This window comes from Anomaloglossus baeobatrachus, chromosome 2 (assembly GCF_048569485.1).
Source record: "Anomaloglossus baeobatrachus isolate aAnoBae1 chromosome 2, aAnoBae1.hap1, whole genome shotgun sequence".
Classification (NCBI taxonomy): domain Eukaryota; kingdom Metazoa; phylum Chordata; class Amphibia; order Anura; family Aromobatidae; genus Anomaloglossus; species Anomaloglossus baeobatrachus.
Window position 1 is genome coordinate 192,049,742 of NC_134354.1, and position 288,358 is coordinate 192,338,099.

The window sequence follows — 288,358 nt, forward strand, 5'->3', positions numbered from 1 at the left end:
TGAGACACGTTGCCAACTTCTTGAGAACGTGGCTGCTCAAATATTTGGCCATCTGTACAGACGATCTCCTCATGACCCATTTCAATATGAGCTGGCGAGACGCCAGAATGTGTGAATGGAAACGTGAACAGCTCTTCCGAGTGTCCAAGTGTGGGATCATTAATGTCCGAGGAGGACGTGTACTCAGCCTGGTGGTAGGAAGGAGGATCAGGTTCAGAAATGTGCGGTGCAGTATCACGGCTACTGACACTTGACCGTGTGGAAGACAGAGTGTTTGTGGTGGTGCCAATCTGACTGGAAGCATTATCTGCTATCCAACTAACAACCTGTTGACACTGGTCTTGGTTCAAGAGCGGTGTACTGCTGCGGTCCCCAAGAATTTGGGACAGGACGTGCGAGCGACTAGATGTGGCCCTTTGTTGTGGCGAAATTAGAGCTTGCCCACGACCTCGGCCTCTGCCTGCACCACCATCACGTCCACTTCCTTGTTCCTTGCCAATGCCCTTGCGCATTTTGCAATGCTGTGCACTGCTGACGTGTATATTCACTACTTGTGTGTTATATTAAAGTTTCTGGAAATTGCACACAAGTGCACCTGTACGCTGCCACCAACAGGCACACACGTGCGGTTTTAAAAACCAAGCACGGACGCAATAAGAACCTAACAGGTTTTTTTGGGGAGCGACAATTACAGACAAGTCAGACACTATCTGGACTGTTTTACACTGTGTACACCAGCCCCAGATATGATGAAGGCTGGTATACGGTCACCACTACCCTGCCTGCCTGCCTGCCTGTATACTGGTACAATAGTCCTGACAAGGACTCTTTTGGTCACTAGCCTGTATTCAGACCTGGCTATACCCTGCCTGTATATAGCAACAGTAGTCCTGAGAAGGACTCTGCTACTGTACTCCGACCTGGCTATACCCTGCCTGCCTGTATACAACTAGAATAGTCCTGAGAAGGACTTTTGGTCACACTGTTTGCAGCCCTGCAACTAAAAAAGCTATAAAGGGCCGCAAAGCTTTCCCTGAATCAGCGACACTCTCCCTGCACTGACAGTCTGGATAGCTGTGAGCAGAGCACAGCGCGCCGGCCGATATAAAGGCTCGGTCACGCTGTGCAGGCCGGCCAATCACTGCAATTCCACAACTAACAGGGCTGTGGCATTGCAGTGGTCTGCCAGCCAATCCCTGCATGAGGGCTGGCTCTCAAAAGAGCGCCAACATGCAGAAATGAAGACCACGAGTACAGCACGAGTATCGTGAGATTACTCGGTCCCCGCCGAGCAGCCCGAGTACAGCGATACTCGTGCGAGTACCGAGTAGTGACAAGCATGCTCGCTCATCACTAAAAATGATCCATAATTTATTTGTTACAATGGATCATTATCCATGCTTGTGTAGGGTGCTAAACGGCTTCTAGTATTAAAACCCTACTTCTTTTCAAAGGACTGCAAAAACAATTAGCCAGTACTAATGCTACGAATAGATACATCTGTAACATCTATGTGTATAGTTGTTATGCTTATGAATTACTACAATCCCTTGGAAAAGTATTCATACCACCGTGAATTTCTTCACATTTTTTCATGTTACACTCAAAACGTTTAATGTATTCTATTGGGATTTTATGTGTAAAGGAAGTGATACATGTTTTTTTAAATCTTTAACAGAAATATAAATCTGAAAATTATGACATGCATTTGTATTCAGACCCTGTGTTCTGACACCCCCAAATAAAATCTTTATTGACCAAATGCCTCCAGAGGTCACCTAATTAGTAAATTAAGTCCACCTATGTGTAATTTATTTTCAGTATAACTATAGCGGTTTTGCGAAGGTCTCAGAGGTTTATTGGAAACAGTAGAGATCAAAAAGCATCATGAATATCAAGGAACACACCAAAGAGGTCAGGGACAAAGTTGTGGAAAAGAGTAAAGCAGGGTTAGGTTATTAAAAAGTAGCCCAAGCTCTGAACATACCATAGAGCACTGTTCAATCCATCATTCAAAAATTAATGGATTTCACCTGTTGTGTATAAATATGTGACTCTTCAGATTTTGTGTTATATTGAGCCTGAAGAAGAGACCTGAGCAGTCTCGAAAGCTTGCTATTATTACCATCTTTTCAGTTAGCCATTAAAAGGGATCAACCACGGAGGACTCTCAGTTCTTTTAAACAATTTTTTTTTATCTCTACTGGCTAACACGGTACAAAGATATATTTTACCTGTATCAAAATGGAGGATACCAGAATGTACCGCATCTTTATGGAACTAAAGACACTTCTGAAGAAACGTGCACAACTGGACAACGACATATTTTTCTTATCCAAATGCAAAAAGGAGAATCTGATCCCCAAAGGACTCTGTATTACAAACCCAATTCTACATACCTACAATACCCATTATGCACAAAACCTTTGTCACAGGACTTCTGAGAGACTTAAGCGGGCTTTACATGCAACGACATCACTAACGAGATGTCGTTGGGGGTCACGGAATTCGTGACGCACATCTGGCCTCGATAGCAACGTCGTTGCGTGTGAAACGCAGGAACGACCGTTAATGATCAAAATTACTTACCTAATTGTTGATCGTTAACACATCGTTCCTTTCCCGAATATTGTTGCTGTTGCAGGACGCAGGTTGTTCGTCGTTCCTGAGGCAGAACTATGTGTGACACCGCAGGAACGAGGAACATCACCGTACCTGCAGCCGCCTGCAATGAGGAAGGAAGGAGGTGGGTGGGATGTTCGGCCCACTCATCTCCGCCCCTCCTCTTCTATTGGGCGGTCGTTTAGTGACGCCGCTGTGACGCCGAACGAACCGCCCCCTTAGAAAGGAGGCGGTTTGCCGGTCACAGCGACGTCGCTAGGCAGGTAAGTACGTGTGATGGGTGCTAGCGATGTTGTGCGCCACGGGCAGCGATTTGCCCGTGACGCACAACCGACGGGGGCGGGTGCTTTCACCAGCGACCTCACTAGCGATATCGCTGTGTGTAAAGTGGCCTTAAGAGTAAAATCCAGAGGGAATTTGAAACACAAAATGAAGACACAATTCCAGAATGCACAGAACAAAAATTACATTAATACTACTACAGACTACGGACCCTTCTGATCCACAACAAAAAAAAAGAAATTACATAGACTACGCCTCAATTCAGGACTTAATACAAACAGGTTGAGAACAAAGCCAACACCTGACAACTTGGACAACCACTCCATTCAAGACACAAAAGCATCTAACTGTGTTATCAATCTCTCGGGTTATAAACCCAACAAAGTTGAACTTGCTGTGCTTTCTAGGGGACTCTCATTTTATCCTACTAAGGCTAAGTTCACACATCAGTTTTTTCCAATCAGGCACAATCCGGTTTGTGCCTGATGCAATGGATCCGTCTCAGATTGTGTAAAAACTGATGCGATGGATCCGGTAAAAAAACGGATCCTTTTTTTTTTTATGCTGAGAGACCCTATCATCACCGCACAAACACCGGCACTACCGCACGCATCATCACCGCACACACAGGCACGACCACATGCACCATCACCGCACGTGCAGGCACTACTGCACGCATCATCACCGCACACCCCGGCACTACAGCCCGCATCATCACCGCACCACACAGGCATTACCGCACGCATCATCACCACACACCCCGGCACTACAGCCCCCATCATCACCGCACCACACAGGCATTACCGCACGCATCATCACCGCACACCCCGGCACTACAGCCCCCATCATCACCGCACCACACAGGCATTACTGCACGCATCAACACCACACAAGCATGCACTACCGCACGCATCATCACAGCACACCCCGGCACTACAGCACCCATCATCACCGCACCACACAGGCATTACCGCACGCATCATCACCGCACGCATCATCACCGCACACCCCGGCACTATAGCTCCCATCATCACCGCACCACACAGGCATTACTGCACGCATCATCACCGCACACCCCGGCACTACAGCCCCCATCATAACCGCACCACACAGGCATTTCCGCACGCATCATCACAGCACATGCAGGCACTACCGCACGCATCAACACCACACACCCTGGCACTACAGCCCCCATCATCACCGCACACGCAGGCATTACCTTAGTGACGTCCCCGCTGACAGCGCGGCTCACGTCACTTGCTGCGTGGATCTGACACAGAGCGCTCATGTTCTACTGCCGCTCCTGTCAGCTTCATGTAGCAGAGCTGAAAGCGTCGTGGACCTCGTGTGGATTACGTTGGACCTGGAGGGGTATTTGGGGATTTTAATAAAACGGTGAAAGAGGGAAAGAGGGTGCTTTTTTGTCTTTTATTCCAAATAAAGTATTTTTTTGGGTGTATGTGTTTATTTACTTTCACTTACAGGTTAATCATGGAAGGTATCTCGGGGAGACGCCTGCCATGATTAACCCCTTATTACCCCGATTGCCATCACACCAGGGCAATTCGGGATGAGCCAGGTAAAGTCCCGGGACTGTCGCATCTAATGGATGCGGCAATTCCGGGAGGCTGCTGGCTGATATTGTTAGGCTGGGGGGCTTCCCATAACGTGGAGCTCTAGATCCTGAGAATACCAGTCTTCAGCCGTGTGGCTTTATCTTGGCTGGTATCAAAATTTGGGGGAATCGCACGTCATTTTTTTAAAATTATTTATTTATTTATTTTACTGCAAGATATAGACCCGCCCACCAGCGGCTGTGATTCATTGCAGTGAGACAGCTGTCACTCAGCGTGGGGGCGTGTCTGACTGCAACCAATCATAGGTGCCGGTCGGCGGGGAAAGCAGTGAATACGAGATTGAATAATGGGTGGCCGGCATTTACAAATCAGGAGAAGCCGCCAGAGCTTTGTGACAGCCGTGCAGCGCCGCGCCTGGGATCGGTGAGGGGGTGAGAGTGAGTGAATGAGTCAGTGAGTGAGTGAGTCAGTGAGTGAGAGAGTTTGAGAGAGAGTGAGTGAGTGATTGATTGATATTCTGACAAGCAATGAATTTATATCACTTGTGGGCATGCTCAGAAGTAAAAACTGGATCTGGTACATGCTTCCTGCATTTGAAGCATGCCACCATATCCGGCTCGCATAGACTTTCATTATGCACCATGCTGCAGAGCGCCGCACCCGGAGTTCTGCAGTTTTTTGCCGCTGGCAAAAAACGTTCCTCTCTGCATCCTGCGCGGCTGCCAGAGTGACGATTTTTGCCGCATCCGGTAAAAACCAGATCAAACACAAATGTGGCGCCCTGGACTAGCCAGGTCGTCACAGATAACACACAAACACCCCACCCCCAATAGACAGGGACATTAGCCAAACACAAAACCCTTGTTGCCTCTCTCCAGTGTCTGATGTCCACACCAGGTGGGGCGGAGCCAAGCGGTTGGCCCCACCCACCGAGGAGTTCACAGGCCTGGAGGCAGGAAAAGTGACAGTTCAGTGTAGAGCAGTGAAGAGTGAGGAGTGAGCACTTGGGTGTCTGGGTTTGTGGCCCAGGCACTGACAGCAAGGTTGGCAGACGGTGGTGGCCGTCTGCAGGAGTGGTGGAGCAACGCGGAACCGCAGGAGCGGGGTCGGGCGTTGGCCCGCCGGTACCGACCGGGGAGCGAAGTGAAGCCAGCACACACAGGCAGGGCCATCGGACCCCGATCAGGCTTGGAGCCGCCGACAATAGTCAAATCCGAATGTGACCGGAACCCCAGGGGTTTCCTAACAGCAAAAGTCCCGATTGAAGGCAACCGCCCACACCGTGAGGGTATACAGCTACCGCCAAAGGCTAGAGACCTAAGGGCCAGCGCCTGCGGGCAAAAGGGCTCCTCCGGTACCCATACACCGGGGAGTGGACTACCGTTGGGGATCCATAGTAGTCAAACGAGAACATCAAGGTGCAGGGAAAGACAGCCGCCATCACCGGTCCGGGGAGAGACACAGCAGCTGGCTGCAGGACCCGTCCATCCAGCAGTTTGGTTTACCGAGGACTTTGTACATTTCTTACTGAATGAGTACACCCGTGCCATCCGGCACCACGCCGCGCTGTCCCTGCACCTCACCAACCCTAAAAACACCAAAAACCTGAGCTGAAACAATGTTCAGTAAACATGCAACATTAAGCATGTGAAATGCAGCCTTAAGACTAGAAAAAAAAACAAAGAGAAAAATTGTAGGAAAAATACCCTGACTATAAATAAATAAATTGCAAGTGCTTGATAACAGGGTACTTAGTGTATACATTTTTGCAAAAAGGTAAAAAGCTGTATCACCTCGTCACAGTGTACCCATCTGAGACAGTCCCTAACCTACTGAAGTTAAAAACATTATCAATACCTGACTTGTGTCATGTCAAAACTCCAATATGAATGGTGGCAAGTGGTCAGCTGTGTCCCAGATTAAATACACAGCAAAGTGAGATGCAATTAGTTGTTCAGTCTCAGTATGAGGAGGGCTGCGCCCCCAACTTGCAATAAAGCAAGATAACATACTAAAAACACCAAAAACCTGAGCTGAAACAATGTTCAGTAAACATGCAACAGCCCTCCTAATACTGAGACTGAACAACTAATTGCGTCTCACTTTGCTGTGTATTTAATCTGGGACACAGCTGACCACTTGCCACCATTCATATTGGAATGATCTTGATCTCGATCTTGGTCTCATCAGACCAGAGAACCTTGAACCAGTCTGTCTCAGAGTCCTCCAAGTGATCATGAGCAAACTGTAGACGAGCCTTGACATGACGCTTTGAAAGTAAAGGTACCTTACGGGCTCGTCTGGAACGGAGACCATTGCGGTGGAGTACGTTACTTATGGTATTGACTGAAACCAATGTCCCCACTGCCATGAAATCTTCCCGGAGCTCCTTCCTTTTTGTCCTTGGGTTAGCCTTGACTCTTCGGACAAGCCTGGCCTCGGCACGGGTGGAAACTTTCAAAGGCTGTCCAGGCCGTGGAAGGCTAACAGTAGTTCCATAAGCCTTCCACTTCCGGATGATGCTCCCAACAGTGGAGACAGGTAGGCCCAACTCCTTGGAAAGGGTTTTGTACCCCTTGCAAGCCTTGTGACCCTCCACGATCTTGTCTCTGTTGGCCTTGGAATGTTCCTTTGTCTTTCCCATGTTGACCAAGTATGAGTGCTGTTCACAAATTTGGGGAGGGTCTTAATTAGTCAGAAAAGGCTGGAAAAAGAGATAATTAATCCAAACATGTGAAGCTCATTGTTCTTTGTGCCTGAAATACTTCTTAATACTTTAGGGGAACCAAACAGAATTCTTGTGGTTTGAGGGGTTGAATAATAAATGACCCTCTGAATAAACTTTTCACAATTTAAAAAAAAAATAAAAAAAGAAATAACATTCTTTTTTGCTGCAGTGCATTTCACACTTCCAGGCTGATCTACAGTCCAAATGTCACAATGCCAAGTTAATTCCGAATGTGTAAACCTGCTAAATCTGCAGGGGGTTGAATACTACTTGTAGGCACTGTACATGTATCATCATGGATTTCTTCAACAATTTCTTCCACATTCACTGATTAGTGAAACTTTACTTTTTGTGTACAATCTACTTAATAAATCTCATTTCCCCTAAGCAGGGTGACTAAAACATTTAATAATAGTCACATAACTCACAATATAAAAATGAAAGGGCAAATTGTGCCAGATTTGATTAGATTACGTACTGTGGATGAAAATAGGATGTCTAAATTAGCAGCGTAGCCCGGGAGATCCATAAGAGTCTGCAAACAATGCAAGATGAAGTATGCACCTCCAGGCTTCCATTTTTAGCTTCCATATTCACCATTTCAATTGATATAAAGAATGAAGAAAATATTAGTGATTGTTTTATGTCAATACACTTTCGACACAGGAGATGAACGTTCAATGATAATATAAAGTAAATGTTTTAGACACAACTTTACTTCGTAATTACAGGATCCACGTCTTGTAACCAAGCAGATGAGAATGGTTTAATCCAAGTTTTAAAAATCCTAGCAACCAATGTTAGCATCTGCAGCGCCTTCCTTAAATCTCACTTCAGCATACAGTTGAGTCACACATTAAACCATGGGCAATTAGCAAAGTTTACAAAATGTACAGTTATAATGAGCAGAAATTGTTGTAAATTGAAGACTTTAATATTGCAATAATTACAGGAAACAATATTGGATCGTTTTTACTAACTAGATTTAATGACTACTTTGCCTGGACAATCAAAATATTACTGTTCTCTATTACAGTCACTGATTATACTAGAAGGTTACATTATACTTAGCGTCTAAGTATTTATATAGAACTCTAAAGTACATTTCAGGACATTGTATTTGTTAAGTAATATAGATTATATTATGGCTTTTAGATTATACCACCAGCAGAGTTGCTGTGCTATATCTTGAGACAGAGCAGAGAAAAATGGTTAAACACTATTTTAGGGCATACTCCAAGGCCATATACATCAGTCTAGACAACCCAAATATATTCACACAGTAGTTATTCAAGGGCTTTATTAAGAAACTATGAGCCACTATTATAATAGATAAAATATACAGTATATCACAAAAGTGAGTGCCTCTATCACATTTCTGTAAATATTTGAGTAAATCTTTTCATGGAACAACACTGAAGATATAACACTTTGATACAATGTAAAGTAGTCAGTGTACAGCTTGTATAACAGAGTACATTTGGTGTCCCCTTTAAATAACTCAACACACAGCCATTAATGTCAAAACCAATGTCAACAAAAGTGAGTACATTCTTAAGTGAAACTGACCAAATTGTGCCCAAAATATCAGTATTTTGTGTGGCTACCATTATTTTCAAGAATTGCCTGAGGCTATGTGCCCACGGGCGCTCGTACCTGCCGATGTATTCGCAGGTACGACCGCATGTTTCCCGCAGCTGCCCGCCGGCATCCGCAGCTATTTTTAGCTGCGGGATTCCAGCGGTATAGCTGCGGTAAACCTACGGACTTTCATGCGAATTACCTGCGGACGTCCCGGCCTCTATCTCCATAGCGGAGGTCCGGGATTTCCGCAGGTAATTCCGCAGGAATAATTGACATGCAGTTACGTGTGGCTATGGGACATCCGCACCATGTTCTGCAGCCGCACTTTTCCGCAGCGTGGACACAGACACTCCCCATGTCCCATCCATAGGATAACATGGGGAGTGTCTGTACATGCTAAAACCTGCAGATTTATCTGGAAAATCCAGAAAAATCCACAGGTTTTCCGCGTCAAAATCCGCAGAAACAAGCTCCCGTGGGCAATATAGCCTTAAGGGTGTGACCGCACTTTGCTTTTTACCTGCTTTTTACCTGCTTTTTCAACTGCAGCGTTTAATGCCAAAATGCATGTGTTCTGCTTTTCAGGCATAGTCTATGGGAATTTGGGTTTCTAGACCGCACTATGCAGTTCAAACTGCAGCCTTTTTGTGGCAGAAATTTGGGCAAAAATTCAGCTTTGCAGTGCAAAACCCAAATGGCAAAAACAATTGACATGTCAATTGTTTTTGGGTTTTGCATTTAATTATTTATTACATTTATTATTAATTATTTATTACATTTATTTATTACATTTAAAATTGTCAATTTTAATGTAGTAATTTTTAAATTGACACTGTCCATTATATATCTACAATAAGTATAGCCTTATTGTTTTACCATTTATTATTTATTTCTATTGCGTTTCTGTATTTGTCCCCTATGTTCCTCCATCTCTCGTTAATACTCTTATTCTTCATGCAAATGACTGCTATATGTGTCTGGTACACTTTTTTTGCTGTCTTTCTGCACTCTTTGCACTCATTGCCGCTAGATTGACAAAACCTCCTCTTCTGCTTGTCTAGCGCAAGCGCATTGTATCTGGTTCCCACGATAGTGAACTCTGGTCATCCCTCGGTTCCTTGAACTTGTATCACCTCTACCGCGCAGGCGCCCTAGCTTTTTTTCTCTGCACTCGCTTCCTATCGAAGCATGTCTCCTTTACAGAAATAGAATGCATACTAAGCATTAGAAAGTAAAAATCCCCGGACGCCTTTTTATATATAAATGTCCCCCTCTTTTTTTTATATATAAATGTCCCCCTCTTTTTTTTCTTCTTTACGATGTGGCTCTGAGTCATGAGCTCTGAGTCATACGGGCAGTCCTTAATGCATACATGGCTGTTTGCTCCTTATATGTAGGTCCAAGCGGCCTTGCTGTAATATGATTTCTTTTCCTGAGGAAGGAGACGATGTCTCTGAAACGCGTAGAAACTGTCAAATAAAAAGGAAATCTTTTAATTTACACGCATCAGTGGTTTTTAGCGCGGCATAAACCCGGTCTTTTCTTCTACCTGTGTGATACATTGATTTTCTGCCGGCAGAAGAGAGAACATTTATCCTATTACAATGGAGTGGCAAGTGCACATACTCAACTTGCATTGCAGTCATTCATTATGGGGTAGCTGAGCTTGGCTTTTTCCAGCAGCCTCATCGAGAATGAATGAGGTAACAGTCAGTTGCCCAAAATGCAGATCCATTTTGTAAGGGGAATAAAAGTTCTCTGCTGATTAGTGTTTGTTTCAGTGCTCAGACACCCACAGATCAGAAAGTTAGCACCTATACAACTGAGTCAATCACCATTCGTAAAAAAAATCTTAAAATTGTAACTAAAACATTCCATTCTTAATATCATTATTACATAGCCATTGATAGTTTTTAATGGAAATAGAAATAACTAACTGGAAAGAGTATGAAAAACTATGTAATATCAGGTATAATTCATGTTCAATCTATATTGCCTGGTTGTGCAGGCAATGTCTTTTGTAACGTAGTTGAATTATTACCCCATTAATCTTAGGTAACCAAAATGGAAATTGCCCATACGTAGAGATGAGTGGACCTATTGAAGTTTGTCTTCTGTGGGTTCAGCCGGACTTTGAATAAAATTCAGTTTGGGACTTGGATTTGACCTGAACCTCATTGGAAGTCACTGATTGGCAGTTCGGCTCTCCGCCCACATGCAGCCAGCCATAAACAGAGCACTGTTGGGGGACAGTGGGTGTGGTTTTTGAATTTTTTTTTTGTTCTCACTACATCCGATAACGCTGATTTTACTCCCAGTGAGAGCCATTCAAACACTGCAAAATGTTTGCACTGGGCTGAGCAGCGAGCGTACCCAAGCACAGTGCTGCTCAATCCAGTGATTAGCATATGTAAAGCACCCAAACTCCAAACTCAAACACTGATTTTTTTTGTACAGTTGGTGTTTGTTGCGAACATTGAACTTTACTGTTCAGGTTCGCTCATCTCTATCTGTAAGTCTCAAAGTAATAGCATGGGTCCATTGCAACTAATTTGGTATTTTCATGGGCCTAACTTGCAGCTAATCACACATCAGTGCAATGTCCTAAAAATCACCTTAAAAAAAAAAACAGAACATAAACTGCAAAAATGTGTAAAAAACACCAATGGATCTAAATAGTTTGCTTTCATTGCTACCTCAAGTATTCCCACCTTCAATGCAATCAGTTGTGTTTCCTGTTTTAGCCTATACAGCCTTTTTAGCCTATCAAAAACAAAATAAATCATGCAGTGAAACATATTTAAATAGAATACAGATATATATTGTCAATCTACATATTCAGCTCCAGTCTGTACTGCATGTGTCATGAGACCACAGTACAACCTGCGTTAAAGCTTGAAATTAACAGGCGTCTGGTTCCTTCAACAATGAAGTGTTTTTGTCACAATGGTTGTTACATTGTTTGAATGAATCGTGAGCAACTGAGCATATATAAGAGCCGGGGAGGAATTCCCTGATCTCAAAGTGGCCAGAGGATTATCGGTGTATTCGTGACGGAGACTTCACAAACTCTAAAAGTGACCTGATATTTCTTATAACTGTAAGTATTGCAATTTTTCAATGCATTGAATGTGATTATCTTTTTTCACTATGGGCAAAACAAGTATAGGTTCATAAATAACTAAAGAAATAAATATTACAATATGGTTGGAGGTCTCAAGAATGAAAAGGCATGGAGACAGTTAAATAGTCACTTAATGTATATTATGTAATTATGTAATTATGAAAGATTACAGACAATGTTAAAAGAAAAAACTAATCACTGAACCATAACTCTTACTAAAAAGTGATGTATTGATGTAATAGTTTTCAATGTTTCAGAATTGCAGTATAATTTATCAATCTGTGGATGTATATTCAAACATGGTGATAGCTGAAAGATATGACATAGACACTTTGAGTTAATAGATGGTAAAGATATAAAGAGATTTAGATAAATGAGTGATTTAGATAATGAGTTAGATTAGATCAGGATAGATGGGTAGGCTGATAGATAAATATGAGATAAATATGGATAGATATGAAGAGATCGAAAGATGGATAGATAGGATAGAGATAGATAGATAGATAGATAAATAGAGGGATAGATAGACAGATAGACAGACAGATCGACAGATATTGGCATATTCTGCAGACATTAGTATAATATGTATGGAGGCTTTTACAGTTGTCTTACTAGATGAACATAACAAGAAAATACAAATTCTACACAACCCATTATTTTCTTCACAACAAAAGCAAGTTGTCCACCACCCAACCTACTGTTACCACTATCAATATATAGATATTATTATTTTCCTTTGTATTCCAAAACCTGAACTCAAATTTAAAACACCAATTAGGCAAACTGATAAATACCTGCTGAAGGAAAACACTGTTAACACAAGAAGTCCCAGAGAGGGGTCATTTAACATTTCTATCTTTAGAACCCAGAGACAGGTCGAATGACCTGAAGGATTTGCGGTCTCTGTCGGCTCACTCGCCAACCGAGCTCCCTTTTTTTAGTAGAGGAGGAGTCTCCTCATTTGCAAGATAAAAAATTTCAAATTTACATTTTGTTTTGGTTCTAAATAAAAAAGATAGTCTAAGGGTTTGACCCTCTTTCGGGACTTCAGGGGGGAGCTCGAAATTTCTGGGACTTCTAATGTTAAGGAAACGTCAGCACCTAGACGCACAGGTATTTTCCTATGATTCTGCAAAACTATTGCTGTCTATTTGCTTTTGTTATCGAGTAATATCTGTGTGACTTGAGACAGTTATGAATCATCGTTCTGCAGATTTTGTTGATGCCAAAGTGGCAAAAACAACTTGATTTACCTTTACTAAAACTATGTTTCCCTATGAAGTTTCTTGCTATAGATGATACACCTCTGACACAGGGCGTGGTGAAGTTTGTCACTAAAGGAGGTGTCCTTCCTTATTATTACACTACATCTTGAAACCATTTCTTTTACCATTCTTGAAAATCTGTGGTCATGGTTATGTAAATATAACAAAGTTAATGATTGGCACTTTGGCAGTATTGAGCAGAGAAACCCTGAGTGTCAGAAGAAATGTATATCTTTACCTGTGAACTTATTTACAGATGTTATACCTGAAATATTTGAACATGTTGAGGTTTTTTGTGTGTTTGAATCAGAAAAACTACACAGAATAAATCATTCTCCCATTTATCTGGTACCAAACTAACCTCTCCCCAAGGGTAAAATATACTACCTTTTAGGTCCAGAACATCAATCAGGTTATGAAATATTATACAGTAAATAGTCTACAAAAAATTATCAGTCCTTCCCCATCTCCAGCATCCCCAGCATGGACAGGTTTATCTTTTTGTTAATAAAAAAGATGGTGGTTCAGGAGCATATAGTCATGGCCGAACGTTTTGGTAGCCTTGAAATTGTTCCCAAAAATGAAATATTTCTTCCAGAAAAGTATTGCAATAACACATTTAGGTATACATATGTTTATATCCTTTGTGTATATTGGAACAACACACAAAAAAAATAGACGAAAAAGGCAATTTGGAAATAATTTCACACAATACTGCAAAATGGGCCAACCTCAAGTTAATATATTGTTGCACCCACTTTGGAATAAATAACTTTGTATAGCCATCAACAAGCTTCTTTCACTTCTCAACTGGAATTTTGGATGACTCTTCTTTTGCAAACTGCTCCAATTCTCTCATATTTGAAGGATGTCTCCTCCAATAAGCAATTTTAAGATCTCTCCACAAGTGTTCAATTGGATTTAGATCTGGACTCATTGCTGCCTCTTCAGAACTCTCCAGAGCTTTGTTTCCATCCATTTCTGGGTGCTTCTTGAAGTATGTTTGGGGTCATTGTCCTGCTGAACCTAGGACATAAACCCAGCCTTCTAACACTGGGCACTACATTTTGACCCAAAATCCTTTGGTAATCTTCATACTTCATGATGCCATGCACAGAGTCAAGGCACCTAGTGCCCAAGGCAGCGAAACAACCCCAAAACATATTTTAACCTTCAGCATATTTGGCTGTACTGTATTCTTTTCTTTGTATTCCTATACAGTAAACAGTAGAATCATATACTTTGCCAAAAAACTCAATCTTGGTCTCATCAGTACACAAGATGCTTTCCCAGAAGGATTTTGGTGTATTCAGGTACATTTTGGCAAACTGCAGTCTAGCTTATTTATGTCTCTGTGTTAGCAGTGGGGTCCTCCTGGGTCTCCTGCCATAGTGTTTCATTTAATTCAATTGTGGATGGATAGTTCACACTGACACTAATGCACCCTGAGCCTGCAGGACAGCTTCAATTTCTTTGTGCTTGATTGGGGCTGCTAGCCATCATTTGGACTATCCTAGATTGTAACTTTTCATCAATTTTTCTCTGCTGTCCACACTCAGGGAGACTAGCTAAAGTGCAATGGATTGTAAATTTCTTGATTATTTTATACACCGTGGATAAAAAAACATCAACATCTCTGGAGATGGACTTGTACCCTTGAGATTGTTGATATTTGTCAACAATTTTGGTTCTCAAGTCCTCAGACAGTTCTCTTGTCCTCTTTCTGTTCTCTGCGTTTAGTGTGACACACACAGACACATGGTGCAAAGAATGAGTCAACTTCTCCCCTTTTTATCTATTTTCATGTGTTATTTTCATATTACCCGCACCTGTTACTTGCCACAGGTGAGTTTGAATGAGCATCACATGTTTGAAACAAAGTTGTTTACCCACAGTTTTGGAAAGGTGTCAACAATTTTGTCTGGTCCAACTTTGGGGTTTTGTCTCAGTTTCTGAATTTGCCTTTTTTCTCTCAGATTTTTTTGTGTTGTTTCAATACACACAAAGGAAATACACAGGTGTATGAGCAAACATGTGCAAGTGCTAAAATTTTCTGGGACAAATACTTCAGTGTCATTTTATCCCTTTGTCGAACTTACCTAATTCTTAATACGTTAAGTAATTTCTTAATCAAACATGCAGTACAGTGGATATAGTCTACACACCCTAGTTGAAATGTCAGGTTTTTGTTATGTAAAAAACACAAACAAACAAGAATCATTTCAGAACTTTTTCCAGTTTTAATGTTACCTATAATATGTACAATTCAATTGAAAAAAAGAATCTCTTTGAGTGGAAATGGAAAAATAAAGAACTAAAATAATGTGGTTGCATAAATATGCACTCCCTTAAAGAGAACATATCATTTAAAAAAGGCTATTAACATGCAGCTGTGGCATTAATCTGCAGGTTAATAGTGTTCTAAAACTGCTTGGGAAGTACACTGAAAGCCCGGCTATCGAGAGGAAATTAACTTTATTCCTTCAGGCAGCCTCTGGCTTTCAGTCATAGAGGCGCGGTAGAAGCAGTTTCAGTCACCACTCAGTACATGTTGATCAGCGGTGGTAAACCCTCTCCAGCACTGACTGACAGCCAGGTCAGCATTGAATCTGTACAGAGTCAGCTGTCAGTCAGTGCCGTGGCATGGTTGCAACCATCGCTCACTGTATACTGAGAGGTGACTGAAGTCGCTCTGATCACGCCTCTATGGCTCAAAGCCAAGGCTACTAGAAGGAAAAAAAGTTAATTTCCTCCAGGTAGCAGGGCTTTCAGGGCAGCTTTAAAACACTATTAACCTGCAGATTAACCCCATATCTGCAGGTTAATAGCAATTTTTGACGTGACAGTTTGTCTTTAAACTAATACTTTGCCTAAGTAATCTTTGAATTTATGACAGGATTCAGTCTTTTTGGGTAGGAGTCAGTCAGCATAGCATATCTAGAATTGGAAATTGTCGCCCAATTTTGCTTGCAGTAGTGCTCGATTGTGAGTACATCTCCTGTATACAACCCTCTTCAGGTCAACCCATCAATGTACATACTTTCGATTAGACTCAGGTCTGGGTTCTGGTTGGGCCATTCAAAATTTTGATTATCTTCTGGCAAAGCCATTGTTTTGTTAATTTGGAGCTATGCTTAGGGTTGTTGCCCTGCTGAAAGATGAACTTCATCTTCATCTTTTTAGCAAAGACATGAAGGTTCTGCAGCAAAATGAATATCTGGAAATGTTTATAATTCCCTTGATCTTGACTAAAGCACCAGTTCCAGCAGACAAAAACAACCTCAAAGCATAATGTTACTACACTGTGGAAATTATATTACTTTGCTTATCTACACTGTTGGCTTTGAACCAAACATACCGTTTGGAATTATGGTCAAAAAGTGCAACCTTGGAATCATCGCACAATAACATGGTTTCCCACATGCTTTCAGCAGACTTGATGTAGGTTTTGGCAAACATAGTCAGCGTGAATGTTTTTCTTTGTAAGAAAAGGCTTTAGTCTTGCCATCTTCCCCACTGACAAGACATATGAAGGATACAGGAGATAATTGTCACATGCAGTACTTGCGAGAAATTCCTGCAGCTCCTTTAATCTTGCCGTGAGCCTCTTGACAGCCTTGTAGATCAATTTTATTTTTCTCTTTTCATCAAATGATGAGAGACATCCAGTTCTAGGTAATATCACTGTTGTGCTAAATATAGGCCGATTCTTGCTACCCTACTTCACAGGCCAGACAAATGAAGAATTCGGGAGATTGTTTTCACATCCAGTACACAACCACTACTTGCCAGAAATTCCTGCAGCTCCTTTCAGGTTGCTACAGGCCTCTTGGCAGCTTCCTGAACCAATTTTCTTCATGTCTTTTCATCAATTTTTGAGAGGCTTCAAGTTTTACATAATGTCCCTGTTGTGCCAAGTTTAAGCCACTTCTTAATGACCACCTTTACAGTGTTCTATGATATATCTAATGCCTTGGAAATCTTTTCATTTCTTTCTACTGACTGAAAACTTTCAATAATGAGATCTCCTTGCTGTCTTTTAAGTGGTTTAAGGACCATTGCTTTTGCTGTAAAATACAACTACTACAAGAAAAAAAAAGTCAGGGAAATCCTACTAGGGCAGTTAATCTTTATATTGAGTTAACCAGAATCACAATAAATGATGACAGCTATGTACTAACAACTATGTAACATGAATTTAAATGTGACTTTTTAATTCTAAACACAACCACATCTCCAATCATAAGAAGGTATTCACACTTATGCAACCACATTATCTTAGTTTTGTTGTTTTTATTTTCCACCTCAAAATGATTTCAGCTTGTTTCTCAAGGGATTCTTACAGATTATGGATAGTGATGGGTGGACTCGCAGATACCCGGGATTGGCGGATCAAACCGGGTTTAAAAAAAAACAAACCTGGTTTGGGCCCAGAATTTTTCCCGGATATCTGGCCGATGCTTTAAAATGGTAGAAAAAGGGATAGGGGGATTGGACCAGGCACGTTATACTCACTGAGTCTTCACACGGCTATAAAGCTGCTTCAGGGGCCGCTCATTATTAGAGATGAGCGAATTGGTCGCGGTTCGGCTCGAGGTCGGTTCGCCGAATGGAGGTCCCGTTCGAGTTCGGTTCGTCGAACGTTCGACGAACCGAACTCGAACTGCATAGGAAACAATGGCAGGCAATCACAAACACATAAAAACACCTAGAAAACACCCTCAAAGGTGTCCAAAAGGTGATAAACAACTCACAACACAACACAAACACATGGGAAAGTGACAAGGACATATACTCATGCGAAAACAAAAGAGCTGGACAAGGAAAAAGAGGAGGAGACAAAGATATATGAGTATATGCAAGGAAACATCGATGCCATTACTGTGCAACTTGAGCCCTGCTCATTTTAGGCTTCCAATCTGGATAAATTGCCTGAGCTTGCCACGTACGCCTTGGGGATCTTGTCGTGTCCTGTAGCCAGCGTTCTCTCGGAACCTGTCTTCAGTGCTGCTGGGGGTCTGCTGGCAGATAAGCACACGTGTCTGTCCACTGACAATGTGGACATGGCTCTCAGAGGACTTTTCTTCCCCTGGGTCAGCCAGGGGACGGGAAAGGCACGCGTATTTTTGAGAGTGCTTCATGCAAAGCATCTGTTTCATTTTGAAAAGGGGGATCAAGTGATGTCAGTCAAGTGGGGTGTGTATGGCCCAATTAGTGGAAACGAGGGAGACTGTGGTTGGAGTCCCCTCGCTGTGTTTGTAAAAGAACCAAGATGAACAAGTCATGGCTCTCAGAGGACTTTTCTTCCCCTGCGTCAGCCAGGGTAGGCGAAAGGAACGTGTATTTTTGAGAGTGCTTCATGCAAAGCATCTGTTTCATTTTGAAAAGGGGGATCAAGTGATGCCAGTCAAGTGGGGTGTGTGTGGCCCAATTAGTGGAAACGAGGGAGACTGTGGTTGGAGTCCCCTCGCTGTGTTTGTAAAAGAACCAAGATGAACAAGTCATGGCTCTCAGAGGACTTTTCTTCCCCTGGGTCATCCAGGGGACGTGAAAGACACGCGTATTTTTGAGAGTGCTTCATGCAAAGCATCTTTTTCTTTTTCAAAAGGGGGGTCAACTGATGCCAGTCAAGTGGGGTGTGTGTGGCCCAATTAGTGGCAACGAGGGAGACTGTGGTTGGAGTCCCCTCGCTGTGTTTCTAAAAGAACCAAGATGAACAAGTCATGGCTCTCAGAGGACTTTTCTTCCCCTGGGTCATCCAGGGGACGGGAAAGACACGCGTATTTTTGAGAGTGCTTCATGCAAAGCATCTTTTTCTTTTTCAAAAGGGGGGTCAACTGATGCCAGTCAAGTGGGGTGTGTGTGGCCCAATTAGTGGCAACGAGGGAGACTGTGGTTGGCGTCCCCTCGCTGTATTTTACATGATTTTCGAAGGGCATGACATGCCTAAGAGGTTGAGTTTCATCATCTGCAACTTGTTGGCAACAGAAACCCTTTTGAGACCGAGGATTTTCGAGACCTTATGCCCATTGCAGTGCCCCAAGAGCCGATGGCCAGTCGTCACTCATTCTCCAAGAAAGGCGTGCCCGCGCTACCACAGCAGGTCGCACACAACCTCACCGATTCCTTGAGAAACACTGTGTGTGACAGGGTGCATTTCACCACAGATACTTGGACCAGTAAGCATGGACAGGGGAGTTACATGTTGCTGACTGGGCACTGGGTAACTATGGTGAGAGATGGAGAAGGGTTTGCTGTACAAGTCTTGCCATCCCCACGACTTGTGTGTCAATCCTTTCTCTGTATGTACAAGTTCCTCCACTGCTTCTGCCTCCTTAACCTCGTGTGGGTCCTCCACCTCGGCCCAAACTCTGTGTGGTCAGGCCACCCTTCCTTGTAACTGCGCCCAAGGAATCCCACACACCTCCTTACTATGCTGGCAGCAGAGCTCAAGGCCATCAGGCGGTCAAATGTTTACTTTGAAATGTAGGGGAAATGTGAGACACCGCTGAGGAATTGTGGATGGTTAGCTCTGGAGAGTGAGACCGAGTTTCATCAATGGTTGTCTACACTCAACCAGCAGTCAGGGAAGGTCGGGTGCGCCAATGATGCAAACCAGTCTGCGAGCCTTCTTCAGGGCAATGTGACACACGTGCCTTATATGGCTCACGTGTTGAACCTGGTTGTCCAGCAATTTTTAAAACACTATCCCGGCCTACATGGCCTTCTGCAGAGGGCACGGTGTAACGCCTGCCTGGATCGACACACTCAGATGGGCTGTAAAGGATAGGCTAGAGGCAAGCCACTCACCAATCTGGACACCCAGAACCCTGAAACCCTTTAACCCCTATACAGTGATTTGGAATTACACAGGGCCCAAGTTGATCAATACCTGTGGAAGGCTGCAGTTCCAGAGAATAGTAGTCATGCAGGGTCAAAAACATTAATTGAGGAAGAGGAACAGAATGGGATGGCCAGGACTTAATCAGAAAACAAGCAGAGGTGAAATGCGGATCGGCCAACGAGGTACATAAACAGCAAGCAGGAAAAGTAGTCAGGTAACAAGCACACAAACTCATATAACTGAACTGGGGGTAACAGTAACAAGAGGTTCATAGCTTTGTCTGGCAGTGGTCTGCAGACAGGAGGGGCCTAAAAAAGGGTGTGGTGTCTTCCCATTGGTTGTAGCTGAATGATGGTACTTCATCTGTGAGATACCCACCACCTACATTCAGCCTGTGGTTCTGTATCTGTCAAGGTAACGCAACCCAGTGGGTGACCATAACCTGCGTCCAGGCATCGACTCCTTTCCCATCATCAGCACTATGCACGAAAGGAACACGTTGTCACCTGGCGACCGGAGTACAAATTGATTGAGTGGACTACGTTGGTGCCTTAACAGCCGTGTGCGGCAATAATGCAAACCTGTCTGCGGCCCTTCGTCAGGGCAATGTGACACACGTGCCTTGTATGGCTCACATGTTGAATCTGATTCTCCAGCAATTTTTAAAATACCATCCCGGCCTACATGGCCTTGTGCAGCGGGCACGCTGCTATGTGCTCACTTTCATCCTTCGCACCCAGCAGCTCAACAACTTTCATCGCTCCTGAAGTCTTAGGGTCTGGTGGTTAAACGCCTGAAATGCGATGTTCCGACACGCAGAAATTTGAATCTGCACATGTTTCAGCGTCTGTGGCAGCACCGCAGAGCCCTGCTGAAATACGGTATGACGTATACCCTGGGCTAACTTAATCCAGAGGTGGTGCAGATCACGCTGCTGGAGTGGTGTCAGATCAAGGACCTATGCACCCTTCTACACAGTTTACAAATATCGACGAAGATCTTTAGCACTGGCGATGCCATTCTCAGCGTGACAATTCTGGTCATCTACAAGATGGAGCACACTGTATGCATTATTCGGAGTCAGGTGTTGGTCCAAGAGGAAGGGGAGGAAGTACAGGAGGAGTCATATGCAGAAGGGATAATAATATCTACAAGGTCCAGACGGTGAGCGGCACCAAGGCGGAAGTCAAGGGACGGTGGGGGAGAGGGATTAACAAGGGCGCATAGTATCAGCAAAAATTGTTGAGGAAGGTGCAGGAGCCCATGAAGAAATGGAGGACGAACTGGCGATGGGCATGGAAGACTCAGCAGATGAGTGAGAGCTTGCTCACATTTCGGTTGTGCGAGGTTGGGGGGAGAGGGCAGAGGAAGGAGGCACGATTCTCACCTCTCTGCCACCAACACACCAAGGACTTGGTCCTCCTGGATGCACAAGACACATGAGCGCCTTCTTGCTGCACTACCTACAACATGACCCTCGGATTGTACGAATTCGAAGTAATGCTAACTACTGGGTTGCCAAACAGACAAAATTTGGCGAAATAATTCCTGCCATAGAAAGGGACGCACGTAAACAGGAGTATCTGCAGAAGTTGGTACGCAATCTTAGATCTGCTTTTCCAGTAAACACCAGTGCTGCACAGAGTGAATCTCAACGCTTTGTCATGGATAGGAGGAAATGGGCTTTTACTTGTCCACATCTGAGGGACCGAGGGCTGGCTGTTGTGCTGAGATGGCATTGAGTACGGTGTCCCTGCAGAGTTGCACTTTTGGTCATATACCAAATGAGTTGAAAAAGGACAAATGCTGGTGGAAAGGGGAACAGGTGTGTTGGAAAGGGGAAAAAAGTTTTTGTCCGTGGGTTTGGTGGTTAAGCAAAAGTAACATTTGATGAAGAAACACCATCTGTTACGGTGGGACTGGCAGATTTGGATAAGGTGGTATATACTATGTTACCGGTATATAACGAAAATTAATAAGAAAAGAAAGAGAAAGGTATATATCCCCATCAGCAGTCAATGTCCACCGTGCTCCCAGATGGAAAAGGAGAGGTTGGCAACTGGAAGGTTAGGTGGAGGATACAGATCTGTGTGGCTATGAAACTACTAGTTGCCTGAACCGAGTTAGACGCCACTCGGATCTTGAGACTGGGAGCCCTGTTAGCGTCACAGGGTCCACACGCCCACCCAGCCCAGGAACTCCCTGTTAACATCACAGGGGCCATTCAGTATGCTGACCATGTGCATTGGGGCCACACCTGTGGACAGCAGGCGCATCAGCAGCAGCAGGCCTGTTAATGCCACTGGGCTGCACAGGCAGGACTTGTAGGACAGGAGCTGGCCTTAACCGTTCTGCGTTACCAACTGTGGTGGCGGCCTGCATCGACACCCTATCCCTGCCTACCTCTGGCCTAAAGCCGAAATGGGTTCAACACATGGAGGTGTGCTCTTTCGGAGCATAATAGAAGACTGCGCACCTCCTTGTTGGCTCCAGCCCGTTTTATAACCTGGGTCCGCCCCAAACCAGGGTGGACCACAATGCACCTCCTGGAGACAAAAGCAGAGTGACACGTCATGAGTGGCATAACTAGCGTCCTATTTGGAACCGCAACTTCAATAATGACCTCATGGCTGCCACGACACAAACACCTCACCAGTCATCGTCTGACCATCAATAATGAGGTGACAAGTCATAGGGGCGGGCCTCTGCAAGCCATTTGGGAGTAGCCTGGCCACATCGTCAGGATACCTGATGCCCTGTGGTCTATATGGGCCCCCCCACATCAGGGGCAGGGCCAAAGAGTTCATTACCGGACCTAGTTTCTGATGCAGTAAGTGCCTGAGCATGGTCAGTTGCATGAAATAGAGTCTCTGAAAAAAGACTATCAGCTTTAGCATGGTGTCTCGGCACAAAACAGGACTTAGACCTGGCACGGAATGCAAGTACCTGTGCAAAGAGGCTTTTCACACTAAGTGTGGGAGCATGCGCTGTATCCCGAAATGAAGACTTAGCGTCAGGAATGGCACAGTCAGGCTGAGCATACTCACTAGGCGAAACACTGTAGTTAGGCTGCAGCTGGGGTAAATCGGCACACGCATGCGCACTAGCTGCCTCTCCACACTTACACGTGGAGGAGAAATTGCTCTTCGGGTGTGGACTTGGAGATGCTGTCTATGAACAGAAGGAAAAGCTAAAGGAAGCCTCACTTTCTATCCCTCCGAATTATCAAATGCAGCAATGAATTCCCTGAGTTTGCTATAACATTAGCGTAGCAAAATGTGCATGAGGGTGTCCTGCACAGGTGCTAGAAATAGCTTGGCACCAGTGGGACAATAATGAAATACAACATCCAGTTCTATGATGCCACTAAATGGCAGTATTTTTTGCTACCATTATAGCTTATTAAAAACAGAGCAGGAGGGTGTCCTGCACAGGTGCTGCACATAGATTTGCACCAGTGGGGCACTAATGGAGTACAACAGCCACTTCTTGTATGCCACTAAGTTTACTCAATTTTTGGTATTATAAGGTCTTAGTAAGTAACAATGAGTTTGAGTGTGCAATGCAGGCAGACGTGCTGCAAATATCTTTGCACTACTGGGGCAATACAGCAGTCCAACAACCACGTTTAGGATGCCACTAAGTTCAGTCAGTGTTTGCTAGTATAATGGCTTAGTAACAATGAGTTTGAGTGTGCAATGCAGGCAGACGTGCTGCAAATATCTGTGCACTAGTGGGAATATACAGAAGTCCAATAGCCACGTTTAGGATGCCACTAAGTTCACTCAGTGTTTGCTAGTATAATGGCTTAGTAACAATGAGTTGGAGTGTGCAATGCAGGCAGACGTGCTGCAAATATCTTTGCACTACTGGGGCAATACAGCAGTCCAACAGCCACGTTTAGGATGCCACTAAGTTCACTCAGTGTTTGCTAGTATAATGGCTTAGTAACAATGAGTTGGAGTATGCAAAGGGCAGGAGGGTACAGTGGCAGGGTTGTGGGTCTCTGGGTAGAGGAAAGAAAGCCTGCCTTTCTATCCTCCCTAATGGGGAAATGCAGCGAGGAAATCCCTGACCTTAGCTACACAGACGCTGTCATCTTGTGTAGCTGTTAAACTCTGTTTTCACGGACCTGTCACCTATGGCTCTGACCCTGCCGGTATGAGCCCTTAAAAGGACTGATAGAAAGTGCTATCCCTAAGCTGTCCAGCGCTGTGTATGGAGCGTATACAGCAGTATCGGCGATAGGAGCTGCGCCAGTGATGTCTGACACCAAGGACGCAGAAGGCAGATAATGGCGTGCTGGAGGAAAATGTCCGGTTTTATAATGCAGGGACATGTGACATGGACATCCTATCACACATGCAATTGCTTCTCTGGCTAAAAGTCCACTTAGCTGTGTGTGTGTCTGGGATTGGCTGACATGCTGGCCCGCCCCACTACACGCACGCGCTTAGGGAAGGAAGACAAGGAAAAAAAAAAAAAAAAATGGCGATCGCCATTATACATACAGCAGTGATCTGAATGCGCTGTTCCCGCACACTATACACTGAAATGTCATAATAGTGTGAGTCACAGAGTGACTTACACTATTACAGCGGAAAGCCAGCTAGGAATTAGCTGTTTTTTTTGCTGTTAGAACCGTTCTCGAACGTATCTAGAACTATCGAGCTTTAGCAAAAAAGCTCGAGTTCTAGTTCGATCTAGAACAGCCCCAAAAATCACTCGAGCCGCGAACTGGAGAACCTCGAACCGCGCTCAACTCTACTCATTATCCTTCATATATATGCACCGCATCCTCCGCCCACTGGCAGTCCCCGCATCTCTGATTGGTTGCAGTCAGACGCGCCCCCATCCTGTGTGACAGTGGTAATGTGTTTATTTATAAATAATTTTAAAAAACGGCATGCGGCCCCCCAATTTTGATTCCCAGCCATGATAAAACCTACAGGCTGGGGACGGCAATGGTTATTCGGGCCCCCAGCCTAAAAATAGCAGCCTGCATCCGCTCAGGATTGCACGGCTGTTTCCTAGTAGGGTTTTATTTACCATGTTCACTATATGGTAAAACTGACCAGGCATTATGATTCCCCATGTCATTACAAGGTCGTAGATGCCAAACATGTACTATTTTACTTTTATCTAAGTGGTGAAAAAAAATCAAAAGTTTGTGAAAAAAAGAATAGCGCTTTGTCGCCATTTTGCAAGACCCGTAGCGTTCTCATTTTTGTGGATCTAGGGGTCAGCTTATTATTTGCATCTTGAGCTGGCATTTTTAATTATACCATTTTTGCATAGATCGCCTGTTATTGCATTTAATTCCAATGTTGCTGCGACTAAAGAACCGTAATTTTGGTGTTTGGAATTTTTTTCTCGCTACGCTGTTTACCGAACAGATTAATTGATTTTCTATTTTCATAGATCAGAAATTTCTGAATGTAGCGATATCAAATATGTGGTTTTTTTTGTTATAATGGTTTTATTTTCAATGGGGCAAAACAGGGGAGATTTGAACTTTTAGGGGGTTTTTTAGATTTCTAAAACTCTTTTTCCTTTTTTTATTGGTTTTCCTAGTCACCCTAAGGGACTTTATGATTAGACAATCCGGTCGTTTCTGCTGATCAGACAGATGCTTCAGCATTGCACTGATCAGCAAAAATGCTGTGCTCCTATGAGTGTCGGCGCTCTGCCAGCATTCACAGGAAGTGAGTCATGGCAGCAACAGGGGTCATCATCTGATCCCGTGCTGCCATGCCAACACATTGGCGCCCTGTGATTGAGTCATGGGGCTGCCGATGGCGGTGGGAACGGTGCAGTACCCGTTGGAGCGCATTAAATCGTGCTGTCAAAGATTGACAGCGCAATCTAAGAGGTTAAAAGGCCCTGGTGGATTGGAGATGTTAATATTAATATTGTTCATAATTAGTTTCAGCCTATTGGTTTGGCCCTGCACACCAGTCACATTTTCTCATATAGTAGGTGAAATAAGTATTGATCACGTCATAAATTTTCCAAATAAATATATTTCTAAGGGTGCTATTGACATGAATTCTTCAACAGGTGTCGGTAACAACCCATCCAATCCACACAAGCAAAGAAATCAAACCATAGATGTCCATAACTTAAGTTAGGTGTGATAATTAAAGATGAGTGGGCCCAAATTTTAACTTTTGCAAAAGAATGTGTTCAAATTCGGGTGCTTTACGTATGTTGACCACTGGAGCGTGATTCACTTTGTTCAGGTACACTCGGTACATGGCTCACTGCGATCCGCTTGCAGCATTTGAATGGCTCGTACTGGTGGTAAAATCAGCATTATTGGATGTATTGTTCACACTTATAACAAAAATATGTGAAAAACTCACCCTCCTCCCCAAGAAAATGCTCTGTTTATGGCTGGCTCCATGTGGGTTGAGAGCCGAACTACCCAATCAGTGACTTCCACTGAAGGTCAAGTCCAGGTCCAGAACAGAACTTTATCAAAAGTCCACCTGAATCCGCGGAACCAGAACTTCCGTGGGTCTGCTCATCTTTACTAATAATGAGAAATAACACAGGTAGAAAAGAATTGAGTACACTCACTGAAATGTATTATCAGGTGTGATTTTGGCCAATTCTTCCACACAAAAATCTTCAAATCCTGAAGGTTCCATGGGCTTCTGCAATGAACTCTAATAGATGGCAGCAGTTTTTTTTATCAAGATTGTCTCTGTACATTTTTACATTCATCCTTCCTTCAATTATAGAATGTGTGCCAGTGCCGTATGCTAAATAACTGCCTTTTTTCTGTCTCATGTGACCAGACTAGATTCTTCCAGTATTTCGCAGGCTTGACTAAATTTTCTTGAACAAACTTTAAATATGCTTGAACATGTTTTTTTGTTCAGCAATGGAGTCTTGTGTGGTGAGTGTGTACACAGGTCATGGAGGTTGAGTGCACTACTTATTGTTTTCTTTGAAACAATTGTACCTGCTGATACCAGGACATTCTGTAGCTCTCCACGGATGTTCCTTAGCTCTTAGACAACTCTTCTGATAATTATTTTCACTCATCTGCCTGAAATCTTGCAGGGAGCACCTGGTCATAGCCAGTTTATGGTGAAATTGTATTCTCTCCACTTCTGTAACCAATACTATCAGTTTATTTTGCAACAATACAGTTGTGAAGGTCTTGAGACAGCTGCTTTAGGACAATGGTTTTACCCATCATGAGATGTTTCTTGTGTAAGACTTTTGTGACGCCCTGGACTAGCCAGGTAGTCACAGGTAGACCCCCTGCCCAAACACCAACCCCTAAAAAGGTGTAACCAGCAAACCTAAAAAAGCCTGAGTCACCCCTCTCAGGTCTTGACGTTCACACCCGGGGGCGGAGCCAGGCTGTTGGCCATGCCCTCCGAGGAGTTCGGATAGCCTGAGGTGGGAAAAACACGGAGAGATCTGTTAGGGCTGTTAGGGAGGAGAGGAGAGTAGTCGCAGTGTGTCAACGTCTGTCAGGGATCTGGGTAGGAGCACAGATACCCTGTGACCAGGAGGCAGACGGTGGTTGCTGCCTGCAGGAGCCGGGAAGACGGCTGGTGGAACCGTAAGGGACCGGGACAGGGTAGTGGCCTGCCGGTACCGAACCGGGGAACCAACTGGAAACCGGAGCACCAGGAAGGGTACTCAGACCCAGAACGAGGTCCAGAAGCCTCTGGACCACATTGAATTCACTGATTGATGTCTTGACCTTAGGTCCTTTCCCGTCCCAAGACCCGAAAGACGGCAACAGCCCACCGAGGGGGATAGAAAGCCACCGCCCAGGCAGAGAGATCCCACGGGCCAGTGCATGTGGGCAAACGGGTTCCCCGACACACATAAAGCCGGGGAGCGGACTACCGTTGCTGAAGCATAGGCAGTCAAGTTCTACCATAGAGGTGCAGGAGAAAGGCGGGAACCACCAACCTGAGTAATCGGCAAAGCGTAGCCGGCTGCGGGCACCGACCACCATCCTTTTTGGTTTACCAGAGACTCCGGTGTATCTGTCATAGTGAGTACAACAGTGCCCTCGGGCCGCACATCGCACCGCACAATCCCGCCTACACCTCACAACCACTGGGCCCCGGGACCATCACCCCCTGCCAATGGAGGGGTCAACACCAGGCAGCATAACACCATCCCCGGGAGCCTAGTCAACGTCAGCGATGGTGTCCACATTCACCACAACCCGTGGGTGGCGTCACAAACTTACATCCCTAAACGCCACGGCCTCGGTCATGAACCTTCCCCACTGAAGTCCCTACACGTAGCACCAGCTTCCCTTCAGAGCGACGTGACCCCCGGGTCCGGGAGGAGCTCGAGCCACCGACGAGCACGGATCCTAGCGGCTCGGCAGCCGGCTGAGCCCTGGGGCGGTACACATCGACTCTTCTGGCATCATGAACAGGATTGAACCCATCCCCTTACCGGTGGAAGTGCGCCTTGAAGCAGAAGTCAGCGGTGACCCGTTGAAAAAAATTTCAGAATCCGCCATCTTGTCACTATCCCTTGGCGCAAGTTTCCCACCAGACCCGTCTTCCCCACGAAAAGAGCGCGAGAGTTGAAGCCCCGCCCCCTGGGAACAGAGCGGTGCAGAAAACTGTGCGGCTAAAAAGTGAAGCTGAACAGAAAGAAAGCGGAGTGCCCCTGAAAAGACCAAGGGGGAGAAGCAGGAAGATGTCCGCGCCCAATCTCGATGGTGGAGTGGCGCCAGCCGCTGGAGTGGCAGCGCCCGCGGATGTGCCCGGTGATGGAATGCAGCGGCGCTCGCTCCGGTCGCAGGAGCGTGGGAGGCCGTGGCTCCGGCAGTTGCCCAGGTAATGCCAATCTCCTTGCCCTATGTGCCCGGTGCTGTTTTGTTACCCCAGTACGATGGGAAGCCTGATGCTTTGCAGGTGTTCCGGAAGAAAATGTGCACGATCCTAGATTTGTATGCTATGACTGGCAAGCAGCGTGCAGTCCTGGGGCAGCTGACCGGCGCGGCTGAGCAGGAGGTGGAAACCTGGGCAGACACGGACCGGGCCTCGGTAACCGCCATTTTTGATAAACTCCAGGTCGCCTTTGAAACCCGCACGGAAGCGGAGTTGCGGATGCAGTTTTACCATTGCCGACAGCGGCCAAAAGACAGTATAAGAGAAACGCCACAGCCTCGGCTTCCCCACCAAAGTCCCTACACGTAGCGCCAGCTTCCCTTCAGAGCGACGTGACCCCTGGGTCTGGGAGGAGCTCGAGCCTCCCCCGACGAGCACGGATCCGAGCGGCTCGGCAGACGGCCGAGCCCCGGGGCGGTACACTTTGGTATTGAGACAGCTTTTTATGGCCATCAGTTCAACCAGTTGATATTATTTTTCAGTAAGTGGCAGGATTCCTTTATATTTACAGATAGATTTCAGTTGGTGACATGACTTTCCTCCTTGTGTTGTCTATAGTGTTTAGTGGGATTGATGAAAAGCTCTTCCTATCCATTCCCTATTTAGGGCCCAGCAATAGGGATACCTAGGGTCAGGTACCTGGGTCGGCACATAAGTACAAAACCTATCTAGGGTGTTGAGGGACCCCAGGATCCAGCAGTAGGTTTGGTCAGGGGGTCACCATCTTCCCTTTCCCTAGACACAGGGTTTTCCTTCCCTTCCCTTTCGCCATTCGCTTGGTACTTAATAAATCAAAAGAGAGGGAGGAGTGAATCCGTTCCGGTTAACAGACCACTGCACTGGTCCTGGGTGCTCGTGGAAAAAGGAAGGAGATCCAGATAGTCCACAATAAGAAAGAAAGTTATGGCACTCACAGTAAAAATCCAAATCTGTTTTTTATTTGTTCCATAAAGCAGGATAAAAGAGCCGTAAGAGGGCCGGGTGCAGGCTCCCCGGGGACGACGGCCGTTTCACACCTCCCAGTACCCCACGGGTCCAATTCGCTTGGTACTAGCATGATACTACATTTTTAAAAATATATCCATGCACATGAATAAATTTTATGTACAGAAATGTTAGTGTTGTATAATATACAACTGGACTGGAAGTTTAGTGCCACCTAGTTTAAGTAGCAATCTTAAAAGTCAAAATTAACCCTTTAAAAGGGATAACCACATGACCTAAGATAAGACACCAAAACAGAAAATCCATGTACAGACATGTTTTGGGGTTTTTGTTATTCAGTGCAGTACCGGTAAATCTCACTAGATATGTTGCCTCTGGCAAGGGGTCTTAAATTTGCAGATTTAAATATCTAGGGGAACATTGCATAGACTATGTGGAAATTTCATGCAGTGACTACTGGGGTTCTGACAGGTATAAGAGAACTCCTAGCAAGCTCTGCAACACACGGGCTACACATTGAACACGACACAATGGTGAGCCCTCATGCTAAGGAGAGGGGAGCGAAGTCACCGCCTGAACTTGCCTGATCCCTGCACTCCCTAAAGTCCCTATATGGGTCCTTTCCCTCATCGCTGATCACATGCCCTGAAATCACCCTGGCTAGTGAAAAGGCCAGCAAGAGCACTAGTCTTGCCACCGCAATAATACAACAACAGGGAAGGAAGACAGACAGGGAGGAAATAGACACAAAAGGAAAACACTCCAACCTCCCCTAATGCAGCTAAATACCACAGCTGCAACTGTCTTGTGACATCTTCTCAGCTTCTTCTGGAGACTGGCTCCATTCAAAGTGGTCAGAATAAGAATGAAGATTCTATAACCGGCATCAGATGGTAAGACATGTGACTTTTTATAGTGAAGAGAAGTGGTCACAAAAAGTAGCACCTGGGAATAAGGCTACAAAGGACAGCCAGGTAGGAAAGAGTCCTTAACCTTTACAGCCTTAAAAAAAAAGTAGCTTTCACTCAAATAAAAGTAGTGGATCTGCACGCAATAAGGTGTTGTGACCTTCTGATCTTAGACTTGCCAGAGATCTCCCCAGAGCGGGACACACTCATGACAGTATCCCTAAACTGACTTGGTGCTCTCCACAAAAATATACTTATACCTTAGTTCTCCTGTCAAAGGCCTGTCACCCAGCTAAATCAGATCTCCTGGTTTGCACTGATGCAAATACCCTGAAACGTGCTTTTGCATGTAAACAATCAAGTCAAACTCCCAGGGAAGTTTAAATTCAGAGGGGCACTAAACATGGCATATAAATCTTCTTACGCCAACTTGTCTCTCTCCAAAAAGAGAAACAGTATCCATTTGTGGTGTATAAATAACAAGTAATACAGTAATGAACCGAAAGTCACCAATTTCAATCATTATCCTCATTCTACTGAAAGATACAATTCAGCTAAATAATTATATTTGCATATTGTTTATATAAAGCATCACAGACAAAGGTTTGGCATCTTAATAAAATATACAGTATGTCATTATTCTCAATAAAGGACGCCATATTCCAGATACTTATCAGCATATTTCAGAAAATACCTCTATTTATACTGCAAATTAAAAACACACTATCCCTTTAGAGAAGACTCAGACAATGTTTTGCAGGAAGCTTTGTGATTCTACAGATAATTATGGAATGTGACTAATTAGATGCATTAGTTGGTAAATGATGACTTACAGAATAGCATGTAATTAGATACAATTAATTACAGACTGTTTCAGTGTCAAATATCTTAGAGATTGACTTTCTTGAATATATATTATCGGCAGGGTGCAGTACTGTATAAATGCTTGCATGATACAACATGTTATTTATGGATTAATTACATTTTCTTCATTTTAACCTCTGACTGTATATACATCTACATTTATCAACACTATGTACAAACACCAATCTGAAAAAAAATGTTGTGATTTAAGGCCCCGTTACACGCTTCGATTTATCATGCGATTGCACCTGCCCCAATCGTTTGTGCGTCACGGACAATTTGTTGCCCTTGTCGCACAAAGTCGGTAACCCCCGTCACACGCACTTACCTCCCGAACGACCTCGCTGTGGGCCTCCTCTTCCTGAAGGGGGAGGGACGTTCGGCGTCACAGCGACGTCACACAGCGGCCGCTCAATAGAAGCGGAGGGAAGGAGATGACTGGGACGTAACATCCCGTCCACCTCCTTCCTTCCTATTGCCGGCGGGACGCAGCTAAGCTGTGTTCGTTCTTCCCGGGGTGTCACACGGAGCGATGTGTGCTGCCTCAGGAATGACGAACAACCCGCATCCAGGAATGTGACCGATATTTTGAAAATGAATGACGTGTCAATGAGCAACGATAAGGTGAGTATTTTTTCTCGTTAACAGTCGCTCGTAGCTGTCACACGCTGCGATATGTCAAACGATGCAGGATGTGCGTTACGAATTCCGTGACCCCAACGACATATCGCCCAATATATGGTAGCGTGTAACGGGGCCTTTAGAAACAAATATTTTATCATAATAAAAACAATATGAGATAAACTTGTGTTAAGCCATCTACACGTGAAAAAGCTGTCTCCAAACTAAGCTATCGATATAAATTCTTGACTTGGCCCAGAATATGTTTATTTAAGTAGGGAGATGAAAGAAATGAACTATGTCCAAACCCTCTTGTCCATTATAGAAGTGATGCCACCTCAGAAATCAAAGATTACAGAATTTAGAATAAAATTGTTTGTATACGTAATATAAAAATGTGCTTTCTCTTCAAGAAAAAGAGAAAACTTTTGTAACTTTTGTATTTAACTCACAATCTCCTAATAAAATATATAAAAATTTGAACTAAACGCTTAAAGAGGACCTTTCATTTTTATGGTGTTTACTGAGACACTTTTGCTCACAGGACTCTCTGGAAACATGTCTTTAGACTGCTTTGAATTCTTAACCTGTGAGCAACGCTCTCTTAGGCTTTGTGCGCACGTTGCATAGTGTCCATGCTGAAAAATCTGCAGCGATTTGGCAGTGCATGTGCGCTTCAAATCGCTGCAGAAACACTGCATAATGGATGCAGTGTGTCTGCAGAATAGATGCCGATTTCATGTGCTATGGATGCTGCGTCTCTCATAGACAGAGCAGGAGCTGCATCCAAAGCGCACAAAATAAGTGACATGTTACTTTTTTGAGTGCAGCGATTTGGATCAAAATTTCAGCATGCAAATTGCTGCGCTCTCAAACGCAACGTGCAGATGGGTTATGCACAGTCTTCATAGATTGTGCTGGGTACGCAGGATGCATGCGTTTACATTGCAGTGCAATATGCAGCGTAAACGCATGAAATTATGCAACATGCACACATAGCCTTAAAGGGAACCTGTCAGGTCCCCTATGCCCTCTAACCCTGTATGCCCAAACTCCCTCCCTAACCAGCCCTCTATAATGTTATTCACTAATATGAATGTTTAAAAAAAACAAAAACTCATAAAGGTCCTGTGCGCACACTGCGTTTTTACCTGCGGGGTTTTTTTTTTGCATTTTTGCTGCAGAAATTTCTTGAGAAAATGGTTGTAACCTTTCTGCAAACATTCCCCAGCTGTGCGCACACTGCGTTTTTTTTTCTCAAGAACATTCTTTCTGCAGAATTTTTTGAGAAAAAGAATGAGCATATCACTTCTTTTCTGCAGGTACCTGTGTTTTTTGCCATAGATAATGGACCAACCTGCAGAAAAAACGCATCAAAAATGCCCAAAAACGCGGTAAAAACGCATGCGTTTTTCGGTGCGTTATTGGTGCATTTTTTTAACGCAACTGCGCTAATCTTACAGATTCTCAAGAAATTTCTTGAGAAAAATCCTTTTTCTAGTGCGCACAGGGCACCTTACTTTTCCTATGCTAATTAGGGCTTTGACTAGTCACAGGGACATTAGTTCCCCAGACTAGTCTGCCCTTTTTCCATGTTATCATACCCTTGTGGGTGTGCTAAAATGGTTCCACAAGCTAGAGTAACTGTTTTGAGTCAGTGCAACTTTTAAGCCGAGTGGACACTTCCCGGCTTACTTAGGCTACTGCGCATGACCGAAAGTTCTGAAAACGTGTATGTTAGCCGTCTTCTGAATTTCCGGTCATGCATAGTTCGCGTAATTAAGCAGGAAACGTTTATCCTGCTTCTGAAGTGCACTGACGCGGCCGAGTGAGCCACGCGCATGCACCAGATTTCCATCAGCTGGCGGTGATACCCACTCGTTGAAATCATGTTTTTATGCCCACAGGGCGTGTGATAACATGAAAAAAAAGCTGACAAGTCAGAGTAACTAATGCCACTGTGACTAGTCAAGGCCCTACTTAACATAGGGATAGTGAGGTTCATAAGTCGTTTTTTTAAACCTCTATATTAGCAAAAAATGTTATACCATTCTGGTTAAAGATGGAATTTGGGCATACAGGTATGAATGCTGCTCAGTTGGAGGGCATTGGGGACCTGTCAGGTTTCCTTTAATAAAGACAATATAAGTTAACATTAAATTAAATGCACCCATATCTCAGGAACAGTATAAACAAAAAACAAATGCAAAAAAAAAATAATTAGTGAACCAACAGGAATAAAATAAGAGCATAAACTGGCCACTTTTGACCTTGTGACAAGTCCTCTTAAGGCTAGGGCCCCACTTTGCTTTTTATCTGCTTTTTCAACTGCAGCGTTTAGTGCCAAAATGGATGTGTTCTGCTTTTCAAGCTTAGTCTATGGGAATTTGGGTTTCTAAACGCCACTATGCAGTTCAAACTGCAGCCTTTTTGTGGCAGAAATTTGGGCAAAAACTCTGCTTTAGAGCAGTGAAAGTTAATGTCCCACTTAGGGATTAAGTAAAAAAGTTAAAAAAGTAAAAGTATAAAAAAATCAGAAAATTAAAAAAAAATATAATTCCAATAAATACTTATATTTCCGTAAACAGAAAAAAAGTACACATATTTGGTATTTCCGTGTCCGTAACAACCCGATCTATAAAACTGCCCCATTAGTTAACCTCTTCAGTAAACACTGTAAATGAATAATAAACAAAATGTAGCAAAAACTAAGTCTTTTCATCATATAGCTGACAAAAAAGTGGAATAAACATGATTCAAAAGTCAAATATGAATAGAAATGGTATAGCTGAATACATCCTCTTGTCCTGCAAAAACTGCCATACAGCTCGATGAAAAAGTAAAATAAAAAAGCTATCGCTCTCAGAATACAGCAATGCAATAACTGTTTTTTCCCCTATAAAATAGTTTTTATGGTGTAAAGGAGGCAAATTATTAAAAAAAACTATGTAAATGTGGTATTGCTGTAATCATACTCATCCGAAGAATAAAACTATCTTATCACTTTTAAAATGCAGTGAACGGCATAAAAAAACAAACAAAAAAACAATTCCGGAATTGCTGTTTCTTCTTGATTCTGCCTCACAAAAAGCAGACTTAAAAGCGATCAAGAAACATTATGTGGCCCAAAATGGCACCAATAAAAACTTCAACTTATCTTACAAAAAACAAGCCCTCACATGACTTTCAGTGGAAGAAAAAAAAAACTAGAAACTTTTTTTGTATCGTTGAACTTTGAAGTTCAACGATAAAAAAAAAGTATTTAGCGTGATAGTGGCCAAACCTATAAACCTAAAGAAATCTGGTATTGCTGTAATCGTACTGACCAGAGGAATTAACATGCCAAATTACCTATATCGCACAGTGAATCTTCTAAAAAATAAATTTGAAAAAGTCAATTCTTCAACTGCTATTGATTTGTTTATTCTGCCTCTCAAAGATCACAGTATGGCACTGCTCATATTTATCCTGCACTCTATCCTGCATGCTGAGTGCTTAAAATGGGTATTACATGTAAAAATCTGAAAAATGTGGCTTAGACAAGATTCCAAATGGAAAATTCACTGTAATGAGGCAGATGGAGTCACTTTAAACTCCAGCCTGGCCTAAGGTCCAGTGATGCCCATCTTTTTACGCGTCTTTTTAGGCATTCAGAAAAGCGTGGACATCAACAGTTTTGTTCACCTTTGAAAAGACAGACACCGGAATAACTCTGCTTCCTCATTATTAAATGGACCAATGGGGATTTCACGTGAATTAAGTATTTTGAAGAGGATAATTTAAACCCCGATGTAAGTGATCAGCATAGAGCACAACATAAATGTGGACTGATCCAAAATGTTCTGTACCCAAATCGCCATTAAATAGCATTCAACGCAACCCACAAAAACACAAGTCCCCACTCAGGTCCATCATATGTTAATGGAAATAATGAGGGCTTCCAGGTTACTGGTAGCACAAAAGCTCTGGAAAAACACTATGGTTCCATCCCTCAAAAAAAACCAGCAAAATGTGTGCTCCAAAATCTAAATGCCCTCTTCCCTTCTGAGCTCCACAATGTACCTAAACCACAATTAGCGTCCACGTGTGGCATTGTTGTAGTGAAGAAAGCCAGCTTAATTTACGGGGTGCTGGTTTCAAGAAACACAAGCTGGGCACAATGCAAGGGCACTACAATGTACTGGGCACGACAAGGATTTATTTACAAATTTTAATTCTGCAACATTCACTGTGTTTGACTCCATGGGTGTTTTCCAGAGACTAAATCATCACTACACCTGCAGATGAAGAAGGGTGTAATTTCCCAGAGGGGCGTAACTTCCAAAATTTGGTCATTCGAGGGGATTTCTTCTCTTCCGGCACTTAGGGATTCAGCAAATGGAGTCCACAAACTATTCTCGAAAAATATGTACTCTAAAAATCAAATGGCTTTTCCTCCTTCCCGAGCCCTGTGATACAGCCAAACAGTACTGTACAGTCACATATGGTATAATGCCACGTTCAGGAGAAATTGTGTAACACATTATGAAGTATTTTTTACCTATTCCCTTTGTGAAAATTGGAAATCTAGGGTTTAAACAACATTTTAGTGGTAAAAATGTAATTATTTTTTGTTCACTCCCCAAAATTTTGTGACACACCTACAGTGTCAATATGCTCACTGCAGCCTTTGATGAATTAATTTAGAGGTGCAGTTTGTAAAATGGGGTCACTTGTTTGGGTCTGTGCTGTTCTGGCATGTCAGGGACTCTGCCAATGGGACATGGCACCCAAAAACCACTCCAGCTAAATCTGAACTCAAATACGGCGCTCCTTCCCTTCTTGACTTTGCACTGTGGCTCAAATGTAGCCTCCAACCACTTATGGCGTATTGGCATAATCAGGAGAATTGCACAACATATTGTACTGTGCATTTTCTCCTGTTACCCTTCTGAATTTGAAAAATTTGGGGTTAAAGCCACAGTTTTGTGGTAACTGCATTTTTTTATTTTCACGGCTCAGCATTATAAAATTCTGTGAAGTACCTGGGGGTTCAAAGTGCTCACCAAACATGATAAATTCCTTGAGGAGTCTAATTTCCAAAATGGGGTCACCTAGGGGGGAGTTGCACAGTTTAGCCACTTCAGGGTCTCTCCAAACACAACATGGTGTCTGCTATCTATTCCGACAATTTTGCACAATAAATTAACCAGTGCATTTTCTCTTGTTACCTTTGTGAAAATCCAAAATTTGGGGCTAAAATAACATTTCTGGGGAAAAAGTAAAACTTTATTTTTGTCTTTCCATATTGCTTTAGTTCCTGTGAGGTACTATGAGGTATGCAGTTTTTAGAATGGTGTCACTTTTGGGCATTTTCTGTCACCTAGGCCTCTCAAAGTCACTTCAAATGTGATGTGGCCCCTAAAAAAATAGTTTTGTAAATTTTGTTGTAAAAAATGAGAAATTGCTGATAAACTTTGAATTTTTCTAACTTCCTAACAAAATAAATGTCACACTGCACAAAGGCCAGTAAGACATAGTACAACGTATTCCCCACTAGGTGGCAGCAGAGTAGTGAAGGAGACAAAGAAGCACTGTATCGGAAAGGCAGATGAAGTACAGCTGAGTAACTTCAGGGGCAGTAAACAGGCAAGTCATCAGGGGGCAATAGAGTAGTGAAACAGTGAGGGTCTAGCCAGGAAAGTCAACTCACAGCAAATGGAGGATCAATATCAAGTCAGAAAACAGAACCAAGTCAGAAGCCGGGATATCAGGTATGCAGAGGGAAACACAAACAACAGACAGGAGAGGGAAGTCTGGGACCGGGACAGGCAGACGAACTGGGGAGAGTACAAGTCAGGACACAGTAGCAGGGAGGCAGAACAGATCAGGAACACTCATCAGAGCCAGTATACACACTGCAAGACAGAAATATCACTGGCACTGAGCCATAGGTAGAGAGACAATAAATAGCGTCCTGGGATCCAGAACGAGGCAAGGGAGTTAACCCATGACATGACCAGGCTAGAGCTGGGTGTAACCAGCAGCAGGAAAAGCCAGCCTGGATCATGACAATAAAATTATGTTTCAAAAATTGCTCTGATGCAAAGTAGACATGAGGGAAATGTTATTTATTAGCTATTTTGTGTGACATGTGTATCTGGTTTAAGGGCAAAAAAAACCTAAGTTTGAAAATTGAAAAAAGGTATCTTACATTTTAAAAATTTTCACAAATAAACACAAAAAAGATCTGTCTAAATTTACTACTATTATGAAGTATAATATGTCACAAAAAACAAGCTCAGAATCACTGGGATTTGTTGCAGTGATTCAGTTATAATATCATAAAGTGACACTGGTCAAAATTGAAAAAAATGGCAGCGTCACTAAAGAGAAAACTAGCTGAGTGGTAAACAGGTTAAAATACTTATCTTGGTCTGTGAAACGACATATATATATATATATATATATATATATGTATATCATATTTTTCATTTTATAAGACGCACCGGATTGTAAGAAGCACCCCAAACTTAGAAATAAAGAAGATAAAAAAAGAGGGAGTCTATTTTGTACTCCGGTGGTGTCTTACCAGAGGGGGGGCAGTAGTGGTGGTGGAGCAGGGTTAAAGGAGGCAGGGGCAATGCTGGAGTAGGGCAGTGCTGGCTGCAGGCACTGTGCTGGCTGTGTGGAGCAGTGCGGTGGGTGTCACACATGCTCTGTCGGAGGTGCGGGCTTCAAAAAAATGGCACCTGGAGTCGGCGTGTATACAGATTGAGCTCTCGGCACAATGACAAGCTGAGATCTCATCTATGCACGCACTATCTCGGGGCGCCATTTTCCTTCGTGCATTTCTGGGAGATCAATGGGCCAGAGGTGGCCCATGCGCAGATGAGATCTTCAGCCGAGAGCTCCATCTGCGCATACGCCAACTCTGGGCGCTATTATTTGAAGCCCGCACTGCTGACAGATCATCTCACCCACCGCACTGCCCTGCTCCACACTGCCCCCATTGCAGCCAGCACATCCTCCACTGCAGCCAGCACAGCCCTCACAGCGCCCATTCTCCAACTCCTGGTAAGCTACGTTTGCATTACAAGATGCACCCCTCATTTTCCTACCAAATTTTTGGGAGGAAAAGTACGTTTTATAATCTGAAAAATACGATAATTCTATACTCCAATAGCATTACCCAGGTGATTCTTGAGAGGTAGTTGACACTTTTTATAACTTTACTTTTGGGGCAATTCTAAGATGTTTATAATATGTTAAGAAAGCTATTGCAAATGAGGTATAATGCTATAGTGATGATCTAGAATATTTTACTTCTTTCTTCAGATCTATCATACGAAAATATATTATAATTTTCAGTGATGACTTTAATTTCAACCTTTCTATAATATTTTATTTAGAAAGTCACCTTTGTTGTTTTATTTGTATGCCCAAATCAACCTTTAGGTCACACAAGGAAGTTATTTAAATTTATTATCATTTCGAATACTTTCTTCTTCCAGTTGTGTCATAGGCCACTTTCTCATGGCTCGATTTATGTCCAACCTAGAAACAGATTTAGATAATGAAAAAGAGATGAAAATCTGTTTAATTGCTTTTTTTAGGTGACATTCTTAGTTTTGGCTTACATATAAGTGCTTATGCAAAACCCTGAACAAAACACTGCCTTGTAAAAGTAACCTTACTGTACAACTTTTCTGACTTGACTTTCAAAAAAACTAATACACTTTTTGTGCAGCCAAAAAAAAAAAAAGTTTGCTCACCTGAGAGTCAATGGTGATAGCTACACGCATGGTGGACCTAACCATGTGTTGTTCCAAGTGCCTTGTTTTGATATCATCATTACTAATAAACAGCTCAATCTCTCCTATAACTAAGGTTTTTCAATTACCAGCCTTTTATTTGGATAATTCATATAATGCAGCAGTACACATTATTAGACAAGTGATTATTTTGTCAATCTCATCATTTTTATGCAGATTTTCCAACTCCAAGCAGAATAGACTTGAATGCTTATTGATGTGAAGCATATTAGGTGATGTGTTTTTGTGTAATGAGTGAACAATTAGGTGCAATTAGGTGTTCCCTAAGGACATCAACACCTTTTATCAAGTTGTGCAGAATTATTAGACATCTTATTTTCCTTAGGCCTCTTTCACACGTCCGTGCCTCCGGTACATGTTTGGCAGTTTTCTCACGTACCAGAGACACCTACAAACGTAGACCTATGTATTCCTATGGTTTTGGACACACTAAGTATTAAGTATTTTCGCACGGAACGTGTGTCCATTCCGTACTTACGTGTGTCCCTGTGTTTCTCGCGGCAACATGTCTGTTTTCTCTCCGGCATCACGGGTGTCACACGGAACACAAGGTGACGTTGGGGTACTGCTATGGGCTGGTATTACTACAGATGAGCTAGTTGGACCATTTTGGGTTGAAGATGAACTCAAAATCAACTACCAAACCTACTGACAGTTTTTAAAAGATACTTTCTTCAAACAGTGATGCAAGAAAAAGTCTGTATCTTTCAAGAAAACCATGATTTTTATGCAAGGCAATGCTCGATTGCATGCATCACCGTATTTTTTGTTTTATAAGACGCACTGGATTATAAGACACACCCCAAAATTAGAGATAAAAAAGGTAAAAAAAAATGGCGTCTGTCTTATACTCCAGTGTAGTCTTACTGTAGTGTTGTCTTAGTGGTGGAGCTGGGTCATAGGAGGCAGAGGCTGTTCTGGCAATGGTGGTGGGTCAGTGCTCGCAGCAGCGGCGGGTCAGTGGTCGTGATGGCAAATCAGTGGTCCCAGTGGCGGCGGGTCAGTGCTCACAATGGCGGCCACGGGTCAGTGCTCAAAGTGGCGGCGACGGGTCAGTGCTCGCAGCGGCAGGTTACTGCTCCCAGTAGCGTCAGGTCAGTGCAGGCAGCGTCGGCGGCAGGTCAGTGCTGGCAGCAGGCCTGTGCTGGCAGCTGAATCTGCGGTGGTTGAGTTATGGAGCACGCCGGTGCGGCGAGTGTCCCAGATGCTCTGTCGGTGATCCGTGCTTCAAAGAAATGGCGCCCAGAGCAGCACATGCGCAGATAGAGCTCTCATCCAAGAGCTCCATCTGCGGACGTGCTGACTCCGGTCGCCATCATTTGAAGCCCGGAACATGGACAAACCATCTGGAGCACCCGCCGCACAGCCACCGCAGTCCGCACAGCCGGCCGCCCACATGCACAGAGAGGCAGCCGGCCGCCAGCACACAAGGGCAGCCGGCCCCTGGCACAGAGAGGGAGCCGTCCACATGCACCGACAGGCACCTGGCCGCCCGCACAGACAGGCACCCGGCCGCCCGCACAGAGAGCCGCACAGACAGCACCCGCCAATTCTTCACCTCCCGGTAAGCTATATTCAGATTTTAAGATGCACCTCTCATTTTCCTTCCAAATTTTTGGAGGAAAAGTTCGTTTTATAATCCAAAAAATACGGTACTCTACTGTTTGGGTGTCCAGTAAAAGTCTTTAAGACAAAAGAATATGACATGGCCACTTCCTCACATGACCTAAACATTACACCATGTTCCAAATTATTATCCAAATTATATTTTTCTCTGATTTTCCTAAATGGTCGGTGCAAATTATAGTCAGTCTAATAAAAGTCATCACCCGTTAGAGTATACATCAAATTTTATTAAAGAAACCTCCCAATGATAACAGTATAATCTTCAAAATTAAAAAAACCTCAAAATGCACTGTTTTAAATTATTAGGCAAAGTAGAGTTTCTAAACATTTTCAGGGGCGTATCTGGGGGGGGGGGCTGGTGGGGCATCTTCCCCGGGCGCAACTGTGAGAGGGGCGCTGTCGGGCGCTTGATGCAGCGCTGTGAAAGTCTCCATGTGGGCTACGGTTGCCGCTCTTCAGTGGGAGCCGCTATTCTCTGAGCGCGGTGGTCACACTGACAGCCGCACTCATAGAAAGTGCAGCACGCGGCTCCCACTGCTCAATTGTCCTCGTATCTGTCAGACACGAGGACAAGTGAAGCGGTGATGCCTGGCGCTGGCTTCCGGGTCAGAGTGATGGCTTTCATGTGATCATGTCAGCTGATCACACTGCTGACCCGTAAGTCAGGCCCGCAACGCAGAGGCGGCAGAGAAACGCTGATAAGTGCTCCACTGTGGAGCTGAAGAAATGGACGGAGGAACATTATGGGGTGAGGGGGAGGTATCTATGCACACGGAATGGGGGGACAGAGGGTGGGGAGAGGGAACTATTAGTGGACACATTATGAGGGGATAGATGGTGGGGAGGGGGCAGTATCTAAAGACAGTATGGAGGAGAGAGGATGGGAAGGGAGCAGTATCTATAGATACAGTAGGGGTGAGAGGGAACGATCTTTTGGCAGTATGGTGGGAAGAGAGGTTGGGGAGTGGGAAGCATATTTGGGCACAGTATGGGGAGAGAAATGATGAGGGATGATGTATGGGGAGAGAAATGATGAGGGATGATGTATGGGGAGAGAAATGATGAGGGATGATGTATGGGGAGAGAAATGATGAGGGATGATGTATGGGGAGAGAAATGATGATGGACGATGTATGGGGAGGGAAATGATGAGGGATGATGTATGGGGAGAGAAATGATGAGGGATGATGTATGGGGAGAGAAATGATGATGGACGATGTATGGGGAGGGAAATGATGAGGGACGATGTATGAGGAGAGAGATGATGAGGGATGATGTATGGGGAGAGAGATGATGATGGATGATGTATGGGGAGAGAAATGGTGAGGGATGATGTATGGAGAGAGAAATGATGAGGGATGATGTATGTGACTCGCCCACCCCAGGGTCTTAGGTTACTCGGTGTCGCGCCGGACTAGTCCGGGGTAGTCAGCGGTGGCGGGGCCCGATTCCGTGGCCCTGGTAGGGTCAGTTAATGTGGCAGTATTGGGGGTGATAATAATGTTAAAGTTCATATAAGATTCGGGACGCCACCTGTGGTAATTTGCAGCTATGGAGCTGCAGCTGCTGGAAGGGACCTCCGGGGCTGATGTTATGGCAGCTAAGGTGTTTCTTGCTCTCCACAGGTAGAGCGGGTACCCCGGGGCAACCTTTGGTGCTTGGTGAAGTCTATGGAGTTTGTGGACGAGGTGCAGAATGAATCAGATGACACAGGGCTTGCAGTTTAGGACTTTTACTCACTGTTTCAGTTGCTGCAGCAAACCGGTTGCCCACAGTATGCTGGGATCCATTGTCAGGTGCCTCCGCCGATCCCGGGTAGTTCAGAGGTCAATACCGGTGCACCCCTCCTGTGTCTCTTTCCCTGACTGTCTTCTCAGCCTTGACTCTATTAGTTGAACTGGTCTTGGCCTCCACCACAGGGCCTGTACAAAGGGGGCTAACCGCAGTTGTATCTTGCCCCCTTTACCGGGGATCTGTGGTGGGTTGTGGCCCTGGGCGCTTGCAACCACCCTCGGCCTTCGGTGTTACTTTATGAGGAATTGTCTTTCTTTCCTCTGTCTGGGGACCGTCCCCGAATGCAGCCAGATCCCTCCACCCGATCTTCCTGTAGAACAGGCCACAAGTCAAAATGCCCTACCGTGGCCCTGGAATCCTTTCTTTTCTTTCTTTAGGTGTCACCTGGGCCTAACTAGACCCAAGGATCTACACCAGGAACTTCTTTCTGTCACTTTCTCTTCTCCTTCACTTTCCTGAGGTAACTACCTCCCTCCTTCTCTCTCACTGCCTGACAGGCTCACTTGACTAGACTACACTGAACTTGAACTTCCTGGTTGCCTTATCTACTCACACTTTCTGACTGCTCCCACACACCCACTGACTAGGCCCCACCCACACTATTGGGACCAGAAATGGGACTTATGGCCCCATGAATACATCTATGGGGGTTGCTGCCACTATCCCTGACCCAGTGTATGCCTACCAATTGGTGTGTGCAAGTTTAGTCTGTGGACCGGCATATGACCTCATTCTTACCCAGGATGGGACATCACACCTCTGGCTGAGGTGCAATATCTCTGTGGCGACAGAAGCCTCAGGGGCGCCACACTTGGGGAGAGAAATGATGAGGGATGATGTAGTACGGGGAGAGAAATGATGAGGGATGATGTATGGGGAGAGAAATGATGAGGGGTGATGTATGGGGAGAGAAATGATGAGGGGTGATGTATGGGGAGATACAGGATGCGGGGTGATGTATGGGGAGAGGGAGGATGTGGGGTAATGTATGGGGAGAGGGAGGATGCGGAGTGATGTATGGGGAGAGGGACGATGCGGGGTGATGTATGGGGAGAGGGACAGGTGACGTATATAGACATGGTATGGGGAGCAAATGGGAATTAAATTTTGAGGACACCGAATAGAGTGACATGGTATGAGGAGCAAGTGGGCAGGATGGAGAGTGAGGTGGAAAAGTATATGGACACGCAGGAGGTAGTGAGGAAGACAGTAAGGGATGAGAAAAATGTGAGGGGGCACAGAATAGAGACTGGGTAGTGGAGGGACGTGGTATGGAGAGGGTGCAGAATTGAAGGACAGTGTGAGGCCATAGCGAGGAGGGGGTGTGATGAGAGGGCACAGTATAAAGACTTGGCAGTATAGGGTGATACATTGAGAGCACAGTGTGAAGAGTAGTATGGGAAGGAGAGGAAGTGTGTGTGATGTAAGATAAGAAGGGCAGTGTGTGGGTCATATTTTGTGCAGAGAACACAGTGAGGGGCCATTATTTATTCTGGGGCACAGTGTAGGGCAGATATTTTTAAGTAGAAGTATTATAATCATTCTGCTATTTTAGGGGCATCGTGATGGGATGTGCTGCAGAAGACCGGAGAAGATGGAAATCTGCAGAGATGAGATGTGAATGTGAAAAGTCATCATGGCGTCAGGACAAGGTGAATAGAAAGAAACAACTCAGAGGCAACATCATCTATAAGGTACCTGAATGTAAATGTTTATTTGTGATACAATCTCCCATCATTAGGCCTTGGTCCCACTTGCGCATTGCTTCTGATGTGAGCACAATGGGACCCCCACTGATCAGCTGTTCTTGGTGCGGGTGGCCGGAAATGCTTATTTCTGGATCTGCACCGTCCTCTGATAGTGTCCGCGGACGGGTACTGCATATCAGCCTCATTGATTTTAATAGGAACCTGCTACCACTATCAGAAGACGGAGCAGATCCAGAACTGAGCACTTCCGGCCACCTGCCACCACCGACATGGCACCTAGAACAGGTGATTGGTGGGGGTGCCAGGTGCCGGATCCTGACCAGTCAGACATTGGTGACCTATCCTAAGGAAAGGTCATTAATGTTAAAGTAGTGGACAATCTCTTTAATAAAGTCTTGTGCCATCTGACAAGTTAAGGGTTACTATGTTTTTATTTATGTTGTTAGGAGCATTAAAGGGGTTGTCCAAGTTTGTGATGAGCCTGCAGTCACTCTGTGTGTCAATCTATGTGACTGCAGATTTCTTAATTCTCACAGTGTGCACACTGCACGCTGTCAGGATTCTCTGATGCCGGCAGTGACAGTGGGAGCTTACGAAGCTGTAAGTATGCTATTTACATAGATGTGGTCACGTGCTGAACAGACATGCTCAATAAAAATGAATTGACTGAGGCTGGACACATCAAACCAGGATGTGGCGAGAAGTATACAAATCTCATACTTGTGCTCACATGATCGTCCATTCTCGTTACTGGCACTGGAGAATCCTAAAATTGTGCAGAGCATGCATTGTAAGAATTCAGAAGTCTGAAGTCACAAATAGAGTCACTGCAGATTTTCATCTCTAATCTGGACAATCCCTTTAATTACAAAATTAAGTAGTGTAGTATCCTCAGTTCTAACAGCGTGTAATATATCCACTGTCACAATTCAGCTCTGCTCGCTGGTCACCACATGGCCACTCCACTCATATGTGATTTTCATACTTGCATGTGACAATTAGCTTTTCTTCATACGGTTCTCATTGAACATTGAGAGAATTATTAAGAGACGCTCGTTACCACATGACTGTAAGTGTGCAGAGTGATTGGTCACATGACGCCCACCCAAATTGCTTGGTGGGGGGATGTGCCAAACTGTATTCTTGCCCCGGGTGCTAGATACACCTCTGACATTTTATGTTTTAAAGAACTGAAAATGCTCATTTGTGGAATGTGCAGCAATTAGGAGGTCACATTTACTGAAATAAAAAGCTTTTTAAATAAAAAACATCCTATCAGGCCAAGTTACATGCTAACATAGGAACACTTCTTTGATATCACCTTCACAAATCTTGCATCCATTGAACTTGTGAGTTTTTGGAGTTTCTGCTTGAATTTCTTTGCGTGATGTCAGAATAACCTCCCAGAGCTTCTGTTTTGATGTGAACTGCCTCCCACCCTCATAGATCTTTTGCTTGATGATATTCCAAAGGTTCTCTATAGGGTTGAGGTCAGGGGAAGATGGTGGTCACACCATGAGTTTATCTCCTTGTATGCCCATAGCAGCCAATGACACAGAGGTATTCTTTGCAGCATGAGATGGTGCATTGTCATGCATGAAGATGATTTTGCTCCTGAAGGCACGTTTCTGCTTTTTGTACCATGGAAGAAAGTTGTCAGTCAGAAACTGTATTTACTGTGCAGAGGTCATTTTCACACCTGCAGGAATCCTAAAGAGGCCTATCAGATGTCTCCCCATGATTCCAGCCCAAAACATGACTCCTCCACCTCCTTGCTGACGCCGCAGCCTTGTTGGGACATGGAGGCTATCCATCAACCAACCACTACTTCATCCATCTGGACCATACAGGGTTGCTATTACCTGCAGCTATGATATCGTGCCGCCCCAGGACACCGTGCCAGCACAGCAGCCACCTAGAACACCGGGACGCCACAGGAAAAAGCCGACAGCTGCCTGACAGCGACATCAGGGGTCAGGTGAGGTAAGTTCACAATGGACTCACATGACCCCGTGATGGCAGTGCTGCGAGACCCAGTCACGGTGTCCTGGGGCAGCACGATATCGTAGCTGCAGGTAATACTAGCTACTGCGGGCTTCAGAAACATGGCGCCGGAGATAAGCGCTATAATACCTACAATTAAGACACAGGAATCTAGATTGCTTTCAAAAAGTGAAACAATTATTTTTATTATTTAAGCAAAGTACATTTTCATTATAATTAGTGACATTTCACAAAAGGACCATAGTTTAGTGAAAAATGGAGGGAAAATGGTATAGCCACACTAAGAGTTCATATGGTGGTGCACCCCGAGTAGGCAGAAACCCTTACAAGTTTACCAATTTATTAAATGCCAGTTAAGACCAAACGGAAGAATTGTCAGGGAAATAATATCTGAAAGACTAAACATATGTGCCCAGATATCATCATGCATATATGCCAAACGACCTGTTATGGTCTAATGGTGGAACTATTTATATGTGGATGTAAACACCCTCAATCCTAAGGTTAAATTGAGAGCTGCACATAAACACCCTAAGAAGCATATGCAAAAAGTATACAATGGGTTAATTAGTGTATCAGCCCAATGTTTGAATCAATCTAGGTCACACGTGGATATATTTCAGATACAAGTAATGTAGTCAGAAGACAAGTTAAACCTTCAATGTACCTGCAATACTGACATTTTGGTCCTTACATGAAGTCATGTTTAGTAATGGTTAGAGGGTTTCCACGTGGTCGGGGTCCGTCACCAGTGAACCTGCCTCAACGCGCGTTTCACCACTTCGGTTTCGTCAGGAGGCTTATGTATTGAACAGTGATGTCCCCTTTTAAAGATCCCCCGATCAGGTGCAGGTGTGCGCGGCCGGTCAGCTGTTGTGGACGCGCCCACCCACATGATGCAGATCCCGCGAGCCCGTCGCCTGTCGAGCGCGTCATACGCCGCATGACCGCTATCGTGCGGTCAGCGGTCATATGACACGGAGCCAGCAAGGAAACCGGATGTGTCATCAGGTCGCCATGCCAACTCACTCAGTCGGCTGACTTGCTCGCGGTGATATGCAGCGCATGCCGTAGGCGCGTCAAAACCGTCAGCGCGCACACCCTGAGCCTGATCATCTTAAATCATAATGATACTATAACATCACCAATGGTAAGTAACCTATTTTATGGATCGCATCAATACACATACCGCAAATTGATAATCAACTATTTAGATATAACTATTAATGCTATAAGGTTAGAGAGAGAGACAGAAGATCAAAATAGAGGGATCACAATACATTATTTATTAAATCAGATGACAAACGTAATATACTAGCTACTCGTAATTGCCTTGTGGTCATGCCTATGTATATTTTGTTACACGGACACCAAGCGTAATATATGACCATATCCGTCCTGCACGTAATATTGTGAGTGATAGAGTAGTTTTTGGAAGCAGAACTATCGTCAAAAGTCATGCTCCTCTGTATATATTTGCACGCAGTGCAATTCCCACACTGAAAACACCCCCATCTAGGTCCTTTTTGACCCAGTATATTATGTGGCGGTGGGATGTAATGACTACGCGTAAGCATGTCTCTCAAATTTTTAGACCTCCGCCAAGTCATTGCTGGGTATGTTGTCAAATGTTTGGCCAGATCCTTGTCTGCCAACAAAATCTGCCAATATTTTCTGAAGATACCTCCAATCTCGTTCCATCTATCATTGAAATTAGTGATAAATCTAACTGGTTGGAGGTTCTGTTTTCTTTTATGTGTGACCAATAGATGCTCTCGCTCACTCCTTGCTGCCCTAATGAAGCCCTTCCTGATGTTTTTTGGCTTATAACCACGTTCCTCCAAATTGGTCCGTAGTCGTTGGGCTTGAATATCAAAATTTCTATCATTCGAACATATTCTCCTCATGCGTAAGAATTGTCCTGTGGGTACTGCCTTGATAGTTTGAGGATGGTGTGAGGACGAGGTGTGCAAAAGTGTATTAGTCGCCGTTTTTTTCTTAAATACATCTGTAACTATCTGACCGTCCTCACCTCTGATGATTAGAATGTCCAGAAACTCCACTCTTGAATAGTCATATTTGGATGTGAGCCGAATATTAAATTCGTTCACATTCAGTCTTTGCAAAAAATTCACCAGGGATGTCTCAGGGCCCTGCCATATAAACAGGATATCGTCAATGTAACGATGCCATGAGACCACTGCGTCGAACCCCTCTACATATTGGACAACCTCCCGTTCCCACAGCCCCAGGAAAAGGTTAGCATATGAGGGCGCACAAGTCGCCCCCATTGCCACCCCCTGGAGCTGTAGGTAATAACGGTCTTTAAAGATGAAATAGTTATAGGTTAAGATATAATCCAATAACTCCATAACAAATTCCATAAGTTCAGTGTCTATGTTGGTCATTTGCAGAAAGGTTCTAGACGCAGTGGTCCCATGGCTGTGAACAATCGATGTATATAGCTCCTCAACATCACATGTAACCAGATACATATCTGGTTCAAGTTGAATGTGGTTGAGGCACCTTAAGATATCTGTTGTATCCCTGATATATGAAGGCAGGGTCCCGACACATCCCTGGAGAAAAAAATCAATGAATTTGCAAGCCTTTTCATTTAGTCCATTAATTCCCGATACTATGGGGCGACCGGGTGGGTGGTCCCTATTTTTGTGGACTTTGGGAATGACATAGAAGGTTGGAGTCTTTGGGCAATCAACCATGAGTCCATCTCTCATTCTACATGAAATAATGCCTTTCCTAAAACCCGTTTCTATTATGTCATCCAATATCCTTTTAAACTGAACGGTAGGATTGGCCTCCAATCTTTGATAGCAATTCTTGGTATTTAGTTGTCGATAAACCTCACATTCATACTGATCTGCAGGCCACACCACAAGATTCCCCCCCTTATCGGCGGGTTTTATCACCACCCTTTTCATATTTTTCAACTCTTTTATTGCCTGTCGTTCATTAAAGGTCAAATTGTATTTTGTAATTTTTTCTGGAATGGTATATAATGCCTCTCTTACCACTTTTACGAAAATATCCACATTCGGGCAAAGGCCGTGAGGGGGGAAAACTTGTGTTCGGCTGTGCAGATAAGTAGGAAATTTGGCAAGTGCAAGTTCTTCCACCTCTTGCTGCTCTTCCAGCAAGGATTCCAGATCCGAAAGAGCTTGTTGTTCCCTAAATGTAGAAAATAGACCATTATCATTACTGTTAGCAAAGAATTTTTTATACCTCAATTTTCTCGCGAACAGCTCTAAGTCCTTAATGATAGTAAAATGATCTAGTTTAGCTGTGGGGGAAAAAGTAAGGGGTGCTTCACACACAGCGAGCTCACTGCCGAGATCGCTGCTGAGTCACGCTTTTTGTGACGCAGCAGTGACCTCATTAGCGATCTCGCTGTGTGTGACACTGAGCAGCGATCTGGCCCCTGCTGCGAGATCGCTGCTCGTTACACACAGCCCTGGTTCGTTTTCTTCAAAGCCGCTCTCCTGCTGTGACACACAGATCGCTGTGTGTGACAGCGAGAGAGCGACAAATGAAGCAAGCAGGGAGCAGGAGCCGGCGTCTGACAGCTGAGGTAAGCTGTATCCAAGATAAACATCGGGTAACCAAGGTGGTTACCCGATATTTACCTTAGTTACCAGCCTCTGCAGCTCTCACGCTGCCTGTGCTGCCGGCTCCGGCTCTCTGCACATGTAGCTGCTGTACACATCGGGTTAATTAACCCGATGTGTACAGCAGCTAGGAGAGCAAGGAGCCAGCGCTCAGTGTGCGCGGCTCCCTGCTCCCTGCTCACACTGGTAACTAATGTAAACATCGGGTAACCATACCCGATGTTTACCTTAGTTACCAGTCTCCGCAGCTTCCAGACGGCGGCTCCGTGCAAGCGCAGCGTCGCTTGCACGTCGCTGCTGGCTGGGGGCTGTTCACTGGTCGCTGGTGAGATCTGCCTGTTTGACAGCTCACCAGCGACCATGTAGCGATGCAGCAGCGATCCTGACCAGGTCAGATCGCTGGTCGGATCGCTGCTGCATCGCTAAGTGTGAAGGTACCCTAAGTCCCTTTTCAAGTACACTTATCTAGGACTTAGTGAGTGTTATATTAGAGAGGTTAATTACCTTTAATTTATCCTGTTTTTCTGTGTTCCTCTCTTTTGATTTCTCAGAATTCTTCCGGAACCACTTGGATTTGTGGCATCGGGTGGGGGGCCATGCTCCGATATGTCTCCCCTCCCTTGCCGCTTGGCTAAAAAATGTTCTCCACATGATTCGTCAGAAAAACTAGATGCTAGGGATGATGATCTTGAATTCCTAGCAATCCTCCCTCTCCCACTTGGATTATTGTTATACCAACGGTATATCTTTTTGTTCTGGTAATCAGATAAATCTCGTTGGTACTTCTTGATTTTCCTATCTTGAACTTCCTTTTCACATTTATTGATTTCGGATTCAAGCTCTTTATCGAATTTGGAATGCTCCTCTGGAGACAAACTTTCCTGAATCTGGATCTTGTAATTGTCCAGATCCTTCTCAACTGAATCAATGGCTTTTTTATCTAATCCTATAAGTAACTCTATAAGAGTGCGAGAGCATCTAGTCAGTGCCTCCTCCCACCTTTCAATAAACAGGGAGTCAGAGATTACTGCTGTGGGAAATTTTTGTATGCGCAGTCCACGTGGGACTATGTTTTTTTGCAAATATGTTTCTAAGGAAACCTTATTCCACCATAAGCGAGTGCGACGCTTAAGAGAGTCCTTGATTTTAAGCTTTAAGTCCCTTATATCAGGTACATCACTTTCTGTGGCACTCCCTTCACCAAACAGTGTGCCTATTTGAGAGATCCACGTTTTGTCACTTTTTTGTAATCCATGTAGCCACTGGCTGAGGCATCTGAAATAACAGAACAATGTTACTTAACCTATAAAGAGCCCCTTTAAATTCTCAGAAATTGATTCCCATCAAAGACATAATACCTACAATTAAGACACAGGAATCTAGATTGCTTTCAAAAAGTGAAACAATTATTTTTATTATTTAAGCAAAGTACATTTTCATTATAATTAGTGACATTTCACAAAAGGACCATAGTTTAGTGAAAAATGGAGGGAAAATGGTATAGCCACACTAAGAGTTCATATGGTGGTGCACCCCGAGTAGGCAGAAACCCTTACAAGTTTACCAATTTATTAAATGCCAGTTAAGACCAAACGGCAGAATTGTCAGGGAAATAATATCTGAAAGACTAAACATATGTGCCCAGATATCATCATGCATATATGCCAAACGACCTGTTATGGTCTAATGGTGGAACTATTTATATGTGGATGTAAACACCCTCAATCCTAAGGTTAAATTGAGAGCTGCACATAAACACCCTAAGAAGCATATGCAAAAAGTATACAATGGGTTAATTAGTGTATCAACCCAATGTTTGAATCAATCCAGGTCACACGTGGATATATTTCAGATACAAGTAATGTAGTCAGAAGACAAGTTAAACCTTCAATGTACCTGCAATACTGACATTTTGGTCCTTACCTGAAGTCATGTTTAGTAATGGTTAGAGGGTTTCCACGTGGTCGGGGTCCGTCACCAGTGAACCTGCCTCAACGCGCGTTTCACCGCTTCGGTTTCGTCAGGAGGCTTATGTATTGAACAGTGATGTCCCCTTTTAAAGATCCCCCGATCAGGTGCAGGTGTGCGCGGCCGGTCAGCTGTTGTGGACGCGCCCACCCACATGATGCGCAGGTGCCAACTCCGGCGCCATGTTTCTGAGGAGAGAAATTTGAATACAACCAGAGAGAGGGAGGAACAGGCGGCGGGGGGGGGGGGGGGGCGGGGATACACGTGCATAACCCGCCCGGACATTAGGAGAGTGGTGCACACGTCAATCAAAAAGTGCTTGATTTTTCAAACTTTATAAAGTTGGATTTCACTGCCTAAACACCCGAGCTGCCCCCTGATGGTATGTACACAATGTGCCTGATAGTGCCAGTACTGCACTGGCTGCACCTTAAACATGAAAATCCTGATATTTGGTTCCCTTTAAGGTTGCTCATCATCAGTGTCACACACTGCGATATCGTTAATGACACCGGATGTGCATCACAAACACCGTGACCCCGACGATAATTCATTAACGATATCGTAGCGTGTAAAGCTCGCTGTAGGCTGTGGTTGCTACTGTTCAAAAAGTTGATCATCAACAGATTTAGGCGGGCTTTGCACGTTGCGACATCGCAGGTGCGATGTCGGTGGGGTAAAATCGATAGTGACGCACATCCGGCGTCGCTGTCGACATCGCAGTATGTGAATCCTTTTACATACGATTAACGAGCGCAAAAGCATCGTTATCGTATGATCGGTGTAGGGTCCGACATTTCTATAATTTTGCAGCAGCAACAGGTACGATGTTGTTCCTCGTTCCTGCGACAGCACACATCGCTGTGTGTGAAGTCGCAGGAGCGAGGAACATCACCTTACCTGCGTCCCGGCTGCAATGAGGAAGGACGGAGGTGGGCGGGATGTTTATGTCCCGCTCATCTCCGCCCCTCCGCTTCTATTGGACGCCTGCCGTGTGACGTCGCTGTGATGCCGCACGACCCGCCCCTTTACGAAGGAGGCGCTTTGCCGGCCAGAGTGACGTCGCAAGGCAGGTAAGTGCATGTGAAGCTGCCGTAGCGATAATGTTCGCTATGGCAGCAATCACAAGAAATCGCTTCTGCGACGGGGGCGGAGACTATCGCGTTCAACATCGCAGCATCAGCTTGCGATGTCGCAACGTGCAAAGCCCGCCTAACTCCTTCACCCCACAGCCTGTTTTCACGTTCCTGACCAGGTCACATTTTTTAATTCTGACCAGTGTCAATTTATGTGGTAATAACTTTGGAATATTTCAACATATCTCAGTGATTTTGAGATTGTACTTCATATTTAAAAGACTGACCAGCACATGCAATAGGTGTGAACAGGTGTAAGCTAAAAATTCAATATTATAAAACTCATCAGCAATTCTCTGAAACGCTAAAATATGCAGACATTGAATATGGGAATTTTGGTACTGCATTACTGCTATTGGAACTATGTTTAAAAAATGAGATACTAAAGGCTGCTTTACACACAACGATATTGCTAGCGATCTCGTTAGCGATGTGACACACCCAGATCGTTGTTACGATTTGCCGAGATCGCTCATAGGTCGTTTTGTAGCGGTCACACGTACACATCTCACAAACGACGCTACATCGTTCAGCGATATATTGTTTGACCAAGGCAGTCGTGTGGATGTTGTTCGTCGTTGGCAGGGTGTCAAACGTAACAATATGTCTGCTGCGTTCCAAATGATGAACAATATTTTTAAACTGAACAACGTTTCAACAATCAACGATTTTCACCCTATTTGCGATCGTTCGGAGTCACACGTAGGTGTCACACGCAACGATGTCGCTAACGATGACGGAAGTGCGTCACGAAAACCGTGACCCCGACGACATATCGTCAGATAAATCATAGTGTGTAAAGCGGCCTTAGGGCGGCATCACACGGGGCGATCTATCGTGCAATCGTTCCAGCCCCCGTCGTTTGTGCGTCATTGGCAATTAGTTGCCTGTGGCACACAAAGTCTTTGACCTCCCGTCACACACACTTACCTCGTCGCTGTGGGCGGCGAACATCTTCTTCCTGAAGAGGGAGGGACGTTCGGCGTCACAGCGACGTCACACAGTGGCCGGCCAATAGAAGCGGAGGGCCGGAGATGAGCAGGACGTAACATCACGCCTACCTCCTTCCTTCCGCATTGCCGGCGGGATGCAGGTAAGCTGTGTTCGTCATTCCCGGGGTGTCACGCGGAGCGATGTGTGCTGCCTCGGGAACGATGAACAACCGGAGCACAAAAGGAGGACCGACATTTTGAAAATGAATGTCGTGTCAACGAGCAACGATAAGGTGAGTATTTTTGCTCGTTCACAGTCGTTCGTAGCTGTCACACGCTATGATATGTCTAACGATGCCAGCGGTGCGTCACGGAATCCGTGAACCCGACGACATATCGCCCGATATATCGTAGTGTGTGACGCTGACCTTAATCTTAGAAATTGGCCAATCTATGTGAGTCTAACAGCCAACGACACGGCTTATCTCTTTGCTGGGACCCTATTCTAATATGTCTCTACCCAGATTAAAATAACCTAAAAGTTATGTGTTATCCAGCTAAAATTAAAATGGAAATGTCCTGGCTCAAGGGTGGAGTGCTCAGTCAGAAAGGAATGGAATACAAATATACAAGACAGACCAGCACATCCAATAGGTGTGAACGGGTGAAAGATGAAAATTCAATATAATTACAAAAGTATACAGCAGCACTCTAAGTTAAAATATGCATACACTGAATATGCAAATTTTGGCACCATATTTTAAACATAGTTCCAATAGCACTAATGCAGTACCAACATTTCCATATTGAATGTTTGCATATTTTAGCTTTTGAGACTGCTGCTGTATACTTTTGTAATTACATTGTACTTCATGTTAAAGGTAAATTTAGATCGATATGATCTGCGTTTATTTATCAAAAATTGGAAATTTGATGAAAATTTTGAAAATTTGCAACTTTCGAACTTTGAATGTTTATATCCTTACAACATATGTTCATACTACCAAAATTATTTAGTAAATTAGACTTTTGGTTCACAGACTAAAAACTCCTTAATATAAAAATTATCAATTTTATTAACAGAAGCAATTAAAAACACTTCCACATTATGTAGAAAATATGGAACGCTGTCTCCATGTGGATTTTGCAGAGGCTGGGAACGCTCTGAACAGTGCAGGGAGCCCCAACTACATGCTGGTATATAGTTTTAAATTTATTTGGACCAGGAAATGCCAATTGCAACCTGAGGGGACTCTAGTCCATTCATCTACACAGACACAGAAAAGGAAAAAGCTTGCTGAAGGGGAATTATGAATGGGCATGTTTTTAATAGGTGACACCATCATTCACCTAGAACATACAGCCTTGTCCCGAATGAGATGACAAAAATCTGAAAAATATTTCTATAACGGGAATTCTTTGTTCGGTAATATCCACGCTAATATTTTGTGGAACTCTGTGTTACCTGGCAATTTTTGGAGACTAAAGATACGACAGCACCAGAGGAGACTATAATAGTCATATGTACAACCTGAAGATCATTTGTTTGATGTACTCTGTTTGGGGAGATTACAAAAACTATGTCTGTATTCACTGTATGATTGGAGGATAATGTAAAAATTAATTGTATTTTTCTATACTACTTTTTGATGACCCCTGAAGAACCTTCTATTAGAAGGGGAAACGCGTCGGGTCGATTAGGGGTAGAAGGTTGACAGCCTCCTCACTAATATAGGAAGTGGGAATAGGAATAGGAATAGGAACCAGTTTTGAGCTCTCCTTGTATTACTTTTTTCGTGAGTAAATTAGACTTTTCACATGTCTACTTTACATTAGCATTATATATGAATAATATTTTATCTGTTAGCAATTTAGACGTTTAGCATCAATATTTGATTTTTTCAACAAAATTTACAAAACCTATTTAATTAGTGACCATTTCATATGTGAAGTATCTTTCATGGACTTATATGTCAAAAAACACCCAAGTGACCCCATTTTAAAAACTACACCTGTTATGTTCATACAGCAACTCACAAAGAGGTAGAGGTAACACACTATAAAACTGCACTGACCCTGCCACTTCCTGTACAGACTAGACATCCGAACCCTACAGTCCCTTGTGGTTCCTGCGTGAGCTGGAATAGGCCTGACCACAGACTAAACCATAGCAAATCTGGCCATTGCTGACTTATCCGCCATTGAGAACTTCAATCTCCTTCAAAGGAACCAGAGGGCAGAGCAGAGTGAAAATTACTTACAGAAGGGAAGGTGTGCTGAATTAGAAAGTGATCCCAGAGTGACTAAGACAAGCAACAAAATACAAAATACCAGAGAAGGTGAATATTGCTAAAGAATATGCCGCATACTTACTGACAACCAACATAAGATAAGTGCAGAGTGGAGAATATAAACAGCAGAGTCAAGTATCCTAGCTGGTCTTCCATTGACTGGCAGAAACTAACAGCACTATGGCTGGACTTCAAAATTAGAATATCTCCAGCAGGAGATACTAGCAGGAGGAAGGTATTTAAAGCTGAACCCAAAAGGCAATTGGGCAGGTAAATGAGTAAATAAATATACCTGTTACCCTAATAGAATTAAAGCGAGGATAACAGAAACTAAACATCCAAAGACAAAGTGCTTCTACTGTGGTCTGGCAGAGAAGTCAACCACAGAGCACAGACTCAAGGGTTTGGATCCAGACACATGACACCACCCTTCAAGATATTCAAGGATAACAGGAGAAAAAGGACCATATAATTTGTTCTGCAATTTATCCTCAACATGATGATATCTGATCAGAAACTACTGTTTCGGCAAACAACAGGGTTTGGAAGGGAAGAAGTGCTGCTTTAATTTTGGAGCACTGTTTTGGCTGGAATACAGTAGATTGAGAACACCAAGTCGTATTTGATGAGCCCGTGACATGCCAAAACAACAGAAATACCCCAGAAGTGACCCTATATAGGAACCTTTACCTCTCGAGGGGTGTAGTGAGTAAAGATGAGTAAATCTGTTCGGCAAAAGATTTGCCAATTTCAAATTTGCTACGAGCCTTAGCTTGTTAGTTCGTACTCTGTAACTCCATGTACTTTCCCTAACAGTCAGTAATGTTTGCTTTTGTTAGTTTTCTACCCCCAAACACTGGTCGTGTTTCCAAAAATACTTTTGTAATAGCATTTTCTGTTTTTGTATAGGATTGTGATGCTGTCTGATGTGGGATGTGTAAAATCAGTAGATGAGACGGGCACTCTTGATTGGGAGAATCCTTTTGGCGTGCAGCGACATTTATTTTTCTTAACTTTATTTGTGGATGTGCCATGAATTGGCACATTTGATGAAAGAAATAGGGATTGTGTCACGCTCCCCGGGTCCCCTGCCCTGCTCCCCGGCTCACCTGCCTCGCTCCCCGGTTCTTCGGTCCGGTCTCCGCCGCTCCCCGCTCTCCAGCCTCCATTGCCTGCGCTTCCCAGGCGTCCTGGTCCCCGCTCCCGGCGCCCATCGGCTTCTCAGCCCCAGCCCGGCTCTGCTGCTTCCTCCTCACAGCTTCCTGCTCTGGCTTCTGGCACCCGGGCCGCGCACATGCGCATTAGGGCGCGCGCGCGGTCATTGACCCTTTCTTAAAGGGCCAGCGTCCACTGACAGGAAATGATGCACTCAGGTACAGGGTATAAAGGGGTTTAGTGTCCAAGTGGGCGGGGCCTGTTCTTCATGTTTCCCAAGCTAGGAGTCAGGTCTCCTTGTGTTCCTGTGAGATACTCACCTCTCTCTCTTCTAGAGCCGATCCTGCTTCGCCATCCGGTCCTGCCGAATCCCGCACCCCGAACGCTGCCTATCTGCCATCCTGACAGTCCGTACCATCTCTGATCCCTGTGGGGACCCGTCATCTCGCTCCAACGGTTCCGGACTCCGCCTGACATCATCTCGGCTTCCGAACCTGAGCTCCGTCACCCGGACTACCATCAGTGACTCCGTGGTCCCAGGGACTTCTCCATTATACTCTTGTGCACGGACTGTCCTGCTACCTGTAGTGCTCCAGCTACCGGACCCCTTACCATCATCAAGGAGTTCGGCCCAGTGGATCCACCTCCTGGGTCTGCCCGTCCACCTGGCCCTAACAGTAAGAACAGGCCATGGATCCTGCTGAAGCACTAGCGGCCTTGCAGGAGGAACTCCAACGCCAGCGTGAGACCCAGACCCGCATGCTGAACTTCATGACTTCGGTGGACGCCCGCCTGAACACGCTACAAGCGTCAATTACATCTTCAGCATCTCGGGCTTCCACTAGCCAATCCACGGCTCCAGCCCCCGTGGCAGCCTCTTCAGATGCTTCCAGACTTCGTTTGGCCTCACCACCCCGGTACGCCGGAGATCCCAAGACCTGCAGGGGTTTCATAAACCAATGCTCCCTCCATTTCACGCAGCTGCCGCATTTGTTTGCCTCCGACCAAGCCAAGGTCGCGTTCATCATGTCCCATCTAGAGGGTGAGGCACTGGCGTGGATGAACCCCTTGTGGGAAAAGGAGGATCCTGTGACCACAAACATCCAGGAGTTCCTGCAGGCATTTCGTGGCACCTTTGACGAGCCCGGACGCGCCTCCGCGTCTGCCTCATCTCTTCTCCGGTTACGTCAGGGGACTCTGACGGTGGGTCAGTACGCCATCCGTTTTCGCACCTTGGCTTCGGAACTCGGGTGGAACAACGAGGCTCTAACCGCCGCCTTCTGGGAAGGACTCTCGGGTCAAATTAAAGATGAGCTGGCTGGCCGTGACGTACCATCCACCCTGGATGCCCTGATTACCCTAGCGACTCGAGTGGACATTCGTTTTCAGGAGCGATCCAAAGAAGTGTCCCGTGAGAGACGTCCGGTACAGCATTCCTCTCCTCCGCAGAAGCCCGCCGTACTTCAGTCAACGGCATCTGGTGTCTCCGTCCACGAGCCCATGCAGATCGACCGTGTGCGGCAGTCTGAACAACGCCGAGCAGAGCGGCTCGCCAAGGGCCTCTGCTTCTACTGCGGAGAGGGCACACACCTGCTACGCTCCTGTCCAGAAAGGCCGGGAAACTCCAAAGCCTAGGGTTGGTAGGAGAGGCCACCCTAGGTGCTGGGACTCTCTCAGACCCGGTTATGTGGACTGTACAAGTGACAACGGGAGAGACACGGTTCACGGCTGAGGCGTACCTCGATTCTGGGGCAGCAGGCAATTTCATCCAGCAAGCCACGGTGGACAAGTACCAGGTGCCTGTTACTCCACTCGACAAACCCCTAGTGATTGCCTCTGTGGATGGGAGACCCCTCTCTGACACCATCTCATGGATCACCAAGCCGGTCGAACTGCGTATCGGTGCCCTGCACACCGAGACCATCACTCTCTACGTCCTTCCACACATGTCCCATCAAATCCTGCTGGGACTTCCCTGGTTAAGGACACACGAGCCATCAGTCAGCTGGGGCACTGGTGAAATCACCCGATGGGGCTCTTCTTGCCATGAAAACTGTCTGAAGACCATACAACCCATCCGACGACCTCTGGTTCCAGAGTCCCTACCGGGACTGCCCTTGGCCTATTGGTCCTTCGCGGATGTCTTCGATAAAAAGGAATCAGAGGTACTTCCGCCACATCGTCCATACGATTGTGCCATCGACCTGCTCCCGGGAACTACACCTCCTCGAGGACGGATATATCCGCTGTCTCCAGCCGAGACAAGGGCCATGTCTACCTACATCACAGAGAGCCTGGCAAGGGGATTCATTCGGAGATCCTCCTCCCCTGCTGGAGCAGGCTTCTTCTTCGTTAAGAAGAAAGAAGGCGACTTACGCCCATGCATAGACTACCGGGGATTGAACCAAATCACCGTGAAAAACAAGTATCCCCTGCCGCTCATCCCCGAATTGTTTGATCGGCTTAGAGGAGCTCGTGTGTTCACCAAGTTGGATCTTCGGGGTGCCTACAACCTGGTTCGCATCCGCTCTGGGGACGAATGGAAGACCGCATTCAATACTCGCGATGGGCACTATGAATACTGCGTGATGCCCTTCGGCCTGTGTAACGCACCAGCAGTCTTTCAAGAATTGGTGAACGACGTTTTCCGGGACCTTCTCTACGTCTGTGTGGTGGTGTATCTGGATGATATCCTTGTCTTCTCTCCGGACCTCCAGACCCACAGAGAGAACGTGCAGCTGGTTCTACAAAGACTGAGAGAGAATCGTCTGTACGCCAAGCACGAGAAGTGTGTCTTTGAGCAGTCTTCTCTCCCCTTCCTGGGTTACATCATCTTCGATACCGGACTGCAGATGGATCCAAAGAAGGTCTCCTCCATTCTCAACTGGCCTCCTCCTTCTGGACTGAAGGCAATCCAACGCTTTCTGGGATTCGCCAACTACTACCGCCAGTTCATCCCTCACTTCTCTGCTCTGACTGCTCCTCTCTCCGCCTTGACCAAGAAGGGGGCTAATCCAAAGGACTGGTCACCTGCGGCCGACGCCGTGTTTGGCTCTCTGAAGCGGGCATTTGCCTCCTCTCCTGTACTCCACCGTCCGGAGTTAAACCGCCAGTTCACCTTGGAGGTGGATGCCTCCTCCTCGGGAGCCGGAGCAGTGCTCATGCAGAAGTCCTCCTCCGGAAAGATGGTGACTTGCGGTTTCTTCTCCAAGAGCTTCTCAGCGCCTGAACGCAACTACACCATCGGTGACCGAGAACTATTGGCAGTCAAACTGGCTCTGGAGGAATGGCGCTACCTTCTGGAAGGAGCAGTGTATCCCGTTATTATTTACACGGACCACAAGAACCTGGAATACCTGCGGTCTGCTCAGCGACTGAACCCACGGCAAGCCAGGTGGTCCTTGTTCTTTGCCAGATTCGATTTCCAGCTCCATTTCCGACCCGCGGACAAGAATGTACGCGCTGATGCCTTGCCCAGGTCTTTCATGCCCATGGAGCAGGAGGAGGAGACATCTCAACCCATCATCTGTCCTAGTAAAATCATTCCGGTGGCTCCTGTCACCCTGGCCCAGATACCGCCCGGGAAGACCTATGTCTCTGAGACTGACAGGCAAAAAGTGTTACACTGGGGCCATGCCTCGAAAACAGCCGGTCATGCTGGTCAGAAGAGAACATGGAGTGCGATTGTACGTCATTACTGGTGGCCATCCCTTCGCACGGACGTCGCTTCTTTTGTCTCTGCCTGCTCCTCTTGTGCCAGGAACAAGACGCCCAAACACCTGCCATATGGCCGTCTTCTGCCTCTGCCTATACCCTCGGTTCCGTGGCAACACATTGCGATGGACTTTATTATGGACTTGCCATTGTCCTCCGGACACACAGTCATATGGGTCGTGGTGGATCGATTCTCTAAAATGGCTCATTTCGTCCCTATGACTGGACTGCCCTCTGCCCAAGAACTCGCGGACGCCTATGTACAACACATCTTCCGCTTGCATGGCTTTCCATCACACATTGTGTCCGACAGAGGAACTCAGTTCACCTCCCGCTTCTGGAGGGCTCTCTGCAAACATCTGGGAGTGACTCTGGACTTTTCGTCAGCTTACCATCCTCAGTCGAACGGCCAAGTGGAACGGGTCAATCAGATCTTGACCTCCTTCTTACGTCACTAGGTCAACGCCCATCATGACGACTGGTCCACGCTTCTTCCTTGGGCTGAATTCTCCCATAACCACCACGTCAGTGAGTCCTCCTCCAGCTCTCCCTTCCATGTCGTTTACGGACTTCAGCCTTCCGTCCCTTTACCTGTATCCTCTTCCTCGGATGTTCCTGCTGCTGATGCTGTAGTCCGTGACTTTTCTACGATTTGGGACTCTGTCAAGACGTCCCTTGAACGTGCTTCCCTGCGGATGAAGAGACACGCGGACAAGAGACGTCTGGACCCTCCGTGTTTCTCTCCTGGAGATCTCGTCTGGCTTGCCTCCAAGTACGTCCGATTGAAGCTACTATCCTACAAGCTGGGTCCTCGCTACATCGGGCCGTTTAAAGTCCTCAGCAAGATCAATGAGGTCTCCTACAAGCTACAGCTCCCGGCCACAATGAGGATACCCAACTCCTTCCACGTCTCCCTGCTCAAGCCGGTTGTCCTTGGTCCCTTCTCCGCTGCTGCCAGTTCGGCTCCTCCTCCTATTGCCGATGACGACATCTATGCGGTAAGGGATATCATGGCCATGAAGACCGTACGGGGTCGACAGTTCTTCCTGGTGGACTGGGCAGGGTATGGTCCTGAGGATAGGTCCTGGGAGCCTCGGGAGAATGTGGGCACTCCTCTGATCCGTGCCTTCCTGTCCCGGTTGCGGGGAGGAGGGCGTGGGGGGGGGTACTGTCACGCTCCCCGGGTCCCCTGCCCTGCTCCCCGGCTCACCTGCCTCGCTCCCCGGTTCTTCGGTCCGGTCTCCGCCGCTCCCCGCTCTCCAGCCTCCATTGCCTGCGCTTCCCAGGCGTCCTGGTCCCCGCTCCCGGCGCCCGTCGGCTTCTCAGCCCCAGCCCGGCTCTGCTGCTTCCTCCTCACAGCTTCTTGCTCTGGCTTCTGGCACCCGGGCCGCGCGCATGCGCATTAGGGCGCGCGCGCGGTCATTGACCCTTTCTTAAAGGGCCAGCGTCCACTGACAGGAAATGATGCACTCAGGTACAGGGTATAAAGGGGTTTAGTGTCCAAGTGGGCGGGGCCTGTTCTTCGTGTTTCCCAAGCTAGGAGTCAGGTCTCCTTGTGTTCCTGTGAGATACTCACCTCTCTCTCTTCTAGAGCCGATCCTGCTTCGCCATCCGGTCCTGCCGAATCCCGCACCCCGAACGCTGCCTATCTGCCATCCTGACAGTCCGTACCATCTCTGATCCCTGTGGGGACCCGTCATCTCGCTCCAACGGTTCCGGACTCCGCCTGACATCATCTCGGCTTCCGAACCTGAGCTCCGTCACCCGGACTACCATCAGTGACTCCGTGGTCCCAGGGACTTCTCCATTATACTCTTGTGCACGGACTGTCCTGCTACCTGTAGTGCTCCAGCTACCGGACCCCTTACCATCATCAAGGAGTTCGGCCCAGTGGATCCACCTCCTGGGTCTGCCCGTCCACCTGGCCCTAACAGATTGGTACTTGTAGTGCCTGCTAAAGAGGTGCCAGTAAAGCATGTAAATAGGTATTGCTATGTATTACTGCCTTCTCAAAAGTATGCAAACACATTTATAGGTATTGGTAGTTAGCAGTGTCTGGCCTAAAAAGTTGTTAGGGAAGTATCTAAAAAGTGGTTCTTGCCAATTTTAATTGCCTGCTGAAAATTATGCAAAAAAAATTATCGGTATTGCTGGTTAGCAGTGCATGGCCTAAAATATTGCTAGGGAAGTATGTAAAAAGTCATTCTTGAATGTCAAGACTAGAAATGAGCCACCCCCCTAGAGTTCGAGTTCGGTTCAGTTCGTCGAACGGTGCCCCGTTCGACGAACCGTTCGACAAACCTCTTGAACCTTATTGAAAACAATGGGAGGCAATCACAAACACATAAAAACACATTATAAATGTACACATACAGTTCATAAACATTGCCATAACACTTACCGGTACCCGCGATGCGTCCTGCACTCTGTCTCCCGCAGCTTTTCCATCAGTAATCTCTGCGTCCTCCCGGTAAACAACAGTGATGACAGGACCTATCGTGACGTCAAAATAGCATATGACCAGTCACGTGTCTATTATCTCATTGGCTCCAGACTGGTCACATGGCTTTGACGTCATGCTAGGTCCTGTCATTGCATCTCTCCGGTACACAGTGCATGTTTGTGTATCGCTGTGTATTGGCGACATGCTCTGGCACACGGTCGACTCCCCGTTCTGCTTCCCCGTTCCGTTATTGACCGGCTGACACAGCCGGTCAATAACGAAGATCACCGTTGCCATAGCAACGCACCTGTTAGCGGTGATGTCACCGCTAAGAACACACAGCGGCACCAGGAATCACGTGATCGGAGCACCGTTGCTATGGTAACCCGTCTGTCAGTGGTGACGTTACTGCTAACAGCCAGCAGCACTGATCACTCATGGAGTGAAAAGCCTGCACGGGGAGTAGCAGCGTCTTTCTCCCATGCAGTGCTACTGATGTAGCAGAGCTGCATGGGCTGAAGGAGAAAGAAGACAGAAGACCATGGATCGTGGAGGGATAAGAGGAAGTAATAAACATGGAGACTCTAAGTGTGTCTGTGTATTTATTTCTATTAAAGTATTTTTTCTCTGTGTGGTGTCTTTTTTTTAACCCTTTATTGGAGATTCTTAATGGCTGGGTCAAACTTGCCTGACCATAAGAATCTCTGACTTAATACTAGCTAGTAAAAAAAAAGCTAGTATTAACTCAATATTACCCAGCAAGCCACCCGGCTTCAGGGCTGCTGGAAGAGTTGGATACAGCGCCAGAAGATGGCGCTTCTATAAGAGCGCCATTTTCTGGGGCGGCTGCGGACTGCAATTCGCAGCAGGGGAGCCCAGAAAGCTCGGGCTAACCTGTGCTGCGGATCCAATCCCCAGCTGCCTAGTTGTACCCGGCTGGACACAAAAATGTGTATTTCATGAAATAATTCAAAAAAGGCCTTCCCTATATTTTTAGTTCCCAGCCGGGTACAAATAGGCAGCTGGGGGTTGAGGACAGCCCTTACCTGCCTGCTGTACCTGGCTAGCATACAAAAATATGGCGAAGCTCACGTCATTTTTTTGTAGTTTTTTGGCAAAAAAAAATGCTTCCCTGGATTTTCCATTGCCAGTGAAGGTAACACCAAGCAGTGGGGGTTAGCAGCCAGTAGCTGCTTTGATTACCCTTAGCTAGCAATACAAAAAATGCAGCGGGAGCCCATATATTTTTTTTAATTATTTATTTAAATAACTAAAAACAAAAAGGGCTTCCCTGTATTTTGATTGCCTGACATCACAGTGCTGTAAAAATAAATCTTTAAAAAAAATGACGTAGCGCTCCGCGGTATTTTTCATTCTCAGCGCAGATAAAGCAGACAGCTACGGGTTGCCATCCCCATCTGCCTGGCGTTACCTTGGCTGGCAATCAAAATACAGGGAAGCCCATTAATTTTTTTTATTTAAAAAAATAGTTAAAAAAAAATGACTTTGGGTCCCCCCATTTTTGATAGCCAGCTAGGGTAAAGCAGAAGGCTGTAGCCTGAAAACCACAGCTGGCAGCTTTACCGTGGTTGGGGATCCAATGTGGAGGTCATCCCAGGCTCTTTTTTTATAATTATTTTGTAAATATTAATAATTACAAAAAAAAGTAGGGTCCACCCCAAAATTGGATTACCAGCCAAGGTAAAGCGGACAGCTGTGGTTTGGTGTTCTCAGGGTGGGAAGGTCCGTAGTTATTGGCCTTTCACAGCCTAAAAATAGCAGGCCACAGGCGCCCCAGAAGTGGCGCATCCACTAGATGCGCCAATCCTGGCGCTTCATTCCAGCTCATCCCGTGCCCTGGTGCAGTGGCAAACGGGGTAATAAATGGGGTTGATACTAGCTGTAAGGTCACCTGACATCAGGCCCAGCAGTTTGTGATGTCATGGCGTCTATCAGATACCCGACATCACAAACTGTCAGTACTAACAAAAAAAAGACAAAAAAAAAGTATTTGAAAAAACACTCCCCAAAACATTCCCTCTTTCACCAATTTATTGTAAGGAAAAAAATAAGGGGGTCCCACGATGACTCTAGACGTCTAGAATATGGGGGGACACGCTCAGTGAACGCATCCCCCATTTTCTAGGAGTGCAGACCCTCCATGTGAGGAGTGTGGGTGCAATGAATCTGCACCCACTCTCCCGGGTCCACAGCAGCAGAGTCCATGTCGTAACTGTTCCTACCAAAGCTGCAATGCCCTGCTCATGAGGTAAGGGCATGCCTAATCAGGAGAACTATTCTACATTTCCAAATATTGGTATTTGCTGATATTATTGCTATTCCACCTACTATATATTGGGGATAGGATCTTGGAGATGGAATACCCCTTTAAGTCCAGTTATCCAGCTGAATGAATACTAAACAACAGAGCTCGCTATTTAGACATGTTTTCTTGTGGCGTATAATGGACTCTCATGTTTCGTAGTCGTTCAGCAGGGCAACTATAAAATCAAATACTTCCATTTGGAAATGTAGTATAGTTCTCCTGATTAACTATGTTCCTTACCTCATGAGCAGGGCATTGCAGTAGCTTACAGATGCATGGTTACCACCACTCAATGTGTCTGAACACAGGAAGCTGAGCTGACAGCCCCTCTGTGCATGCGCCAGCATCTATTGGAGGGGGCCCCAGGGGATCAACGCTGCACAGGTACCGTGGGACACCGGGGAACTCCGGTGGGGTTATAGGGGGTGACCTGGCAGGGCCTGGGGAGGAGTTTTATGTCGCATGTGTCATGGCACATGCGACAGAAATCAGAGGAGTAGGGTGAATGCGGCTGGCGCGCTGCTGTGCGCGCGGCCATCTTGGATTTCCGGGAGGGGGTCGGGGGGGCACATTGGCGACACCGGGGGACCGGAGGGGACCGGGGAGGAGATTTATCTCCCATCTGATATGTTTGTTAATGCCAGATGGGAGATAAATAATTTTTTATCGGCGCTGTCATTTACTGTAACGTGATCATCGGTATACTGTGTATACCGGTGATCATGTGAGCGGGGACCGGAAAAACCGGCCTGAATCATGATCTCCAGGGTCTCAGCTACCCCTGAAACCCTGGAGATTTTCTGACGCTGGGGGGCGCTATTCACTTATTTCTGCCTGCTGTTTATAAACCGCAGATCAGGATAAGGCTACATTCACGCGACCGATCCGTTTTTGCGGTCTGCAAAAAACGGTCCGTTTTTTTCACGGATGCATCCGTGTGGCATCCGTTTCCGTTCCGTATACGGTCCGTATGTCATCCGTTTGTCATCCGTGTGCCTTCTGTTTTTTTTGCGTACTGCAAAAAAAACTGAAGGAGGGAAAATACATAAATTTACCCAGGATCCATAGCTTCAACCTACATGAGGCGGTCACATGTTCACTCCAGTGCCATTTTCTACTGCTTTTCACAGCGTAGAGCGCTCTGGTGATTTTCTTTTGCTTCTACACTTCATAACAGTCTTTTCTGTCATTATAATGGCAGAAAGACACATAATGTCCCACTCTCCTGCATTTTGTAATTTTGCACCCTTTGGTGCCTTTCATGTGGCGGTGCTAAGCGGTGCTTAGCCTTGTATTTAGCCAAAAAAATAAATAAGTTTATAAAAAAAATGACGTCGGGTTCCCCCTATTTTTGATAGCCAGCTAGGGTAAAGCGGCCTGCAGACCACAGCTGGCAGCTTCACCTTGGCTGGTAATCCAAAACTGAGGGCACCAGACGCTGTTATTTTAAATTAAATAAATAATTAAAAAAAAAACACGTGGGGGTCCCCCCAAAATTGGATCACCAGTCAAAGTAAAGCGGACAGCTGGGGTCTGATATTCTCAGACTAGGGAGGTCCATGGTTATTAGACTCTCCCCATCCTAAAAATAGCAGGCTGCAGCCGCCCCAGAAGTGGCACATCCATTAGATGCGCCAATCCTGGTGCTTCGCCCCAGCTCATCCCGTACCCTGGTGCAGTGACAAACAGGGTAATATATGGGGTTAATACCAGATGTGTAATGTCACCTGGCATCAAGCCCTGGGGTTCGTGAGGTCAGGCGTCTATCAGATACCCGCCATCACCAACCCAGTCAGTAATAAAAAAAAAAAAATAGGCGACAAACACATTTTTATTTGAAAAAACACTCCCCAAAACATTCCCTCTTTCACCAATTTATTAGAAAGAAAAAGAAATCCAGGTCTGCTGTAATCTAAGGGGTTCCCATGACGATCCATACCATAGTCAATGTCCCAGTCAATGAAGAACAGAATGTTCCCCATTGGCTGGGAAAGCAATGCAGTGACGTTGAGCTAACATCAATAGGTCGGCCCAGGTCACTGCAGGGCATGACAGGTGCTGCTGTCAGGAGCGAGGTACATTACATGCGGTGACGATCTCCTGCACAGCTAATAGCAGAGCTGTCACTGACTTCAATGATCGCCGCCTTCACAGCCAAGTATCGCGGGAGCCTGTGACGTCACCGCTAGTCACAGTCTCGGGTCGGCAGCGAGAGGAGATGTGCAAGCGGCGGCCATTGAGGACAGTGACAGCGCTGAGGTCGGGAGGGCGGGACTTCATCACCACAGGTAAGCCGAGCAGGGTAATGTGTGCGAAGTGCGAGGTGGGTGGAGCCAAGCGGAGTAATGTGTGCAGAGTGTGAGGTGGGTGGAGCCAAGCAGGGTAAAGTGTGCAGAGTGTGAGGTGGGTGGAGCCTAGCGGGGTAATGTGTGCGGAGTGCGAGGTGAGTGAAGCCGAGCGGGGCCATGTGTGCGGAGTGTGAGGTGGGTGGGGCCTAGCGGGGTAATATGTGCAGAGTGTGAGGTGGGTGGAGCCAAGCAGGGTAATGTGTGCGGGGTGCGAGGTGGGTGGAGCCGAGCGGGGCCATGTGTGTGGAGTGCGAGGTGGGTGGAGCCAAGCAGGGTAATGTGTGCGGAGTGCGAGGTGGGTGGAGCCTAGCGGGGCCATGTGTGCAAGCGGCGGAGTGTGAAGTGGGTGGAGCCTAGCGGGGCCATGTGTGCAGGTGGCGAAGTGCGAGGTGTGTGGACCCTAGCGGGGCCATGTGGCGCTGAGGACATCAGTGCCGGGGACTGCATGGCTGGGGACAGGTGAGTGTGAGTGTGTGTGTGTGTACATGCTGAGTGCAGGAGCGGGCGGAGCCGAGCGGGGAAGTGTCGGCTCCCTGCACACGTAACCAGGGTAAATATCGGGTTACCAAGCCAAGTGCTTTGCTTGGATACCCGATATTTACATTGGTTACCAGCTTACCACAGGCTGCCAGCGATGGCTCCCTGCACACTGTAGCTGTAAAAAGCCCTGATTTTGGTGATTGAACCGTTCTTGAACGTAACTCGGACTGTCGAGCTTTTAGCAAAAAGCTCGAGTTCGAGTTCGATCTCGAGCACCCCCAAAATCACTCGAGCATGAAATTGCCGAACCTCGAACATTGCTCAACTCTAGTCAAGACTACAAGATAGGTGTTGGTCATGTACCGTACCTCCCTGCTCTTTTACGGCCCTATGGGGAGGTGGGCAATTGATGCCACTGTTCTGCTGTCTGCCTGAAAGGATTTTGAATGTCAAGACTACAAGATAGGTGTCTGTCACAAGGTGACAGAGAGGGGGGGTGACTGGTGGGGAGCCCCTATGCTAGCCCTCAGACAAAGCGTACTCTAGGATTTCCCTCAACCCTGAGGTACACTTAAAGGTAGCAAGGTCTGGGCCCCCAATGTCTCCTTATCTCCTGTCCTTGTCCCTGATGGTAAGACCCCTCTCTACAAGCTACCACCCAGGCGGAGTGGCAAGAACAGAAGTAAACAGCCCCACCAACAAATAAAGACTGACAGGGGCAGCAACAAACACAGACACCTAAGACTAACACCAGAGAACTACAAAAAGGTGTACAAGGAGAGGTAACTAAGGAAAGGAGAATGTAACAAAACAGGCTACTATTACACACCTAAACAGCAGACAGCAGCGACAGACACGTCCTCTCAGCTCTAGGCCTAACTCCAGACTGATCCGAATTATTGCCACCCTCTACTGGAAGCAGAGGGTTTGTATCCAGACTGGAAGTGGTACTCATAGAAAACACGAGCAGGGTTAATGAGCTTGCAGCTAGCAAGGAGAACTGACATTTAATGTGTATGGCCTCAGATGAAAAAGGAAGAGAAGACAGCGACAGTGTCAAAGTTGTGTCTTGTGGGTAGTGCCAGTCTTCTGGGAGCAAGAGGCCTACACCAGTCATTGTGGCATGTCTTTATTTTTAAAATTAAAATGCCGGGCCACTGCCTGTGTGTTGCATGGACCGTACCTTCCTGCTCTTTTAAGACCTTATGAGGAGGGGGGCAATTGATGCTACTGTACTGCTGTCTGCCTGCAAGGTTTTTAAATGTTGAGACTCCAAGATGGGTGTCAAAGTTGAGTCTTGTGGGTAGTGTCAGTCTTCTAGGTGCAAAGGGCCTACACCTGCCACTCAAGCATGTCTTCATTTATAAAATTAAAATGCCAGGCTACAGACTGTGTGTTGCCTGGATTGTACCTCCCTGGTCTTTTAAGGCCCTATGGGGAGGGAGGCAATTGATGCTACTGTACTGCTGTCTCCCTGAAAAGATTTTCACTGTCAAGACTACTAGATAGGTCTCAAAGTTGTCTCTTGTCTGTACTGGCAGGAGTATAGGAGCACCATCCCTGCACCTGTCTCTAATCTATCTCTATATTTCTTATGTCAATAGTCTATGAAGCTAATGCTAAGCCAAAACAGTGGTGCTGCACTGTAAAACATATTTTTGCTGTTTTGGAAGCTTTTCCCCTAAAGGTGTTTTCTCTGCCTTACGTTTGGCCTCTCATTCAATTCAATGAGGTTAGGAAAGGTTTGATAAAGGTTTGAAGTTCGGTTTGATAAAGGTTCGACAAACCAACCACTTGTTCGGTTGGGATCGGTGAACCAAACCTTGAGAGGTTCGCTCATCTCTAGTAGTGAGCATTTTTAACCCTCAGGCGATTAACAGAATTTTATAAAATTAGGCTGAGTAACTGAAAAATGTAAAACATTTTTCCACTTAAACTGTTGCTTTGGACCCAAGTTTTTAATTTGCAACAGAGCTAATAGGAGAAAACGAATGGTACAATTTGCTACGCAATTTCACCTTGGAACAATACTAAACCCCTCAAAAATTTAATCTAGGAGTACAGTGAACAATTTTTGTCCCTCAGGATAGTGATGGGCAGTCTGGCGTTTTGGTGATCTACCTCCCTTGGCTCACCAAAAGAGCCAGTTCTTTTGAACAGGGTGTGGCTCGGATGGACGGTGTTTTCATCTGTTGAGCAGTGTAATTTTATGCCCAGTGAGAGCTATAAAGAGAATTTAGTGGCTCTAACTGGCTTGGTGGCCCCTGTCGTTCACAGCAGAGAGCTAGCTTTTTGTCTCGTATTGTTCCCAAACGACTCATCACTACCACAGATGGTTCACAGAATTTTATAACATTAGGGCTTAAAACTGATAAATTAAATTTTTTTCACAAAAATGTTGCTTTAGCCTTAAATTTTTCATTTTCATGAGAGAAGAAGGAGCAAATGGAACACATAATATGTTGTGCTATTTCTCTTCAGCATGACAATACGCCATATGTGGTTGGAAGCTACTGTGTGGGCAAATGGCAGCACTCGGAGGGGAAGGATCGCTACTTTAATTTTAGAACGGCATTTTGGCTTGAATAGATTGGGGATGCCATGCCACATTTAAAGAGTCCTTGACATGCCAAACAAGCTGAAAATCCCACAAGTGACCCTACTCACAAAAAGTTAGTGATATTAGGCTTACATGTGACATTTATAAAAAAACATCATAAGTTCATACTAGACTAATATTTTATCATGAAAATAGTGCATTTAAGGAGAAACATACAATGGTAATTTCCTGATCTCAAACAATTTATTGAAACAATCTAACAACAGTGGTGGGTATATTCTGAGCAACAATTACAGCTTATCAAAGACGTCTCATGCTATTCACAAGTCAAGTTATTGTATGCTGAGGCATGGTATCCAACTCTTTTTGAAGAGTGGCTCTCAGGTCATTGAGGTTCTGGGCTACAGAGATACAAGACTCTTCATGGTGACTCAGCTGAATTCATAGGTTTTCTATGGCATTCAGGTCTGGAGAAAGTGCAGGTCACTGTATTTGAGGTACTTCAGTCTCTAGCAGCAGTTCTCTGATGATGTAACCTCTATGAGCTGACGCATTGTTGTCCATGAAGATGAAAATAGGCTTGTGTTGTTTTTGCAGAGGCATAATGACTGTATTATTTTTATCAATTAATGGGGGCTTGTCACTGTACCATTTACAAAGTGTAGGGCAGTTCTGCATTGATTAGACACACCAGCCCACACTGTATCAACATCACCACAAAAGGCTCATCTGATGACAACAGTGGCTGGTGGATAGTGCTCTCCTTGATGTCTCCAACATCATTGGTGGCCATCATTTCTACTCAACGTGAATTGACTCATCAGTGAACAGCACTGAGGCTCATTAGTCCATGGTCCAGCAATACGATGATGCCTGTGCCTAGTGGTGTGGTAAGGTACCCTTGCATGTCGTGTAGTAAGCTGACCATGCTGATGTAAACAGTTTTGAATGGTCTAATATAAAATTTTGGTGCATCTCACCTTCCTTAAATGTACTTGGAGTTCTGTGGCTTTCATCATCTAGTTCCGAACAGCACTGTTCACAATGAAATGGTCATCAGTGTGGGATGTGGCCAAAGGATGTCCACTTCTATGCCTTTCTGTGACTCTTTCAGTCTCACTTTGAAATATGTCAATAAAGCACCCTTACTCTTATGCTACGTATTGGACTATTATCTTATTCACAGTAGTGCAGATTGAGCTACATTTTGCCAGGTTCCTGTTTGTTTCATTCAGCCTTAAAGCTCATGGACGTTGCATCAGGTGATAACGTTTTTTTTGCACTGGTTGTGAGTTACACAGCCATACAAGGTGAGTGGCCTACTTTTTCACCCTTTCCTCTTTCATATCGGGAAAGACCCTATTGCGCTTATTTTATCCACAGCTTTATACGCAACCTGCTGATGACACTCTGTGACATTCTAAGTCAGTGGCCACTTCCATCCAAGAAGATCCTGCTTTAAGCCTCATGATGGTGAGCTACTGTTCATCAATTGTTAGGTGTCATCTTGGTTTCATGATGTCAAAATGAGAACAGCATAATGAGAAGGACTGTTTAAATACCAATTCTAGTTGAACACCAAAATTTATTAGGCGATTTATGGATCAAACACCTCTTTAGAATTTTACTCCTTGTTCGAGAACAGTAAATTGTGTAAAAAGTAGTGAAACATTGAACAGTTGTTCATTTAGAGAAGGTCACATTAAGTTCACTTTAAAAGATTAGCGTGCATTTTAGGATCCTGATATTTCACCTGAAAACAAAATATCCCTAACGTTTTATGACTAGTGTATACCTTACGAAGAATTTATGTATGGGTGTAGTATGCATTTTTAAACCTCAGGTGAGTCACAGAATTTTAGAACATTAGGCTGAGTAACTGAAAAACATTTTTACACTTAAATTATTGCTTTTGACCCAAGTTTTTAATTTTCAAAGGGGCTAATAGTAAAAACGAAATTGTACAATTTGTCATGTAATTCCTCCCATGTATGCCAATATCCCATATGTGGCTGAAAAATACTTTTGAGTCATAGTATAAAGCTCAGAAGGGAAGGAATTCCATAGTTAAGTGTAGATTTTACTATTATGGTTTTTGGTTGCCATGTGAGCTCCTGATAGAGCTGCTGAGGTGCCAGGACAGCAGAACCCTCACATGTGACCCCATTTTACAAACTACACCCCTAAATGATTTCATCAAGGGGTGCAGTAATCTTAGTGACACCTCTGGTGTGTCACAGAGCTTTATATCATTGGGCAATGAAGAAAAAATAATTACATTTTTACCATAAAAATTCAGGTTTAGCCCCAAATTTTACATTTTCACAAGGGGAAATGGGTAAAAATGGTACCAACATTTTTCACACAATTTTTGATGAACATGGTAATCTCACTATGTGGTTGAACAAGTTCTGCTTAGCCGCACAGCAATATTCAGGACAGAGCCCATTAAGTGCCAGAACAGTATAATCACCCCTCAAGTGATCTCATTTGGGAAATTACATCCCTCTGGGAATGTATCTACAGATGTAGTGATGATTTTGACTCCATTGGTGTTTTCCAGAAACAAGCAGTAAGTGATGTTACTGAGTGAAAATTGTAAACTTGCAATTGTAGTGTCCAATACATTGTAGTGCCCAATATGTTGTAGTGTCTGTACATTGTGCCCGGTTTGTGCTTCTGTAGACATGCACATCGTAAATTAAGCAGGTTTTCCTCACTTCAGTAACTGCAAACATATGGATGTTAAATGTGGTTTAAGCACACTGTGGTGCTCAGAAGGGAGTGGAGCATTTAGATATGTAAGTGCAGAATATGCTAGATTTCTTTTGGGTGGAACCATTTTACTTTTCCAAAACCTGTCTTACCAGAAATGAGGAAACCTCCTATATTTCCATTGACCTATGATGGACCTGTCTTTTTTCTCTGAATTGAGTTGGAGAATTTATCTTGCACTTCATGCTGAGCACTGACATGGGATTTTTATCTTAATCTTCAAATGACATGATACAGATGAAACCCCAAGAGACCCACACACTATAATGAAGCAGCAGTTACTCTGGACTTCAACTGGCCTCTGTTCAGCGGTGTCTTTTTTTAGAGGTGCACAGCCACACTTTTAAGCAAGCTTAAAAAAAGGGCACTGCCAGATCATAGACCGTCAGGTGGATCAAGGTCATGGACCAAGGTGACTCAATCTGCCTCATTATAGGAAATCTTCCATGAGGGGTTCCATCTAGATCACGGATTTCCGTGGAAACCCTGATGTAAGCGCTCAGTGTGAGGCCCCCTTCACATGTCAGTGATCCTGGTACGTATGTGCTTTTTTTTATACGTACCAGAATCACTGACATACGCAGACCCATTATAATCAATGGGTCTGCTCACACATCAGTGATTTTTCACTGAACGTGTCTCCGTGCAGTGTACACCCGTGGCCGTGATTCTGCACGGAGACAAGTCAGTTTTTTTCTGGCATCACTGATGACCCATGGACCACACTATGGTGTGATCCGTGTGTGATCCATGAAACACGTACCAGAAAATCACGGACATATTAAATATTTAATATTTTCAACTTACCTTGCATGCAATTTGCTCTGCAGCCTCCGCTCTCGGCAGCTCCTGCCTGGCTCATGAATATTCATGAGAGCAGGCATAGCCGACCAGGAAGTAGCTGCTGAGAGCGGTGGCCAGACGCTGCAGACCCGAGGAGATCAGCACCATGGACAGCAGGAGCAAAGGCAGGTGAGTAATGTCCATATGCAATCACGGATTGCACATGGACAACCCACGTGTGCCGTGAGTCACGGAACACGGAGGGACATGTGCGTGTTTTACACGTCAGTGATGAACGTCGGTGTTTTTCACTGACATGTGAAACGAGCCTAAAGTGTAGGATAAATGTAAGCTGCGCCTTACTTTGGGAGGCAAAATGAACCTATCAACTGCAGTTCAAGAATGGCTTTTAGTTATTTTTTATGCCATTTCTCAGACAGTATAAGTGATAAGACGGCTTTATTCTTTGTGTCAGTACGATTACAGCAATTCCGGACTTATATAATTTTTATGTTTGGCTACTATCACACACGAAAAGATGCATTATTTGCCAATAAGTTTTTACATAACCATATTTTGAACGCTATAATTTTTCTATATTTTGCTGAGAGTCATGTAAAGGCTTGTTTTTTTCAGATTGAGTTGAAGTTTTTATTGCTACCATTTTCAAGTCCTTTTTATATCACTTTCTATTTGATTTTTGGAAGGCAGAATGAGGAAAACCAGCGAAAAGCGATCCCACTCAACCTATTAAGCAGAACGATGCCGCTGTTGCTATTGACAGCAGCATCAGAGGGGTTAAACACCTGCAATTGGTCATACCACCGATAGTTGGCGTTTCTGCAGGGTATCAGCTAAAATATATATAATATATATTTGTGGAACGCACTTCCTGCGGTGCCATACATGTATGGAAGCCTAAGGCTACGCACGCACTTTGCGTTTTTACCTGCGTTTCCACTGCTTTTTAGGTCCGTTTTGAGAAGCACCTTTTTCATGCCAAAAGGCATGCGTTTTGATTTCACAGCAAAGTCTATGGAAAATGGGGATTTCTAGACCGCACTTTGCGTTTCTAAACGCTGCGTTTAATTTGCAAATCTTGTGGCAAAAACCATGCGTTCAAAGAAGGAGTATGTCAGTTGTTTTTGCCATTTTAGGTGCGTTTTGCTAATATTGAAGTCAATGAGAAATGACAAAAACCAAGATTCCTGCAAATTCCTGCGTTTTACCTGCTTTTTCAGTGCAGAAAACATGCTTTTGTGACTTAAAAAATGCATGCTTTTTGGACATCAAAATAATGATATAATATGTCCCTTTACACACACACATAGTCCGACAAATAAAAATTAGAAATTTATTAAATTATTGCTATTTATCCATAAAATATCAGATTACCGCTATAAATTCTTTAATTTAATCTATTTTCATGTTTTTTCCTGTAAATATAGATTTGATCCTTTATTACCATTTTTTTTAATTAGTTTGAATATTTAAACTTTATTTAGCAGTGTCTTGATGTACAAAACGCATCTATCAAAACGCAGGTAAAAAGCGCTGAAAACGCATCCAAAACGCGTTAAAAACGCATGCGTTTTCTGCGCTAAATTACTGAAAAAGGCAACTTTGGTCAAATCAATTATGGGAAATATGTGCTTCTTGAACTGCAAGTAGGTGAACGCAAAGTGCGTGCCTAGCCTTATCGTCTCTTATTCAACAGAAAAGTTATTATGGTGACATTATTGTCACTTTAACAGATGAATATAAACAATTGAAATGGGAAAATGTAAGTTTTTCATTTAGTTGCATAATAATTCTGCACACAGATAGATATTCTCATAAGAATTCCAAAACCTCACTTTTACTTTCTAAAATATTCAGGTATACTATCCTTTTGGATTGGTTGACAGCACTGTAGTTGTTTAATAATAAAAATGATTTTTAAAAATTGCCTAATAAATCTGCACACAGCATATATCCATATTTTCCTTGTTCCTCCCCTCAGTGCCCTTTTGCCTTTCCATCCGTCCTCCTTTTTTCTCTCTTCTTTCTACTATTTTGTTTTTCTACTAGAATTATTAGCTATATATCTAAATAGTGATGGTGCTGGTTAAGGTATATTTTGTCTAAAATAAGTTCAATTCAAAAAGTTGTTTTAAACTATTTTTCTTAATCTTTAGACCTTTGACCATAAACGCTTTAAAAAAAAACAACCTGATCATCGTGGAATTCCTGATTTTGGCAGCTGCTGCAGGTTAAATAAGGAACTTGCAGTTACATTTTTGGTCTTTGTAAATTTTAGAAGTGAAAATCTCTTTGTTCTTTGTTGTTGCTTCAATTGAGCAATTGATGGCCCATACACAGAGTAATGGAGGCTGAACCCACTGATACTGCCAGGTTCAGCTGATGGGTTAATAGGTATGTGGTTGCCGGCTAATTACCGGTCGAGAGGTATCGCTTATTGCTCATGTCTAATTTCAGACTGCTGATTGCACTGTTCTTTCAGAGACATGCTGCTGGGTGACGTGTCAGTCAGCAGCTTTCTGATAGAAAACACAGGAGTAGAGATGAATGGACCTGTGGAAGTTCAGTTTGGCAAGTGCAGCCGGACTTTTGATAAGTTTCGGTTTGGGACACGGATTTGACTTGAACCCCAATGGTAGTCACTAATTGTGCAGTTCAGGTCTCAGCCACCATGCAGCCAGTCATAAACAGATCTTTTCCGAGGGCGGGTGGGCAGAGTTTTTCCATTTTTTTTATTGTTTGGTGTACACTATATCTGATCATCCTGTTGTTACCCCCCAGTGCGAGCAGTTCAAATACTGCAAGCGACTTGCACTGGGATGAGCACCGATGGTACCCAACAGCGATGCTCATGCAAGTGGTTTGCATGCGTAAAGCACCCAAACGCTGTTTTTTATTAATAAAGTCTGCGTTCAGTACAAACACCGAACTTCGGGGTCACTCATCTCTACACAAGAGTGCTCATCTGAACAGGCACTCCTGTGTATGGGTAGATGAACGAAATGGCTTTCAGCTGAAAGATCGGCCAAAACATCATGCATCTGACAGCTATTTAATGTTTACGGTCAGCACCACACTATGTTCATGTGGCATTTTGGAAGTATTTTTGACTGATTCTGCATTTTTCAGTAGTATGAGATATTTTCAAATACTGACACAAAATAGAGGAAGAAATGCAGTAAATATATGTGGCAGACACATTTCATGTGAATATGTTCTTCTGAATATCAGTATAAGCATTCCTCTTTCACACGGGTTATTTTGGTCAGTATTTTGCATAATTATTTTAAAACTTGACTATACAGAAAAGAGGCAATTTCTTACATTTCAATTTTTATATTGTTACAGATTCCAGAGATGTTCCTATCACAGAAATCTCTGCAGCTGGTGACTTTCCTAGCAATGGTCTCCTTTGCCTATCTACTTGCCTTCGAGAACACAGAAAAGTAACGTCTCTCTTGTACCTAATATGCATTGATTCAAGCTTGGGTTACAGTAGGAAGTAGCAAAGCCTACAATTTTGTTCCATTTTTTCTTTGGGTAATCTAGCAGCTAATTTTTTGCTCACAATACATATAAGCTGAACACAGGCAAGATATCTACCTGTAGACAATAGGCAGATCAAACTATTTCTTTACTAAAAGATCATTACCCTAATAATGTTATACAAATGTTATACACAGAGCACATCGGGTCATGATAACTGTGGTATTTTTGTTTACTGTATAATAAATATGCTTTTTTTCCCCCTCCAATTATTTTCTTGATGTGATGTATAAAAATATAATTTACTGGAGAGTGAAAAGAAAATGAGATTTAGCATACAACTGATGGAATATTAAAGCACATAATCTAAATCCACCAATTTTAAGTTTCTAATGGTGAACATACAGATTAGCAATTCTGCCAAATGATAAATAATTAAACCTCAAATGAGGAGTTACAATTTTCTTTCAGTGGCAGATTAAGGGTGGTGAAACCCTGCATGCTTGGCTAGAGACCCTTAGGGGTACTTTGCACGCTGCGACATCGATAGCCGATGATAGCGATGCCGAGCGCGATAGTATTCGCCCTCGTCGCACATGCGATATCTTGTGATAGCTGCCGTAACGAACATTATCACTACGGCAGCTTCACACGCACTTGACTGCCCTGCGACGTCGCTCTGGCCGGCGACCCGCCTCCTTCCCAAGGGAGCGGGTCGTGCGGCGTCATAGCGACGTCACACGTCAGGCAGCCAATAGAAGGGGGTGGAGATGAGCGGGACGTAAACATCCCGCCCACCTCCTTCCTTTTGTATAGCCGGTGGACACAGGTAGGAGATGTTCCTCGCTCCTGCAGCTTCACACACAGCGATGTGTGCTGCCGCAGGAATGAGGAACAACTTCGTACCGACATTATAGAAATGACCGACGCTACACAGATTGCCTATTTACGCTTTACACGTTGCGACATCGTTACTGGCACCGGATGTGCGTCACTTTCGATTTGACCCTGACGAAATCGCAGTAGCGATGTCGCAACGTGCAAAGTACCCCTTAGGGCATGTGCACATAGAGGTTTTATGGAATAGGGGAGTAAAAAAGTGCAATAGGGTATTAACTTATTAATTATTAATAGCCAAGATACAGATGACAGTAGTAAACTCACCTGGTGTGGTTGTGTGATTCACAACTCCGTAAGAGATGTATAATCATCTTCTTCAGATATACGTGTAAATGCAGAGATCAGATGGAAAAAAGGTGTGTTTTTTCTGCACTGCTGTGAAGGATCATCCATGGTGAAGATTTCTAACAGGTAAAATATATCTTTTTACCGTGTTAGCCAGTAGAGATAAAAAATTGTTTAAAAGAACTGAAGTCCTCTGTAGTTGATAACTTTTAATGGCTAACTGAAAAGATGGTGATAATAGCAAGATTTCGAGACTACAGTCATGGCCAAAAGTTTTGAGAATGCTACAAATATTAATTTTTACAAAGTCTACTGCTTAAGTTTTTCTGATGGCAATTTGCATATACTCCAGAATGTCATAAAGAGGGATCAGCTTAACAGCAATTACTTGCAAAGTCAATATTGGCTAAGAAAATGAACTTTAACCCCCAAAACACATTTCAACATCATTGCATTCCTGCCTTAAAAGGAGCAGCTAACATTGTTTTAGTGTTTGTTCCATTAACACAGGTGTGGGTGGGTGTTGATGAGGACAGGGCTGGCGATCAATCAGTCATGATTAAGAAAGAATGACACCACTGGACACTTTAAAAGGAGGCTGGTGCTTGGTATCATTGTTTCTCTTCAGTTAACCATGGTTATCTCTAAAGAAACACGTGCAGCCATCATTGCTCTGCACAAAAATGGCCTAACAGGGAACAGTATTGCAGCTACAAAGATTGCACCTCAGTCAACAATTTATCGCATCATCAAGAACTTCAAGGAGAGAGCTTCCATTGTTGCCAAAAAGGCTACTGGGTGCCCAAGAAGGACCAGCAAACGCCAGGACCGTATCTTAAAACTGTTTCTGCTGTGGGATCGGACTACCAGCAGTGCCGAGCTAGCTCAGCAATGGCAGCAGGCTGGTGTGAGTGTTTCTGCACGCACTGTGAGGCGGAGACTCTTTGAACAAGGCCTTGTTTCAAGGAGGGCAGCAAAGAAGCCACTTCTCTCCAGAAAAAAAATCAGGGACCGACTGATATTCTGCAAAAGGTACAGGAAGTAGACTGCTGAGGACTGGGGTAAAGTCATTTTCTCAGATGAATCCCCTTTTTGATTGTTTGGGACATCTGGAAAACAGCTTATTAGGAGAAGAAGAGGTGAGCACTACCACCAGTCTTGTCTCATGCCAACTGTTAAGCATCCTGAAACGATTCATGTGTGGGGTTGCTTCTCAGCCAAGGGAATCGGCTCACTCACACGCTTGCCTAAAAACACAGCCATGAATAAAGAATGGTACCAGAATGTCCTCTAAGAGCAACTTCTCCCAACTGTCCAAGAGCAGTTTGGTGCCCAACAATGCCTTTTCCAGCATGATGGAGCACCTTGCCAGAAAGCAAAGTGATCACTAAATGGCTCATGGAACAAAACATAGAAATTTTGGGTCCATGGCCTGGAAACTCCCCAGATCTTAATCCCATTGAGAACTTGTGGACAATCATCAAGAGACGGGTGGACAAACAAAAACCAACAATTCTGGCAAAATGCAAGCATTGCTTATGCAAGAATGGACAGCTATCAGTCAGGATTTGGTCCAGAAGTTGATTGAGAGGGAGAATTGCAGAGGTCCTGAAGAAAAAGGGTCAACACTGCAAATATTGACTTGCTGCATTAACTCATTCTAACTGTCAATATAACCTTTTGGTACTCATATTATGATTGCAATTATATTTCTGTATGTGATGTAAACATCAGACAAACACAATTAAAAACCAGAGGGCAACAGATCATGTGAAAATATCATTTTGGTGTCATTCTCAAAACTTTTGTCTATGACTCTACTCAGGTCTCTTCTTCAGGCTCAATATAACACAAAATCTGAAGAGTCACATATTTATACACAACAGGACGTAGAATGGGGCAGTAAATAAAACAAGAAGATTTCTAAGACACACGATTGGAGAACAGGCGGTTTATTCTATGCATTTCAAAGCTATCCAGCTTGATAACTTTGAAATGCATAGAAGAAACTGCCTGTTCTACACTAGTGTATCCTTGAAATCTTCCTCATGGATGATCCCTCACAGCAGCGCAGAAAAAAACACAGCTTTTTCTGTCTGATTTCCACATAGCGTTTTTCTCGAGTGGTCAAACATGAGTTTTTCAAAAGGAAACCACTTTAGAAAACATTCTTTAATTTTTTATTAAACTTTTCCCTTTTGTAAATATATTTTAGCTTTTTATCAGCGATTACCTCATGATTTTTGAAATTCATTAAGTAATAAATAAAAGACTAGTAATTTATTATATGAAAACAGCCACAAAAAATAAACAAAACAAAACACCTAAGCGTCTTTATAAAATTCATATTGACTTGTAAAACATAAAGCAGCTTCATAGTGGAAAAACGCCTGAAGACTGAACGTATGAACAAGTTGTTTTTCAATAGAAATGATATGGAAGAGTTTTTCAAGATCACATATTCCTTTATAGAATCATACTTATTGGTCTAATAACTAATAATAAAAAACTGGCATCTCTTCCCTCAGAGAAAAAGACAAACAGGTATTTGAAATGAAAGCATTTCTTCTTATTAATTTAAATATCTGTAAAATAAATAATACATTCTATTCATTCGGAGGAATGGAGGTGATCAGATTTTGTATTTCTCACCCCTCAACTTTTCATTTATAGAGCAATTCTCCTTATTCCAATTGCTACTCTCCCAACTCAATATATTTTAGGCCTAAAACACACTTCCGCAAAAAAAACGTACGTGTCTCACGGTCCGTTTTTCGGGTCCGTGTTCCGTTTTTTTGGGGCGTTTCTCTGGTACGTATGGCATCCGTGTGATGGCGTATACGAGCCGTGTGTGCGTGTGGAATGTCAGTTTTGACATAAAATACGTACGTGTGCAGTCCGTTTTTAAAGGTCCACATTCTTACCCAATTAACGATTTTAATCATTCATCATGAGATCCTGGTGTTGTTGTTTGCTTTCAAATGACCTGATAGATTGGAAACAAGTGTTTCAAATTTTTTTGATGAAAAACGGACACGGACGATACGTGCTGAACACGGACATACTCCGTGTGCGGTCCGTGCAGGCATGGACCCATAGACTAAAGCGGGTCCGTGCCTGCGTGCTGCTGGCAAAAAACGGACATGTCGTCCGTGTAGAAAAGCGCACACACGTACTTACCACACGGACACACGTTCCGTGTGATTTTACGTGTGTGTGCCATCTACCATTGAATAACATGGGTCTCCGTGTCTCCGGTACGTGCAAATACGTACCGCACACGTACAAAAAAAATGGATGTGTGTTGCCAGTCTTAAAGAGATTCTCTCCTGCTGCTGTTAAACTACATAGACTTCGTAGCTATCATGCCCATTCAGCCATCATCGACCTCTAACTGCCATTGTTGGAGACGAGCTCCACACACTGCGATTAACCTACGCATTTACAACACACCTAAGGATATAGGTGATCAGATGATCACAGATTCAAATCCCTTAAAAGGACTAACAGATAAAGTAAAAAGTTTAAAACTAATGTAAGATATGGAAAAAAAAAACCATAAACAATAAAATTACTCCCCTTTTCTCCCATTAAATGAAAAAAAACTTTTTATATCTGGCATTGCAGAGTGTGATCTATGAAAATATATAATTAACTAACCCGATCCATAAAAAAAAATTACAAAGAAAAAAAAATTAGTCAGGAGCTATGTTTTTTGGTTGAAGCCACTCTGCAAAAACATAAAATAAGAAACGATCAAAACATTGCATCTATCCTAAAATGTTCTCAATAGAAACATCAGCTTGCCACATAAAAGTAAGCCTGTTCTATTGTCCAATAATGAAAACGTTATGGGTCTTGGAAAATGGAGACACAAGCAAACTTGATTTACAAATTTCCCATTTTTTTCTCTATTTACATAAAAGAAATTTTTCAAGTTTGGTATCATCATAGTCGTAGTGACTTGAAGAATTATATTGCAAAGTGATTTTTACAGCACAATGAACACTATAGAAAATAGCCAAAAAATAATTGTAGAATTGCTTGCTTTCTTTTCAAAATTTCACTGCACTTGAATTTTGTTCCCGTTTTCCAGCACACCGCGTGTTAAAATGAATGGTGTCATTCAAAAGTACTAATTGTGACCTAAAAATAAGCCATCATTTGGCTGTTGATGGAAAAATTAAAACGTTACGGCTCTTGGAAGAAGTGTTTCAAGAATAGTTCTCTGCTGCCTCCAATCATCAGAACAATGAGCAATTGAATGACGATTGATGAAGGAGGCGACAGTTGCTTTCACTGTTAGGCCAATTATTGGGGAGCTCACAGTGCGGGTATAGCATACATACAACCGATTCCAAAATATGGAATATATATATATATATATATATATATATTGTGAGACTCATGTGGGATTAGTGGATGAGAGCAGGTATATCTCACCCCGGTATCGGTCCTATGTGACTTAGCCTGGTCAGGATCACCTGGCTGCTAATGGATTAATGGGAGGTGAAGGACTGATGTAAAAGGAGTCTGAGAAGTTGGGGGAGGGTCTCCAACTGGGCAACACAGTAAACCTGTCTGTGTAGGAGACACTTGTAAGTTGGAGCAGTACTTGATGTCTGTATGGTTTAGCTGGAAGGGAGAAGCCCTCCAGTTTGTAGTTAGGATATCACCATGTATAGTTGGCGCCAGACAGGCAAGGATTTATTTTGTTGGTGTTTTTCTTTTGTTTATGCTTCACTGCAATAAACCTGACCAAACATCAGTTACACCTTAGAATTCAGCTGTCTGCCTGAGGTGAATACGTGCCCTTTGAACCCAGCAAAGGCGATCCCTGAGTGTGTTATCACAATATATATATATATATATATATATATATATATATATATATATATATATATATATATATGTACAGTGCCTTGCAAAAGTATTCAGCCCTCTTGAATTTTTCAACCTTTTCCCACATTTCAGGCATCAAACATAAACATAAAAATTTGAATGTTATGGTGAAGAATCAATAACAAGTTGGACACAATTGTGAAGTTGAACAAAATTTATTGCTTATTATGAACTTTTTAAAAAATAAATAACTGAAAATTGGGGTGTGCTATATTATTAGTTCCCTTTACTTTCAGTGCAGCAAACTCACTCCAGAAGTTCATTGAGGATCTCTGAATGATCCAATGTTGTCCTAAATGACTGATGATGATAAATATAAGCCACCTGTGTGTAATGAAGTCTCCGTACAAATGCACCTGCTCTGTGATAGTCTCAGTGTTCTGTTTAAAGCGCAGATAGCATCATGAAGACCAAAGAACACAACACGCAAGTCCGTGATACTATTGTGGAGAAGTTTAAAGCCGGATTTAGTTACAAAAGGTTTCCAAAACTTTAAACATCCCAAGGAGCACTGTGCAAGAGATCATATTGAAATGGAAGGAGTATCATACCACTGCAAATCTACCAAGACTCGGCCGTCCCTCAAAAATGTCATGTCAAACAAGCAGATGACTGATCAGAGATGCAGCCAAGAGGCGCTTGATCACTCTGGAAGAACTACAGAGATCTAAAGCTGAGGTGGGAGAGTCTGTCCATAAGACAACAATCAGTCGTACACTATACAAATCTGCCCATTATAGAAGAGTGGCAAAGAGAAAGCCATTTTTCATAGAGATCCATTAAAAGTGTTCTTTAAAGTTTGCCACAAGCCACCTGGGAGAAACACCAAACGTGGAAGAAGGTGCTCTGGTCAGATGAAGCCAAAATCGAACTATATGAGTACAATGCCAAACGATGTTTGGCATAAAAGCAACACAGCTCATCACCTTGAACACACCATCTTCACTGTCAAACAAGGTGGTGGCAGCATCATGGTTTGGGCCTGCTTTTCTTCAGCAGGGACAGAGAATATGGTTAAAATTAATGGGAAGATGGATGGAGCCAAACACAGGACCATTCTTGAAGAAAACCTGTTGGAGTCTGCAAAAGACCTGAGACTGGGACGGAGATTAGTTTTCCAACAAGACAATTATCCAAAACAAAAAGCAAAATCTACAATGGAATGGTTCACAAATGAACGAACCCATGTGTTAGAATGGCCAAGTCAAAGTCCAGGCCTGAATCAAATCGAGAATCTGTGGAAAGAGCTGAAAACTGCTGTTCACAAATGCTCTCCATCCAACCTCACTCAGCTCCAGCTGTTTACAAAGGAAGAATGGGCAAGAAGTTCAGTCTCTCGATGTGCAAAACTGATAGACACATACCCCAAGCGACTTGCAGCTGTATTCGCAGCAAAAGGTGGCGCTACAAAGTATTAACTTAAAGGGGATGAATAATATAGCACGCCCCACTTTTCAGTTATTTTTTAAAAAAGTTCAAAATAAGCAATAAATTTCGCTCAACTTCACAATTGTATCCCACTCGTTGTTGATTCTTCACCATAACATTAAAAATTTTACCTTTATGTTTGAAGCCTGAAATGTGGGAAAAGGTTGAAAAATTCAAGGGGGCCAAATACTTTCGCAAGCCACTGTATATATATATATATATATATATATATATATATATAAATATATATATATATATATATGTGTATAAACACCTCATTTCAGTCACTGCCAAGCTCCAAAATAACTCAAGCAACACTGCTACAACTGATCGTTTACAGGCAGATTTGACAACTGTTACAAGGTAGTGTGTGGCTTCAGTGAAAACAGCTATTACATTTTTTATATTTAATTCAAGATGTTCACATAATAACATACAAAACATGTTATAAAGGGGAACAAAACAATCCAGTATATACAATTACATAAAAGAAAAAGGAAATTACAATTACATGAAAGAAAAATAGTAAACCTGTGTCACAGAAATGGCTCACATCTATGGAGGGGAGAATGACAATAAATTGTGGAACAATCCTACACATTTGTGAACCTTCCTGGCATTGAACAAGAATCATAATTTGGCATTTGTTTTTAACAAAAGTTACACCCACATACCTTCTCTCTGGTGAGTCATAACACGGCTGGCCATGGGGTGTAGCTTCAGTTTCTAGAAAAGTATGACATCTTCAACTTTCAGGATATCCTCGCACCTGGAGGTCCCAGGCAGAACATATTGTGCTCATGTTTCTTATCATGATTTTACCTTGCTATAGAGATAAAATATGGCATTGATAGCATCATCCATCTAACAAATATTAATTTGGGGCTGATGCGCTGATCGCACAATCATATAAAAACATGAATGTTCGTCCCCATGGGTTAATGATGGTGAAATTGAGTCTCCAGAAATATCAGCTCCATACAAACCCCAATATTCTTCACTGACCATTGGCCCCAAAAAGTCTGGGACAATCTTTTGAAGCTCTGAAGAGTTATCTCCTGAGGTGATTCATTTGCACACGTAAAACATACAAAGACCTCAGACCTTGTATCTGTTCTACAGCAAATAACCAATGCAATTACCTGTCCACACCATGGGGTCCTAGCTGAACAGGGGCCGTTGTTGTGTTAGCCCTCTTTCTTCCTCAGTAACAATTAATTTCTCACTGCCCCAGTTACAGTGGGCACAGAAAGTATTCAGACGCTTTTAACTAATTCACTCTTTATTTCATTGTAGCCATTTGGTAAATTCAAAAAAGTTCATTTTTTTTCTCATTACTTTACACTCTGCACCCCATCTTGTCAGAAAAAAACAGAAATGTAGAACTTTTTGCAAATTTATTAAACAAGAAAAACTGAAATATCACATGGTCATAAGTATTCAGACTCTTTGCTCAGACACTCATATATAAGACCTCACAGCTCACAGTCCATGTCAGACTAAATGAGAATCATGAGGTCAACGAAACTCCCCAAGGAGCTCAGAGACAGAATTGTGGCAAGGCACAGATCTGGCCAAGGTTACAAAATAATTTTCTGCAGTACTCAAGGTTCCTAAGAGCACAGTGGCCACCAAAATCCTTAAATAGATGAAGTTTGGGACCACCAGAACTCTTCCTAGACCCGGCTGTCCAGCCAAATTGAGCAATCATGGGAGAAGAGCCTTGGTGAGAGAGATAAAGAGGAACCCCAAAATCACTGTGGCTGAGCTCCAGAGATGCTGCAGGGAGATTTGAGAACGTTATACAAAGTCAACTATCACTGCAGCCCTCCACAAGGTGGGCCTTTATGGCAAAGTGGCTCGATGGAAGCCTCTCCTCAGTGCAAGACATATGAAAGCCTGCAGAGGGTTTGCAAAAAAACACATGAAGGACTCCCAGAGTATAGGAAATAAGATTTTCTGGTCTGATGAGATGAAGATAGAACTTTTTAGTGATAATTCTCAGCGGTATGTGTGGAGAAAACCAGGCACTGCTCATCACTTGCCTAATAAAATCCCAACAGTGAAACATGGTGATGGCAACATCATGATATGGGGGTGTTTTTCAGCTTCAGGGGCAGGATGACTGGTTGCAATTGAAGGAAAGATGAATGCAGCCAAGTACAGAGATATCCTGGAAGAAAACCCCCTAAGCACACATCTAAAATAACAAAGGAGTGGCTTTAGAACAACTCTGTCACCATTCTTGACTGGTCCAGCAAGAGGCCTGACCTAAACCCAAATGAGCATCCTGGAGAGACCTGAAAATATCTGTCCACCAACGTTCACCATCCAACCTGACGGAACTGGAGAGGATCTCCAAAAAGCAAGAATAGCAGAGATCCCCAACTCCAGCTGTGAAAAACTTGTTGCATCATTTCCAAGGTGACTCATGGCTGTACTAGCTCAAAAGGGTGCTTCTACTCAACACTGAGCAAAGGGTCTGAATACTTATGACCATGTGATACTTCAGTTTTTCTTGTTTAATAAATTTGCAAAAATTTCTACATTTCTGTTTTGTTTTTTCCTGACAAGATGGGGCATAGAGTGTACATTAATGAGTAATTACTTTTTTGAATTTACCAAATGGCTGCAATGAAACAAAGAGTGAAACATTTAAAGGGCTCTGAATACTCTCCGTACCCACTGTAGTCCAGCCACTGTCCACCAAAATCTAATGAACAGAAAACTTCAAAAGGTGATTAAAGAAAAACAACAAAGCGGATTTCTTCACCAACAGTATCAATTTGATCAATATTACAGCACCATTACAGATTCCCTTTAAAGCGGTTGTCCATTACTGGACAGGGTGCTGCATAAACTAGAAAAAATAAATTAATCTTTAATTACCTTCTAGATGTAATATTCCCCTTTGCTCTAGTGTAGACTAATTTGCAATTTAAAATAGTAGAACTATAAGAGACCAAAGGGGTCTACAAAGTAGCTGCTTGCTGGTGGAGAAATATTTTGCAGAGCATAGTCAATTAGAAAGGTCAAAACTACTGTAGTAAGGGCAAGAGCAATACAAGATCAGTACACAAAAATCATAGTCAGGGATTAAGCAGTGGACAGTAAGTGAGGTTGATGTTTGTCAGGGAGTAAACAGAGCAGGTCCAACAGTGGATCAGAATCATATTGCTGGGCCACACGGGGCACTAGTGAGATGCTCGCATGACACTCGGCTCACGCTGGCAGCACACCAGGAGCCGAGTGTCATGGTAGTATCCATGCGACTGAGGTCTGACTGTGCGAGTGGAGAGCTACGGGTGACGGGTCGTCGCTGCTGAGGGGCGGGCCGGCACGCAGGAGAAGAGGGAGGGATTTATCTCCCTCTCTCCTCCATAGCCGGCTATTGCGATTCTCGCTCTGCACGCACGGTACATCGGTGTCCCGCGAGTGCAGTGCGATTTTTCTCTCGCCCCATATACTTGAATGGGTGCGAGAGAAAAGAGTCTCGCATTACAATCGCAGCATGCTCCGATTGTGTTCTTGGTCCGATTAGGGCTGAGAAAATAATCGCTCATGTGCGCTGACACACAGACTAATATTGGTCCGAGTGGAATGCGATGTTTTAATCGCACTCCACTCGCACCAATTTTCTCGCCGTGTGGCTTAGGCCTAATAAGAGCAATAGGGATAAAAGTGGGGAATAGCTAGAGAAAACTGCAATTCCCAGCAATATGCTAGTAATTTAAGTATGATGTGGTAATGTTCCAATACCCTCATTAGGGAGTTAATTACTGCTGCTGAGCTGCTAAACAGCACACACAACCATTGTGCCTGAATGGGTGATACCATGTGTCCCAGCTACACCAGTATCGCTGACTGGACAGAACATGTGCCACGCAGAGATTTTGGCTCTGACGTCGTCCCTATCACCAGCACTGCCTGCAGAATTAATACAGCATCACCAGGCAACAGAAGCAGACTTTACTGAAGCAGATTCAGGAAGGGATGTGACAAGAATACAGTAGAAAAAAATATATTTTCTGACCCCCAGTAGCAAAGAGACATCTAATAAAAGTAAAAAAGTAATATACCACTACACTATTAGCTGGCAGTTTCTATTATGACATACTGTATAGAAATTACATTCAGTTTACAGTCTAATGATTTCCTTTTATCATGCTAATACCGTAGTGTGTCTAAGCAATTAACATAGCATCATCTCTGCTTTATATCTTAAAATCACAAAATGGTAGTGTGAATTATACTTTCTTTTTAACCATTTTACTTTCTGTTGTTTATTTTAGAGAGAGATCAGTTGCAGAGACGCAGCTAATGCATGATACAGGAAAGATGATTGAAGAAATAAATCGCCAAAGATGGTTACAGAGTTTACTGGAGATCATTCACAACCCAGGCCGAAGAACGCTTTCTATGTTGACACACAATAAGTAAATTAAACAGCTAGAATCAATTTAAATCTTGAAAGTCTCTTATGATGACAGTATATCAACAGAATGTGCATAATACAAGTTACATAGCAAAATACTGGGTTAACACGCTGTACATCAAAAGACAGAGTAATAGCTTAAAACAAATGGTACTTACAATCTATAAGTCAAAAGAAGTATATCCTGTACAAGACTTCAATGAATTGAGTAAGCAGGTAGATATGTTAGGTAAAGACATATTTGGAATATCAGTTGTGAGACTCCTTAGGCCAGGATATACATTTCTTGAAAGAGGTGTTTCTGGGTACAAAAAATTGTTGATTAACAGGTAGAATGAAAAAATTGTAACAAAAAGCGAGGTTTGGAGACTACTTGTGTCTCTTCATCAGGCATCAGTAGAACACAAATTCTAACGAGTCACATATTTATACACAACAAGACATTTAATTGTAATAAAAAAAGTCCAATAAATAATAGTGTGCATGACACTTAAATAAACTGATTATAAACCAAGGCGCTCAGTTTAATACAATACACTGTGGGTCAAAAAAAGATATTCTTGCTCAATTTATTGAAATTGACAACTTCATTGGATTGACTGTATAAAAACATTATTAAAGACAAAAATCTCCTATGAGGGACCTAAGAACTACCCGAAAGACAGAAAACCAATATAAATGACACCAAATGAATTCATTTAAAGGAAACCAATCACCAGGATTTTCGTATATAAGCTAAATCCAGTGCTATACTGGCACTATCAGGCTGATTCTATACATACCTTTAGTGGTCAGCTCGGATGTTTAGGTTTTGAATTCCAAAAAAGTAAAGTTTATAAAATGAGCAGCTTGTTGAGTGGCAGTTGCAATGGAGCAGATAATACACTCGGTGCAGACTTATTAGGCAAGTTGTATTTTAGCGTAATTTTTTTATTATTGATCAACAACTATGTTCTCAATCAACCCAAAAGACTCATAAATATCAAAGATTAATATTTTTGGAAGTTGGAGTGGGGTTTTTTTTTATATTTGGCTATCTTAGGAGGATATCTGTTTGTGCAGGTAGCTATTACTGTGCAGACGTATTAGGTAACTTAATAAAAAACAAATATATTTCCATCTCACTTGTTTATTTTCACCAGGTATACTAATATAACTGCACAAAATTTAGAAATAAACATTTCTGACATGCAAAAACAAAACCCCCAAAAATTAGTGACCCATATAGCCACTTTTCTTTATGATGACACTCAACAGCCTACCATCCATAGATTGTGTCAGTTGCTTGATCTGCTAACGATCAACATTGCGTGCAGCAGCCACCACAGCCTCCCAGACACTGTTCCGAGAGGTGTACTGTTTTCCCTCCCTGTAGATCTTACATTTTATGAGGGACCACAGGTTCTCTATGGGGTTTAGATCAGGTGAACAAAGGGCCCAAGTCATTATTTTTTCATCTTTTACACCTTTACTGGCCAGCCACCCTGTGGAGTAGTTGGATGCATGTTATGGAGCATTGTCCTGCATGTAAATCATGTTTTTCTTGAACGATACCGAATTCTTCCTGTACCACTGCTTGAAGAAGTTGTCTGCCAAAAACTGGCAGTAGGTCTGGGAGTTGAGCTTCACTCCATCCTCAACCTGAAAAGGTCCCACAAATTCATCTTTGAAGATACCAGCCCATACCAGTACTCCACCTCCTGCTGGCGTCTGAGTCAGAGTGGAGCTCTCTGCTCTTTACTAATCAGACTCCGGCCCATCCATCTGGCCCATCAAGAGTCACTCTCATTTTATCAGTCCATAAAACCTTTGAAAAATAATTCTTAAGATATTTCTTGGCCCAGTCTTGACGTTTTATCTTATGTTTCTTGTTCAAAGGTGGTAGTTTTTCAGCCTTCCTTACCTTGGCCATGTCCCTGACTATGGCACACCTTGTGCTTTTTGATACTCCAGTAATGTTGCAGCTCTGAAATATGGCAAAACTGGTAGCAAATGGCATCTTGGCAGCTTCACGCTTGATTTTCCTCAATTCATGGGCAGTTATTTTGCGCCTTTTTTGCCCAACACGCTTCTTGCAAGCCTGTTGGCTATTTGCCACGAAACATTTGATTGTTCGATGATCACGCTTCAAATGTTTGGCAATTTCAAGACTGCTGCATCCCTCTGCAAGACATCTCACAATTTTGGACTTTTCAGAGCCCGTCAAATTTCTCTTCTGGCCCATTTTGCCAAATGAACGAAAGTTGCCTAATAAGTGTGCAATCCTTATATAGGGTGTTGATGTCCTTACACCACACCCCTCCTCATTAAAGAGAGGCACATCACTTGATTTACTTAATTGGTAGTTGGCGCTCAAGCCTATACAGCTTGGAGTAGGACAAAATGTATAAAAATTATCATGTGATCAAACTACTCATTTGCCTAATAAGTCTGCACACAGTGTATATTCATAGTTATCCCCTCCCCTCTTAGAATTAGCATAAGTATTATTCAATCGATTCACTTTGTCTGTTGCAGGACCTGTGTGAGGTCATACCAATGTGACCAGAAAGGGCGGGGCCTCAGCCAACAAAGCTGGATACCAGGTCACATGGGTTTGACCTCACACAGGTACTTCCTAGTGAAAGGTAAATCGATTGTATAATACTTATGCTAATTCTAACAGGGGGAGGGGATAACTATGAATATATTATCTGTTCCACTGCAACTGCCAACAAGCAGCTAATTATATAAACTTTACTTTTTTGGATTTCATAACCTAAACATCCGAGCTGCCCACTACAGGTATGTATAGAATCAGCCTGATAGTGCCAGTATAGCACTGGATTTAGCTTATATACGAAAATCCTGGTGATTGGTTCCCTTTAAAATATATCAATTAACAGCATATAGATAGCATGAGGTAGGAAATACTTGACAAATTATGAACATAAATATAAAAAGAGACAATAAATACAATTACATGTGTACCATAAATTAATTCAATAATAATAATCATTTAAAGGGAATCTGTCACCAGGTTTTTGCCACCTAATCTGAGATCCTGATTCCAGAGATGTGTCACTTACTGGGCTGCTTAGTGTAGTTTTAATATAATCACTGTTAAATAAGCAGTAGATTATCATTAGAGGACTAGTTGACCTGCTGCCAGGTAGTCCACCATATTCAAGAGCTCTGTATAACTGCTAGATCTGCAGCAGAGAAAACATTGATTTTATCAAAATGACAGCATACAGTTCAGTAAGTGACACATCCATCACTGGAATCAGGGTCTCTGTCTCTATAGTATGCTGCTCTCAGATAAGGTAGCAAAAAGCCGGTAACAGATTCCCTTTAAAGGGGTTGTCCACCTTTGGGGACATATTTTGTATCATCCTAATCGACAAAACCAATTTAAACGATAGCAAATGAATTCACTTAAAATATATCAAGTAACAGCATATAGATAGTATTAGGTAAGAAATACTTGATAAATTCTGAACATTTTATATATATATATATATATATATATATATATATATATATATATACATACACACTGTATATCTAGAGGATAAATAAATAATTCAGTTATATGTGTACCAAAAATTAATTCAACAATTGAGACCTGAATTAATCAAAATCCATATTTGTGTTATTTATACTCACAATTCTAAATAGATCAACAAAGGCTGATACCAAGGGGAGGCTGATAGTAATGTAATATTAATAGTTCCCCAAAATATTCAAAGGAAAGATCCATGCTGGATTAACCAGCTGTATAGGTGACCAAATGCCACTATTAGGATAAGATGTATTTCTTTCCACATTCTGTTGAAAGCAGCTTGTACCTATCTAATAGACTGCCTAACTCTTATGCCTACAGGTAGTATAGCATACTTATGGGACTACTACTGTGTGTCAAACTATCAAATCAACCATCACATATATCCCAAATTATATCAAGAATACATACCTTTATGTTGTGGACTATTTGATAGTGGTCCCAGGTAGACAGTGCCTCCACCCGGCGTGCGTTCATGGTCCACTCATTAACCCTTCTGAATATGTACTGCTTTCCCCGCCCACCCTCTATGTCGGTGTCTGTGATTGGTTGCAGTCCTGCTTCCCCCGCCCACCATCTGTGTCGGTGTCTGTGACTGGTTGCCGTCACACTAGCTATCTGGGTCAGAAAGCGGAGGGTAAAAATAAATAACTGGAAAAAGTGGTGTAGGGTTCTCCGGTGCGGCTGCAGGCTGCTATTATTAGGATGAGAAGGATCAAGTAACCATGGGCCTCCCCAGCCTGAGGATACCAGCTCCCAGCTGTCTGCTTTATCTTGGGTGGGTATAAAAATTAAGAGGGACTGCACATCATTTTTTAAAATGATTTATTTAAAGAATTTTAAAAAAGCTGCATGGGGGTCTCTCGTATTTTGATACGCAACCAAGATAACATGCAGAGCTGGGGGCTGCAGCGTGTAGCAGTTTGCTTTATCTGTGATGGATATCAAAATACAAGGGACCCTGCACCATTTTTTCCAATTATTTATTTATTTTTACACTTGACTTCTTGACCCAGACAGCTAGTGTGAGGGCAATTAATTACAGATGCCGTCACAGAATGTGGGCGGGGAAGCAGAACTGCAACCAATCACATACACTGTTACAGAGGGTGGGTGGGGGCAGCAGTGCATATTCATAAACTTTAATGATCAGACCAGGAAGCACTGTGACAGTCATGAGGAAACACAGTAAGTAAATTCTCCTGCTTTAATTAATGTAATACTCTAACAATAATCCCAGAAACTAAATGTGAGTCCAGGCTTTTTCCCCATGCTGTTCCCTTTCAGTTTCAGCACTTTTCTATCCATTGTAGTATTTTTACAGCGCTCCCAGACCTACTTCCAAGGTCCTCTAGAAAATTATTCGAATTTCCCATTGACTTGGATTGGGTTCGTTGTTCAGAACAAATACATGAATATTTTAAATTATTTGGCTCGAATAATCCAAACCCGAATATTTTAGTATTCGCCCATCTCTAATTGCTGCACAATCAAAGAAAAAAAATCTACCTTTGACCAAAGATTTCTGTAGCTCTGATCATAGCATTATGGATATGAAAATTACTAGCATTGAAAGGTAACTTCAAATGTCAGAGAGACAAAAGAGTCAGTGAGTAGAAACTGTTGACAACCTTTGACACACTCAGAAAAAGAATGAATGTGTCGCATGGATTTATGTCTTTTTACATAAACTAAGGAATGTGCTCTTGGACCATACCTTAATCAGAGGACAATACAACTTTCACATTGTAAATATGAACTGATCCTATATTTACTGCTACTGTTTCTTTCCTTCCCATATTGATAGTTCTACTTCACATCACTTATTTTATCACTGCATAAATCTATGTTCTGTTGTGTATAAATATGTAACTCTTCAGATTTTGTGATACCACGCCTGAGAAAAAGACCTGAGAAGTCTTGAAAGCTTGCTATTGATTACCATCATTTCAGTGAGCTATTAAAAAGGTATCAACTGCTGGGGGCTCTAAATTTTTAATATTCTTCTATCTATAGACTAACATGGTATATATGTATTTTTCCTGTATTATACATGGAATGGGGGGAAAATCAGAAAATTAAAGACACAAGAAAAGACGTGTCCTAAAATGCGAGAGTTTATTAGAGTAGTAGAAGTTTTCTAGGTTGACAAAAGAAAATCTGAATTGGATTCTTTGTGTAATGTGCAGCCAGTGGAGGGAGAGACAAAGAAGATGAAGTTAGAGAATAGGGAGGTGAGGTTTGAGTTGTGCCTATTATATTCACAATTGACGCTAACAATGGGACACCTTATAAACCACATATTGCAGATAGTCTTCGGGGGGCTTTATACGTTGCGACATCGCTACCGATATATCGTCGGGGTCACGTCATTGGTGACGCACATCCTGCGCCGGTAGCGACATCGCAACGTGTAAATCCTAGGTGCGACGATGAACGAGCACAGAAGAATACAATATCGCTGATGTGTGTATCGTCATTCATTTCCATAATGTCGGTTCGACCACAGGTACGATGTTGTTTGTCGTTCCTGCAGCTCCACACATCGATATGTGTAAACCCGCAGAAGCGACAAACATCTCCTTACCTGCATCCCGATGGCAATGCGGAAGGGAGAAGGTGGGCGGGATGTTATGTCCCGCTCATCCCCACCCCTCCGCTTTTATTGGCCGGCCGATTAGTGACGTCGCGGTGACGTCGCTGTGACGCCGAATGTACCTTCCCCTTGAAGGAGGGATTGTTCGGCGGTCACAGCGACGTCGCCGACCAGGTATGTGCGTGTGAAGCTGCCGTAGGGATAATGTTCGCTACAGCAGAAATCACCACATATATCATGTGCGACGGGGGCGGATGCTATCGCGCTGGACATCGCTAGCAATTGCTAGCGATGTCGCAACGTGTAAAGCCTGCCTTCCTCTTAACCATTTCCAGATCAAAACACTACTGTATGTGGTTGGCAAAACCACTTATTTTCATTGCATTCTTTATAGTACGAGAGAAATTTTCAAGTGCACATCACTTTTCATTATCCAACATACATGAAAAGAAAATCCACCACCGTTCGCAACCTAGTGGTATCAGTCCATTAAAGGGAACCTGTCAGCAGGGTTTTTCTATGTAGTCTAACAGCAACATGATGTAGGGAGAGATATCTCAATTCCATCAATGTATCACTTAGTTTACTGGGTACAGCAGTTGTGCTAAAATCAGTATTTTCTAAAGCAGATCTAGCAGAGCTACAGAGACAAGCAAAAGGATAACAATATTTTAAACATTTGAAACAACTATCAATCCTGGTCAAGTATTCAATGCCTTTGGCTGTGAAACAACCCCCTATCATCAGGCTTCCTCCACCGAAATTGACAATTTCTTTAATTTCTCAATCCATTAACCTATTTTTCCCTTGTTTTTTCCAGACCCATTTGCATCCATCAAAGCCTAGTCTATTGACTTTTGTTTCATTGCTCCAAATCACCCATTTCCAAATTTCTACTTTTCTGTCAACTTTTAGTACTTTTTTGTAAACTTGCCAACAATTTTTATGATGATAATGAAGAGGAGGCTTCTTCACCTTTTTTCGGGCCACTATTCCAGACTTGTGTAACGTGCATTGCATGATGCTTGGATAGACATCTGTGAACTCTCTATTAAGAAAGATATGAGCAACCTCCACTGCAATGTTTGTAGTGCCAGAACTGACAGAACTTGTGATGGGCCTATGATATTTTGCCTGTGTGACGCCCTGGACTATTCAGGTTGTCACAGGGTTCTGCACAATCTGCCCTCCCCGTGCAGGACTCAAACCCCCCATGGTTCTGGGTCTCCATCCTGCAGTACTGCCTCCACCAGCATTCACAAATCCTAGATACACTTTGCACCACACCTGTGAGGCACACCAGTGGGCTGCTTAGGCAGGAATAGGGCCGCCCACCTAGGGGTCAGGCAGGGAGGTGGGAGGTGTCAAGTCAGTTCAGTGGTAGCCCTCAAGCTGTGAGGAGATCTGAGGAAGCTGGGAGTTAGAGCTCCCAGGGGAGAAGTAAACTAGGTCGCACACTGTGGTCTGGACCTAGAGGAGTCAGATCCCCGGTCGCAGGGGATTGAGACTAGGTGCCTGGAACCTGTCAAGGAGGATGGTCAGCAGCCTGGTCCTATCACTGGTCCAGGACCGAAGGCACGTCGACGTACACGGGGAGAAGCTTCAGGCGACCCGTCAATTAACCTGCGGAGGACAGGACCTTTATGGACTGTTCCCACCAAGCTCAGAGATCTGGGGCACTAGCGCAACGAGGGGGATAGGGCTTTCCTAGCAAGCGGCCCACTAAAATCCCAAGCATGAGCTCCTGAGAGCAGGCTCCTTCACTTAGCCAGAGTGGGGAGCGGGGCCTGGAAAGCTCCAAGCTACTGGGCCACAACGGACAATCTAAATTTTGTGCCAGGAGGCAGGTTACGGACCACCAGGCAGTGCTGCAAGGGATGGGACCCGGACAAGCTCCCTTCGAGAGGCAACGACAGTCAGAGACTTGGTTTACCCTGTTGTCAGCGTCTGCTTCATTGCTGAGTGAGTACCCGACTGACCCATGCATTGCATCCCCGCATCACTATCCAGAGTCCCGAGGCCTACCCCTACCCGTAGAGGGTAACGTCATCTTGCTGCCCCACTCCATCACCCCGTGTACTCCCAACAGCAGCGGCGGTACTCCCAATTACTGTACACCACGGGTGGCGTTATGAACTACACCAATCCCCTGTAAATACCCCCCTTTCCATTTGAGTGTGGCCCCTAGCCTCCGGGTCCGGAGACCCTCGAGCCACGAGTAATCACCACCCCCGGATCTGAGCGGTTCAGTCTGTTGCAGGGGCGGCACACCTGGACGTCCACCTCTTGGCTTTTGAATGGATAGATGGATTACACTTTGTATTCTTCCAACTCTCATGGCAGAGACAGACATGATGCAGTTTGGAAAATCTTGTGGCTCAAGAGACCACTATCGATGAGCTGGATGTGTTTTCCCTTTTCTTGAGAAATCTTCTTCATGGCTGATCTTTGATTTGAAACAATGATCTTTTGGTTGGGAATCAACCTAATAATACTGATCTATTAGGGAACGTGAGAAATGGTTGTAATTTGTAGTATACAGGAAGAAAAAGATTTTTCCACCACCAGGAGCAAAACAGTAACCATGCAGTGACATGACAAGAATCTGCATAACTAATCATATGCTAAATAGTTGCAAGTCAAAGTTATGTATGAGCTAGCCAAGGTGACTGTCTATAAAGTCATGGTAGTCTCACGTTTGAAGCTGTAATGGATGGTGAGATATGGAGCCTGAACGTCAAAAGTTCAAAGCATGGTCATCCTTTTGATCGTCCGTGAAAGAATGTTGAGCTGTATAGAACCTCATGCACACCACTGAATAGCACTTTTCTGTGTACACCGTATATTGACAGAAAACTGCTAATCGGTGGTGAGGTCATGGTTGGACTAGAAGACACAACACAGCTTTTCCTGTAGTAATAAACTCCTAGTGATAAAACATTGATCGTATTGAAACAGCAAAACAAAGCACAGTAAATGATACAGCGATGGAATCAGTCACTCAGATTAAATAGCACAAACTTGTTGACAGATTCCTTAATAAGGTTTCCAGGCTAATGCAAGTAAACTAACAGAATGAGCAATGTGTAGGGAGTATAACAAAATAATCTAACACATAGAAAGGAAGCTGGAATAGTGCTGATGCAGTTGACACAGCAAGCAACCACTAATTAACCAGCATGCCAGCACAGGATGAAAAATAGAAAAAAAAATTTAGGTGGCAGGGGTGAAAAGGAGACAGAAGCAAGGATAAACGCACATGTGCTTAAAAGAAATGTCCTCAAAGTTTAACTCTAGGGCCGGGGCCACACGTGGCACTACTGCAATGCTCGACCATGCGAGCGGACCTCAGGTGCAAAGGGCGGGGTGGAGCGGCGGACCAGCACTGCAGAGGGGCGGGCCGGCACGGAGGAGGAGAGGGAGGGATTTCTCTCCCTCTCTCCTCTGTAGCCGGCTATTGTGATTCTCGCCCTGCACGCACGGTACACCGGAGTACCGCGAGTGCAGTGCGATTTTTCTCTCGCCCCATTCACTTGAATGGGTGCGAGAGAAAAGGGACTCACCTTACAATCGCAGCATGCTGCGATTGTTTTCTCGGTCCGATTAGGGCTGAGAAAATAATCACTCATGTGCGCTGACTCACAGGCTAGAATTGGTCCGAGGGGAATGCGATGTTTTATCGCACTCCACTCACACCGATTTTCTCGCCGTGTGGCTTAGGCCTAAGGCTATGTGCGCACTTTGCGTTGAGTTTCTTGCAGTTCTAAACGCATCCTCTGGAAAAAATGTTTTTTGTCAAATTCGGTTTTGACCACAAAAACGCTATAAATACGCTTGCGTTTTTACCGCCTTTTACCACTTTTTTACCCCGTTTTGCATGCTTTTTCAATGCTTAAAATCAGATGCATTTTGACTACAAATACAATGCTAAATAAAGTTTAAACATACAAACACTATAAAAAAAGGAAAAAATGATAACAAATATCAATATTAAAATCATACAAAAAATGGCTTATTTTATTAAAATATATATGCATAAGATTACATTTATTTAATGATTTTCATATATTTAATTGTCGGACTATGTGTGTCTGTAAAGGACATATCATGCCATTAATATTTTGTCCAAAACGCATGCATTTAATTGGTCCAAAAAGCATGTATTCTGCATCAAAAAAGCATGTAAAACGCTAGAATTTTGAAGCAGATTGCGTTTTGCAACTTCTCATTGACTTCAATGTTAGCAAAACGCTGCCAAAATGGCAAAAACAATGTTGCTTCTTTAAACGCTGAGTTTTTGCCAAATTTTCTGCATCTAAAACGCTGCGTTTTTAACTGCAATGTGCGCACAAGAAATCACAATTTCCCATAGACTTTGCTTGAAAATCAAAACGCATGCCTTTTGGCATTAAAACGCTGCAGTTCAAAACGCTGTGGAAACACAGGTAAAAACGCTAAGGGCGCACACAGCCTTAGGCCCCTTTCACACGTCAGTGATTCTGGTACGTTTGTGCTTTTTTTTAAACGTACCGGAATCACTGACATAAGCAGACCCATTATAATGAATGGGTCTGCTCACACATCAGTGATTTTTCACTGCACGTGTCTCCGTGCGGCGTACCCGCGTGTCCGTGATTGCCGCACGGAGACATGTCCATTTTTTTCTGGCATCACTGATGTCCCACGGACCACGCAGTGGTGTGGTCCGTGAAACACGTGCCAGAAAAAAACGTGCTTCTAAAATAAAAAGCATTTTAACTCACCCGGTTCCAGCGACACTCTCTGCAGCCTGTTCTCCCTGCTGCTTCTGAGCCGGCTCATTACTGTCGCGCATATTCATGATGCATGACACAGCCGACCCGGAAGCAGCTGCTGCGGGGGTCAGCGCCTGCCGGATGCTGCACCGCAGGAGCGATCAGTACCATGGAGAGCGGGAGCGCGCACAGGTGAGTTAATCTCTAAGTGCAATCACGGGCCACGGAGAACGGAGCCCAGATTGCACTTAGACAACCCACGTGTGCCGTGATTCACGGCACATAGAGGGACATGTGCGTGTTTTACACGCCAGTGAAAAACGTCAGTGTTTTTCACTGACGTGTGAAACGGGCCTTAGGGCGGCTTTGCACGTTGCAACATCGCACGTGTGATGTCGGTGGGGTCAAATCGAAAGTGACGCACTTTCGGCGTCACTTTTGACATCGTTGTGTGTAAATCATAGATGATACGATTAACGAGAGCAAAAGCTACATATATGGGATATTTATTTACACCTTTTAGGGACTCCATTATTATTTCGATACACAATGTGTATTTCTTGATGAATACTTGTAATCTTTACCAGGGCTGGCTCCAGGTTTTTGTGGGCCCTGGGCGAAAGAGTCTCAGTGGGTCCCATCCACATATAGACATGCACAGATAGCGGCGATCCAAAAGTAATTATAATCGGTTATTTCTATTGCACACAGAAATTAAAATAAAATGTTTTCTTCTCTCTTAGGTACCCACTAGTCCAGGAAAAAAAAAATCACTTAAATAGGCCACGATTCCCAGGAGCTACATTCATTTGAATATGAACTGCCGAGGAGTGAACATCAAAATGGAAAAAAACGAGCTCAGAGCTGTCATCAAATACCTCTGCTTGAAAAAAATGACTACCAAAGACCTACTCAGCGACTTGTTGGAAGCATTGGGGGACTCTTCTCCTCCATATTCCACAGTTGCACGCTGGGCCAAAGAATTTAAGCTGGGAAGAACATCGACGGAAGATGAACATCGTGAAGGACGCCCATCCACGTCCCTCAATGAAGAAAACGTGAAAAAAGTTGAAGAACTTGTATTGGCAGATCGAAGAGTGACTATCAGGCATGTAGCTGACATCACAGGGATCTCATATGGCAGTATTCAAATAATCCTTGCAAAAGAATTGCATATGAGAAAGGTTCCGCGCGTTGGGTGCCAAAAATTTTAACCGACGAGCAAAAGAAGAAACGAGTTGACATTTCAATAGCAAATCTCGAAAAGTTCCAAGCAGACAAGGAGATTTTTTTGTCAGGTTTTTTGACCATGGACGAGACCTGCATCCACCACTTTGATCCCGAAACTAAACAACAATCGATGACATGGAAACAAGCCGACGCTGAATAAATTCAAGCTCAGCAGGGAAGTGTCAAGCTCAGCAGGGAAGGTTATGGCGTCCGTTTTTTGGGACGCTGAAGGAATTATTATGGTGGAGTATTTGGAGAAGGGAGCCACTATTACGGGCTCCTACTACGCAGAACAAATAAGAAGATTGCGGGAGGCTATCCAGGAGAAAAGGCGAGGCAAACTGCGGGTTGGAGTGCTGTTTCACCAAGATAACGCGCCGGCTCACAAAGCTGCAGTTGCCATGACAACCATTCAAGAAGCGGGCTTTGAACTCGTGGAACACCCCCCCTATTTGCCAGATGTAGCCCCCAGTGACTTCTTTCTCTTTCCTCGCCTCAAGGAACACCTCTGGGGCAAGAAATTTGACTACAATAGCGACGTGATAACCGCTGTTGGGGATTTTTTTGAGGGTTAAGATCAAGAATTTTTTTCGAAGGGAATTCTAAGTTTAGAAAAGAGATGGACTAAATGTATAGACTTGTTAGGAGACTATGTAGAAAAATATAGATTTTTTTAATATATTCATTGTGTTTATTATTGATTATCATTACTTTTGGATCGCCCCTCATACATACACATACAGGCATATGTACACATATACAGTATACTTAAAGAGAAATTTACAAAAACACATATAAACAGACATAAATCTAGACACAGTCATATACACTGACACACATAGATACAGATCATACATGCACACACAGACATATTAGAGAGATTTCTAATATTGGGAAGCCGGCAACAGCCTCATTCACCTCCCCGCTTGTCTCCATGCAGCTCCTCCTGGGCATGTGTCTGTGCCACGCTGATTGGTGGCAGTCACTGACAGACATGGCCGCACATAGAGCACACTAACACTGCTGTATATACATCACAAGAGAGGCTGGGGACATATACATTACTGGAGGGCATACATATTACTGAGGAAAGGGGTATACAGCAATGGGGGAATACAGCTTTGGAGGGGGGCAGTGGCTCTGGGGTGGAGGGGACAAACAGCTCTAAGGTGGGGGTTGCACGCAGCTCTGGGGTATACAGCTTTGGGGTGGGGGGGACATACAGCTCTGGGGGGGTATACAGCACTGGAGTGGGGGGACATACAGCTCTGAGGGGGTATACAGCACCGGGGTGGAGAGGACATACAACTCTGGGGGCATAGTAGTATGCAGCCCCCATATTCCTCCATATAGTGTTATGAAGGCCCCATAGTCCTCATATAGTATTATGTAGCCCCCATGTAGCACTATGCAGCCCCCATGTAGCACTATGCAGCCCCCATATGGAACTATGCAACCCCCATATAACATTAAGCAGTCTCTATTTAGCACAATGCAGACCCATATAGCATTAGGCCCCCTCATGTAGTAAACAGCCCCCATATAGCACAATGCAGACCCAGATAGCATTAGTCACCTTCATGTAGTATACAGCCCCATATAGCACAATGCAGACATAGATAGCATTAGGCACCCTCATGTAGTGCACAGGCCCTATATGGCAAAGTGCAGACCCAGATAGCATTAGGCACCCTCATGTAGTGCACAGCCGTAATATAGCACAGTGCAGACCCAGATAGCATTAGGCACCCTCATGTAGTTTACAGCCCCAATATAGCACAGTGCAGACCCAGATAGCATTAGGCATCTTCATATATAGCACAGTGGAGACCCAGATAGCATTAGGCATCTTCATGTAGTGCACAGCCCCTATATAGCACAGTGCAGACCCAGATAGCATTAGGCACCTTCATGTAGTATGCAGCCCTATATAGCACAGTGCAGAACCAGATAGTATTAGGCACCTTCATGTATTATACAGCCCCCTATATAGCCCAATGCAGACCCAGATAGTATTAGGCACCTTCATGTAGTTTACAGCACCATATAGCACAATGCAGACCCAGATAGCATTAGGCACCTTCATGCAGTATACAGACCCAGATAGCATTAGGCACCTTCATGTAGTATACAGCCCCCATGGTCGTCTGGCCACAGTGATTAATACATACCCACATCTCCTCGTTCCCCTGCTGCTACTGGTCTCCTCAGCGTGTCAACTGTTCTGTCGCTCTGACCTCACTGATGGCGCACAGTGTTGACGTCACCGTGGTCTACTGCAGAGCTGTCAGAACGCCGACAGTCAAAGTCGAGAGAATGATGAAAGAGGCAGCGTGCTGCTCCCTCTCTAATTGCTTTCAATTGTATCGGCAACTGCGATGCCGATACAATTGAAAGCGCGATCATCAGCGGGGGGGGGGATGCCGGTAACTGTGCAGGCATCGGGCCCTCCTGAGTAGCAGTACGCCACTTCAGCCACTGCGAGTGGGCCCCCCGGCAGCCCAGAGCCCCGGCATTTGACCGGGTTTGCCGGGTGCTGATGCCGGCCCTGATCTTTACCTTCAGCCAACAAGCTGAAGTAGCCATGATATTATATTGCATATGTTTTGGCATCTAGGATTTGTTGAGTAGCAAAATTTAAGGGGAACCAAACATCAGGATTTTCATATATAAAGTAAAGCCAGTGCAGTACTGGCACTATCAGGCACAGTCTGTACATACCATTACAGGGCAGCTCAGATGTTTAGGCTTTGAAATCCAAGTTTGTGAAGTTTAAAAATTCATCATCTTTTTGACTGACAGTTGCACCCCTGCTGATAATATACGGGCGAGTTATGCACATGGATTCCTGTCCCCCCGCCACCTGTTCCTCCCACTCTCTGGCTCTATGCAAATTTTTATATTCAATAACATTGCGTCGGAGTTGGCGCCTGCGCATAGCGCTTATCTCTGGCGCCATGTTTCTGAAGTGCTCATTACCTAGTCTTGTGTCTGAGAGGGCAGCGCATGTGCCCTCGCTTCTTCAGATCTCGTTGTGACCGCGGGAGCGCAAGCAGTCACAACAGGACTGGACAACAGCTGATCTTACCGATTAGCTGCAGCAGACATCTGCTACGACATCGTCTGCTGCAGCTAATCGGTAAGATCAGCTGTTCTCCAGTCCTGTTGTGACCGCGTGCGCTCCCATGGTCACAACGAGATCTGAAGAAGCGACTTCCGATGGCCCTGGGTAAGTTATGCTAACGGCGGCGCGCTGTTACATATCGCTGTCAGATTTTGACAGTGAGATGTAAGGGGTTAATAGGCACGGGTGGAAAGCGATTCTACTCACGCCTGGTAGGCACACACATCAGCTGTTGAAATCAGCTGATATGTGTGCGGATATCCTCAGACTGCCCACGGAAGGCGACAGGGATTAACCTCACACGATCCATAACGTACCCAGTACGTCATGTGTCGTGAAGAGGTTAAAATAATTCTCCAAGGATGTAATAATATGGTCCTCAGTCCGCAGCCTTCCTATTCCTATTCACTTGTCAGGATAACCTTTAGTCCAAAAAATACCACTGCTCCTGAGACCAGTGTTCAAACTATAAAAGGAGTTGTATCATAAGCAAAAATACTACTTTATCTGAGTAGAAATACTGTCATATGAGAAGAAATAAATCTTCTTGGCTGAATGAGCACACCAAATTTTTTTCTCCTGCCTCCCAAAAGAAAAAATCCAGTGTGCTCAATCAGCCAAATATTTTTACTATGTGATTGGCACCATCTTTCATTTTTTGTACTGTAGTAATAAAGCTAGGCCTTTGTTATAAAGGGGCATGGGCTATGGTGAACTTCATAATTGGGGTTGCAATGGTCACTAAAGGGTGCTTTACATGCTGCGACGTTGCTAGCGATCTCGTTAGCGATGTGACACGCCAGATCGCAGATAAGATTTGACAAGATCGCGCATAGGTCATTTTTATATATAGCGCCGGTCACATGTGCGATCTCGGCAAATCGTATGTGTGATCTGACGTGTAACATCGCTAACGAGATCGCTAGCAATATCGCAGTGTGTAAAGCACCCTTAAGAGGCAGTCTAATCAAACTTAGAAAAGGCTTGTTATTTATATGAAGTATAAACCTTTTGAATGCAGATGAATATTGATTTTCATCTTAATTTAATATATTAGCTTGATGTGCCACCGTTATCTCTTGTCTTTTAGAGAGAGATCAGTTGCCGAGGCCCAGCTTATGCATGATAAAGGAAAGACGATTGAAGAAATAACTCGTCAAAGATGGCTACAAAGTTTACTAGGAGTGATTCACAACCCAGGCAGAAGAGAAGTACCACTCCTGAGGAATTTACATAGCGAAGTACATGGAATAAGCACTGAGGAACAGCAGAGGCTGAGTGTGGTGAAAAACAACAGGAACCTGCAATACAAATCTGAAATTTCTGCATACAGTAACAAAATGACAGATTAACATTGACAAGAAATTATTTTTTCAGGTTTGCCTAATATGCAGTCATTGTTTACCTTTATGATATGTCAGTTTGAAGCTTGATATTTGCTGATGTGATTAACAGTATATTAGATGGTGGCTTGAGCATATGGGATTTAATTACAGTTTAAAGCACATCACCTTTCCTTACTTGGCAAGACTTCAATCATTTTCCTATTATTTGTGCATGTAAAAATGGTCAGATTTTATGAGAACAATCCTATTAAAGTTGTATTCACACTGTGCAGTCATACTGCGATTTTTGACTGTACCACATTAATGTAAGCCAAATATCATGTTGCATTTAGTATCAATTTAAACCAGTAAATATTCATATGCTAGCACAGTAAACGTCTCATGCAGCTTTATGGCTTATGATAGTTTTGTAAAATGTAAAAAAAATTGAGCTGTAAAACCATTGTGTACACTGACTAATAAAGAACAATTCCCATTTAAGCCACCTACGTCTGAAGACGTTTGGCTCCTCTTTTGAGACCTGTACCTATCTTCAGAATAGGGGTCTTCTGATCTTCATCTCACCTGGCGAGGTGGCCACAGTTAGGCTATGTGCGCACGTTGCGTCGGAGTACCTGCAGTTTATTCTGCACGTTTTCCTTCCCTTGGTTTTTGACCAAATGGCTTTTGACCATTTTTTAGCGCTAAAAACGCATGCGTTTTTACCGCGTTTTTAGTGCGTTTTTAGCGCTTTTTACCTGCGTTTTCACCTGCGTTTCTGCAGATGCGTTTTTGAGATCAAGACACTGAGAAATAAAGTTGAATTAGTCAAAAAGAATGAAAATAGAGAAAAAAAGTATAAAATTAACTTTTAATAAAACTATATGGGAAATTATCAATTTTAATGAAAAAATAGTGGTTATGCACATTTTATCAGAAAAATAGGTGAAGTTTATAATTTTTTAACATTTAAATTTTCGGTTATTGTGTGTGTGTAAAGGAACATTAGAACCCATTAATTTTTGGCCAGAAAAGCATGCGTTTTTGGAGCCAAAAACGCAGTGGAAAAGCAGGTAAAAAGCATGAAAAACGCAGGAATTGTGATTTTGGTTGCGTTTTGCCATTTCTCATTGACTCCAATGTTAAGGAAACGCTGCAGAAATGGCAAAAACAACTGACATGCTGCTTCTTTTTCAGCATGGTTTTTGACCACAAATATGCAAATTAAACGCTGCTGAAAAAAAAGCAAAGTGCAGACAGGATTTCTGCTTTTCCCATAGACTTTGCTGGCAATCAAAAACGCATGCGTTTTAGCGCAAAAACGCTGCTGCTAAAAACGCTGCAGAAACGCGGAAAAAACGCAACGTGCGAACATAGCCTTAAGGTGGCAATGCATGGACAGCTTTCTCCATTCACTTCTACAGGATATATGAACAATCTGGTGGGCTTGCAATAATTTTTTTTTGTTATTTCTGACATGCAATGTAAATGTAATAGTTCATGTAATGTATTATACTGTCAAAAAGTAGTAATGTTGCAAAATGTCAATTATTGTGTAGTTTCATGGTTAAATGTCATTTTAGAAATCAAACAGATATAATGTACATAAAATTTTAAGTAACTTTTGTAAATTAATTTTTTTATACTGGTCCTGAGTTACAATATGTTTTAATTACAGCTGCATTCAGATCTCTGCTGTTGCTTATTGGAGACAGAATACTGATGATCAACAAAAACACTTTAAAGAGTGCACTCAAATATCTATGATTAAAGATGCGTGAACCCGTAGATGTTCGGGTCCAGCCGGACGTTAAACAAAGTGAACTGGAACAGCTGCCTGGACGCCGTATAACGTCCGTATAACCCAATATAACTCTATGGGAAGCCGAACATTACCTGTAAAATAAAAGAGTTAAAGCAGGAGAATATACTTATGGAGCCTCCCGCGCAGTTGTAACACTACTTCCGTGTCTACTCATCAGTCATACAAATTCACTGCTCTCCCCGCCCACCGGCAGCTCTAATTGGCTGCCAGTAGACCATGCCCCCACCCTCTCTAATTGCGCCTGTGATTGGTGGAATCACTATAGGGGGACCCATTTTTTAAATTTATTTATTTTACACTCCACTAGAAGCACGCAGACAGCGCTTGTGATTCCAAGCAATCACAGGCACTGTTAGAGAGAGTGGGGGCGTAGTCTACCGGCAGCCAATCAGAGCTGCCGGTGGGCGGGGAAAGCATAAATATGTATGAGGACCGATGAGCGGACCCGGAAGTAGTGTTACAGCTGCGCGGGATGCTTGGTAAGTATATTCTCCTGCTTCAACCCTTGAATTTTTTTTTTTTTGTTTAATAATAAAGGTGGCCAAAACCGAAGTGAAACACGGACTTCTCTGAGAAGTCTGTGTCTGGGTCCGGGACCCAAACACCTGCTGTTCAGTACGGACACTGAATTTTACAGTTTGGATTAATTCATCATTATCTATGATGCATCACTCACTGCTGCACTACATCCTGGGAGACTTAAAGTGTGACCGCCATTTTAATTTTTATTTCATAAATCAATAATACAAATGAAAATAAGGAACTCTGTAATATATCTTATCAGAGAAATCTGCTTTTTTTCTCTGCCAGAAATGATCAGTTATTATCAAAATTCTCAATTCTGACATAAAATCCGAATTCAGTGATGAATTTCCCATTACGGAGATAGGAGATGGCAGCTGTTACAGATGAGATTCTATGATGGCAGGAAGAGGGAGGAGCTAGAGCCAGAGGGAGGAGCTAAAGGCGCCTCTTCTATCACCTATTAAACTGCACATTTTCCAAAAATTGGGAATATTTGCAAAATTCTATAACATTTATTGCTAACTTGGCTAAAACATTTCATATGTATTTTTTCTGTCACTGTGCTTCTTCATGCACCAACTTAGAGGGAACCTGTCACCAGATTTGTGCCTTTTAAGCTACAGCCACCACTAGTAAGCCCTTATACACTGTGTGCAGAATTATTAGGCAAATGAGTATTTTGATCAAATGATAATTTTTATACATGTTGTCTTACTCCAAGCTGTATAGGCTTGAGAGCCAACTACCAATTAAGTAAAGCAGAAGATGTGCATATCTGTAATGAGGAGGGGTGTGGTGTAATGACATCAACACCCTATATAAGGTGTGCTTAATTATTAGGCAGCTTCCTTTCGTTTGGCAAAATGGGTCAGAATAGACATTTGACGGACTCTGAAAAGTCCAAAATTGTGAGATGTCTTGCAGAGGGATGCAGCAATTTGAAATTGCCAAACTTTTGAAGTGTGATCACTGAACAATCAAGCGTTTCATGGCAAATAGCCAATAGGGTTGCAGGAAGCATGTTGGGTAAAAAAGGCGCAAAATAACTGCCCATGAATTGAGGAAAATCAAGCATGAAGCTGCCAAGAAGCCATTTGCCACCAGTTTGGCCATATTTCAGAGCTGCAACGTTACTGGAGTATAAAAAAACACAAGGTGCGCCATACTCAGGGACATGGCCAAGGTAAGGAAGGCTGAAAAACAACCACCTTTGAACAAGGAGCATAAGATAAAACGTCAAGACTGGGCTAAGAAATATCTTAAAACTGATTTTTAAAAGGTTTTATGGACTGATGAAATGATAGTGACTCTTGATGGGCCAGATGGATGGGCCAGAGGCTGGATCAGTAAAGGGCAGAGAGCTCTACTCTGACTCAGACCCCAGCAAGGTGGAGGTGGGGTACTGGTATGGGCTGGTATCATCAAAGATGAACTTGTGGGACCTTTTCGGGTTGAGGATGGAGTGAAACTCAACTCCCAGACCTAATGCAAGTTTCTGGAAGACAATTTCTTCAAGCAGTGGTACAAGAAGAAGTCGGTATCGTTCAAATAAAACATGATTTTCATGCAGGACAATGATCCATCAAATGCATCCAACTACTCCACAGCGTGGCTGGCCAGTAAAGGTGTAAAAGATGAAAAAATAATGACATGGCCCCCTTGTTCACCTGATCTTAACCCCATAGAGAACCTGTGGTCCCTCATAAAATGTAAGATCTACAGGTAGGGATAACAGTACAACTCTCGGAACAGTTTCTGGGAGACTGTGGTGACTGCTGCACGCAATGTTGATCGTAACCAGATCAAGCAACTGACAGAATCTATGGATGGTAGGCTGTTGAGTGTCATCATAAAGAAAGGTAGCAATATTGGTCACTAATTTTTTGGGGTCTAGTTTTTGCATGTCAGAAATGTTTATTTCTAAATTTTGTGCAGTTATATTGGTTTACCTGGTGAAAATAAACACAAGTGAGATGGGAATATATTTGTTGTTTTTAAGTTGCCTAATAATTCTGCACAGTAATAGTTACCTGCACAAACAGATATCCTGCGATAAAGAGACCGCCCGCGGCTGGCCTTGCATGGCTATCTGCCATGGCTCCTAGGCAATGGGGCTGCCAATTCTCAAAAGACAGCATTATTACAATTCTTAATAGGATTAGAAGACCAATTCTTAGTGAATTGGTTGTGGTATAACCACCATGGACCAACGCAAGGGTTTGAATAGTGCAGCTACCATTAATTGTGTATTAATAAATAACACCATGTTCAGTAGCATTTTTCTTTTCTTAAACGGAGAGACTCCAAAAAAAACCCCAATGATCCTTGTAGAGAAAAATGTGCTCTTTCTAATGATATCAGAATTAATATATTTTAGGGGTACCCTTTTTGAGAAATTTGACCTAAAATAGGTAAAATTTGTTTTTTTTAAAGTTTCTATGTATCATATGTGGGTGTGAATATTTCCACAAATACATATGCTTTGACCGTGATATTGCAGCAATGTAAAGTCATGTAGATGTTTGGTGTACAGGGCAAAGCACCAGTTACTATTGGTTTTTGGTCTTGAGTTATATATGGGCAAAGTTAGGCATACATTTTATGCGAAGCGTTTTACAAGCTACTTTGACACAAAATTGCGGCCGAAATATTGTTTTGTCATAGCCGGTAATAATTTTATCGTGTTTAGCAGCAAAAGTTGAGCTAGTATGCCAAATTTCAGCATCATAGCCAGTATAAAACTCTAATGGCTATGTGCCAAAGTTTGCAAAATCCTCTTAGCTGAAGCCGCAGGCTTGGTGGAACCTCCAGTGAAAGGTCAACAGTGCCCAATGTATTTGAGATCTGGCCCTAAAAATTTACAGAACCTCTTTTCAAACATACATGTACATCCTTATAAATTTTCAACAAAAATCGGAGAAGGTCGAGTGAGGACCACTGGTCCACTTGACATGGAATGACCCACTTACAGAATAACTTAGCAGCGAAAATCTTGTTTAAAAGGTCCGAAATAAGACGAATGGGAAATGGATCACGTACTGTAATTTGGTTCAGCTCTCTGAAATCCAGACATGGTCAAAATCCACCATTTTTCTTTTTGACAAAGAAAAAACCAGCCACAACCAGGGAGGACGAAGGCCTAGTGTGACCATTGGCTAAGCTCTCAGCGTTATACTGTTTGACAGCAAGTCTCTCTGGTCTGGGCATATTGTACAATCTGCAGTTGGGCAGGATGGCTCTGGCTTCAACCTCATAGCACAATCGTTTAGTCTGTGTGGCAGTAACTCCTAACAGCCCTTCTCTGAGAAAATATTCTTGAACTCAGACAAAGATTCAAAAACACTGAGGGTAACTGCAGAAACACAAGCCCCCAGACAGTGAGCTTTACAGTATATGCTCCACTGTACAATATCTTGAGTCTTCCAGTCCACTACAGGGTTGTGTAAGGAGAGCCTCGGTAACTCCAGCACAAGTGGTGCAGGTAGGTCCTTGAGCACCTGGCAGGTGACCCGCTCTGTTTGGAGGACCCCATGAAAAGTTCCAAATCATGGATGCACTCCTTGAAGAACTCCTGGGATAGAGAAGATGAGTTAATGGCCACAATCTGTATAGGATTGGTTAACACATCCACCGTTAACTAAGAAGAATGGGCAAAGTGCTCATCAATGATATTTGATATTTATCCCGAAACATCTTAATGGTAACCTTATGAACACCAATCTTTAGTTTGGCAGGTAACAAACACTGAGTGACCAGCATGGAGGAGATGTGTAGGCCCAGGCAGGAATCCCCCAAGTCCCCTGAGCCTAGCAGTTTTCAGCCAGCAAGCCTTTGTAAGGTACCAAAACACACGCGTTGATGAAATGCACCACAGAAGAAGCATACACCACCAGACGTATGAGTTCGGGACTCTCTGTGCACCTGACACATCCCTCTGAGCTGCATAAGCTTGACCAAGGTCTCTGGAGACACGACTGTGGCAGCTGCCCCCTCTCGGATAGACGTTAGTATAGGACCTCTGGCGGAACCAGTGATCAATACAGATTACTAATGCCATCGCAGACTCCACAAAGGGAAGGGTCTCATACATCATTAAGGCCTTCTTTACCCTCGGTGAAACGCAGAGAAAAAACTGGCTCTTGAGAACAGGTTTGCTCCACTGTATATCAAGCGACCAATACCAAAATTTGGTACAGTAACCCTCCGCCGCTCGATTCCTCTGTCTCAGTGAATGGATCTTGGCCTCGGCCAATAACACCTCATCAAAATTATCATAAGTGAGGCTGAGAACAGAAAATAAAGCATCCACAGAACCAGACACAGGAAAATCGGAAGGCAAAAAAAAGGCCCACTATTTTGGATCGTCACTTACCAGGGAAACTACGATTCCCACCTTTTGGACTTCATTCCCAGAAGAGAGAGGACGCAGTCAAAAGTACAACTTACAGACCTCAAACCACAGAAGGAGACAAATCAACTGCAATCCCCAGTGAAATGCTCCGGAAAGAGGCAGTTTGGGTTCTGGAGCACTGGCCACCAACCCGGCCTGTACCGTAAGGGGGAGACTGGGCTTGTAGCTGAACTGCCCTCCTCAGCTCACTGCTTGGAGTGTCAAAGGCTGCAGCTGCTTCAGAAGGCCAATAACTGGATCCATAGGGTATAATAAGATGAGCCGATAATAATGTCAATGGGGTGAGATGACTGTATATGGACACCTAGGCTGGCTCTCAGATCGGGGACTCTGCGTTGTCCCTTATCTCAGAGGTACGCTTTATGGTAGTGAGATCTGAGCCGCCCTCATGACCTTAAAATCTTGTCCAAGCTCTGGTGTAAATCCCCCCCACCCAAGGGGTGAGACGTGACCGTAGTAAAAAACCCCACAACTAAACATGGACAGTGGAAAACCAAAAAGCGTACACACTGCAATCAAACAAAAGGAGCATCAACATATTCGCAGGGGAAAATAACATAAAAGGGAGGAAGTAAACTGACAACCAGGATAGCTGGCATTAAAGGAAATGTCCAGCCAGCATACGTATATAGGAGAGGAGGGGAGCAAATGTGTCTGTCTGTGCTGATCACAGACATAAGAGAAGTTAGCAGGCAGAGTGCCAGAATCTGTAATCTCCACAGATCCTAACACCGCCATGATAGTCAGCGATGTTTGTAAAAACCTCCTTTTGACAGTACCCCTCCCTCTGAAAAGTTCCACTTGACCTTCAGGAAACTGGCTTTGCAGGATGAAGGTGACAGAAACTACTAACCAGGTGCACAGCATAAATATCGGAGTCTTTTACCCAAGTCCTTTCCTCAGTACCATAACCCCGCTAATGAGCGAAACACTGCAATGAACGGTGCACAAAATGGGAATCAACAATTTTTGAAAGCTGAAACTCTAAAAATCATTGACTAGAACCCGAGGTGCACGTAAGAGAAGAGAGGTTCCAGAAGCCACATATTTTAACAGAGACCTGTGAAATACATTATGGATTTTAAATTATGCCCATAGTGCCAGATGGAAAGCCACAGGATTAATGACAGCAGTAATTTTATATAGACCAATAAACTGGGGTTCTAACTTCAATTAAAGTATTTTTAGTTAAATGTTCTTGGTAGATAACCACACCAGATCACCCACACACAGGTCGGGTCCACGTACACATCTACAGTCAGCCGCACATTTATATTTAGAACCCACGTCATGCAAATATTGCTGAACCTTCTCCCATTTAGACAATAAAAATGAGACAAATAAGTCATCTCCAGGTACACCAGATGAGTGTGTCTCCTGAAACATACAGAACTGGGGATTTTGACCATAGACACAAAAAAATGGTGATACCCCAGTCGATTTATGACGACGATTGTTAATGGCAAATTTGGCGAGAGGGAAGATGACCCCTCTTCCTGATCAGATACAAAACAACATAAACACTGCTCCAAATTCTGATTTACACGGTCTGTTTGCCTATTGGACTGCGGATGGAATGCCAAAAAATGAGATGACTTAATCCCTAACCGAAAGCAAAACGCTCTCCAAAATTTGGAAATGCAGTGAGTACCTCTATCCGAAACAATATTAGAGGGAACTCCATGAAGTGCCCCTCAGGCATATTAAGGTAGTTTTCCACTCATCCCCATGATTGACCAGGATCATATTATAGGCCCCCTTAAGGTCAAGATTAGATAACTATTTGGCACTGGCAATATGATTAAAAAGGTCCAGAATGAGTGGAAAATGATAAGGATCCCAAACCATTATTTGGTTGAGCTCCCAGAAGGTAAGGCATGGTCATAGCCCACCATGCTTTTTTTTTTTTTACAGAGAAGAATCCAGCCACAAATGGCAACAAATGTGCCCCTTCGCTAAACTCCGTTATGTACTCTTTTAGAGCTGATCGCTCAAGACTAGACAAATGTTAGAGTTTGCACTTGGGAAATTTTGCCCCCTGAGATCAACTTTATTATGCAGTCATAAGGCCTATAGGGCAGTAACTCCTAACTTCCATTCTCTGAGAAGACATCACATCATCAGAAAGAGCACCAGGAAGGCTTGCGGTGACTGTCGAAATACAGGTTCCCAAACAGTGGCTTTACAATATGTACTTCACTTCATTATCTATTGAGTTTGTCAATCTACAGTGGGGTTATGTAAAGCTAACCAAGGAAACCCCAATACCATTTGTGCAGGAAGGCCCTTGAGAACATAATATGATATCCGCTTTGAATGCAGTACCCCTATATGGAATTCCAGCCCCTGTACACATTCAATACAAAACCTCTTACTAAGAGGTGAAAAAAAATCAATGGGAAAAATCTTAACAGGATTTGATAACATCTACAAATCCAACCCTGTGGAACGAGCAAACTGTTCATCGACTGTATGCCCCTGAACCACTGTCTAGAAAAACAATAATAGGAATTTCTTAGATCCCAACCTTAATCCTGGTGGGTATTAAACATTGATACACCATTGTAGAGGCTATATGTAGACCCAGGTTTGGATCCCCCAAACAACCTGGGTCTAGCAGTTTTCATACCAAAGAAATGGCACACACTACGGAAGGAGGGGTCTCATGCATAATGCCTCCTTTACTGTCTCAGGCAAGCCCAGGAAAAAAATGGATTTTCAGCTCAGGGTCATTCCACTGTGTGTCGGTGAACCAGCACCAGAATTCAGCGCAATAATCCTCTGCAGTCCGATTCCTCTGTTGCAGCTGTTGTGGAAACCCCTTTCCTGGGAGTGCTAATTTGGGATGAGATACAAGGATTATGCAGATCTGCCAATGTTGGTCGAATTAATAGCAATGCAAGAACACACATAACCAGTATCTGTTAGTGTACAATGATTGTCTGAAATCACAGATGCCTAAACACCAGTTTATTACAACCACACAGGAAAAGGGGCATGGCTTAATACATGACCAAAAAGGGTAAAATTATGTCCTCTGTCTTTTTAACAAGTTCTGAAGCAGCTGCCACAGCTCTCGTACAATCAGGAGACCCCATGATAACGGGATCTTGAGTCCCAGAGTAATACTCTGGGGGGCATTGTCTGCCAGTGTGTTCTTGGGTGAGGACGCCAGATACATGTTCAACCTGTTTGTTGCAGTACAGGGTAAAAGGATTTTCCCACGACTATTTTGCTATGTGCCCATAACTGTCTGGGTAAATTCTTGAGCCAAGTAAGCAGGGAATGGGGTACGGAGAGTGTGCTGTCCAGGGCTTTGGGAATTGCCAGTCAGGGTGGGAGATTACACAGGGTGCCTTCTTTTAAGGAGGTGTTAATTTCTGGGTCATTTGGGGGTAAATTCTATGCAGGTCCAAATTTATTGCAACACGTCTGCCTGTAACAAATTAATAAGTACATCAGAGAAAACTAAAACCTGGGTTACAAAATGGGAACAGTGAATGTGAGTCAATGGGCGGTGACAATGGGTTGTGGGAGATATCGAGGTTTACAGTTTCCTATGAGGGGGAAGTGGGTCAGGATAGTAGCTGTTGACTTTGTGGGCCGTTTGCCCAATAAATGCCCTCTTTGTCCACAAGCTCAACCTTCTACATTGCTGTAGTCTAGTCTCCATCTCCTTCTTGTCGGCAGATTTCCCCTCTCCCCTGCCCTCTTCTTGGCTGCAGGGGAGCCAAACCAACTCTTTACTTTCTAGTTCAGCTCCCCGGGCTATGTCCTTCAGATCAATCCATTTCGTAACGCTCCACTTTGGGAGACTAATACTGCAGCCTGAACTGTAGGTCTAGGGCCATTTATAAAGCACCGCAGAAATAGTTCATAATCCTTACTTATCATCATTATGCTCATACCAAAAACTGAGTTTGGACCTGTGCTACAATCTGCAACAGGACTTGTTTCTTATTCTATTCTGCCGAGTCTAGTGTCTCATCCTCTATTATGTGGCCAGATATATCTGCTGGAAGTCCAGGAAGTGCATTCTAAATGTTAGGGGAATTTTCCAGGGATTTAGGATCTGTTTAGCAAGGGCAATAAGCTTCCTGACAGGGCACAGCTGGTAATATTCAAATGGGTATACTTGGGGCAGACATTATACCTGTAGGTTAGTTTCTATCCTAAAAGGTAGAAAATGTACATGACTCATGGTCCTCATAAGAAAAAGCGGCACCTTGGGCAATATTCCTGATGGTGGGGGAAAACAGGACATGCAGTAGTTAGCCTCAGGCGGATTCTGTTGCCCACAATATCTGCAGATCTGTCCCAATGACCCTGCATAAGGCAGGGGTGCTGAAGGGGGTGCATGTTTTACATAACTTATAGGGACTGTAGGGTCCCATGAGTTTTCATACCATCACAGTTTACATATACAGCACCATAAATGGTTTCTTCTGATTTATGTTCACTCAGTGAGAGACAATTGGCTACTTTTAACCACATTTCAGCCATTCTTCACATTTGCAGATAAACTTCCTTCCTTTTTTGTCCTCCGACTGTATCAAATGCAGAGACAAGAATGGTACCTCTGACGCTGCCTACTTCCTTATACCTGCCAGTTCTCTGACTGCAACTTCAATGCCCACAGTTAATGCCTATAAAACTACCCAGAAGAAAATCCAAATGATTTTAAATCAAAATAAATCTTTATTACAAGAAAATACAAAAACCCCCCCACAAAAATATACACGAATACACAGCATTTCAAAATGGAGAAATGAGTATGTGGCACATGAAAAAAACTGATAGTCACACAATACGCACAGCTGCCAGCGTAAATTTTAAACCATCATGGGTAATTATTATATGACAGCTGACAGTGTGCAAAAAATATTCACAATCACCCAGCAGTGGGAATACTAAACATATCAAGTATTAGCTGTGCCACAAAAATAAATGGTGAAACCTACATAGTAAGATGACATAGGCATAATATGATAGCAATGTGAAACAATGTAAGAATCAATAAGATGGCAGATGATCAAAGATCAAAACCTGATACAAAAGTAATTAAACTGCCAAATGCCAATAGATGATTGTACCACATTGCTACATATTTATAAAACCTTACCAATGAGACACCCTGACGAGTTTCGCCATGGCTTTTTCCAAGGGCATATGTTACAATGCGCATCCTTAGTGTGTTTTTAGAACAACAGTATACACACTCATTAAACAAACAAATCATACAATTATCGTTTGAACCAATAAACTTCACAGAGATAGATATAAGGAGTTATAGCATTGGTGGATTCAAAAAATGCCATTATATTAGCATAATTATGGATCTTACCACATAAAAAGACAATCACGGCATCTAATTATTCAGCGTCCGGAAACCGGAAGTGGAGAACACGTGATATTGTGCAGCAAGGAAGGTCTTCCATGTGTGTGCACATTAGTTCCACTTAGAAAAAGTTTGCATAGAAAATGGATGCACAGGCTCCAAAACCGGAAGCGACGACTGCGGAACCCAAATACACACTGAGTACTGGGGGAAGACTCTCCCCAGCATGAAATCACGTTCCACCCAGCGGAAATGACAAATAAATCAGGACGCTCTCTAAACATACCTATGGAATGCAATGCGTTCCAAATACCAGGAAGTAGGGTAATAGTAAACGTAATCAGACAAAGTGCCATGATCAATCCACTAACAAATAGAAAAGCAATATCTGGCAATATTGAGCTATAGCTCACATCCCTGAGATAAGCAATATTAAAAATGTGCAAAATATCAAAACACACCATATACATATACTATTAAGCAGGATATACAGGACTCATACAGATCAGATAGGGTAAAAATCATGAAATATATATATATATATTTAGTATATTTACCATAAGTATAAAAATATATAAAAAATATATAAAAGTGCAAAGTGCGAAGTGCAGCACACGTGAAAGTGCAATATTACAAAAATATACACTATATATAGTGATATAAATATACAATTCAACAATGAAATGTGCGATGGCCCTATCCAAATACAAAAGACATAAAAATATGTCGACCAATCAATATCCTCCACGTAAAACCTGACCTAAAAGAAAAAATAAAAAGAGAAAAGTAAAAAGGCAAGAAAAATGTACTGCATAAGAAAAATAAAATCCAATTAAAATAAATCACAGGAAGGGTGAGAAACTAATTTTCTCATTTAATCCGTGTGGTGACAAAGTATTCAGCGTGAAAATCCACCGGGATTCTTTCTGTGCCAATTGTTTTTTCCATTTCCCACTGGTTGATAATTCACTAGTTGATGAGGCCGCTGATGAAACAGAGGGATTTCTAGAATGCCTATCAGTACTTCTAAATTTCCATTTATAAACCCGTCCAGTTTGATCATCCAGGAGATCCCGCTGGAGCTTCTTGTTTTTCACTTCGCTGATTTGCTTCTCCCATGTTTTAGATTTAGTGTCCATATCAGTATTGAGCCATGAAATATCCTCTGTTGTCCATGTGTTGGTGATTTGACCCTGTATTTTATCAAGTTTGACATCAAGAGAGTCCAACTGTACCTTGTCAAAATCAAAAATAGATTGCATAAATGATCTGGAACAATTATTATAAATATCCTTCCATCGCTTTGAAAATTCAGCCTCCTCCCTTCCAAAAGAGGGATAAATTTGAACACATAATCCCCTAGGGATTAAATTCCTCGTCATATATTGCTCCAACGTTTTTTTTTTTCCCACCATAGTTTCATTCGACGATGTAAAAGATCACATACCTGCTTGGATACATGTTTCTTATCGAAAATGCCGGTGTCATCATTCTGCTGTGTATCCAGACTGAAAAGTGAATCAGCCTTGAGGAGCCAGTTGTGCTTTCTGGCTGTAAAGTCCATTGTAATAAATGGAAAAACCTACAAAAGGTATAAACAGAAAACCTACAATTTTGACCACCAAAGAAAGAGACCATAGTAGCAAACCAACAACCAGGTAGTTGCTCAGTGGAAAATTAATGCCTATAAAACTACCCAGAAAAAATCCAAATGACTTTAAATCAAAATAAATCTTTATTACAAAAAAATACAAAAAAAATACATGAATACACAGCATTTTAAAATGTAGAAATGAGTATGTGGCACATGAAAAAAACTGATAGTCACACAATACGCACAGCTGCCAGCGTAAATTTTAAACCATCATGGGTAATTATATGAAAGCTGACAGTGTGCAAAAATGCCCACAGTTAACCAAAGAACTGAAATGGGCCCATAAAGGCTTAACCGCAGAAGACTCTACTCTTCTTCTCCAGCATCAATTTGCTTCCAAGCAAAGGACTTCTACTCCCAGAACCACTATTCTCACAAAAGAATTTCTAGGAAGCATCAGGTAACCAGCACATTCCAAGACCCAAAGAATTCTCATTTTTTGGGATCTGGGGCTAAGTGGCGGCTTAGTTTTTGCACCTTGAGCTAACGTTTTTATAATTATACCATTTTTGGGTAGATGCAATATTTTGATCGCCTCTTATTGCATTTTAAATAAATGCTGCGGCAATCAAAAAATGTAATTTTGGCATTTGGAATTTTTTTATCCCCACATCGTGTACCAATCAGATTAATTGATTTTATATTTATATTTTAATAGATCGGGCATTTCTTAACGCGGCAATACCAAATACATGTTTTTTTACTTATCTAACTGTATTTTCAATGGGCAAAAGAGGAATGATTTGAACTTTTAGGGGTTTTTAGTTTTTCATATTTTTAAAAACTTTTTTTTACAATTTTTTATTTTACTAGTTCCCCTAGGGGACTTTATGACTACACAGTTCGATCGCCTGTGCATTTCTGCTAATCAGAGCAGCATCACTGTGATCAGCAGAAATCCTCATCTCCTGTGAGTCATGGCAGCATCAAGGGTCATCAGCTGACCCCATACTACCATGAAAACACATTGGATCCCTGCCGTGGCCATTTAAATTGTCCGAGCACTGCTTTGTACCCAAACAGTAGTTTTCCACTACATATGGGGTATCAGCGCATTGTGGAGAAATTGCACAACAAATTGTATGGTGCTCAGCAAACATCTAGATAAGTTCCTCAAAGAGTCTTGTTTCCAAAATGGGGTCACTTCTGGAGGGTTTCCACTGTTTAGGCTCATCAGGCACTCTCCAAACATGATAGAGAACCTGCTACTGATTTCAGACAATTTTGCATTCCAAAATTCAAATGGTGCTCAATCACTTCTGAGCCCTGTCGTGCACCCAAACAGTTGTTTTCCTTCACATATGGGGTATTGGCGTACTCAAGAGAAATTGCACAACAAAGTGTATGGTTCATTCTCTCTTGTTACCCTTGTGAAAATGGAAAATTTGGGGCTAAAGTAACAAGAAACATTTTTATTTTTTTCCTTCCACATTGCTTTCGTTCCTGTGAAGCACCTAAAGGGTTAATAATCTTCTTGGATGTGGTTATGAGCAGTTTGAGGGGTGCAGTTTTTAGAATGATGTTATTTTGGGGTATTTTCCATCACCTAAGCCTCTAAAAATCACTTCATATGTGACGTGGTCCCTAAAAAAAATTGTTGTATAATTTTTGTTCGAAAAATGAGAAACTGCTGATGAACTTTGAACCCTTCTAATAAAAAAAATTATGGTTCAAACATTGCACTGATGTAAAGTAGACATGTGAGAAATGTTATTTAGTAACCATTTTGTTTTACATAACACTGGGAATTTATGGGCATAAAAATTAAAGGTTTGAAAATAGCGATATTTTTAAAATTTTGTCCAAATTTCCGATATTTTCACAAATAAACATCAAAAATACACTGGTCAACAACAAAATCGCATTTGGTTTGTAATATACCAAATCATATGTATTTTTGCCTCCAGATTCCAAATATACCGTCAGATATGGTATATCACATAAGATTTTTTAGATATTGTGGATATTGCAGATTTTTTAAATGTATTTTGTGTTTTGGGACTAAGCATGTGATAGTGTTCATTTTGGTGTACTATCCAGTGTAAAAAGCTATAAACAGTCACCAGAGGACAGGTGGTCCTATATGATTGATATTGCGTAATGCTTCTGTGGTATTGCTCAATGAAATAGTATTGCGCAATATGTAAAGCTTGGGAATGAGTGAAATGTCTGAACGATAAATAAATGTGCAATCATAGAGTTCTGGTGTAATTGTTAGTGTTGGTAAGAACCTTTTAAAATTATTGTCTTTTTTAAATACAGCGAAATAGCAAAATGGCAAGTGTTCAACGTCGTTGTTGTTGCGTAAACCATCCTGATAACTTCTGCTTTGTGTGTGAAACATTTACAACAAAAGCAAACAAAAACAAAATTGTGAAATATAAAGATTATGAATGGTAGATTTGCTGTGATTTTTAGGTTTACAAGGTGGCTTTACTTAATTCTGCTGCTTTTTGTGTCTGTGGGACAGCCGAGACACCAAAAACGACTACACAGTCAAATAATGGCCTGTGAGGAAATTGTACATTCCTAGAAAAGAAAATGTCAAATAGATCCCACTGGTCCAAGCAAAATAATTTTGCCGTCTCTACATATATAGCTGGGGTGTATCAAGAACTTTGTAAAACCTCTTGATAAAGAGGGTCAGGCTTTCAATCATTTGGTTGCTATGTTTCCAAAATTGAGTGCAGCTAAGTTAAAGGAAGGTATATTCATTGTACCTCAAATCAGGAAATTGCTAAAAGATGAAACGTTCGAGTCAAAAGTCAAGAAGCATGAGTCATCTGCTTGGTCCCCCTTCAAAGCAATTGTTGATGGCTTCTTGGGTAACAATAAAGATGATGACTATGTTTCCATAGTCAATGAGTTATTGCAAAACTATAAAGAAATGGGCTGTAGAATGTCACTGAAGTTCATATTTTACATTCGCACCTTGACTTTTTTCCAGGAAACTTGGGTTCTGTTAGTGAAGAACAAGGTGAGCGTTTTTACCAGGACATTCTTACCATGGAGAAACGCTAGCAAGAACGATGGAATCCTGCAATGATGGGCGACAACTGCTGGATGTTGTGTAGGGAAACAGAGGAGACTACATACAAAAGGAAAGCCTCATCAGCCCATTTTGCCCAAACAACAGGACATTAGAATTTGGAATTTGATAGCAATTAAGTTGAAAGTGTATAATTTAAGTGCTATTGCTATTATTATGACTCTGAGTCATTACGACTTTATGACATTGATAGTGTAGCTTTTAAGTAGGCCTAATATTTTTTTATCGTCTTTCTTAAAATGCTGTGTATCTAATAAATGTGACGTGATAGAAAGAATCCGACTTGTCCACTCAAATCAGCACCCCAAAATTTGTAAAAACCACCCATTTTCAAATCAGACACAGAAAAAATTTTTTTTTTTGTTGACCAGTGATATTGGCCTGAATTTACAACCATCATGGAGTACAATATGTCACCAAAAAACAATGTCAGAATTACTGGGATTCGTTGAAGCTTTCCAGAGTTATTAACTCATAAAGTGCCACTGGTCAGAATTGTAAAAAACATAGCCAGAAAGATGTTTTCAGGCCCTGGGGATAGGAGATGGCGATTGGTGCTGATGAGATTCTACCTACATACATAAACACCAGTTGTGTCTGTCCACCTATTCCAGCATGCAGCGCACCACTGTCAGTAGGGCAGGCGCAATGACATGCACGTTACCGCAGTTCCGGTGAGTCCCCGATGCTGTGGCCACAATGCTACGGCCTCCAGGTCCTCACTACACACCCACCCACCCACCAGTGAGCACATATACACACATAGCAGACACATGCCACATGGCATCCTCTGGTAACCAGTCCGATTCTGCACCGAGCACATACGCACACATAGCGCACATACATGTACACACACACACACTGCTGGATATTCACCTGTCCCCAGCGATGCTGTCCCCGGCACTGAAGTCCCCAGCGCAGCTCCGGCTTCCAGCTCCTCAGTGGACTAAATATTCAGTGAGTATAATGAGCGGCGGTCAGGAGTGGGAGGCAGCAGAGCCAAAGACAGCTGGAGAGAGGTAAATAAAGACACGTATTTTCTCGGGGGGGGGGGGGGGGGAGAATACACGCACACACACATATACACAGACGACACGTACACATATACACAAACGACACATACACACAGCGTACAGCCATATACACACACATATACACAGATGACACGCACACAGCGTACAGCCATATACACACACACACACAGATATACAGTACAGACCAAACGTTTGGACACACCTTCTCATTCAAAGAGTTTTCTTTATTTTCATGACTCTAAAAATTGTAGATTCACATTGAAGGCATCAAAACTATGAATGGGGGGTGTGACCCCCCATGTTGAAGGCAATGGCTGCTTAAGAGTGAAGCTCTGGGCTGTGGCTGTACAAACTGGCTCAAAGCTGCTTCAAATCGCTGAGAACTCTCCTCTGAAACAGTGAGTATTCCCCCCTGCACAGTATGCCAAAGGGTAGACACCGGAAATCTGGCCCCCCCGGCCAAGCTTACTGACTTTTATCCCAGGGATAGGGGATCCCCCTCTCCTCAGAAGATGTCTGCTGCTGCAGTGTCTCCCTTACACCAGGAAGAGACGGGGGGGGGGGGGGGGAGCAGTGTCACAGGCACTCCTCTCACAGACGAAAGGCTTCATACCCTACTCAGTTCTCTGAGGTCATCACTGCAGGAGGATTTCAGGGATCTTAAGAACATGATTAAAGAAGTTAAAGAGGAAATCAAATCACTGGGGGACCGTACAGACCATGTGGAGTCTAAAATGGCCGAACTTGCTCAGTCGCACAATGATCTGATTGATGCTAACACAGCGTTAGAGGAGGAGGTGGGAATACTGAAAAACAAGCTTGAGGATCTGGAAGATAGATCCAGGATGCACAATCTTAAAATTAGGGGCATTCCTGTGTCAGTAGCTGATAAAGAGCTGCTAGATTTCTTTCACAAGTTTCTCCAACTACTGCTCCCAGAACACACAGAAAGAGAACTCATAGTGGATAGAATTCATAGAATCCCTAAACCTAAAGGTATCGACCCCACTCTGCCCAAGGACAAGCTGGCACGACTGCATTTTTATAAAACAAAGGAAGCAGTACTCCAGATACTGAGGGATAACCCTATCCTCCCAGATGAATTTAATGATTTAAAGGTGTTCCCGGACCTGTCTGCTGCAACTCTGGCAAAAAGAAGAGAATTTTCCCAGTTCTCCAGAATCCTGAGGGAGCATGACATACACTATAAATGGGGATTCCCGGTGAAATTGATTATCTTCAGGGATTCTAAAACATATGTATGCCAGTCCCCTCCTCAACTGAGCAAACCACTTAAGTCCTGGGGATTACCCCTTACAATGCACTCAGACTCGCGCCGGGATCAGGGGGATGATCAGAAGAAAAAGATCAATCCTGAGTGGGAACCAGCTTGAGGGAGTCTTGCCAGCCGCAGGCGTGTGTAGCTCTCGTGTAACCTGTGATGTCCCTTAAGCCCTCTGTTGTTCTCGCCTATGGCGAGCAAATACTTCCCAGCTGTCCGGTAAGGATGAAGCTGAAGTATTCAAGTTTTTTTTTTTGTTGTTTTTTCCCTCCACCCTTGCACTGTTCCTAACTGGTCCTCCTTGCCTGCCTCTGCCTGCCCTATGTCTCTCAATCGGCCTGCCTGGAAACATCGTCCTTTCTGGGATCCGCCATGAGTATTAAGTTTCTGTCTCTCAATGTGAAAAGTCTCAATTCTCCTGCAAAAAGATCCATGCTGTGGAGAGAAGTTATAGCATCCAAATGTGATATAGCATGTATTCAAGAAACTCACCTTCTTACTGATGACAATAAAAGGCTACCACATCCAAGATTTACACATATGTTCTTTGCAAATGACTCTAAAAAAAAAAAAAGGAGCAGTGGCTATCCGGATTAAAAACTCTGTGGCTTTCAAAATGATTGATGTAACCTATGGTGCAGACGGGAGATATATTATTCTAAAGTGCCTCCTGAATGGGCTTTTGTATACCTTGGCATCGATTTACGCTCCAAACTCATCTCAACTAACTTTTGCCCGGAAATTTTTCCAGATGTTTAGGAGCACCGCACAGGGGTCAGAGATAAGCTACGGGGACTTTAACACTCCAGTTCTTCGATCTATGGACTACTCGGCGAGGTCCGCTAAGTCAGGAAAGGAACTGAAACAGTTGGTCGCAGAGTTTCATCTACATGACATATGGAGATACCTTCATGCATCGGAAAGGGACTATACTTTCTTTTCCCCAAGGCATCGGTCGTACAGCAGGATCGACTTCTTCCTGACGGATAGTAAGACTGTTCACAAGTGTACGGGTGCTGAAGTGGGTCTGATAACATGGTCGGATCACGCTCCGATAACTTTGGTTGTACAGGACTCTACTAGTGGATTTATGGTGCCTCAGTGGAGATTTAATACTAGTTTACTGAACCAAAAGAACATTCAGGAGGAGGTTGTGGCAGGCCTGTTGGAATACTTTGGGCATAATGACAATGGGGAGGTCTCTGACGAGACCTTATGGGCTGCACACAAATCAGTTATTAAAGGGCAGTTTCTAAAAACTGCTTCATTCTTGAAAAAGCAAAGAGAAGCAGAAGTTAAAGAAATTATAGCCCACATTCAACACTTAGAAACTATTAACAAGGCCTCCCCGTCGTCTACACTGTCCAGGGAATTCTTACTTGCAGGTTTCAACTGTGATCCCTCCTGTTGTATAGATATGAACATAATCTTAAAAAGAGTAAATCAACTTTTTATGCGATGGGGGATAGAGCCAGCACCTTACTAGCTAGAAGAACAAAAAAACGGGAAATTAAATCTAAAATTGAATTTTTGAAGGGCCCAGACGGATCACTTATAAGGCACCCTAATGGGATAGCAGACACCTTTGCAAAGTATTATGCTGCCCTGTACAATTTAAGAGATGACCCGCAAACCCCTCAGCCAACACCGGAAAAAATTCAGGAGTTTTTGGACGGTCTGGAATTGCCTCGGGTCTCAGACCGGCAATTAGAATCTTTAAATCTTCCCTTTACTATACAGGAAATTTTGTACACCATTAGAGCTTCTAAACGAAACTCAGCCCCAGGCCCGGATGGGCTTCCCTATGAATATTATCAGCAATTTGCCTCTATTCTAGCCCCTTTTTTACTAAAGACCTTTAATTTGTGGCAAACGACCGAGACTATTTCCTCAGAGAACCTAGAAGCAGTTATCACTACACTACCCAAACCGGGGAAAACGGCGGATACCCCTGGGAATTTCAGACCAATTTCATTGCTCAACTGTGATTTAAAAATTTACTCAAAAATGGTAGCCACCAGACTCCAAAAAATAATCCCCTCCTTGGTATCCCTGGATCAGGTGGGTTTTGTGGCGGGCAGGCAATCCAAAGATGGCACCAGGCGGATGCTGGATTTAATTGGGGTGATGGAGCAGTCAGGTGTCCCTGGTGTATTCTTGTCACTCAACGCCAAAAAGGCCTTTGATAGGGTGCACTGGGGATATCTGGAAAGAGTGCTCACGAAATTTGGTTTTGAAGGAAGAATTAAGTCATCTGTTTTGGACTTGTACTCTCACCCAAATGCTTCAGTTCGAGCCTCGGGTTTTCGCTCATTAACATTTTCTATAACCAATGGCACCCGCCAGGGGTGCCCGCTGTCCACTATTGTTTTTGCTCTGGTGGTGGAACCTCTGGCGGAGGCGATTAGGGTGAACCCGAACATAACTGGTATAAGGGTAGGGGAGCATGAACATAAATTGGGTCTATATGCGGATGATGTAATAATATCATGTACTAACGTTGAATATTTCTTTCCAGCAGTGATGTCCACCCTGTCGACCTTTTCTGAGGTGTCTTATTACAATTGAATGCCACAAAGTCCTTAGTATTACCATTTAATGTACCCGCAAGGTCCAGAAGGATTTTGGAGGCAGCCTTTCCTTTCCAGTGGTGCGAAGACAGTATCCCTTATCTAGGTATCCGTTTGACACCAACCCATTCCCTCATCAGATCCAATCTCGATCACCTACTCAAAAACTGTCAGGATCTAGGCAAGTATGAGAAGTTGTCGCTATCTTGGATGGCGAGAATTCAATCCTTTAAGATGACGTTCCTTCCTAAACTGCTGTATATGATTAGGTGTCTCCCTCTTAAAATTCCATATAGATATTTGATAAAACTGCAGTCAAGGACCAAGAAGTTTATTTAGGGCAATAAAAGAGCTAGAGTTGCTAGTAAGATTATGCATCTGCCATATGGAATGGGAGGTCTGGGCACGCCTAATGTGATGGCCGATTATAAAGCTTCTCTTATAGAATCACTCAAAGAAAGGTGGAACACGGAGAGCTCCCATAGGTGGGTTCAACTTGGGAACTCTCCGACAGACCAGGGTTCGACGAGGAAACTGATGGAGGTGGAATATCTAAAACGTTCTAGGTCCACCCTGTGTCTCCCTACTATGACAGCATTGATAGCCATATGGCGCAGTGAGATGATCACTAAGATCCAGGTCCCGCTGTCAGAAATTTCAATCAGAGCATTAGAATCACACATTCCATATAGAAATTTGAGTAGATGGGAGGCAGCGGGTTTTGGAGTTTTGGAGGACTTTTAAGATGGTGCAGAGATTAGGCCCTTCAACGATATACTTCGGGAGCACCCCTCCCTAAAGGAGTGTTTTTATCAACACCTGCAGAATCGCCATTTTTTCTAAGCACAAAATTCCCCCCGGGATCAAACCCGACCTTACCCACTCTTAAGGCGCTATTGTTTAAAAAACTATTGAGGCAACCGGGAATCTCTTTAACCTACAAAAGGTTGAACAACCCCTCTGACGAGCAAAAGCTCCCATACATGACTAAATGGGAATCAGATTTAGACATTAACACCTCCCCCTCAGCGTGGCATACTGCGACACAGTGGGTGCAAAGATTCTCAAAATGCATTAACCATTTGGAATAGCTGAAAAAGGTGCATCTACGTTGGTACCTTACGCCGGCAAAATTGGTGCATTACATTCCCAACTACTCACCGCTCTGTTGGAAGGGCTGCCTCCAGAGGGGATCACTGTTGGTGGCACTGTCCGAGGGTCCAACCTTTTTGGATAGCAGTTTTCAGACTCATTAGCGAAATGACAGGTGTGCACACCAACCCACCCCAACCCAGGGCTGGCAGTTCTGAATTTGGGCATAGACTCATACCCGCAGAATTTTAGGGGACTGATTGTGCAAATTCTAATAGCTGCCAGACAGTGTCTGAGCCATTTGTGGAAGGCCACTGAAGCTCCCTCTGGAGTATCTAGTTATATAGTAGGATCGACCAACAATGCCAATATGAATACTGCTGCCTTGCCCACTCCCTAAAACAAAAAACTAGAATTCTTACAATATGGGAACCCTGGCTGTCATCCAGCCATGCAACACCTTTTATACAACTATTCCCCGGGCAAAGAGCACCTAGTTGAGATACAGCTGTGGAATTATAGCCCTGGCTTGGTTAGCCAGGGGGCTAAAGCATTGAGACCCTGACTGAGGCAGCTGTTTATGAGAGAAATCTAGGAGTTGAAGGCCCCGGCTGGTGGACTGGGGTTGGTAATGCAGGCAGGCATCTACAGTCAGGGCCAGAAATATTTGGACAGTGACACAAGTTTTGTTATTTTAGCTGTTTACAAAAACATGTTCAAAAATACAATTATATATATAATATGGGCTGAAAGTGCACACTCCCAGCTGCAATATGAGAGTTTTCACATCTAAATCGGAGAAAGGGTTTAGGAATCATAGCTCTGTAATGCATAGCCTCCTCTTTTTAAAGGGACCAAAAGTAATTGGACAAGGGACTCTAAGGGCTGCAATTAACTCTGAAGGCGTCTCCCTCGTTAACCTGTAATCAATGAAGTAGTTAAAAGGTCTGGGGTTGATTACAGGTGTGTGGTTTTGCATTTGGAAGCTGTTGCTGTGACCAGACAACATGCGGTCTAAGGAACTCTCAATTGAGGTGAAGCAGAACATCCTGAGGCTGAAAAAAAAGAAAAAATCCATCAGAGAGATAGCAGACATGCTTGGAGCAGCAAAATCAACAGTCGGGTACATTCTGAGAAAAAAGGAATTGACTGGTGAGCTTGGGAACTCAAAAAGGCCTGGGCGTCCATGGATGACAAACAGTGGTGGATGATCGCCGCACACTTTCTTTGGTGAAGAAGAACCCGTTCACAACATCAACTGAAGTCCAGAACACTCTCAGTGAAGTAGGTGTATCTGTCTCTAAGTCAACAGTAAAGAGAAGACTCCATGAAAGTAAATACAAAGGGTTCACATCTAGATGCAAACCATTCATCAATTCCAAAAATAGACAGGCCAGAGTTAAATTTGCTGAAAAACACCTCATGAAGCCAGCTCAGTTCTGGAAAAGTATTCTATGGACAGATGAGACAAAGATCAACCTGTACCAGAATGATGGGAAGAAAAAAGTTTGGAGAAGAAAGGGAATGGCACATGATCCAAGGCACACCACATCATCTGTAAAACATGGTGGAGGCAACGTGATGGCATGGGCATGCATGGCTTTCAATGGCACTGGGTCACTTGTGTTTATTGATGACATAACAGCAGACAAGAGTAGCCGGATGAATTCTGAAGTGTACCGGGATATACTTTCAGCCCAGATTCAGCCAAATGCCGCAAAGTTGATCGGACGGCGCTTCATAGTACAGATGGACAATGACCCCAAGCATACAGCCAAAGCTACCCAGGAGTTCATGAGTGCAAAAAAGTGGAACATTCTGCAATGGCCAAGTCAATCACCAGATCTTAACCCAATTGAGCATGCATTTCACTTGCTCAAATCCAGACTTAAGACGGAAAGACCCACAAACAAGCAAGACCTGAAGGCTGCGGCTGTAAAGGCCTGGCAAAGCATTAAGAAGGAGGAAACCCAGCGTTTGGTGATGTCCATGGGTTCCAGACTTAAGGCAGTGATTGCCTCCAAAGGATTCGCAACAAAATATTGAAAATAAAAATATTTTGTTTGGGTTTGGTTTATTTGTCCAATTACTTTTGACCTCCTAAAATGTGGAGTGTTTGTAAAGAAATGTGTACAATTCCTACAATTTCTATCAGATATTTTTGTTCAAACCTTCAAATTAAACGTTACAATCTGCACTTGAATTCTGTTGTAGAGGTTTCATTTCAAATCAAATGTGGTGGCATGCAGAGCCCAACTCGCGAAAATTGTGTCACTGTCCAAATATTTCTGGACCTAACTGTAACTCTCTACCCTTACTAACCCCCCCTCACTTCCCCCAACCCTACCTTCTTCCCCTCCCCCTTTGTTCTTGTTCCCCCTTACTTGAATGAAGTCCCCATCTTTCCTCCCCTCTCCTCCCTCCCCATGTTGTTGTGTGGTTAAAGTGTAAGGCAGAGGAATTGTAACCGGATTGTCTTGGAGTATACTAATGTATGGAGCCCTCATGTGCGGGCAGTTGACAAATGTTATCTTAATTTACCATGTATGATTTTGTATCTGTCGTGTTTTCAATAAAAAGTAATTGGATTAAAAAAAAACAAAAAAAAACTATAAATTAACACATGTGGAATGAAATACTTAACAAAAAAGTGTGAAACAACTGAAAATATGTATTATATTCTAGGTTCTTCAAAGTAGCCACTTTTTGCTTTGATTACTGCTTTGCACACTCTTGGCATTCTCTTGATGAGCTTCAAGAGGTAGTCACCGGAAATGGTCTTCTTAACAGTCTTGAAGGAGTTCCCAGAGATGCTTAGCACTTGTTGGCCCTTTTGCCTTCACTCTGCGGTCCAGCTCACCCCAAACCATCTCCATTGGGGTCAGGTCTGGTGACTGTGGAGGCCAGGTCATCTGGCGTAGCACCCAATCACTCTTTCTTAGTCAAATAGCCCTTACAAAGCCTGGAGGTGTGTTTGGGGTCATTGTCCTGTTGAAAAATAAATGATGGTCCAACTAAACGCAAACCGGATAAAACAGCATGCCGCTGCAAGATGCTGTGGTAGCCATGCTGGTTCAGTATGCCTTCAATTTTGAATAAATCCCCAACAGTGTCACCAAAAAAGCACCCCCACACCATTACACCTCCCCCTCCATTCTTCACGGTGGAACCAGGCATGTAAAGTCTATCTGTTCACCTTTTCTGTGTCGCACAAAGACGCAGTGGTTGGATCCAGAGATCTCAAATTTGGACTCATCAGATCAAAGCACAGATTTCCACTGGTCTAATGTCCATTCCTTGTGTATTTTAGCTCAAACAAGTCTCTTCTGCTTGTTGCCTGTCCTTAGCAGTGGTTTCCTAGTAGCTATTTTACCATCAAGGCCTGCTGCACAAAGTCTCCTCTTAACAGTTGTTCTAGAGATGTGTCTTCTGCTAGAACTCTGTGTGGCATTGACCTGGTCTCTAATCTGAGCTGCTGTTAACCTGCGATTTCTGAGACTGGTGACTCTGATAAACTTATCCTCTGCAGTAGAGGTGACTCTTGGTCTTCCTTTCCTGGGGCGGTCCTCATGTGAGCCAGTTTCTTTGCAGCATTTGATGTTTTTTGCCACTGCACTTGGGGACACTTTCAAAGTTTTCCCAATTTTTCGGACTGACTGACCTTCTATTCTTAAAGTAATGATGGCCACTCGTTTTTCTTTACTTAGAATTTGTATTATGGCAAGAAAAAAACAGCTAACAAGTCTATTCAGTAGAAATAGATGTTTCTTGTGTCCTGATGAAGAAGACGGATATGTCTTTGAAACGCGTTGACCTGCAGAAATAAAGAAAAGGTTTTTATTACACATCCTTGGATTCATATGGTTTCTAGCACAGCATTGAACCTGATTCTTTTTTATCCTTATTGTTCACCATTTTTTTCGGGGCTGCTGCTGACCACTTTTGATATACGTGCATCAAGGAGTTGTGCCTGTCACAACTTCAGCAGGTGAGTGTGCCTTTGGCATCTTATTTGTAAAATCTCATACCTGGTAGGACCCTATGTGCGCTCTCTTTTCCACAGACAAATAATTTATCTCAGTAATGGGAAAGTCTTCACTGAATACAGATTTTACCTCAGAATTTAGAATTTTGACAATGACTGATGAATATAGACAGAGAAAGCAGATTTGTCTGCTAAGATATACAGTATGAGGCCTCAAACACACATCCGTGAAACACGTGCGTGTTTGGTCCATTTCCGTATATACCGGAGACACGGACAAACGTGCACCAATGTTATGCTATGTTTGAGGTCACACGTGCGTTATTCCATACGGTCCGTGTGTCCGTGATACGTATGTGTATCAGGTTTACACAGAAGCATGTCAGTTTTCTGCACGGAACACGCACACACGGACCCAATGGAAGTCTATGGGTCCGTGAGCACACGTACGTGACACTGATGCATCTCCGTATGCTCCATGTACGTTTTGTGCTTTTTTTCTAGCGATGTCAGTCATTCTTTCTTTTTCTGTGTATGTCGGTCAATCTCCCTCAGTCCGTCGATCGGTCTCTCTGTCTTGTCTGTTCCATAGTTTCATGGTTTTTAAGGTTGAAGGGAGACTAAGTCCATCTAGTTCAACCCGTAGCCTAACATGTTCATCCAGAGGAAGGCAAAAAAAACCCCAATGTGTCAAATAAGCTCCAATGGGGAAAAAAATTCCTTCCTGACTCCACTTACGGCAATCAGACTAGTTCCCTGGATCAACACCCTGTCATAAAATCTAATATACATAACTGGTAAAATTATATTATTCAAGAAAGGCATCCAGGCTCTGCTTAAATGTTAGTAGTGAATCACTCATTACAACATCATGCGGCAGAGAGTTCCATAGTCTCACTGCTCGTACAGTAAAGAATCCTCGTCTGTGATTATGATTAAACCTTCTTTCCTCAAGACGTAGCGGATGCCCCCGTGTTCCAGTCGCAGGCCTAGGTGTAAAGAGATCTTTGGAAAGGTCTCTGTACTGTCCCCTCATATGTTTATACATTGTGATTAGATCCCCCCTAAGCCTTTGTTTTTCCAAACTAAATAACCCCAAGTTTAATAACCTGTCTTGGTGTTGCAGCCCACCCATTCCTCTAATAATCTTGGTCGCTCTTCTATCTACCTGTAAGATTATGCTATTTATAACCTTCTATACTTTTGCTATCAAGAAAAGCATCCATTCCTCTCTTAAATTCATTCAGTGAGTTGGCCATCACCACTTCCTCAGGAAGAGAGTTCCAGAGCCTCACTGCTCTTACCGTGAAGAACCCTCTTCTATGCTGATGTAGGAATTTTCTTTCCTCCAATCTAAGAGAATGCCCTCTTGTTCTTGTCATAGTCCTTGGTACAAACAGATCATGGGAGAGATCTCTATATGGCCCTCTGATATATTTGTACATGTTTATTAGGTCTCCCCTAAGTCTTCTCTTTTCTAGAGTAAATAGACCTAATTTTGATAACCTTTCCGTGTATTGTAATGCACCTACTCCATTTATTATTTTAGTAGCCCGCCTCTGAACCCTTTCAAGTTCAGTAATGTCTTTCTTGAGCATCGGCGCCCAAAATTGCACACAATACTCCAAGTGTGGTCTGACGAGTGATTTGTACAGAGGGAGAATGATGTTTTCATCTTGTGCCCCCAGACCTCTTCTAATGCATCCCATCACCCTATTTGCTTTGGTGGCTGCAGACTGACACTGGGCACTCCAATTTAGCTTCTTATTGACTAAGATGCCTAAGTCTTTTTCCATGTCTGATTTCCCCAGCAGTTTCCCATTTAGTAAGTAATCGTAGCATGTTTCTCCTTCCCATGTGCATAGCCTTACACTTATCTGTGTTAAACCTCATTTGCCATTTTTCAGCCCAATTCTCCAATTTACTCAAATCCATCTGTAGTTGCAAACTGTCCTCCTTTGTGTTAACTACCTTACATAGTTTTGTATCATCTGCAAATACTGATATTTTACTCTGTAAACCATCCACCAGATCATTAATAAATATATTAAATAGTAGGGGGCCCAATACAGACCCCTGTGGCACCCCACTAGTAACCCTGGCCCAATCTGAGTATGTGCCATTAATAACCACTCTTTGTTTTCTACCACTAAGCCAGCTACCTACCCATCTACACACATTTTCCCCGAGCCCAAGCTTTCTCATTTTACTTAGCAGTCTTTTATGTGGGACAGTGTCAAATGCTTTACCGAAGTCGAGATAAATGACATCCAATGATTCTCCTCGGTCCATGTGAGAGCTTACAGTGCCTACAAGTAGTATTCAACCCCCTGCAGATTTAGCAGGTTTACACATTCGGAATTAACTTAGCATTGTGACATTTGAACTGTAGATCAGCCTGGAAGTGTGAAATGCACTGCAGCAAAAAAGAATGTTATTTCTTTTTTTATTTTTTTTTTTAAATTGTGAAAAGTTTATTCAGAGGGTCATTTATTATTCAACCCCTCAAACCACAAGAATTCTGTTTGGTTCCCCTAAAGCAGGGGTGGGGAACCTTTTTTCTGTCGGGGGCCATTTGGAAATTTCTACCAACCTTCGGGGGCCGCACAAAATTATCAATGTTTAAATGACCCTGCTATATTGGGTGAAGCAATTAATTAACTGGGGGCATGGGGCTGGGGGCACAGACACCACACGCGGGGCTGGGGGCACAGACACCACACGCGGGGCTGGGGGCACAGACACCACACGCGGGGCTGGGGGCACAGACACCACTGGGGGGAGGCACAGACATCACTGGGGGGAGGCACAGACATCACTGGGGGGAGGCACAGACATCACTGGGGGGAGGCACAGACACCACTGGGGGGAGGCACAGACACCACTGGGGGGAGGCACAGACATCACTGGGGGGAGGCACAGACATCACTGGGGGAGGCACAGACATCACTGGGGGGGGCTGCACAGACATCACTGGGGGGGGCTGCACAGACATCACTGGGGGGGGCTGCACAGACATCACTGGGGGGGGCTGCACAGACATCACTGGGGGGGGCTGCACAGACATCACTGGGGGGGGCTGCACAGACATCACTGGGGGGGGCTGCACAGACATCACTGGGGGGGGCTGCACAGACATCACTGGGGGGGGCTGCACAGACATCACTGGGGGGGGCTGCACAGACATCACTGGGGGGGGCTGCACAGACATCACTGGGGGGGGCTGCACAGACATCACTGGGGGGGCAGCCCAGACATCACTGGGGGGGGCTGCACAGACATCACTGGGGGGGGCTGCACAGACATCACTGGGGGGGGGCTGCACAGACATCACTGGGGGGGGGCTGCACAGACATCACTGGGGGGGGCTGCACAGACATCACTGGGGGGGGCTGCACAGACATCACTGGGGGGGCTGCACAGACATCACTGGGGGGGGGCTGCACAGACATCACTGGGGGGGGCTGCACAGACATCACGGGGGGGGCTGCACAGACATCACGGGGGGGGCTGCACAGACATCACGGGGGGGGCTGCACAGACATCACGGGGGGGGCTGCACAGACATCACGGGGGGGGCTGCACAGACATCACGGGGGGGGCTGCACAGACATCACGGGGGGGGCTGCACACACGACTGGGGGGCTGCACACACGACTGGGGGGCTGCACACACGACTGGGGGGCTGCACACACGACTGGGGGGGTGCACACAGGACTGGGGGGGTGCACACAGGACTGGGGGGGTGCACACAGGACTGGGGGGGTGCACACAGGACTGGGGGGGTGCACACAGGACTGGGGGGGTGCACACAGGACTGGGGGGGTGCACACAGGACTGGGGGGGTGCACACAGGACTGGGGGGGTGCACACAGGACGGGGGGTGCACACAGGACTGGGGGGGTGCACACAGGACTGGGGGGGTGCACACAGGACTGGGGGGGGTGCACACAGGACTGGGGGGGTGCACACAGGACTGGGGGGGTGCACACAGGACTGGGGGGTGCACACAGGACTGGGGGGTGCACACAGGACTGGGGGGTGCACACAGGACTGGGGGGTGCACACAGGACTGGGGGGTGCACACAGGACTGGGTGATGGGCTGCACATAGGATTGTGTGGGGGTGCACACAGGACATTGGGGGGCTGCACACAGGACTGGGGGAGGGGTGCACAGGATTGGGGGGTGCAAACAGGACTACTGGGTGATGGGCTGCACACAGGACATTGGGGGGCTGCACACAGGACTGGGGGAGGGGTGCACACAGGACATTGGGGGCCACACTGCGCTGAGAGTTTCATGCAACTCTGGGGGAGAAGGTTTACAGAACTGGTGTGGGGAGGCACAAAGCATTGGGCAGGGCACATAGCAGCAGAGGGTCGGCGCTGGACTCACAGCAGCATTGCACTCACATCACCGGAGTGCAGGAGCCGGACACACTGCATCAGAAGGAGAAGGCAGGCACTGATCTCCGGAGGGCAGGGGGCGTGCACACAAGGCTAGAAACTGTGAGGCTGCTGTGGACCCGCCCACAATTGGCACTGGCCGACGGGAGAACACATTGCAGCACAAACAGCAATGTGTGGATTTAAAGGGCCGGCGGCAGCAAACCGCGGTGACAGCACCAGCACTGCCTCCCCCGGGAATCTGCCCGGGGGCCACATAAAAGGTCATGGCGGGCCGCATGCGGCCCGCGGGCCGGAGGTTCCCCACCCCTGCCCTAAAGTATTAAGAAGTATTTCAGGCACAAAGAACAATGAGCTTCACATGTTTGGATTAATTATCTCTTTTTCCAGCCTTTTCTGACTAATTAAGACCCTCCCCAAACTTGTGAACAGCACTCATACTTGGTCAACTTGGGAAAGACAAAGGAGCATTCCAAGGCCATCAGAGACAAGATCGTGGAGGGTCACAAGGCTGGCAAGGGGTACAAAACCCTTTACAAGGAGTTGGGCCTACCTGTCTCCACTGTTGGAAGCATCATCCGGAAGTGGAAGGCTTATGGAACTACTGTTAGCCTTCCACGGCCTGGACAGCCTTTGAAAGTTTCCACCCGTGCCGAGGCCAGGCTTGTCCGAAGAGTCAAGGCTAACCCAAGGACAACAAGGAAGGAGCTCCGGGAAGATCTCATGGCAGTGGGGACATTGGTTTCAGTCAATACCATAAGTAACGTACTCCACCGCAATGGTCTCCGTTCCAGACGAGCCCGTAAAGTACCTTTACTTTCAAAGTGTCATGTCAAGGCTCGTCTATAGTTTGCTCATGATCACTTGGAGGACTCTGAGACAGACTGGTTCAAGGTTCTCTGGTCTGATGAGACCAAGATCGAGATCTTTGGTGCCAACCACACACGTGACGTTTGGAGACTGGATGGCACTGCATACGACCCCAAGAATACCATCCCTACAGTCAAGCATGGTGGTGGCAGCATCATGCTGTGGGGCTGTTTCTCAGCCAAGGGGCCTGGCCATCTGGTCCGCATCCATGGGAAGATGGATAGCATGACCTACCTGGAGATTTTGGCCAAGAACCTCCGCTCCTCCATCAAGGATCTTAAGATGGGTCGTCATTTCATCTTCCAACAAGACAACAACCCAAAGCACACAGCCAAGAAAACCAAGGCCTGGTTCAAGAGGGAAAAAATAAAGGTGTTGCAGTGGCCTAAGTCAGTCTCCTGACCTTAACCCAATTCAACACTTGTGGAAGGAGCTCAAGATTAAAGTCCACATGAGACACCCAAAGAACCTAGATAACTTGGAGAAGATCTGCATGGAGGAGTGGGCCAAGATAACTCCAGAGACCTGTGCCGGCCTGATCAGGTCTTATAAAAGATGATAATTAGCTGTAATTGCAAACAAGGGTTATTCCACAAAATATTAAACCTAGGGGTTGAATAATAATTGACCCACACTTTTATGTTGAAAATTTAACTGAGCAACATAACTTGTTGGTTTGTAAGATTTATGCATCTGTTAATAAATCCTGCTCTTGTTTGAGGTTTGCAGGCTCTAACTTATTTGCATCTTATCAAACCTGCTAAATCTGCAGGGGGTTGAATACTACTTGTAGGCACTGTACATCCTTATAGAAGCTGATCAGGTTAGTTTGACAGGAGCGATCCTTCATAAATCCATGTTGATAAGGAGTTAAACAATTATTAACATTGAGACATTCCATAATAGTATCCCTTAAAAACCCTTCAAACATTTTACCCACAACAGACGTTAAAGGGACAGTATCGCGTTTTTTTATTTTTGTATTAAAAATAGTGATTCTGAAATCAAGTATTTCTAATACAAAATGAAAATCGTAGCTTATTTACTTTTTCTGTTATTCTAATTTTACTGTATGCACTGGGGGCCATGTTGGATTTGCTGTGTGTGTAACGACAGTTACACACTCCTTTATGGCAGCCCTTATGCATAGAGAATAGTGGTCGCTATCCGACCCTATGTTTAACGCTACAGTGGGCGTATGCTGTGACCTGGACGCGCCCCCTGGGCTGTCCAGATCACAGCAGAGGGAGGAGTTCAGCGCCATCATCGTGGAGCTCACAGCGTATGCTGTTTGCTCCACTTCACCCCTGTCAACCGCCGGGATGTGTGAGTACAGGCCGCCTCCCCTCACCTGCCCCCGTTACCGATGACACCGCCTCCCTCCGCTCTCCCCAGCCCCCGCTACTGCTACCGCTAGTGCCGCCCCTCGCAGTTCCCGTCTCCGCTGGCACCCCATCCCTTCGCTCTCCTCAGCCCCCACTAGTGCCTCCCCTCCCCCTCGCCGTTCCTGTCTCCGCTGACACCCCCTTCCTTCGCTCTCCTCAGCCCCCGCTAGTGCCGCCCCTCCCCCTCGCCATTCCCGTCTCCGCTGACACCCCATCCCTCCGCTCTCCCCAGCCACCGCTCTGCTCGCCGCTGCTGTGTATGTGTGTGCCCGTGCCCCACTGCATGCGAGTACCGCCACTGATGCTGTCTGCACGGCTGTGTATTATCCTCTCCTGTTTGATACTATCTGCTGAGCCGTGTATCTAATCCTCTCTTGGGTGATACACAGCTCAGTAGACAGCATCACCCAGGACAGGATTAGATACACAGCTCATCAGACAGTATCTAATCCTGTCCTGGGTGATGCTGTCTGATGAGCTGTGTATCTAATCCTGTCCTGGTTGATGCAGTCTGCACGGCCGTGTATCTAGTCCTGTCCTGGGTGATGCTGTGTGCACCGCCGTGTATCTAATCCTGTCCTGGGTGATGCAGTCTGCACGGCCGTGTATCTAATCCTGTCCTGGGTGATGCTGTCTGCACGGCCGTGTATCTAATCCTGTCCTGGGTGATGCTGTCTGCACGGCCGTGTATCTAATCCTGTCCTGGGTGATGCTGTCTGCACGGCCGTGTATCTAATCCTATCCTGGGTGATGCGGTCTGCACGGCCGTGTATCTAATCCTGTCCTGGGTGATGCGGTCTGCACGGCCGTGTATCTAATCCTGTCCTGGGCGATGCTGTCTGCACGGCCGTGTATCTAATCCTGTCCTGGGTGATGCGGTCTGCACGGCCGTGTATCTAATCCTGTCCTGGGTGATGCGGTCTGCACGGCCGTGTATCTAATCCTGTCCTGGGTGATGCTGTGTGCACGGCCGTGTATCTAATCCTGTCCTGAGTGATGCGGTCTGCACGGCCGTGTATCTAATCCTGTCCTGGGTGATGCGGTCTGCACGGCCGTGTATCTAATTCTGTCCTGGGTGATACTGTCTGCTGAGCTGTGTATCTAATCCTGTCCTGGGTGATGCTGTGTGCACGGCCGTGTATCTAATCTTGTCCTGGTTGATGCGGTCTGCACGGCCGTGTATCTAATCCTGTCCTGGGTGATGCTGTGTGCACGGCCGTGTATCTAATCCTGTCCTGGGTGATGCGGTCTGCACGGCCGTGTATCTAATCCTGTCCTGGGTGATGCTGTCTGCACGGCCGTGTATCTAATCCTGTCCTGGGTGATGCTGTCTGAACGGCCGTGTATCTAATCCTGTCCTGGGTGATGCTGTGTGCACGGCCGTGTATCTAATCCTGTCCTGGTTGATGCGGTCTGCACGGCCGTGTATCTAATCCTGTCCTGGGTGATGCTGTGTGCACGGCCGTGTATCTAATCCTGTCCTGGGTGATGAGGTCTGCACGGCCGTGTATCTAATCCTGTCCTGGGTGATGCTCTGTGCACGGCCGTGTATCTAATCCTGTCCTGGGTGATGCGGTCTGCACGGCAGTGTATCTAATCCTGTCCTGGGTGATGCGGTCTGCACGGCCGTGTATCTAATCCTGTCCTGGGTGATGCGGTCTGCACGGCCATGTATCTAATCCTGTCCTGGGTGATGCGGTCCGCACGGCCGTGTATCTAATCCTGTCCTGGGTGATGCGGTCCGCACGGCCGTGTATCTAATCCTGTCCTGGGTGATGCTGTGTGCACGGCCGTGTATCTAAGCCTGTCCTGGGTGATGCGGTCTGCACGGCCGTGTATCTAATCCTGTCCTGGGTGATGCGGTCTGCACGGCCGTGTATCTAATCCTGTCCTGGGTGATGCTGTCTGCACGGCCGTGTATCTAATCCTGTCCTGGGTGATGCGGTCTGCACGGCCGTGTATCTAATCCTGTCCTGGGTGATGAGGTCTGCACGGCCGTGTATCTAATCCTGTCCTGGGTGATGCTGTCTGCACGGCCGTGTATCTAATCCTGTCCTGGGTGATGTGGTCTGCACGGCCGTGTATCTAATCCTGTCCTGGGTGATGCTGTGTGCACGGCTGTGTATCTAATCCTGTCCTGGGTGATGCTGTGTGCACGGCCGTGTATCTAATCCTGTCCTGGGTGATGCGGTCTGCACGGCCGTGTATCTAATCCTGTCCTGGGTGATGCGGTCTGCACGGCCGTGTATCTAATCCTGTCCTGGGTGATGCGGTCTGCACGGCCATGTATCTAATCCTGTCCTGGGTGATGCGGTCCGCACGGCCGTGTATCTAATCCTGTCCTGGGTGATGCGGTCCGCACGGCCGTGTATCTAATCCTGTCCTGGGTGATGCTGTGTGCACGGCCGTGTATCTAATCCTGTCCTGGGTGATGCGGTCTGCACGGCCGTGTATCTAATCCTGTCCTGGGTGATGCGGTCTGCACGGCCGTGTATCTAATCCTGTCCTGGGTGATGCGGTCTGCATGGCCGTGTATCTAATCCTGTCCTGGGTGATGCGGTCTGCACGGCCGTGTATCTAATCCTGTTCTGGGTGATGCGGTCTGCACGGCCGTGTATCTAATCCTGTCCTGGGTGATACTCCTGCTGTCCTTGGTGACACTTTATACATTTCTGGTCACCAACAAAATGGCTGTGCACTATGTCCCTACATGTCATTCTCTGTTATCCTTTGTAAACACTCAGATTGGGAGGTGGAGGCGTCCCATCACACACAGGAGAGCAGACTCCGCCCACTTTACTGCAAGCTGTAACGTGAGCTTTTTCCTACAGTGGGATTTCTGTAGGATTTCAGAAGCTGCTCCCCCTAGTGTTTAACAGTGGAAACAGTGGAAAATATTAAACTTTTTATTTTTTTTTAACATTTTGCTCAATTAAAAAAAGAAAATAATATTTAAACAAAACATTAAAATAATATTACTTTACATTTTTTCAGGTATTTATTTTTTTTTTTTTTCTGACGATACATTCCCTTTAAGCTTACCGGCCTATAGTTTCCAGGTTCCTCTCTCAGTCTGTCGATCAGTCACCCCCCTCTCTCATACTTACCGTTCCCCGATCACCGGCGCGGCGCTGCACAGCTGTTAAAAAAACTCCGGCGGCTTTTACTATTTTGAAAAAGCCGGACGTTCATTAATCAATCTCGTATTCCCTGCTTTCCCCGCCCACCAGCGCCTATGATTTGTTGCAGTGAGACACGCCCCCACGCAGAGTGACAACTGTCTCACTGCAACCAATCACAGCCTCCGTTGGGCGTGTCAATATCGAGCAGTAAAATAAATAAATAATTAATTTAAAAAAAACGATGTGCGGTTCCCCTCATTTTTTATACCAGCCAGGGTAAAGTCATACGGCTGAAGGCTGGTATTCTCAGGATGGGGTTCCCCACATTATGGTGAGCCCCCCAGCCTAACAATATCAGCCAGCAGCCGCCCAGAATAGCCGCATCCATTAGATGCGACAGTTCTGGGACTCTACCCGGCTCTTCATGATTTGTCCTGGTGCGTTGACAATCGGGGTAATAAGGAGTTAATAGCAGCAGCCCATAGCTGCCACTAAGTCCAAGATTAATCATGTCAGGTGTCTCCCCGACATACCTTCCATTATTAATATGTATCATCGCGCTGCTCACTTCAGTCACTCAGGGGATTTGCGGTCACCGGTGAGTCCTTCACGGGTGACCGCTAATCAGTACGCGACACAGACAGAGCCGCGGTATGACAATTCAACACGCACACACGGCTAGCATACGCAATTCACACGGATGCCACACGTACCATAAAAACGGACTTGAAAACGGACCCGAAAAACGGAACGTAACACACGTGCGTGTTTTTCACGGATGTGTGTCGGAGGCCTCAGGCTGCTTTCACACTTGTATTGTTTTGCATCAGTCGCAATCCGTCACCTTGAGGAACTACGGTATCTGTAAAATATTTTGCAGGATTCCGTTTTTTCCTCACAGACTTGTATTAAGAACGGATTGTGACTGATGGCCTTGCATTGCATCCGCCGTTTAACGGATCAGTCATTTACTGACTGACCATCAGGCGGGAGCAACGCTGAATGTAACGTTTTTTGGAGCAGCAAAAAAACGCATTGCGCAGGATTCCGTCACAATCCATCAAAAGCTATAATGGCTGTCTATGGTGCTGGATTACGCCGTAATCCGTCACACGACGGAATCCAGTGCTGGATTCCATCATGCTCTACTGACCATGCCCAGCATGTTTGGCACACCCATGCTTTCACACTTCAGTCTTTTTGCATCAGTCACAATCCGTCGATTTGAGAAACAACTGAATCCTGCAAAATAATTTGCAGGATTGTTTTTTCCCCATAGAGTTGAATGAGGCTAGTTTCACACTTGCGCTATTTTGACGCAAACGGAATCCTTCACTAATGTAGTACAGTTCATTTATTTACAGTGGAAGCGCGTTACTATGGCGCGTGTGTGTCATGCAGTACCCGCTTGTGTCCACACGATGTCACGCTTCCACTGTAAATAAATGAACTGTACTACATTAGTGACGGATTCCGTTTGCGTCAAAATAGCGCAAGTGTGAGTGGGCCCTAAAGGACGGATTGTGACTGATGGCAATCAATTGCATCCGCCGGCCAACTGTTCAGTTCTGGAATGACTGACCGTCGGGCGGAAGCAACTGAGACTGTAATGTTCTTTTGATCGTCGGAAAAACGCACTGTGCAGGATTCCGTCGGCGTCCGCCGTTGGTTACAATAGAAGCCCATGGGCGCTGGAACCCGACTGAATCCGTAAAATGCAAGATTCCAGCGAATTATCCTTTTTTTCAACCGAGCATGCTCAGATCTGGTGTAAAATCATTCCTGGTCTGATCTTCTCTCTCTCTCTCGCATAAAATAAAAATTCTACAACGGATTCATTTTTTGCAGGATCCGTCGCATCAGTTTTACATCTGCGACGCATCCTTCCCATCAGTCACAAAACGGATTGTGATTGATGTAAAAAATGGAAGTGTGAAAGTAGTTACAGAGCTGCTTATTTTCATCTGTATTACTGGTTTATGACAGGGGTGGGGAACCTCCGGCCCGCCATGACCTTTTCAGCAGCCCCTGGGCAGATGCCCGGTGGCGGACGTTTTACGGCCGCTGCTGCGGTCTTACCGGTTGCCAGCCCTTTAAATCTCCACATGCGCTGCTTGCGCGCATCAATAAGCTCTTTCGCTGGCAGGTGCCAGCGTGCTCAGAACTTACTTTGTGGGCGGGTTTAGCGCTCTGTGCTTCCGTCCCACAGCAACTTCACCGCTTCCAGCATTGTATGCCGCCCGCTCCGCGACGCTGAGTGTCGCGCGCTCCCCGACGCTGTGTGTCGCGCGCTCTCCAGCCCTTCTCCGGTGCAGCGTGCCCCCTCCAGTGCTGTGTGCAGCTCCCAGTGCTGTGTGCAGCCTTCCCAGTGATGTCTGGTTTCCCCCCCACCTTATTGATGTCTGTGTGCCCCCGTAGTGATGCCTGTGCCCTTCTAGTGATGCCTATGCCCACCTAGTGCTCTGTGCCGCCTTAGTGATGTCTGTGCCCAACAGCAATGCTTATGCCTCCCAGTGACCTAATGTCTGTTCTCCAGTCCCTCTTGTCATGTATATGCCCCCAACATCTCCTGTAATGTATATGCTCCCAGACCATCCTGTCATGGATATGCCCCAGCGTCTCCTGTTATGTGTATGCCCCCAGTGTCTCCTGTGATGTGTATGCCTCAACCCCTCCTGTGATATATACATAACATTGGAGATGCTAGGGGCATATACATCACTAGAGGGGATGGATGCACATACATCACAGTGGAGATGCTGGGGGCATATACATCACACGCTGGGGCATATACATCACATTGGAGATGCTGGGGCCATACATATCACAGGAGAGGCTGTGGTATATACAGTACAGACCAAAGGTTTGGACACACCTTCTCATTCAAAGAGTTTTCTTTATTTTCATGACTCTGAAAATTGTAGATTCCCATTGAAGGCATCAAAACTATGAATTAACACATGTGGAAGGAAATACTTAACAAAAAAGTGTGAAACAACTCAAAATATGTCTTATATTCTAGGTTTTTCAAAGTAGCCACCTTTTGCTTTGATTACTGCTTTGCACACTCTTGGCATTCTCTTGATTAGCTTCAAGAGGAAGTCACCGGAAATGGTCTTCCAACAGTCTTGAAGGAGTTCCCAGAGATGCTTAGCACTTGTTGGCCCTTTTGCCTTCACTCTGCGGTCCAGCTCGATTGGGTTCAGGTCTGGTGACTGTGAAGGCCAGGTCATCTGGCGTAACACCCCATCACTCTTAAGGCCCCATCACACGCTACGATATATCTAACGATATGTCGGCGGGGTCACGTAGTTTGTGACGCACATCCGGCATCGTTAAGAGTTGTCGTAGCGTGTGACATCTCCGAACGACTGTTAACGAGCAAAAATACTTACCTTATCATTGCTCGTTGACACATCGTTCATTTTCATAATGTCGATCCTCCTTCGTGCATCGATTGTTCATCGTTCCCGAGGCAGCACACATCGCTACGTGTGACACCCTGGGAACGACAAACACAGCTTACCTGCGTCCCGCCGGCAATGCAGAAAGGAGGTGGGCGGGATGTTACGTCCCGCTCATCTCCGCCCCTCCGCTTCTATTGGGCGGCCGCTGTGTGACGTCGCTGTGACGCCGAACGTCCCTCCCCCTTCAGGAAGAGGATGTTCGCTGACCACAGCGACGTCATTAGGGAGGTAAATACGTGTGACGGGGAATAACGACTTTGTGCGCCACGGGCAACTAATTGCCCGTGACGCAGAAACGACGGGGACGGGTGCGATTGCTCTTGCCACCTTTAGTCAAATAGCCGTTACACAGCCTGGAGGTGTGTTTGGGGTCATTGTCCTGTTGAAAAATAAATGATGGTCCAACTAAACGCAAACCGGATGGAATAGCATGCTGCTGCAAGAGGCTGTGGTAGCCATGCTGGCTCAGTATGCCTTCTATTTTGAATAAATCCCCAACAGTGTCGCCAGCAAAGCACCCCCACACCATCACACCTCCTCCTCCATGCTTCACGGTGGGAACCAGGTATGTAGAGACCATCCGTTCACCTTTTCTGCGTCGCACAAAGACACGGTGGTTGGATCCAAAGATCTGAAATTTGGACTCATCAGACCAAAGCACAGATTTCCACTGGTCTAATGTCCATTCCTTGTGTTCTTTAGCCCAAACAAGTCTCTTTTGCTTGTTGCCTGTCCTTAGCAGTGGTTTCCTAGCAGCTATTTTACCATGAAGGCCTGCTGCACAAAGTCTCCTCTTAACAGTTGTTCTAGAGATGTGTCTGCTGCAAGAACTCTGTGTGGCATTGACCTGGTCTCTAATCTGAGCTGCTGTTAAGCTGCAATTTCTGAGGCTGGTGACTTGGATAAACTTATCCTCCGCAGCAGAGGTGACTCTTGGTCTTCTTTTCCTGGGGCGGTCCTCATGTGAGCCAGTTTCTTTGTAGTGTTTGATGTTTTTTGCCAGTGCACTTGGGGACACTTTCAAAATTTTCCCAAATTTTCGAACTGACTGACCTTCATTTCTTAAAGTAATGATGGCCACTCCTTTTTCTTTACTTTGCTTCTTTTTTCTTGCCATAATACAAATTCTAACAGTCTATTCAGTAGGACTATCAGCTGTGTATCCACCAGACTTCTGCATAACACAATTGATGGTCCCACCCCCATTTATAAAGGCAAGAAATCCCACTTATTAAACCTGACAGGGCACACCTGTGAAGTGAAAACCATTTCCGGTGACTACCTCTTGAAGTTAAATCAAGAGAATGCCAAGAACATGCAAAGCATTAATCAAAGCAAAAGGTGGCTACTTTGAAGAACCTAGAATAGAAGACATATTTTCAGTTGTTTCACACTTTTGTGTTAAGTATTTCATTCCACATGTGTTAATTCATAGTTCTGAAGACTTCAATGTGAATCTACAATTTTCAGTCATGAAAATAAAGAAAACTCTTTGAATGAGAAGGTGTGTCCAAACTTTTGGCTTGCACTGTACATCACAGGAGGGGCTGGGAGCATAGATCTCTCACAGGAGGGGCTGGGAGCATAGATCTCTCACAGGGGGGGCTGGGAGCATAGATCTCTCACAGGGGGGGCTGGGAGCATAGATCTCTCACAGGACGGGCTGGGAGCACATATCTCTCAAAGGAGGGGCTGGGAGCATATATCTCTCATATGAGGGGCTGGACGCATATATCTCACAGGAGGGTCTGGGCGCATATATCTCACAGGAGGCTGAAAGCATATACATCACAGGACAGGCTGAAAGCATATACATCACAGGAGAGGGCTGGGGGCATATACATCACAGGAGAGGGCTGGGGCATATACATGTCCCCAGCCCCTCGTGTGATGTATGTGCCCCAGTGTCTCCTGTGATGTATATACAGTAGTCCCAGCGTCTCCTATGTGATGTATATACAGCAGTCTCAGCGTCTCCTATGTGATGTGTATGCCAACAGCCCCTTCAGTCATGTATTTGTCTCCTGATATTTATATACACCAGTCCCTGTGTCTGTTATGTGATGTATATGAGACGGTTAATATTTGTTGAATGGAGGAACTCTGCTGATAATTATGCTGCCTCCAATACGTTTAGTAGCACATGGAGTTTGTGGATTCTGTTTCTGGATTCCTCAGGCTGGTACGGTGGCTCAGTGGTTAGCACTGTAGTCTTGCAGTGCTGGGGTCCTGAGTTCACATCCCACCAAGGACAACATCTGCAAGCAGTTTGTATGTTCTCCCCATGTTTGCATGGGTTTCCACTGAGTACTCTGGTTTCCTCCCACATTTCAAAGACATACTCATAGGGAATTTATATTGTGAGCCCCAATGGGGACACTGTGACCAATGTATGTAAAGCACTGTGGAATTAATAGCGCTATATAAATGAATAAATATCATTACCAATCTTATTATCACAAAGAGTTGCCTGCGCTCCAGACCGAGACAAACCTGGAAAAGCAGTTGTGAGAAGCAACTTGAGTATCACCGAATATCACAGCTGCACAAGAGAAGCAGTTTCGGCCACTACACCACACCACACTAAGGCTATGTGCGCACGTTGTGTACAGTCACTGCAGAAATTTCTGCAGCGATCTGAAAAGCACATGTGCGCTTCAAATCGCTGCAGAAAATGTCCGTAGTGAAAAAAAAAAAAGCCGATTCCATGCGCTCTGCCTGCAGCTTGTGCCATAGACAGAGCAGGAGCTGCCGGCAAAGCGCACGGAAGAAGTGACATGTCACTTCTTAGAACGCGCGCTTCGGGCAGCACATGCAGGGGACGCAGGACGCATGCAGTTACGCTGCGCTACAAAGCACAGCGTAACTGCATGTAATTATGCAACGTGCGCACATAGCCTTAGGGTGAGTTAATTGTTTGACCAAATATAGCTGGTTCATTTTCACATTGATAATTTTGTGCGGCCCCCGAAGGTTGGCAGAAATTTCCAATGGCCCCCGGCAGAAAAACGGTTCCCCACCCCTGGTTTATGAAGTACAACTGCTGGTTTCGCTGAAGCTGGGAGTCCTAAGTGCACTTGTTCCCCACATCCACTTGCAGTCTGAGTAGAGCCGGTCATTGTCTGTACAAATGTGTCTGTTGGGTACTACGGCCGCCGAACATGGTGCGCTGTGAAAGTTGGACGTGTGAACACGACCTGAGAGGGGGCTCATTAACTCCTTGCGCTCTGCAGTGGCGTCCACCCCAGTGTAGCCCTGATGGAGGGGAGTGGTGCCCACAGCTCCTGAGCCCTATTACACCTCCTACATTGCATCTCCCTCCAGGTGTGGGAGAACGGAGCGTCGCTACATTATATACTTGTAAATTACCACAGCCAGCTCTCACGTCCGCCATTTATAATATAGGGGCTGAGCACAGCACACCTTTGTACACCACACACCGAGCCAGTCCACATTCTGCCAGGAGCTCATATTCACAAGCCTGTCCTCCACAGCGTGTGCACACTACATACAATGGCGAGCAACCTCCATTATTCACACACAGCCAGGACAAAAGATGGCAGCCTCGGCCTCAGATAGAGACGTGCCTTCCGCTGAACACCAGAATGGGCGTGGCCAGGCTGGAGCCTTGGACGCGATTGGCTTTTCTGAGGTCACGTTGGTCGAGGCTTGAACATGGGAGAGCCGCCCTATAGCTCGTGAGCCATTTTGTGCCTGTGGAGTCGGACGACAAGAAGCGCGACTGGAGACTGGAGGCGCGGAGCAGCCCGGACCCCGAGCCCCGGAGAACAGCGGTAAGTGATTGCTCTTCACACTGTGCATGGTTTCCTCTCCCTCCCGCTCACTCTGGTGGCCTCAGGTAATGGGAAGCGCCTCCGTGCGTTACCTGTGTGCGGATGGGCAGAGACAAAGAGCCGACGCCATTTTGTCTGTGTCGTGAAGCGGGAAGGGATGTAATGGCCTCTGGTGAATGTGGAGCAGGAGCCCTGTACTCTCCGTGTACTAACCTGCGTGTATCTTGCCCACAGAGGGAATAGACCGCCGCGTGAGCGAGGACACGGACCGTGGGACTGAGGTGAGCACGTGACCCCGCCGGACTCTGCCACACGTGGGGGGTGTATATAACGTGTGTGTGGATCCAATTAACTCTTTAGTTGGGGGATGTGGGTTTCCTATATTTCAAACCTTTTTATGTTTTGATTTGTGTAGGTTCGTTTTGTCTTTATTCCCTGAGGGTACTTTTTGCGTTCAGCGCAGTCCGTCACTATGGAGAATAGCGCAGTCCATTAACGCACTGCGCTATTCTCCATAGACTTGTATGGACAACGCACTGTAACACAAGTGTCAGCGTTGCATCCGCTGGACAACGCAGCGTCATTATTTTGACACTACGTCGGGCGGAAGGAACGCAGCATGTAACTTTTTTGAGCGGCGGAAACCTTTTTATTTTTCACTGCGCATGCTTTTTTTTTTTTTTTTTATCACAGAAACTTTATTTTGTTTCTCGGTGGCCGAACGTTCAGCTGAGCGTCCGGCACGTGAGAGCCTTCAGCCGAGCGTCCGGCACGTGAGAGCCTTCAGCCGAGCGTCGGGCACGTGAGAGCCTTCAGCCGAGCGTCGGGCACGTGAGAGCCTTCAGCCGAGCGTCGGGCACGTGAGAGCCTTCAGCCGAGCGTCGGGCACGTGAGAGCCTTCAGCCGAGCGTCGGGCACGTGAGAGCCTTCAGCCGAGCGTCGGGCACGTGAGAGCCTTCTGCCGAGCGTCGGGCACGTGAGAGCCTTCTGCCGAGCGTCGGGCACGTGAGAGCCTTCTGCCGAGCGTCGGGCACGTGAGAGCCTTCTGCCGAGCGTCGGGCACGTGAGAGCCTTCTGCCGAGCGTCGGGCACGTGAGAGCCTTCAGCCGAGCGTCGGGCACGTGAGAGCCTTCAGCCGAGCGTCGGGCACGTGAGAGCCTTCAGCCGAGCGTCGGGCACGTGAGAGCCTTCAGCCGAGCGTCGGGCACGTGAGAGCCTTCAGCCGAGCGTCGGGCACGTGAGAGCCTTCAGCCGAGCGTCGGGCACGTGAGAGCCTTCAGCTGATCGTTCACAATAGTCTGCTGCCGGTAAAACTAAAGAAAAAATTTAAAAAAAAAAAAGCTTTCCGTTGTTTTGTACGATCCGTTTTGCCATTATATGCAACGCATCCGTCATGCAATGCAACGGATGCCGTTCAATGCAAGTGTGAAAGTAGCCTTATTTGGGGGAGGGGGGAATCGGCCCTCTCCCCATACACTGTGGTTTTCCATTGATCCTCTTCAGTATAAGCTAAGGGGAAGCAATCCTCAGCAAATGGCATTGTAGAAATCAGGTGTTTTTTTTTTCCTTTTGCTAAGCTTAGTATTGTACTAAAAAAAAAATGCATTGGCCACTGGGGCTTTTTCTAGGCTCGATAGCGATTCACCCATTTACAGAGTAAGGCCATGTTCACACATTGTTTTTGCAACATTTTTATGCAAATTAAATGCTGCTTTTTTCCGTCAATAGCTGATTTCAAAAATCTTTTCCCTTCTCTGATTTGGAAATCTGCCTTTCAGGTCTGCAGCATGTCGACTATCAGCATTTTTGCAGTGTTCTTCAGCCATCGAAAGCAATGATTAGAGATGGTTCACCCATATTATTGGCCATAACAATATTATGTTGAGAAACAAGACTTCTCTCGAATACCTTGTGTTGCCAACTATTCCTGTGAGCGGCGCTATTGTTTTCCGCTCATCGCAATCGCGTGACCAACACCCCCTCCATTCTCCGTGACTTCCGGGATGTTTTGTCAACGTCCTGCTCACCTGACATCACCGCGGCCGGCCCCCAGTCTCCACGAGTCAGTGGGCTGTGGGCGGAGTTTCCCCACTCATACAGCCCAGCATATCCCTTCTCGCTCCTTCACTGCATAGTGCACAAGCAGGAGGAATGCTGGGCTGTGATGACCTCACCGGAGCCTTGGGGTCAGGTGATGGGGAAGAGCGAACTGCATGCGTCCTCGTCCCCAGCACAGTCTATGAAGATTGTGCCTAATCCATGCCCACGTGGCGTATTAAAACGCAGCGCTTCGGCTACTGCCTAAGTGCTGCGTTCTAAAAAGCAACATGTCACTTCTTTCATGCGCTTTGAATGCAGGCCCCGCTCTGTCTATGGCAGAGGCTGCATCCAGGGCGCTTTTCATTACAGACTGTTTCTGCAGCGATTTGAAGTGCACATAGCCTTAGCGCTTCCAATCAATAGATTTCACTTCCAAAACGCATGCGTTTTTGAAGCGTTTTTCCTGAATGCTCAGGGTGTGTTTTTAGAAAATGAGATGCACTCAAAACGCACATAACAAAAGATGCCCTGTGTTAACATAGCCTTATGGTTTCACATTTGCCACCTTGTATTGTTTATGCTTCCAGTGTGGACACAGCTGAATTGTGGGATCTTACAAAATGCAGTTAATCCTGCATTTCAGCTTTTTTACTGCCTACATTTTACTTTTGACTACAGCAAAAATACAACGTGAACATGGGCCTACCTTGTAACTTTGTGTGTGAGTAGGTTCAAATGAGCGTATAGGGGAGTGACCAAAACAAGATTTATGCAGAAAAGTGGGATTTTTTTTTTTCTTATTTTTAACCTTTTAGTTCATGTGCTATCAGCAGCCATTAATTATTTACAGGACCATTTTGTTTCCTACTCAATAGAATTTTAATGTATCTGTAAGGCTATGTGCGCACGTTGCGTACTAGCCCTGCAGAAATTTCTGCAGTGATCTGAAGAGCACATGTGCGCTTTAGATCGCTGCAGAAATGTCCGTAGTGAGCGCCGATTCCATGCGCTCTGCATGCAGCTCCTGCCATAGACAGAGCAGGAGCTGCCGGCAACGCGCAGGAAAGAAGTGACATGTCACTTCTTTTTACGCAGCGCTTCGGCAGTAGCCGAAGCGCTGCGCTCTTAAACGCCACGTGCGCACGGCCCCTGCACAATCTCCATAGACTGTGCAGGGGACGCAGGACGCATGCAGTTACGCTGCGCTACAAAGCGCAGCGTAACTGCATGTATTTGCGCAACGTGCGCACATACCCTAAAAATGGAATGCCATACTATAGCATCAGGTTTTATATATTTTTTTTTTTTCCCCTACACCCATAGATTTAAATGGGTGAGTTTTATCTGATTTGTGGAGGAAGATTGGGTTAGTAAAGGGAGTAAAAAAAAAATCCAGCGTCCAACGATGTAAAAGCAAGTTTTATTCCAAAATCATTTAAAAACGTGAAAATTGTGCTTTGTGCAATTTATTTTTCCTCTTCACACAATGAAAATAAAAAAATCAGCTGTCTGCACTGCCCTATTGAATAAAATTGATCCAAGTGTTTCCTCCCCCCACCCACCCCGATGGCATATCAATCAAAAATATGGTCTATATGGTTGTGTGAACGAGCCCTGTGTGTACTTGTATATATACTTTGTGTGCTCTTAATTGTAAGCATTGAGGGTCTGGGCTCTCCCATTTGCTCCCCCACTGGAGACAGAACTGTAACCAGATTTGAGCAATTTTGATGCATACTACAAGATGTCCTATCTTTGCTTTTACTCTCGATCTAGGACTGAGAGAAAATGTAGTTATTACTATGTCAGTTGTTATACTTTATATTTTTTTTTTCTTATTAGATTCAGTTTCAGCACTTTGCTGCAGAGTTCCCTGAGATTTGTTTCATCCATTAAGCTAAGGTATGTATCAGTATACAGATCTAGAAAATGTACATTCATTGTCGATTCACTAGTTTTATTCCTGACTTTATTATTGTATTACTGAAACTTCTTTGTTGGGAAGAAAAAAAAACGCAGGGGGCTTCTATTTTATTTTATTTTATGCTGTTGTCTTGTGTGGTGGTGACAGGCAAGATGCTGAGGAGGGGGTTGGGGGTTCTTTTGGACACTTTAAAGTCCCATTCTTGCTGGGGGGGGTTCTTTCAATAATGTATATGTGTGAGTTAAAATACTTAGGCCTTCTGCCTATGGGAGAAAATACCTGCTGAATTTTCTGCAGGTATTTCCACAGGTTCACGCAGCAGCTCCCCTTAATCCGCAGCTATCCTTTGCTGCGTTATTCCTGTGGATTTCCCCCCTGTATCTCCATAGTAGAAAGGCAGGAAATCCACAGGAATAATTGACATCCAGTTCTTTGCGGCTGCAGGAAATCCGCAGGTGCAAAATCTGCAGCATTGAAACGGCACTCCCCAAATCCCATAGGATGACATGGGGAGTGTCTGTACTTGTGCAAACCTGTGGATTAATCTGGAAAATGAAGAAAATCCGCAGGTATTTTCTCCCGTGGGCACAGGGCCTTATTGGATGCGGTGTTCTGCTGTTTCCAGCACCGCTCCCCCTTCTGCCTCATGTGACTGCAGCTCTTGTTGGCTCACACCACGTACCATTAGTTCTTCTCAATGTATGTCTTGAGTCTCATAGACTTACATTGAGCAAGTGAATTCTGGAAGTGAGTCAGCAGATCACATCTTTCTCACTCTTACTACTGATCACAAAAAGGCTAATAAATGTTTCAGCAGGTTTTACACTTTTAAATAAGCTCAAATTAATCACTCCAGAAACATTTTGTTGCTTTTATTGCAGTAAAAGAAGCATCATATTGAAAACATGTTAATATCTCCCCCATCTCCAGCAATGCATCGTGACTCCTGCCCCCTGGACTGCAAAGTCTATGTTGGAAATCTGGGTAACAATGGTAACAAGACAGAATTGGAGCGCGCTTTTGGCTACTATGGACCTTTACGTAGTGTGTGGGTGGCCAGGAACCCCCCTGGCTTTGCTTTTGTTGAGTTTGAGGATCCCAGAGATGCTGCAGATGCGGTCAGAGAATTAGATGGACGGTAATTCTACTCTATTGAAAAATTCACCTAATATATGGATATAAAGAAAGCTGATTCACTTTTGATTCCCTTTTCTTAGGACAAGTGATCAATTGTAAGTTTTCTAGCAGCTGTAAACTGGACTTAGATTTATTTTTTCCAGCTTGCGTATGTGTTAGAGCAGTAACTAGTAATATGAAATCCATAGAATATTTTAGACCTTGGCAAGTTAGTTTTTCTTCACCTTGACTACCATTAATAATTTTTCGTTTTGTAGAACTTTATGTGGCTGTCGTGTTAGAGTAGAATTATCAAATGGTGAGAAAAGGAGTAGGAATCGAGGCCCTCCACCCTCATGGAATAGGCGTCCTAGGGATGATTACCGCAGGAGGAGCCCCCCTCCGAGGCGCAGGTATGGTAACGTTTCTTGCTATGTCTCTGCATATAATTGTTTGATCACAATTTCAGTGTTGAGTTCAATCACTTAATTTATAATACTGCTGTGTAGATTTTTTTTTTTTAATTTTTTTTAAATACGTCAATGCAGCGCAGGGCATTAATCACACTTATGCCAGTTATGCCTTGGCCATGTCTAGCAGAAATAAAAGGCTCCTTATTGATTGTATTTTCTGCAAATTTCTAAAAATATTAGCTTATTTGAATGGTGAAATTTAATTTTATTGCACATCTTGAAAATAGATGGCGAAAAAGGTTGCTATATAACAGCCTTAAACATACCAAAGCCCAAACCCTTGTGTCTCCAATTTGTTTTTGCTCTTACAATACTTTTAAGCCTTTTATGCAGACAAATGTTTTTGCTGAGTTTCTGTTGACAAATTGTGGACACATTGCGTTCAGCTCTTAGCCATTGCTTTCTCTCACACTAGTGAATACTATGCCCCTTCAGAATCCCTTTACTATTTGGGTTTTGCTTACTACATAATCCATAGGGACTGGTGATATTGAAAACTCCATACAGTTTTAAAGTGAAAGAAAGCCGCATGCACATCCATTTTCTCTTCATACCATGTGAACACAACCAGTTAGACACACCTTTCCATACAGGGTTTTCATTTTAGAAAGTTATTGGTGTGTATTTTGTGTTAAGTTGTCAAGGCTCATTAATGGATCTCATTTTTGAGTGGTCCCACCTTGGATAATTATGGTGTATACCTTTTTACAATGTCTGACAGTGGCAGGTCTCGGGGTTGGGTGCCATATCTAGCTGCAGAAATAAGCTTTCTACCCCCTTTCTCAGTTGGAAAAGTGATCTCTGCATTGTCAGTAATTTAATGGATAGGTGGCAGTCACATGAACAGCAAGGCTTGCTTTAATGGTTTGCGTAACTCACAAAAGTAGAATATGGAAGCTGCATGTGGATGGCCACCTCTCCCTTAAGTAATTTCAACCCTACGTGGATCCTGGAAGCCCTGTTCTACAGATAGATATGGGACCAATAGGTGTCAGATGTGTATGGCATAAATGTCCATAGTGGGAATACTCTTTAGGGTACATCCACATGGGAATTTGCCTGTTGCAAAATTTCTGTAGTGGCAAAAAAAATGTCTGTCTTGAAATGTGGATTTGCCACATCTCATCTTTTTGCCCTGCAAAAGGCAAAATCCACACCATAAATTGATTGGTACGGATTTTATATCCACAGCCTATCAATTTCTATTGTGGATTTTCTGTTCGGCATGTGAATGAGTTTATATAATCTCATCCAATGCTGCTACTGTAATACCCAGCAGATTTTGCTTGAAAAATCTACTGTGTATCCGACCCGTTTGCATGTACCCTTTAAACTTTAACGTGCATAGTCTTCATTCACTGATCCTGTAAGATATTGAGTGTTACTGAACAGCAAGCTCGGTGACTCAATGCTTAGCAGCCCCATCAGTGATTTGTTAGAGTATAGATGGTTATACTGATATCTTGTTTATTTGTTTTTTTGTATTTATTTCTGTTTTGTGCCTTTGGTTCATCTAATAAAAATGAAACCCGTTGCAGAGTCACCATCATGTCTCTTCTCACCACCCTCTGGGTCTACATTAGCCAGTCAACTAGCCCTTTCAGCGTCATGTGACCAGCGCGCTCCATTCAGCTTGGCTGGTGTTGTATCACATGACCCAGGCATGGCCAGTCATCAGGTTGCACCGCCCTATGGTTCCCGAGCATGCTGTCCACTCAGCCTTCCTCCTCTCCAACCTTAACCAAAACTCGGCAGCAGCCCGCCTGCAGCGCCCACACATACCTGGCCAATCTGCACGGCTGTTAACTTTGTCAAAATGTCTTCAAAACAACTGCAACGCCAGCCTACGGCTAACCAAAAAAGCAGGAGAAACCACAACATCCCCCTTCGCAAACCATCTAAATTCAACGCAACACCTGGCAAAACCTTTTCAACAAATTCTACTTGGCCACCTGTCCGGCATCCTCACCATTTCTAGCTTGTTGAAACCCCAAAGACTAGTAAGTTTTTTCCTGCTTATACAGAGTTTTCTGCTAGTTTTATTGAGAATTAAGCAGCTTTTGTAAGAAGGTAATTTTCTATTAATTTATGGCTGGCAGTGCATAAACTCTAAAGGGAAATTACATTGCTTGAAATCTTTGAAATGTTTAAAGCTGATAAAAAAAATCTGTGTGAGGCTGAGCCGAATAGGAGGTGTACACAGTAGTTGTGTGTGACCATTCTGGCCGATCTCCATTTATCTATCATCTTTAAATGTGTGGGATCTTTCTACTAACCCATCAATAAATTTAGCTAACAAATTATGGGACTATTTAATACTTCACTAAAGGACACTGAGGTTTTCCTTAATCTGAGACACTAAATTTTTATTTTTAATTTATTTTTTGAGCTTACACTTCACACAGTATATTTCTTGCTATATCCACGTGGTGTGCATGAGTTTAGATTTCTTGATGCCAGCCTGGGTTCACAAGTGGTGTTCAGGGTAAGCAGTGCAAAGCTGTCAGGCTGCCGAGTAGTGGGCACTAGAGAAAATCACTATGTACTAAGTTTCAAACTCCATTTTCAGTCTCTCTTCCCAGTCCTTCTAGGTGGTAGCCTTGGCTTATCTTGCGTAGGTATAAATTACTTGGGTCCATCATTAAGTATATCTTAGGAAAGACCATCAGTGGCTTGTGGAAAAGGCTGACTGTGTGTATTTCTTTTGCATTAGATCACCAAGACGGAGGAGCTTTTCACGTAGCCGTAGTAGGTAAGGTACTTTGTATTGTGGTGTGTTGTGAATGTCTGCGTGTAATATAGGAAAAACGAAAAATGCGATACAGGCGAACTGAGTGTAGTATCCATATCAAAATTTACCTCAAGGTTCTAATAAAATATATAATCTTTTTTGAATTTATTAAAATTGACACCGGGTGCTAGTGACCAACTTTACAGGAACAGGGATAAGTCAATATGTTCAAAAATTTATTATTGTGGGATCCCTATAATGCCCTAAGGGATCTTATTCCTACCTAACAATGGAGGGTATGACCCATAGCTTTTTGGGCGCCTCTGTTCCGCGTCGGCTATCTTTCTTGTTAATATATGTGAATTAATCTATAAATATGATTTATAGACTTCCAGAAGAGGATAGTCAGTGTAAATAATCACTTGACCCATTAGTATCATACACTTGTATGGGAGTGCACAAATTAGTGAAAAAAAACATTTTTGTAACCCAGACCACAGCATCATGGACATGAAATTGCTGGTATTGAATGGAAACTAAGTCCTAAGAGATAGGAGACTATGGGAGTACAAGCTTATGATGGCCTTTAACACATTCAGAGCAGGAATGAATGTCTCATGGATTCATGTCTTTTTACATCAATTAAGATATGTGCTCCTCAGACCCTCGGGGGCATCACAGCCCTGGACCAGATCCTAATCAGAGGACAATAAAACTTTCACACTGAACTGCAGCACCAACATTTATGGCTACAACAGTTTTGTCCTCTTGCCATAGTGATAGTTCTGCTCACATAACTTGTTTTATTTACTGCCCCATTCTATGTTCTGTTGTGTATAAATGTGACTTCTGATTTTGTGTTCTATTGAGCCTGAAGAGACCTGAGTAGTCTGGAAAGCTTGCTATTATTACCATCTTTTCAATTCGCCATTAAAAGGTATCAACCAGTGAGGACTTCAGTTCTTTTAAACAATTTTTTAGTACATAACCCAGGGATATATTCCCAGGAATATATAAATGCATAAACAAATCACTGAACATGTGTATGAACGGTCCCAGGAAGGTTAATGTATATTCCCATTACTATGAATGACAAATATGTATTACATGGTTCTAGACTATAATCAACATTAATATAATAGAAATAAATAATCCACAGCATTAATATAATGGAAGAAAATAAATTCCATTAAACAATCAGTGTCAAATCATCAATTATAGAGATAATGCTTCAGTCACCAATTGAATTATCCAAAAGGGAAAAAGTATAAATTACTTCCCTTGATATCCATTCAAACCAATTAGCATAGGTGATCTACATGAGTAACTGCAAAGGTTACCCAAAAAGGAAATAAAAGATGCATTACTTCCCTTAGTTTATTGGTCTGCCTCGATGTGTTTCCCCTTTAAATCCAAGGTTTATCAGGAGGCTGAAAAGGTTGAAAGCTTTCTGAAGGAATAATCCATGACTGTGCGCCAATTTGATATTTGCTTGAAAAAGGTGCAGTACATAAGTAGCTGTAGGTTTTGCCAGTTCACGTTCACCTACTGGACATCTCACATATCAAGAATCCTGCTTTAAACCAGTGTTATTTTCAGATGCTTTCCAATTTTTTTTTTTTATTTTTTTTTGCTTTAATGAACACAGAATTCTGACTCTTGACATTGTACTATTTCTTTTTTTTTTTTTTTTTTTTGCTTTCAGGTCACTCTCTAGAGAACGCCGTAGGGAAAGGTCTTTGTCTAGAGATAGAAATCATAAGCTGTCGCGCTCATTTTCTAGATCAAGGAGGTACGTTGTATTTTTATTTCTTAGTTTATTTTAATCACTTCCGGGGTATGAATTAAATTTTAGATTGTTTAGTTCTTTTTCTTCCAGTAAATTGATTTTTGTTTTTCTTTTTCAGCCGATCCAGGTCAAATGAAAGAAAATAACATGAATGCATTCGACACTGTACAGATTACATTGGAAAGGATCTTTTTCTTTGTTTTTGACATGCTTTTTAAACCTTTTTTTATTAGTTGTACTTGTATTGTGTCTTGTAACAAGTGAAGAAAAAAGTGGTTGTTATAGTTTCGTACCGATCAACTGGCAAATAAAAACTGCTAACTTTATACTGTAGCTTTTTCCAATTTCATTAACGACAAATCTAAATCGCAGGGCACTACAACTGAGCTTTAATTTTTGTTAACATAAGAGCACTGACACTGTACAACTCCTTTTATCCCAATAAGTGAGTTTTGATGCACCGCTTCTCAAATGGTCCTAAGTTGACCTCTTCTTCACCCATTACTTAGTGGCAGACTGCCACTTCTATGGACAAGCATGCCCTGATCGCTTACACTTGCATGTTTATTAATGCAGAGTCCAATCTAGCATAAAACTGTCTAAAAGGCAGGAATCGCAAATGTTTTCTAATCTAATCTCAGTGTACCATTTAGAAATGTGTGGTGTTTTTTTTTTTTTGTTTTTTTGTTTTTTTTCCCCCAGAGGTACTTCCTTAGCTACTGTATCATGATCTGAGCAGTTTGCGTATGGTGGTAAGACTTTGGTAGAACACATTGCCATAGCACTACTAGAACACATCTGTGTCTGGTTATAGAGGTTCTCCGAGAATTATAAGTAAAATACACTTTTATACAAAAAAAAATACCTTATTTAGAAAAAATGTATGCTTTAGTGCACTGCCAGGTTTTTAAAGAAGGCAGCTGCCATAAATCTGTTTGCACCCACCCAAGATGTCAGGACACGTAAGACGGACTGCATAAAGAGCATACTCCCTGCACCGCACTGTCTATCTCGCTCTTCTCTGCTAGATAGAAGTTGCCATCTTTAAAAAAAAAAAAAAAAAACCCTGACAGACTAATCACAGCTTTTTCCTAAATTAAGGTATTTATAGAAAAGTTCAATGTTTAAGTGTTATCACATTTCTCAGAACCCCTTTGTCAAATTGAGGTGTTTCTAGTCAAAGTATGAGGGATGGCCCCACTAGTATTCTGTTCCAGGTGTAGACACAATGTTTAAGCTATATTTTCAGATGTTTTGACCATTATCACTTTTAATGTTTCAGCTGTAAAACTGCCCGTTTTCTTTTTGAGGGCAAAAAAACATGGTTAATGTACAGTTTTGGTTTTTGTTTTTTTTTCCTTTTTTTTTTTTCTTGTGTAAGATCTTTTAAACCTGACTTGATGTTTTCTGGGATTAAAGTTTGGCAAAAAGAAATCCTGGCTCTTTTAATTTGGGTTTAAATAGTTTTGATTGAAAAAGATGACTAAGGTGGGATTTGATTTGATGTAAATCAAGCCTAGGTCAATTTCACATTACCATAACAGACTGTAATGCTGTAATATTGCAAAAACCTGCAATCCTATTGCCCACTTGTAGAGGAAGGTCAAGGCCAGTTAACCTTACCTGACCAGTCTTGCTTTTGTTGCAACATACTCCCCCCGCCACCCCCTACCCACTCTACTTTTTTAAAAAGGTAACTTGTGTTCAACAAACTCTTATGTAGAGTACATGCAATTGTAAGAAGCTTATGCCCGCTGTAACCTGCCTTCTGAACTCATTCACTTCAATATTTAGAGGAATAAAAGCTCATCCATTTTGCTTGGCGATGGACTGTCATGTGATACAGCCCATTGTACTCTATGGAGAGGGAAATGAGGCACAAGGTAGGAAAACCAGCATGGTAAATGTTCTAACAAGTCTTGCCTAGCCTCAACTGATAGCCACACAACTTTGATAACTGTATGTTCTCCATGTTGCTGTTTCAGTCTGTAGGCTGAAGAGTCCCTTGGGCCTTCAGAGTGTGTCTCCCTTTTGAACCAGAAGCCATTAAAACGTGGGAAATGATACCTAAGATTGATATTCCAGTGGCCAAGGTGGCAAGGAAAACATCCATTCCTTTCAAAGACTTATCAGGATTACGGAACCCAATGGACAGAAAAATAAATGGCCTCCTGAAAAAAAGCTTGGGAAGCCTCGGTGGTGATAATTAGGCCCAATATAGCAGCCATTTCGGAGACCAGGTCTATGTTCTTATGGATTGAGAACCTGAAGAGTCTTATTAATATGGTCTCAAGGGAAGCCATCCTAGAATTCTTGCCATTAATAAAAAATGGCTATGGAATGTATGGCTGATGCCTCCGCAGAATGTTAGGTTCGCGGCTAGGAATAATGCCCTTTCAAATTCTGCCCGGAGGGGACTTTGGTTAGGAGATAGTTGATCTAAAAAAAAAATCTGTGTCATTCCCTTTTCTGTTCTGAGTGTTTGGACCAGTGCTGGATAACATATTAGATAAAGCGTATGAACGAGTTTCCAGTGGAAAAAGCATGCAGATTCCTACCCTTTCATAGGTTTTGCTCCTCTAGGAGACAGGAATATAAAGGGAAAGTTAAGTGATGGGGATGGAGTTGCCCAAAACAGGTGCAAAACACTGATTTATCAACCACTCACAAACTGCCAATCCATGGAGGAGGTGATTGCTTAGCATTAAAATTGCACACAAAGGCTTGTATAGGGCACTGTTCACACACGTAGGTATAGTGTCTCGCTTACAGCCTATTAGTGACGGCCATACTATTAGATTAGGCGGGTTGCCCAGCACTAATATAGTGCTGGGTTCAAGTGTGATGCATTTCTTCGGCGCTCCATTGGGAGACCCAGACGATTGGGTGTATAGCTACTGCCTCCGGAGGCCACACAAAGCATTACACTAAAAAGTGTAAGGCCCCTCCCCTTCTGGCTATACACCCCCAGTGGGATCACTGGCTCACCAGTTTTCTGCTTTGTGCGAAGGAGGTCAGACATCCACGCATAGCTCCACTGTTTAGTCAGCAGCAGCTGCTGACTATATCGGATGGAAGAAAAGAGGGCCCATATAGGGCCCCCAGCATGCTCCCTTCTCACCTCGCTTGTGGTTTGTAAGGTTGAGGTACCTATTGCTGGTACGGAGGCTGGAGCCCACATGCTGCTTTCCTTCCCCATCCCCCTGAGGGGCTCTGAGGAAGTGGGATCTTACCGGCCCCAAAGCCCTGAGGCCGGGCTCCATCCACAGACCCATTGAACCTGCTGGATACGGAGCTGGGTACCGTTCAGGGACATGGCCCTGCACCATTCAGGTACTCTGTGTCCCCGTACACACAGGCACAGCACACTCCAGACTTGCTGGGTGTGCTAGTGCGCCGGGGACAGTAAGGGGTTACAGTCACTGCAGCCTAGCTGAGTGACTTTATTTATTGGGAACTACCGCGCCGGACGCTCCGGGAGCGGCGGCGCGGCTGGGACTTGTAGTGCGCCGGGGACTTAGCGCCGACCGCGCTTTTACGGCGGCGGCGCTTATAAATCCAGTCCCCGGCTTTTGCGGCCTAGCTCCGCTTCGTTCCCGCCCCCACCCTGTCAATCAGCAGCGCCGAGGGCTGGAGCCTTATTTACATGCTCCAGCCCTCTCACTGGACACTGTGGGACGCCGGTTTCCCGCTCTGACTTGGGGCACGCCCACGGCCCGCCCCTACTCACACGAGCTGGAGAAGGACGCCGGCAGCCATTCCTGCAGTCCGAGCTGAGAGAACGGACTCTGGGCAACCAGGCACAGGACTAGGGCGACCACACACCCGCTTATAGGCGGGCGGTAAGCGGCACCTGAAGTGCTGACCCCACTAAATACCGCAGTTGTCCATTTGTATTTTATGCTTACACTGCATAGGTCGCTATTTTTGGCTATATGCCCTCTTAGATGGCGACACATCAGCAGCAGGAAAGCAGGGGTGCTAAGGCACAGGCTTTCTATGCTGCTTGTATTGCATGTACTGAGGTGTTCATGTGTATTTATGCTTGTATGCTATACACTGCACTGTACGGTCGCTAGTCTTGGCTATATTCGCCTAGAATGGCTAGACTACAGCAGCAGAAAAGCAAGGGTGCTGAGGCACAGGTTTTTTCTATGCTGCTTGTATTGCAGGTGTTGCAGTATTCATTTGTACTTATGCTTGTATGCTATACATTGCACTGTATGGTCGCTATTCTGGGCTATATTCCCCTAGATGGCTAGTCTACAGCAGCAGAAAAGCAGTGGTGCCAAGGCACAGGCTTTCTATGCGGCTTGTACTGCATGTGCTGCAGTGTTCATTTGTACTTTATGCTGGTATGCTATACATTGCACTGTACGGTCGCCATTCTTGGCTCTATACTCCTAGATGGCTAGTCGGCAGCAGCATATAAGCAACACAGGCTTTCGATGCTGTTTTTACTGCATGTGATACTGTTCCACGGCACTGAACCCCATTGTGTGCAATGCTCCCCTGTAGCACTTGGTCAGCCGGGGTCTCTACTAGACGTGGCCAAAGGAACCATCTGTCAACCCTGTCCAAGGACAGGGACGGAGTTGCAATGGGATAGAGACTTGCAGTCCGGACAGGCCATGGGCAATCTGGATCATTGCTCCCTGGCCACCCTCATTTGGAATAAAATCGGTGCTCCGGGGGGGGTCCCATGATGAGGCAGACGTAGCTCATCAGGACTTTGATCCTGACACCGCTCTCAATCCGGATACACCGGATGGTGACGCCATAAGGAATGATCCTATAGCGTCCATCAATGGAATGTTGGATCTTTCTCCCTCAGCTCCCCCAGCGGAGGAGTCAGCTTCACAGCAGGAGAAGTCCCATTTCAGTAGCTCAAACGTATATTGAGTTTTTTTCTGGCCACGCTGACTTCAGAGAAGCAGTCCAGGAACACCACGCTTACCAGATAAGCGTTTTCTCCAAACGTATTAAGGATACACGTTATCCCTTTCCCCCTGACGTGATCAAGCGCTGGACCCAGGGTCCAAAGGTGGATTCTCCAATCTCCAGGCTTGCGGCTAGAGCCATAGTTGCAGTAGAGATGGGACTTCACTTAAAGATGCCATTGACAGACAGATGGACTCTGGTTGAAATCTGTCTATGAGGCTATCGGCGTGTCGGTTGCTCCGGCATTCACAGCCGTATGGGCACCCTAAGCTTTTCAGCTGTTCTTGCGCAGCTGGTCTTGAGCACATGTACATCTGTGCCGCAGGGGCGTCCGTAATCTCGCAATGTCTGCATTGCGACTTACCCTATGAATGCTGTCCTGGAAGGACAGTCGAGGTTTCGGTCCTTCCCAAGCTCGGGCAGGTCCCAATTTTCCTCGTCCAAAAGGGCTGAAAAGCCTCAGAGGGGCTCAGCTTCCGGCCGGGCTCAATCACGCCCAAGGAAGGCAGCCGGAGGAACCGCTACCAAGGCGGTCTCCTCATGACTCTCAGCTCTCTCATCTCTCCGCATCCGCGGTTGATGGCAGACTTGCTCGCCTTTGGCGACATTTAGCTGCCACAGGTCACAGACCGGTGGGTGAGGGACATTGTGCCCACGTGCACAGGACAGAGTTCTGTTCTCGTCCTCCGACTCGATTCTTCAGAACGTCCCCACCTCCCCACCGAGCCGATGCTCTTCTGCAGGCAGAAGGAGTGGTAATCCCTGTTCCTCTTCAGGAACAAGACACGGTTTTCCTCCAATCTGGTGGTGGTGCCAAAAAAGGATGGCTCTTTCCGTTCCGTTCTGGACCTAAAACTGCTCAACAAGCACGTGGAGGCCAGGCGGTTCCGGATGAAACCCTCCGCTCCGTCATTGCCTCAATGTCTCAAGGAAATTTCCTAGCATCAATAGACATCAAACATGCTTATCTCCACGTGCCGTTTGCTACAGAGCACCACTGTTTTTCTACGTTTTGTGATAGGAGACGACCATCTTCAGTTCGTAGCTCTGCCATTCGGTCTGGCGACAGCCCCACGGGTGTTCACCAAGGTCATGGCGGCAGTGGTAGCAGTCTTGCACTCGCAGGGACACTCTGTGATCCCTTACTTGGACGATCTACTTGTCAAGGCACCCTCAAGAGGCATGCCAACTCAGCCTGAATGTTGCGCTGGAGACTCTCCAGACGTTCGGGTGGATCATCAACTTCTCAAAGTCAAACCTGTCACCGACCCAATCACTAACGTATCTTGGCATGGAGTTTCATACCCTCTCAGCGATAGTGAAGCTTCCGCTGGACAAGCAGCGGTCACTACAGACTGGGGTGCAGACTCTCCTTCAAGGTCAGTCGCACTCCTTAAGACGCCTCATGCACTTCCTCGGGAAGATGGTGGCGGCAATGGAGGCGGTTCCGTTTGCGCAGTTTCATCTGCGTCCACTTCAATGGGACATTCTCCGCCAATGGGACGGGAAGTCAACATCCCTGAACAGGAAAGTATCCCTTTCACAGACGGCCAAGGACTCTCTGCAATGGTGGCTTCTTCCCACCTCATTATCACAGGGAAGATCCTTCCTACCACCGTTTTGGGCGGTGGTCACGACAGACGCGAGTCTGTCGGGGTGGGGAGCAGTTTTTCTCCACCACAGGGCTCAGGGTACGTGGACTCAGCAGGAGTCCACCCTTCAGATCAATGTTCTGGAAATCAGAGCAGTGTATCTTGCCCTACTAGCCTTCCAGCAGTGGCTGGAAGGAAAGCAGATCCGAATTCAGTCGGACAACTCCACAGCGGTGGCATACATCAACCACCAAGGAGGGACACGCAGTCTGCAAGCCTTCCAGGAAGTCCGGCGGATTCTGATGTGGGTGGAGGACAGAGCATCCACCATATCCGCAGTTCACATCCCGGGCGTAGAAAACTGGGAAGCAGACTTCCTCAGTCGCCAGGGCATGGACGCAGGGGAATGGTCCCTTCACCCGGACGTGTTTCAGGAAATCTGTCGCCGCTGGGGGGTGCCGGACGTCGATCTAATGGCGTCTCGGCACAACAACAAAGTTCCGGCCTTCATGGCGCGGTCTCGCGATCAAAGAGCTCTAGCGGCAGACGCCCTAGTACAAGATTGGTCGCAGTTCCGGCTCCCTTATGTGTTTCCACCTCTGGCACTCTTACCCAGAGTGCTACGCAAGATCAGATCCGATTGCAGCCGCGTCATACTCGTCGCCCCAGACTGGCCGAGGAGGGCGTGGTATCCGGATCTGTGGCATCTCACGGTCGGCAAACCGTGGGCACTACCAGACCGACCAGACTTACTGTCCCAAGGGCCGTTTTTCCATCGGAATTCTGCGGCCCTGAACCTGACTGTGGGGCCATTGAATCCTGGATCCTAGCGTCTTCAGGATTATCCCAAGAGGTTGTGGCTACCATGAGACAGGCTAGGAAGTCCACGTCTGCTAAGATCTACCATAGAACGTGGAAGATTTTCTTATCCTGGTGCTCTGCACAAGGAGTATCCCCTTGGCCATTCCAGTTACCTAATCTTCTTTCCTTCCTGCAAGCCGGGTTGGAAAAGGGCTTGTCGCTCGGCTCCCTTAAAGGGCAAGTCTCAGCACTATCCGTGTTTTTTCAGAAGCGTCTAGCACGACTGTCTAAAGTGCGTACGTTCCTGCAGGGCGTTTGTCATATCGTCCCTCCGTACAGGCGGCCATTAGATCCATGGGATCTAATCAGAGTACTAGTTGCTCTCCAGAAGCCGCCCTTCGAACCTCTGAAGGAGGTTTCCCTTTCACGACTATCACAGAAAGTGGCCTTTCTGGTAGCGATCACGTCTCTTCGGAGAGTGTCTGAGCTGGCAGCGCTGTCATCCAAGGCTCCCTTCCTGGTGTTCCACCAGGACAAGGTAGTGCTGCGCCCCATTCAGGAGTTTCTCCCTAAGGTGGTATCCTCTTTTCATCTTAATCAGGATATCTCTTTGCCTTCTTTTTGTCCTCATGCAGTTCATCGGTATGAGAAGGATTTATATTTGTTAGATCTGGTGAGAGCACTCAGAATCTACATTTCCCGCACGGCGCCCCTGCGCCGTTCGGATGCACTCTTTGTCCTTGTCGCTGGTAAGCGCAAAGGGTCGCAGGCTTCTAAGGCCACCCTGGCTCGATGGATCAAAGAACCAATTCTTGAAGCCTACCGTTCTGCTGGGCTTCCGGTTCCATCAGGGCTGAAGGCCCATTCTACCAGAGCCGTGGGTGCGTCCTGGGCATTACGACACCAGGCTACGGCTCAACAGGTGTGCTAGGCAGCTACCTGGTCGAGTCTGCACACTTTCACCAAACATTATCAGGTGCATACCTATGCTTCGGCGGACGCCAGCCTAGGTAGAAGAGTCCTGCAGGCGGCAGTTGCCTCCCCGTAGGGGAGGGCTGTCTTCGCAGCTCTAACATGAGGTATTCTTTACCCACCCAGGGACAGCTTTTGGACGTCCCAATCGTCTGGGTCTCCCAATGGAGCGCCGAAGAAGAAGGGAGTTTTGTTACTTACCGTAAATTCCTTTTCTTCTAGCTCCTATTGGGAGACCCAGCACCCGCCCTGTTGTCCTTCGGGATTTTTGGGTTTTTTTTCGGGTACACATGTTGTTCATGTTGAACGGTTTTTCAGTTCTCCGATGTTACTCGGAGTGAATTTGTTTAAACCAGTTATTGGCTTTCCTCCTTCTTGCTTTTGCACTAAAACTGGTGAGCCAGTGATCCCACTGGGGGTGTATAGCCAGAAGGGGAGGGGCCTTACACTTTTTAGTGTAATGCTTTGTGTGGCCTCCGGAGGCAGTAGCTATACACCCAATCGTCTGGGTCTCCCAATAGGAGCTAGAAGAAAAGGAATTTACGGTAAGTAACAAAATTCCCTTCTTTGTATAGTGCACCAAATGTAAACAGAAACCCCAGGCCTCTAAGAAAAAGACAGAAACCAAGCACAAACTAAGGGCTCATTCAGACGGCCTTTCCGTTTGTCCTGATCAGTTCCTGTTTGGTTTTTTTTTGGTTTTTTTTGCAGACCAACTTTTCAATGTCTTTTGTGTAGGATCAGATGCCACACTGAAGCACTTCCGTGGGCATCTGATCCTACAAAAAAAAACCAGATCGGAATGGGGGGGGGGGGGGCGCACACTGTTTTATCTATTGTACGATAGACCTGCCCACCAGCAGCTGTGATTGGTTACAGTCAGACACGCCTCCATGTTGAGTGACAGCTGTCTGACTGCAGCCAATCACAAATGGGGGAGTGAATATGTATGAGCCTAATGAGCGGCCGGCTCAGGAAGAACCAAGCTGCTGCGGGAGCAGTGTGACAGTTGACAGTAATCGGTGAGTATGTAGCGCTTGCTCCTACCCCTTTGCCCCAGATTCTGTTTCCCATACACTTTTTATGGGGACCAGCATGTGGCCAGATACCCTGGACTGCATGTAAGGCCTTTTTCACGCATCAGTATTTTTGCATCAGTGTGTCATCAGTATTTGGATGCCAAAACCGGGAGTGTCTCAAACACAGAACAGGTATTCCACTCCTGGTTTTGGCATCCAAACACTGATGAAACACTGATGCAAAATACTGACGTGTGAAAGAGGCCTAACTTTCAGGGTTTTTTTTTATTAGTTTTTTTGCGGTCCGCAAAAAAAAACAAGTCACACAGATGTTACACGGACCATATACTGAACTGTACCTGTGGAAAAATAGGACCCTTTTTTTGCTGACCACAAAAACGCAACAGTAGTGTGAATGTAGCCTAAAACCAAGACCAAAAAATTGCATCACATGCTTAAAAATTTAAAACATCTAAGTAGAAGATGGGGATACCTAGGGAAGAATATATGGCAGTTTGCTTACTCTGCAAGTCAAGCATCCAAGGCCAAATACGAATTAAGGCTTGCAAAATCGGTCAAGAGTAAGGTAAAATGATTTTGTGAGTGTTAAAAGCAAAAGAAAAGTGAACGAGACTATTGGAGTCCTGCAGAATCAAAAAGGTGAAATGGTCAACATGGTGGAACAGCAGGTGCAGCTACTAAACTCGTGTCTTCTCCCAAAAACTAATGCAAATATCAACAAGAATCATGATAGAAATAATGGTCAGGAGTCCAAGTTAACGACAAGCAAAGGATTGATATTCGTACATTTAGCCAAGTTAAAGGACACCAAGTCCCAAGATCTGGATGATTTACACCCCAGAGTCTTGAAAGAGAGAGCTGATGAAATAATAGTACCGCTTGACATAAACTTCAATAAGTCAAGGGAAACGGTACTGGTCCCTCTAGATTGGAAAAGAGCAAATGTGGTTCCTATCTACAAAAAGGGGAAAAAGGAGGATCCAGGGAATTACAGTCCAGTAAGCCTGACCTCCATAGCAGGAAAAATCTTTGAGCAAATTGTCAAAGAAAATTTACTTAAGTACCTGAATGGGAAGCCATTAATTAACCAAAGCCAGCACGGCTTTATGACCAATAAATCTTGTTAGACCAACCCAATTTCCTTCTATAACAAACTAAGTGAAAGGTTGGCCAAGGGGAATACCGTGGATATAGTATACCTTGACTAAAGTAACGCATTCGATAAAGTATCACCTAACATGCTCATTGAAAAAATGATCAAGTACGGAATCAACAAAAAATCAATTGGATTCACAACTGGCTTAATGATTGGGCACAACAAGTAATACTAAATGGCTACACATCAAACTGGAGGAAAGTTAAAAGCGGGATGCTACAATGTTCTGTCCTGGGCCTAGTGCTGTTTAATATCTTTATAAAAGATCTGGACAACAAAATTATTGGGAAATTTGCAGATGATACTAAGATAGGAGTAGCCAACACTAGAAAGACAGCGGATGCAAAAGGATTTAGACACTAGAACAATGGGCCAAGGCAAACAGAATGGTCTTTAATTGGGACAAATACAAAGTCCTACATCTGCGTAAAATAAATGTAAAAAGCATATATAATATGGGAGGAATAGAAATAGTTAATATCATCTGGTAAAACGTCTTGGGCATAATAGTAGATCCCAGATTCATCATGAGCCAACTGTGTGGTGCTGCAGCTGAAAGTTCAACAAAATTCAGGGGTGTATTAAGACCAGCATTGAATTTAGATCAAGAGGGTAATTATTCCCATATACTTTGCCCTGGTCAGACCCCACCTGGAATACTGTATACAGTTTGGGTGCTCCAATTCAAGAAAGACATCGATATATTGGAGCAAGTCCAGGGAAGAGTAACCAAGATGGTAGAAGGTCTGCAAACCATGTCCTATGAAGAACGGCTTAAAGAACTATGAATTTTTGGCTTGCAAAATAGAAGGCTGAGAGGAGACTTAATAGCGGTCTACAAATATCTGAAAGTGAGTGGATGTGCGCACGTGTGCGTATTGCATGCAGTTACGCTGCGTTCTGCACCGCAGCGTAACTGCATGCGTCCTGCGTCCCCTGCACAATCTATGGAGATTGTGCAGGAGCCGTGCGCACGTGGCCTATTAGAACGCAGCGATTCGGCTGCTGCCCGAATCGCTGCGTTCTAAGAAGTGACATGTCACTTCTTTTGTGCGGTTTGCATGCTGTCTATAGGGAGAGGCAGCATGCAGAGCGCACGTTCTCTGCCGGCACCATGCGCTTCAGAACGGAGCTTTTCAGCTCCGCTCTGAAGCGCACCTTTTAGGTGCGGTGCAGAGCGCACACGTGCGCACATAGCCTTAGTCAGTGCAAAGGGAACTACCCTATTCATTAGCACAAGGAAGTACAACAAGAAAAGGCATGAAACTAAAATGAAGGAGATTCAGATTAGTCATTAGGAAAACGTTTCTGACAGTGAGAGCAGTTCGAGAGTAGAACAGGCTACCATGTGAGGTAGGGAGCTCGATGAAAATCTTCAAGCAGAAACTGGCTAAACATAACTGGGATGATTTAGGAAAACCTGCACTTAGGAGGTTGGACCTGATGGCTCTTAAGGTCTCTTCCAGCTCTACCATTCTATGAATCTCAGCAGAAGGGAAATTAGACCATCAGAATGGGAACACGACACAGCAATATTCCAACAATTGGTCCAGAAGCGGGGTCATCCACAGGTTGACCTCTTCACTCCAAAAAGGAATGCAAAAGTGAGAGTTCTTTTTCCTAGACCCGAGAGACGATCCGATCAGGGTAGACGCCATGTCCAAGTCTGGAATATGACACTTGCATACGCCTTTCCACCTTTTTCCATTGATTCCCAGAGTTCTGAGAAAGATTTACTAGGACAGGGCCAGAGTTATCTTGGTGGTTCCATTCTGGCCGAAAAGGAGGTGGTTCACCTTGTTAAAGCATCTGACCAGTGAAGAGCCTATTCTTTTTCCCTACAGGAAGACCTACAACATCAAGGACCTTTGCTACATTGGAATGTGCAACATCTGCACCTGTCAGCCTGGATCCTGAAGGGGGATTCCTGAGGGCACAAGGCTTATCTGACAAGTCATCACCATCCTACAAGCAAGTAGGAAGCCAGTCTACAGGAAGATTTGGAAAAAAAATTCTTCTTGGATGGAGATCTTATTAATTGTTCTCATCCTAATATACCCAGGATTCTGGATTTTCCTCAAGCAGGTTTCAATAAAGGTCTTAGATCGAGTACACTGAATGTCTGGATTGCAGCTCTTAGCAACATCTTTGATTCATCATTGGCCTCTCACCCATGGATATCCAGATTCATAAAGGCAACACAGAAGTTAAGACCTACTCTGAGAAGTTCAATGCCCCCGTAAGATCCAGAACTGGTTCTGAACGTCCTTTGCGACCCTCCATATGAACCAGTGTACCAGATGGCAATAGGGAAAATCTCCTTCAAAACGGTCTGTTTGGTAGCCATTACAAATGGAAAAAGAGAATAGGAGAAATTCCAGCTCTTTCCATCAGAGATCCTTATCTGCAGATCCTGGATAACCTCACGATTCTCAGGTTGGACCCAGCCTTTCGTCCAAAAGTGGTTTCTTCTTCAAACCTAAAGCAAGAAATATTCTTTCCATTGTTTTGTCAAGATCCCAAAAACCAGAAGGAGCTTTGCTTAAACTCCCTGGACGATAGGTAGGCGGTGCTGGCGTACACCTGGAGATTGGATTCAGACCTTTTTGTCCAATTTTGAGGAAAAACTGGGAAAAAAGCTCCGAAAACAACTGAAGCCAGATGGATTAGATTGACCATCTGTTCAGCCTATACCAAGGCAGTGTCTACCTCATGGGCAGAAAAACAGGGGCGTCAGTAGATCAGATCTTTAAGGCGGCTACCTGGTCAGGCCCAAACATCTTCATCTTTTGTAAATATAAGTTAGACGTACTGCCAAATTAGCACACTGCGTTTGGAAGAAAGGTTCTCCAGGTAGTTCTCCCACCCTAAAATAGGTTATTGGGCTTTCTCCTGTGGTGCTGTCATGAGGGACGACCTAGAAAACAGGAATTACAACCTACCGGTAATGGTATTTCCAGTAGTCGATCATGACAGCACTGATATCCCTCCCAATGTTTCTATATGTCTTTGTGATAGTTAACATTTGTATAAAGAAATTAAATAAAATCGAGTTGCATCCATCCTGGTGTGGTACTTGACAAGCCACTGAGAGGCTGAGGGTGGAAGCAGTTTTTAACCTCTTGTGTTTCCTGTCTCTATAGAGCAGTGATGGCGAACCTATGGCACGCGTGCCAGACAGGGCACGCAGAGCCCTCTCTGTCGGCACGCACACTGTCGTCTCATTCAGCTGCTTTGAACTGCTGGCGCGATCACCCTAGCAGTTCAAAGTTGCATTGGAGCCGCAAGCCTGTTGCCTAGAAGATATCAGAAGCATCAGTAAGTGGCACTGGCGTAATGACGCCTTGTGGCCGCACAGGAACTGAGGGCCCAGCGGCGAGCAGCGTTGGAGCGGGTGTTGGAAGCTGAGTGTTTTGGGGTTTTTTTTCTGAACTGTGTGCGGCTGTGCCAGGATGGGGGGGACCATGCCAGGATAGGGAAACCATGCTAGGATTGGGGGACCATGCCAGTATGGTGGGGGGACCAGGCCAGGATGGGGGGGGGACGATGCCAGGATGGGGTACATTTACCAGCAGGATGGGAAGAACATGCCAGGATAGTGAGACATGGCAGGTTGGGAGAACTTGGCAGGAAGGGGGGAACATGCCAGGATGGGGTGGAACATTTTCCAGGATGGGGGAACATTTTCCAGGATGGGGAAACATTTTCCAGGACGGGGATACATTTGCCAGTATGGGGTTCATTTACTAGGATGGGGAACATTTAAAAGGATGGGGTACATTTACAAGGATGGGGAACATGCAGGTATGGGGTAACATGCCAGGAGGTACATTTAGCAGGATGGGGGAACATGCCGGGATGGGGGAACATTCCAGTATGGGGTACATTTACCAGGATGGGGCCATGATGGGGACAAATATACCAGAATGTAGGAAACATATAAGGATGGGGGACATGTTTACCAGGAAGGGGGACATAACTACATAATGAAGGGGGAGGGAGCAACTCATATGTCTTTATGGGATTTCGAGATGTTCAGACTTTGAAAGGTAGATGTGGATTACAGGGTGAAATCTGATTGCATTCCATGCTAAAATCTGTCTATCACTCCCTGACTACATCCCTCATTCACCAATTTAGTACAAATTTTTACAAAAAAAGTCCAACGTAATTCATAGCATCATCCCATGACGTTCTTCAAAAGCAAACCTAAAAGACATAAAAAGAGGAAATTATTAAAGAAATAAAGAAAAGAGATGCCGTCATTCACCAATTTATTTCCCTGCAAAATCCCTAATCCGAGTAATCCAATAAGGAGGTCCCATGATGATCCCATATTCACTGTCCCAGTCAATGAAGAACAGAACGTTCCTCATTGGCTGGGAGAGCAGTGACTGCAGGCTCACACACTGCTGAGAGAAGCACTGCTGTGAGAAGCCCTGCAGTGTGAGCCCCTGCCGTGACCTGGGCTGACTTCATGAGGTTATCTCAAGTTACTGCAGGAACAGCTCTACCAGCAAATGGGAAACATTCTTTTTTGTTCACCAATTTATTCATTTAAAAAAATCCTCGAAGTTACAATGTAAACCAATGTAATGTTCCACGACGTCCATCAAATTCTATGGAGCCTCATTCTGAGAACGAGCCTCCATATACTTTGAGCTTGAGAAATTTTGTGCCTGCCGCTGACCGCGAGTAAGCTATGGCACTTCATTCTCAAAACTTATTTATAAATAATTTTTAAAAACAGGATTTAGACCATACAAACACTGTCAGTACAAATTGATTGTTCAAACTAAGTACAGGCACTCCTGTATCATGCGTCCACCCTCCCCTATTTGATTGATAGCTGTGGCTTCATAGAGTCAGAGAAGGGAGGAGATAAAGGTAAAACAAGCATGTGACTAGGTGAATTTAAATGATTATCACTACCATGATGCGCCAAGTGCCTGTTCTTGGTTTAAATAGTTCTCTAAGCCCTCCAACAAACAAATTCTAACAAGAATCCTGTCAGTATAGGGTAACACTGACAGGTCGAACATCCTGTAATACAAAAGTATTGAATTGAAAAGTTGTAGTCTCTTAAAGAGAATTATATAAAAAAGCTAAGAAAAAATGTATCGAAAAAGAACCGCAAACAATAAAAATGGAATAAATTGTCATGAAAATGTTTCCCCAGTATTGTAAAATTAAAAAGTGCACATATTTGGTATATCTGCATCTAGAATGACCTGCTCTACAAAACTCAATATTTAACCCCGTCATAACCAAGGACACAAACATGTATATATATATATATATATATATATATATATATATATACATATATATATATATAAATATATATACACACACACTCACACTGGCGATCAAAATTAGAGAACAATGTATGATCACTTGCTTTTTTCCGAAATAATGATTTCCACATTGATCAACATTTGAAGGGTTTTTTTGTTAAGGGGTACACCAAGTCACTAGTAGTATTTTACAGAAGAACCAATGTATATCACCATAAACCCTTTATTTTTCCCAAAACATGATGATCATAATGATAACAGCAATGACTGTAGCACAGAGTAAGAATATAACTAAATTTCTTTGTCGCTCCTAATTGGGAGACCCAGACAATTGGGTGTATAGCTACTGCCTCCGGAGGCCACACAAAGTACTACACTAAAAAGTGTAAGGCCCCTCCCCTTCTGGCTATACACCCCCCCGTGGGATCACGGGCTCCTCAGTTTTATGCTTTGTGCGAAGGAGGTCAGACATCCACGCATAGCTCCACTGTTTAGTCAGCAGCAGCTGCTGACTATGTCGGATGGAAGAAAAGAGGGCCCATTCTAGGGCCCCCAGCATGCTCCCTTCTCACCCCACTTTCTGTCGGCGGTGTTTGTTAAGGTTGAGGTACCCATTGCGGGTACGGAGGCTGGAGCCCACATGCTGATTCCTTCCCCATCCCCATTAGGGCTCTGGGTGAAGTGGGACTTTAACGGTCTCCAGGCACTGAGACCGTGCTCCTTCCACAGCCCCCGGAGAATCGGCTGGATATGGAGCTGAGTATCGTCAGGGACAGGGCCCTGCTTCGTTAAGGTACTCTGTGTCCCCGGGCATACCGCGCGCACACCGCAGCATGCTGGGCGTGTTAGTGCGCCGGGGACATCAGCGCTGCTGCGCTTGTGCCATTCCTCACTACAGCGCTGCTGAGTGAGTAGACTTAGTACGAACGGCCGCGCCGGCTGCTGGGGTCAGTTTTCACTGCGACGCGGCTGGGACTTGTGGTGCGCCGGGGACTTCCGCGCTAGCCGTGCATGTATGACGGCCGCGCTTATTACTACAGTCCCCGGCTTTTGCGGCCTAGTTCGTTTCGCTCCCGCCCCCAGACCTGCCAGTCAGGGGGAGGGCGGGACGCTGTACAGACCATCAGCGCTGAGGGCTGGAGTCTGCTTTACATACTCCAGCCCTCACACTGGGCACAGTGGGACGCCAGTTTCCCGCTCTTTGTTTGTGGCACGCCCACGGTCCGCCCCTCCTCACAGGACGCCGGCAGCCACTCCTGTCTGCACGCTGAGCTGGAGAGGGGAGACTGGGAGACCCAGACACGGGATTCTGCGAACTCACACCCGCTTTTCAGCGGGCGGTAAGCAGCCCTCAAGGGCTCACCCCCACTTGTGCCGAAGTGTACTTTGTATTTTGTGCTTGCATACTATACATTACACTGTACGGTCGCTGGTGACTCTCTGCTATATACCCTCCTAGGTTACTCAAGGCAGACAACAGCATGTCGTCCGCAAAAAGCAAACGTGCCAAGGCACAGACTTTATATGCTGCTTGTACCGCATGTCGGGCTGCTCTACCGGCAGGTTCCACTGACCCCCATTGTGTGCAGTGCTCGGCCCCTGTGGCACTTGCTCAGCCGGGGCCGCTGCTAGAGGTGACCCAGGGAGAACCACCTGTGAATGCTGTCCAGGTGACAGGGACGGAGTTTGCAGTTTTTGCTGACAGATTGTCTATGACTATGTCTAAAATTCTTGAAACATTGCAGTCTAGACCAGTAACTCAGACCATGGGCACTGTTGAATCATTGCTCCCTGGTCCCCCTCAGCTGGATCTCTCCCGAGCTCAGGAGGTGTCGCATGCACCCCAGGGTGACGACTCTGACTCGGACGACAGTCCCAGACGGCCTAAGCGGGCTCGCTATGAGCGGCCCTCAACTTCATCACACTGGTCAGGGTCCCAGCTGGACGACTCTCTGTGTGATGAGGCGGATGTGGCTGGTCAGGATTCTGATCCTGGGACCGTTCTCAATCTGGATACACCTGATGGTGACGCCATAGTGAATGATCTTATAGCGTCCATCAATAGAATGTTAGATATTTCTCCACCAGCTCCTCCTGCGGAGGAGTCAGCCTCACAGCAGGAGAAATTCCATTTCAGGTATCCCAAGCGTAAATTGAGCACTTTTCTGGACCACTCTGACTTTAGAGACGCTATCCAGAAACACCACGCTTATCTAGATAAGCGTTTCTCCAAACGGCTTAAAGATACACGATATCCTTTTCCCCCTGACGTGGTCAAGGGCTGGACCCAGTGTCCCAAGGTGGACCCTCCAATCTCCAGGCTTGCAGCTAGATCCTTAGTTGCAGTGGAAGATGGGGCGGCACTTAAAGATGCCACTGACAGACAGATGGAGCTCTGGTTGAAATCCATCTATGAAGCTATTGGAGCGTCGTTGGCGCCAGCATTCGCAGCCGTATGGGCACTCCAAGCTATTTCAGCTGGGCTTACACAGGTCGACACGGTCACACGTACATCTGCTCCGCAGGTGGCGCCCTTGACCTCTCAAATGTCTGCATTCGCGTCTTACGCGATTAATGCTGTCCTAGACTCTACGAGCCGTACGGCAGTGGCGTCTGCCAACTCTGTGGTTTTACGTAGAGCCTTGTGGTTGAGAGAATGGAAGGCAGATTCTGCTTCCAAGAAGTGCTTAACCAGTTTGCCTCTTTCTCGTGACCGACTGTTTGGTGAGCGTTTGGATGAAATCATTAAACACTCCAAGGGTAAGGATTCATCCTTACCTCAACCCAGACAAAACAAACCCCAACAGAGGAGGGGACAGTCTGGTTTTCGCTCCTTTCGAGGCTCAGGCAGGTCCCAATTCTCCTCGTCCAAAAGGACTCAAAAGGATCAGAGGGGCTCAGATTCTTGGCGGACTCAATCACGACCAAAAAAGACAGCCGGAAGAACCGTTACCAAGACGGCTTCCTCATGACTCTCAGCCTCCTCTCTCCGCATCCTCGGTCGGTGGCAGGCTCTCCCGCTTTGGCGACATTTGGCTGTCACAGGTCAAAGACCGTTGGGTGAGAGACATTCTGTCTCACGGGTACAGGATAGAGTTCAGTTCTCGTCCTCCAACTCGCTTCTTCAGAACTTCTCCACCTCCCGACCGAGCAGATGCTCTTCTGCAAGCGGTGTCCGCCCTAAAGGCGGAAGGAGTGGTGACTCCCGTTCCTCTTCAGGAACGAGGTCGCGGTTTTTACTCCAATTTGTTTGTGGTGCCAAAGAAGGACGGGTCGTTCCGTCCCGTCCTGGATCTAAAGCTGCTCAACAAACACGTGAAAACCAGGCGGTTCCGGATGGAATCCCTCCGCTCCGTCATCGCCTCAATGTCTCAAGGAGATTTCCTAGCATCAATAGACATCAAGGATGCTTATCTCCACGTGCCGATTGCGCCAGAGCATCAGCGTTTTCTACGCTTCGTTGTAGGAAGCGAACACCTGCAGTTCGTAGCTCTACCTTTCGGGCTGGCGACAGCCCCTCGGGTCTTTACCAAGGTTATGGCAGCAGTAGTAGCAGTCCTGCACTCGCAAGGTCACTCTGTGATCCCGTATTTGGACAATCTACTTATCAAGGCACCCTCTCAAGAGGCATGCCAGCACAGCCTGAACGTGGCACTGAAGACTCTCCAGGGTTTCGGGTGGATTATCAACTTTTCAAAGTCAAATCTAATCCCGACCCAATCACTAACATATCTTGGCATGGAGTTTCATACTCTCTCAGCGATAGTGAAACTTCCACTGGACAAACAGTGTTCACTACAGACAGGGGTGCAATCTCTCCTTCAGGGCCAGTCGCACCCCTTGAGGCGCCTCATGCACTTCCTAGGGAAGATGGTAGCAGCAATGGAAGCAGTTCCTTTCGCGCAGTTTCATCTGCGTCCACTTCAATGGGACATTCTCCGCCAATGGGACGGGAAGTCGACATCCCTCGACAGGGATGTCTCCCTCTCTCAGACAGCCAAGGACTCTCTCCGGTGGTGGCTTCTTCCCACCTCGTTGTCGAAAGGAAAGTCGTTCCTACCCCCATCCTGGGCGGTGGTCACGACAGACGCGAGCCTGTCAGGGTGGGGAGCAGTGTTTCTCCACCACAGGGCTCACGGTACGTGGACTCGGAAAGAGTCCACCCTTCAAATCAATGTTCTGGAAATCAGAGCAGTCTATCTTGCCCTACAAGCCTTCCAGCAGTGGCTAGCAGGCAAGCAGATCCGAATTCAGTCGGACAACTCCACAGCGGTGGCATACATCAACCACCAAGGGGGAACACGCAGTCGGCAGGCCTTCCAGGAAGTCCGGCGGATTCTGACGTGGGTGGAAGACACGGCATCCACCATATCCGCAGTTCACATACCAGGCGTGGAAAACTGGGAAGCAGACTTTCTCAGTCGCCAGGGCATGGACGCAGGGGAATGGTCCCTTCACCCGGACGTGTTTCAGGAGATCTGTCGCCGCTGGGGGATGCCGGACGTCGACCTGATGGCGTCACGGCACAACAACAAGGTCCCGGTTTTCATGGCGCGATCCCACGATTACCGAGCTCTGGCGGCAGACGCCCTAGTTCAGGATTGGTCGCAGTTCAGGCTACCTTATGTGTTCCCACCTCTGGCGTTGTTGCCCAGGGTGCTGCGCAAGATCAGGGCCGACTGCCGCCGCGCCATCCTCGTCGTTCCAGACTGGCCAAGGAGGTCGTGGTACCCGGATCTGTGGCACCTCACGGTAGGCCAACCGTGGGCGCTGCCAGACCGTCCAGACTTGCTGTCTCAAGGGCCGTTTTTCCATCTGAATTCTGCGGCCCTGAACCTGACTGTGTGGCCATTGAGTCCTGGATCCTAGCGGCCTCAGGTTTATCTCATGAAGTGGTTGCCACCATGAGACAGGCTAGGAAACCATCCTCCGCCAAGATCTACCACAGGACGTGGAAGATATTCTTATCTTGGTGCTCTGCTCAGGGAGTTTCTCCCTGGCCATTTGCATTGCCTATTTTTCTTTCCTTCCTGCAGTCTGGGTTGGAAAAAGGTTTGTCGCTCGGCTCCCTTAAAGGTCAAGTCTCCGCGCTATCCGTATTTTTTCAGAAGCGCCTAGCGCGACTTCCTCAGGTACGCACGTTCCTGCAAGGGGTTTGTCATATCGTCTTCCCTTACAAGCGGCCGTTGGAGCCCTGGGATCTGAACAAGGTCCTAATTGCTCTCCAGAAGCCGCCTTTCGAGCCTTTGAAGGATGTTTCCCTTTCTCGTCTTTCACAGAAAGTGGCCTTTCTAGTGGCGGTCACGTCTCTTCGGAGAGTGTCCGAGCTGGCGGCGTTATCATGCAGATCTCCCTTCCTAGTATTTCACCAGGACAAGGTAGTTCTGCGTCCAATTCCAGAATTTCTTCCTAAGGTGGTATCCTCCTTTCATCTCAACCAGGATATCACTTTACCGTCTTTGTGTCCGCATCCAGTTCACCAATTTGAAAAAGGTTTGCATTTATTGGATCTGGTGAGAGCACTCAGGATCTACATTTCCCGCACGGCGCCCCTGCGCCGCTCGGATGCACTCTTTATCCTTGTCGCTGGTCAGCGTAAGGGGTCGCAAGCTTCCAAATCCACCCTGGCGCGGTGGATCAAGGAACCAATTCTTCACACCTACCGTTCTGCTGGGCTTCCGATTCCATCAGGACTGAAGGCCCATTCTACCAGAGCCGTGGGTGCGTCCTGGGCATTACGGCACCAGGCTACGGCTCAGCAGGTGTGCCAGGCGGCTACCTGGTCGAGTCTGCACACTTTTACCAAGCATTATCAGATGCATACCTACGCTTCGGCGGATGCCAGCCTAGGTAGACAAGTCCTTCAGGCGGCGGTGGCCCACCTGTAGGAAAGGGCTGGTTGACGGCCCTATCACGAGGTATTCTTTTACCCACCCAGGGACTGCTTTTGGACGTCCCAATTGTCTGGGTCTCCCAATTAGGAGCGACAAAGAAGAAGGGAATTTTGTTTACTTACCGTAAATTCCTTTTCTTCTAGCTCCAATTGGGAGACCCAGCACCCGCCCTGTTTTCTTAGGGATTTTGTTTTTTCGGGTGCACATGTTGTTCATGTTGAAGAGTTCAGTTCTCCGATGTTGTTCCTCGGATTGAATTTGTCTTTAAAACAGTTATTGGCTTTCCTCCTTCTTGCTTTTGCACTAAAACTGAGGAGCCCGTGATCCCACGGGGGGGTGTATAGCCAGAAGGGGAGGGGCCTTACACTTTTTAGTGTAGTACTTTGTGTGGCCTCCGGAGGCAGTAGCTATACACCCAATTGTCTGGGTCTCCCAATTGGAGCTAGAAGAAAAGGAATTTACGGTAAGTAAACAAAATTCCCTTCTTTCTTAACAAAACTTACCACTCAGTAGGAAGTGTACAGGCCTTTGCTTTGGATGATTTCAGCACATCTGCAGCCATAGGACATCACAAGTCTCTCACAATGCTCTGGTGTTATTTTGGTCCACTCTTCTTCTTTTCCATTGGGTTTAGATCAGGACTCTGGGCTGGCTACTTCATTATATCAATGTTTTCTGTTTCAAGGAACTGCTTTACCCCTTTTTTTTTGTGACACGGGGCATTGTCCTGCATGAAAATTGCTAGCTGATTGAGTGATGAACGCAAGTAAGGAAACATGTGTTGTTGAATAAGGTTCTGATACACACTTGCATTCACTCTGCCATGTAGCTATATGAGAAGTCCTACTCCTGCTACAGAAAAAAAAATTATAACATCCAACAGTAATCTGCCATTATTGAGTCATTCCAAAAACCCTGGTAGTGGTGATCAATTACTTTACTGTCCTGGTGAAACCGCTCGCCTTGTTCATCGCTTACATCCCAAAGATTTTGAGGAAAGAAATCTAAATGTGAATGCAAAAAGTGCATTTTTAGAAACTTCCAAGACACTGGTATGTATTTAGCAGTTCTTCAACACCTTTAACATATTCTGGAGATTTATTTTTTTCCTAATAAGTTTTCACAGATCCACTTGAAGCTTTTCCAAGATCTCAATTCCTTATCATTTAGAGTTCCTTCAAACACATCATCTCTCATAAGCTCTCTGATCTGAGGACCAACAAATACCCCTTCCTTCACTTTTGCTGGGGAAATGCTGGAGAATTTCTGTGAAATGTACTGGAACCCTTGTGAATTTGTCTTTGCCATGGCTTTCACAAAGTTTTTAATCAATCCCAACTTTATATGTAGTGGAGGAAGAAAGATTTTTGTTGGAGCAACTAAAGGATTATGCTGAACATTGTCTCTACCTGGAGCAGAGATGTTTCTCTGTCCCCAATCACGACAAGCATAATGCTCTACTAAATTTCTACTGCCCCATAAACACAAGAAGCAACAATATTTTGTGAAACCTCCTTGCATTCCCATTACCAGACATATCACTTTTAAATCTCCACAGATATTCCATTAAAGATGCTTTTATTGTATAGCATCCAAACAACTGACATACAGTGCCTTGCGAAGGTATTTGGCCCCCTTGAATTTTTTAACCTTTTCCCACATTTCAGGCTTCAAACATAAAGATACAAAATTTTAATGTTATGGTGAAGTATCAACAACAAGTGGGACACAATGGTAAAGTTGAAAGAAATTTATTGCTTATTTTAAACTTTTGTAAAAAATAATAAACTGAAAAGTGGATTGTGCAATATTATTCGGCCCTTTTACTTTCAGTGCAGTAAACTCACTCCAGCAGTTCATTGAGTATCTCTGAATGATCCAATGTTGTCCTAAATGACTGATGATGATAAATAGAAGCCACCTGTGTGTAATCAAGTCTCCGTATAAATGGACCTGCTCTGTAATAGTCTCAGTGTTCTGTTTAAAGCACAGATAACATCATGAAGACCAATGAACACAACAGGCAGGTCCGTGATACTGTTGTGGAAAAGTTTTAACCCGGATTTGGTTACAAAAAGATTTCCAAAACTTTAAACATCCCAAGAAGCACTGTGCAAGTGATCATATTGAAATGGAAGTATCATACCACTGCAAATCTACCAAGACCCGGCCGTCCATCCAACCTTTCATCTCAAACAAGGAGAAGACTGATCAGAGATGCAGCTAAGAGGCCCATGATCACTCAGGAAGAACTGCAGAGATCTACAGCTGATGTGGGAAAGTCTGTCTATAGAACAACAATCAGTCGTACACTGCACAAATCTGGCCTTTATGGAAAAGTGGCAAGAAGAAAGCCATTTCTCAAAGATATCCATAAAAAGTTTTGTTTAAAGTTTGCCACAAGCCACCTGGGAGACACACCAAACATGTGGAAGAAGGTGCCCTGGTCAGATGAAACCAAAATCGAACTTTTTGGGCACAATGCCAAAATGATATGTTTGCTGTAAAAGCAACACAGCTCATCACCCTGAACACACCATCCCCACTGTCAAACATGGTGGTGGCAGCATCATGGTTTGGGCCTGCGTTTCCTCAGCAGGGAAAGGCAACATGGTTAAAGTTGATGGGAAGATGGATGGAGCCAAATGCAGGACCATTCTTGAAGAAAACCTGTTGGAGTCTGCAAAAGACCTGAGACTGAGACAGAGATTTGTCTTCCAACAAGACAATGATCCCAAACATAAAGCATAATTTACAATGGAATGGTTCACAAATAAACGTATCCAGGTGTTAGAATGTCCAAGTCAAAGTCCAGACTTGAATCCAATCGAGAATCTGTGGAAAGAGCTGAAAACTGCTGTTCACAAATGCTCTCCATCCAACCTCACTGAGCTCGAGCTATTTGCAAAGGAAGAATGGGCAAGAATTTCAGTCTCTCAATGTGCAAAAGTGATAGAGACATACCCCAAGCGGTTTGCAGCTGTAATCGCAGCAAAAGGTGGCGCTACAAAGTATTAACTTAAAGTGGATGAATAATATTGCACGCCCCACATTTCAGTTTATTATTTTTTATAAAAGTTTGAAATAAGCAATAAATTTCGTTCAACTTCACAATTGTGTCCCACTTGTTGATTCTTCACCATAACATTAAAAATTTTTTATCTTTATGTTTGAAGCCTAAAATGTGGGAAAAGGTTGAAAAATTCAAGGGGGCCGAATACTTTAGCAAGGCACTGTATTTTCATAACTTTCCTTTAGATGACATGAGTGAGCAATAGGGATTGATGGTTTCATATTTCCATTGTGAAGCAACACTGCTTTCAAACTCTCTGGGATGAGTCAATAAACTATCACCAATTTGCAACAAAATACTCTTGATTCAGTTCTTCAAAGAGGCCATTCACATTGTTACAGTATACCATTGGTCCATCAACTGTGAAAAATTGTGTTAAAGTGTTACTTCTGTTTCGGTAATAACACACTTGACATCATCATGGAAAGATTCTTCTGTTTCATCCTAGATGCAAGACGTTCAGCTTTATCTTTTGACAATGAAAGGTCTCTGATGAGATAATTTAATTCATGTTGAGTAAAGCATTCTGGCTGCTCGGCTGCTCCATCAGGTGCATGCTCATCTTGACTTGATGTCTCCATGTCTTCGCCAATTGCTTCAGCTCCATAGTCTTGATATTCTACTTCATTTTCATCCAATCCAGACAATGGTGGTACAGGAACTGGCAAGGTACCATCATGTGGAATGGCCTAATCACAGGTTCAAGTTCAGGGTACATAATATTAGGTTTGTTCTTTGTAGAAAAGCCCTTCAGTTTGACAAAACAAAAGTATCAGTCATCACTATGATTTTTTGGGTTCTCTCCAATTCATGGGAACAGCAAATGGCATAGCCACTTTCCTCATATTCAACCAGTCACGAAGACCTTTTTGAACAACTTGAGCATATCACATGAGGGGCCCAGCATATATTGAAAATGCAGAAATAATGTAATAACAAAAATACTTCTATCTCAGAAATGTTATGTGATAAAGCCAAACTAAGCATATTTTTGGAATCAGCACATCAAACTCCATAAAACAGACATATTACTTTTGCTGATAGTTTTTTGTGTGTTGATCAGTGTAATTAAAAACAACAGCTCAAGACTGCAAAAAATAAGCCATCACAGTCCTAGATCCCGAAAAATGAGAACGCTACATGTTTTAGAATATGGCTCCAAAAGCGCAATTATTTATCTATTTATTTTATAAATTCAGAATTTTTTTTCACCTCTTAGATAAAAGTAAACCTATACACGTTTGATATTTATAAACTCGCATTGTCCTGGGGAATCATATTACCAACTCAGTTTTACCATATATAGTGATCATGGTAAATAAAAAAAAAAAAAAAAAAACAATTGTGGAATTGCACCTTTTTTGTAATTTCACTGTACTTGGAATTTTGGATCTCCTGGCAGAAGACGACACTGAAGTGACGTCAAAACGTTTTGTGCGTTTTGTTTGCCAAGAGATGCAGATTTGGTGCTGAAATGTATACACCATATTCCTGCTCCAAATATTCATCTTTTGACAAAAATCGCATCAATACCGCATGCATCAAACCCACATTTCGTTTTGATGCGTTATTTGCCAGAAGATGCCGATTTGGTGCAGTAATACAGTGTATAAATTTCACCACCAAATCTGCAACTCTTAGTATGAAAAACATGGTTTTCATCCAGGAGATGTAGGTCTGATTGAAGTTAACTCACTTGAGTTGAGGTCACTGAGTTCAATCAGTTCACCTGATGTGAGTTTACGTGCAGTCACAGGTGGGTTACCATGGGAACCTCCAGCTGTGATCGCACATAAACTGAGTGACATCACCGCTAACAGCTGTGGCTGAGTCAGTGTCACGGTTCCGCCTCCCCATCCACATGACTAGGGGGCGGACCCTTCTCCCGGGCCTCACTTCTAGTGCTTGGATGCTTTAAATACTGTCATCTCCGGTGAACCAGCGCCGGCTATAAACTTAGCGCTGCTTTGCCTGTGAGTGCTGGTCCCTGTAAGTGTGATCCTGATCTGTCCCTTCTCTGTGCCCTCAATCTCTGTCTGTGTTTCATCCTATTAGTCGTTCTGCCATTCCTCTGTCCCACCTCCTTCCTTCCCACTATAGCCCCGGTTGTTCCCCCTCTACTACCGCCCCGCTCGGTTGCTTCCTCTGGTACTCACCTCGGCCTGACCTCGACCCTGCCTTTGCTCGTTCCTCCGGTCTTCCTTTCCCCGTACTGTGTATGACCCAGCCTGCCTGAACATCCACCGCTTCTGCTTTCCGGCTCATGCGGGCAGACACTGCACCAGCACACACTGGGAGTTCTCCTGTCTTATTCAGCTCCATGTAGTGTATTTCCCTGCAGGACTCCAGCTCCCCCTAGTGGCAGCCTGACAGTATAGCCAGCCCCAATAGGTTTTTATCTTCCCATAGGTTAAAAGACTGTAATGGATCCACTCAATACTTGTGTGAGCAAGTAGCCAACCTTATGCAGCTGGTACAGGATTTGGCTGCAGAGCATCACACCCTGGTAGCTTCACACAATATGCTGCAGAGCGAGGGCCACCTCAGTGGAATCTACCTCACAAACTGTAGGACAGCATAGTCCCACTGATGTCCTACTCCCCACTCCCGAACCCACGGTGATGCTCCCCGATAAATTCTCTGGGGAGAAAAACCTATTGAAGATGTTTAGGGAAAGTTGCAGGCTTCTTTTCACTCTCTGTACTCTGGGAATGAAACCCAGCGTGTGGGGATCATCATGTCGTTACTTAGAGGGGGTCCCCAGGCCTGAGTGTTTTCCCTACCCCCTTCGGCCCCGGAATGGCATTCGGTTGACCTCTTCTTTGACTCCCTCCGGGTGATATATGACAAACCAGACTGAATATGGGTGGCTGATGACAGGATCATGTGTCTCACTGAGGGGAAACACACTGCTGAGCTATAAACTTCAAAGGTGAGAGGGAAATCCAGGGCACTACTCAGCACCAAACGTATCCTTATGGAAATGTCATTTTTTATATGGGCATGAATCAGTGCTGCTCTGGGGTGCACATGTATGAGAAGACAAGATATCATCCAATATAAGAAGAAACGACACTCACCAGGTCTTTGCTGTGCAGGATACGGTTTATTTCAAACATGGAGGTTACATGTGTGGAGAGGGCTGGTGGGGAGGGAGAGCATGCCGGACACGTCAGACGACAGCCGTTTCGCACTTAGGGGTACTTTGCACGCTGCGACATTGCAAGCCGATGCTGCGATGCCGAGCGCGATAGTCCCCGCCCCCGTCGCAGCTGCGATATCCTTGTGATAGCTGCCGTAGCGAACATTATCGCTACGGCAGATTCACATGGACTCACCCGCCCTGCGACGTCGCTCTGGCCGGCGACCCGCCTCCTTATTAAGGGGGCGGGTCGTGCGGCGTCACTGCAACGTCACACGGCAGGCAGCCAATAGGAGCGGAGGGGCGGAGATGAGCGGGATGTAAACATCCCGCCCACCTCCTTCCTTCCGCATAACCTACGGAAGCCGCGGTGACTCCGGTAGGAGATGTTCCTCGCTCCCGCGACTTCACACACAGCGATGTGTGCTGCTGCAGTAGTGAGGAACAACATCGGACCGTCGAGTCAGCGTAATTATGGATTACGCCGACGCTGCACCGATGATACGATTACGACGCTTTTGCGCTCGTTAATCTTATCATCGAACCTTTACACACTACGATGTCGCATGCGATGCCGGAAGTACGTCATTTTCAATTTGACCCCACCGAAATCGCACCTGCGATGTCGTAGTGTGCAAAGCCCGCCTTACACAGTGCTTCAGCTGGTCTGAGTAGGTATGACATCCCACAGCTAGAGGAGGAGACACTCACAAAATGTTACTCAGGAGAGAGACTGAATATATTATGAAATTCAATGCCACAGGCCCGTTAGGGTTAAATGAAAAAAACCGATTTGAGTGTATTCCTAGGATGATCTGTTCTACATCTTTTATATTATATATATGTATGTCTTTGCTAAACTGTTGCTGCTCCATTAAGATTTGGTTGTATACATTGTTTTTAACAAATTTTTATTGTTTTGACATCAGCCACATGTTGCATGTGGATAAAACGGACATGATGTCATACCTACTCAGACCAGCTGAAGCACTGTGTAAGTGCGAAACGGCCGTCGTCTGACGTGTCCGGCGTGCTCTCCCTCCTCACCAGCCCTCTCCGCATATGTAACCTCCACGTTTGAAATAAACCGTACCCTGCACAGAAAAGACCTGGTGAGTGCCGTTTCTTCTTATATTGGATGATATTTTGTTTTCTCATACATGTGCACCCCAGAGCAGCACTGATTCATGCCCATATGCAAAGGACATTTCCATAAGGATACGTTTGGTGCTGAGTAGTGCCCTGGATTTCCCTCTCACCTTTGAAGTTTACTGTTCCTGTTCCACCAGTGAGCACACTCAAAAAGCACTATAAAGCCAAGGAGTCGAATACATTTATTTAGCATATATGGCTGAATCGGATACCATGGAGGTCGGTGAATTGAATAGTAATGGGCTTGTAATCCTGGCGGGGAGGGAAGACGCTAACGCGTTTTTTCTGGACTGCAACAGCAAACTGATACTGACATCCTAAGTGTAAAATCATTAGAACAGAATATCTAACTTGGCGGAGAAGGAGATCTCTCTCTTCTGGTCGGCGCAATCACTTGGTTCCTACAGAGACTGTAAACGTGTCCCCAGAGGACTTAGGGTCATGAAAGCAATTTCATTTTATCAAGATGACACTGAGTTCAAACAGTTATGGAATGATCTCCAAACTGAGTGTTCCCTCAAGTTTCTAGATTTGGTGCTACAAAAAAATGAACAAGAGCACGCGAAAATTACAACTGAATTGATCAGATTGAGGAAAGAACTTGAAACACGCCTTTCAAAAGAGCAGTGGAATCGTTTCTTGCAGAATCTGGATAAAAAATTAATTCCTTATCAGTCCATAGTAAAAGAACGCAAAAAAGAAAAATGTTTGCGGGATAAGGCTGACTATGATTCCAACAATGTCTTTAAATGGAATAAAAACAGTGATAATTCTTCCTTCTTCAAAAAAGGCAAATCAAAGAAAAAATTCAACAAAACCGCTAATAATAAAAAAGCTGCATGGACGACGGACTCCGACTCAAGCGGACAGGAGGAACCTCTACCTCTAAAAAGAAGTTTAGCGATGATAGAATTTCCTCAAATTTATCCAACAACCCTTTAGAAGGAAGACAAGAAGAGGTCGTGGGAGGAACAAGCGAACAACTGATGGGGAAAAGGAAGGACGTGTCCTGGAGGGATTAACACCTAGCCTTATAAATAAGAAGAAATATTACAATCTCATGGATCATATACTTGACACAGATATGCTTTCTATCCTAGAGAAAGGATTCAATTTCTGTATTCCAGAGCTATTTGATTTGGTCAAATTTGAAATCGACCTGTACAAAGCCTGCCGCAAGCTGCATCTAAAAAAACACTTCGCTAATGTGGATAAGGACATAAGGTTTAACCATGTAAGTGAAAGATAAATACGGACCACAGCCACACCATGATTTAGCAAGTTAGCATATAATGAATGATTGGTCAAATTACATGGTGAAGTGAAAGACCCAGACGGTCGCTAATATTAAATTAAAGGAAAAGGAGAAAACACGCGACCACATGCCTGATAGTGCAAAAGTGATGTCTTTATTGAAGCCAGGGAAGGTGAAAAAATAGCGGCAGAGTTACAAGTGAAAAATGCAGGAAACAGGAAATCCAAGGTATTAAATGCAATCAAAGACCATGCATACTACTATACCAGTACCATCCTATAATCAATAGGGTGGCACACACTGTCAACCAGGATGAAGTCAAAACTGTATAGTAACCAGACCCTAGTGGATCATAGTGGCTACACACCCAGATACATATAGGGTAGGGAAGTATGTTAAAGTTATAATTAACCGCATATAGAGAGTACAATCATACCTGGAGGACAGACCTCAGAGTGTACCGTGACCTGCGCGTCACCCGACGGCCGTTTCGGCTGTCCAAGCCTTCGTCAGGGGGAGTGGTAAGTGTAGGGGAGTGTACGTTTAAAAGGAGAACGACAACCAATCAGGTCCGATGGACGGGGAAGTGACGCATGCGATGCCCCGGCAACCGCGGACGCCACCCGCCCGCCGCGTCGCCCTGCACACGACACGTCCGGTCACCTGACAGTCATGTGGCGGTCACGTGAGCGGACGTCATACACAGAGTGGATTCGATGCAGCGATGCGGTGGCGTCCCGGAGCCGGCGGCACGCATGCGTACTCGCACATCGGAACCTAAGGAAAGAGGGAGCAGTATAGCAGCCTCAAAACATATCAGTCAGAAAAGATAACTTTGTAATAGAAATATCAGTTATAATCAAGCCGTGCCAATGCGAAGATTATAGTCATATGGCTTGCAACAGCAAGGTATACAAAGGATTATCCATGAATATAGTAGTCTGGCAGCACAGTATATATAGAAAAAGTAATTCATTAAGAAAGCCACAATGCCAAATGAATCAAGGATTAAAGTAGGAGAATCTGTAAAGCATATATCAAAATATATATATTTTTTGATACAGACTAATTCATTAGGACATTATAATGAGGTGTCCCTGTGTATATCAATAAAAATATGATACTGGACTGATTCTATGAGATAATCCATTGTGCCCTTAATAAAGATGACAATCAATAAAAAAGAGGCAATTATAGTCGGATAGAGAGCACAGATATATGGCCTGCGAAAACCAGGTACACAAGGAAATATCCACATATATACCGTATTTTTCGGACCATAAGACGCACTTTTTTTCCTCCAAATTTGGGAGGAAAGTGTGGGGTGCGTCTTATGGTCTGAAGCTGTGGGGTAGCGAGCTGTGGGGAGTCAGCGCTATGCAGTGGGATACCAGGAGGCAGGGAGGGTCGCTGCTGCAGGAAGCCGGCTGCTGGAGAAACCACGTGTACCCGCTGCTTAAAGCCAGTGAATATTCATTAGCTGCTCCCCGCCCACCTCTCATTGCAGTCAGCGGGTGTGAGGAGCAGCTAATGAACACTTGTTTAATGTAAACAGCGGTCACACGTGGGTTCTCCAGACGCCGGCTTCCTGCAGCGGCTGGGGAGACTGTGTCCGCTGTGTAGGAGGCAGGAGCAGGGAGCCGCTGCAGTTATGTCTGGCCCGGGGAAAGTGCAGATCACTGCAGTGTCCAGGCCAGAGCACGGCATACCTTCACAGCACAGCCGCAGTCTGTGCTGATGGCTCAAATTACTTTCACTTTGCTCCTGCCTTAAGGGTACCTTCACACTTTAGCGATGCAGCAGCGATCCGACCAGCGATCTGACCTGGTCAGGATCGCTGCTGCATCGCTACATGGTCGCTGGTGAGCTGTCAAACAGGCAGATCTCACCAGCGACCAGTGACCAGCCCCCAGCCAGCAGCGACGTGCAAGCGACGCTGCGCTTGCATGGAGCCGGCGTCTGGAAGCTGCGGACACTGGTAACTAAGGTAAACATCGGGTATGGTTACCCGATGTTTACATTAGTTACCAGCGCACACCGCTTAGCTTTGCTCTCCTAGCTACAGTACACATCGGGTTAATTAACCCGATGTGTAATGCAGCTACATGTGCAGAGAGCAGGGAGCCGCGCACACTGCTTAGCGCTGGCTCCTTGCTCTCCTAGCTACAGTACACATCGGGTTAATTAACCCGATGTGTACAGCAGCTACATGTGCAGAGAGCCGGAGCCGGCACTGGCAGCGTGAGAGCGGCGGAGGCTGGTAACTAAGGTAAATATCGGGTAACCACCTTGGTTACCCGATGTGTATCTTGGTTACAGCTTACCGCAGCTGCCAGACGCCGGCTCCTGCTCCCTGCTCGCTTCATTTGTCGCTCTCTCGCTGTCACACACAGCGATCTGTGTGTCACAGTGGGAGAGCGCCTTTGAAGAAAACGAACCAGGGCTGTGTGTAACGAGCAGCGATCTCGCAGCAGGGGCCAGATCGCTGCTCAGTGTCACACACAGCGAGATCGCTAATGAGGTCACTGCTGCGTCACAAAAAGCGTGACTCAGCAGCGATCTCGGCAGCGAGCTTGCTGTGTGTGAAGCACCCCTTACACTAGAAACAGTCTCCCGTAGCTGACAAGGACCTACAGTGATGTAATGCAGAGGGGTGGGCCAGAACAGCACAGAACAGCACAGTGCCCGCCTCTCCATTACATCACTGCAGGTCCTTGAGATACAGAGACTTTGTTTGTAATGCCAGGACCAAACTGAAGCATAGTGAGCAGCACATCAGTAAAAGTAAGGCAATAAATAATATAGTATATAAAGGCACTACTGTACACCTGGATGAGGTTGGATCATTATAATATATATATATATATATATATATATATATATATATATATATATATATATATATTTACACACACACTATATAACTATATACACAGACACACACACACTATATACACACACACACACACACACACACACTATAACTATATACACACACAATCCAGATTGGAGGATCACACACATAATGATGGGGAACATACATATTCCACGATGGGGGCCATATATACCTGGAAGGTACCCAGAATGGAGGATATGAGGACAGAATTTGGGGATATTATTACCTCAGTAACACTGTCAGCAGTAAAATAACAGTGTGTCATGGCTACATTCTTTTACTTTAATTTTATTTTTTTCTATTTTTTCCTCCTCTAAAACAAGGGTGCGTATTATAGTCCGAAAAATACGGTAGTTACATAGCGGCACAATAAGTATAAATAATATGTTAGCAGAACCACGGTATCAAATGGGTCAAAAAACGACATTATAAGTAATTATCAATATACAGAAAGAATATCAAGGGTAAAAAAAGGTCAATTTGATATAGTGGATAAGGCAAGGAATGGAAATAGCCCATTGCAGAATGTTCCGCATATCACACCGCAAGGATGACAGATCATTCAGCAAAGGCAAATAATCATATAATTAATGTAGAACAATTACTTCAGATCACTGTTTGTTGAATATCCCTAAACATTTAGTAGAGATATGGTGCTGAGCTGTTTGTATGAAATAATCTGTTAGTCCATGGATAGATGATGATCCTAGATGTTCTAGAGAATCCGACAAAAAGATAACTACCGATATGTAGAAATTGGTCCATAGACTGAAGGGTTGTCTAGATAAAAGATAATACAAAAAATTAAAAATACACATACATGAAAAAATACAAATATATAAAAAATGCTAAAACGCACCCTGGGACCACAACTATCACAAAAATGAGGCATACGATATATTTTCATTAAGGCCCAGGGGGTGGAGGGTTTTTAGGGTCCAAATCCATTTTGTTTCCATTCTAGCTAATTTTTGACTAATTTTACCACCAAGAATGTTACAGTCAAGATGATCTATTCCTCTGACCCTTAACAGTGTTGGATTGGATTGGTGGTGTTGTCTAAAATGGCGAGGAATGGTCTTCAAAGATGAGATATCAGAGCATTCAGCAGCCGCTACTATCCCGTTCACATGTTCTCTGATGCAGACCTTCAATTGTCTGGTCGTCAGACCCACATAAATTTTGGGACAGGGGCACACAGCGTAATATATAACTGCTGGTATGAATTTATTAATGTGGAAACTATGGACTCCTGCAGAATCTGTGAAAAAATCAGTCCTATCCACATTAGGACAAGCCACGCAGTGGCCACACGGTGTGCATCCGGCCCGTGATGTTACAGAACCGAAAAGGGGGGGCTGGGCGGGAGACTCATAATGGCTCATGACAAGATGATCACGAAGATTTTTGGACCTACGAATGCTCAACATAGGTCTGTCCGGAAGGATCCGAGCCAAAATGGGATCAGCCTGCAACACAGACCAGAATTTTTGGAGGCAGGAACACATCGCTGGAAATTGGCCATGGTAATTCGTAACAAAGCGCACTGCTTCCCGTGATGGTGATTTCTTAGAAGCATACAGTAAGGTGTGACAGGTAGAATGCTTTGCCCTATTATAGGCCCTCTTTATACACCGTTTACTGTAGCCTCTGGCATAGAACCGATGTTTTAAATCAAGAGCTCTTTTTTCAAAATCAAAATCCACGGAACAAATTCTGCGGAGCCGCAAAAACTGCCCTACTGGAATAGATTGGATCATGTGGTACGGATGTGATGATGTCGCATGTAGGAGCATATTGCCCGCTGTTTCTTTCCAAAAAATATCGGTTTGGAGGACATTAGAGGAATCTTTGGTGACCATGACATCAAGAAATGAGACTGACTGTGTGTGGTAGAGATATGAAATACGTATATTCATGTCATTAGAGTTCAGGAATCCCATGAATTCATGGAGTTCTATCTCTGTGCCCTTCCAGATCATAAAAATGTCGTCGATGTACCGCGTCCAAAAGAGGACGCGGTCCATCGACGACAGTCGATCTGACAGAAAAAGGTCCCTCTCCCACAGCCCCAGGAACAGGTTGGCATAGGAGGGGGCGAAAGAAGCCCCCATTGCTGTTCCCTGGAGCTGCAGGTAGAAAGACCCTTTGAACACGAAGAAGTTGTGTGACAATGTGAATTCCAATAATTCCATAACGAGAAGTACGATGTCTGTAGGGAGACTGGACATCTCTAAAAAGAACCGGGCTGCCCGAAGTCCATCATGATGTCGAATGCTGGTGTACAGGGATTCTACATCACCTGTCACCAGCAAGGTATCCTCACCCACACACAGTCCGTCAATTTTTTAAGAAATTCACCAGTATCCTTGGTGAATGACGGCAAGCCCTCAACCATTGGTTGAAGCTTGGCATCAATCCACCTATTGATGTTCTCCATAAAGTTATCTCTGCCCGATACAGTTGGTCGTCCAGGTGGGGAATTTACATCTTTGTGTACTTTCGGCAGGAGGTATAATGTGGGGATCACGGGCTCAGCCACATGGAGCGCCGAAGCCAGGTCCTTGGTGATCACACCGTTGTCTAATGCCACTTTTAAGATCTTTTGAAGTTGAGTGGTAAATGCAGACAACGGGTTATAGGTCAGCTTTTTATAGCAGACCTTATCCCATAATTGCCTGTATGCCTCTTTTTCGTAAAGATCTTTTGGCCAGACAACAATGTTCCCACCCTTGTCCGCCGGCTTCAGCACAACATCAGGCAAGGCCCGCAACTCCCGCAACCTAACACGCTCCTGTCTAGTAAGGTTGTCATGGTAAATACCTGTGGGGATATTGTCAAACTCCTTGGAGACCAATTGCACAAACAGATCTATATTAGCACATGATGACAGTGGTGGAAATTTCCTTGAACGAGTACGTATAGAAGGAGGAATCTTACCTCCTTCTGATGTGTCATGGTCACTGGCCAGTTCTTCAAGGTCACGCAGGGCTACTTGTTCCTCCTCTGTTGGAAAAAGATTGTGTAAATTAGGATCAAAAAAATATTTTTTAAAAAGTAAAGAGCGAGCAAATAGGTGCAAATCTTTTGTAGCGGTGAACTTGTCAAACCTGGCCGTGGGGGAAAAAGTAAAGCCCCTCTCCAAGAGAGAGATATCAGAAGGTGAAAGGACATGGGAGGTAAGGTTAATCACCTTTTTGGAATGTCTGTATCCAGATGTCCTATAATTATCTGTTTTATTAGCAGATGTCTTGTTGTCTCTATGTTTTCCAATGGTCATGCCAGACCTAGTAGTGATGTTAGAATGAAAAGAAGATGCATCGGATTGGTCGCTCATTGCAGAGATTGAAGAAAACGAGGCGGAACGTGCAGTCCTGGGCGAACCTGATGGACCGTGTCTCCATTGATAAACCGTTCTTTGGGAAAAATCACGTTGGTCTCTTGCTAATTTTCAAGCCTGTGTGTCATGGATTTTCTTTACACAGGCATCAAGTGCCTTTTCTAATCTCGCATCATACATTGATATCTGATCTGCTGAACAGTCAGCTTTAAATTTAGATTGAATCTCATCAAGTTTATTATCCATATCAAAGATATTTTTTGTATTGGATTCCACCAAAAGTTCCATAAATGTGGAGGAACATGTATTGCAGGCCTCTTCCCACCTAGAGATGAATGTCTCATCATCGATAACAAACGTGGGTATAACACGGACCCTTAACCCCCTGGGGATCAATTTTTTAGAAATATATTTTTGTAAAAATAAGCGGTTCCACCATAATCTAGATCTTTTAAGTTGTAATTGTTGTATGGTGGTAAACACTTCCTCAAGATTGTGATCACTTGTAGATGGTGTGTCACAACTAGTTTCACCAAACACCTAATAGGCTTGATCCAGCCAACTTTTTTCTTTTGCTTTGTAGTCCATGGCTGAGAGAATTGCACCTGTGCAAAACACAGTAAAATTAATGATAAATACGGACCACAGCCACACCATGATTTAGCAAGTTAGCATATAATGAATGATTAGTCAAATTACATGGTGAAGTGAAAGACCCAGACGGTCGCTAATATTAAATTAAAGGAAAAGGAGAAAACACGCGACCACATGCCTGATAGTGCAAAAGTGATGTCTTTATTGAAGCCAGGGAAGGTGAAAAAATAGCGGCACAGTTACAAGTGAAAAATGCAGGAAACAGGAAATCCAAGGTATTGCCATCAAAGACCGTGCATACTACTATACCAGTACCATCCTATAATCAATAGGGTGGCACACACTGTCAACCAGGATGAGGTCAAAACTGTATAGTAACCAGACCCTAGTGGATCATAGTGCATCGAATCCACTCTGTGTATGACGTCCGCTCACGTGACCGCCACATGACTGTCAGGTGACCGGAAGTGTCGTGTGCAGGGCGACGCGGCGGGCGGGTGGCGTCCGCGGTTGCCGGGGCATCGCATGCGTCACTGCCCCGTCCATCGGACCTAATTGGTTGTCGTTCTCCTTTTAAACGCACACTCCCCTACACTTACCACTCCCCCTGACAAAGGCTTGGACAGCCGAAACGGCCGTCGGGTGACGCAGGTCACGGTACACTCCGAGGTCTGTCCTCCAGGTATGTTTGTACTCTCTATATGCGGTTAATTATAACTTTAACATACTTCCCTACCCTATATGTATCTGGGTGTGTAACCACTATGATCCACTAGGGTCTGGTTACTATACAGTTTTGACCTCATCCTGGTTGACAGTGTGTGCCACCCTATTGATTATAGGATGGTACTGGTATAGTAGTATGCACGGTCTTTGATGGCATTTAATACCTTGGATTTCCTGTTTCCTGCATTTTTCACTTGTAACTGTGCCGCTATTTTTTCACCTTCCCTGGCTTCAATAAAGACATCACTTTTGCACTATCAGGCATGTGGTCGCGTGTTTTCTCCTTTTCCTTTAATTTAATATTAGCGACCGTCTGGGTCTTTCACTTCACCATGTAATTTGACTAATCATTCATATGCTAACTTGCTAAATCATGGTGTGGCTGTGGTCCATATTTATCATTAATTTTACTGTGTTTTGCACAGGTGCAATTCTCTCAGCCATGGACTACAAAGCAAAAGAAAAAAGTTGGCTGGATCAAGCCAATCAGGTGTTTGGTGAAACTAGTTGTGACACACCATCTACAAGTGATCACAATCTTGAGGAAGTGTTTACCACCATACAACAATTACAACTTAAAAGATCTAGATTATGGTGGAACCGCTTATTTTTACAAAAATATATTTCTAAAAAATTGATCCCCAGGGGGTTAAGGGTCCGTGTTATACCCACGTTTGTTATCGATGATGAGACATTCATCTCTAGGTGGGAAGAGGTCTGCAATGCATGTTCCTCCACATTTATGGAACTTTTGGTGGAATCCAATACAAAAAATATCTTTGATATGGATAATAAACTTGATGAGATTCAATCTAAATTTAAAGCTGACTGTTCAGCAGATCAGATATCAATGTATGATGCGAGATTAGAAAAGGCACTTGATGCCTGTGTAAAGAAAATCCATGACACACAGGCTAGAAAATTAGCAAGAGACCAACGTGATTTTTCCCAAAGAACGGTTTATCAATGGAGACACAGTCCATCAGGTTCGCCCAGGACTGCTCGTTCCGCCTCGTTTTCTTCAATCCCTGCAATGAGCGACCAATCCGATGCATCTTCTTTTCATTCTAACATCACTACTAGGTCTGGCATGACCATTGGAAAACATAGAGACAACAAGACATCTGCTAATAAAACAGATAATTATAGGACATCTGGATACAGACATTCCAACAAGGTGATTAACCTTAGCTCCCATGTCCTTTCACCTTCTGATATCTCTCTCTTGGAGAGGGGCTTTACTTTTTCCCCCACGGCCAGGTTTGACAAGTTCACCGCTACAAAAGATTTGCACCTATTTGCGCGTTGTTTACTTTTTAAAAAATATTTTTTTGATCCTAATTTAGACAATCTTTTTCCAACAGAGGAGGAACAAGTAGCCCTGCGTGACCTTGAAGAACTGGCCAGTGACCATGACACATCAGAAGGAGGTAAGATTCCTCCTTCTACACGTCCTCGTTCAAGGAAATTTCCACCACTGTCATCATGTGCTAATATAGATCTGTTTGTGCAATTGGTCTCCAAGGAGTTTGACAATATCCCCACAGGTATTTACCATGACAACCTTACTAGACAGGAGCGTGTTAGGTTGCGGGAGTTGCGGGCCTTGCCTGATGTTGTGCTGAAGGCGGCGGACAAGGGTGGGAACATTGTTGTCTGGCCAAAAGATCTTTACGAAAAAGAGGCATACAGGCAATTACGGGATAAGGTGTGCTATAAAAAGCTGACCTATAACCCGTTGTCTGCATTTACCACTCAACTTCAAAAGATCTTAAAAGTGGCATTAGACAACGGTGTGATCACCAAGGACCTGGCTTCGGCGCTCCATGTGGCTGAGCCCGTGATCCCCACATTATACCTCCTGCCGAAAGTACACAAAGATGTAAATTCCCCACCTGGACGACCAATTGTATCGGGCAGAGATAACTTTATGGAGAACATCAATAGGTGGATTGATGCCAAGCTTCAACCAATGGTTGAGGGCTTGCCGTCATTCACCAAGGATACTGGTGAATTTCTTAGAAAAATTGACGGACTGTGTGTGGGTGAGGATACCTTGCTGGTGACAGGTGATGTAGAATCCCTGTACACCAGCATTCGACATCATGATGGACTTTGGGCAGCCCGGTTCTTTTTAGAGAGTTCCAGTCTCCCTACAGACATCGTACTTCTCGTTATGAAATTATTGGAATTCACATTGTCACACAACTTCTTCGTGTTCAAAGGGTCTTTCTACCTGCAGCTCCAGGGAACAGCGATGGGGGCTTCTTTCGCCCCCTCCTATGCCAACCTGTTCCTGGGGCTGTGGGAGAGGGACCTTTTTCTGTCTGATCGACTGTCGTCGATGGACCGCGTCCTCTTTTGGACGCGGTACATTGACGACATTTTTATGATCTGGCAGGGCACGGAGATAGAACTCCATGAATTCATGGGATTCCTGAACTCTAATGACATGAATATACGTATTACATATCTCTACCACACACAGTCAGTCTCATTTCTTGATGTCATGGTCACCATGTCCTCCAAACCGATATTTTTCGGAAAGAAACAGCGGGCAATATGCTCCTACATGCGACATCATCACATCCGTACCACATGATCCAATCTATTCCAGTAGGGCAGTTTTTGCGGCTCCGCAGAATTTGTTCCGTGGATTTTGATTTTGAAAAAAGAGCTCTTGATTTAAAACATCGGTTCTATGCCAGAGGCTACAGTAAACGGTGTATAAAGAGGGCCTATAATAGGGCAAAGGATTCTACCCGTCACACCTTACTGTATGCTTCTAAGAAATCACCATCACGGGAAGAAGTGCACTTTGTTACGAATTACCATGGCCAATTTCCAGCGATGCGTTCCTGCCTCCAAAAATTCTGGTCTGTGTTGCAGGCTGATCCCATTTTGGCTCAGATCCTTCCGGACAGACCTATGTTGAGCATTCGTAGGTCCAAAAATCTTCGTGATCATCTTGTCATGAGCCATTATGAGTCTCCCGCCCAGACCCCCCTTTTCGGTTCTGTAACATCACGGGCCGGATGCTGCGTGGCTTGTCCTAATTTGGATAGGACTGATCCTGTCACAGATTCTGCAGGAGTCCATAGTTTCCACATTAATACATTCATAACATGTACCACGACAGCAGTTATATATTACGCTGTGTGCCCCTGTCCCAAAATTTATGTGGGTCTGACGACCAGACAATTGAAGGTCCGCATCAGAGAACATGTGAACGGGATAGTAGCAGCTGCTGAATGCTCTGATATCTCATCTTTGAAGACCATTCCTCGCCATTTTAGACAACAGCACCAATCCAATCCAACACTGTTAAGGGTCAGAGGAATAGATCATCTTGACTCTAACATTCGTGGTGGTAAAATTAGTCAAAAATTAGCTAGAATGGAAACAAAATGGATTTGGACCCTAAAAACCCTCCACCCCCTGGGCCTTAATGAAAATATATCGTATGCCTCATTTTTGTGATAGTTGTGGTCCCAGGGTGCATTTTAGCATTTTATATATATTTGTATTTTTTCATGTATGTGTATTTTTAATTTTTTGTATTATCTTTTATCTAGACAACCCTTCAGTCTATGGACCAATTTCTACATATTGGTAGTTATCTTTTTGTCAGATTCTCTAGAACATCTAGGATCATCATCTATCCATGGACTAACAGATTATTTCATACAAACAGCTCAGCACCATATCTCTACTAAATGTTTAGGGATATTCAACAAACAGTGATCTGAAGTAATTGAGTAATTGTTCTACATTAATTATATGATTATTTGCCTTTGCTGAATGATCTGTCATCCTTGCGGTGTGATATGCGGAACATTCTGCAATGGGCTATTTCCATTCCTTGCCTTATCCACTATATCAAATTGACCTTTTTTTACCCTTGATATTCTTTCTGTATATTGATAATTACTTATAATGTCGTTTTTTGATCCATTTGATACCGTGGTTCTGCTAACATATTATTTATACTTATTGTGCCGCTATGTAACTATATATGTGGATATTTCCTTGTGTACCTGGTTTTCGCAGGCCATATATCTGTGACCTCTATCCGACTATAATTGCCTCTTTTTTATTGATTGTCATCTTTATTAAGGGCACAATGGATTATCTCATATAATCAGTCCAGTATCATATTTTTATTGATATACTCAGGGACACCTCATTATAATGTCCTAATGAATTAGTCTGTATCAAAAAATATATATATTTTGATATATGCTTTACAGATTCTCCTACTTTAATCCTTGTTTCATTTGGCATTGTGTCTTTCTTAATTAATTACTTTTTTTTATATATACTGTGCTGCCAGACTACTATATTCATGGATAATCCTTTGTATACCTTGCTGTTGCAAGCCATATGACTATAATCTTCGCATTGGCACGGCTTGATTATAACTGATATTTCTATTACAAAGTTATCTTTTCTGACTGATATGTTTTGAGGCTGCTATACTGCTCCCTCTTTTCTTATGGTTCCGATGTGCGAGTACGCATGCGTGCCGCCGGCTCCGGGACGCCACCGCATCGCTGCATCGAATCCACTCTGTGTATGACGTCCGCTCACGTGACCGCCACATGACTGTCAGGTGACCGTAAGTGTCGTGTGCAGGGCGACGCGGCGGGCGGGTGGCATCCGCGGTTGCCAGGGCATCGCATGCGTCACTTTCCCGTCCATCGGACCTGATTGGTTGTCGCTCTCCTGTTAAACGCACACTCCCCTACACTTACCACTCCCCCTGACGATGGCTTGGACAGCCGAAACGGCCGTCGGGTGACGCAGGTCACGGTACACTCCGAGGTCTGTCCTCCAGGTATGTTTGTACTCTCTATATGCGGTTAATTATAACTTTAACATACTTCCCTACCCTATATGTATCTGGGTGTGTAACCACTATGATCCACTAGGGTCTGGTTACTATACAGTTTTGACCTCATCCTGGTTGACAGTGTGTGCCACCCTATTGATTATAGGATGGTACTGGTATAGTAGTATGCACGGTCTTTGATTGCATTTAATACCTTGGATTTCCTGTTTCCTGCATTTTTCACTTGTAACTGTGCCGCTATTTTTTCACCTTCCCTGGCTTCAATAAAGACATCACTTTTGCACTATCAGGCATGTGGTCGCGTGTTTTCTCCTTTTCCTTTCATGTAAGTGAAAGGCAGTGCCATAGTAGCCCTTTAGGATTCTCGTATGAAGGTTCTGAGATTAGTAAGATCACACATGATGCGCTGCAGCTGCAGAGTTTGACTGACGATAGTGTGGATAACACAGACTTCCCATCTGTGAAAAATAGCTCAGTAACTAATACGGGTTTCACTAGGGGGTTAAAATCCTCTTTCTTTCCACCGACATCTCCAGGAAATAGCATAGACCGATTTTAAGAAATTGTTATGAGAGATGTGAGAGCGTTAAAATACCCCACTTTGAAAAATAATCTGTCAAACACTGAAAAATCAGCTTTAAATAAAATTAAATCCCTTAAAAATGTCACAATAAGAAAGGCTGACAAGGGCGGTGCCACAGTCCTTATGACTACTGATTACTATCTAGAAGAAACTAAACGTCATCTTGATAATCGCACAGTGTACCGAAAGCTAGATAGTGATCCAACAGGCAGGTTGAAAGAAAAATTATGCAGCTTTTTGAATAGGCAGGTGGCTGTAGGATTTATTACGAAAAATAGGGCTGAAAAGCTGTTTCCCCTTTTTCCAACTAAACCGCACTGGTATTGGTTACCTAAGGTGCACAAGTCCGAGTTCAGGCCACCGGGGAGACCCATTGTTGCAGAATCAGGCTCCCTCACCATGCCTCTCTCAGCGTATCTTGATTGGTTGTTGCATCCCCTGCTAGAAACAATTCCCTCCTTTGTGAGAGACACAGGAGATCTAGTGAAACAGCTAGAACATTTTGAATGGCAGGAAACTTTCTGTTGGGCGTCATTAGACATTGAGAGTTTATTCACTAGGATACCGCAGCAACTTGGAATCGACGCAATAATTGAGATGCTGAGAGGGCTCGGTGAGGATGATCTTTTAATAAACTTTGTGGAAGAGGCCCTATCCTTGGTGTTGGGGCATAACACCTTTAAGTTTGGCCATTCCTGGTACCTGCAAAGCAGTGGGGTAGCAATGAGGACCCCGGTGGCTTGCACCCTTGCAAATCTCTTTCTTGCACATCTTGAAGACAATTTGGTCTACAGTCTGGACAACCCCTATATAAAATATATAAAAAAAAATCTGCGTTTTGTCGATGACGTACTGATAGTTTGGGATGGGGACAGAGAACAATTCGAGTCCTTTGTGGAATATCTTAATTTGAAGAATAGCTACAATATACTATTCACACATTTCTTTGGTGACAAAACTATAGAGTACCTGGACGTAAAATTCATAGCCCAAGATAGGAGAATTACACGGGAACTTAATAGAAAACCAACCACAGTAAATACACTGTTACACCATGATAGTGCCCACCCAGGACACGTGTTGAAATTTGTCCCCTTCAGCCAATTCCTAAGGTTAAACAGGATTACTAACAATCCAGATACACTGCATGCCCAAACATTAGACCTTAGGCAGCGCTTCTTGGAAAGGGGTTATCCCTGGAATCTGATCAACTCAATGCAGAAACAAGCTGAGGAAAAAATCTTATTTGAAAAAAATCCCCGCAATAAAAATCTTGTCAAAACGGGTGCCAAAAAACAATTAAATCGTTTCGTGTTCAATTTCAAATATGGCCCTATGGACCAAATGATAAAAACAGTCATAAACAAAAATTGGCATATAATTGAAGGTGTGACTGAACTCAGGGAAATGGCCCTAAATAAACCATTGGTGACACACAGATGATGTAGGAATATTGGCGATGTCATAGTTAAAAAGCGATACATACCTCCTAGAACCTGGCTACACCACAATGGTCCCATAGGTAACTACAGATGTGGCAACTGCTCCTTTTGCGGTTTCCACATAACTGGTAGAATATTTGAAATTGGTGGTCATTCACACCTTGTAAGACATCTGATTACTAGAGTTGAGCGCGGTTCTAGGTTCGTGGTTCTCCAGTTCGCGGCTCGAGTGATTTTGGGGGCTGTTCTAGATCGAACTAGAACTCGAGCTTTTTTGCAAAAGCTCGATAGTTCTAGATACGTTCGAGAACGGTTCTAGCAGCAAAAAAAAACAGCTAATTCCTAGCTGGCTTTCCGCTGTAATAGTGTAAGACACTCTGTGACTCACACTATTATGACATTTCAGTGTATAGTGTGCGGGAACAGCGCCTTCAGATCACTGCTGTATGGATAATGGCGATCGCCATTTTTATTTTTCTTTTCCTTGTCTTCCTTCCCTAAGCGCGCGCGTGTAGTGGGGAGGGCCAGCATGTCAGCCAATCCCAGACACACACACAGCTAAGTGGACTTTTAGCCAGAGAAGCAACGGCATGTGTGATAGGATGTCCATGTCACATGTCCCTGCATTATAAAACCGGACATTTTCCTCCAGCACGCCATTATCTGCCTTCTGCGTCCTTGGTGTCAGACATCACTGGCGCAGCTCCGTCCTGAGTCCTATCGCCGATACTGCTGTATGCGCTCCATACACAGCGCTGGACAGCTTAGGGAGAGCACTTTCTATCAGTCCTTTTAAGGGCTCGTACCGGCAGGGTCAGAGCCATAGGTGACAGGTTCTGAAAACAGAGTTTAACAGCTACACAAGATGACAGCGTCTGTGTAGCTAAGGTCAGGGATTTCCTCGCTGCATTTCCCCATTAGGAGGGAATAGAAAGGCAGGCTTCCATTCCTCTACCCAGAGCCCCACAACCCTGGCACTGTACCCTCCTGTCCTCTGCACACTCCAACTCATTATAACTAAGCCATTATACTAGCAAACACTGAGTGTACCTAGTGGCATCCTAAACATGGCTATTGGACTTCTGTATAGTCCCAGTAGTGCACAGATATTTGCAGCACCTCTGCCTGCATTGCACACTCAAACTGATAGTTACTAAGCCATTATACTAGCAAACACTGAGTGTACCTAGTGTCATCCTAAACGTGGCTGCTGGACTTCTGTATTGTCCCACTAGTGCAAAGATATTTGCAGCACGTCTGCCTGCATTGCACACTCAAACTCATTGTTACTAAGCCATTATACTAGCAAACACTAAGTGAACCTAGTGGCATCCTAAACGTGGCTGTTGGACTTCTGTATAGTCCCAGTAGTGCACAGATATTTGCAGCACGTCTGCCTGCATTGCACACTCAAACTGATAGTTACTAAGCCATTATACTAGCAAACACTGAGTGAACTTAGTGGCATCCTAAACGTGGCTGTTGGACTTCTGTATTGTCCCACTAGTGCAAAGATATTTGCAGCACGTCTGCCTGCATTGCACACTCCAACTCATTATAACTAAGCCATTATACTAGCAAACACTGAGTGTACCTAGTGTCATCCTAAACGTGGCTATTGGACTTCTGTATTGTCCCACTAGTGCAATGATATTTGCAGCACGTCTGCCTGCATTGCACACTCCAACTCATTATAACTAAGCCATTATACTAGCAAACACTGAGTGTACCTAGTGGCATCCTAAACGTGGCTATTTGACTTCTGTATTGTCCCACTAGTGCAATGATATTTGCAGCACGTCTGCCTGCATTGCACACTCCAACTCATTATAACTAAGCCATTATACTAGCAAACACTGAGTGTACCTAGTGGCATCCTAAACGTGGCTATTGGCCTTCTGTATAGTGCCAGTAGTGCAAAGATATTTGCAGCACGTCTGCCTGCATTGCACGCTCAAACTGATAGTTACTAAGCCATTATACTAGCAAACACTGAGTGAACTTAGTGGCATCCTAAACGTGGCTGTTGGACTTCTGTATTGTCCCACTAGTGCAAAGATATTTGCAGCACGTCTGCATGCATTGCACACTCCAACTCATTATAACTAAGCCATTATACTAGCAAACACTGAGTGTACCTAGTGTCATCCTAAACGTGGCTATTGGACTTCTGTATAGTCCCAGTAGTGCAAAGATATTTGCAGCACGTCTGCCTGCATTGCACACTCAAACTCATTGTTACTAAGCCATTATACTAGCAAACACTGAGTGAACTTAGTGGCATCCTAAACGTGGCTATTGGACTTCTGTATAGTCCCAGTAGTGCACAGATATTTGCAGCACGTCTGCCTGCATTGCACACTCAAATTGATAGTTACTAAGCCATTATACTAGCAAACACTGAGTGAACCTAGTGGCATCCTAAACGTGGCTATTGGACTTCTGTATAGTCCCAGTAGTGCACAGATATTTGCAGCACGTCTGCCTGCATTGCACACTCAAATTGATAGTTGATCAAATTGATAGCCATTATACTAGCAATTTATGCTGCCAGTTTAAGGGCCATAGTTGCATTGTCAGGGATATTTATTCTTTATTATTATGCTGTTAATAAAGCCAGACCACCGCTGCAATCTACACCACCTCTCAATTTTTACTACCACATTTTCAGTGCACAATCTTGTTGCAATCAACATGAGTGGCAAAATGACAGATGCTGGTGGAAAGGGGAAGAGGCGTGCTGGAAAATGAAAAAAAGGGTTTGTCCGTGGGGAAGGTGGCAAAGCTCCATTAACATCTGCTGAAGATAGACCATCTACCAGCAAAAGTAAGATTTCTACTACTTACCGTGGACAATCCGATGTGCTCCCTTTTTTACGGACACGAACAACAGGAACAAAGGTAGATGATGGCTAAAAAAGGAAAATGCTTGAATGGATCTCAAGTGGTCCAACAAGTGCCCTCTCAGCCACTTCAAGTACCGCATCCAAAAAACACCAGTCCTCTGAGTTGTCATCCCAATCAAACTTGCTTTCTCCCAGCTCTGAAGTCTCCATCAGCCCTGCACAGTATGGTGGAACTGAGATGGCTGAGTCTGCAGAGCTGTTCAGTCACACTATAGCCTGGGAATCAGAGGTCTGCTCCCAAGCTACAGTGAGTACAGACCAGGAAATGGTCTGCAGTGATGCCCAGAACCTTTGTGACTCTGATTCAGGCCATGAGGACCAAGTTTCTGAGCATAATGTTGACCCTTTGTCACAAACTGTAACACCTGTGGTTATAGACAATGAGGAACATACTGATGAAGATGAGACGCAGATGCCCGATTGGGATGACAACTTAAATATTCGGTCAGGGCAAGAAGAGGCTCGGTCTGAGGGGGAGGGGAGTGCAAACACAACAATTGATGATGAAGTTCTAGATCCCACCTACTGTCAACCCCCAGTCAGGCACTCGAGGAGGTCAACAGAGGCGGTGGAGGAGGATGCAACCGACGACTAAGTTACCTTGCGCCTTCCTGGACAGAGTCGGAGCACTGGTAGCACGTCTACAACTGCATCCTCAGGCACCACTCTGCCTCTGAGCACTAGTCGGGGGGGCTCAGCAGGTCGCATGCCCTCTAAGCCTTGCCTAGCCTGGTCCTTTTTTGACATAGAAAAAGATCGCCCAAATTATGTGATGTGTAAAATTTGTCGTGATTCTGTTAGTAGAGGTCAAAACCTAAGCAGTTTGACAACTTCTTCCATGAATCATCACATGAATAAATATGATAGGTCCCGGTGGGAAGCTCACTGTGCTGCAATGCGGCCTAGCGGAGCGAACTATCCATGGCCTGCCCCTACCAGTGCATCCGCGCGCTCTTCATCTTCTAGGACTGTGGGGACAGCTGTCACACCTGGTTTTCCACGCACAACTTCCACCACTGTAACCGCAACAGGCACTTTGCTTGGTAGGTCGTCCTTTGGTTTGGAAGGGGAAACAAGTGAGTGTGTACAGCTCTCTCAGACATCGATAGCACCAACGTTGGATGAAGGCAACATCATGTCTCCGCCTGCACTTTCCTCACAAACCTGCATTTTTCCAGGGACACCCTACTCAACACCGTCTACACACAGCAGCCAGATCTCTGTCCCTCAGATGTGGTCAAATAAAAGGCCATTTCCTGCGACCCATGACAAATCTAAGAGGTTGACTCTATCTCTCTGTATGCTCTTGGCTACCGAAATGCTGCCTTTCCGCCTAGTGGACACACAGGATTTTAGAGACCTTATGTCTGTCGCTGTGCCCCAGTACCAGATGCCCAGTCGCCACTACTTGTCTAAGAAAGGTGTGCCCGCGCTACACCAGCATGTCGCACACAACATCACCGCTTCCTTGAGAAACTCTGTGTGTGAACGGGTGCATTTCACCACCGATACTTGGACCAGTAACCATGGACAGGGACGTTACATGTCGCTGACTAGGCACTGGGTAACTATGGTGATAGATGGTGAAGGGTCTGCTGCACAAGTCTTGCCGTCCCCACGACTTGTGTGTCAATCCTCTGTCTGTCCAAGTTCCGCCACTGCTTCTGCCTCCTCCACCTCATCTGGGTCCTCCACCTCCGCCCCAAGCCTGCCTGGTCAGGCCACCAGCGTTCTCACTGCGCAGAAGGAATCACACACCCCTCATTACTATGCTGGCAGCAGAGCGCAACGGCATCAGGCGGTCTTTAGCTTGACATGTCTTGGGAATAGGAGTCACACAGCTGAGGAGTTGTGGTCAGCTCTGCGGTCAGAGTTTAATAAATGTTTGTCTCCACTCAACCTGCAGCCTGGTAAGGCCGTGTGCGACAATGCTGCAAACCTGGGTGCGGCCCTTCGCCTGGGCAAGGTGACACACGTGCCTTGTATGGCTCACGTGTTGAACCTTGTCGTCCAGCAATTCTTAACACACTATCCCGGCCTAGATGGCCTTCTGACCAGGGCACGAAAACTGTCTGCTCACTTCCACCGTTCAACCGCCGCAGCTGAGCGACTTGCATCTCTCTAGAAGTCTTTCGGCCTGCCGGTTCATCGCCTGAAATGCGATGTGGCGACACGCTGGAATTCGACTCTCCACATGTTACAGCGACTGTGGCAGCACCGCCGAGCCCTGGTGCAATATGTCATGACGTATAGCCTGGGCCAACGAGATACAGAGGTGGGGCAGATCACCCTGATGGAGTGGTCTCAGATCAAGGACCTATGCACCCTTCTGCACAGTTTCGACATGGCGACGAATATGTTTAGCGCTGACAATGCCATTATCAGCATGACAATTCCAGTCATTTACATGCTGGAACACACGCTAAACACTATTCGGAGTCAGGGGGTGGGACAACAGGAAGGGGAGGAACTACAGGAGGATTCATATGCGCAAGGGACAACAACATCACCAAGGTCCAGACGTTCATCATCACCAACGCAGCAGGCATGGGACCATGGGGGACAGGGATCAACAAGGGCGCATAGTAGCAGGCGAAATGTTGAGGAAGGTGCAGGAGAACATGAAGAAATGGAGGACGAACTGTCCATGGACATGAAAGACTCAGCGGATGAGGGAGACCTTGGTCAAATTTCAGTTGAAAGAGGTTGGGGGGAGATGTCAGAGGAAGAAAGAACGGGTAGCACCTCTATGCCACAAACACAGCGTGGACTTGGTCCACATGGCTGCGCAAGACACATGAGTGCCTTCTTGTTGCACTACCTCCAACATGACCCTTGTATTGTCAAAATTAGAAGTGATGATGACTACTGGATTGCCACACTATTAGATCCCCGGTACAAGTCCAAATTTTGTGACATAATTCCAGCCATAGAAAGGGACGCACGTATGCAGGAGTATCAGCAGAAGCTGTTACTCGATCTTAGCTCGGCTTTTCCACCAAACAACCGTGCAGGTGCACGGAGTGATTCTCCCAGTTGTAACTTGACAAACATGGGACGGTCTTGTCATCTTCAACAGTCTACCCGTACCAGTAGGACTGTATCTGGTGCTGGTAACAGCAATTTTATGGAATCTTTTCATAATTTTTTTAGACCCTCCTTTGCAAGGCCACCAGAGACAACAAGTCTGACAAATAGTCAACGGCTGAAGAGGATGATACAGGAGTATTTCCAAATGAACATCGATGCCATGACTTTGCAAATGGAGCCTTGCTCCTTTTGGGCTTCAAATCTAGAAAAATGGCCAGAGCTCTCCAGTTACGCCTTGAAGATTTTGTCGTGTCCAGCTGCCAGCGTTGTCTCTGAACGTGTCTTCAGTGCTGCTGGGTGTGTGCTGACAGATAAGCGCATGCGTCTGTCCAGTGACAATGTGGACAGACTAACGTTCATCAAAATGAACAAGTCATGGATCCACCAGGAATTTACTACCCCTGTGTCATCCTGGGGAGAGTAAATGCTTGTGGATTTGGAATGTGCTTGATGCAAATCAAAACATCCTGTTTGCAACTAGGGCACAAGTGCTGCCACTGATAAGGTGTCTGTGTGGCCCAATTTTTTGAAAAAAGGGAGACTCCGCTTGGAGTAACCCTTGCTTGCTGTGTTTTTTAAAAATGATCCAAGATGAACAGAGCTGGGATAAGGAAAGACTTTGCTACCAACCCTGGTGTCATCCTGGGGATGGTTAAGTATGGCGTATTTTTGAATGTGCTTGATGCAAATCTAGCTGTGAAGTGTACAACTAGGGCACAAGTGCTGCCACTGAATGGGTGGGTGTGTGTGGGGCACAATTTTTGGAAAAAAAGGGAGACTCCGATTGGAGTAACCCTTGCTTGCTGTGTTTTTTAAAAATGATCCAAGATTAACAGAGCTGGGATCAGGAAATACTTAGCTACCTACCCCGGTGTCATCCTGGGGACGGTTAAGAATAGCGTATTTTTGAATGTGCTTGATGCAAATCAAAACATCCTGTTTGCAACTAGGGCACAAGTGCTGCCACTGATAAGGTGTCTGTGTGGCCCAATTTTTTGAAAAAAGGGAGACTCCGCTTGGAGTAACCCTTGCTTGCTGTGTTTTTTAAAAATGATCCAAGATGAACAGAGCTGGGATAAGGAAAGACTTTGCTACCTACCCCGGTGTCATCCTGGGGATGGTTAAGTATGGCGCATTTTTGAATGTGCTTGATGCAAATCTAGCTGTGAAGTGTACAACTAGGGCACAAGTGCTGCCACTGAATGGGTGGGTGTGTGTGGGGCACAATTTTTGGAAAAAAAGGGAGACTCCGCTTGGAGTAACCCTTGCTTGCTGTGTTTTTTAAAAATGATCCAAGATGAACAGAGCTGGGATCAGCAAAGACTTAGCTACCTACCCCGGTGTCATCCTGGGGACGGTTAAGAATAGCGTATTTTTGAATGTGCTTGATGCAAATCAAAACATCTTGTTTGCAACTAGGGCACAAGTGCTGCCACTGATAAGGTGTCTGTGTGGCCCAATTTTTTGAAAAAAGGGAGACTCCGCTTGGAGTAACCCTTGCTTGCTGTGTTTTTTAAAAATGATCCAAGATGAACAGAGCTGGGATCAGGAAAGACTTAGCTACCTACCCCGGTGTCATCCTGGGGATGGTTAAGTATGGCGTATATTTGAATGTGCTTGATGCAAATCTAGCTGTGAAGTGTACAACTAGGGCACAAGTGCTGCCACTGAATGGGTGGGTGTGTGTGGGGCACAATTTTTGGAAAAAAAGGGAAACTCCGCTTGGAGTAACCCTTGCTTGCTGTGTTTTTTAAAAATGATCCAAGATGAACAGAGCTGGGATCAGGAAAGACTTAGCTACCTACCCCGGTGTCATCCTGGGGACGGTTAAGAATAGCGTATTTTTGAATGTGCTTGATGCAAATCAAAAAATCCTGTTTGCAACTAGGGCACAAGTGCTGCCACTGATAAGGTGTCTGTGTGGCCCAATTTTTTGAAAAAAGGGAGACTCCGCTTGGAGTAACCCTTGCTTGCTGTGTTTTTTAAAAATGATCCAAGATGAACAGAGCTGGGATCAGGAAAGACTTTGCTACCTACCCCGGTGTCATCCTGGGGACGGTTAAGAATAGCGTATTTTTGAATGTGCTTGATGCAAATCAAAACATCCTGTTTGCAACTAGGGCACAAGTGCTGCCACTGAATGGGTGGGTGTGTGTGGGGCACAATTTTTGGAAAAAAGGGAGACTCCGCTTGGAGTAACCCTTGCTTGCTGTGTTTTTTAAAAATGATCCAAGATGAACAGAGCTGGGATAAGGAAAGACTTTGCTACCTACCCCGGTGTCATCCTGGGGATGGTTAAGTATGGCGTATTTTTGAATGTGCTTGATGCAAATCTAGCTGTGAAGTGTACAACTAGGGTACAAGTGCTTCCACTGATGGGGTGTCAGTGTGGCCCAATTTTTGGAAAAAAGGGAGACTCCGCTTGGAGTAACCCTTACTTACATTGTTTTTAAAAATGATCCAAGATGAACAGAGCTGGGATCAGGAAAGACTTTGCTACCTGCCCCGGTGTCATCCTGGGGATGGTTAAGTATGGCGTATTTTTGAATGTGCTTGATGCAAATCTAGCTGTGAAGTGTACAACTAGGGCACAAGTGCTGCCACTGAAGGGGTGTCTGTGTGGCCCAATTTTTGGAAAAAAGGGAGACTCCGCTTGGAGTCACCTTGCGGTGTTTTACATGATTTTAGAAGGGCATGCCATGCCTATATCTGTGTCTCGTCCTCTTTTTCCTCGTAACGCTGTTTTGTTTTCACAAGAGAATTTGTCCTTGTCACTTTCGCATGTGTTTGTGTTGTGTTGTGAGGTGTTTGTCACCTTTTGGACACCTTTGAGGGTGTTTTCTAGGTGTTTTTATGTGTTTGTGATTGCCTGCCATTGTTTCCTATGCAGTTCGAGTTCGGTTCGTCGAACGTTCGACGAACCGAACTCGAACGGGAGCTCCGTTCGGCGAACCGACCTCGAGCCGAACCACGACCGGTTCGCTCATCTCTACTGATTACCTGTAAGACCAAAATGGTCGTTTATGTAATTTTTGGTCCTTGCAAATATTTTTACATTGGAAAACCCATACGGCAGCTTTTTGTGAGGTTTAGAGAGCATAGGAACTCCATTGAGAGTGGATTAGGAGCAACAAGGTTAATTAACCATATAAAAGAATGTCACAATGCTGACTGTAATGTATTGTCTTTTGCAGGTATTGATTTGATTGAACCCACAGCTAGAGGAGGAGACACTCACAAAATGTTACACAGGAGAGAGGCTGAATATATTATGAAATTCAATGCCACAGGCCCATTAGGGTTAAATGAAAAAAACAATTTGAGTGTATTCCTAGGATGATCTGTTCTACATCTTTTATATTATATATATGTATGTATTTGCTAAACTGTTGCTGCTCCATTAAGATTTGGTTGTATACATTGTTTTTAACAAATTTTTATTGTTTTGACATCAGCCACATATTGCATGTGGATAAAACGGACATGATGTCACACCTACTCAGACCAGCTGAAACACTGTGTAAGTGCGAAACGGCCGTCGTCTGACGTGTCCGGCGTGCTCTCCCTCCCCACCAGCCCTCTCCGCACATGTAACCTCAACGTTTGAAATAAACCGTACCCTGCACAGCAAAGACCTGGTAAGTGCCATTTCTTCTTATATTGGACACTGCTGAGCTATATTGTTCTGAGTTTCGTCAGTAGTCCACTGAGGTACGGTGGAATGATTCTGCACTCAGGTGCCTATTCTGGAGAGGTCTTTTGGACTCACTGAAAGACGCCTTGGTTCTGCACCCTCCTCCCAGCACCTTGGACGAGGCGATGACGGAGGCAGTTCACATAGACCACAAATTACGGTAAAGAAGGGGCTCCATGCGTGAGATTCCTCCCCCTCTACCTAGGGCACCTTTTTTGCCGGCTACGAAATACATGGAAGTTGGAGTCGTCAGTCCGGATGAGAAGGAGAGGAGAAGACGCTGGGGTCTCAAGCTGTGCTTCTATTGTGGACACCATGGACACTGCAGTAAAGACTGCCCGGCTTGCGCCTCCGCTAAACAGTCATCGGTAAACTTCTGGGTAATGGTCGAGGAGGTTGCCCAGACTATCAGGTACCTTTCCTCTCGTGCAATAAGATTCTTTTGAACGTTGACCTCCGGGTCAAGAAGTCGGTCTGGTCTGCTACTGCCTTTGTTGATTGTGGGTCCGCTATGTCCTTCATTGACTCTGGGTTGCTCCAAAGATTAGACTTAGGGACAGAGAGGTTAGATGGACCCATTCAACTCCTGGCAATTGATAAAACACCGCTGCCTCAAAACCTCATTCGGTTTGCTACAGAAAAGTTTACTCTGGTGATCGGTCACTGCATTCTGAAACTTTTTCTTGTTTTGCAATGGCCAATCTCCCTGCTGGATTAGTGTTGGGGTATCCATGGGTAAAGTTGTATAACCTCGTTATTGATTGGGAATGTCATACTATAGTCATATGGAGTCCTGCCTGTCATAAAAGTTGTTTACAAACTGTACCTGTGTTCTCCGATAGTCCTGAGGGTCTTTTGGAATACCTGATGGACTACGGAGACGTATTCTCGGAAACAGAGGCCAAGGTTTTGCCGCCTCATCGACGATATGACTGTGCCATCGATTTGCGTCCCAATACTAAATTGCCCAAGGCCCGTTTATATCACCTCTCGGGTCCAGAAAGGGCTGCTATGAAATCGTACATATCCGACAGTATAGGTAAAGGGCATATCCGTCCTTCTTCTTCCCCTGAGGCCGCTGGGTTCTTTTTTGCAAAAAAAGTACGGAGGATTATGGCCATGTCTCGATTTCTGGAAATTGAACAAAATTACTGTGGAAAATACATATCTGCTTCCACTCATCACTGATCTCTATAACCAACTCTCTGAAGCCCGGTGGTTTACCAAACCAGATCTCAGGGGGACCTATAATCTTATCCGTATCAAAGAAGTGGATGAGTGGAAAACGGCCTTTCTGACGTCAGAGGGGTTATTCGAGAATTTGGTGATTCCTTTTGGTCTGACAAATGCTCCTCAGGTGTTTCAAAATTACATCAACGATATCTTCTCTGATTTTCTTGGTCGTTTTGTGGTCATCTATCTCGATGACATTTTGATTTATTCTGCCGATAGGGAAACGCATATTACCATGCTCGCTCTGTATTACAGAGATTATGTGATAACCACCTGTTTGCCAAGCTCGAAAAATGTCTTTTCTCCGTTCAGGAAATAGCCTTTCTTGGGTCACTCCTTTCTCGTGATGGGTTTAAGATGGACCCAAGAAAGGTGCAGGCTATTGTTCATTGGGTGCAACACAGGGATATCAAGGTGTTACAACGCTTTTTGGGTTTCGCCAATTATTATTGGATGTTCATTAAGGGTTTTTCTCAAATTACCAAGCCGTTGACCGACCTTACTCGGAAAGGGGCGGATCTGCAGAACTGGTCTCAGACGGCTGTCTAGGCCTTTCTTGAGTTAAAGGACTGGTTCATGTCCGCCCAGGTCGTGGTACAGCCCGACCTCGAGGCGCCATTTATTGTGGAGGTGGACGCCTCCGAGGTGGGGGTGGGAGCTGTTCTCCCTCAGGGTCCTGCTACTCTAACTAATCTGCGACCCTGTGCGTTCTTTTCTAAGAAATTCACTCCGGCTGAGAGGAATTATGATGTGAATAACCGTGAATTATTGGCGAGGAAGTTGGCATTTGAAGAATAGAGGCATTTTTTGCTGTTCACCGTATTATGGTTATCACTGATCATAAAAACCTCGAGTCGGCCAAGAGATTGACACCTCAACAAGCGAGGTGGGCTCTTTTTTTTTCTAGATTCCATTTTTCGATTACTTTTCGACGGGACTTTTTGTCCCATAGTTTAGACCCGGTGTCCCCTCCAGAGCCTCCTTCCTCTATTCTTCCGCGAGGGGTGGTGGTTGCTGCCTTGTCATCCGAGTTAGAGGCTGAGGTCAGGGAGGCCATCTACCGATCCAGGCGCTAAACTGTTTGTCCCTTTGCACCTCCGGTTACGGGTACTTCAAGAGTTCCATGAGTCCGATCCATGAGTCCGATTCTTTTTAATTAGATGACATCGGAACATCAAGGATTGTTTTTATTAATAAAATCGTGAATGAGGGCTTGTGAGGGAGTCTTTATTCAAATAAACTTTTTTTAATTTTCCAGTGTCTGTGCTGTTTTTTAACTTCATACTTGCTGGGTTAGTAATGACGTGTCCTATCCATTATTAACCCCTAGGCTTGATGCCAGCTGTCAATTCACAGCTGACATAAACTCCAAAAGTATTACCCCAATTGCCACAGCACCAGGACAATCAGGAAGAGCTGGGTGAAGCTCCAGAATTGACATATCTAATGGATATGCCACTTCTGGGGTGGCTGCTGGATGGTATTTTTAGGTTGGAAAGGAAAAATAACCATGGGCCTTCCCAGCCTGATAACACCAGCTCCCAGCTGTCTGCTTTACATTGGCTGGTTTTAAAAAATATGACAGCGTATGCCATTTTTTAAAATTATTTATTTAAATAATTAAAAAAAATCCAGTAGGATCCCCTCTATTTTGGATAGCCAGCAATGTAAAGCTGATATCTGAGGGTTGCAGCCCACAGTTGGTTATCAAAAATAAGGGGGAGCCCACGTCATATATATTTTTTTCTTTATTGTTCATAGCAGCTTAAAGGCAACTTACGCATGCAATAAAGCTTGTTGATTGGCTGCAGCCTTTCAACAAACATGATTAGGATACGAACGATACCCGAACTCGGACACAGACATTTTTTTTAAGTCCGAGTTCGAAGTTCTGGTTTGCACATACCTAGTGTTAAGGGGGCTTTACACGCTACGATATCGTTAATGTTTGGTCGCCGGGGTCAAGTTGTTAGTGACGCACATCCGGCGTCATTAACGATATCGCAGCGTGTAATACTTACCAGCGACCTTAGGCAACCTCAAAAATGGTGAAAATCATTCACCATGGAGAGGTCGTCCCAAAGTCAAAAATCGGTAAGGGTTGTTTAGCGTTGTGGTTCATCGCTCATGCGGCAGCACACATCGCTATGTGTGACACCGCATGAGCAAGGAACGTCTCCTTACCTGCGCCGGCCCCAATGAGGAAGGAAGGAGGTGGGCGGGATGTTACGTCCTGCTCATCTCCGCCCCTCTGCTTTGATTGGCCGGCCGCTTAGTGACGTTGCGGTGACGTCGCTGTGATGCCGAACGTCCCTCCCCCTTGAAGGAGGGATTGTTCGGCAGACACAGCGACGCCGCCGACCGGGTAAGTATGTGTGACGCTGCGTAGCGATAATGTTCGCTACGGCAGCGATCACAAACAATCGCATGCGCGACGGGGGCGGGTACTTACACGGTCGCTATCGCTACAAATTGCTAGCGATATCGCTACCATGTAAAGCCCCCTTTAATCTCATCACAGGATGATATACTGATAGGATCTACTAAGTATTTGTGGGATCATTTTTACTGTTTATCCATACCATCTGCTGACCCACTGTAGAAAGATGTAGAATTTATTTTACTCAACTTTCACAAAAGACAAATACGTAATTTTTCAACATAATATTTCTACTCTACACTTTGTCAATCTGTGAACAATCTTTTGTATTCCCACATTAAAAATATTTTAGGCTGAGCTATGAGTCACAAATGCATCGCTGTCTTCACTTCTTCATGAGACAGGAATCTTCATCTTTGTATGACTTTTTCAGGGGACATAATCACTATCATTCATTTATCTAACCTAATCGGTTTATGTGCACACTCAATGTTGTTATCAGTCATCAGTCTTGGAAAAGCATCTGTCTCCTTCTTAATGGCTGAGACACAAGTGGGGCAGCCATTGTTTCTTGCTCCGCAGTCACAAATGAACAGATGTCACACGGGAAATGAGCATGGATAGCATGATAAAAAGTTTTAATATAACCTTAGTGCGGAAAATGTTTGACTAGCTACATCCTGTATATGTGGCAATTTACATTCTTACCCCATTAGTTATTGGTTGCATAGGGTTCTTGTGTGTTTTTAATGATAATCCAGAGATTTGCTTATGAGTAATTTGTAACCCCTGGCTTATACATGAAGTAGATGTGCATATAAATATATGCAATGGTAGATAAATGCTAATATATAGCAATATGGTAACGGTCTATTGGAAAGGAACAGTGTATATTAGCTTTGTATCCTCTAGAGGGCACTGCTGTGTGCAAAATGAATATGTTGGAACAGGATAAGTAATCACTTTAACCCAAGTTTGAAGATAATATCAAATCAATGCTATACATACACCACAAATATTCCAAAAATTTGGCAAAATGTGCTTTAGAGAAATTACCTCATGATGTAAATTATAAAAAAGATAAAACCTATACAAAGAATAGCCAAAACCAAGAATAAAATGTATACCGTTTATTAATAAGATATAAAATATGTCAAGGTAACCACACCCCCTGACAAAGGCTACACGCCGAAATACGTGTAGTGTCCTGGTGTCAGCACAGCAGCAATGGAACATAGCTTCAGGTATACATACACCTATGACTTTGGATACGTTCTACCTTTATACATCGTGGTGCTCTGCCTGTTTTTCACATATTGTCATGTCTACTCCTTGGCCCAGCATATATTTTATTAGGCAACACATTGTGATCTGTATTCATATACCTTGGCAAAATTTTCAGATCTGCCTATCATTTCTTGTACATATCAATACAGTGCACTTTTCTAATACAGTACATTATGGTTATATTATATTATTGTGCATGTCATTAATATCGTGTATACCTTTTTAGGGACACTCCTTTATAGCCATACACATATTTGTTGCACTATTGTTGTGATACATTTTTGCTTCTCTTTTTTGTCCCCTCCTGTGTCATTTTTGTGGTGCTTTATTGCACTTGTATCATTACCCTTTACCTTGCCATATTTTATATTTTCTATCTTATTAATACACTTTATACATTTTATTCTTGGTTTTAGCTATTCTTTCTATAGGTTATATATTTGTTATTTTATAGCCTCCTTTCCATATAATATTTTAGGGATAATAATGGTGCATTGTCATCATTAGATACTCTCTTTTTATATCCCTCATTGTGACACAATTTTGGTGTTAATTAGAAGAAAAGTACAATATTTTAAAATTTGTTCTGCAACTCACATCTGTCATATATTACAACCATGTAGCATGCCATGAGTTAAGCTACAAAGGAGGACTATGTTTGCTTTACACATCAAATGACAGGTATGATAATACTGAAACCAGATATTATTCAAGTGACAGCTGGTGTTTGTGTTACTAGTTTTCATATATCTCTTAGATAAGTGCAGAATTATACCGGTAGGTATAAAAGAAGGAGATCCTCTCCTACTACTTCAGTGGTTTACTAACGTGGTACAAGAACTATCGGGCCCAAGTTCTGCTTGGTTAAAGTTGTATAGGAGGGAAGTTGCCTTCCTCTTCTCCAATGTGTGGGCCATCACAGTTTTACAGTAGTACCTAAATGGTTAGCTGTCTGTCCAACACTCCTCTTGTGCTCTAGTCTCTAGGCTGCTCCTCCCATCCTGTGGTCTAAGGTGGTGGGTGATCCAGCCATGGCGCTCCTCTACAGATGCTCTAAAATCAGAAGGCTGGGGTACATATCTGTCCCTTCCATCAGGAATTCCTGAGAAAGGAGGGTTCTTCTTGGTGGTGGGAACACTGGCTATATAAAGTCACATTTTGATGGGACAGAGTTTGAAATCTCTACCTTTTGGAGACCCATTAATGCTTTAGAATACTATGGACTATAAAGCCAAAAGCGTTCTTAAAAGGGCTTCAAGAAGCTTGTGTTGTCTTAATTCAGCAAAACATTGTAGCTATGTGTATGTGGCGCCCTGGACAAGCCAGGACGTCACAGGTACTGCAACAACACACCCCACACCCGGCTAGGCGCATCTAGGTCAAACAAAAATCCTTGTTGCCTCCCTCCAGGGGCTGATGTCCACACCAGGGGGTGGAGCCAGGCAGTTGGCCCCACCGACCGAGGAGTTCACAGTCCTGGAGGCGGGAAAGTAGGGCAGATAGTGACGAGAGTTTGAGGAGTGAAGGAGTAATGGAGCAGACTGACCGTGTCCGGGTGCATGGCCCGGGCACATACAGCAAGGTTGGCAGACGGTGGTGACCGTCTGCAGGAGGGGCTGATTGACGTGAACCGTAAGGACCGGGGACGGGCGGTGGCCCGCCGGTACCGGATCGGGGAGCGAAGAGAAGCCAGCACCATTCAGCAGGGCTTACGGACCCCGACCAGGCTAGGAGTCGCCGTAAAACCGGTCATATCTGTTAGCGAAGGGAACCTCCGGGGTTTCCCAGCAGTCAAGACCCGATTGAAGGCAACAGCTCAAACCGTGAAGGGAAATACAGTCACCACCAAGGCTACAATTCCCAGGGCCATAGCCTGTGGGCAAAAGGGGCTCCCTCAGCCTCCATCCAAGCTGGGGAGTGGGTTACCAGTGGGAAGCCACCAGAACCGAGAACATAACATAGGTGCAGGGAAAGGCAGTCACCGCCAACCTACCGGGAGAAGAACAACCGCAGCCGTCTGTGGGACCCGTCCATCCAGCCGTTTATTTTACCGGAGACTTTGCAATCATTATTGGCTGAGTGAGTACCACTGTGCCGTGCGGCACCGCGCTGCCCCCGCGACCCTGCACCTCACCAGGCCCCGTAGCCCACCTGCCATCCCTCCCTCACAAATCCCCCTACCCACGGAGGGGAAGAAAAACATCCAAGCTGCTCCCCGTCATCGCTCCCGGGATCCCCGTCCAGAGTAGCGGTGGTGTCACAACCTCACCACAACCGTGGGTGGCGTCACAGACAATAAATCCCAAAAACCATTCCCCTTTTCACTCACAGGCGAGGAGCGCCGCTCGAGTCCCCGGGATCCGGCCCACCGCTCGAGCCACCGAGCAGCAAGCGAAGCAGCAGCAGCGCCGGACCCGAGCGTGGTGAGCGCAGCGTCCCCTCCCCGCCCGCGACGACTTGGCGTCACGAACAGGATCTTACAGCTCTGCCGTCTGGTAGAGGTGCGCCTTGTGACCGCCGGAGGTGTCCGGCCGAAAATCTTGATAAGCCGCCATTTTGGGCGCGAAAAGTCCCCGCTCGAGCATCTCCTCGAGCAGTGGAGGCGCGAAAGCTGAAACCCAGCCCCTGTAGAGGAGGAGCCGGAAAAAGACTAAGGGGGACGGATGGCGTCTGGCTGCATGTAGCCCGCGGCTATAAAAGCAGGGACGTTAGGACCCTGCGGCCATCTTTTGGTTCCTGGAAGAGGCCGCCTCAGCGATGTACCAACCGTCCCGCAGCACCGTAGCCCCCGCGCCCGGGACCGCGGCGTGGGTGGAGGTCCGGACCACCCAGCTACAACAACGGCTGCAGATCCGGGTGCAGCTCCTCTTGGAGGAGTGGGAGGCCGACATGGCGGAGGTGGTGGCGGCCATACGGAGACGCGAGGTGGAGAGAGTTCTGGAGGAGCGGGTAAGTGACCCACGCCCCTGTACCTCTAGCGGGTCGGTCATCGCGGCCGAGGGGCACTGTCTACACCCGCTCGCTCTGCTACCTCCCCCGCAACCCGTATTGGCTGCTGCTGCCCCGTCACTAGGCCCGCTACCACCACAATCGGTAGCGGTACCCTGCCAATCCGCCCCGGCGGACCGGTCTGCAGCAGAAGTCCGTGACCGCCCAGAACCGCTTCCGTGGAAGAAGCCAAAGGCTAAGCCCGTTAGCGAAGGTCCACTGGAGGCACCTGTGACCGTGCCTGGCCCCGTACCACCCCCGGCAGCCCGTCTCGTGCAGGAGGAGGCTGAGGCACAGCGGGAGAGGACCCCTGTACCCGTTCCCCATGCCTCGGCTGAGGCCGCGCCGGGTCGCTGCTGTAAGGCAGCACCCCAGGCCATGACACCGCGGGACCTGCCGCCCAGAACACTGGCAGTGGCCAGCGTGAAGGCGGTCTCGCGGGGCCCGATCCGTGCGCAGGGGCCCACCGTAGCCCCTTACTGGGACAGGGAACAGACCCCGCTGGGCCAGGAAATCGCGGAAAGGGAGAGGAGGAAGGCGGAGCTGGTCGCCCGCACGATTCGGGAGAAAGAGAGCCTTCGCTGTTATGATCCGGAACCATGGAAGATCACCACAAATCATTGGCAAAAAGGTGACAAGAGCCTTGGCAACTAATCTGGCCGCCATCCCCTTACTAACCAACACAACTAGAAGTAGCCGAGGGGTGAACTAACATCCTGTGCACCGCGAACCCAGCCGGAGAACTAACTATCCTAAAGGTAGGAAAGATGAATAACTCTCTGCCTCAGAAAATAGACAAGAATAGCAAGCCCCCCACATTCAAAGACTGCGGTGATATAGGAAAAACACAATACACAGGTAGATGACAGGATTAGCAAAAGGTGAGGCCCCCGCTGACTAAAATAGGAAAGGACAGGAAAGGGACTGATGGTAGCCAGAGAAAAACCCTGCAAAATACCAACTTCCTGATAGTACAAAAAGGCCCTCAGATCGCTCGATCTGAACTCCGTCCTATACCAGGTGCCCTTGTCATACCAATGAACAGAAAACAAGAATTATAACAAATTCAACAAGCCATAAACACATGGACCCAAAGGAGCTATACTCCACACAGAACTGCAGGGAGTTCCTCAACAATCCACTGAGGGGAAAAATCCCTGGAAGGAAATAAACTGAAACCAACCACAACAAATGACAAACCCAGATAAGCAAAAGAACCAGGCAATAAATAAAGAGCAAGAACTTATCTGGAGTGGATGTGATGTAGAGCAGGATTAAGCAGGCTAGAGATACAAAGAACAACTGACATCCGGCAACAGCCTGCAATCAGACCAGGACTTAAATAAGCAGAGAGTTAGGAAAGGAAACACCCACTGCACAACCCACCTGGTCTCTGTCCAAACCCTTCCTGGCCACCAGAGGGAGCCTCCCAGCAGTCAAGACATAACTAACATTCACAACACTCCACCAGGCTACCTTCCGCGTACGGGGCCCAATCTATGAGGGGCAGGTGAGGAGGTTTGACGTCCGTCGGGGGTACGAATTTATATATGAACCGGGCCTGGAGGCCGAAGTCTTTATAGCCCGACGGGACGTCAATGCCCACCTGCCGGAGGACCACCCGGGCCGCAACCTGATGCCGGGAGATTTGGTCCAATACACTAGGCATTGCGGGGAGAGGGGTTGGTTTGCTCTGGACGCTAAGCTGAGGGCAGTCAGGAGGCCCGAGTACCAGCCCAACCCCCTCCTCCAGCCGACACCATGGATTAGAAGTGAGTCAGCGGTCCACCATTGCCGGCAGTTGTCCCCGTTGGGACCATCAGTACCGTAGAGAAGTTTTGAATGATAAGATGATCAACCGAAGTTTATCTGATTGGAACCGTTATTAAACCGGCCGTTGCCGGCAACTAGTCCCCGCAGGGTCTTTCTGCAACTGTTGCGTAAGGAACTTCTCACGGACAAGCCTGAGAACTGGCAGGGCAACCACAAACTTAGTGGGATGTAAATAATTATTGGCTTACACCGTTACCGCCTCCGGAGAGGCTGATTTGGGAGGATGGGCCTGGAGGAAAGGGATGGCCCAGGCCCGCCACTACCATAACCGGTGGCGATCCTCCGGGGGTTCAGGGGTCCCGATGGATGCGGGTCCCCTGAAAGAGACAGTACCCGCTCGGGCAGCTTGGTTCTGGACTGGGGTCAAGGGGTGCTGCCCACTTCTTAGGGACAGCATCAGGGTCAGGTTGTTTGGGTGGGAGAAGAGCGGAAGCCGTACCGTTGTAAAATGTCTGTGATGTTTACATGTTTTTACCGTTTTTCTATCTTTTACAATTAAAAACAAAAATAAAACCGGTGATGGATGGGCAGCCCGCGGATGGTCTGCATTTTACTAAGGGGGAATGTGGCGCCCTGGACAAGCCAGGACGTTACAGGTACTGCAACAACCCACCCCGGCTAGGCGCATCTAGGTCAAACAAAAATTCTTGTTGCCTCCCTCCAGGGGCTGATGTCCACACCAGGGGGTGGACCCAGGCGGTTGGCCCCACCCACCAAGGAGTTAACAGTCCTGGAGGTGGGAAAGTAGGGCAGATAGTGAAAAGAGTTTGAGGAGAAGGAGTAGTGGAGCAGACTGACCGTGTCCGGGTGCGTGGCCCAGGCACATACAGCAAGGTTGGCAGACGGTGGTGACCGTCTGCAGGAGGGGCTGATTGACGTGAACCGTAAGGACCGGGGACAGGCGGTGGCCCGCCGGTACCGGATCGGGGAGCGAAGAGAAGCCAGCACCATTCGGCAGGGCTTACGGACCCCGACCAGGCTAGGAGTCGCCATAAAACCGGTCAAATCCATTAGCGAAGGGAACCTCCGGGGTTTCCCAGCAGTCAAGACCCGATTGAAGGCAACAGCTCAAACCGTGAAGGGAAATACAGTCACCACCAAGGCTACAGTTCCCAGGGCCAGAGCCTGCGGGCAAAAGGGGCTCCCTCAGCCTCCATCCAAGCTGGGGAGCGGGTTACCGGTGGGAAGCCACCAGAACCGAGAACATAACATAGGTGCAGGGAAAGGCAGTCACCGCCAACCTACCGGGAGAAGAACAACCGCAGCCATCTGTGGGACCCGTCCATCCAGCCGTTTGTTTTACCGGAGACTTTGCATTCATCATTGGCTGAGTGAGTACCACTGTGCCGTGCGGCACCGCGCTGCCCCCGCGACCCTGCACCTCCCCAGGCCCCGTAGCCCGCCTGCCATCCCTCCCTCACCAGGCCCCGGGACAACCAATCCCCCTACCCACGGAGGGGAAGAACAACATCCAAGCTGCTCCCCGTCATCGCTGCCGGGATCCCCGTCCAGAGCAGCGGTGGTGTCACAACCTCACCACAACCGTGGGTGGCGTCACGGACAATAAATCCCAAAAACCATTCCCCTTTTCACTCACGGGCGAGGAGCACCGCTCGAGTCCCCGGGATCCGGCCCACCGCTCGAGCCACCGAGCAGCAAGCGAAGCAGCAGCAGCGCCGGACCCGAGCGTGGTGAGCGCAGCGTCCCCTCCACGCCCGCGACATGTACACTGTAGAGCTATCCTTAAATAGTATGATCAATCTGTTAAAAGGGAACCTGTCTCCAGATTTGTCCCTTATAACCTGAAGCCACCACTAGTGAGCTCTTATATACACATATACAATAAGTGTACTTATAACTCTGTATAACATAAAGAACACCTTTATTATATTCTCTTAGGGGGCGGTCCAATGCGATTGGCATTGCTGCTCTCGGCTCCGGTGCCTCCTTTCTGCTGCGATCACCATCCTCCTTCTTCTCAGCCACGTGTGTGTGTCATGTTCTACATCATCCACATGGATCGTCATTGTGGTCCTGCACAGACACACTTTGATTTTCTTTTTTAAGGGAAAATTAAAGTTTTGTAATCTGCAGGCATGAGGAAAAGTCAAAGATCGCAGGCACATGCTCAGACAAGACATTTAGAATTTCCAAATTTGAAATTCTCTACTAAGGTATTCTCCTGTTCCTGCTGTTAGTATTCATTGTACTAGGTAACTTTCCTGCAGGATTTTCATCTCTCCCCCTTTAGAACTCAGCAAGAGCTTGCCATCTACCCAGCTGCTGATCAGCATTCTCTTGTTGCTTAAATATTCCCTTCTTTCCTGGACTGGTGCTGGTAATATTATTCAGTTCATTCAAGATCTGGTTGCAAGTAGGTGGCTTGTGCCCCTCTGTGGTATCGTTGCTGAACACTTTGCGGAACGTGTACCTGAGTCTACCTGTAGATACAGTTAGGTCCAGAAATATTTGGACAGTGACACAAGTTTTGTTATTTTAGCTGTTTACAAAAACATGTTCAGAAATACAATTATATATATAATATGGGCTGAAAGTGCACACTCCCAGCTGCAATATGAGAATTTTCACATCCAAATCGGAGAAAGGGTTTAGGAATCATAGCTCTGCAATGCATAGCCTCCTCTTTTTAAAGGGACCAAAAGTAATTGGACAAGGGACTCTAAGGGCTGCAATTAACTCTGAAGGCATCTCCCTCGTTAACCTGTAATCAATGAAGTAGTTAAAAGGTCTGGGGTTGATTACAGGTGTGTGGTTTTGCATTTGGAAGCTGTTGCTGTGACCAGACAACATGCGGTCTAAGGAACTCTCAATTGAGGTGAAGCAGAACATCCTGAGGCTGAAAAAAAAGAAAAAAATCCATCAGAGAGATAGCAGACATGCTTGGAGTAGCAAAATCAACAGTCGGGTACATTCTGAGAAAAAAGGAATTGACTGGTGAGCTTGAGAACTCAAAAAGGCCTGGGCGTCCACGGATGACAACAGTGGTGGATGATCGCCGCACACTTTCTTTGGTGAAGAAGAACCCGTTCACAACATCAACTGAAGTCCAGAACACTCTCAGTGAAGTAGGTGTATCTGTCTCTAAGTCAACAGTAAAGAGAAGACTCCATGAAAGTAAATACAAAGGGTTCACATCTAGATGCAAACCATTCATCAATTCCAAAAATAGACAGGCCAGAGTTAAATTTGCTGAAAAACACCTCATGAAGCCAGCTCAGTTCTGGAAAAGTATTCTATGGACAGATGAGACAAAGATCAACCTGTACCAGAATGATGGGAAGAAAAAAGTTTGGAGAAGAAAGGGAACGGCACATGATTAAAGGCACATCACATCCTCCGTAAAACATGGTGGAGGCAACGTGATGGCATGGGCATGCATGGCTTTCAATGGCACTAGGTCACTTGTGTTTATTGATGACATAACAGCAGACAAGAGTAGCCGGATGAATTCTGAAGTGTACCGGGATATACTTTCAGCCCAGATTCAGCCAAATGCCGCAAAGTTGAACGGACGGCGCTTCATAGTACAGATGGACAATGACCCCAAGCATACAGCCAAAGCTACCCAGGAGTTCATGAGTGCAAAAAAAGTGGAACATTCTGCAATGGCCAAGTCAATCACCAGATATTAACCCAATTGAGCATGCATTTCACTTGCTCAAATCCAGACTTAAGACGGAAAGACCCACAAACAAGCAAGACCTGAAGGCTGCGGCTGTAAAGGCCTGGCAAAGCATTAAGAAGGAGGAAACCCAGCGTTTGGTGATGTCCATGGGTTCCAGACTTAAGGCAGTGATTGCCTCCAAAGGATTCGCAACAAAATATTGAAAATAAAATTATTTTGTTTGGGTTTGGTTTATTTGTCCAATTACTTTTGACCTCCTAAAATGTGGAGTGTTTGTAAAGAAATGTGTACAAATCCTACAATTTCTATCAGATATTTTTGTTCAAACCTTCAAATTAAACGTTACAATCTGCACTTGAATTCTGTTGTAGAGGTTTCATTTCAAATCCAATGTGGTGGCATGCAGAGCCCAACTCGCGAAAATTGTGTCACTGTCCAAATATTTCTGGACCTAACTGTAAGTATTTCATGCATTTTTTTCCCTGTGTGTCCTCCTTGTGTCCTCTATAGTGTTTACTGGTGTTGTCAAAGAGCTCATCACATCCATTCTCTATTTAGAGCCCAGCACTAGGGAAACCTAGAGTCATGTATCCGGCTTGGCCCATAGGTGTGGAACCTATCTAGGGAGGTGAGGGACCGTAGGGAAAAGCAGTGGGTTTGGTCAGGGGTCACCATCTCCCCCTTCCCTAGACACAGGGCTTCCCTTCCCTTTCGTCTTTTGCTTGGTACTTCCCCGAACCTAGTGTGACAGTCTGGTGTTTTCGCTGATCAGAATTGATTTGATACTTGGAGCCCCCAAGTTTCTTTAAATTCCTTTTCCTCCTAAATATAATCAGAGGATTCTTGGGTAACACATTCCTAATGATGGGGTCATTGTTTGATGAGGATGAGATTCGAACCTAGTTACGCTAATCTTTTTATGGGGACATTCGAGTCCATCTTCATCACGCGGTCCCTCTTGTCAATGGATTGCAGTTTCATGTCCCCTAAGGGAACCTAAGTATAAATTAGAAAATGAAAACAAAAGTTTGAAAAGTAATAAAAAAAAAATAAAATTAAAATCCCCCTCTTTTCCTCCATTAAAATAAAAGAAATAATAAAATAAACATACCGTGTTTTTCGTATTATAAGACGCACTTTTCCTCCCAAAAATTTGGGAGGAAAATGAGTGGTGCATCCTAAAATCCGAATATAGCTTACCGGGAGGTGGAGAATTGGTGCGTGGGGCTGTCTGTGCGGGAGGCCACTTGAATCTCTGTGCAGGTGGCTATCTGTGCGGACAGCTATCTGTGCGGCCAGCTATCTGTGCGGATGGCCAGGTGCTTCTTTGTGCAGGCTAGCTGCCTCTCTGTGCGGGTGGGAGACCGACTGGCTGCCTCTCTGTATGGGCGGCTAGCTGGCTGTCCGGGCTACGGTGGCTATTCTAGCTGGGGAAGCTGCGGTGGCTGTGCGGTGGGTGTCCCAAATGCTCTGGCTTCAAACGATAGTGCCCGGAGTCAGCGCGTGCACAGATGAAGCTCTCTGCTGAGAGCTCCATCTGCGCACATGCGGCTCCGGGTGCCAATTCTTTGAAGCTCAGACCGCCGACAGGGCATCTGGACATCCACCGAACTAGCCTGCTCCACACAGCCACTGCAGCTTCCACTGCCAGCACAGACCCACCGCTACCAGGACAGACCTACTGCTGCCAGAACAGACCACACTGCTGCCAGCACATACCCCACCACCCGTGCCTCCTGTGACTCCACTCCACTACTACTGCCGCCCCACCTCTGGTAAGACAACACCGGAGTATAAAACAATTCCCATTTATTTATTTTTTTTTACCTTTTTTCATCTCTAAATTTTCTTATAATCTTATAATTTGGTGCGTCTTATAAAACGAAAAATACGACATTTGATATTGGTGCATCCACAAAAGTCCAGTCTGTTAAAATGTAAACTTAACTATCCCATATAGTGGCTGTGAAGAGGCAAAAAAAGGCTAAAATTTTAATTTTTCGGTTACCACACCTTCCTTAAAAAAACAAAAAAAAAAAACAAAACAAAAAAAAAACACTGATAAGAGATCTCAATGGCGTAGGTACCCCAAACTGGTATCAATAAAACTGTCAGTTCATCAGACAGAAAAGAAAACCCCACACAACTCCATGGATGGAAAAATGAAAGTGTTACATGTCTAGGAACAAAGCAACAATACCATACAGGGAACGCTGTGAAAACAAAAAACAATAGCAGAATTGCATATTTTTATCCTTTTTATCACACTTAGAATATATTTCCTGTTGTGCAGTATTTTATATGAGAAACTGGATGGTCATTCAAAACTACGACTTGTCCCACAAAAAACAATCCATCATATGATTATTTCTACTGAAACTTAATAAAAATTATAGCTCTGGGAGGAAGGGAGGAAAAAACCAATCTGCAAAAAAAGAAAGTTGGCTTATTTTACTGTAGTTTCTCTTTATACCATAAAGAAGGGAACAGATTTCCTTTAAGATACCTCCAGACATGCCATCAGATTTTCTGTACGTTCCACTTCCTTAATAAATCCTGCTAGAAGGGTAGTCTGGTTATAAAAAAAACTAGAATGGTGACACTCCTTCTTAAGGAAAATGATCTGTCTATGCCGATTACACAATTAACTCAATTGGTGATAGAATCCAACTTTGTTATACATGCAACCAGTCCTGTGCCCAACTGTAGTCCACTGGGAACCACTAATCTCCGATGGCCCAATGGTGTACTGACCACCACTGTAGAAGTAATCGATATCCAATTTCTAAACTCAGAAGTGGTACCAAAGCTGCTGGACAAAATGGAAACCCTCTCAATGATGCTTTACCAGTGTGGTAAATAGTGCTGGGTCACTTTTTTTGCAAACTCAATTTGCAAATTTCAGGAATTTTGATTCAAACTTGATCTTTTAAAACGTGATTTGGATTGATCTGCTCATCTGTGGCCATTACAAATAATATACAACATTCTGGTAGCTCAAAATTTACACAATTTTCTGGAGAGTGGGACTTTGAATATTTTACATCAGTTCCACAGCAAAGCGAAGATGATTTATAAATTGCAAAGACAATCGTAAAGAAAGCTAAACCAAATGGCATAGATCTATGGAAAATGGTTCTTGACTGTCACCATACTCCTCAGGCACCTAGAATAGGCCAATTGGACAGATGTTCAAATGAAATACTACACCGTGCGCAGAATTATTAGGCAAGTTATATTTTCGAGGAATTTTTTATTATTGATCATCAACTATGTTTTCAATCAACCCAAAAGACTCATAAATATCAAAGCTTAATATTTTTGGAAGTTGGAGTGGGTATTTTTTAGATTTGGCTATCTTAGGAGGATATCTGTTTGTGCAGGTAATTATTACTGTGCAGAACTATTAGGCAACTTAATAAAAACCAAATATATTCCCATCTCACTTGTTTATTTTCACCAGGTAAACCAATATAACTGCAATAAATTTAGAAATAAACATTTCAGACTTGCAAAAACAAAACCCCCAAAAAATTAGTGACCAATATAGCCACCTTTCTTTATGATAACACTCAATAGCCTACCACCCATAGATTCTGTCAGTTGCTTGATCTGCTTACGATCAACATTGTGTGCAGCAGCCACCACAGTCTCCCAGACACTGTTCCGAGAGGTGTACTGTTTTCCCTCCCTATAGATCTTACATTTTATGAGGGACCACAGGTTCTCAATGGGGTTCAGATCAGGTAAACAAGGGGGCCATGTCATTAATTTTTCATCTTTTAGACCTTTACCGGCCAGTCACGCTGTGGAGTAGTTGGATGCATGTGATGGAGCATTGTCCTGCATGAAAATCGTGTGTTTCTTGAACGGTACTGACTTCTTCCTGTACCACTGCTTGAAGAAGTTGTCTTCCAGAAACTGGCAGTAGGTCTGGGAGTTGAGCTTCACTCCATCCTCAACCCGAAAAGGTCCCACAAGTTAATCTTTGATGATACCAGCCCATACCATTACCCCACCTCCACCTTGCTGGCGTCTGAGTTGGAGTGGAGCTCTCTGCCCTTTACTAATCCAACCTCTGGCCCATTGATCTGGCCCATCAAGAGTCACTCTCATTTTATCAGTCCATAAAACCTTTGAAAAATCAGTCTAAAGATATTTCTTGGCCCAGTCTTGATGTTTTATCTTATGTTTCTTGTTCAAAGGTGGTCATTTTTCAGTCTTCCATACCTTGGCCATGTCCCTGCACATTTTTTGCCCAACACGCTTCTTGCGACCATGTTGGCTATTTGCCATGAAACGCTTGATTGTTCAGTGATCACGCTTCAAACGTTTGGCAATTTCAAGACTACTGCATCCCCCTGTATGACATCCCACAATTTTGGACTTTTCAGAGCCCGTCGAATCTCTCTTCTGACCCATTTTGCCAAAGGAAAGGAAGTTGCCTAATAATTAAGCACACCTTATATAGGGTGTTGATGTCATTACACCACACCCCTCCTCATTACAGAGATGCTCATCACCTGATTTACTTAATTGGTAGTTGGCTCTCAAACCTATACAGCTTGGAGTAGGACAACATGTATAAAAAATATCATGTGATCAAAATACTCATTTGCCTAATAATTCTGCACACAGTGTAGATTTCCCAGGATGAAACAGCTAGCAATATGTGTGGTAATTACATTACAGCAAATGTTTGGGCACCCCTGGTCAAAATTACTGTTATTCTGAATAGTTAAGTAAGTTGAAGATGAAATGATCTCTAAAAGGCATCAAGTTAAATATGACACATTTCCTCTGTATTTTAGGAAAAAAAAAATATATTTTCATCTTTTACATTTTTAAATTAACAAAAAAGGAAAATGGGTTGTTGCAAAGGTTTGGGCGCCCTGCATGGTTAGTACTGAGTAGCACCCCCTTTGGCAAATATCAGTTTGTAAACACTTTTTGTAGATGTCAGGAGTAGAGTTGAGCGTGGTTCGCGGTTCGTGGTTCTCCAGTTCGCGGCTCGAGTGATTTTGGGGGTGGTTCTAGATCAAACTAGAACTCGAGCTTTTTTGCAAAAGCTCGATAGTTCTAGATACGTTCGAGAACGGTTCTAGCAGCAAAAAGACAAGCTAATTACTAGCTGGCTTTCCGCTGTAATAGTGTAAGTCACTCTGTGACTCACACTATTATGACATTTCAGTGTATAGTGTGCGGGAACAGCGCATTCAGATCACTGCTGTTTGGATAATGGCGATCGCCATTTTTTTTTTTTCCTTGTCTTCCTTCCCTAAGCTCGTGCGTGTAGTGGGGAGGGCCAGCATGTCAGCCAATCTCAGACACACACACAGCTAAGTCGACTTTTAGCCAGAGAAGCAACGGCATGTGTGATAGGATGTCCATGTCACATGTCCCTGCATTATAAAAACGGACATTTTCCTCCAGCATGCCATTATCTGCCTTCTGCGTCCTTGGTGTCAGACATCACTGGCACAGCTCCTATCGCCGATACAGCTGTATACGCTCCATACACAGCGCTGGACAGCATAGGGATAGCACTTTCTATCAGTCCTTTTAAGGGCTCATACCGGCAGGGTCAGAGCCATAGGTGACAGGTCCTGAAAACAGAGTTTAACAGCTACACAAGATGACCGCGTCTGTGTAGCTAAGGTCAGGGATTTCCTCGCTGCATTTCCCCATTAGGAGGGATAGAAAGGCAGGCTTCCTTTCCTCTACCCAGAGACCCACAATCCTGCCACTGTACCCTCCTGCCCTTTGCACACTCCAACTCATTGTTACTAAGCCAGTAGCAAACACTGAGTGAACCTAGTGGCATCCTAAACGTGGCTATTGGACTTCTGTATAGTCCCAGTAGTGCACAGATATTTGCAGCACGTCTGGCTGCATTGCACACTCAAACTCATTATAACTAAGCCATTATACTAGCAATTTATGCTGCCAGTTTAAGGGCCGTAGTTGCATTGTCAGGGATATTTATTCTTTATTATTCTGCTGTTAATAAAGCTAGACCACCGCTGCAATCTACACCACCTCTGAATTTTTACTACCACATTTTCAGTGCACAATCTTGTCGCAATCAACATGAGTGGCAAAATGGCAGATGCTGGTGGAAAGGGGAAGAGGCGTGGTGGAAAAGGAAAAAAAGGGTTTGTCCGTGGGGAAGGTGGCAAAGCTCCATTAACATCTGCTGAAGATAGACCATCTACCAGCAAAAGTAAGATGTCTACTACTTACCGTGGACAATCCGATGTGCTCCCTTTTTTACGGACACGAACAACAGGAACAAAGGTAGATGATGGCCAAAAAATGAAAATGCTTGAATGGATCTCAAGTGGTCCAACAAGTGCCCTCTCAGCCACCTCAAGTACCGCATCCAAAAAACACCAGTCCTCTGAGTTGTCATCCCAATCAAACTTGCTTTCTCCCAGCTCTGAAGTCTCCATCCGCCCTGCACAGTATGGTGGAACTGAGATGGCTGAGTCTGCAGAGCTGTTCAGTCACACTATAGCCTGGGAATCAGAGGTCTGCTCCCAAGCTACAGTGAGTACAGACCAGGAAATGGTCTGCAGTGATGCCCAGAACCTTTGTGACTCTGATTCAGGCCGTGAGGACCAAGTTTCTGAGCATAATGTTGACCCTTTGTCACAAACTGGAACACCTGTGGTTATAGACAATGAGGAACATACTGATGATGATGAGACGCAGATACCAGATTGGGATGACAACTTAAATATTCGGTCAGGGCAAGAAGAGGCTCGGTCTGAGGGGGAGGGGAGTGCAAACACAACAATTGATGATGAAGTTCTAGATCCCACCTACTGTCAACCCCCAGTCAGGCACTCGAGGAGGTCAACAGAGGCGGTGGAGGAGGATGCAACTGACGACGAAGTTACCTTGCGCCTTCCTGGACAGAGTCGGAGCACTGGTAGCACGTCTACAACTGCATCATCAGCCACCACTCTGCCTCTGAGCACTAGTCGGGGGGGCTCAGCAGGTCGCATGCCCTCTAAGCCTTGCCTAGCCTGGTCCTTTTTTGACATAGAAAAAGATCGCCCAAATTATGTGATGTGTAAAATTTGTCGTGATTCTGTTAGTAGAGGTCAAAACCTCAGCAGTTTGACAACTTCTTCCATGAATCGTCACATGAATAAATATCATAGGTCCCAGTGGGAAGTTCACCGTGCTGCAATGCCGCCTAGCGGAGCGAACCATCCACGGCCTGCCCCTTCCAGTGCATCCGCGCGCTCTTCATCTTCTAGGACTGTGGGGACAGCTGTCACACCTGGTTTTCCACACACAACTTCCACCACTGTAACCGCAACAGGCAGTTTGCTTGGTAGGTCGTCAGTTGGTTTGGAAGGGGAAACAAGTACGTGTGTACAGCTCTCTCAGACATCGATAGCACCAACGTTGGATGAAGGCAACATCATGTCTCCGCCTGCACTTTCCTCACAAACCTGCATTTTTCCAGGGACACCCTACTCAACACCGTCTACACACAGCAACCAGATCTCTGTCCCTCAGATGTGGTCAAATAAAAGGCCATTTCCTGCGACCCATGAAAAAGCTAAGAGGTTGACTCTATCCCTCTGTAAGCTCTTGGCTATCGAAATGCTGCCTTTCCGCCTAGTGGACACACAGGATTTTAGAGACCTTATGTCTGTCGCTGTGCCCCAGTACCAGATGCCTAGTCGCCACTACTTCTCTAAGAAAGGTGTGCCCGCGCTACACCAGCATGTCGCACACAACATCACCGCTTCCTTGAGAAACTCTGTGTGAACGGGTGCATTTCACCACCGATACTTGGACCAGTAAGCATGGACAGGGACGTTACATGTCGCTGACTGGGCACTGGGTAACTATGGTGATAGATGGTGAAGGGTCTTCTGCACAAGTCTTGCCGTCCCCACGACTTGTGTGTCAATCCTCTGTCTGTCCAAGTTCCGCCACTGCTTCTGCCTCCTCCACCTCATCTGGGTCCTCCACCTCTGCCCCAAGCCTGCCTGGTCAGGCCACCAGCGTTCTCACTGCGCAGAAGGAATCACGCACCCCTCATTACTATGCTGGCAGCAGAGCGCAACGGCATCAGGCGGTCTTTAGCTTGACATGTCTTGGAAATAGGAGTCACACAGCGACTGAGTTGTGGGCAGCTCTGGAGACTGAGTTTAATAAATGGTTGTCTCCACTCAACCTGCAGCCTGGTAAGGCTGTGTGTGACAATGCTGCAAACCTGGGTGCGGCCCTTCGCCTGGGCAAGGTGACACACGTGCCTTGTATGGCTCCTGTGTTGAACCTTGTTGTCCAGCATTTTTTAACACACTATCCCGGCCTAGATGGCCTTCTGACCAGGGCACGAAAACTGTCTGCTCACTTACGCCGTTCAACCGCCGCAGCTGAGCAACTTGCATCGCTCCAGAAGTCTTTCGGCCTGCCGGTTCATCGCCTGAAATGCGATGTGCCGACACGCTGGAATTCGACTCTCCACATGTTACAGCGACTGTGGCAGCACCGCCGAGCCCTGGTGCAATACGTCATGACGTATAGCCTGGGCCAACGAGATGCAGAGGTGGGGTAGATCACCCTGATGGAGTGGTCTCAGATCAAGGACCTATGCACCCTTCTGCACAGTTTCGACATGGCGACGAATATGTTTAGCGCTAACAATGCCATTATCAGCATGACAATTCCAGTCATTTACATTATGGAGCACACGCTAAACACTATTCGGAGTCAGAGGGTGGGACAACAGGAAGGGGAGGAACTACATGAGGATTCATATGCGCAAGACACAACAAAATCACCAAGGTCCAGACGTTCATCATCACCAACGCGGCAGGCATAGGACCATGGGGGACAGGGATCAACAAGGGCGCATAGTAGCAGGCGAAATATTGAGGAAGGTGCAGGAGAACATGAAGAAATGGAGGAAGAACTGTCCATGGACATGGAAGACTCAGCGGATGAGGGAGACCTTGGTCAATTTTCAGTTGAAAGAGGTTGGGGGGAGATGTCAGAGGAAGAAAGAACGGGTAGCACCTCTATGCCACAAACACAGCGTGGACTTGGTCCGCATGGCTGCGCAAGACACATGAGTGCCTTCTTGTTGCACTACCTCCAACATGACCCTCGTATTGTCAAAATTAGAAGTGATGATGACTACTGGCTTGCCACACTTAGATCCCCAGTACAAGTCCAAATTTTGTGACATAATTCCAGCCATAGAAAGGGACACACGTATTCAGGAGTATCAGCAGAAGCTATTACTGGATCTTAGCTCGGCTTTTCCACCAAACAACCGTGCAGGTGCAGGGAGTGAATCTCACAGTTGTAACTTGACAAACATGGGACGGTCTCTTCATCTTCAACAGTCTACCCGTACCAGTAGGACTGTATCTGGTGCTGGTAACAGCAATTTTATGGAATCTTTTCATAATTTTTTTAGACCCTCCTTTGCAAGGCCACCAGAGACAACAAGTCTGACTCATAGTCAACGGCTGGAGAGGATGATACAGGAGTATCTCCAAATGAACATCGATGCCATGACTTTGCAAATGGAGCCTTGCTGATTTTGGGCTTCAAATCTAGAAAAATGGCCAGAGCTCTCCAGTTACGTCTTGGAGATTTTGTCGTGTCCAGCTGCCAGCGTTGTCTCTGAACGTGTCTTCAGGGCTGCTGGGTGTGTGCTGACAGATAAGCGCACGCGTCTGTCCAGTGACAATGTGGACAGACGAACGTTCATCAAAATGAACAAGTCATGGATCCACCAGGAATTTACTACCCCTGTGTCATCCTGGGGAGAGTAAATGCTTGTGGATTTTTGAATGTGCTTGATGCAAATCTAGCTGTGAAGTATACAACTAGGGCACAAGTGCTGCCACTGAATGGGTGGGTGTGTGTGGGGCACAATTTTTGGAAAAAGGTACACTCCGCTTGGAGTAACCCTTGCTTACATAGTTTTAAAAAATGATCCAAGATGCATACAGCTGGGATCAGGAAAGACTTTGCTACCTACCCCGGTGTCATCCTGGGGACGGTTAAGTATGGCGTATTTTTGAATGTGCTTGATGCAAATCTAGCTGTGAAGTGTACAACTAGGGCACAAGTGCTGCCACTGAATGGGTGGGTGTGTGTGGGGCACAGTTTTTGGAAAAAAGGGAGACTCCGCTTGGAGTAACCCTTGCTTGCTGTGTTTTTTAAAAGGAGCCAAGATGAACAGAGCTGGGATCAGGAAAGACTTAGCTACCTACCCTGGTGTCCTCCTGGGGACGGTTAAGTATGGCGTATTTTTGAATGTGCTTGATGCAAATCTAGCTGTGAAGTGTACAACTAGGGCACAAGTGCTGCCACTGAATGGGTGAGTGTGTGTGGGGCACAATTTTTGGAAAAAGGGACACTCCGCTTGGAGTAACCCTTGCTTACATAGTTTTAAAAAATGATCCAAGATGCATACAGCTGGGATCAGGAAAGACTTAGCTACCTACCCTGGTGTCCTCCTGGGGACGGTTAAGTATGGCGTATTTTTGAATGTGCTTGATGCAAATCTAGCTGTGAAGTGTACAACTGGGGCACAAGTGCTGCCACTGAAGGGGTGTCTGTGTGGCCCAATTTTTGGAAAAAAGGGAGACTCCGCTTGGAGTAACCCTTGCTTGCTGTGTTTTTTAAAAGGAGCCAAGATGAACAGAGCTGGGATCAGGAAAGACTTAGCTACCTACCCCGGTGTCCTCCTGGGGACGGTTAAGTATGGCGTATTTTTGAATGTGCTTGATGCAAATCTAGCTGTGAAGTGTACAACTGGGGCACAAGTGCTGCCACTGAATGGGTGTGTGTGGGGCCCAATTTTTTGAAAAAAAGGGAGACTCCGCTTGAAGTAACCGTTGCTTGCTGTGTTTTTTAAAAGGAGCCAAGATGAACAAGTCATGGTTCAGCAAAGACTTTGCTACCTACCCCAGGGTCATCCTTGGAACGGTTAAGTATGGCATATTTTTGAATGTGCTTGATGCAAATCTAGCTGTGAAGTGTACAACTGGGGTACAAGTGCTGCCACTGAAGGGGATGGTGTGTGTGTGGCCCAATTTTTGGAAAAAAGGGAGACTCCGCTTGGAGTCACCTTGCGGTGTTTTACATGATTTTAGAAGGGCATGCCATGCCTATATCTGTGTCTCGTCCTCTTTTTCCTCGCAGAGGCTGTTTTGTTTTCAAATGAGAATTTGTCCTTGTCACTTTCCCATGTGTTTGTGTTGTGTTGTGAGTTGTTTGTCACCTTTTGGACACCTTTGAGGGTGTTTTCTAGGTGTTTTTATGTGTTTGTGATTGCCTGCCATTGTTTCCTATGCAGTTCGAGTTCGGTTCGTCGAACGTTCGACGAACCGAACTCGAACGGGAGCTCCGTTCGGCGAACCGACCTCGAGCCGAACCGCGACCGGTTCGCTCATCTCTAGTCAAGAGTTTTTCAATTCTTGTTTGAGGGATTTTCATCCATTTTTCCTTGAAAAAGTTTTCCAGGTCTGTGAGATTCCTGAGTCGTCTTTCATGCACTGCTCTTTTGAGTTCAAGCCACAGATTTTCAATGATGTCCAAATTAGGGAGGTGTGAGGACCATTGTAAAACCTTCAGCTTGAGTCTTTTGAGATAGTCAATTGTAGATTTTGATGTGTGTTTAGGATCATTATCCATTTGTAGAAGCCATCCTCTTTTCAACTTCATCTTTTTATAGTAAATTTCTTTGAGAGGCACTGATAGGATTGCTATAAATACAAATCAGACCCCCCGCTTGACTGCAAAAGACCTTCAGGAAGATTTAGCAGATTCTGGAGTTGTGGCACATTGTTCTACTGTTTAGAGACACCTTGGACTTCATGAAAGAGTCATCAAAAGAAAACATCTCCTGCATCCTCACGATAAAACTCAGAGTCAGAAGTATGCAAAAAATCATCTAAACAAGCCCTATGCATTTTCGAAACAAGTACTGTGGACCGATGAGGTTAACATAGCACTCTTTGACTGCAATGATCTAACACTAGAAGTCCCAGAAATTTCGAGCTCCCCCCTGAAGTCCCGAAAGAGGGTCAAATGACCCTTAGTCCAAACTGAATAGAACTAACTAGAAACTAAATGGCTAAACTCAATGGAAAACAACAACCTCCTGTGGTGCGACAGTAATGGCTTAAATTACAGAACAAAAGACGGTGATTATAGGATGTTAGCTAAAATCCTTCAGGTCATTCGACCCGTCTCTGGGTTCCAAAGGTAGAAATGTTAAATGACCCCTCTCTGGGACTTCTATTGCTAAGGAATATGCGGAGAAAAAAGGGCACAAAATTTAACTATGGGGTGGATTAATCATGCTTTGGGGTTGTATTGTTTTCAATGGCACAGGGAACATTTCAAGAGTAGAGGGAACAGTAGAGTCAATTAAATTTCAACAAATTTCTTGATGCAAATATAACACATCTGTAGAATGCTGAGATTGAAAAGAGTATGGCTTCAACAAATACTAGGTACTAACCATGCAGGGTGTCCAAACTTTTGCATCTGCCCATTTTACTTTTTTGTAAATTTAAAAATGTAAAAGATTAAAATATTTTTTTTTCTCCTAAAATACATAGGAAATGTGTCTTTAACTGTATGCATTTTAGAGATCATTTCATCTTAAACTTGCGTTACAGGTCGCAAACCTTTGCATGCAACTGTAAATGCATATGCTGAGAATCCTCACAAGACATCTAGAGAACCAGAGATGAACGGAATAAGCAACATTATGAAGCTTCACCACACCAAGACATTCTACAACCAGGTATTAGGATACGCGTAATATATAAGGACTTTGGATGTAAGATGTACTATTCTCCAGAAAATTATCAATTGAAGAAATTGTATTATTTGTTGTCAGCTCTCCGATGTTTCATATTCTAGATTATATTAATTTTATAGGAGAGAGTATATTAGGAGTTCTATCTGCATAACCTCTTGTTGTCATCTACAAACTGTATAGCTATGAAAGCTGTTAATGTTTGTTGGGTTGTTGAGTCCAAATAAGTTCTGGAAATAGAAATGATATGATCATTTGATGTAGGCGCATACATAGAAATCATGGGGCCCGATAGGAGAAGTCCTAATTGGGATCACCCACAAAAATAAGTAATAGGTTCATGAAAGAGCATAATTCAAACACAGTATGATATGCCCCACTGTATATTTCTGCACACTACTTTCCACACACACACACAGTTTGATGACCCTATATTTTCCCCCACACTGTATAGTAGGATGCCCTCACAGTGACCCCAACACAGTATGATGGCCCTGACACAACCCACCATACAGTATAACGACCCTCAATACAGTTTACCAGCTTACTCCCCCACACATTATGATGGCTCCTACAAAATCCTATTGAAACTTTATGGGCAAAGCTGAAAAGGCCGGTGCGAGCAAGATGACCTATAAACATGGCTCAGTTACACCAGTTCTGTCAGAAGGAATGGGCCCAAATTCCTACCAACTATTATGAGAAGCTTGTGGAAGGAAATCCAAAACGTTTGACCAAAGTTAGGTTATGTGCCCATGTTGCATTGTCCCTGCAGAAATTTCTGCAGCGATTTGAACAGCACATTTGCGCTTCAAATCGCTGCAGAAACACTGCGTAATGAAAAGCCAATTTCATGCGCTCTGGATGCTGCCTCTCGCGTAGACAGAGCGGGGGCTGCATCCAAGTCGCACAAAAGAAGTGACATGTTGCTTTTTAGAACGCAGCGATTTCGCAGCATGCAAGTCGCTGCGTTCTAAAATGCAACGTGCGCATGGATTATGCACAATCTTCATAGATTGTGCTGGGGACGCAGGACGCATGCAATTATGCTGCAGTGCAATACGCAGCGTAACTGCACGAAAATACGCAACGTGGGCACAGAGCCTTATACAGTTTAGAGCAATGGTAGCAAATATTGTTGAAATGTATGTAAACGTTTGACATTGCAGAAAGTAATAAAAATGTCCTAAAACATTCTCTCGCTCTGTCTCTTTCTCCAACTTTCTCTTTCTCTGTCTCAAACCACCTGCAGCAAACAGGAAGCTGGGACACAAAGGAGTGATGTGCTTTTAACCCCTTCACGACCAGCCAATGTTTCACTTTCCGTTTTTTTTTCGCCCTTCTTCTTCCGAGAGACGACAACAATTTAATCACCACAAGTAAGTTTTATGTGATAATGGATCACAGTTACATTTGATCAGACTCAATAGTCTGATTATAGCAAAATAGATGACAGGTTGCAAACACAGCAATGAAATTAAAGCCCATGTATGATGCCCAGGACAAATAGAGGTACAATGACCTACCCAGGAACCACTGCAGGCCCAATGCACACACACCACCCTGCACCTCGACGCGTTTCGCTACCGCTTTGTCCAGAGGTGGTGATTAAATTGTTGTCGGCATTCATTGATTAATGCCGTACTGATTCATTATTACACAAGATTTACTTGTGGTGACTGAATTGTTGCTGGTATTCACTGTTTAATGCCTCACTGATGCAAGCAATCGCTTCTGTATATGTATTCAGGCATTTTTTGACTAACATGTATTGATTTAATTGTGTTCCAGCCTTATATTCAGGCACTATAGATATTTGGGGTCACGGTTTATAAGCAAAACCAGTCCTCATGAATTGAAGTTTTTTTCTATAACAACTGTAATGGTTTAATCATGTGAACAATAATTATCTCAGTTAATCATGCTATTTTTTATGTGATCAGATTGCTCATGTGTGTTTCTGTATAAATCATGTGATGCCCAGACCATACATTTTGTACACACACCCCCCTGCGATTTTTACAGTTTTTATATGCACAATCTGTGTCTTTTTCTCTCCTTTTTGAAATCCTAGACCCAATTTTTGTATAAATAATAAATAAAATATATATTGCATTTGAACCATTATGGTCTTTGAATATTGATATTACTGAATATGAAGGTCTTTTTGTAGGTCTAGTATCTGGCTTTGGTGACTCTTCATGAGATTAGCATGTTGACATGGACCTAGTTATTCACATATTTTTGATATTCTGTGACCCGAAGCTTTCTCATTTTTCGGGATCTATAACTTAGTGATGACTTATTTTTTGCGTCTCGAGCTGACGTTTTTAATGATACTACTGCAGATGCTACGTTTTGATCGCCTGTTATTGCATTTAGCGCAAAATTTGTGGCGACCAAAAAACAAAATTTTGTGTTTGGATTTTCTTGCCACTACGCCATTTACCGATCAGATTAATTGATTTTATATTTTGATAGATTGGGTGTTTCTGAACGCGGCGATACCAAATGTGTGTATATTTTTTATTTTTTTAACCCTTTAATTTTCATTGGGGCGAAAGGAGGGTGATTTGAACTTTTAGGTTTTTATTTTTTTTAATTTTTTAAAACTTTTTTTTACCTTTTTTTAAAATTTTACTAGGTCCCCTATGGGGCTATATAGATCAGCAATCTGATCGCTCTGTCATATCTGCTGATCACAGCTATACAGTTGTGAACAGTAGATATACTCATTTACTGTCTCACCCAGCTCTGGGCCAGGTGAAACAGAAAGTGAGTCATGTGAGCTACAAGAGTCATCGCATGACCCTGTACTACCATGACAACCACCGGAAGTCACATGATCATGTCACGTGACTTTCAGTATCGGACAGTGAGTAAATATTTACCGCCGATGCAATTATAATGGCGCTGTCACATATTGACAGTGCCATTTAACCCCTTCACGACCTTGGACGGATGTATTCGTCAAGGATCGTGTCCCGTTAAGCCCCGCCCCCTGCCGCGGGCAGGCGGCGGCGGTCGGCACACATATCAGCTGTTTTCAACAGCTGACATGTGTGCCTGCTAGCCGCGGGTGGAATCCCTTCCACCCGCGGCCATTAACCCTTAAATCTTGCTGCCAAAGTCTGGCAGCAAGCTCTAAATGCGCACGGCCATGTTTTTTACTTACCGCCGCCCCCACCGGAAGTCACGTGCGTTATCACGTGACTATCGGTGGTTGCCATCGTAGCCATGTTTCACTTTCGTTTTCCCTCGGCCGAGAGCAGAGGGAAAAACAAAGTGACTGAATCTTCTGTTTACAGCTGTATAGCTGTGACCAGCAGATAGATAATAGCGATCGGATTGCTGATCGCTATAGGCCCCTAGGGGGACTAGAAAAATTAAAAAAAAAGTTAAAAAAAAAGTTTAAAAAAAAAACAAAAAAAACCCCTAAAAGTTGAAATCACCCCCCTTTCCCCCCATTGAAAATTAAAGGGTTAAAAAATAAATAAATATTCACATATTTGGTATCGCCGCGTTCAGAAATGCCCGATCTATCAAAATATAAAATCAATTAATCTGATTGGTAAACGGCGTAGTGGCAAAAAAATTCCAAATGCCAAAATTACGTTTTTTGGTCGCTGCAAGTTTTACGCAAAATGCAATAACAGGCGATCAAAATGTAGCATCTGCGCAAAAATGGTACCATTATAAACGTCAGCTCGAGACGCAAAAAATAAGCCGTCACTGAGCCATAGATCCCAAAAAATAAGAACGCTACGTGTTTCGGAAAATGGCGCAAAATGTGCGCCACTTTTATTGGACAAACTTGTGAATTTTTTTAACCCCTTAGATACAAGTAAACCTATATATGTTTGGTGTCTACAAACTCGCACCGACCTGAGGCATCACATAGATACATCAGTTTTACCATATAGTGAACACGGTGAATAAAACATCCCAAAAACTATTGTGCGATCACACTTTTTTTGCAGTTTTTCCACACTTGGAATTTTTTTGCTGTTTTCCAGTACAATATATGGTAAAACCTATGGTTTCATTTAAAAGTACAACTCGTCCCGCAAAAAACAAGCCCTCATATGGCAAGATTGACGGAATAATAAAAAAGTTACGGCTCTCGGAAGAAAAGGAGCAAAAAAACAAAAACGCAAAAACGGAAAGTGCCCGGGGGCTGAAGGGGTTAAGAGGTTAAACGGCACAGGCAGATAACGATTCTGCTCATGCCTAGCAGACGCACATCTCAGCTGTAAAAATTAGCTGAGATATGTGCCGATCGCAGCATGCTGCCGGTAGCAGATCGCGGGCAGTAACACTATGACCACTAGGACGTAATATTACTGCCCATGGTCGTTAAGAGGTTAAAGAAGATACATGAGATTGACCATTTACTTTGATGACTGATCAGATGTTGTGCCGCAGATTTTAGAAGCTTTTCAGAAACAGATAACGCTAGGAATTTTTAACATCTTGGTCAAAAACTGGAATGGTTTCCTAATTATTTCTGATTTTAGAGAACAAAATGTGAAAAATAATAAAATATGTAGTGATGAACGAGCACTCCCATGCTCGGGTGTTCGGTACTCTTTAAGAACAGTTGGATGCTCGGATGAGCACGACTTGAGTACCCAAGTATAATGGAAGTTAAAGGAGTACTTGAGCATTTTGAAATGTTCTGGAAAAATGGTGAAATTCCCCACTGACTTCCATTGCCCTCGGTGCTTGAGTCACACCCATCCGAGCATTCAACTGTTCTTAACGAGTACCGAGCACCCGAGCATAGTAGTGCTCACGCTTCACTAAAAATATGCCTTCATTCAAGAGGCTACTTAAAGGAATGTTTTACCTTTTGTCTTTAGGAATGCACGGCTTCTCTGCCTCCTTGCTTTCTGCTTGCACAGTATGTTGCAAAGAGCACTGTTTCATCGCTGGTCCAAACCGAAGCTGCAAGAAGTGGCAGCTTCATCTTCCGAGTAGCGCGTGTAGACTTTAAAGCTCCATACTCATTTTACCAGACACTCTATGACTGCAATGGAGTCAGGGAACCTAGGTAACAAGCTGCAAACTATAACATTCAAAATCCATAAGTTCTTGACTTAGAGCAATTGTAATAAGAAGAAAATTGGAAATGCTCGTTTTTACAAGCACTTTGCAATTTTAACCATTTAAGAACTTGAAATTGCCCCTCTATACTATAGAAGAAAGGGTATGGGCATAAGTCTTTTTCACTCTTGTGAAGCTGTCTAATTTTTCAAGAATGAAGTCCCATCAAACAAAGTAGACATTTTTTTCCTGAAGCACCTTTTTTGCATTTTTTTTGTTGTTTCTGATGTGCTTTTTTGACATTTTTGACTATCAGCATTTTTTTCCCATCATTTTTATGCCATCGTTTTAACTGGCATTTTCAACTTTTGGGTCTAAGGAATAAGTTTTCTCACTGTGGAGAGTAACATGCCAGGCCTGGCATGCCAGTAAGAAGAGACTTAAACGCCGTGCATGCTCCTTTGGGAAATGACATATACAATTTGACTCTTCAGAGAGAAAGAGGACTTGGGATTAGTTCATAGAGTGTTGCTGATCACACATCTGCTTTGGTGCGTAGTTGAAGAGTATAAAATTTCTTCCAGTACAGAAGGGGGTTAAGATTCATTTCTATCCTGCAGTGATCTAACAGGTAGTTGAAATCTCAACTGCAGTCACTCCCTTCTGATATAAGTATCCTCTGCTCACTCTTTCCTTGGCCGCCTATAGCTCATGCCTTGTAGTAGCAAGACTATCATCTCGTTGGCCTTCACTACTTAGGGTGAGTTCAGGGTCAGCGGCTAGCGACAGCCTAGGAATGTTAGCAGCAAGTGGGGGTATGACAAATCTAGGAACGTTAGAGAGTGTAGGAATAAGCCTCAGGTGAGTTTTAAGAGGAGAACCTGCACCCATCTTCCTAGCGACAGGGCCTTCTATTGAATTGTTACCCTGGTGTTTCCTCTGTGTTACACTGCTCACCGGGTGTATTATTGGACCTGCAGCCACATTGTGATACCCAGCAGCTCTAGTGTTTAATGGGGCACGCCGGAGGTCACAAATCAATTCAGGTCTTTGAGAGCCTCATAGACTCATAGTGAGGGCTGAGAGCTTGTGACGTAACTACCGACGTCCGGTCAGTGAGAAGTTACAGTCACAACATGGCGTCTCAGGACCAGAGTGATGCCGAAAAAAGTTTAAAACGCTGTAGGATAAGTATAAGATATGGGGCAGGGGACTTGCCTTTAAAGCACTACTAGAGCACTGGAAAAAAAACAGACGCTGGACTGGTGCTTTAAATCTTCCCATTGACTTCTATTATAAAATATAGAGATTCTTCAAAGCAGGAAAATGCCTAAATAATGGTCATCTCACTTATTTATCTGCTTGGTATCTTTGGAAATCTGAAACAGTTAAAAAGACACTGAAAAGAATGAACTTATGAACAGCCAGTCGTTTTTACATAGAAATGCATATGTTCATTCTTCTGAGCAACTTTTTCAGGTAGTTTTCAGAGAGAAATCCACCTGAAAAAGATATTGTATGAAAATACATAAATAATAATAATAAGGAACAACAAAAGAGCAAATGTGCAAGACTTCTATCAACACAAACGTCTTATATGGCGGTATGAGATTACACCTTTAAGGGTATCTTGGGCTTATGTACAATACTGGATTCTTTCTGTGGAAGTACCAGAAACAAACAAAGCTGTTTTATTCTGTAAAGGTCAGTGTTTCAGGCATTTCTATTTATTCATAAAGAGCTCACTTATTTACTGCTTACTAGAGAAGAAATTCTATCAGATAAACTAATGCTGCTCTATAGGATTCAGGTTACCCTCATTCAATGTGAGCTTACAGTTATGATTGATTGCTGGATTCGGCATAAAGCATTTCAAGTGTTTTTTTTTTTACTATGCATCACCTTGTATTATTAGAAAATATTAGCGTACATTGTTTGATTACTTCTAGTGTTTTCATCTTGTGATATGAACTTTTGCAGAATTCAGATACAGGATCACAAGTTAGGCTGGGGCTACATGGAGACTTTTGCCACAACGCAGGTCCTGTGACCACATTTAGGTGTTGCTTGCTACATCACAGCCCAATACAAGTGAATGGAGCCGCATGGCAACCCCAATGGTATGGCCACTGCGACAAGCAAGTCACAAAAAAAATTGCAATTGTTTGGATTCCGGTCACCAAAGTCACGGTATAGCCCCAGCCCAATGACAGACATATTGGAGAAGCAAGAACCAACTACTGTCCTCATTTACACTTGGAAAAACAATAATTGTTTTATTTGCATGGAAAACAGCATTAAAAAAAACCTGTACGATGCCGTATAAAAATATCATGTAGAGCTACAGTAAAGGTTTTGTGGAGCCACGTTTCAAAAGTGAGCCATAATACTATACTGCCATGCGCATGAGCCTCTCGTGTGATTAGGAAGATAGATTTCAGCCCCATTGGGAATAGGAAGTGATATGAGTGATTACTGAATAAAGAATTTACCTCAAACCTTCCAGAATCCTTTCCAAATATCCGCTGTACATGTATGGCAAATATTGAATGTTAATGTATGGAGTTGGCTCAGAAGTGTGAAAACATCTTTGCGTTATACCATATCCAAAAATACACCACATTTATGAAAACACTTTTTTGAGAGCGCAACGTTTTGGGTCATAGTCCCTTTCTTAGGGAAAAATAAATGGTAGAATACTGTCACGGATATGTCTGGACCTTCAGGTGCTGCTGCTGGGACCAGGTGCAGAAGGGCACAGTGATCGTCCAGACGTTAATGGACGCTGTCCCTTTAAGAGCTTGATTTAGGGTTTTTTTTTCTGTTTCCTTGCCAGGTTGGAGGAGCCTTTCCTCCAGCTGGTAATTAAGGGCCTTTATAACGTGGGGACTCTTACTCCTCCTCTAGTGCGGGTTATACTCATCACTTGGAGAAGTTGCTTGCTCAGGAGTGCATGTGGCTTCAGACTACTGTTGCTGTATATTCTGAATGTGGCTTCAGACTACTGTTGCAGTATATTCTCAAGATTCCCTCTCAAGATAAGTTGTTGTTTTTCTTTTTTCCCCTTTTGCTATTTATTTTTGTGTTTGTTTTTCCCTTTGTGGATTGGTGGGTGGTGAGATTTAGTCCTAGGGTTTGGCTAGGAGACAGGGGCACGTTGGCGGGCCACACCTCCTAAGTGAAGGGCCCCCCAGTGTCAGGGTCAGCACAGGAGCACCTGGTTACCCCCCCCCCCTCCTCTTTGTGTTTCAACCTCCCTTATTCCCAGGAATCCATTTGCTGGGTGTCTCTCCCCACACCCAGCGTGACAAATACAGTCTTGTGAAAGTATTCACCCCCTTGGCATTTTTTCGCCTGTTGCTATCTCACAGCCTGGAATTTCACTGTTTTTGCGGAGGGTTTGCATCAGTTCATGGAAAGAACATGTCTACAACTGTGAACATTTAATTTCCTTTTTATTGTGAAGCACACAACAAATAGGACAAAATAACTGAAAACTTCAGTGTGCATAACTATTCATCCCCCTAAAGTCAGTACTTTGTAGAGCCTCATTTTGTGACAATCACAGTTGCAAGTCGCTTTAAATAAAGGTCCAGTCACACTAAGCAACTTACCAGCGATCCCAACAATGATAGGGATCGCTGGTAAGTTGCTAGGAGGTTGCTGGTGAGATGTCACACTGCGACGCTCCAGCAATCCTACCAGCAACCTGACCTGGCAGGGATCGCTGGAGCGTGGCTACACGAGTTGCTGGTGAGCTCACCAGCAACCAGTGACCAGCCCCAAGTGCCGCGTGGAAGATGCTGCGCTTGGTAACTAAGGTAAATATCGGGTAACCAACCCGATATTTACCTTGGCTACCAGCGCACGGAGCTACACGTGCAGAGAGCAGGGAGCAGCGCACACTGAGCGCTGGCTCCCTGCTCTCCTAGCTACCTCCTAGCTACAGCACACATCGGGTTAATTAACCCAATGTGTCCTGCAGCTACATGTGCACAGAGCAGGAGCCGGCACTGACAGTGAGAGCGGCGGAGGCTGGTAACAAAGGTAAATATCGGGTAACCAAGGACAGGGCTTCTTGGTTACCCGATGTTTACTGTGGTTACCAGCCTCCGCAGAAGCCGGCTCCTGCTGCCTGCACATTTAGTTGTTGCTGTCTCGCTGTCACACACAGCGATCTGCGCTTCACAGCGGGACAGCAACAACTAAAAAATGGCCCAGGACATTCAGCAACAACCAACGACCTCACAGCAGGGGCCAGGTTGTTGCTGGATGTCACACACAGCAACATCGCTAGCAACGTCACAAAAGTTGTTCGTTAGCAGCGATGTTGCTAGCGATGTTGCTTAGTGTAACGGGGGCCTTTAGTCTCTATGAGCTTTCCACACCTTGACACTGGGATTTTGGTAATTCCTCAAAGCAAAACCGCTCCTGCTCCTTCAAGTTAGATGGTTTACTCTAGTAAACACAAATCTTCACATCTGACCACTGATTGTCAATTGCATTAAGGTCTGGGCTTTGGCTAGACCACTCCTATACATTTTCATGTTTTCCCCGAGCGTTGCTTTAGCAGTATGCTATAGGTCATTGTCTTGTTGGAAGGTGAACCCTCCATCACAGTCTCAAATCACTGAAATGCGATGATAAATAGCTTCTGCATGTAAATTGAAGAGATATGGTGGCATCCTTGTCTGACTCCTTGCTCACTCCATGTTGCGTCACTATGCCCCTGTGGCGCCCCTGACCTGGTCAGGCACCACTGAGTACTGCACCCATGCTGGGGACAGTACAAAACAGGTAATCCAGAAGGCTGACCGAGGTGTGACTACACAGGCGCATAGTGATCAGGTCTCACACATTTACCTTTGAGAGGACCCCTGGGGATCCCAGGGGGGGGCGAAGCCTCCATCTCCACTCGAGGGGTGTGGTAGAGAGCCTGGTTGCTAGGTGACGTAGGCAAGAACAGGAGAGGAGGGAAGAGTGAGCCGAAGACAGTTGAGTGCTGAAGTTCAGGGAGGGCAGAAGCAGACCCTGTAGCTCTACACAATTCTGACAACGTACGCGCAGTGACTACCGACGGGGGAGAACGGTCACCTGGTAGTGCTGCCCGAAATCCACACACGGCTAAAGAGAGAGCAACGGAGTGGAAAGTAAGGAGACTGTCAGGGAGATACCAGGCCCAAACGGGTAACAGGTCCCAGTGCAGGGATAGATCCACCTGTCCTTTGCCAAACCTGCATGAGGGGGCACTTTACACCCCCAAGACAACACCACAGAGTCCGCAGCCACGTAGCCAAAGTGAGAGCCCATAGCTCACAGGAGGCAAGCAGCCGGAGTGACCTGGTCCAGGCTACAAGCAAACGGGCCAAAAAGAAGGGGAGAGAGGCACCAGCAACTTCCCTGGGCGACCCCAGCAGGGCTTCAAGCAGGGGTTACCCCAAAACACAACGGGCTAAGGAAGGCGAGTTGGTAGCCACCCTCATAAGTCAGCCTGAAGGACACCTGGTTCCAGCCTGGTTCATCCCAGCTACGCCCGGGTTACTCACCCTGCCACCATCAGTGAGTAAAATCCCTGAAAGACATCCTGCTTGTGCATGTGAGTCATTCTGCGACTTGTAGTTCCACACACCTACACGGGACCCTGGGGCATGCCTCACTCTCAGGAGGCTATTACAACTGACTGCACCTACTATCAGCCCCAGGCACCCCTAACCTGCAGTGGCGGTCCCCACTGACCGCAATTCTGAGAGTGGCGTCACGACAATCAAAATAGAGGATTTCCTACCTGTGACGAGATCCAGCCGCGTGGAGTCCCTGAAGGTAATGCACCGCTGCACCGACACCGAGCCTTGGGGCCCCACACATCTGGCGTCACGAACAGGATAAGGACTAGACCTGTTCAGACAGGTGACCATGTGCCTGGGCGGTCCGCTTGGAAAATTGGAAGCGCCGCCATATTGCCACCATGAAAAGCGCGCTGAAAAACAACAGCAGCCCGCGCTGGGAGAAGTTACCGCCCACGAAGAGGTGTGGCTACCCAGAGATGCCCTGAAGGGTCCTGGCCTCGCAAGTGATGAGAGCGGGGGCGTTCAGAGACGTCGGGAAAGAAAGGGAGCCAGAAGCCTGCTACTAGAAGAAGGAGACGCAGAGGAAATGGCGTCTGAACGCAGAGACCAAGAACCAGGCTCCGCTGCCTGGTGGTATCGGGAACTTGCCCAGTTTTGCGACCAACTGGAGGCCAGGGTCGTATGGCAGATCAGCGAGGGACGTACGGAGCTTCTGGAGATGGCTGCAGCGGTTCAGGCCTATGAGAGGGGAACCGCACGACGAGTGCCAGACCGAGCGGCGACGACTCAGACCCCGATGATGTTACCGATGGGTGAGTCCTGTGTTGCCCCTGTCAGCGCGAGTGCCCCGACCCCTGCTGCCATGCCCGCGGTCCCTGGAGAGATGCCCGGCGCGGCGACGCTGAATCAGGCCACAGCCACGCCAGGTGCGGCCCGCCGAGCCCAGGCCGCCGCAACGATGCCCAGCCCGGCCCGCAAAGATCCGGCTGCCACCGCGACCCTCCTCCACGCCGCAGGTGCGGCCCGCCAAGGACCGGCTGCAGCTGCGACGCCAATCCAGGCTGCAGGGGCGATGCCCTGCACAGATCCCATCGCAGCCGCGACGCCAATTCAGGCCGCCGCAGCGATGCCCTGCTCGGCCCGCCAAGTCCAGGCCGCCGCAGCGACGCCCAGTCCGGCCCGCCAAGTCCAGGCCGCTGCCACGCCAGGCTCGGCCCGCCAAGATAAGATTGTACAATTATTTACCCCGGCCTGCAAGGCCAGAGCAGACACCGCTCCCCAGCCCAAGGAAGTCCCTGCTAGGAAGTCCCTGCTGGGGGAGGACCCCGAATACTGGAAGCTGAAGACTGATCTAGAGGGCCACTTCCCAAAGGAGATGGTGGACCGGTATCTGCTCCCTCCGCATACTCACAGGAAAACTCCTGCAACATTCATGTCAAAGGGTCCCCCGCCCTGGCCTGCTGATGAAAATCCATCCCTAGCGCTGCCACAAGAGAAGTGCCCAGAAGAACTAAGGGGGAGGGGAGGCCAGGAAGCTGAGAAGCTGACCCCAGAGCCATCAGCAGTGGATGCAGCACCAGTCCAAGAGCCCGAGATGCTGCCGTACTCCCGCTGGGATGAAGAGGGCCCGACATCCTCCGCTGAGGAAGATTTGTCCAGATACCTCACCTGGGAGCCTGCAAGCGGTGAGGTGGCAGCCAGGCAGGACCCAGCCCGCAGGACACGGCGCCGCAGCAGGACAAGGGATCCACCTGCACAGCAGTCTCCCGAGGAGAAGGACGAGGTCACGGCCAGAGACTTAGAGGAAAAGCGGTCCTTGAGAAGGGCCAAATCTCAGGTCAGAGGCCCACTTTGTCGAGGAGTTGTAGAAGACTTCAGTCTAAGGTCTGGATATGGCTTTATAGTAGCATCTGGTGTAAAGGAGGGCATATTTGTAAGCAGGAGAGACGTTAGAGCCCATTTGCCCAGAGGACACCCAGGAAGAGACCTACGGAAGGGAGATTTGGTCGAGTTCACAAAACATCAAGGAGAAAGAGGGTGGTACGCACTGGATGTCATACCATGTACCAGGAACCCCTACAGAGATCCTGCTATCTCTACAACAGATGATGACGACAGGTGCCAAAGCCCAATAGGCAAGAGCCCTGGTAAACAAAAGTAAAGTTAAATACGAAAGTACAGCAAGTTAAAGTTTGAAGTTTGCAACGTTATAGAAAAGTTTAAGAAATGTGCCCACATGAACTGATGTGAGAAAATCCTTTTGCACCTTGTGTATGGACCATAGGCTATGAACTGTCTATAGCCACAAACTCTCGCAGTGTTTATAGTTACCCCAGAGGTACAACCACTACCAGGGAGCACGCCTGTTTATGGGGCCTGGCTCTCCACCACAAAGAGGGTACCTGGTCAGCACCAACTGTGGAGGCCGCCTCTACATCCTGCCAGAAGTGGCTGAAGGCGCGGCTCCACCAGGCCAGGTATACCCTGAAACCACCAGACCATGAAAGCCGCCTCTACATCCTGCCAGAAGTGGCTGAAGGCGCGGCCAACGGGAGAGGCAGATGGGAAGAAAGGTCTGGGGAAGCTGATGGCCCAGACCTGGTTACCAAAAGAAACCGGTGACCTGCCGCCTGAGAGGGTTTAGGGTGGGTTAACGGACTTGTGGGTGGAGGGTGGTGATGTATGGTACCTGTTGGTTTTAAAACGTTTTACTGTTTTACGCATTTTAAAATGTTGTCTTGCAGCCCGAGGACGTGCTGGTGATAACTAAGGGGGAATGTGGCGCCCCTGACCTGGTCAGGCACCACTGAGTACTGCACCCATACTGGGGACAGTACAAAACAGGTAATCCAGAAGGCTGACCGAGGTGTGACTACACAGGCGCATAGTGATCAGGTCTCACACATTTACCTTTGAGAGGACCCCTGGGGATCCCAGGAGGGGGCGAAGCCTCCATCTCCACTCGAGGGGTGTGGTAGAGAGCCTGGTTGCTAGGTGACGTAGGCAAGAACAGGAGAGGAGGGAAGAGTGAGCCGAAGACAGTTGAGTGGTGAAGTTCAGGGAGGGCAGAAGCAGACCCTGTAGCTCTACACAATTCTGACAACGTACGCGCAGTGACTACCGACGGGGGAGAACGGTCACCTGGTAGTGCTGCCCGAAATCCACACACGGCTAAAGAGAGAGCAACGGAGTGGAAAGTAAGGAGACTGTCAGGGAGATACCAGGCTCAAACGGGTAACAGGTCCCAGTGCAGGGATAGATCCACCTGTCCTTTGCCAAACCTGCATGAGGGGGCACTTTACACCCCCAAGACAACACCACAGAGTCCGCAGCCACGTAGCCAAAGTGAGGGCCCATAGCTCACAGGAGGCAAGCAGCCGGAGTGACCTGGTCCAGGCTACAAGCAAACGGGCCAAAAAGAAGGGGAGAGAGGCACCAGCAACTTCCCTGGGCGACCCCAGCAGGGCTTCAAGCAGGGGTTACCCCAAAACACAACGGGCTAAGGAAGGCGAGTTGGTAGCCACCCTCATAAGTCAGCCTGAAGGACACCTGGTTCCAGCCTGGTTCATCCCAGCTACGCCCGGGTTACTCACCCTGCCACCATCAGTGAGTAAAATCCCTGAAAGACATCCTGCTTGTGCGTGTGAGTCATTCTGCGACTTGTAGTTCCACACACCTACACGGGACCCTGGGGCATGCCTCACTCTCAGGAGGCTATTACAACTGACTGCACCTACTATCAGCCCCAGGCACCCCTAACCTGCAGTGGCGGTCCCCACTGACCGCAATTCTGAGAGTGGCGTCACGACAATCAAAATAGAGGATTTCCTACCTGTGACGAGATCCAGCCGCGTGGAGTCCCTGAAGGTAATGCACCGCTGCACCGACACCGAGCCTTGGGGCCCCACACCCCATTCAGATTGTTGCTTCTTGATTAAGGGGTGCTTCACACACAGCGAGATCGCTGCCGAGATCACTGCTGAGTCACGCTTTTTGTGACGCAGCAGTGACCTCATTAGCGATCTCGCTGTGTGTGACACTGAGCAGCGATCTGGCCCCTGCTGCGAGATCGCTGCTCGTTACACACAGCCCTGGTTCGTTTTCTTCAAAGGCGCTCTCCCGCTGTGACACACAGATCGCTGTGTGTGACAGCGAGAGAGCGACAAATGCAGGGAGCAGGAGCCGGCGTCTGGCAGCTGCGGAGGCTGGTAACTAAGATAAACATCGGGTAACCAAGGTGGTTACCCGATATTTACCTTAGTTACCAGCCTCCGCAGCTCTCACGCTGCCTGTGCTGCCGGCTCCGGCTCTCTGCACATGTAGCTGCTGTACACATCGGGTTAATTAACCCGATTTGTACTGTAGCTAGGAGAGCAAGGAGCCAGCGCTAAGCAGTGTGCGTGGCTCCCTGCTCCCTGCACACACAGCTAAGCGGTGTGTGCGCTGGTAACTAATGTAAACATCGGGTAACCATACCCGATGTTTACCTTAGTTACCAGTGTCCGCAGCTTCCAGACGCCGGCTCCGTGCAAGCGCAGCGTCGCTTGCACGTCGCTGCTGCCTGGGGGCTGGTCACTGGTCGCTGGTGAGATCTGCCTGTTTGACAGCTCACCAGCGACCATGTAGCGATGCAGCAGCGATCCTGACCAGGTCAGATCGCTGGTCGGATCGCTGCTGCATCGCTAAAGTGTGAAGGTACCCTAATGTAAAGGTTCCTAATGAAGCTGATTAGATGGTTCAGCACACCCATATTCTTTATGGTATTCCAAAGTTTCTGGTGATTAACACAGTCAAAGGCTTTGCTGTAGTCAATGATTTATTAGGTTAAACCAGGCAAAACACTCTTTAGTGTCACATGAAAGGTAATTAAAGGGTGCAAGTTTATAATATGTAGGGGGTGGGGATATTATATAGCTCTAGGATATCTATCTATACACAGCATGCTGCCATTTTTTTCCTCAGTCTGATTACAGCTTAGGGAAAACACTGCCTCATTGATTAACATTGATGCGAGTAAATTTCTGGTATTGCGAACCCCAACAGGGTCATACATCATATACTTTCCAAGTTCAGTGTGAATTTTGTGTATTGTATGAGGGTTCAGAGAAAGGACAGCTCCATGGTGTAAACAAGACATGTAACAGATATCTGCAACATTTCACACAAAGTATCAAATTAAGTTTAAAGTAGAAATACCGTACCTGTCATTATTTCTTCAAGTTGGTTTGGCATTACAGATTAGGAGGCAAGGGTTGGCAATGGCATTGTAGTGTCACTCAGTGTGGGTGTATGACATGCTACTTTTAATATCTGACTGTGATGAACTTCTTCATTCTTTGTAAACAAAAAAAAACAGGATGAAGGGTGCCTGGACTCTGGTTAAAGGGGGCTTGTCAGGAAGAATTTCTATCTAAAACTAAAGGTATTATTAATAAAAGAATAAGTGGTGTAATACTGTGACATTCATATACCCAAAAACCATATGTGAGTCAGAAATGAAGGCTCTCCCCATTCAGTTTCATCACTTTCCTATCCATTTCAGCCTTTTCCTCAGGCCCCCAGACCTCTTTGTTGGGTCCAGCAGAAAATTACTCGCATTTGCCATTGACTTGCATTGTAATCGCTATTCATAATGAATACACGAATATTACAAAGTATTCGTTACGAGTATAATGAATACGAATATACGAATATTACGGTACTCGCTCATCTCTAATTATTATTTAAAAGAAAAAAATAAGAAATGATCTCACAATTCCCTAATGAATCTCCTTTTCTCCTGCACTTCACCGAGTTCACTTTGAACCAGACTTGCTTCTTCACGCTCTACAACCTGCACCAGTGACCCTATTCCCTCTGTCACACGGAGTCTTGCACAAACTTTGCCAACTGTCATTGAGGTGTTGGGCGCTGTCCAGACTACAGATTCTGATAATTCTCCCAATGGTTTCTTTGGTGTCTGAGATCAACACAGGCAGACTTAGGCATCAATCTGCTGTGTGCTATTCATAGGCAGGCTAGCAAGAGTTAATCTCTGCTTGTCTGCCTGCTCCTTTGGTTGCATGTTGTGGGGAGGCCTATCACATTTGTTCCCCTCCTATGTATGCTGGTTGAAAGGTTTTAGCCATGCAAGCTATAGTTTATTCTATGTTGGCCTGTGAGGTGTGGTGTCCCAGACTTACTGGTGAAAATTGTGCTCATTGCTTGGTGCGGTTGTGACATTTACCTGTTTTTCTGAAGCTTTCTTCCTACTCTTGTTTTTCCTCCTGAATCTCTTATTGTATTTGCTTTGTGTGTGCATTCTGTGTGACAGAGTTTTGGTTTTCCCCCTGTCTGTCTTTATATGTGGGTTTCATCATACTTCTGTCCCATTCCTTCCTGGGGGGAGGGGGAAATGTAATCAGATCAGTACTGGTCAGGAGCAGGACCAGGAAGGTGACTCAGACCTCTCCACCATCAGGAGTATCCCTGAGGTTAGGGATAGCATAGGGACCCCTAGCTTCAGGGACAGCATAGGAGCTCTTGTTCCCCGCTATCCCATAGGGATTGTGACACCCTCACATCTCCTCCAGTCCCTCTGCCTGGCTGTCACTATCTACCTAAGTAAAATATCCTCTCTTTATTCTGGAATCTTTCCATCCTCTTTCAAACATGCAGTCAAAATCCAAACAAATTGATATGGGTGCATTTGTATATACTAGATAATAAGATGGGACACTAATTTAGGTCCAAAATATAGTTGTATAGAAAGTCTAGATGTTACAGTGAGCAAATCTCAGTATAGGAATATGGTATTATAATGTAATACAATCATTTTTACTGTTCAGGGGATTTAGGCTAGAGGAAGGTAGAAAGACTGCTTCACATACAGTATATTCCTATACTGAGATTTGTTTACAGTAACATCTAGACTTTCTATACAACTATATTTTGGGGACAAATTAGTGCCCCATTTTGATATCCAGTATATAGAAATGCATTCATATCAGCTTATTTGCTTTTTTATGCATAGGCAATTAGTGATTTATTGAGAGCAAACACAAGAGGTAAAATAGATATTGAACACATCTCCAATTTTCTAAGTAAATACATGGCTAAAGGTACTATTGACATGAATTTTGTCACCAGATGTCAGTAACAACCCATCCAATACACACAGGAAAAGAAATCAAACCATAGATGTCCATTAATAAAAAAATGTGTAATAATGAGAAATGTATTAAACACACTTACTGAAATTTATTTAATACTTAGTACAAAAGCCTTTGTTGATCATAACAGCTTATAGATTCCTCCTTTATAGAGAAACTAGTCGCATGCATTACTTAGGTGTGATTTTGGTCCATTCTTCCACACAGTCTTCAAATCCTGAAGATTCAGTAGGCTCCTGCTATGAACTTTGAGCTGTAGTTCCTTCCATAAATGTTCTCTTGGATTCAGGTCAAGTGGGTCATTCTAGCAGTTTTATTACTTCAGGTGAGAACCTCCATTTGTGACTGCAAATCACCGGAGTGACTTCACCGCTGATTGTGCGGCTCAGTCTCTGTCTGCAATTACAGCGGGCAGTCATTCTCTATGGCCACTTGCTGTGACTTACATGTAGCAGACCTGAATCACCGTAGAACCTCGTGTGGATTACGTCAGACCTGTAGGGATATTTTAGGGATAATAAAGTGGTGAAAGAGGGTGTTTTTTGTATTTTATTCCAAATAAAGGATTTTTTCGGTGTTTGTGTTTATTGACTTTCAGTTACAGATTAGTGATGTGGGTGTCTCATAGTCGCATGCCATTACCAATCTAGGACTGCTGCTCTGGGCTGCATTAACTCCCTCATCACCTTGATTGCCACCACACCAGTGCAACCGAGAAGAGCCTGGTAAAGCGCTGGGCTTGTCGCATCTAATAGATGCGACAATCTTGGGTGGATGCAGGTTGCAATTTTTAGGCTGGCGCAGTCCAACAAGCATGGACCTCCCCATTGTGAGAATACCAGCCCCAAGCTGTTGGACTTTATCTTGGCTTGGAATCAAAATTGGAGGGGATTGCATGTCGTTTTTTAAAATTACTGTACTTATTTAAATATTTAATAAAAAAAGCAGCATGCAGTTCCTTCTATTTTGATACACAGGCAAGATAAGCACAGGTCTGGAGACTGCAGCCAGTAGCCATGGTATCTGTGATAGGTGTCATAATATGGGGGGCCCTACACCAATTGTTTTGTTTATTTATTAAATACTCCGCTATTGACCCGCAGACCGGGCCTGTGAGTGGTTGCAGTCACACAGCCTGGGGGTCACTTCTGACTGCAATCAATCACAGACACCAAGACGGCTGGTGGGCAGGGAAAGTAGCAAGCAGTGGATATGGTATGTGATGAGCCTAATGCACGGCACTGGAAGTGAATGAGTGACTTGGAAGCTGTGTGCTGCCATGGCGGAGCCTCGGTGAGTACAGCAGTCATGCTCCTATCTCCCTATCCCTTCTACCAACATTTTTAATCTCCGTATTCTAGTCCCCATAGACTTATATGGGTACTGGATTTAAAAAAAACAAAAAAAACAAACAAAAAAAAGATAAAAAGGACTCGCCGATCTTGGTTATCTGCGAGTCTGCTCATCTCTAGATAAGAATTTACATTAAAGAATGAAACGCTCTCCCAGGTAGTAAAACACAGCGCTTACTGGCAGTAAAATCAGGCCGAAGCTTAACGAGCATTGGGGCAGGGCTTGGTGATACTGTGAACAAGTATGTGCCTGAGCTGCAAAGGAAAGAAGTTAAATATTATATGATTAAGGGCCCATTTATACTAGCATGACAATCAATTGGCTAAATGCAACAGCTTTCATTTGATGTCCTGTTTACAAAAGCCGACCGCACTTCTATACACAGAAAACTAATCTTTCTGTGGGCAAAAAACATTGTATTATTGATAGCACATCACCTGGTTACACAGGATGATGTGCTGCCCAAATCAGTGATTTTTATGGAAGTTTAAAGGGCTTATCCAAGTCTCAGAAGTAAACTCTGCAGGCACTCGCGTTAGTGTGTAAGGTGCCTACTTTCACGATTCCCCTATATTCCTTGTGCGTGGTCATGTAGCGCCCTGAGTCATCAGGAGCTACGGGGAACTGCATCCTGTCAGAGATGCAGGGCCTACCCCCAGGAACCCAGAAGACCATTGCCGGTAACAGCAAAACACTCATACAACCTCTGTTTTCCTCTCCCCCAAAACTAGTGACAGGCTAGGGTTGGACCCAATGGATGGCCACCTAGGGGTGGGACCGATCCAGTCCACTAGAGGAGAACCAGGGAAGAGGGGACAGATAGTCAGTTAGTGGTAGTGAAAGGAAACAGACGTAACGATACTGACGGGAGAGTGTAACAGTGATCTGTTAGGCTCAGGCGTGTGGTTGCCAAAGGAGTATGGTGGAGAACTCTTGGAACCATAGCATTGGCGGGGTACAGAGCCCTAGGTCAGGAAAACGCTCCAGGCAGACCTGATAAAATCTGCACGGTGGGGGGACCATCCAGGACCTCACTGACCGTAGAATCCTGGGCACAGCAGTGAAGGTAGAACCAGGGGCCCGGGAACTGAAGACCAACCTGACAGGGTTTAAACTGCCTGCCATACGTACCAGAACCAAAAGATAACAAGGAGGAAACCCCCAGATGCTCCAAGCCATGGGAACCCACCAACTAGAGATGGGTGCAAGGGAGTAAGCCACCAGGTCACCACACTGGCACTGGAACTAAGGGGACCAGTGGTGAGGACCAGCCTCCACCTGGTTACAAGCATCACCATCGTGAGTAATCAACCAGTTACACTGCAATCCTTTGTGTGGTCTACCTTCTTTCCGCACCCCGGTACTGTTAACTGACTTAAACATCAATCACCATCATTTTTTCCCTGGGGCCTAGCCCTACTTGCGGAGGGCCACAACATCCAGGTTGCCATTGACATTGGCCCCAGCAGTGACTGTGCAGCGGCGGCCCAATCCAAATAGCTGCAAGCCGCAAGTGCTGTCACGACAAAAACGTTATTATAATCCCGGTAAATACCCCCTTTTAAAAGCGGCCCCCAGGGTCACGGAACCGGGCACCAGTCATTACACCCTTGACACTTCCCAGCGAAACCAGACCTGGGACCGAGTACCCCATAGCCTTGGGGTGACAGTGACATGATGGCATGAATGAGTTATGTAGACTTGTGGTTACGTGTCATCTAGTCTCATTCAGCTTTTTTCACTAAAGGAGAACAGAGAGAAGCCGGATGAGATTAGTCAGTATGTGATTGCAAGTTTACATACAGTTAGGTCCAGAAATATTTGGACAGTGACACAAGTTTTGTTATTTTAGCTGTTTACAAAAACATGTTCAGAAATACAATTATATATATATAATATGGGCTGAAAGTGCACACTCCCAGCTGCAATATGAGAGTTTTCACATCCAAATCGGAGAAAGGGTTTAGGAATCACAGCTCTGTAATGCATAGCCTCCTCTTTTTCAAGGGACCAAAAGTAATTGGACAAGGGACTCTAAGGGCTGCAATTAACTCTGAAGGCGTCTCCCTCGTTAACCTGTAATCAATGAAGTAGTTAAGAGGTCTGGGGTTGATTACAGGTGTGTGGTTTTGCATTTGGAAGCTGTTGCTGTGACCAGACAACATGCGGTCTAAGAAACTCTCAATTGAGGTGAAGCAGAACATCCTGAGGCTGAAAAAAAGAAAAAAATCCATCAGAGAGATAGCAGACATGCTTGGAGTAGCAAAATCAACAGTCGGGTACATTCTGAGAAAAAAAGAATTGACTGGTGAGCTTGGGAACTCAAAAAGGCCTGGGCGTCCACGGATGACAACAGTGGTGGATGATCGCCGCATACTTTCTTTGGTGAAGAAGAACCCGTTCACAACATCAACTGAAGTCCAGAACACTCTCAGTGAAGTAGGTGTATCTGTCTCTAAGTCAACAGTAAAGAGAAGACTCCATGAAAGTAAATACAAAGGGTTCACATCTAGATGCAAACCATTCATCAATTCCAAAAATTGACAGGCCAGAGTTAAATTTGCTGAAAAACACCTCATGAAGCCAGCTCAGTTCTGGAAAAGTATTCTATGGACAGATGAGACAAAGATCAACCTGTACCAGAATGATGGGAAGAAAAAAGTTTGGAGAAGAAAGGGAACGGCACATGATCCAAGGCACACCACATCCTCTGTAAAACATGGTGGAGGCAACGTGATGGCATGGGCATGCATGGCTTTCAATGGCACTGGGTCACTTGTGTTTATTGATGACATAACAGCAGACAAGAGTAGCCGGATGAATTCTGAAGTGTACCGGGATATACTTTCAGCCCAGATTCAGCCAAATGCAGCAAAGTTGATCGGACGGCGCTTCATAGTACAGATGGACAATGACCCCAAGCATACAGCCAAAGCTACCCAGGCGTTCATGAGTGCAAAATAGTGGAACATTCTGCAATGGCCAAGTCAATCACCAGATCTTAACCCAATTGAGCATGCATTTCACTTGCTCAAATCCAGACTTAAGACGGAAAGACCCACAAACAAGCAAGACCTGAAGGCTGCGGCTGTAAAGGCCTGGCAAAGCATTAAGAAGGAGGAAACCCAGCGTTTGGTGATGTCCATGGGTTCCAGACTTAAGGCAGTGATTGCCTCCAAAGGATTCGCAACAAAATATTGAAAATAAAAATATTTTGTTTGGGTTTGGTTTATTTGTCCAATTACTTTTGACCTCCTAAAATGTGGAGTGTTTGTAAAGAAATGTGTACAATTCCTACAATTTCTATCAGATATTTTTGTTCAAACCTTCAAATTAAACGTTACAATCTGCACTTGAATTCTGTTGTAGAGGTTTCATTTCAAATCCAATGTGGTGGCATGCAGAGCCCAACTTGCGAAAACTGTGTCACTGTCCAAATATTTCTGGACCTAACTGTATCTCATACATGCAGTCATCTAACAAAACACTTGCAGGGTACTTGCATGAACTTTTGAATTTCAGGCTCCACATCTCACCATCCACTGCAGCTTCAAACATGCTACCTTCATTTTTTAGACAAGTATCTTGGCTGTCTCAAACATAAGTTTGACTTGCAACAATTTAGCATATGAGAAGTTATGCAGATTCTTGTCATGTCACCACATTGTCACCGTTTTGCTCCTGTTGGTGGAAAAATCTTTTTCTTCCTGTATACTACAAATTACAACCGGTTCTCACATTCCCTAATAGCTCAGTGTATTATTAGGTTGATTTTCGAGCGAAAGGTCACTGGTTCGAATCAAGGATCAGTCATGAAGGAAATTTCCCAAGAAAAGACAAACAGCATCATGCAGTTCATTGATTGCAGTCTCTCGATCAAGAAAATTGTCAATCTGCATCATGTGAGTGCCATGACAGTTGTAAAAATATGAAATGAAGTCCATCCATCCATTCAAAAGCAAGAGGTGGACATCCAGTCAAAATATCAGCATCAACAAGTCGGCTAATCACAATGTCTATCAGTTGTGGTGCAACAAACACGACATTGGAGGTGGCTTGTATACTTCCTAATTGTGAGATCACAGCCATCCATGCAAGCAACTTGGTCTGGAATTGTGAAGAAGCCACTGAAAAAAGGTGAAGAAGCATTGGTTTCAATATCATAATTAGAAATGTTGGCTCGAGTTTGCAAGAAAGTACGAAAAGTGATAGAAGAACATTAGAAATGGGTGATTTGGAGTGATGAGATTAAAGTCAATAAGCTAGGCTCTGATGGATGCAAATGGGTCTGGAAGGAAGAAACAAGAGAAAAAGGGGCTAATGTATCGAGAAATGGAAGAAACTGTCAAGTTTAGTGAAGGAAACTTTATGATATGGGGTTGTTTTATAGCACAAAAGGGTTGGATACTTCACTAGGATTGATGGTGCTCTCAATGCTGAGCTTTATGTGAGTATCCTACAAGATGCGTTACTCTGTACACTCGAGTACTATGGGCATGAAAAGGATAGTGTTCAAGCAGGACAACAACCCAAAGCATACATATAGATTGGCAAAGAAATGGTTCAATTTCAATAAAGTAGAAGTGCTGAACTGGCCCCAACAGTCCTCAGACATCAACCCAATCAAAATCTTGTGGGTAGAGTTGAATTAAAACCTCTATACATACCCAAACCCAAGTGAGACAATCAGTATCCACCAATATTAGAAACGTGTAGAAGAGATCTGGGATCAGATTTCAGTCGAGACATGCTTGAATCTGATTGAGAGGATGCACCTTAAGCGGACTTTACACGCTACAATATATCTTACGATGTGACGGCAGGGTCACGTCGTAAGTGATGCACATCTGGCATCGTAAGTTATATTGTAGCGTCTGACAGCTACGTGCGATTGAACGTTAAAACGTTCATCGCATGCACGTCGTTCAATTGCTAAAAATTGAACATGAGGTTGTTCAATGTTCCCGATGTAGCACACATCGCAGTATGTGACACCCCGGGAACGATGAATAGATCTTATCTGCGTCCCGCGGCTCCCGCCGGCAATGCGGAAGGAAGGAGGTGGGCAGGATGTTTATGTCCCGCTCATCTCCACCCCTCCGCTTCTATTGGCCGGCTGCCGCGTGACGTCGATGTGATGCCGAACGTCCCTCCAACTCCAGGAAGTGGACTTTCGCCACCCACATCGAGGTTGTATGGAAGGGTAAGTACGTGTGACAGCAAATAATCGTTTGTGTAGCTTTAAACACTGTCAGTTTACTTCTGTACCTTTTAAGTTGCTACCTTTAAGAATCATTTTACTTGACAAATGAGCATTTTAAGTGACTGACCCATAGGAAGCAAGCAGTCCTATGAACACTTATTTCTGACTATCGACCAGTGTAAATAGGCCTTAACTGATGCTAAAATGATGCACATTAAGAATTACAAACATTTGTCCAATGTACTGATGATTAGAATATGACGTGGGTCCCATATGTGTCTGATATGTAAGCTGTGAGTGTATTGCCTGAGTCTTTTATGAGATGGGTGTGTGCTGCAGATGTGGAGCCCCGCATTACCTTCAGGTCGCCTCAGGGTCTTCAGGGACTCCACGTGCTGAGAATTTTCTGGCCACAGGTAGATCAGGTTAACGTCAATGGGAATCGTGACGCTACTCTCGGTAATTGCGGTCAGGGGGTGACCGCCACTGCAGTTTAGGGAGTGCCTGGGGCTGATGGTAAATGCAGTCAGATGTTGTAGCCTCCCGAGAGTGAGGCTGGCCCCAGGGCCCAGTGTAAGTGTGTAGTACCACAGGTCGCAGAAGAACTCACACACAAGCAGCATGTCTTTCAGGGTTTTTACTCACTTTCAGATGGCAGCTGTGAGTCAACCCGGGCGATGCTATGATGAACCAGGTGGAACCAGATATCCCTTCGGCTAATGTAGGGATGACTGCTGACTCGCCTTCCTAGCCCTTCTTATTTGGGGTGACTCCTACTTGTAGTATTACTGGAATCACCCAGGGAAGTCGTAACTGCCGTTCTCCCCTTTCTGGCCTGTTTGCTGACAGCGTGGACCAATGATAAGATGGCTCCAGGCTTGATCCTCCTTATGGGCCCCCTCGTTGCTGCTGATGCTGCGGAGCATGTGTGGTTCGGTGAGGTGCATCCAGCACCCTCACCAGTAGGTTTGGCAGGCCAAGAAAATAGGTTCCTGCTCTGGGGACCTGTTTCCCCATGCGGGCTCGGTCTACCGGTAGTCCCCTTACTCAGCCACCTCTTGCTACTGACTCGCCCACCCCAGGGCTATGGGACACCCGGTGCCGGGCCGGACTAGTCCGGTGGTAGTCAGTGGTGGCTGGGCCCGGCTCCGTGGCCCTGGTGGGTGTCAGTTGAATATGTGAATAAAGTTTGTGTTCGTGACGCCACCTGTGGTATGCGGCTAATAAGCCGCCGCTGCTGTATGAGGCCTCCGGGGGATGATATGGCAGCAATGGTAGTACTACTCCCCACAGGTGGAGCAATGCCCCGGGGCACAGTTGGTGCTTGTGAGTGTCTATGCAGCTGAAATAACAGAGACCACTTCAAGGGTGCAGTTCAAGTTCTTTACTCACAGTTCTTGTCAGAGCTCTGTAGGGACCCTTGGAGTGCTGGGACCACTGTCAGGGACCTCCGCCGTTTCTGGGTGATTCAGAGAGTAAAAGCCGGTACCCTTCTCTTAGTGTCTCTTTCTTTTTCTGTCTTCCTTAGCCTTGCCTTTGTTAGGATGGACCTGGCTTGGCCTCCACTACAGCCTCCAGGCTGGGGGGTCACCTGTCGGCTGATTACCCCTTTTCTGGAAGTCTGCTATGGGTTCTGGCCCTGGGAGTCTACAACCTTCCCTGGGCCTCGGTTTTTACTGTTTGGAGATTGTCTTTGCACTCCTCCAGTCTCTAGGGACCGTCCCCTGTCGCAGCTTGATCACTCCACCGATGTTAATGTGGAACAGGCCACCGCAGCCTACAACTACCCGTGGCGCCTCTAGGCCCTCTCCTTGGTACCTCTAGGACTGCTCGTGATACCTCTAGCACTACCCGTGGCCCTGCGACTCCTTCTGTCTCCTACGTGGTGTCACCTGGACCTCTGGGTCCCAGGATCTTCACCAGGAAGCGTCTCCTTCTGTTTCTCTGCTCCTGTCTGACTTGGAGCTTTCTTTCCTTCTTTCTTTCTTGCTTTCTTTCCTCCTCCTTGCCTGCCTCCAGCAGGCCTCCTCCTCCCTCCTTTTCTCTCGTTCTTCTTCTCCAACTACATGCTCACTCTCTCACTCCCTGAGGTAGACTGACTAAACTTGACCTTCCTCTCTGTGTCTGCTCTCAGATGGCTCCTCCCACCTCCCCAGTTGCCCTGTTCTACCCTGTAGGAGCAGGGATGGGTCTTACGACCCCTCCCAGCATGCAGCATGGGAGGGCTGTCTGCCACTTTCCCTGGTCCCAGTGTGTTCCTAGCAATGGGTGTAGTGTGGATTTACCAGGGGACCGGAGTTCACTCTCTTCCTCTCCCAGAATGGGGCATCACACCACTGGATGGGGTGCAATGACCTGTGGCGACGGAAGCCTCAGGGGCGCCACACTACTGCCCTAGGTGGATTTCAGGCGGCACCACTGGGTAGCCTCTCTCCCCCGCCAGCAGCCACTACAGGTGCAGGGTCTGGCAGGGTTCTGCTCATCTGCTCTACCCTCCAGACGCGGCTCCTCCACTCCTACTCCTCTGGCTGCCACTGCACATCTGTCTCCAGTCCCCTCCCTGAGACTGCCCAAGGGTCCCCTCTAAGCTGTGTGTGTGTCCTGGTTACTTCGAGTCTGTGTGTCCACACCCTAGTCAGCCTCTGGGATTACCTGTTTGTACTGACCCAGACGTGGGTGCAATACTCAGTGGCGCCTGACCAAGTCAGGGGCGCCACACATATGTCTGATATGTGAGAGGTGTGTGCCAATTGTGTCTTAGCAGTGTGCATGTGCGCTGACTTTGTCTGCCTTTGTCTAATATCTGAGCAGTGTGTGCGCTACGTGTGTCTGATATGTGAGCAGCATGTGTACTGTCTGTGTCAGATATGTGAATATTCGATGTGCTGTATGTGTCTAGTATGGCGTTGTGGGCTGGATGTGTCAGATAAGTGAGTGGTGCATGTTGTATATGTGATATGTCAGCAGTGTTTGTACTAAATGTGTCCAATACGTGACTGGTGTGTTTTCATGTGACAGATATGTGAGCCGTGTGTTTACTGCATGTGATTCATATGTGAGCGGTGTGTGTTCTGCATGTGTCTGATGCATGAGTGATGTGGATATGCTTACCATTAAATAAAATAAGACCTGTACAGCAGTAGGTAGGGAATAATGAGACATTAAGGGAATATTTATGATCATTTCATTATTTAGGACCACTGCCATATTTGAATGACACAAAGCGCTTTAGTTTTATTCCAGTTCATTAAAGTAGAAAGAGATGGCCGTAACATTGTGGCCCTCAGAGTAAGGCGGGCTTTGCACACTACGACAACATCGCAGGTGCGATGTCGGTGGGGTCAAATCGAAAGTGACGCACATCCGGCATCGCAGTCGATATCGTAGCGTGCAAATCCTTTTTGATACGATTAACGAGCGTAAAAGTGTCGTTATCGTATCATCGGTGTAGGGTCCGACATTTCCATAATGCCAATGCAGCGACAGGTACGATGTTGTTCCTCGTTCCTGCAGCAGCACACATCGCTGTGTATGAAGCTGCAGGAGCAAGGAACATCTCCTATCTGCGTCCCGGCTGCAATGCGAAAGGAAGGAGGTGGGCGGGATGTTTACATCCTGCTCATCTCCGCCCCTCCGCTGCTATTGACCGCCTGCCGTGTGTCACTGTAATGCCGCATGACCCGCCCCCTTAGGAAGGAGGCGGATCACCGGCCAGAGCGACGTCTGCTTGTTTCTTTTTTTAGAGACATTTTATACAGTCATATGAAAAAGTTTGGGCACCCCTATTAATGTTAACCTTTTTTCTTTATAACAATTTGGGTTTTTGCAACAGCTATTTCAGTTTCATATATCTAATAACTGATGGACTGAGTAATATTTCTGGATTGAAATGAGGTTTATTGTACTAACAGAAAATGTGCAATCCGCATTTAAACAAAATTTGACCGGTGCAAAAGTATGGGCACCTCAACATAAAAGTGACATTAATATTTTGTAGATCCTCCTTTTGCAAAAATAACAGCCTCTAGTCGCTTCCTGTAGCTTTTAATGAGTTCCTGGATCCTGGATGAAGGTATATTTGACCATTCCTGTTTACAAAACAGTTCCAGTTCAGTTAAGTTTGATGGTTGCCGAGCATGGACAGCCCGCTTCAAATCATCCCACAGATTTTCAATGATATTCAGGTCTGGGGACTGGGATGGCCATTCCAGAACATTGTAATTGTTCCTCTGCATGAATGCCTGAGTAGATTTGGAGCGGTGTTTTGGATCATTATCTTGCTGAAATATCCATCCCCAGCGCAACTTCAACTTCGTCACTGATTCTTGCACATTATTGTCAAGAATCTGCTAATACTGAGTTGAATCCATGCGACCATCAACATTAACAAGATTCCCGGTGCCGGCATTGGCCACACAGCTCCACAGCATGATGGAACCTCCAGCAAATTTTACTGTGGGTAGCAAGTGCTTTTCATGGAATGCCGTGGTTTTTTGCCTCCATGCATAACGCCTTTTTGTATGACCAAACAACTCAATCTTTGTTTCATCCGTCCACAGGACCTTCTTCCAAAATGTAACTGGCTTGTCCAAATGTACTTTTGCATACCTCAGGCGACTCTGTTTGTGGCGTGCTTGCAGAAATGGCTTCTTTTGCATCACTCTCCCATACAGCTTCTCCTTGTGCAACGTGCGCTGTATTGTTGACCAATGCACATTGACACCATCTGCAGCAAGATGAAGCTGCAGGTCTTTGGAGGTGGTCTGTGGATTGTCCTCGACTGTTCTCACCATTCTTCTTCTCTGCCTTTCTGATATTTTTCTTGGCCTGCCACTTCTGGGCTTAACAAGAACTGTACCTGTGTTCTACCATTTCCTTACTATGTTCCTCACATTGGAAACTGACAGTTTAAATCTCTTAGACAACTTTTTGTATCCTTCCCCTGAACAACTATGTTGAATAATCTTTGTTTTCAGATGATTTGAGAGTTGTTTTGAGGGACCCATGATGCCACTCTTCATAGGAGATTCAAATAGGAGAACAACTTGCAAGTGGCCACCTTAAATACCTTTTCTTATGATTTGATACATCTGCCTATGAAGTTCAAAGCTCAATGAGGTTACAAAACCAATTTAGTGCTTTAGTAAGTCAGTAAAAAGTAGTTAGGAGTATTCAAATCAAGAAATTGATAAGGGTGCCCATACTTTTGCACCGATCAAATTTTGTTTAAATGCGGATTGCACATTTTCTGTTAGTACAATAAACCTCATTTCAATCCAGAAATATTACTCAGTCCATCAGTTATTAGATATATGAAACTGAAATAGCTGTTGCAAAAACCCAAATTGTTATAAAGAAAAAAGGTTAACATTAATAGGGGTTCCCAAACTTTTTCATATGACTGTATGATACACTCCTCCTTTCAATTCACAAGAAATACTGCCCCTTTTTTTAACCCCTTTTTACCTTTTTTTATCATTTTTATTCCATACCATTCACTCACTCTCTTATTCTAATTATACAGTTGACACACTTAGTATAGTCATTTTTTTATTTTTCCAAACGTTTTTTTCTTCAGGGTTTTAGTGCACACACTTTTTTATTTTTCTCTCTCCCACACTTTTTCTTCTTCCCCTTTTTTTTCTCTCCCTTTTTTTCTCTCCTTTTTTTCACTTCTTCCTGTCTGCTCCACGTGACGCTTAGTCACTGGGCAGCTGACGCTATCCCTGTATACGTGGCTACTTTCTTCAGTGGTATATATGTATCCTCTGGTAACAGTATGTGCTAGGCTGTTCTTTTCGGTTCTTTGTCCTGATGAAGAAGGCGGTGATGCCTTTGAAACGCGTTGACCTTTGAAAATAAAGAAAAGAATATATTACAATGCTTGGAATCGTGGTTTTTAGCGCAGCATCAAACCCGACTTTTCTACCTAACCTGTGATTTCTACGGCCACATCGGGGCTGCAGCTGACCACTTTTGCATTCATTTGCTTCTGCCTTTCAAGGAGTTGTGCCTGTCACAACTACAACAGGTGAGCACCTGTCCTATTTCCTTATATCTGTTTACTATCAGATAAGACCCTATGTGCGCTTTCTTTCCACAATTTTTCTGATACCATTAAATAAAATAAGCCCTGTACAGCAGTAGGTAGGGAATAATGAGAAATTTTAAAAGGGAATATTTATGATAATTTCATTATTTAGGACCACTGCCATATTAGAATGACACAAAGCGCTTTAGTTTTATTCCAGTTCATTAAAGTAGAAAGAGATGGCCGCAACATTGTGGCCCTCAGAGTAAGGGTTCACTCACACTGGCATATAAATACGAGTGCAATCCAATAAAAAAATCAAAGTGCACTCAGACCAATGTTATTTAATGAGGTAGTGCTCATCTTCAGTTTCCTCCTCAGCTTTATTCGGGCTGAGAAAAAATACGCATTGTATACGGATGTCATACAGGTGCTAGGCGAGAAAAAAAAATGCACACTTGCATAGCACTCGCATGATATAAGGAAAGAGATACGCAAGTGTGGCGCCCCTGAGGCTTTCGTCGCCACAGAGGTACTGCACCTCAGGGAGGTGTGGTATCCCATCCTGAGTAAGTAGGGGGTCATCTACCGCTTCACAGACAAAACTTGCACACACCAATTGTTAGGTCACACACTGGGTCAGGGTTTAAGGCAGGTACTCCATTAATACTGAGAAGCAGCGACCAGTATACCTGGTTATGGAGCCTTAAGTCCCATTCACTGGCCTGAAGGGGTGGAGCCTGGTAGGGGGGAGTGTAGGAAGAGTCAATGGGTCAGTAGGAAAAGTGGGTGGAGCTAGGTTTTTGAAAAGTGAACGGTTGAGGAGAACTGGTTGGGACCAGTTAGGGGGAGTTCAGTCAGTGTGAGGCAGTCTGTCAGAGAAGTGACAGTTGACAGAAAGATCTAGTCAGTGAGGAGTCTAGCCAAAAGGAGGTTTTAGGTGAAGATCCTGGGGTCCTGCTAGGCCCAGGTTACACCGATTGAAGGGATTCCAGAGTTCTACGGATGTGTGGGAGGCCTCCGTGGACTTGTTCCACCGAGAACACCGGGGTGGAGGGATCTGGTCGCAATAACGGGGATGGACCCCAGGCTAAAGACGAAAAACATTTCCTTTAGCAATCCGACGGCCCGGGAGGTTGCTTCAGGCACCTGAGGCCACAACCTGCCACCCATCACCTGCAAGTGGGAGCAATAAAAGGACTGAGTTCAGCCACCCTTTGGACAGGCTCGGTGGCAGAGGCACAGGACATTCTAGTGAAGGTCGGCACTAGTAAGACGGCCAGGGAAGGACACATTGAGGGGTGCACCGGTACTGATCCTTGAACTATTCGGGATCGGCGGAGGCTCACGACAATGAATCCTGGCACACCACGAGGTAACTGATCAGTTGTAGTGTTGGAACGAACAGTGAGTAAAAACATCTTAACTGCAAGCCCTGTGTCGTCTGTTTTGTCCTGCACCTCATCAACATCCACCATAGACTTTACAAACGGTTGCCCCGGGGTACCCGCTCCTCCTTTGGGGAGCAAGAAACACCTCATCTGCCATAACACAAGCCCCGGAGGTCCCGTCTAACAGCCGCGGCTGCAAAGCCGCAAAATACTACAGGTGGGGTCACGCATTTTCTATAAACTTTATAACCCTCTCCCCCAAAACCGCCACATTAATTGACTCCGCCAGGGTCACGGAGACGGGCCTCGCCACCGCTGACTACCCCAGACTAGTCCGGCCCAACATCGAGTCACCTAAGGCCCTGGGGCGGGCGAGTCACTTTGGTGTCACGAACAGGATGACCGTGCCCGGTATACCCAGGTACTGTGTGCCTCAGAACTGTATTTAATAGACTCTGTTTTATTGTGTGGAAACTGAAGTCGCCATTAATTTACCACAGAAATTAAACTACGTCATACAGTGAGCAGTTGAAAAAGAGCGCGAAAATATGCCCCGCCCCCTTCTCTGCTGAAGACTGTGCGTTAACGGATTAAACTTATAAAAATTGACACTGGCACCCAGAAAAAGTAACGGACAAGATGTTCAGGGCAGTGGGCGGAGGGATACCACTCTTAGTGAGCTGGGTAACAACTTGGCGCCAACAGGCTGGGCGCACCCCAACTCCGCCCCCGGGAGAGAGAAGATCCGGTCAGAGCAGTGACTGGTCGACTGCTGGTGAGCGCTCCAGAGCAGAGATAGCGAGCAGTAATCGGGACGACCTGAACGGCGGCATGGCGGAGTTCAATCTCGCTGAAACATCGGGAGGTGCCCTAGATTTAAGACTGGTCCCAGGCCTGAGCTTTCTGGCCGAGGAGGTGAAGTGGCTGGGGCAGCGGTTGCTGAAGTTCGAGACCGGAGCCGAGCAGCGAGCTGCTGAAGTGGAGGTGACAGAACCGGAGCGTGCGCCAGTGAACCAGGCGGCATCCAGCGTCATAGAAAATGAAATACCCTTAGCTGCCATAGCAGAGACCGGTAAGCAAGTGATCCCAGCAACCCGGCAGAGCCCAGACAACCTGGTGGGGCCCCTTCCAAGTCCTCCGGCCCGAGCACCCAGTGCAGCATCACCCTGCTTCTCCCGGGATGCCTTGCCAGTCAGAGATAGTGGGCTTACCATCCCACTGCAACCTTTCCTGAGCCAGACGGCCACAGAAATCTTCTGTACGTGGCAGTTGACCCAGTACTGGATGGAAAGAGAGCGGCGGAAGGCTCAACAGGAAGAAAGAGGCTGAAAATTTGGCAGCCAAACAAAAGCTGCGTAAGACCAGATGAGCTGCTCGTGGCCCAGTAAGACAGGGCCAAACAATAGACTTCAGCCTGGAAAGAGGATGGGGGTTCATTCGAGAACCGGGACTGAAAAGAGACATCTTTGTGTCCCAGAGGGACATTGAGGCCCATCTGCAAAGAGGTCACCCAGGACGGGAAGTACACCTGGGTAATAAAGTAGAATATACCCGACAAAACGGATGCACGTGGGTGGGTACGCCCTGGATGTACATATACACCGGGAAGATGTAACACCGGTAGTACCTTCCCGCAGCAGCCCCACAGCAACAAGCTCCCAAAACCAGGGAACTCAGACAATGCTATCAGCAGCCTACCTGGTACCTGTAGCTGTGCTGGAACAGGATCCCAACCTGTAAGATACCGGGATCCCAACATGTATATAGCCCCTAAATTGCCCCTTTGTTCTTTTTGAAGACGTCACCCTGACTTTTCCTTAGCCCCTTGTTCCTATTGAAGATGACACCCTGATTCTTTCCCCTGTTTATGTTTGTGAAAATAGACAACACCGGTCCATGAACTATGGGTGGCCGGAAATTTAGATATAAAAAGTTTTGAAATATATGGCTGCTAATTTCTTTTTTTTTTTTTTTTAGAATGATAAAAAGTTGATGGACAAATAGGCCACAGGACTATGTGTGGCCAGGACTCCACCTTGTATATAGTTACACCAGTTGTGCTCCCTACCAGAATTAAGGTGGGAATGTACTGCTAGAAAAGTTCTGCACTTAAAGGGAAAAGTGCACCAAAGACTCAAGAATATGTATAAAGTTTTACATGCTCTAGTAATAAAATTGTTCAAATGTTTTGCAACGTTAAAGAAAGTGCTTCCCATAAAGGGATGAAAAGTTAATTGTTAACATAATATAGCATTCAAACATTTTGCAGTTAATGCCACTGTATTTGTGTTTCAGCCCGCAGACGAGCTGGGATTCGTTATGGGGGAGTGTGGCGCCCCTTAGGCTTTCATCGCCACAGAGTTACTGCACTTCAGCCAGAGGTGTGCTATCCCATCCTGAGTAAGTAGGGGGTCATCTACCAGTTCACAGACAAAACCTGCACGCACCAATTGTTAGGTCACACACACTGGGTCAGGGTTTAAGGCAGGTACTCCATTAATGCTGAGAAGCAGCGACCAGTATACCTGGTTATAGAGCCTTAAGTCCCATTCACTGACCTAAAGGGGTGGAGCCTGGCAGGGGGGAGTGTAGGAGGAGTCAATAGGTCAGTAGGAAAAGTGGACAGAGCTAGGTTTTTGAAAAGTGAATGGTTGAGGAGAACTGGTTGGGACCAGTTAGGGGGAGTTCAGTCATTGTGAGGCAGTCTGTCAGAGAAGTGACAGTTGACAGAAAGATCTAGTCAGTGAGGAGTCTAGCCAAAAGGAGGTTTTAGGTGAAGATCCTGGGTCCTGCTAGGCCCAGGTGACACTGATTGAAGGGATTCCAGAGTGCCACGGATGTGTGGGAGGCCTCCATGGACTTGTTCCACCGAGAACACCAGGGTGGAGGGATCTGGTCGCAATAACGGGGACGGACCCCAGGCTAAAGACGAAAAACATTTCCTTTAGCAATCCGACATCCCCGGGAGGTTGCTTCAGGCACACGAGGCCACAACCTGCCACCCATCACCTGCAAGTGGGAGAAATAAAAGGACTGAGTTCAGCCACCCTTTGGACAGGCTCGGTGGCGGAGGAGCAGGACAGTCTAGTGAAGGTCGACGGTGGTGAGTCGGTCAGGGAAGGACACATTGAGGGGTGCACCGGTACTGACCCTTGAACTATTCGGGATCAGCGGAGGCCCACGACAGAGAATCCTGGCACACCACGGGGTAACTGATCAGCTGCAATGTTGGAACGAATAATGAGTAAAAACATCTTAACTGCAAGCCCTGTGTCGTCTGCTTTGTCCTGCACCTCATCAACATCCACCATAGACTTTACAAACGGTTGCCCCGGGATACCCGCTCCTCCTGTGGAGAGCAAGAAACATCTCATCTGCCATAACAGCAGCCCTGGAGGTCCCATCCAGCAGCTGCGGCTACAAAGCCGCAAAATACCATAGGTGGCGTCATGAATCTTATATAAACTTTATAACCATCTCCCCCGATACCGCCACATTAATTGACTCCGCCAGGGTCACGGAGTCGGACCCCGCCACCGCTGACTACTCCGGACTAGTCCGGCCCGACACGGAGTCACCTAAGGCCCTGGGCGGGCGAGTCACATGACACTCATCCAACTTTTCTGGATGATTGTCAAACTAATTATTTATACGTGTGTGAGCAAACCCTAAGGGCAAGCATGCGCCGAGTGTCATGAAATTGTGATCAGATCCTGTGATCGAATCACAGCTGCATTGTCAGCCCTTGCGCTTATCACACTGCACTTGTATGGGTGCGAGTGATCTGAGACTCACAGACAATCGCAGCATGCTGCGATTTTAACTCAGTCCAATTAAGGCTGAGGAAAAACTCGCAGATCTGAGCTGCAGCATTGTCTTGCAGCTTGTCTTAGGGCCGCTTTACACGCTGCGACATCGCTAGCATTTGCTAGCGATGTTGAGCGTGATAGCACCCGCCCCCGTCGTACGGCCGATATGTGGTGATCGCTGCCATAGCGAACATTATGCTACGGCAGCGTCACACGCACATACCTGTTCAGCGACATCGCTGTGACTGCCGAACAATCCCTCCCTCAATGGGGAGGTGCGTTCGGCGTCACCGCGACAGCAATAAGCGGCCGGCCAATAGAAGCGGAGGGGCGGAGATGAGCGGGACATAACATCCCGCCCACCTCCTTCCTTCCTCATTGCTGGCAGACGCAGGTAAGGTGAGGTTCCTCATTCCTGCAGTGTTACACATAGCGATGTGTGCTGCTGCAGGAACGACGAACAACATCGTACCTGCAGCTGCAACGATAATTGGCAATAGACCCCCATGTCACCGATTAGCGATTTTGAACATTTTTGCAACGATTCAAAATCGCTCATAGGTGTCACATGCAACGACATCACTAACACGGCCGGATGTGCATCTCAAATTCCGTGACCCCAACGACATCGCTTTAGCGATGTCGTAGCGTGTAAAGCAGCCCTAACATGGGACTGAGTGCAATGCGAGATTTTTTCACATTGCACTCGTGCGAGTCATATGCCAGTGTGACTCCACCCTTATAAAGGTTGTGCAGCCCTGATGTACCCAGATGCCTCTACTTTGTGCAAGTCATTGCACTAGTTGCCTATTCACCAAATAGAATAAAATATAAACTCATCCACAAAGCTCTCCATAGTTTTGCAAAGCCCTTCATCTCCTCCCTCATCTCTGTCTATCTCCCTACCCATGCTCTCTCTTCTGCTAATCTTCTAAGGCCACATGCACACCTTGAGTATTTGATAAAAATTTTTTACCTCGGTAATTTTAAGCCAAAACCAGGAGTGGGTAAAAAATGCAAAGGTGGTGCCCGTGTTTCTATACATTTTCTCTGATTGTTCCACTCCTGGGTTTGGCTTAAAAATACTGACATAAAAAACTCAATAAATACTCAACAAGTTCACATGGCCGAACAGCAACATCCACTATAATCCCAACTTCACATCCCATCTCTAAGACTTTTCTTGTACTTTGCCAATTTTGTGTCCAATTATTTCCCACTATCTACAGTTTTAAGTTTGCTTTAACGAAACATGTCTTTAGACTGCCTTATCACATAACTAATCTAACTATTCCCTGTTCACCCTTCTAAATTTTTCTCAGAATCTGGTCCCTTCTATTATCTGTTTCCACACTCTCTATTCACTCAGCACTTTGAATCTGTACTGATTCTGCAACACACAGGGTACACAGGGAATACAATACAACGATGAGCTCTGGCTGAGGAGAGGGGGTCACCTCCTGCCACTCACCTGCAGCTGATCCCTGTACTCCCTAACTTCCCTATATGGGACCTTCCCCCCAGTGCCTAGGTCCTCACTTGCTCTAAATTCACCCTGGCTATTGACAATGCTAATGAAAGAGCTAGTCTCACTACTGCAATAATACAACACAAGGAAAGGGAAATAGACTGAAGGAAAATGGAAAACACTATCATGCAGCTAAACACCACAGCTGCAACTCTCATGACTCCTCAGCTTCTTCCAGAGACTAGCTCCTTCCAAAGTGGTCAGCATAAAAATGAAGATTTTTTTAACTGGCAAGAGATGTTAAGACACGTGACTTTTATAGCTAAGGATTGTGGTGTGTTGTGGATTGTAAGGTGCTGCAGATTATGTTGGCACTATAGAAATAAAATAATAACAAATTATGATTAATAAATGTATGGCTGTTTAGGTGCTGTTATCCTTAGTAATTTAATAACTTTCGTATAAAATCCAACCTGCCATTGCTGAGAAATCTTTAAAGTTATATACAAATGACCTGCAACTGCATTGGAGCCTTTCAAAGTTTTTTCAGCTCTCCAGTCCTCACTCCTTATTCTACAGTCCTCAGTCCTTATTCCTTGCTGGGCACCTGCTTTCTGTGTTTGACATATCAGTCTAGCATCTGCCATCTGCTGCTCCTCACTGAGATTTAGCACAAGTGCTTTCAGCGGCTGGGGTGTTAATATATAGACTGACCTGTCACTCAAACACAAGAGGCAGGAGCCCGTCAGGGGATAAGGAGTAAGGGCTGGAGAGCTGGAAGGGCTTTGATGCGCCAATTCACTAGCAGCTTTTTTGCATATTTCTTCAATGTCTAGGTTCTCAGCAATGGCAGGAGATTAATTTTTGATGATAATGTCGCCTGACAGGTTCCCTCTAAGGCCCTGTGAGCACTAGAAAATGGAATTTTCTTAAGAAAACTCCGGACCCTCTGAAAGATTACTGCACCTGCAGTAAAAAAACGCAGCAAACCGCAACCGAATTCCGCATGCGGTTTTACCATGTTTTGCTGCGGTATGTCCCTGCATTATTTTGATAGCATAGGGAGATACTCACCTGTACCCGCTCTTCTGTCCATAGTGCTGAGGTGTCCCGCAATGGCTGTCTACGGCGCTCTGCTACTTACCAGTCACATGTGCAGTGCATAACTGCATATGCATGAGCCAACCTGGAAGCAGGAGACCAGTGTCCGGAGGCAGCCTCACTGGAGAAGGTGAGTCGAAAATCAGCGGTGACTTCAATCAGCTGATGTGCAGTGACAGCTGGAGTCCTCCACCTCTCACCGCATAGCAGATGAGTGAAGTCACCGCTGATCTCGCTTGGCTCACTTGACTTGCGGCCTGACCCTCACCGTGTGCAGTCATGGTCTATGGCGCTTGTTGTGAGTGTCAGGTGTAGCAGAGCTGGAAGCGTTGTGGGACCTCGTGTGGATTACCTCGGACTTGGAGGTCTGTTATTGGTGGGGTTAATAAAGTGGTGAAAGAGGGGGCTTTTTTGTCGTTTATTTCAAATAAAGGATTTTTGGGGTGTTTGTGTTCATTTACTTTCACTTACAGTTTAGTGATGGGGGGGTGTCTCATAGATGCCTGCCATCACTAAACTAAGACTTAGTGGCAGCTATCGACTGCTGCCATTAACTCCTTATTACCCCGATTGCCACCGCATCAGGGCAACGGGAAGAGTCAGGAAAAGTCCCGGGACTGTCGCATCCAATGGATGCGGCAATTCCAGGTGGCTACTGGCTGATATTTTGAGGCTGGGGGGGCTCCCCAGCCTGAGAATACCAGCCCCTTGCTGTGAGGCTTTATCTTGGCTGGTTATCAAAATTGGAGGGACCGCACAGTTTTTTAAAATTACTTATTTATTTATTTTACTGTACGCTATAGACCCGCCCACCGGTGTCTGTGATTTGTTGCAGTCAGACAGCTGTCACTCAGCTTGGGGGCGGGTCTGACTGCAACCAATCACAGCCACTAGTGAGCAGGGAAGGCGTGAATATGTTATGAGATTAATGAGCGGCTGGCTTGGAAAGATGAAAGAGCTGCCGCGGGAGCAGTGTGACAGCCACCTGGTGATCGGTGAGTATGAAGTGCTTGCTCCTACCCCTTTGCGCCCGATTCTGGTCCCCATAGACTTTATATGGGGAGCAGCCTCTGGCCAGATACCGGGGATCAATCCTCCGCCAACCCAGTGGGTGATTGATCTGCCAGCCCTCCAAACTGCAGGTACCTGCGGAAATTAAGTAACATGCACATTAATTCAGCAGCGGAAATTCTACAGCAAAATCCGCAGGGACAGAAAAACGCAGTGTGCGCACAGCATTTTTTAATTCCCATAGGTTTTGCTGGAGAAGGACTGCAGAAATGCTATAAACATTTTCTGCAGCATTCCTTCATCGAATTCCGCGGCAATTCCGTGGGTAAATCCACAGCGTGCGGACAGGGCCTAAGACCTGCTCAGTAGGAAAATAGAAGGAAAATTAGCTCTCTTCTCCAATAGGTGGCACTTGTGAGGTAAGTTTTGTCTTCTGGAGAGATGTAATTTTTTAACAAAAGAGAAAAAAGGAAGAAATTACTTAATTACGTGTTAGAAAAGGAAATGGAGATTTTCTATATACTGGTAGATAGATTTGATAGATAGGTTTGATAGATGTGGAATATTGTATGTGGATAGTGAACACTAATGTATCTTTTCTGGCTCATAAATACAGGATAGTTTTCAGTAACTGCACAAGGGACACAACCATCAAATGAAAGAAGGGAAAACAAATCACATTACATTGAAAATTGCCATGTTTCCTCTACTACATATGTGAGGATGCTAAGGACGCAACTCTAAGGCGGGCTTTGCACACTACGATATCGCAGGTGCGATATCGGTGGGGTCAAATCGAAAGTGACGCACATCCAGCGTCGCTGTCGACATCGTAGTGTGTAAAGCCTTTTACATACGATTAACGAGCGCAAAAGCATCGTTATCGTATGATCGGTGTAGGGTCCAACATTTCCATAATGCCGCTGCTGCAACAGTACGATGTTGTTCCTCGTTCCTGCGGCAGCACACATCGCTGTGTGTGAAGCCGCTGGAGCGAGGAACAACTCCTACCTGCGTCCCGGCCGGCTATGCGGAAGGAAGGAGGTGGGCGGGATGTTTACGTCCCGCTCATCTCCGCCCCTCCGCTTCTATTGGTTGCCTGCCGTGTGACGTCGCTATGACGCCGCACGACCCGCCCCCTTAGTAAGGAGGCGGTTCGCCGGCCAGAGCGACGTCACAGGGCAGGTGAGTGCATGTGAAGCTGCCGTAGCGATAATGTTCGCTACGGCAGCAATCACAAGATATCGCACCTGCGACGGGAGCGGGGACTATCGCTGCAGCATCGGTAACACATTGTTACCGATGTCGCAATGTGCAAAGCCCGCCTAAGGCTAGTTTGACACATATACAGTGTTCTCCTCTGACCATTGCATCAGAGTTTTTGTTAGTATCCGCAACAAAGCCCCAATCAATGCACTGTGAGGCTGAGAGTCATTTTAGACACTGCCTGTCCTTTGTCGTGGCATTATTCGTTTTTTGTTCCCGTCTCGAAAAGACAAATGCTGACAGGATTGAGGCCAGATATTGTCCAAAGTGATTTTCACAATAGGGGTAATTTCAGGGCTCTGACGTGGTTTTGGGGGTTCCAACAAAAACTCTGATGTAGTGCTCAGTGGAAAGAATTGTATAAATGTGAATCTAGTCTTCCAAAGAAGACTAGACTGCAGCGTACTTTATAGATCATGGTCTGGGGTTACATTCAGTATGGGGTGTACAAAACATTTGCAACGTGGAAGGCAATATCAATAGCCTAAAATATCAAGTAGTATTAGCTACCTCTTATATTCCCAATCATAAAAGGGGTCAAATTCTGCAGCAGGATGGGGCTCCATCTCATACATCCATCTCTACAACAAAGTTCCTCCTGGCAAAGAAGATCACGGTGCTCAAGGACTGGCCCGCCCAGTCACCAGACATGAACATCATTGAGCATGTTTGGGGTAGGATGAAAGAGGAAGCTTGGAAGACAAAACCAAAGAATCTAGATGAACTCTGGGAGGCATGTAAGACTGCATTCTTGGCTATTCCTGATGACTTCATGAATAATTGTATGAATCATTGTTGAACCGCATGGATGCAGTCCTTCAAGCTCATGGAAGTCACACAAAATATTAAATATGGCTCTAATAGCACCACAACTTCATTCACCAATGTTATGTAACATATCTTTGTATTAGAAGTTAATTATTTGTTTGAATTTCACATTACTTTCTGTGGGCGACAAAACTTTTGTCTTGCCAAAATCTGACCTTTCTGTGTTCATTAAATGATCAATATTTCAGCTTTGCAGCAACTTTGTTTTCATAACCTAAACCATGTTTGGGAGGGTTTCAGCTTTCAAAAGAGTAATTTATGAAACCAATGGATGAATTTAAAGTCAGGTTATAAGCTTTTATTTACATAACATGGATAAGCGACAGAACTTCTGTCAGGAACTGAACCAGAAACCTTACTCCAGTCTCTAGAGTAAGAGTTCTGTCAAGATGCACGGAGGCGCATGTCACTTGTTAGATGTGTCTGACGCCATCACGCCTCTTGATCAAGACTGGCATGACCATCGCTGGTCTTGATGAATAAGGGCAAGAGATGAGTGGACTAGTGGAAGTCCGGGTTCACCGCATTTGGCCGAACTTTAAAAAATTTCAGTTCTTGAACTGGACTTGACCCTGGACCTCAAACCCCATATAAGTAAATGGGGACCTGAACTTCTGTGCTCTAAAATGGTTGTGATAATTCTTTCCGCTCCAGTGCAGGCTTTCAACAAACTTTGTTAGCATATGAACAGCACCCGAATTTGGCCACAGACTTTTTTTTAACTCCGCGTTTGCGTCCGAGACCCAGATGCCCGCTGTCCACACAAAACTGCATATTTTGGCAGGAAAAATACAGCAGGAAAAGTGCCCGTTTTTTATCGCATTTTTGTGCTTTTCAAGCATTTTTTTCTGGCGTTTTATCATTTGTCTTTTTAGTCATGACAATTGCGGGGGATTCCGATCACCGCCGGGTCTCTGGCTGATCTTACAGCTCAGACCCGGCTCTCACTGCCAAGAATAGTGCCTGCACCGCTCCCGGTAGTATAACCCTCTGAGTGCTGCGATCAATGTGATTTCTTACCTCTCCCTGGTGATTGGGTCCTTGTAATGCGATCACAGGGACCTGATCGCTGCCATGGCAACCCTTGGTCATCACCATGACAACCCTGGGATACTGAACTACGGTGATCCTCACACTCCATGCCGGATGCATGGTGTGTGAGGTGAAGTGTCATTGCTGAGAGTGCAGCACTGACAGCTATGATCCACTGCATCGATTGAGCTCGAGCACTGCAGTGGATCAGTGATCAGATGCAGGAAAAGACGCTGAAAGAATTGACATGCTGCTTCTTTTTTTTGCAACAAATTCTGCAAGGAAAAAACAAGCAACATGTGCAGAGCAAGTCAGGAACCTCATAGACATTCCTGGCATTGGTTTTTCCTTGCCTTATTGATTAAAATTTGCAAGAAAAAACGCATTAATAAATGTGGTAAAAACGCTATGTGTGCACATAGCCTAAACCTTTAGATTTCTGTCGTGTAACTCCTCCCAAAATAGGTTGGCATTAATTGTTAACCCTGTTAGTACTAGGCTCAGTAAATGCTGAAACAGATTATGTAAAATAACATATTAGCCAGGAAACAGCAGGTCAATACACATATTAAGAAAAATGTAGATTTCTTTGGAATAAAATGTGGGATCAGATATCAAGGTATTGTTTTATTCAACTTCCTTACCCTACATGTCCATATAGACTGCTTAGAATGACTGATTCTATTGACAGATATTATTTAACACCTTCCCAACATTGGATGTACCAGTACATCCTATTTTCCACTGCGTTGGTTGCCATTACAGCAGGCGGTCAAATAATTACCTCTGATCTGTCAGCTATGGTGGCCTGTTAAACCATGCCAAGAGCATGGTCTAACAGCCATTATGCCAGTGTTGCACTGACAGGTCTAACATTTTGTAATACATGTGCATTGCAATACGTTAGACCAGTGATCAGACTAATAAAACTTAAAGTCCCATAGAGGGACTAAGTAAAAAAATATAAAAAATGTTGAAAAAAATTGTAACCTCCCCCCACAAAATAAAAAAGCACTAAATAATTACTTAAATAAATATTACCCCAATAATTACAAATATTTATGCAATAAGAAAACTAAACAAAAAAGTACACATATTTTTTATCTCTATGTCTAGAACAACTCTATCTATAAATCTGTCACATTAGTTAACCCCTTCAGTCAACATTAAAAAAAATAATAAAAAACGTCGCAAAAATTAGTTTTTTTTAAATCAAACCGCCTTAAAAAAAGGGTGAATAATATACAATAAAAAAGTCAAGAATAAATATATATGGAATCCCTGAAAAAGTCATCTTATCCAGCAAAACTTGAGCTCCCAATCAGCTCCATAATAGAGAAAATAAATCAGCTATAGCTGTAAGACTACAATGATGAAAAATCATTTTTTTTCTATAAAGTAGTTTTTATTGTGTGAAACACGCAAACGTGTGTAATTGCTGCAATTGTACTGGTTGCAGGAGTAAAACAGTCATTACTTTTATCACACAGTGAACGGCATATAAAGAAACCCCCAAAAAACAATTCCTGAAATGCTGTTTTATGGTCATTTTGCCTCCCAAACATAAAAAGTGATCAAACAATCATGTGCCCAAAAATGGCACCAATGAACACATCAACTCATCCCACAAAAAATAAGGCTTCATATAACTCTATAAGCAGCAAAATGAAAAATTATAGCTTTATAAAGCATTAAAGCAAGGTTCCTATAATGAGGCAGATGGAGTCTCTTTGGACTGTGTTTGGTATATGATCTGGCAGTGTTTTTCTTTTTAAGCATTCATAAAAGCGCAGTCAACCAGTTTTGTGGACTTCTGAAAAAACAGAACAGCCGAAAAGTATCTCTGCCTGCCTCATTTTAATGAATTGGATGCCTTGGTGTTTTCATCTGAATCACATCATTCAGAACTTTAGATGTAAATCCCAATGTAAGTGCTCAATGTAGAGCACAGGATAAATATAAACCAAAATGTTGCATAAAATGTTCCCAATAAAAGCTTCAACTCATTTCACAAAAAAAAGCAAGTCTCTTCTTTGGTCCATCTTCGGTCAATGGAAATATAAGGGGCTTCCACGTTACTGGTAACACAAAAGCAATGGTAAAGCACAATAGTTTCCCCCAAAACGAAATCCAGCTATATCTGCACTCCCAAATCCAAATGCGCCTTCCCTTCTGAGCCCCACACTGTGCATAAACCACATTTAGCATCCACATGTTTCGCATTTCTGTAGTGTAGTAATCTATCAGGTGCGTGTCACCAGTAGTATAAACTGGGCGCAATGTATAGGCACTACAATGTTCTGGGTACTACAATGCCAGATATGCATTTTTTCCTTAGTTTTTGTAAAACACACATGGAGACAAAATCATCCCTACACCTGTGGATAAATTCCAAGAGGGGTGTAATTTCCAAAATGGGGTCACTTGAGGGGGATTCTGCTCTTCTGGCACTTAGGGGCTCTCTATATGGAGTATGCAAATGCGGCGCCCCTGAATACATAAGGGTGCCACAGGGAACTGCATCCTTAACCATGGTGCAGGCCCCACCCCTCATGGTTCCAGGTGCCCAAGAAACCGATGTCATTCCCATCTGCACCACAAAACCGAATTACCTCATATCAGACCCTGCCAGACACACCAGGGTGGTTGGACTAACTGGAAATGGGCCAGCCACTGGGAGATTGAGCAGACTGTGAGAGGGAGACAGAGAGAGAGGAAGTGGAGAAGTAGGCTCCAAAGAGAGAGGAGATGGGAGAGTGAGCTCCTGGGAAGCTAGGGAAAACTGGTTGGTTCGCAAGCAGTAATTCGGGTCCAGAGGAGTCGGGGACCGGTAGCAGGGACATTGGACAAGGGTGTGACGGACGTAGTCTTGGAGGACTGTTGGCACCAGAAGAGCCCAACAGAACTGATCGGTACCAAGCATGACGGGGTACAGGACCCTAGGTCAGGAGCCGATTCAATGTCCTGACAATTCACCTGAAAGGGAGAGGATCTTCAAGGACTTCCCTAGATGCTCAGAGGTTGAGGGCATCAGCACAACGATGGGGACAGGGGTGTTTCCAGACACAGTAACCCACTAAAGTCCCACGTACCAGCCCTCAAGAGCATGGTTACACTACACATAGTGAGCAGGGCCCCCAACAACTTCAAGCCACGGGAACCACCAACGGACAATAAATTGTGCACGGAGGCAGGGTCTGTATCACTAAGTGACAACTGTGGGACCGGGTACTTAGACGGTCTCCTGGCAGCGGCAGCTGTACACAGAGACTTTGGTTTATCTGCAGTGTGTGTGTTTCCTTTCTAAACCTCATCCAGCACCACGACTACCCGCAGTAAATACCCTGTTCCCTATACCCTGTCCTCCCAAATAACTACCAACCCCCCTGAGCCCAGGGCCTTCCCTACCTGCGGAGGGACTGACAACTTGCTGCTTAACACCATCTGCCCCGGTACTCCTTCTTGCAGCGGCGGTACTCCCATTACCGCAACCGCAGGTGGCGTCACAAACTTTTCCCCTGTAAATACCCCCTTTTACGGATAAAAGTGTCCGCCAAGCCGGGTCCGGACCCTTCGAACCACGATGATCCCGGTTCCGAGCAGTCCGACTAACATTGGGGCGGTACACAAACAATTCAAGGAAAATCGCACTCCTTGCCTTCCTAGCAAGTCTAGCCATGTGCCTAAGCAGTACTGTACAGCCACATGTAGTATATTTCCACACTCAGCAGAAACATTTATGTTGCTTTAACCCCTTCACCCCCCTGCGATTTTCTGTTTTTTGTTTTCGTTTTTTTTCTCCCCTTTTTCCAAGAGCCATAACTTTTTTATT

General features: G+C 45.1%; 2 protein-coding genes across 4 annotated transcripts; both read left to right on the forward strand.

Moving 5' to 3' along the window:
* The first annotated feature begins 11,825 nt into the window (after positions 1-11,825).
* On the forward strand, positions 11,826-108,851 carry PTH (parathyroid hormone). The gene is made up of 4 exons (XM_075333573.1): positions 11,826-11,893; positions 79,103-79,200; positions 91,048-91,191; positions 107,529-108,851. The coding sequence occupies exons 2-4, from the start codon at positions 79,112-79,114 to the stop codon at positions 107,788-107,790; spliced, it is 495 nt and encodes a 164-aa protein (XP_075189688.1). The 5' UTR covers positions 11,826-11,893; positions 79,103-79,111; the 3' UTR covers positions 107,791-108,851.
* A 42,611-nt stretch (positions 108,852-151,462) lies between these two features.
* SRSF3 (serine and arginine rich splicing factor 3) lies at positions 151,463-161,973 on the forward strand. 3 transcript variants are annotated; one of them, XR_012750447.1, is made up of 8 exons: positions 151,463-151,574; positions 151,809-151,855; positions 155,457-155,516; positions 156,420-156,676; positions 156,933-157,067; positions 158,666-159,127; positions 159,841-159,879; positions 161,564-161,615. XR_012750447.1 is itself a non-coding variant. In XM_075335565.1 (8 exons), exons 4-8 carry the CDS (start codon positions 156,444-156,446, stop codon positions 161,791-161,793), a joined length of 522 nt encoding a protein of 173 aa, XP_075191680.1. In that variant the 5' UTR covers positions 151,466-151,574; positions 151,809-151,855; positions 155,457-155,516; positions 156,420-156,443; the 3' UTR covers positions 161,794-161,973. The 3 variants fall into 3 exon arrangements, 2 of the variants coding, with proteins under 2 accessions (XP_075191680.1, XP_075191681.1); XM_075335565.1 differs by lacking the exon at positions 158,666-159,127 and adding an exon at positions 161,766-161,973 and having other exon boundaries at positions 151,466-151,574; positions 161,564-161,650; XM_075335566.1 differs by lacking the exon at positions 158,666-159,127 and adding an exon at positions 161,766-161,973 and having other exon boundaries at positions 151,466-151,574; positions 156,469-156,676; positions 161,564-161,650.
* The last annotated feature ends 126,385 nt before the right edge of the window (positions 161,974-288,358 follow it).

Coding starts and splice junctions, on each gene's coding strand:
- PTH (XM_075333573.1), top strand. CDS start 79,112: ATGTTCCTATCACAGAAATCTCTGCAGCTGGTGACTTTCCTAGCAATG. Junction 79,201..91,047: donor GCCTTCGAGAACACAGAAAA/GTAACGTCTCTC, acceptor TGTTTATTTTAG/AGAGAGATCAGTTGCAGAGA. Junction 91,192..107,528: donor TCTATGTTGACACACAATAA/GTAAATTAAACA, acceptor CTTGTCTTTTAG/AGAGAGATCAGTTGCCGAGG.
- SRSF3 (XM_075335565.1), top strand. CDS start 156,444: ATGTTAATATCTCCCCCATCTCCAGCAATGCATCGTGACTCCTGCCCC. Junction 159,880..161,563: donor TTTTCACGTAGCCGTAGTAG/GTAAGGTACTTT, acceptor TTTTGCTTTCAG/GTCACTCTCTAGAGAACGCC. Junction 161,651..161,765: donor TCATTTTCTAGATCAAGGAG/GTACGTTGTATT, acceptor TTTCTTTTTCAG/CCGATCCAGGTCAAATGAAA.